The 207,284-nt window shown below is 42.9% G+C and overlaps 8 protein-coding genes across 25 annotated transcripts; 6 read left to right on the forward strand and 2 right to left on the reverse strand.

Moving 5' to 3' along the window:
• The first annotated feature begins 8,805 nt into the window (after positions 1-8,805).
• Positions 8,806-16,910, forward strand: tlr5m (membrane-Toll-like receptor 5). Of its 2 annotated transcripts, XM_021611227.3 has the most exons (2): positions 8,806-8,964; positions 13,725-16,910. In XM_021611227.3, exon 2 carries the CDS (start codon positions 13,729-13,731, stop codon positions 16,366-16,368), a length of 2,640 nt encoding a protein of 879 aa, XP_021466902.3. In that variant the 5' UTR covers positions 8,806-8,964; positions 13,725-13,728; the 3' UTR covers positions 16,369-16,910.
• Positions 16,911-25,249: 8,339 nt separating this feature from the next.
• LOC110529680 (protein dispatched homolog 1) lies at positions 25,250-99,145 on the reverse strand. 2 transcript variants are annotated; one of them, XM_021612113.3, is made up of 9 exons: positions 99,015-99,145; positions 70,126-70,200; positions 45,613-46,261; positions 31,217-31,246; positions 30,705-30,828; positions 30,390-30,517; positions 29,561-29,658; positions 29,361-29,458; positions 25,250-29,235 (listed from the first exon to the last, which is right to left on the reverse strand). In XM_021612113.3, the coding sequence occupies exons 3-9, from the start codon at positions 46,218-46,220 to the stop codon at positions 25,621-25,623; spliced, it is 4,701 nt and encodes a 1,566-aa protein (XP_021467788.3). In that variant the 5' UTR covers positions 46,221-46,261; positions 70,126-70,200; positions 99,015-99,145; the 3' UTR covers positions 25,250-25,620. The 2 variants fall into 2 exon arrangements, with proteins under 2 accessions (XP_021467788.3, XP_090099166.1); XM_090243040.1 differs by lacking the exons at positions 70,126-70,200; positions 99,015-99,145 and adding an exon at positions 49,387-49,633.
• A 7,323-nt stretch (positions 99,146-106,468) lies between these two features.
• On the reverse strand, positions 106,469-113,484 carry LOC110529682 (uncharacterized). 11 transcript variants are annotated; one of them, XR_016497705.1, is made up of 9 exons: positions 113,376-113,450; positions 109,101-109,351; positions 108,912-109,032; positions 108,625-108,739; positions 108,348-108,409; positions 107,997-108,053; positions 107,667-107,741; positions 107,352-107,488; positions 106,469-106,985 (listed from the first exon to the last, which is right to left on the reverse strand). XR_016497705.1 is itself a non-coding variant. In XM_090243045.1 (8 exons), the coding sequence occupies exons 2-7, from the start codon at positions 109,109-109,111 to the stop codon at positions 107,357-107,359; spliced, it is 498 nt and encodes a 165-aa protein (XP_090099171.1). In that variant the 5' UTR covers positions 109,112-109,351; positions 113,376-113,453; the 3' UTR covers positions 106,469-106,985; positions 107,352-107,356. The 11 variants fall into 11 exon arrangements, 6 of the variants coding, with proteins under 6 accessions (XP_090099171.1, XP_090099168.1, XP_021467790.1 ...); XR_016497706.1 differs by having other exon boundaries at positions 106,469-107,488; positions 108,912-109,014; XR_016497703.1 differs by having other exon boundaries at positions 106,469-107,488.
• A 1,588-nt stretch (positions 113,485-115,072) lies between these two features.
• Positions 115,073-125,247, forward strand: LOC110529683 (uncharacterized). The gene is made up of 25 exons (XM_021612117.3): positions 115,073-115,177; positions 115,508-115,539; positions 115,834-115,870; positions 115,973-116,032; positions 116,112-116,194; positions 116,293-116,345; positions 116,629-116,685; positions 116,804-116,856; positions 117,116-120,757; positions 120,857-120,962; positions 121,099-121,166; positions 121,256-121,354; positions 121,500-121,615; positions 121,767-121,857; positions 121,950-122,066; positions 122,655-122,742; positions 122,925-122,990; positions 123,092-123,131; positions 123,291-123,395; positions 123,490-123,590; positions 123,746-123,808; positions 123,903-124,012; positions 124,145-124,266; positions 124,432-124,557; positions 124,672-125,247. Exons 2-25 carry the CDS (start codon positions 115,508-115,510, stop codon positions 124,766-124,768), a joined length of 5,532 nt encoding a protein of 1,843 aa, XP_021467792.3. The 5' UTR covers positions 115,073-115,177; the 3' UTR covers positions 124,769-125,247.
• A 1,585-nt stretch (positions 125,248-126,832) lies between these two features.
• LOC110529684 (DNA repair protein RAD51 homolog A) lies at positions 126,833-131,749 on the forward strand. The gene is made up of 11 exons (XM_021612119.3): positions 126,833-126,940; positions 127,898-128,072; positions 128,620-128,779; positions 128,899-129,036; positions 129,159-129,276; positions 129,407-129,498; positions 129,651-129,745; positions 129,952-130,065; positions 130,286-130,415; positions 130,605-130,726; positions 130,874-131,749. Exons 3-11 carry the CDS (start codon positions 128,696-128,698, stop codon positions 130,995-130,997), a joined length of 1,017 nt encoding a protein of 338 aa, XP_021467794.2. The 5' UTR covers positions 126,833-126,940; positions 127,898-128,072; positions 128,620-128,695; the 3' UTR covers positions 130,998-131,749.
• A 5,303-nt stretch (positions 131,750-137,052) lies between these two features.
• On the forward strand, positions 137,053-141,132 carry LOC110529685 (cdc42 effector protein 2). 2 transcript variants are annotated; one of them, XM_021612121.3, is made up of 2 exons: positions 137,053-137,287; positions 138,815-141,132. In XM_021612121.3, exon 2 carries the CDS (start codon positions 138,911-138,913, stop codon positions 139,529-139,531), a length of 621 nt encoding a protein of 206 aa, XP_021467796.3. In that variant the 5' UTR covers positions 137,053-137,287; positions 138,815-138,910; the 3' UTR covers positions 139,532-141,132. The 2 variants fall into 2 exon arrangements, with proteins under 2 accessions (XP_021467796.3, XP_021467797.3); XM_021612122.3 differs by having other exon boundaries at positions 137,130-137,504.
• A 17,422-nt stretch (positions 141,133-158,554) lies between these two features.
• LOC110529217 (inverted formin-2) lies at positions 158,555-186,888 on the forward strand. Of its 4 annotated transcripts, none has more exons than XM_036985165.2 (22): positions 158,555-158,870; positions 169,412-169,827; positions 169,930-170,045; positions 170,331-170,490; positions 171,869-171,902; positions 172,070-172,211; positions 172,298-172,430; positions 172,575-173,306; positions 173,457-173,596; positions 173,752-173,813; positions 179,678-179,780; positions 179,951-180,036; positions 180,129-180,229; positions 180,340-180,410; positions 181,919-182,097; positions 182,194-182,317; positions 182,472-182,636; positions 182,860-182,962; positions 183,417-183,569; positions 183,804-184,346; positions 184,463-184,519; positions 185,980-186,888. In XM_036985165.2, exons 2-21 carry the CDS (start codon positions 169,431-169,433, stop codon positions 184,516-184,518), a joined length of 3,600 nt encoding a protein of 1,199 aa, XP_036841060.2. In that variant the 5' UTR covers positions 158,555-158,870; positions 169,412-169,430; the 3' UTR covers position 184,519; positions 185,980-186,888. The 4 variants fall into 4 exon arrangements, with proteins under 4 accessions (XP_036841060.2, XP_036841059.2, XP_036841061.2 ...); XM_036985164.2 differs by lacking the exon at positions 184,463-184,519 and adding an exon at positions 184,540-184,680; XM_036985166.2 differs by lacking the exon at positions 184,463-184,519.
• Positions 186,889-186,963: 75 nt separating this feature from the next.
• On the forward strand, positions 186,964-200,177 carry LOC110529686 (adenylosuccinate synthetase isozyme 1 A). Of its 2 annotated transcripts, XM_036985169.2 has the most exons (14): positions 186,981-187,469; positions 193,898-194,000; positions 195,562-195,624; positions 195,779-195,829; positions 196,162-196,228; positions 197,061-197,168; positions 197,277-197,358; positions 197,657-197,783; positions 198,084-198,238; positions 198,396-198,520; positions 198,746-198,843; positions 198,995-199,144; positions 199,230-199,320; positions 199,395-200,177. In XM_036985169.2, exons 1-13 carry the CDS (start codon positions 187,302-187,304, stop codon positions 199,280-199,282), a joined length of 1,350 nt encoding a protein of 449 aa, XP_036841064.2. In that variant the 5' UTR covers positions 186,981-187,301; the 3' UTR covers positions 199,283-199,320; positions 199,395-200,177. The 2 variants fall into 2 exon arrangements, with proteins under 2 accessions (XP_021467798.3, XP_036841064.2); XM_021612123.3 differs by having other exon boundaries at positions 186,964-187,469; positions 199,230-200,177.
• Positions 200,178-207,284: the final 7,107 nt, after the last annotated feature.

Below are 207,284 nucleotides of genomic sequence, written 5' to 3' on the forward strand. Positions count from 1 at the left end.
CGAGTGATCAAAAGGGTCCAGTGAGTAGAGAGGTTGGTTGGGGTCACGCCGATTTAGACAGCTAGCCAGGCCATCGGTAGCAAGGTAGCAAGCTAGCATAGGATGGAGGTCTGTTATTAGCCACCTCGTGCATTCCGTCGGTAGATTAGTGGGGTTCCGTGTGGTAGAGGGGATTAATCCAAATTACACAACAACAAAAAAAACAATAGATATAGTTATAGAGGCCCAATAAAAATAAAAAATTAAAAATAAGAAAAAACAGATTATTTTTTTTGTAACGGATCTCTCTCATGCTTTTTCTCTCAGGAGTGGGACAGGAGTCCACGTAGAGTAAGCATGGAGAGAGATCCGTTACAAAACTTCTCTCATGTTGCTGGTATGCTGGTTGGCAAATGGTCACGATAAATGGGTGGTAAAGGTGGGAGCGGCCCAGGTGAGACAAAGAAATTGAATGTTTCATGGGCCATCCACTTGAAGTATGAAGATTTCTGAAGAAGACTATGAAGATACGCCAGAAGATTGAGTGCCTGACAGGGGGGGGGGGGGGGGGGTTGGTCCACTGTGCCCAGAATTGATTTAGGCTTGTCTTTAATTTGGGGTATCAAGTTGATTGTAGAGGTTTACACACTGCTAAATTTATAGTCATTTAGATTAAGAATGCATTGGGATACTGATCTGTGATTATGACCATGATCAGAAAGGGAATACTATAATTATGGGTAATTATACTGTATGTTAATGTAGCAGGTTTCTTATGTACCACAGGAGAACCAAGAAATGAAGTGCGACACCACGGCTGTCTTTTAGGCTTTTATGTTATTCTGCAATAGTATTGTGAAAAGACAAGACAGGAACATCAGTCTCCAATGCACCATCTGACAAGTTGTTCTTTCTCTCTGTGTTTTCTCAGACTCACACAATCACACTCATACATAAAGCCATAATGTATACTATAAAATAATAACCAGTCCTTAATACAAATCATGTATAATCTTAATTCTTTGACAATAGAACCATACCTGCAATAGTATTGTGAAAAGACAGGACAGGAACACATCAGTCTCCAACGCACCATCTGACAAGTTGTTCTACACAGGAGCATGAAGAAAGGTAAAACACATATCCTGTCTCACATCTCACATCCCCAATACATTGCTAGGTGCTTTCAGTGTTGACAGTACCAAAACACAACAGCTCATGTACAAAAACACTGCAACATAAACAAGTTACAACGTGAAATCACCTCTATTCAATTCAGACCGTAGAGGACCAAACTACATCTCCCATAATGCAGCACCAGTCGGCAGCTCAGCTAACCGTCTGCACCACAGAAAGGCATGCTAGCTAGCAACAGCAGCACTTTTAGCACTCTAAACTATATTAATAGTTACATGTTTCAATAGTCTCACACACCCTTATAACAATATCTACAGCATTAACCATGGGATGTTTTATTTATTTAATGTTATGGGCTTCTAAAAAAGAAGTCGTCTGCAACATACCATTCTCTCTGTGTTTTCTCGGACTGAGGAGAAAGGGAGCTATGGGTAGTATCAGGGTGTTAGTAGGTGACACAAGCACCCAGATTAAATAAAATACATTTAATGAAATAAAACCCGAAGATGTTAACATCATTCATTTACTGTAGCTGCCTACCTAAAATCAACACGCAGCACCAGTAGCTCAACAATTAAAAATAGACACCAAAAGTAAAGTTCCTGGCGATCATAGTGATCTGACTCCTCCCTTCTGTCTGAACTTGGAATATTCCTGTTCGCGGGCTTTGGCCACTGACCCTCAACCTGGTTGTTCTATCCGGAGTTGTGTACTATTCTAATAATTTGAGGTTTGATCGAATAAACATTTTAACTCTACAACATTAATATAAATGACATTCTCGCAGTGTCAATGTGTGCTAAAATGAGGGGTTTTAACTTTGAGTACTGGGACAAATGTGAATCACTGAAGCATTTTAATTTTAATTTTGGGTTGGATAATTAATTGGGTTTTGATTATGATTTGGAAACTGAATTATTATTTTTTTTAAACTGGCCAATTGATTTGTATGTTAACTGTATGAGTGAAGTAATTCATGTATTATGAATTGATTGTTTCAATTGATGTAATGCTAATTGTGACATGGGTAAAGAAGTTGTGTACTAAAGATGTTGACACTATTCTCAGCATGCCCTGGTGAATGGAGAGGTTGAACTCTGATCCTGAGAGTGAAACTGACCTTCACCTGTATCACCTATAGCACTCCCGTGACTTCCTCCCATCCACCCAGCACATTCCAAAGTCATCTGTCTCCTACAGATAACCATGAACTCTGATGTAACAACCATTCTCTATCACCCCGCAGATACTATAATATTACTTCTGATCTATCATGTCTCTAGTATAGCCATGTTCAAAGTTTATCCAGAATCCAACAACCCATATCTATTACTAAAATACATTTTTGATGATATTGATCCAAACCTTGAGCACAGGGCACAAATTGACCTGATTTGTAAACATTGTCTTAAGAGGGGCAACTACAGATGGTGTTTTAAAGGGAGGACGTGGTCCCAGAGTCAATGGTCATTTCCTAAATACTATTTGATGTGGAGAAGACTGTGCTGATGGCAGAAAAAGGGATTAAACTCAGTAACCCAAATGATGTCATTTACCATGTATGGCAGTGCCTAACACCAGAAGGGTTTTTATCTCTTTTATTCTTTTCATTTTATTGTTTAAAACAAATTTTGAACTCTGTAAGGGTTTAACTGAAGGTTTTATAAGGGGGGAATGTGAAAGACAGAAATTAACTGGTTCCTCTTAGCTTAACTGGAGACAGGGCAAAGTGTTATATTCTTCACACCAGTGATAGAGCTGTTGTTCTGTTTGGAGCCTGTTGCTGGGGGAAAGATTCATGTTTTGTGTGTGTGAGAGACGAGTATGACCATACATCATCTGGTGGAAAGTAAAAGGAGCTTGCTTGCCCAACTTGGGGGATCCGTTGAGCAACTGTTAGAGGAAGTATGTCTGGAGTGACTTCCTGTCATTCTGGCCCCTGTTGTCCTCACTCAGTTGCGACAGACTGAGGCAACCTTTTCACCCAGTTATCTCCCCTCACACACACATACATGGGGTGACATGTTTTGCAGATGCTTGCATGGGGTAGCTTGACTATGTAAAAGCTCCTGTAATCTTTGTACAGGAGGCACTCACTCCTTCTCACCTGCGTGGCTGGGGTGACCAGCCACCTTATTATAATACGTTTTTAATAAAAGTGATACATTGATTGATTATTGATTTTGCCTCTCATTATTAGTTAAAGGAATGTTCTTCATGTGAAACGCATTAATAAATGCCCACGTTCATTTCTACTCGCGTCTCATATCCTTATATTAGTTGTATAAGTAATACAGTGTACTATACAACAAAACTGGCGACGAGGAAGAAACGTTCTCACGTTTATGCTCATCATCTTCGGCAGAAAGTCGGAGTTAAACAATAAATACATTCCGCTGTAGAAAGACGCAGACAAAACGTGGAGCTAGCCAGTCGAGTGATGCTAGCTAGCTTTTGATGTCACAGCAACGAGACCCTCGAGGGATAGGAAGAGTTTCGCTTGCAGGAGAAAGTGAAGTCAGCGTGAGTTAAAATAAATAAATGGGCCTGGGAGTAAGGGACCGTCTGTAGCCTAGTAATGCCTGAAAATCCTGGTGATACATCATATGATGAAATTGTGGCTACCTTAAAAGGACATTATTCTCCCAAACCACTGCTAATGGGCAGAGAGATTCGGGTGTCATAAGAGAAATCAAGAGGAGGGGCAATCAATCTCACAGCTTGTGGCTGTATTGAAACAGTTATCTGAACACTCAATTTGGGCGATCAATGAGTGACATTATACGTGATAGGTTAGTGTGTGGCATGCACAGTGAGGCAATTCAGAAATGCCTTTTGACTGAGAGTAACTTAACATTGCAGAGAGTAACTTAACATTGCAGAGAGCAATAGAAGTGAGTACGTCAATGGAAATGGCAAATAAAGACGCACAACAGCTAAGTGCATCGACCCGAAATGCATAAGGTGTCTACGTGGTTAAAAAAACAAGGCAGGAGGTGGCAAGCCATGCTATCGCTGTGGGAAACCAGGTCACCAAGCAGAGGAGCGTTGGTGCAAAGACAGACTGCAGAAGTTGTGGAAAAAATGGTCACATCAATCGTGCATGTAAAAACAAAAAGAGACAATCAAACAAAAGTACTGAACAAAGGAAAAGCGACTTCAGGAGAGTACAAAAAGAAAGGTCATAAAATGGAGCACACAGAGGATGAACAAAGTGATACCCTGTCTGAAGGGGAAGAATCTTTGCATGTGTTGTCCATTTCAGACAATGGATATGGATACTGGTTGACATCGCTACTGGATGGAAACGCAGTACGGATGCAAGTGGACACTGGAGCAACCATATCTTTGCTGTCTGAGGCTGTATACCAGGAGAAACTACATCACCTCACACTACAGCCCAGAAAGATGATGCTGAAAACATACACCGGAGAGATTGTTCCAGTGAGAGGAAGCGTGATTGTTACAGTGGAGCTCAACAAACAGAAGGCAAAGCTAGCACTCTACATTGTGAAAGGCAACCATCCAGCATTGCTAGGACGCACATGGCTGGAAAAGATGAAACTAAACTGGCAGGAAATTCACATGGCTGCAAAAGAGGACACAAACCTACAAGGGATATTGAGGAAAGACGGATGTGTTCAAAGGAGAACTTGGCAGTATGAAGGACATAACAGTTAAACTGACCATGAAACCAGACAGCAAGCCAAAATGCTTCAAAGCTAGACCTGTCCCATATGCCATAAAACCAAAAGTTGAAATTGAGCTAAACAGACTAGTCGAGAGTGGAGTATTGAATCCAGTGAATGTTTTTGAATGGGCTACACCTGTTGTTCCAGTCATAAACAAAAATGGCTCACTCTTTGGTGATTTCAGTCACAATTAACACAGTCTTGACTGCTGAAAAATATCCACTACCCCTCATTGACAACCTTTTCTCTGGTTTAGCTGGAGGACAAAAAATCAGTAAGATAGGCCTGACATAAGTCTGTCTACAGATGCATGTGGACCAAGAGTCACAAGAACTGTTGACCATAGTGACTCACAAAGGACTGTACAGGTACCGGAGGCTTCCTTTTGGAATCACCTCAGCTCCGGCCTTGTTTCAGAGAGCTATGGACCAGATACTGAGCGGGCTCACCGGGGTCCAATGTTACCTCGATGATCTACTCATCACCGGCAAAGACGAGCAGGATCACCTGAGAAACCTGAACGCTACACTACAGAGATTGGAGGAGTACGGTTTGAGGGTCCAGAAGGACAAATGCAAGTTTTTCCGATCCTCTGTTGAGTACCTGGGCCACGTCATCGACAGTTCGGGGCTCCACATGGCGCCATCGAAGGTGAAGGCCGTTGCTAAAGCTCCATCCCTACAGAATGTGAGTCAGCTGAGATCATTCTTAGGACTATTGACATACTACGCAAAGTTTGTGCCAAACCTAGCTAACATGTTAAAGCCACTGCATGAACTTTTGAACAAAACCAAGCAGTGGAAGTGGACAGACAGATGTGAGGAGGCCTTAAATAAAGTGAAAACAGCCTTAGCTCAGTCAGAGGCCCTAACCCACTTCAACCCCAACTTGCCATTACAGTTGTCATGTGATGCATCGCCTTATGGCGTTGGTGCTGTTGTCTCACACGTCATTCCATCAGGTGAAGAAAGGCCAATTGCTTTCGCATCACGGACCATAAGTAAAGCCGAGAGCAATTATGCACAGATAAAGCGTGAAGCACTCGCCATTGTGCTTGGAGTTAAGAAATTTCATCAGTTTCTGTTTGGCCGACGATTCACACTGCTGATGAACCATAGACCCCTCACCTCCATCGTTGGTCCCCACACCAGCATTCCGTCACTTGCAGCCAGCCTCATGCAGCGATGGGCATTATTGTTATCTGCTCACCAGTACGATATCAAGTACAGAAGGTCTGAGCAGCACTGCAATGCAGACGGCCTCTCAAGGCTTCCCTTACCTGTCGCACACACTGAGCACTCCCAGGCTGAAATCTTCTGCTTCAAGGAAGTGACGAACGCCCCAGTTACATCTGTTCTTCGAGTCATCATACCACCGCCACTGAGAAGGCAGGTGCTTGAAGAACTCCATTCAGGGCTCTGTGGCATGGTACAAATGAAGGAGATTGCACGCAGCTACTTTTGGTGGCCAGGTCTAGACGCAGCTATCGAAGACAAGGTCAAGTCATGTTCTGCATGTCAAAAGATGAGGAACATGCCTCAGCTAGCGCCACTACACCCATGGGACTTCCCAGAGGAGCCTTGGCAGCGAGTCCACATAGACTATGCAGGCCCACTGGAGGATCGTATGTTCTTAGTCGTAGTTGACGCACACAGCAAATGGCCTGAGGTCATAGTGATGAAGAGCACCTCAGTGGAGAGAACCATCGAAGAGCTACGGTCAATCTTCAGTCGCTTCGGCTTGCCAACGCAACTCGTTAGCGATAATGGCCCCCAACTGGTGTCTGAAGAGTTCCGGTCATTCATGGAAGCAAAGGGAATTCCGCACATAAAGTCAGTGCCGTATCACCCTGGAACGAACGGCCTCGCTGAACGGTTTGTCCAAACGATGAAGCAAGCTTTAAAATCATCACAAGGGAAGGGCTCCCTCAATAGGCGCCTATACACCTTCCTGTTAACCTACAGAAACATAGACAGCTTCGCACACGACTCGACCTCCTGAGAGCTCCAAAGACTAAACAGGTTGTACAGACACAACCGAGAGCACAGGTAGAGAGATGGAGCAAAGACAGAAGCTTCATAGATGGAGAGTTCTTGCTCGGAACTACTGCAAAGGTCCAAAGTGGATACCAGCCACAGTGGTTGCACAAACAGGGCCTGTGTCCTACACAGTTGACACACTGGGAAACATCATCTGGAGGAGATACGTGGATCAACTGTTGCCAGTGACCAAACTCAGAGATGACTCCTGTCAAGTGACAAACCAAGATCAGCTACTGGAGACCTACCATGACTACGAGCCATCACCTGAACATCCACTGCAGCAACATACAAATGTGGAAAGTGCTCCAGACTCACCTGAACCAGCCAGAGTGCCTACTCAGGGTACTGTTGCACCCCAGTCTGGGCATACACCATCACCACTCAGACTCAGAGACAAAGTGACTGTAGACTCACCTGTACGTCGTCATTACCCTGCAAGAGAAAGACGACCCCCTGACAGGTTGACTATTTAGTTCAGACTAACCTCCGACATTGGGGCAGAATACACCCCAGAGTTAAATATGGGAACTGAGGCAGTCTACCCTCTTTCCCTAGTTCATAAAATGTTATTCTGAAAAGTTCATTTATTTACATTAATATAATTTATGTTAAAAATAAAAGAATATGCAAAACAGTGAATATTTACCTTTTCCTTACGAGTGATCAAAAGTAAAGGGGGAGGAATATGTTGGGTATTGATATTCTAGTTCACAAATGATATTGATATTCTCTGCTGTTCACAAATGCTCTCAATCCAACCTCACTGAGCTCGAGCTGTTTTGCAAGGAGGAATGGGAAAAAATTTCAGTCTCTCGATGTGCAAAACTGATAGAAACATACCCCAAGCGACTTACAGCTGTAATCGCAGCAAAAGGTGGCGCTACAAAGTATTAACTTAAGGGGGCTGAATAATTTTGCACGCCCAATTTTTCAGTTTTTGATTTGTTAAAAAAGTTTGAAATATCCAATAAATGTCGTTCCACTTCATGATTGTGTCCCACTTGTTGTTGATTCTTCACAAAGAAATACAGTTTTATATCTTTATGTTTGAAGCCTGAAATGTGGCAAAAGATCGCAAAGTTCAAGGGGGCTGAATACTTTCGCAAGGCACTGTATCTATGTTTATAAAGGAAATATTGTCTACTCGACAAATGTGACATTATAGTATTTAAAAGTAGCCTTCAAAAGTCATTGGAAAAGATGAACCATCTGTTCTACCATTAACTGCACTTCGGACCGGGTCAAATAGAGCAAAACACTTGAAATAACTTATCAATTTACTACTGTGAAGTGGGTCCAATTAAATTAGAGATGGGACGAATGGCCTTCCTAACTTGTTGGCTATTTAGCTCATATGAAACCATCAGAGTCAGTAAAGGTGAGGAATTTATTCTGCAATGACGATGGAAATGAAGTACATCATAGGAAATCGATGTCTATTTCAAATTATTTTTAAAATACAACCATAAAATAAATAGATTTTTGCTCTTCTCGCTAACTGCAAATGATTGGGTCTTGTTATTATGTTTAGATAGCTGTTCTTTTGTTATGAATAAGTGTCATCATATATTCCCCATTCGCACAAGGCTGGCAATAGGCTGCTTTTGCCTTCTTGCAATGCAATAGTTCAACCACCTGAAACTGTTGTGCATATGCAGGGTCTAAAGTTTGCGGGAGGATTCGTACATTCTCACATCATGTTCAGCTTTTACAGACTCCAACTTTTTTGTGAAAACCAGCGCACGAATGTTTTGGGGGCAGGTTATGTGCATGAACAACGTTTATAAATGAGGCCCCTGGTGTTGGAGAGGGGCCTGAGAGATTATGGGCCTGAGAGATGATGTCTATAAACTATTCCCACCAGTAGGTGGCAGTATAGCCGGGGGGGGGGGGGGGGGGGGGGTTAGAGATGATGTCTGTAGTTCGATCCTCCCCGTTTCTGGCGAGGAATTTATGAAAAACAGTAGTGGGATTCGTTCATCACACGGGGCACCGGGCCATGCTAAACGAACGCGCTCAGTACTTGACTTCATCTGAAAGGGGTGTAACCTATCCCATAAACATACTCACCAACTCGACGCATATTTGGCTTATCAGCGCGCGCATAACTTCAGGTAAGTCACAACTTTTACCTTTAACTTACTGTTTAGGCCTACTTTAATAATTGCATTATTGTGTCGGCCAATAGTTGATAAATATCAGAAGAAGAAAAAAAATGGTAGCCTGTTTGCCCTCTCAGTTCAGCTATTACCAGTATTTTTAGTTAACGTTCCACTTCTTATTGTGCCAACACAAGTGTCATTGTGGAATGTTAGCTAAAAAGACTGGTACCCAGACTATTGTTTTGGGGGTCGTATGTCGACTATAACAAATTAGACCGTAAATTATAGACGTGAATGATTACATTGCAAAGACAACTTGACGCACCACCTTTGAACAATTGCTGTCATCTTGGAGTCTAATTAACACAGTTCTTTGGATGGCAACTTTATAAAATGTCTCACAATTGCAGCCTCTAGAGAAGGACATTTAAAGGGAGAATCTGGGATTGGTAGGCCTACATCCATTTTCTGATTCTTGAAACATATAATGAATACATGCCTCACGAGTTTATGTCTAACTAACCCCACCATAACCCAACATGTCAGCTTGTTTACCTCAATTGTTTGCAAACAATGTAATTGTAAACTAAAACTGTAGAGCTTCAAAACTCTCGAATGATCAATCCTTGTTCCATTGGATGGTCAGTCCTTGTTCCATCAGTGGTTACAGTTTTCGAGCCCCATCACTCAGCTGCAGTGGTGGAAGAAGTACTCAATTGTCATACTTGAGTAAAAGTAAAGATACGTTAATATAAAATGACTAAAGTAAAACTGAGTCACCCAGTAAAATATTACTAAAGTAGAAGTCTAAAAGTAAGTTATACTTATTAAGTATCAAAAGTAAAAGTATATATAAAACCAGACACTACAATTGTTTTGTTTATTTAAATTGACAGATAGCCAGGGGCACACTCCAACACTCAGACATCATTTACAAATGAAGTATCTGCTTAGTGAGTCCACCAGATCAGAGGCAGTAGGGAGGACCAGTGATGTTCTCTTGAAGTGTGTGAATTGGACAATTTTCCTGGCAAAATGTAACAAGTACTTTTGGGTGTCAGGGAATATGTATGGGGTAAAAAGTACATTTATTTAATTTGATATACTTTACTATAAAAATAGTAAAGTAAATCACAGATACCCCCAGAAACGTAAGTACTTTACACCACTGCTCAGCTGTTTACCGAAAAAGTGTCAGGATACACCTTTCTGCTTACATGATAAGAGTTCTGCCACATCAGAAAAATTGAGGCCCTAATTAAATTGCCCAATGCTCTCATCTCACTGGGCACAGACCTCAGTTCAAAGTCTATTTTTCCTTTACATTTGGTTGAGTTGTCACCTAATGTGAATTCAATGTGAAATCAACTAAAAATATCACCATGTCATTGGAATTAGGTTAAGTTGAGTGAAAAAATATAAAATGCTCTTATATTGATGGCTTTTTGCAAATCCAATCAGTTTTCCAAGTAGATTCAATGTCATCACATTGATTCTTTTGGTTGAAATTACATGGAAACAACGTTTATTGATTCAACCAGCACAGTGGGATGGGTGTACACACTTGAGGATATAAGTGATTCATTCATATAATACAAACAGCCCTATGTGAGCATTGTGACTACAGAGTAAGGCTGTGTACTCAGCACACAAATATGGGATTTTCATTATCAGGTTGGGACAGAACCAATGGACTATGGACCTTTCAGTGCAAACAGATAGATAAATGTGAATTCTCTATAGCCAAGGGATGTCTCACCTGAAGGGGATACTCCAAGTCTGAGAGAAATAGTACCAGACAAAAGTTTGGACACACCTACTCATTCCAGGATTTTCTTTATTTTGTACTATTTTCTACATTGTAGAATAATAGTGAAGACCTCAAAACTATGAAATAACACATATGGAGTCATGTAGTAACCAAAAAAGTGTTAAACAAATAAAAATATATTTGAGATTTTCCAAAGTACCCACGCTTTGCCTTTGACAGCTTTGCACACTCTTGGCATTCTCTCAACCAGCTTCATGAGGTAGTCACCTGGAATGCATTTCAATTAACAGGTGTGCCTTGTTAAGTTAATTTATGGAATTTCTTTCTTTAATGCGTTTTGAGCCAATCAGTTGTGTTGTGACAAGGTAGGGGTGGTATACAGAAGATGGCCCTATTTGGTAAAATGCCAAGTCCCTATTATGGAAAGAACAGCTCAAATAAGCAAAGAGAAACGACAGTCCATCATTACTTTAAGACATGATGTTCAGTCAATCCGGAAAATGTCAAGAACTTTTAAAGTTTATTTGTGAGTGCAGCCTCAGAAATTGCAGTCCAAATAAATGCTTCACAGACTTCAAGTAACAGACACATATCAACATCAACTGTTCAGAGGAGACTGTGTGAAGTAGGCCTTCATGTTTGAATTGCTGCAAAGAAACCACTACTAAAGGACACCAATAATAAGAAGAAAGCTGCTTGGGTCAAGCAATGGACATTAGACCGGTGAAATCTGTCCTTTGGTCTGATGAGTCCAAATTTGAGATTTTTGAGGCCAACCGCCGTATATTTGTGAGAGGCAGAGTAGGTGAATGGATGAGCTCTACGTGTGGTTCCCACCATGAAGCATGGAAGAGGAGGTGGGGGTGCTTTGCTTGGTGACACTGTCTGTGATTTATTTAGAATTCAAGGCACAATTAACCGATACGCCATCCCATCTGGTTTGCGCTTAGTGGAACTATCATTTGTATTTCAACAGGACAATGACACAAAACACACCTCCAGGCTGTGTAAGGGCTATTTGACCGAGAAGGAGCGTGATGGTGCTGCATCAGATGACCTGACCCCCACAATCACCCAACAACAACCCATTTGAGATGGTTTGGGATGAGTTGAATTGCAGAATGAAGGGAAAAGCAGCCAACAAGTGCTCAGCATATGTGGGAACTCCTTCCAGACTGTTGGAAAAGCACTCCAGCTGAAGCTGATTGAGAGAATGCCTAGGGTGTACAAAGCTGTCATCAAGGCAAAGGGTGGCTACTTTGAAGAATATAAAATATATTTTGATTTGTTGAACACTTTATTGATTACTGTAATACTGTAAACTCAGCAAAAAAAGAAACGTCCTCTCACTGTCAACTGCGTTTATTTTCAGCAAACTTAACATGTGTAAATATTTGTATGAACATAACAAGATTAAACAACTGAGATGTAAACAACAAGTTCCACAGACATGTGACCAGCAGAAATTGAATAATGTGTCCCTGAACAAAGGGGGGGTCAAAAAAGTAACAGTCAGTATCTGGTGTGGACACCAGCTGCGTTAAGTACTGCAGTGCTTCTCCTCCTCATGGAGTGCACAAGATTTACCAGTTCTTGCTGTGAGATGTTACACCACTGTTCCACCAAGGCACCTGCAAGTTCCCGGACATTTCTGGGGGGAATGGCCCTAGCCCTCACCCTTCGATCCAACAGGTCCCAGATGTGCTCAATGGGATTGAGATCCGAGCTCTTCGCTGGCCATGGCAGAACATTGACATTCCTGTCTTGCAGGAAATCACTCACAGAACGAGCAGTATGGCTGATGACATTGTCATGCTGGAGGGTCATATCAGGATGAGCCTGCAGGAAGGGTATAACATGAGGGAGGAGGATGTCTTCCCTGTAACGCACAGCGTTGAGATTGTCGGCAATGACAACAAGCTCAGTCCAATGATGCTGTGACACACCGCCCCAGACCATGACGGACCCTCCACATCCACATTGATCCCGCTCCAGAGTACAGGCTTCAGTGTAACGCTCATTTCTTCGACGATAAACGCGAATCCAACCATCACTCCCGGTGAGACAAAACCGCGACTCGTCAGTGAAGAGCACTTTTTGCCAGTCCTGTCTGGTCCAGCGATGGTGGATTTGTGCCCATAGGTGACATTGTTGCTGGTGATGTCTGGTGAGGACCTGCATTACAACAGGCCTACAAGCCCTCAGTCCAGCCTCTCTCAGCCTATTGCGGACAGTCTGAGCACTGATGGAGGGATTGTGCGTACCTGGTGTAACTAGGACAGTTGTTGCCATCCTGTACCTGTCCCGCAGGTGTGATGTTCGGATGTACCGATCCTGTGCAGGTGTTGTTATATGTTGTCTGCCACTGCGAGGACGATCAGCTGTCCGTCCTGTCTCCCTGTAGCGCTGTCTTAGGCGTCTCACAGTACGGACATTGCAATGTATTGCCCTGGCCACATCTGCAGTCCTCATGCCTCCTTACAGCATGCCTAAGGCGCGTTCACGCAGATGAGCAGGGACCCTGGGCATCTTTCATTTGGTGTTTTTCAGAGTCAGTAGAAAGGCCTCTTTAGTGTCCTAAATTTTCATAACTGTGACCTTAATTTCCTACCGTCTGTAAGCTGTTAGTGTCTTAACAACCCTTCCACAGGTGCATGTTCATTCATTGTTTATGGTTCATTAAACAAGCATGGGAACAGTGTTTAAACCCTTTGCAATGAAGATCTGTGAAGTTATTTGGATTTTTACGAATTGTCTTTGAAAGACGGTCCTGAAAAAGGGACGTTTCTTTTTTTTGCTGAGTTTACATGATTCCATGTGTGTTATTTCATAGTTTTGATGTCTTCACTATTATTCTAAAAATAAAGAAAAAACCCTTGAATGAGTAGGTGTGTCCAAACTTTTGACTCTTACTGTACATCCAATTAATTGATGTACTGTAGCCCTGTGATGGAATAGCAATCCTTTCAAATAATTTGCATTATTTTCTACTTTTTGCCAGGGGGATGATGAGGAACCTTATACTGCTGGCTATCTTTGGAGAATACCTGCAGGTGGTGAAATGCAACCCAAAATGCCCAATATATGGCTCTATAGCAGCTTGCACCAGCCAGTCTCTATATCAGGTCCCTGCGCTGCCTCCATACATTACCATTTTGTATATGAGGGATAACTACATCAGTGAGATCAATGAGACATCCTTCTCTGGGCTTGAAGGGTTAAAGGAACTGGACCTCAGTTGGCAACAAGTGAATGGGCTTATTATAAGAACTAACACCTTTCAAAGGCTGGAAAACTTGGCAGTGCTTTATTTAGGGTATAACACAGGTTTACAAATTGAGCCAGATGCGTTTGTGGGACTGTCCAACCTGAGAGCGCTCTCTCTGTATAGGTGTGACCTGACTGAATCTATTTTACAGGGTGACTATCTCAAGCCCCTGGTTTCCTTGGAAACACTAGATCTGTATGGTAACCAGGTGAAAATAATCCAACCTGCTCTATTCTTTGTGAACATGACCGATTTCCAAGAGCTAAACGTTTCCCTAAACCGGATGGAAAGCATATGTGAGGAAGATTTGCTTGGCTTTCAAGGCAAACACTTTCGGCTCCTCAAGTTGAACAGCCTCTATCTATATAGCATGACTCAGTATGGCTTTGACTGGAAACGATGTGGAAATCCTTTTCGGAACATGTCCATGGAGACACTTGACTTATCTTCCAATGGATTCGATGTGGACAAGGCAAAACTGTTTTTCAATGCAATCCAAGGGACCAAAATCCACCATCTTATTCTGGAACACAGCACCATGGGGAAATCATTTGGTTTCAGCAATGTGAAAGACCCAGACAGGCAAACATTTGAGGGCCTCGAGAATAGTAGTGTCAAGATTCTAGATTTGTCCAAATGCTTTATATTTACATTGCAATATGCAGTATTCAGTCCGCTGAGAGAGGTAGAGGACATAACAATAGCCCAAAACAAAATTAACCAGATTGACAGGGAGGCGTTTTTTGGACTTCAAAATGTACAAAAGCTCAACCTGTCACACAATCTTATAGGGGAAATCTATTCTTACACGTTTGACAATCTACCCAATATTTTAGAACTAGATATATCTTACAACCATATTGGTGCATTGGGATATCAGGCATTTAAAGGACTTCCAAACCTACAAGTTCTGGATCTTACAGGAAACTCTATTCGGGGACTAGGTACATATGGTTCTCTTGCACCACTACCAAACATCCAACTTCTTCGTTTGGCTGATAATAAGATTACATCCTTAGAGGGCCTCTCTGTCTTTGCTCCTAGTACGATCATACTTAATGTTCAAAACAACAGGTTAACTAATTTAGAGGATGTATACACAGTTTTAGCTAAATTAATGCACATTGAGTTTCTCTGGTATGGTAACAACTTCATAAAGTGGTGCACCCTTAACAATAATATTTCAGTGCCAGCTGTGAACTCTCTGAAGCTGCTTGAGCTAAGGAACATCGCCTTGCAGATGATATGGGCACGGGGAGAGTGTATGCATGTATTTCAACATCTTGGCAAGCTTTTAAGTCTGGATTTAAGCTTTAACTCCCTGCAGGCTCTCCCAGATGGTATATTTAAAGGCCTCATCTCTCTGGAAGAGATGGATCTTCACTTCAACTCACTCACATACCTCAAACAAGACATTTTTCCAGAGAGTCTCAAAACGGTTGATCTCTCTTACAATTTCCTGGCCTCTCCTGACCCAGAAGCTTTCCATTCTCTCAGCTGGATCAACCTGTATAGGAATCAATTCCACTGTGACTGCGGTCTGGAGGACTTTCTGACGTGGCTGAAAGGGACTAACGTGACTTTTCCTGACCCTGGCGTGAATGAATTCAGCTGTGAGTTTCCTTCAGATCTCCATGGCATAAGCCTGTTGAATTTCAGCTCAGTCATATCGTGTGAGGAGGATGACGAGAGGCTGGTTCAGGAGCTGAGGCTCTCGCTCTTCATCGGCTGCACAGCGCTCATCATCCTGATCATGGTCGGATCAATCGTTTTCGCTCGTCTCCGTGGATTCCTCTTCAAAGTTTATAAAAAGTTGACCGCCAGGATCCTTGAGGGCCCTAGGAGGGATCCTTCTGCTGATGGGCCTCGGTACGACGCTTACTTATGCTTCAGCAACAACGACTACAAGTGGGTAGAAACCGCCCTGTTGAACAGACTAGACTCTCAGTTCGCGGAGCGAAACGTCCTCCGCTGCTGCTTCGAGGTCAGAGACTTCATCCCAGGTGAAGATCACCTGTTCAATATCAGGGACGCCATATGGGGGAGCAGGAAGACCGTTTGTATCGTCTCTAAAGAGTTCCTCAAGGACGGCTGGTGCCTGGAGGCCTTTACCCTGGCTCAGAGCAGGATGCTGGAGGAGCTCAGAGATGTTCTCATCATGGTGGTCGTGGGGAATGTCCCCCATTACAGACTGATGAAACATGAAGGCATTAGGACCTTTGCCCAGAAGAGGGAGTACCTGCAGTGGCCGGAGGACACACAGGATATTCAATGGTTCTATGAGAAGCTCATGTCCAAGATTCTTAAGGACAAAAAGTACACCTCCAAAGATAACAATAGGGATATCACACTTGTAAATATGACAGTTGGAACTTAATGTTGTTGACTCATTTTTCCACAGCCTGTATGCTTAAGCGAAAATCTTATTTAACTGTACTGTGAATTCTTACATCAGTCATTTTTATTTTGTCTGTATAGCATTAAGAACTTTTCCCATATTGATTACAGGCAAAATGGAGAGGGTCCTCTGTCTTTTGGCATAGCTTGTTTTTGACCACTAGGTGGCAGTCAACCTTTATTCACTAATATTGGAACTGTGAAACGTTACCTTCTGTATAAATCAAATCAAATTTTATTGGTCACATACACATATTTAGCAGATGTTATTGCAGGTGTAGCGAAATGCTTCTATTTTTGGAAGTTTTTTTTTTAATGAAAGAAATAACAAATAACAAAAATCAAAATACTGCGAAATTGCTTTGGCGCTAGAAGCAGAGCTGCCATGTCTGTCGGCGCCATCTATGATTGTGTTTTGCAGTGTGTACAATGCAAAGTTCTCGTGGCTTACATTTACACGTTGTAATATAACTAATGTAAGGATTTTGGTACTTTTAATAAAACATTCCAACTTCTCTACTACTCTAATAATAATTGTGAACTTTTTCTGAGGATTTAAAAAATGACTGAATCGTATCTCCTCCCTACTTCCTCAATATAGAGTCTATGTCTGAAAACTGTATGCCACCAGGTAGAGTAACACTTCCTGCTGTAAGGAGGAGCGGAGAATAACCTCATCCTCTCTCAGAAGTCACAGCCCACTGGGCACAGATGTCAGTTCAATGTCTATTCCACGTTGGTTCAGCCTAATTTCATTGAAATGACGTGGAAACAACGTTGATTCAACCACTGTGTGCCCAGTGGGAGTGTTTAAGACCCCTTTATGGAAACCTTGCCTGACCTGTGTTAATTAACACAGCACACATTTAGACATCTACTGTTATTGGAAAGGTTTTTGAATGTACATGTAAACTAGGCCTACCATATAACAACCATTTCAGTTTTCTAACTATCTAATATTTTCATTTAAAACTCTTAAAGTACTATACCATGGATCTCTGATGGAGATAATGTAAAAGTGTAACCTTAATGATTATGTGATTTTTCTCATAACTATGAGAAGATAGAAAGCACAGTGCAGTTTTACAAAAACTGTAACTTTAACCACAAATCATGAGAGGAAAGTGCTTCTGTTCAGGTGTAGGATCTTAATTTGACCTATATTGTCACAGCAAAATAAAGCTGCATCTACAATATTTGAATGTTTAGTCCATAATGTTGCTTAATCGGTGGTTAGGACAAAACTAGGTTACATTAAAAGTGCAATACTGTTAATATTTTTTTGTGAATTTATGTAAATTGTGAAGCTCATCTGCAGGAAAATTCTCAGCAACAAGAGTGATCAAATTTAAGATCCTACAATTGTATTATGCTTAGTCAAATACTCAATTTGCAAGAACCTTAGAGCTCAAATTGAGAAGATTAACAAATATTTCCCAAGTAAATAAACTACAGGTCTCTGCTTTAGTTATTTCAGGGATCCGTAGTATTATTGGAACAGAGGCGCACACTGGTCAGACTCCCCTCACAGGAAAATGTAATAAACGCTGCCCCATAACCATAGCAAATATTTGACCTCAGTTAAAAACAAATATAATGATATGCTTTCCGTTCAAGCTGAGGTGAAATCCATTGATCGGAGTGGTCAATCTACTGTGAACTGGCTTGGTGTATAGAGACCAGGGAACACAGTCCATCCAATCTGGGTCATATGAAGCCCAGTTCAGTATAACAGGATCTCTCATGCAAATAGCTCTAACCAACCACACTTTTCCCCCTGGTGGGTAAAATTAAGCAATGCGTTTTTAAAGGTTTGTGTCTTTGTTTGTGTGTATGTGTGGTGGGTATGGTTTGTGTGTATGTGTGGTGGGTATAAGGATAAGGAGGTTACAAAGCAAAACAGAGATTAGTAGTAATGCACAGCTGTACCTTTGACTTTCATCTCTATTCCAGAAGGGGATAAGGGAAAATAATATAGACAATGTTCTATTGGAGACCACAGAGGCCTGTCCACACCCCAGTTTTCTGTACTTCAGAACAGTCAGGTACTGGTAGCCTACCCAACCCAGGCTAGAGGCCATGTGGTAGTAAAGGAGTTGTTGGAGCACCTGCAGACAACTTCTCTGATTGCGGTCTGTCCTCAGAAAGACAGGCCTGAGTGGGCATCAAGAGCATGGAGTTTTAATGGAGCATAACTGCTTTTCCCGTCTTCCCCTGGGGCTCCGGCTGTGAATGTTTGGTGCGGTATCAGCCTTCAGATTCCACACAGGGAAGAGAGGACCTATTTCACAACTGACCCTTTGGAAACAGGTGTTTTCTGCACTTGGAACGCTGGAGTGGCCTTGCCAGCGTGGGGAGAGAGCAGGGGGATAAGGGAGGATATTATGTCTGTCTCCGTCACCTGTTTTTCCAGCCATATCTCCCCTACAGCTTGAAGTTCCACATTATTCATGTTATTTTCCCTGGTAATTGCTTTTTATGAAAATGCTGAATGAATCTGTATCTTTATTTAACTAGGCAAATTCTTATTTACAATGACATCCTCCTGGAAAACAGTGAGTTAACCGCCTTATTCAGGGGCAGAAAATATTTTTACCTTGTTAACTCTGGGATTTGATCCAGCAACCTTTCAGTTATTGGCCCACTGCTCTAACCACTAGGCTACCTGCCACCCCAATCTATGGTAGTCATGTAAGGTGAACTTCAGGATACGGCTGTGCCTCAGACTCCATTTTTATTTATTTTATTTTACCTTTATTTAACCAGGTAGGCTAGTTGAGAACAAGTTCTCATTTGTAACTGCGACCTGGCCAAGATGAAGCGTAGCAATTCGACACATACAACAACAGAGTTACACATGGAATAAACAAAACATACAGTCAATAATACAGTAGAACAAAAGAAAACAAAGTCTATATACAGTGAGTGCAAATGAGGTAAGTTAAGGAAATAAATAGGCCATGGTGGCGAAGTAATTACAATATAGCAATTAAACACTGGAATGGTAGATCGGCAGAAGATGAATGTGCAGGTAGAGATGCTGGGGTGCAAAGGAACAAAATAAATAAATACCAGTATGGGGACGAGGTAGGTAGATGGGCTGTTTACAGATAGGCTATCTAAGTACAGGTGCAGTGATCTGTAAACTGCTCTGACAGCTGGTGCTTAAATCTAGTGAGGGAGATGTGAGTCTCCAGCTTCAGAGATTTTTGCAATTCGTTCCAGTCATGGGCAGCAGAGAACTGGAAGGAAAGACGACCAAAGGAGGAATTGGCTTTGGGGGTGACCAGTGAGATATACCTGCTGGAGCGCGTGCTACGAGTGGGTGCTGCTATGGTGACCTGTGAGCTGAGATAAGGCGGGGCTTTACCTAGCAGAGACTTGTAGATAACCTGTAGCCAGTGGGTTTGGCGACGAGTATGAAGCGAGGGCCAACCAACGAGAGCATACAGGTCGCAATGGTGGGTAGTGTATGGGGCTTTGGTGACCAAACGGATGGCACTGTGATAGACTGCATCCAGTTTGTTGAGTAGAGTGTTGGAGGCTATTTTATAGATGACATCACCGAAGTCGATGATCGGTAGGATGGTCAGTTTTACGAGGGTATGTTTGGCAGCATGAGTGAAGGATGCTTTGTTGCGATATAGGAAGCCGATTCTAGATTTAATTTTGGATTGGAGATGCTTAATGTGAGTCTGGAAGGAGAGTTTACAGTTTAACCAGACACCCAGGTATTTGTAGTTGTCCACGTATTCTAAGTCAGAGCCGTCCAGAGTAGTGATGCTGGACGGGCGAGCAGGTGCGGGCAGCGATCGATTGAAAAGCATGCATTTAGTTTTACTTGCGTTTAAGAGCAGTTGGAGGCCATGGAAGGAGAGTTGTATGGCATTGAAGCTCGTCTGGAGGTTAGTTAACACAGTGTCCAGGGAGGGGCCAGAAGTATGCAGAATGGTGTCGTCTGCGTAGAGGGGGATCAGAGAATCACCAGCAGCAAGAGCAACATCATTGATGTATACAGAAAAGAGAGTCGGCCCAAGAATTGAACCCTGTGGCACACCCATAGACTGTCAGAGGTCCAGACAACAGGCCCTCCGATTTGACACACTGAACTCTATCAGAGAAGTAGTTGGTAAACCAGGCGAGGCAATCATTTGAGAAACCAAGGCTGTCGAGTTTGCCAATAAGAATGTAGTGATTGACAGAGTCGAAAGCCTTGGCCAGGTCGATGAATACGGCTGCACAGTAATGTCTCTTCTCAATGGAGGTTATGATGTCGTTTAGAACCTTGAGCGTGGCTGAGGTGCACCCATGACCAGCTCGGAAGCCAGATTGCATAGCGGAGAAGGTATGGTGGAATTCGAAATGGTCAGTAATCTGTTTAACTTGGCTTTCGAAGACCTTAGAAAGACAGGGTAGGATAGATATTGGTCTGTAGCAGTTTGGGTCAAGAGTGTGTCCCCCTTTGAAGAAGAGGATGACCGTGGCAGCTTTCCAATCTTTGGGAATCTCAGACGATATGAAAGAGAGGTTGAACAGGCTAGTAATAGGGGTTGCAACAATTTCGGCAGATAATTTTAGAACGAGAGGGTCCAGATTGTCTAGCCCGGCTGATTTGTAGGGGTCCAGATTTTGCAGCTCTTTCAGAACATTGGCTATCTGGATTTGGGTAAAGGAGAAATGGTGGGGGCTTTGGTGGGTTGCTATGGAGGGTGCCTGGCAGTTGACCGGGGTAGGGGTAGCAATGTGGAAAGCATGGCCAGCCGTAGAGAAATGCTTATTGAAATTCTCAATTATAGTGAATTTATCGGTGGTGACAATGTTTCCTAGCCTCAGAGCAGTGGGCAGCTGGGAGGAGGTGCTCTTATTCTCCATGGACTTTAGTGTCCCAGAACTTTTTTGAGTTAGTACTACAGGATGCAAATTTCTGTTTGAAAAATCTTGCCTTAGCTTTTCTAACTGCCTGTGTATATTTGTTCCTAACTTCCCTGAGAAGTTGCATATCACGGGGGCTATTCGATGCTAATGCAGAACGCCACAGGATGTTTTTGTGCTGGTCAAGGGCAGACAGGTCTGGTGTGAACCAAGGACCATATCTATTCCTAGTTCTACATTTTTTTTGAGTGGGGCATGCTTATTTAAGATGGTGAGGAAGGCACTTTTAAAAGAATAGCCAGGCATCATCTACTGACGGGATGAGGTCAATGTCATTCCAGGATACCCTGGCCAGGTCGATTAGAAAGGCCTGCTCGCAGAAGTGTTTCAGGGAGCGTTTGACAGTGATGAGGGGTGGTCGTTTGGTCGCAGACCCATTACGGATGCAGGCAATGAGGCAGTGATCGCTGAGATCTTGATTGAAAACAGCAGAGGTGTATTTGGAGGGCAAATTAGTTAGGATGACATCTATGAGGGTGCCCGTGTTTACTGATTTGGGGTTGTACCTGGTAGGTTCATTGATCATTTGTGTGAGATTGAGGGCATCAACCTTAGTTTGCAGGATGGCCGGGGTGTTAAGCATGTCCCAGTTTAGGTCACCTAGTAGCACGAGCTCAGAAGATAGATGGGGGGCAATCAGTTCACATATAGTATCGAGGGCACAGCTGGGGGCAGAGGGAGGTCTATAGCAAGCGGCAACAGTGAGACTTGTTTCTAGAAAGGTGAATCTTTAGAAGTAGAAGCTCAAATTGTTTGGGTACAGACTTAGCCTGCAGAGTTCTGTATTACTTTCTATCTTTGCAGTAGATTGCAACACCGCCCCCTTTGGCAGTTCTATCTTGGCGGAAAACGTTATAGTTAGCAATGGAGATTTCAGGGTTTTTGGTGGTTTTCCTAAGCCAGGATTCAGACACGGCTAAGACATCTGGGTTGGCAGAGTGTGCTAAAGCAGTGAGTAAAACAAACTTAGGGAGTAGGCTTCTAATGTTAACATGCATGAAACCAAGGCTTTTACGTTTACAGAAGTCAACAAATGACAGCACCTGGGGGGTGGGAGTGGAGCTAGGCACTGCAGGACCTGGATTAACCTCCACATCACCAGAGGAGAAGTAGGATAAGGGTACAGCTAAAGACTATACGAACTGGCCGTCTAGCACGTTCAGAACAGAGAGTAAAAGGAGCAGGTTTCTGGGCACGATAGCATAGATTCAAGGCATAGTGTACAGACAAAGGTAAGGTAGGATGTGAGTAAATTGGAGGTAAACCTAGGCATTAGAGATGTTTAAACCAGGTGATGTCATCGCATATGTAGGAGGTGGAACAACATGGTTGGTTAAGGCATTTTGAGCAGGGCTAGAGGCTCTACAGTGAAATAAGACAGTAATCACTAACCAGGACAGTAATAGACAAGGCATATTGATATTAGAGAGAGGCATGCGTAGCCAAGTGAACATGGCTGGGGACATGGCGATTCAGACATTTAGCAAGCTAACAGTTAGTAGGCCGGAGCTAAACAAGCTAGCAGTTAGTAGACCAGTGCAAGCTAGCAGTTAGCAGACCGGGTGAGCAAGCAAGCAGTTAGCAAGGGCTAGCAGTTAGCAGACCGGGCAGGCAAGCTAGCAGTTAGCAGACCTGGTTAGCAAGCAAGCAGTTAGCAAGGGCTAGCAGTTAGCAGACCGGGCAGGCAAGCTAGCAGTTAGCAGACCAGAGCCCGGCAGTTTAGCAGTTAGCAGACCGGGTTAGCAAGCAAGCAGATAGCAGGGGCTAGAAAGTTAGCCTTTGGGGGGGGGGCCGGGCTAGCTTCAAGCTAAATTGGTGCTTGCTCTGGGATGGAAACGCTAGCCAGGAGTAGTTATCCGGGATTGCGGTTAGCTAGTTGTGAATAACAGATGAACATTTTCAGTTTGCGGTAAGAATCCGGGGATAAAAATAACAGGTCCGTTATGCTCTGGTTAGAGTCACGTTGTTCGAACTGGCGAGAGCTTTCCGAGCTGAAGGTTAGCTGATGACTGCTGGCAATGGTTGACTGATATCTGGTAGTTAGCTGGCTAGCTTCAGTTGAGGGATTCCAGATCCGAAGTAAATATAAATACTTTAGGAGAAAAAAGCAGATCCACGCCACATTGGGTGAGGCGGGTTGCAGGAGAGTATTTAGATGACGAGGTTTAGCAAAATATTTTAAAGGATATGCGACGAAAAATATGTAAAACGATATATACAAGGGACACGACAGGACAAGGACGTCTGACTGCTACGCCATCTTGGATCATTTTAATGTGCTGTGCACGATGAAATACCAAGTTAAAGGAACTCAACTCATGGCAATATGGGTTACCACTCATCATTCTCTGCCTAATTTACAGTACACTCACTAGAGGCTAGCCCTTTATGATAGAGTAGATTGAAGACCTTCCTTAGATATGAGGAGCAGTCTCCTCAAGTACAATTTTCTCAGGTAAAGATCAGATTGGCAGAATGCTTCCGTTAACCATCTGAGATAAGTCTGTCAATTTGTGCCATGTGTCTTTCTTGTAGTTCTCCCTGTAGTGAGAGTTCACACAAAAGAAAGATGTGGATAGCCATCTTCCCCAGTCAAAGGTGCATATTGTTTTTTTTCTGTGGAATTCCTCAGGTCAGGACTGCATAAACATTGGGGCTCGGTAAACAAGGGCAAGTTTACACAGGAGACATGTCATTTTGGAAAGTTTCCAGCCAGTGAGAAGTTCAAACAGTTGCGCCTATGAGTGACAGAGGTCCCATCTGCACCCCTCAGAGATTGTCAGGGCTGAACAGGGATGGGGATTTGTACTGACTGGAACTAGATATGTGATTGACAGCTAAGAAATGTCTGGGCAAGGGTCAGACAGGAACTATGCACAATAAAGTGTGAGATAGAAAAGGAGTGGAACAATTAGAAAGAGGACTTTGCAGCTGCTTGAGGAATTTCTACTCACTCACACCATATAGTTTCATTGTACCCCTGATCAATGTTAACTGATCTGTGGATTTGAGTGGGTGATGGTGTCGGAGACTAAGGGAGATGGGCTACAGTACCACCTTGGCCTCTCTCTCACAGATAATTACAGGCGTCTGGTAGCCTAGTTCAGAGCTGCATCTCTGACATTAATTCACGACTGAAAGTATAATTATAACTCTGTCTGTTGTGCTGAGTCATACTGCCTGCAGAGCCTGGCGGTCTAATGTATATGTTTGCTTTGCAGCAGCAGGTTTGGCCAAGATCTTGGACCACCAGGGAAACCTCTTAGGTGGGATGGATGGCAGGAGCCAGAACAGCAAATAAAACACAGGACTTTGAATGAATGGATTTGGTCAATTTATAGGATACGTTTAACAAAGGGAGTAAACAGAATGTAATCAATATGTTACAAAATGAAATGATAGGACACAGGAGTTATACTATTCCTGGGTTTTAGATTTTCTCTTTATAATTCATGCCTTTTACATCATTGCTGTCTGTTAGAAAATTGCTCAGTTACATGTGTAGATGGTCAAGAGCGTTGGGTTACTAACCAAAAGGTCACTGGTTCAAATCCCCGAGCCAACTAGGTAAATGTGCCCGTGAGCAAGGCACTTCACCCTAATTGCCCCCTGTAAGTCGCTCTAGATAAGAGCATCTGCAAAAATGTCTGAGACCTGCTGATGTCCTGCTGTGTATGATTCTGTCCTACTGTGTAGGATTCTGACCTGCAGGCTCTTGGGGAGTGAAGATTAGAAATCAAACGTCTGTGTGGTGTAGGAGAGCGAAGAGCCCAGCACCGTGGCCTCAGGCCAGACTGAGACAATCTTCTAAAGACTATAGCAGCAGTGAGACAATGAAACAGGTGTTATTTCAAACCGTGCCCTTTGAACAAACCCTCAATATACTTTTCATTTCATACTGTAGGAGCAGAGTGGAAAGAGACAGACAATCTTGTTAAAATGACTTTATAATCATACAGTACATCTTTCATATTGGACCAAAAGGCATGTGGCAACGTGAAACAGACTACTAAGGCCTGTGGTTCTTATGGAATAAAGTCAATGGTTCACCATTCCTTAAACAGGTTAGAGCTTCATAAAATTTCAGTGTACTCAAAAATAATACAGTACATCTGACCGATCAAACCAATATCTGCACAGTAGAAACAGTAATCACAGAATATATAGGGACATACTTTTACATGAACGACATAAGGCACTTGGTCAGTGAAATATCCCAAACACTTTAATTGCACAGGGACACTGCTCATGACAGCTTGATATGACAAAAGTTTACTCTTTAGATATAGTCTCTTTGCTGTCAACATAAACTTTCAGATGCGGGTTTTGAATTTATTGCAAGAGCAGGCACATTGGCATCAGCTTTTGGCGCGTTAAACTCGACAGAATTGCACTTTACTTTTAAAGTCCTGTTAAAACAGTAGAGTTTCTTGGGAGAGGCTGAGGATGCCCTCTCTTTTTTGGGGTTCTGTTTGCACGTTTTGACACTTTCTTCCCATGTGACAGGAGTAGTACTGGTTTCAAGCTTCTTGTTGCCAGGCATCTTATGACAAGCGTCCTTTTGCATCGTAGTGGACACAAAATTATCCACGCTCTGATCCCTTGGAGCGTTTACCGTTTTCTCTTCCGCCCTCTGTGTTTCATGATTGGCTATGCAGCACCCTGTGTGTATGTGAGCTAATGTGCAGCCCAGAGCGGAAGCAGGAGGCCTGTGAGTCTGGGCTGGGGTGGTGGGGCTGCCACTAGGGCCAGACGATGCCCCAGTCCGGTGTACTTCCTCCAGCCCAGCTGGGTCTGGGGCAGAGTGTTGGTCCCTGGGGAGGCCACCTGTGAGGGGGACAGTGTGAACACAGTAGTTTCTGAGGTGGCAGGTGTGAGGGCCTTGTCTGGGCACCCTGCCCGGGGTGCAGTGGTGGAAATGGGCTGGGGGACAGTGGACATAGTGCATACGGCAACCTATTGGTTTGTAGACTGCGTCCAGAGTGGAAAGGAGGGTCTGGCCTTTGTTGGCATGGCTGCCTGTGAGGGGGAATGGGGACTCCTGGGTGGCTTGAGTACATGGGTGGGGGGTCCACTGCATACCCATAGACTGGTGAGGGGGATCTCCACATGTGCAGGTTGTGTTATGGGAGTACTGGCATCTGGGTGTGGCGTCAGTCGCCAGTATGCCCAGTCCATTTTCAGAGCAGGGACCTCTGCCAGACTCTGCCTTGCTCTTAAAGGGGATGTGTGTGCAGGGGGCAGAGTGGGGGGCTATTCCATTATAGAGCTGGGTGCACGTCTCCTGTTCCTCTGCAGGTTTCTCCTCGTTCTTTTGGTTCGAGGCTAACGGTTCCAGCTCGTAATGCTCATGCTCCACCTCTCCTCCTCGACTGTCCAGTTGGTACTTGGTGCCATGCTTGCCCTGGGGCGAGGGGACGTTAGTGGTGCCCTCTTTGAAAGCCTGGCACTGAAACCTCTTGGGCAGGGGGATCTGTCCGCAGGTGCCCTGGGGGCCCAGGCAACGGCACATGCACTGGAAGAAGAATGTGGCAAAGGCCCAACTGATGCACATGATGAGCATCATGAAGGTGCCCAGCTGGGTATAGGCCAGCACCGTGGACGGCATCATCATCGCCCCGGCAACAAAGGTGGTGAGCGCCGCCATGGCGATAGCAGAACCCATCCGGCCAAGAGAGAAGACTACCTTCCCCTCGCGGTCAGGCTCGGGGGCAAGGCGATAGGCGACTCCGTAGTGCACGGCGAAGTCCACCGACAGACCCACTGCCACCGAGATGGTGACCGACTCCAGCACGTTGAGCTCCCAGCCCAGGAGCACCAGCGAGCCCACTGTGACGAAGATGGTCCCCGCGATGGAGAGGATGGCGTAGAGGCTGATGATGATGTTCCAGGTGGTGAGGAGCATGACCACGAAGGCCACCACCACGGACAACGCCATGGCGATGAGCGTGCCGTCTGATAGGCTGTCCTGCAGGTCATAGAACTCCAGGTTGCTGACGAACCAGCCGTATTTCAGCCCGTCTGGGGCATTCTTCAGCTCCTCCTGAATCCAGGTGTCCACCTCGTGGTAGAACTGGTGCATCTTCTCATAGGCCAGTGTGAACAAGTAGGTGCTCTTGAACTCCAGGACGATGGCCCGGATGGTGTCGTTTATGTCGAAGCGAGGACCGGGGGTCTTACTGTCCAGGTGGAAGCTGGTGCTGCGGTCCAGCTCCATGATGGCTCTCTTGATGCATAGCTCAAAGACATCCTGCTTGTAGGGGAAGGAAGACTGGCTGCAGCAGGGGTAGACAGAGGCCTCTTCACAGTCCCGGTTCTCCATCCACTGCTTGAAGGTCTCGATGAAGCAGCTGGTGAAGTCCTGCTCCTCCGACTGGAACACAAAGCTCTGGTTCCTCAGCTTCTGGCAGAAGTTGAGAATCCACAGCTGGGAGGCCGGGCTGGCGATGTTGAAAGTGTTGTCCAGCATCAGCTTGCCTTTGTTCTTGGGGTTGAGGGGGTCCCCGTTGTCCACGGGGGTGACCCCCCAGATGATGGTGATGGGCATGTGCAGGTCCTCCCCATGGTGGACCCTCTCGAACATGAACAGTTTCTTGTACTCAGCGTCGTAACGCTCAAACGGGTGGGAGGATCGGAACACTTTGAACTCAGACAGCTCCAGAGAGGGTAGCTTCATCTTGGGGTTGACACACACCACGTACGCCCCTCCCACTGTGAAGGCCAGGAAACAGAAAAGCCAGAGGTAACGCAGTTTGATCACGATGCACGGCAGCACCTTCTCAAAGAAGATCCTGGAAGCCTCAGAGATGGTGAACAGGCACTTGTTTGCTTTCTGGCACAGATTGGCCCAGAGGGTGCGGGTGCAAAGCCCTGTCTGCTGGTGGGGAGGTTTAGAGCAGGTGAAGATGTTGGGCAGGTAACGCTCATGGAGCACCACCACGGCTGGCAGCCAGGTCACCATCAGTATGTAGTTAACCAAGATGGCCGTGCCGGCGTAGACGCCGAAACAGCGGATGGCGGTGATGTTGCTAACGTAGTTGGCATAAAAGGCGGCGGCCGTGGTAAAGCTGGTGACGAACATGGAAAGGGCGGCGTGCTGCAGAGTGATGCTCACTGTCTCCGACAGCTCAGCGTTGGGCTTGTCGAACTTGGTGTAGTTCCACACGTCACAGAGGACAAAGGCGTCGTCTGCCCCGATGCCCACCAGGATGATGAGGGCCGTGAGGTTCATGAAGGGGAAGAACTCAAAGTCGAACACCATGCGGTACAGGAAGTAGGACACGATTAGGGAGCTGATGATGGCAATCATGGTCATCAGGGTGATGAACACAGAGCGGGTGTACACACACATCACAACCAGCACAATTACTATGGCTATGGCTGGATACACGGTATCCGTCAGTAGGTAGTCCTGGAACAGATTGTGTTTGATACCAAACTCTATCCCCGTGATGGTGGTGACGCCGTCCGAGGAGTTCCAGTTCTCAAAGTTGTCCAGGTAAATGTTCATCATGGTCTCCCCTTTCTCTGTCGGGGAAAACAACATGCTGTGTTTAAGGGTGGGGATAAGGTAGTCTGTGTTCTTTGGGCTCAGGAAGTCTTTGTCCACCAGGAAATGGAGGATCTGGTAGATGGCGTTGTACTTGGTGCACTTGCGGGGGACGTTGGTGCACTTAGACTGGTCCTTCCGGCGAGTGGTCATGTCCCAGCAGTCGGGACCCAGGGTTCCGTTGTGGTAGTACTTGGCACAGGAGCGCAGGATCTTGAGGGTGTGTGACACGTCGCGCTCTGTGATCTTCTGGCAGGAGGACTTGTTGGTGAGGATGGCAACGTAGTTTCCCAGGGTCCAGCTGGGGCAGCAGGAGGCGTCAGTGGTGCGCTGGCACAGGCTCCAGTACTGAGGGTGGGAGCGCACCTGGGGACAACACAACAGGAGATAAGAACAGAGTATGACTAGAATAGAACATATGATGGGGCTTATTGCACCATTTGAAATGAGAAAATGCTGAGGCACATCTTCAACAGTGATGTTCCACTTACCCGTGTATTGTCCAAATTGCACATAGATTTAATTGCTTGTATGTTCCACAGGTTCTTCCCCTCTGCAGATGTGAATACTAATCTAGAGTATCTGTCACCTACACATACAGTAAAGAGCATCTGGTTAGCATTTCATCACAGTTGAGCATTGTCAGTCAAACCCTTAATAGACAAACAGAAGAAGCGTGAAGAGTTTGTACCTGGGACATCACAGAAGAAACTGTCTTTACTGAAGTCCCAGTCAGCTTGTCTTTTATCTCTGTCAAAGTGATCTTCAGCCCACCTGTCCTCTTGGTGACTGGAATAAAAAGTTGAAGTGTGATTACACTGTTGACATTTCATACATTTGTATAAAAGGTTCCTTTAATTCTGAAGATCTACATGAAAGAATAAGATGTAATCCACTTAAAGCATACATACTAATTTTTCACTTGGTAACAAAATGAAAAAGACAGTTAAAAATAGCGTCATTCTTAAACAAATGAAGGAAATGGTTTTAGCCCAACCCATTAGTGATGACAAAGCCAGTGATAGTGATCACTCTACTGATGTATGACACAATCATATTGTTATCATTATTTTAAATATCATAATAATAGCCAGGTCATAGAGGGATTTTCAGGGAGTGACATCCTCTGACCGAGACAGACAGGATGGCCCTTTAATCAGGAGTTTGTCAGAGCAGACTGAGGGGCTGAGGCAGAGAGTCCTGCTGACAGGTCTGGCCCTGGAGGCCCCCCAAGTCCACACACACATACTTGCATGCGCAAACACACACCTGCCCTTGATTATTCACCGGGCCCCCAGTGATCGGGATAAGTAATGGAAGATGGGCCTGGGATAGAACAACCTCCCCACCGATCCTTTTGCAGGATGGGATTGAGATTTAGTGTGTCTGCTTGTCTGTCTCTCGGCAGCATTCATCACTCCATCTCCTGGCCTGAGGCCTAAACCTGATTTAGCCTGCTTCACTAAAGGGTTAGGAGGAAGACATCAAATGGACAGGATCTGCGTGGTTATACTTGTTACCTTTTCGCCTGCTCATCCGCATACTTGAATGGGTAGTTAGCCAGGGTTGCTTTGTACCCTGTGTTTTTCACCATGTTGTTCCACGTGACTAGTCGCTGGCCTATGGCTGTGCCTCGTGGCTCAAATCCCTGAAGAAATAGAGGACATCTTTTTAGTTTACCAGGAAATTCACCTTTGACATCTTGGACTTTTCACATCCACTCAATATAATGATTTTAGTGTGTGCGAAACAATATGTTGTCCATCTTGGTCAAATAAGGACCAAGATTTTCTATGGAGAAAGTGGTGTGCCTTCCGTCGGCTCGGCCTACTCACCAGTAAAGGGTCTGAGAAGTCTGGCAGGTCTGGCACCAGGATACCCACCAGGGCACACACCACGATGAGGACTGTACACACCCCCAGGACCACCACTGGCCAATCAGCAATCAGCTCTGCATAGCTGAAGATGAAGGACAGGTATTGATTAAACACAAGGCTGATGGCTTTATAACTATACAAATATTATATGTACTGATAAGCACGCAGAAAAGAGAAGGGCACACGGATACACCGGTAGAACATCAAAAAGAGTAGAAGGTGCTCATTAAAATGCCATTATTGAATATTTTGTAGTTATTCAAGTATATTGAGTGTTCTGACATGAGAAACTACTTAAAGGCATCTTTTGTAAAGGAGCATGGGTGACTGTTAGCAGGTTCCAGGTACAGAGAGCCCTTTTCACTACACAGGAATGACAGCTCGGCTGGGTTTTGATGGACTCAAAGAGAGAGAAAAGCTTTCTTAATAAAAAAAAACATATGTATATATTTATTTTTGGGAGGTCTTACCTTTTGGGGAACCGAAAAGGCCTTGCAGGGCTGCAAAACAAAGGGAGGTAAATCAGGTTTACATTTAGGAGTCAAAGCAACAGCCAATCAAAACCAGACTTGCCTCGGCATCCGTGCAGGGGGAACATGTTTTTGAGCAGCAATGCAGCACACACCTTGTGGGGAACAACTCGCAGTATTCAAACTAACATAACCAAAAAGAGGCCCCATTCGAGTGTAACTTTTCATTTTAAATATACCAATCAATTGTTCTTTAGGTAATATATATATAGATATAAATAAAAAAAACATGCACAGATGTGCACGTGAATGAAGAATCTATTACGCTAACTGTTTTAGGCAACACATCACTTTCTTTGGGTCAGCTTTGTGTTTCTAATCTACAAAAACCCCACACACTGCTGCAGTGCATGAAGAATCTGTAAAGCTTAGCTAAAAGATTTAGAGGACTAGAGTCCCATTAGTGGTGATGTCTCCTGTGCCATAAAACACAGACAGAGAGGATCTGCACTGGGCTTCCCCGTTGCCATATGAAGCTTTCAGCTGCTCTGGATTTGTCTGGACTAACCATCAGCACCTTCCCAGAGCAGTGGGAAGCCTCCGGGCTGCCGAGTGCAAGCATGAGTCAGAGGGAATCAGATACTGCCACCGGATCACACAGGCCCGGTACAGATAAGAGCAAGGCCAGAAGGGTGAGGGCAGGGGGAGAGTAGAGGTGGAAGGGGTGGGTTGGAGATGTCTTCACATGCAATATGCACAATGCTCATGACAGCAAATGACAGAGAGAGACTCACGTGATCACAGCTGTGACAGAGAAATCTGTGGAAATGGACAGACTGTCCTAACTTTATGTCCAAGGAAGGACATCATGATTTCTACTGCAGCCTTGATGTTTATCCACATTCTATTCACTGCAACCTGCATGAGTATTGCACTACCAGTCACAATTTGGCACAGACCTCACAGCCCACATCAGGGACTAGGTAAGATTACACACAAGAAACGAAAACAAGGAAATCAGTATCCCAAACAGGAAGTGGACTCAGACGATCCTCTGCCTCAGCCAATCACAGCGCACGCACACAGGATATTTCAGCTTGATTGGAGCAATATGGCCAAGAGATGGATGTATTTTTCCTCCTTCCCTTTAAAAGGGAATCCATGGAATGCTATAATTAGTGGTTGCCATGGCACGGCGAGGCAGAGATGGACAAAAGCTATTGGCGGGAATTTTTCACCACTAACAACTTCTGGGGAGGCAGTAAATCCCCTTTAAAGTTAGCTGGACATGTTAATACGACAACCAGATGTTGTATGGAACTGGCTTAGAACAATTAGCATATTCTAGACAAGGTAAGTCCCATTAACACTACCACATAGAAATGGAGTGAGACTCCTTGCTATACTTTTGCATTCAAGAAAAATAGCCAGTGATTCACCTTTTAAAATGTGACAGCCTGATACTAACCAACAATGCCTAATGAAAAACATATCCCCCTTAAGTTAGACTTTTCCATGGCAAACAATGCTAACTTAATTTATTGCTTTTCTGTGCTGTCCATTAGTTTCCATGTAGGGGCCTTGAACGGCGGAATTCGGGACAGAGATATTATGGTCCAGAATGAAGTAGAGTTATTGGAAATAGTTGGACTGGATTCATAAAACATCTTTAGTTGAGAAGCCATCAAAAAAGAGCACTGCTGCCTATTTATCTGCGAGATCTGTTTTGGATCATGATTGCATTTCAGACAAATAAGATGTATTAAACAGAGGACTATACTGTGGATTCACAACAGATATCCTCAGATACTATGGCTTCCACATGAAACAAACTTTCAAATGGTTTTTTTTTACCCCTCTTTCAAAAAAGTATAGGCCAAGATTAGGAATTGAAGTTGGCATTCAGAAGACAAGCTTTGTGTTTCAATGCTCTTGTTATCCAATCTGTCAATGAGAGCAGCAATGTGAAGAAACGCAGACTAAAAATGTTTTTAAGGAGGCGGCAGTGGGGTGGGGAGGAGAAATCCGTTGACTGATGATCGCAGTCTCTAAATCCAGCAGGATGACAAACCACAAGTCTGGTTTTTCCCACTCCTCTGATCCCAGTCCCCCTTCACACAAACTCCCCACATTTCTTCCACAAACTTACAACAGTTACCCTTCCTGAATGTTATTCTATTTATCAGAAAGGGGAATGTTTATGGATCACTGGGTTAATAAATAAAGCAACTTTGGAGCAGTGGCTGGGTTAGGCTGAGGCGGCCATGTTGACGTGTGGTGGAGTGAAGGGAGGCGAGAGGGGTCAGGGGTTACAGAGCTGAGGGGGGGAAAACTGCTAACAGACACGGCAGATATTTCTGGAAATCGGGGGCTGCATGAAGCTTTCAAGTTAGGGCAAGAGCAATTACTGTCAACTCTCAATTATTCGCTCCTGTGATTAAAACTCGCTGGAACACTGCACACAATTAGAGGCTCATTCAAGCGATGGAATTGTAAGATTGGCTTGAGGGTGGAATCCAAATATCAGCATGATGCATTAGGCATTACATATTGTAGCGAAATGTTGAGTAAAATAAATAAATAAATATATATATATATCTCATCAGGGAGTAGCCACAAGCATGCACTTAAAGGGATAAAGGGAGTCAGATGAACTCGTGGATACCATTTTTATATCTCTGTGTGCAGTTTGAAGGTAGTTGTTTATTAGCACAATTGCAACCTAGCATAAGCGCAGTGACTGGAAGTCTATAGTATCTCATTGCACTAACGCTAGTTAGCATTGGCTCGCGAAACTCCCACCAACTTCCTTCATACTGGGCGCAGACATAAAAATGGTATCTATGAGTTCACCTGACTCTGGGGAAGTAGATAAAGGGCCTCATTGCCAAAATCCAGAAGCATCCCTTTCAGTCAGGGCTCATCAGCTTCCCCTGTATACCTTAAATAGATTATAGGTACATACAAGCTTGTAAGAAATAATACTATAACATTGTACTTTCAAGTTAGTTACACAACTCAGGTCTCTGATAAGGTTTATTTGGAGATAAGGCCTCTGGATGCAAGCGTGTATGAGAAAATATATGATTCTGAATCAGAGATTATTGCTGTATAATAAGTCTAAGCGCAGTGTGTATGTGTGTGTGCAGAAGGGACACGGACAGCTACATCCGCCAGTGAACTGGGTCTGGAGGCCACACCTGCCATCTCCACATTCTTGGGATTGAAATATGGGCGTGTGCAAATTCCAGGCAAACAGGCCGGATTTCAACACTGTAGCCAATAGTTACAAGCTGTCCAAGAGATGTCTTTATTATCCTGTGACCTCGCTCCCTTTATAGCAACCAGCTTAACCCCCTGAGTCCAGGGGCTTCAGAACCACAATCCAAGGAATGTGAGGGTATTGCACATGCCATCACCAACCCTGCACTGCGCTAACCAGCAGACATCTTTGTCAACTAGTCCAAGAAGGGCAATACACGAGTCACTATGTCAATAATGACGTGTCGTGAATTATTTAACGTAAGCCTAGTCACTTATGGTGTTCAGATGTTTGCTAAATAGGCTAGGTCCATGATGAACATTTTAACCATACTAGGGTTGGGCGATGTCAACCTTTTTCCTATCGTGATTATGTATGTACCCATATGCCATTTCACCCCCTATTGGCCAACCAAAATTGTATTTAAAAAAAAATAACGACAGTTGGGCTATAATGCAAAATCGAACGCAACTAGTTGAATCATGACGAAAGTTAATGTTGTTGAAAGCCTGGGCAGAGCCTAAGTGCAGGCAACTCTTTTCTAATATCCCTTTCTGAAGGAGGAGCTGCAGCAGGTTTGTGTGTGTGTGTGTGTGTGTGTAGTTGAAGTCAGAAGTTTACATACACCTTAGCCAAATACATTTAAACTCAGTTCCTGACATTTAATCCTAGTAAAAATTCCCTGTCTTAGGTCAGTTAGGATCACCACTTTATTTTAAGAATGTGAAATGTTAGAATAATAGTAGAGGGAATGATTTATTTCAGCTTTTATTTCTTTCATCACATTCCCAGTTGGTCAGAGGTTTACATACACTCAATTAGTATTTGGTAGCATTGCTTTTAAATTGCTTAACTTGGGTCAAACGTTGCGGGTAGCCTTCCACAAGCTTCCCACAATAAGTTGGGTGAATTTTGGCACATTCGTCCTGATGGAGCTGGTGTAACTGAGTCATGTTTGTAGGCCTCCTTGCTCGCACACGCTTTTTCAGTTCTGCCCGCAAATTTTCTATGGGATTAAGGTTAGGGCTTTGTGGTGGTCACTCCAATACCTCGACTTTGTTATCCTTAAGCCATTTTGCCACAACTTTGGAAGTATGCTTGGGGTCATTGTCCATTTGGAAGACCCATTTGCAACTAAGCTTTAACTTCCTGACTGATGTCTTGAGATGTTGCTTCAATATATCCACATACTTTTCTTCCCTCATGATGCCATCTATTTTGTGAAGTGCACCAGTCCCTCCTGCAGCAAAGCACCCCCACAACATGATGCTGCCACCCCCGTGCTTCATGGTTGGGATGGTGTTCTTCGGCTTGCAAGCATCCCCCTTTTCCCTCCAAACATAACGATGGTCATTATGGCCAACCTGTTCTATTTTTGTTTCATCAGATCAGAGGACATTTCTCCAAAAAGTACGATCTTTGTCCCCATGTGAAGTTGCAAACCGTAGTCTGGCTTTTTTATGGCGGACCAGTGGCTTCTTCCTGGCCGAGCGGTCTTTCAGGTTATGTCGATATAGGACTCATTGTACTGTGGATATAGACACTTTTGTACACGTTTCAGCCAGCATCTTCACTAGGTCCTTTGCTGTTGTTCTGGGATTGATTTGCACTTTTCGCACCAAAGTACGTTCATCTCTAGGAGACAGAACGCGTCTCCTTCCTTAGCGGTATGACGGCTGCCTGGTCCCATGGTGTTTATACTTGCGTACTATTGTTTGTACAGATAAACGTGTTACCTTCAGGAGTTTGGAAAATGTTCCCAAGGATGAACCAGACTTGTGGAGGTCTACAATTTTCTTTGAGGTCATGGCTGATTTCTTTTGATTTTCTCATGATGTCAAGCAAAGAGGCACTGAGTTTGAAGGTAGGCCTTGAAATACATCAACAGGTACACCTCCAGTTGACTCTAAAGCCATGACATCATTTTCTGGAATTTTACAAGCTGTTTAAAAGGCACAGTCAACCTAGTGTATAAACTTCTGACCCACTGGAATTGTGATACAGTAATTATAAGTGACATAATCTGTCTGTAAACAACTGTTGGAAAAATGCCGTGTCATGCAACAAGTAGGTGTCCTAAACGACTTGCCAAAACTATAGTTTGTTAACATGAAGTTTGTGGAGTGGTTGAAAAACTAGTTGTTTTCATGACTCCAACCTAAGTGTATGTAAACTTCCGACTTCAACTGTATATGTGTGGTGAGCTGTCTGATGAGGAACGGGCGGTCTTCAGACCTGGATAATAATTGCTTTATTTTACCTAATAAAATAGGGGGGGAAAGCATTTGTTTCATCCATTATAAACCGGTGATTGAGAATAGCCTTGGCTTAGGCTACAGACTTTCATTCTGGTTATTTTTGAAAGCCACAACTTTAGGACCTTTTGTCGCCTAGAATATATAAGCCATTTTTCATAACTTTAACTCGTCTTAAGGCTTTTATGATAGGCCAGTAAGAGGAAGGAGGATGGGTTAATGGCCATTTGGTTTGCAACCTCGATTGGAGGTCTGCATAACTTATTTCGCTTAAAGTTGTCATTTTTATTATTTGTTTTCTCATTATTAGTCCCTTTTTTAAAACATCTAAAACACAAGATAGTTAAGGTGTACATTACATTAACAAAAAATATGAATAGGTGTAAGCTATAGACTAAAGCCCATGCATCCGACAGACAATATTCTCTGACATTTCGCGCTGCTTTGGTGGAATTCTCCGCTCTGTCTGGATTACATTCCTCTCTTGCGTTCTGTATCACATATTTATTGAAATAAGTTATAGCAAATAGGAACAGGCAAATTACTAGGAATATCACTTGTGTGCTGCCCTGCTGCAAGAGGCTAAACCATCGTCTGTCACATCACAATGTCGTCACCATTGACAATAGCTGTCAATCATCATCGATAGACGATGTCACCTTAATATCGCCCAACCCCAATTCCTACATAATACCGCCAATACTAATGAATAATCACACATCTCATATCATAAACATGACTATGGATGTCATGTCAGTCTTGACACAGATTCGACGGGAGGCAGTACTAGACGAGTGTGTTGTATGTTGGCCTATTCCTATGGCAGAACAACAGGTCTAAGTCACTGTTGCTGAACACGTTCAGAACAAGAGGCTCCACAAGACCTCCCAGCAGCGGAACCAATCGCTTTCAGCTGCCAGCCCCAACCCATTACGTCCAACATCCGCCGTCAGACCTGGAGGACTGGTCTTCTGAAAGATGGGAGACTGTGTTCCCATTTGCTGCTTGCATGACCGGGACTCCTCTACTGCACAAAGTCAAGGAGCGGAACCAACGGCAAGCAGCTGTGCTGACCAGTCATCTGCTCTCCCAGTGTCTTTATGAAGACGTCCAACAACTTAAGTCCTGGAAGCTGCCTGGTAAGGAGATCTGGACGTTTTAGCATGCTTGACATGAGCTGCCCGCCCTTAGTTGACACACTGTTACTGCTTTAGCCAACTCTATTGCAGTTGTCATGCTGGCTAAACAGTTCAATAGAATGGTAACCAGGCTAGAGTTGCCCTGCCTGTTGTGGTGGCCATTTTGAGACTAAACCTCCCACACATCATTTGGCCCAATATCAAGGTACATTAAGACATTAAGACTTATGTGATAAGGTGCATACATGTCTAGACAGAAAGGTAAACTCATTTTAAAAAAGCCCAAGCACCACATATTCCTCTGTTTACCTACAATATCCAGTTTCAAGCACAGCGGTGCCTCTAGCTCCTGCCTGGGTCTCTTTGATCCAGCATGCTACTGTTTGTTGCCCTGGGACTGATCTCAGAGATAATCAGATTATTTTTTTGCGTAAAGAGATCAATTTTTCACCCTTTTCATCTCCTTCTCCCCAGACATCCTCTTCACACTACTCTGTACATATTCTCTGCTCTCTCCGGGCCATCTAAGGCCACAGTGTCTGAAGGCTCTCCAGCTCTAACCGCAGCTCTTGACAAAGAGGGTTTGGCAAGACGGCGCTGTGACATCTTAGAGGTGTCTGGTGAGCTGCAGACCACAGCCAAGGGCTGTTGGGACTGTGAGGCTGAGCGTCAGTGATGGAGTCCGACCTGTCCTCTCTGGGCTGAGAGAGTGAGTGTGAGGAGGGGGCCGGCCGAACTGGAACATTCCAACCGTTAGCTAAGTTCACCAAGTGCACAGAAGCAGGAGAAGAAAAAAAAAGAGACAAAGCAAAGTGATTCATAGGAACCCTCACATCTACAGTACATCAGAGTGACGTCAGGACACCGAGCTGCATGCATTTTCATATAAATGTGTGAATATTCATTAAATCCAGGATGAAAAATACAACAGTGTATTCTCAAGACAGGTTTTGAACTACTATAAGAACAAATGAGAGGGGAGTAGCACTGATTGTAGACCTGGAGCGAAGTGTACCTACTGGACCCATTTTGACGAAGGTCCATTATAAACAAAATAAACCATGCAATTCTGTACATACGAGTGAGCGATTATTCCTTGACCTTATATACACCACTTGGACAGGTTGTTATAAGGGCATCCACAAGGGCTCATGTTACATGCTAGTAACTATTTATATAGCATTACACAAATGTTATCAAATCTTCCATTATGCTCATTTCCCCAGGGAGCTGAGTCAGCCGTGGGAGAACCTGTAGTGCAGGCCTAGAGCCTCAGAGTGTGGAGATAATACCAGCCAGCCAGCCACAGTCAGCCTTTTATCCACATGAAGCCTCAACAACTGTTCCCTCCACCAGAAGAAGAAAAAAGAGAGCAACCTAATTTGAAGTTATGACAGAGTGCTGTTCAGATCCAGCTTTGATCCTGGTTTATAGGATAGTATGGCTCTTTGATCTTGGGTGGGTACCTTTATGGGCTTTGCTTTGCCTCATGCTCAGGGGCCATACAGTATAAAGCGGGGTCTGGAGCAGAGCCACTGGGCGCTCACCCCTCTTATTATCCACCCGCGCAGGTACGGGGGTCAGCTGCCTCACCCCCTGATTCACTCTCACCCCCCAACTCCCTCACCCGTGGACGAGAGCAGCCGGAGTAGGGGAAGGTTCACACATGGGACACACTACTAGCGTTTGTCCTTGGTGAACTTCTTCCCATCACTCATCCTTCAGGGAGGAATGAGGAAAAACACCACACTAAAGGCCACAGCTACCCCGCTCTATCCCCCCTCTTACATTATAATACTGACATTTGAAAAAGGGCGTGAACTTACCCTCTGGTCTTTAGAACTTCCTGAAATGTTCATGACTTAACATGTAACTTGGATCATTAAGTTGGGTTTCTTCAGGTGAAAACGTCTAACATCAACAAACGCGGCTTACAAGCTTTTAAGAGACCCAGATTGCCACCTTCAACAGCAAATGAACTGCTGAAGTAACTGGCCCGGAGGGTCCAATTGCTCAAGTTTTACAACAGGCAGAAGTGTCTCGGAGTGTCAAAGTAGGTGATAAATTGTCCCTGAGGGGGAAGAAAAAAGCTTTTTGGCCCAATTCTGTTGGTCCTGTGTAAAGGTATGCATGGGGTAAAAACATTATCTACAACATCGCAACCCTGAGCCCTGGGGGCAGAAACAGAGTAGTGTTGACCTGTTTCTCAGTGGAACTTCTCCCTGTACTCATGTAGCAGGCTAAATCATTCTCTCACACACACACACACACACACACACACCTTGATCAGGAATGGGCTGGAGTGCGTGCTGTGGTGTACTAGGCTACTGCCTGTGCTTAACTCACTCCACATAGATGCAGACCTGTTCTAAGAAGCCAACAGAACGCTCTGGAAACTAACTGGGTAGTTCTGTGGAATTACAGGGTGGAGATAAAATAGAACCAGGCCGCTCCCTCCCTCCATCCCTGCTTTCCCTCGTGTTTTGTGTCTTTCTGGGGCAGGCGGTGCTCGTCTCTCCTTTCCCCTGATCTCCCCACAGACACCAGGGTGCATCTTTAGCAGTCAGTGTTGAGGCTGGGCGTGATGGATGTCTCTGTATAGTGGTTAATGGGCCAAATGGATAAAATGCTAGCGTGAAAAGCCCTGCTGCTACTTCACAAGGGTTCACATTGAGGACTCCAGGCTCCTCAGACCGCAGCAGGCATCGCAAACAGTTGTTATTCTTGATAATGCGCAAAGCCTTGTCAAACTGGCACCCTGAAATCCATCGCACAAAGATCATTTTCAGGCCGCCTGGCCGGTCGGGGCTTGCAGCTGTCAGACAGTTTGGGTATATGAGTTAATGTTTCCAAAAGAGATCTCTCACTGGGGAAAGATACGAGTCGTGATCTTAAAAAATAAAATAAAAAGTTTAAAGGGAAACCTTTGGGAGTTCTCAGAAATGACAGGCTATGAATTCATGTCATATTCAACTGACAGGAATTCTTAAATTCATCCAATATAACAGGAATTCAGGAATTCTTAAATTCATCCAATATAACAGGAATTCAGGAATTCTTAAATTCATCCAATATAACAGGAATTCAGGAATTCTTAAATTCATCCAATATAACAGGAATTCAGGAATTCTTAAATTCATCCAATATAACAGGAATTCAGGAATTCTTAAATTCATCCAATATAACAGGAATTCAGGAATTCTTAAATTCATCCAATATAATGAAACGTTCAGGCCGGATGAGGTGTCATGTTTAATACGTGTTCCTGTGCACCAGGGAAACCCCCTACCTCCAGTCAAAAAAATGTACTTGAGTACGAAATCAAACAGGCGTGAGTTAACAAAAATAGACCTTTCTATAGAAAAGGGAAGAAATGCCTGCTATCCGAGAAGGCATAAAACCAATCCAAACTTGTGGCCGCTAAAATAACAGGAATGTAGCAGGAAGCGATGCATGGGCAAAAGCCCTCCCCGGGTGAGTGGAGAGAGAGGTTATAATCATGACGTGACCCTGGATAGTTCAGTGTCAGCGGGCTCTTTGGGGGTTGTTCAGCCATGAAAGGTCAGGCCAGTCTCGGCAACACAGGTAGATGCCATTCTCTATCTGGGAGTGCAGCTGGAGCTGAAAAGGTGCCTTTAGAGCATTCTATCAAAACAAATTACAGGCTTGGAAGAACCCAGAGCCTGAAAACCTATTGCGATGAGGCTAACTGTAGTCAAACGGCAGCCAAACAGCTGACTTCCCAAGGTCACAGACTTATCTACTGCTCTGACTGATCGTTTCCCCCTGATCCTCAAATCATAGAAAAACAGTCACCATTTTACCAGACACTGACAATCTTAATGCATTTCCCAGACCACCATATAGATCCTTCCGCTGCTCAACCGTTCTGCTGAGCTGACATCTTCCTTCATAGTGGATTTCCATCCTTACATCCAAGGATAAATCCATTCACTTCTCAGAGTAAAACAGAGAGATCGAGAGAGACAGTCATTTTACAATGGGAGGATGAATACGCTGCATGTGTCTCAACAGGAGCTCTATAGTTCTTGATTGTATAGTTCTTGGACAAACACACAAAAGCCTGAAAAGCCCTGGGGAAGAAACTCCAGTGCAACCTTATCAGAAGGAGGAGGGGGGTCTCCATAGCTGGGCGTAACGACCAAGTGCTGTGATCATACACATAATCCTCTGCCTAATCTCGCGGATTACAGCCTTTGAGATCAAACTGATATTTGACACGATCTTGTCTGACTGCGTACCCTCAAATTACCAAGGCATTAAAAGGCCTCTCCCTCCATGCGAAGAGGGATTCTGTGGCGCACCGTGCTCCAACACGGGGGAAAAGGAGATGCCCAAAGCCCTGAACGTCTGGGGCCAGCCAGGGACTGGGAGACTGTACCAGACAGCCAGGCTTATCCTTCTCTCTTATCTTCCAATCTCCAATCTCTCTGGAGACATTGGAGGCACAATACCACTGTAAAGGGGATCGGATTTGAGAGCAACTCAACATTGGCCTTTAATTCAAACCTGCCATCACAGAACAAGAGGGACCTGTTTACTAAATACAGAGCCGTTCAACATTAGAGAGGCACATGGCAGAGGAACATCTGCTCTTCATTCAGACATGGATTATATATATATATATATATATATATATATCTATCTCAAAAAATTTTTTAACGAAAGCCACAGATGCCAGTGAATGCATCCAAATGGCTGAAATGCTATTCTTTGCCACATTTTCCCACCCAACTGCATAATGTGCGTGGATGGAGTTTGTACCCACCCAATACGAGTACATAAACCGAAGCTCTCACAGCCACCCACAGAGAGCATCTTTCTAATGGACTTACAGGGATCTAAATCCATTTGGCAGGACATTTCCATGCGAAAAGTAAGCAAAAATATAGTCTTACACAAATCAACCTACCCGAAAGTACTTACTACCATGAAGAGGAGCTGAGCTGAGTAAATAATTACATCTTCAATATTTATATTTTATTATGTTTGCTGTGGAGTTAAATATAGAACTGTGTAAACGATTAGGAAAAGCATTAAATGGTTCCACTTTCATAATGGTTCAGTCTGTGGTTTGGAGGAGGGGTGAAAAACAAGATGCTAAATATGTCCCGCTTAAAGAAATGTTTGCCAAAAAAATATGTTCAGATCCTCCATCCCAGTCTGAACGCAGGGAATGTGCAAGTCACATGTGTTTTTTTATTATTCAAAACTTTAAACTCACGTGTCCCAGGACAAAACTCTACCGAAGCCTCTAACAACTAGTCATACACCGCCAAGAACAAACATATACAACTCCCACAAGAGTCAAAACTATTGTTGATTCTTAGTGTATGTTCAAAACATGTACTTGAGGGTCTTTCTCCCTCTGGTCCACCATTACAATACGGAGATGGAGCAGAGACATACTTGCAGAGATGATCTAGTCTGGCTGAGCTGTGTGTTGGTACTGTCTGTTTGTCTGGGAAATAGGACAGACAGACCATCAAAACCATCAGCACCTCTCCTAGAAAAGTCTCAGAGCCGATGAGCGAGGGGAGGCTTGGGAGAGGCCAGGGGGACATTCCCTGTGGATTGACTGGACGGGCTGGGGCCTGGGGAAGGACAGCGGCCCTGTATCCCCTGGGGCTCTCAAAGCTCTCTTTCATTGGGGCTTGGGGGTGCAGGGAGGGCGGTGGCTCTGGGGCTGGTATTGTGCTCCCTGGGTGCCTGGCTGGCTGACCCCTCCTCCTCCCTGCATCTGCTGGCTTAGCTGACCCCTGGGCCTACATGTTATCTCCCGAGGACAACAACCTGGACCTCCACATAGCAGAATATTCAGGACTGGGACAACAGGCAGGCAGAGGGATTATATAGCTGAATTTAGAAGAGTGTGTGACAAGAGAAAGGAAGGCATTTAAAACTTCTACATTGTAGAATAATTAGTGAAGACATCAAAACTATGAAATAACACATCATGTAGTAACCAACAAAAAAAAAAGTGTTAAACAAATCAAAATATATTTTAGATTTAAGATTCTTCAAAGTAGCCACCCTTTGCCTTGACAGCTTTATACACTCTCAACCAGCTTCATGAAGAATGCTTTTCCAACCGTCTTGAAGGACTTCCCACATATCCTGAGCACTTGTTGGCTGCTTTTCCTTCACTCTGCGGTCCAACTCATCCCAAACCATTTTAAATGGGTTGAGGTCGGGTGATTGTGGAGGCCAGGTCATCTGATGCAGCACTCCACCACTCTCCTTGGTCAAATAGCCCTTACACAGCCTGAAGGTGTGTTTTGGGTCATTGTCCTCTTGAAAAACAAATGATAGTCCCACTAAGCGCAAACCAGAGGAGATGGCATATCGCTGCAGAATGCTGTGGTAGCCATGCTGGTAAAATGTGCTTTAAATTCTAAATACAACACAGACAATGTCACCAACAAAGCATCCCCACACCTCCTCCATGCTTCACGGTGGAAACCACACATGCAGAGATCATCTGTTCACCTACTCTGCGTTTCACAAAGACACAGCGGTTGTATCCAAAAATCTCAAATTTGAACTCAGACCAAAAGGACAGATTTCCACCGGTTAAATGTCCATTGCTCGTGTTTCTTGGCCCAGGCAAGTCTCTTCTTCTTATTGGTGTCCACTAGTAGTGGTTTCTTTGCAGCATGTTGACCATGAAGGCCTGAATCACAGTCTCATCTGAACAGTTGATGTTGAGATGTGTCTGTTACTTGAATTTTGATGCATTTACTTGGGCTGCAATTTCTGAGGCTGCTAACTCTAATGAACTTATCCTCTGCAACAGAGGTAACTCTGTGTCTTGCTTTCCTGTGGTGGTCCTCATGAGAGCCAGTTTCATCATCGCGCTCGCTTGAAATGTTGCAGATTGACTGACCTTCGTGTCTTAAAGTAATGATGGGCTGTCGTTTCTCTTTGCTTATTTGAGCTGTTCTTTTCATAATATGGACTTGGTCTTTTACCAAATAGGGCTATCTTCTGTATACCACCCGTATCTTGTCACAACACAACTGATTGGCTCAAACGCATTAGGAAGGAAAGAAACTCCTCAAATGAACTTTTAACAAGGCACACCTTTACATTGAAATGCATTCCATGTGACTACCTCATGAAGCTGGTTGAGAGAATGCCAAGAGTGTGAAAACTGTTATCAAGGCAAAGGGTGGCTAAATATATTTTGATTTGTTTAACACTTATGGTTACTACATGACTCCATATGTGTTATTTCATAGTTTTGATGTCTTCATTAATATTCTACAATGTAGAAAATAGTAAAAAGAAAGAAAAACCCTTGAATGAATAGGTGTGTTCAAACTTGACTGGTACTGTATACTGTATTCATTTTTTATATCCGTGTCCATATTATTCAGTGTCCATCTGGTTCAAGAAGGAAAAAAAGCCTAATTAATGAAAAAAGCATCAAATCAACAATGGCATTTTCAATTCACTCTGCAACTATTGTCTTTATTCACAGCTGCCATCAAATTCTGGTAGTTTACTGGTAAACTTCAAAAGTTTTCACTAACATACCCTCTCTGTGCAACCCTAACTGTGACATGTTAGTAAGCATTCAGTCACCACCCATTCGGAAGGGAAATGCAATGAAAGGGCTTCTGTTGGAGAGGCAGGTAATAGAGATATGCCTGAGGCCACCCCATGGCAGAGAGAAGCACGAACTGGCGCACAAACACACAGTCATCACACACGTACCTGAGGCCGGCCACATTGGGCTGGTTCTGGAGGTGCTCCTGCCAGCGGTGGTGTAAACAGAGGGATGGAGGGGAGGCCTGCAGGCAGCAGGAGCAGGAGCCCGGGTGCAGTTGCAGGGCGGGAGCATGGGTCTGGAAGATGTGGCACTCCTGCTGGTTGCCGTGGCAGCACAAGGGGGGATGGAATGGGCAGCGGTGGCAGCACGTGGGAGGTGGAGACAGCGGAGGAGGCTGAGGAGGCGAGGGGGAGGTGGTGGTGGAAAGTGTGGAGGGCAGGAGCTTGGCCAACCTTTGAGAGTCTGTGAGGTGTGAAGAGGAGGAGGACGAGGAAGGGGCCCTAAGGGAGCCGTTTTGCTTGACAGCGCCCCCGTCCAGACTCACTCTGGATCTCTGCTGGGGCTCCTTGTGTGGAGGCGTTGGCCTTGGTTGGTGCCTATGCCTCTGCTGTGTTCTAGGTGTGGAAACAACGCTGCCGTCCCCTCCTTCCGTGTTGCTGAGGCTGGCACTGGAAGCTGGGCTGCTGGTGCCACTGGCCATCGTGGTAACGCTGGGTGGCATGCTGGCATTGCTGAGGAGCAGGAGGTCACCGTTGGCGTCGCTCAGGGCCATGGTCCTCTTCCTGCCGGCCTGGTGCGGGGTTTGCCACTCCTCTGCAGAAAAAAAATGGGAGGAAAAGCAGACAGGCGCATAGTTAACTCTTTACTGTAGCCAGCCATGTTGACTCTATTCACACAGAACTGATGAGCTGAGCGGAGCAGCAAGAGGAGAGCGTGGACGCCTGAGCCCAGGGAACCGTGTGGGCAAAGGGGAGAGAATGAGAGCGTAAAACGCACAAGGGTTCACGCTCAAAACTCAGATCTGAACAGAATGCAACGAACGGTTAGCAAAACAGATTATTACCTTGCTCTTTCTAGACGAGGAAGAGGTTGGGAACAGGTACAAGCGAGGCGAAAGTCAAGGGATCAATCTTCATTGATTTACTCAAAGCTAAACAGCAAATAGTCACTTTAACCATATTTCTCTTCTTCATTGCCATTTTTGTCTGAAGTGTGATTTATAAAGTATGAATACGACAGGGTATGAATTGGCAGCCTGTGTGCAGGGAAGCCTGCGCTCTCTCTACATTATGAAACGTATAAAACGGTTTCAACAGAATGAGATTAAACAGAGGTCTCCAAGTCTTTATGATGCTAGAGTTTCAGCCCCTATGACAGAATATGTTCAGGCTATGTCTATGTGTAATGTAAAATACCTTCAGCTGGGACATTTTAGAGTAAGAGGGGAAAAAAAGAATGTCTGCGGTTTAACCATGATTCGCTTGACACACTTCAAAAGCAGTGAACTGCCTTTCACAGGTAATGCACGGTTGTGGTGGGTTGTGAAGTTGGAACGTTGCCCAACTCCAACAGACTTGACGTAAACCCAGATGAATAAATCGCACTCAGTCTATTGTGAAGGGGAGTCCTGTGCGAACCTCATCTCCCTTTAAGACTAATGGCTGAGTTTGTGAGGAAAACCGACTTCTCACTAGTTCCCACACAATACTGTCTATTTTTGATCATTTTAATTGAAAACAATGACAGTAAGGTACTTAATTGTTACCCAGAAATGGTTTGATATGGAGATAAAACAGCTGCAATGGGTCTTTAAGGCTTCCTTATTTTACCGGCCTTGTAGACATTTTGCTTTTAAAAACCTTCACATATCTGTCAAAACAAACTTGACTCATGACACAGCTTACTTGCAAATAACTTTCCCTCCAAAAAAACTCACTACAGACCCATTTCTCGAAGTTCGGGTTGCCTCTATGTGAGACAGCATGCAAACACAGTACACAGTCGTAGGCTATATCAAATATTTTGATGGCAAACTAAATGTGTTTGTGTTCAACCGACACCCATTAGGATATATCATATAGCCTACTTGGCTAAACTTCATGTCCATGCAGGGAAACAGCCATGTGATGCAGTGAATGATTGTGTTCTGCGACGCCTCAACATGAGTGAGGGGGTAACATGAGACTGACAGCCAGGTCGGGTCGAAGCTGTGGGATTGGGGGGGGGAGAAGAACTTCAACCTCTGTCTGAAGAGCTCCGAATAGCAGGCAGTGCAGCAGAAACTCGGTTTACGTTTTCAGTCTACCATACATGACAAGTTACGAACAATGATTTTTTTTTTAAAGCTGAAAAGCTGGCAATGAAACAATTAAAAAGTATGAAAAAGAGACTTATGTAAGTAGCCTGGACCTTTGTCAATGGAATTGTGATTATTCTTGGCTAAATAATCCGTTGCACAACCTAATAATGCATCCCTCTACCAGTACACATCTGCTTTCAACATTGCTCCACTGCCACAGGAATTCAGCGGGAGGCTGTGTGTGCTCCATTAATGAGGGTTGCCATCCAGGTGAGACATCTAGGCCAATCTGCAGTCTGACACAAACAGGGGACTGTGCCCTTAGGAAATAACGGATCGATCAGTGTGGGACGGATGCCCTAAAAACAAACGCTGACAAAATGTCCTTCATTTTTTATTTTTTAGTAATAAACAATGAACTATTTATAGCTCCTCTTTTCAGTGTGTATCTGCAAACACTGATCTGAAAACTAATTTTGGTTTTGAGTGCAGTGGTTTTAAGAAGTGACAGTCACTGTTTGACCGACATGAGGTCTGTGGAAACTGGAAAGGTTGAGAATAACGGGATGCGTTTTTCTGCTTTCAAGTTGAGTTCATGATTATGGGGTGAGACCTGTGCAACTACCAGGTATGCAGCAGGAGGCAAAGTACCTCATCCCTTCAATTAAAGCTAATTGACGGTAATTATGAGGACTCAGTCAAGACAGTTAATAACTTCAGCCTAATAACATCTTGGAAACTACAAGCACATGCCTGAGAGGACTACGTATGAGGACTGTGGCATTCGTATTCTAGTGACGGAGAAGCTTTTGACAAGGCTGACCCTTTGGCCCATTTCCACAGCTGGGTTTTACATACCTATATGAAGTTGGCTTGCTCAAGGCTAGTAGTGTCTCATGTTAAAATAGGTAAATAAACTAGTCTGCTGTAGTAATCATAAAATCATGCTGCAAACAATCAATGTGAAGCTCAAATGAAGATAGAAACAACACATTTCTTGTCTATTGTATACATTAATAACCATCGTTTATTATACATAATGCATTGCTCCACAGATAAGGAATTTAAAAAAAAAAATGTAAATGTTGCACCATTATGACATAGGAAACCATATAAATATTTGTCAAACGCAGTTTTTGTTAAATCTTCTAAAGTAAGCTATGACCACCATTTTTTTCCCATTTCATATATTTCTACTTTTTATACGAAGCTGCTGTCACACAAGACGCTTATCCGTTGTCGGTATGATCATATAGGCCTATTAGCCTGCCAAATATAATGTTGATCAACTAAAGTTATGTAGGCTACACAATGAGAGGAAAAAGCGTGTAAAACAAATATTCTGAGAGGAAGCTACGCCGGTGTTCAGAAAAAGACCGGGACATCACATTAGGCGTAACATCACTTGCCCTTTTCATTATGTCGTTCCGATACTTTGCAGCAGCGGAGACGGAATCCGCTATCTGTATATTATTATAAAACCCCTCTTTAGTACCATACACAGTAGGAACAACAGACACATTATTATTTAAACCGTTTAAGATTCAGGGGTATAAACACATCCGTATTTTCAGAGGATCAATCCATAGTCGACATTTAACGGATACATAAAAAGTACACCGTTTCACAGGTTTGATACCTTATCGAAGTGTTGGAGCTCTGGATGTTTGCGTTCCGTTCGTGCTCGTCGAAGTTTAAAATATTCACCGAAAATGGCTTCGGTTTACAGTATCCACCACTTGTTCAACAAAACACTCCAAAAAAAAGAGAGCAACAAGTCGCAGCGAAAGAAGTTAGTTTCTAACCGGGAAGCGGACAGGCAGAATGACAAACACATGCACCCTGTCTCGGGTAGGCGGTGGGCTGGGACTGCGCACTAGCCCACTGATAGGACGTTTATGATGCTCTGAGACTTTTAACCCAATCAGTGCCTCTGCAGCACACGACAGCTGGAGGAACGGAGGTGCATCACCACTAGGAAACAGCACAAACAACTAACATTTGAGTGTTATGAGTCTGACTTATTTCATTATCGCAACAGGAAAAGGAAAAAAATATTAGGAGCTTGTTTTAGGATGAAAATGTTATTCAGTCAATCACTGACTATTATTGAGAGGTTTCTAAGTCCCAGATTCAATCCAATCGTGCTTTGTCCGCTATGCACCTTTTAAGGGCAACGTTATCGTCACGGTAAATGCTGCATATGGGCTCAATCGGACATTGCGATAAGCACCCATTAATGCAGATCTACCGCGGAACATATTGAATCTAGGCATCCAGATGCATTTTACACAAATTCCCAGTCAGAGAACATGTGAGAGAAAAATGACCCAACATCAAGTTTACAAATTAAATTGACCAATAAAATCAGCTGTCAACAGACTACTTAAGTCGTGAAATAATCACTTCTTTGTTTAGTTTGACCTAAAAACCCTTCTTTATGACCCCATCCATGGCATCACACATCAAATTAAAGATTGTACACTAGATATGTTCAGTCCTTTGGCTGTGTTGTGTATAACTTAATAATCCCCTAAAAATATACTCCCCTTTACCTCATAGACCTCTCCACCCTGCCCATTCCCATTGAAATAACTGTGGTTTGATTGAAAACTCACAGTGGACTTTCTGATAATATCCAAACTCAAGCAACAGTTGGGCCACACAACAAAGTGATTACCATATCCTTTGGACTGTTTCACCCCTGTCATATCTCCATTATACTATGCAATATCACAATATTTCCCACAAGATGAAAATGGAAGAGCTCATCTTCCAGACTCTTGGAAAATATTTTTTTTGTGCTCGGAGCATTCTGCTCAGCAGGAGTGGTTCTTCATCACGTGGAATCCTGGGAAGAGAGAAGTCATACCTGGCTTTAATTTCAGCTGTCTGCTAGCATCAGGACACAGTTCATATAGCACACCATAATATGCAGTGCACTGCAGTAGGGTGCTGGCTACATGGAAAGTCTCCTAGGTTTTCTATGTTTAGAACAGTTGTGTTTAACACCGTTTACCACAAGTCAACTTTCATTGAATCGTAAACTGCTGTATACATTGTGGTGTGTTATACAGTATATATTTACAATTCTGTAGCTTCAATAAGCTATCGTAATGTTACCCTAGCAGCACTTCTCCACATCCAACACAAATCTTTAGACAAACACTTTCCCTGTTTAAATGAATACGAGCCAACAATAACAATATAGCCTAATGTAGGCCTACTTGCAAAGCAGACATCCAGTAGACCTACACTACATTACGTAGGCTACAAATAGAAAATAACAAGTGATTTATAAAAATAACTCAGAACCAAAAAGGTCCCATTCAACAAGAAAGCTTGTGCGTGTGTCCAAACATGATTATCACCTATCAATATACAGTTGAGTACAGGCTATATTACAGGCTAGTTAGCTCTGTGTGAATAAACAGCTTTACAGTTAAAGGGCAGTGCCTATAGCCCCATTAAACCTCATGAGTGGGTAGGATTATCACACTAAAGCCTGGCGTATCAGTATCCAGCCATGCCTGTGGTGGTCATGTGCCTGGTCAGCCCAGGCCATCCGAGTCGAGCGAGGATTCCCCCTTTGAAATAACAAGAGCCTGGCTAGCTGGCAGGCCGCTGCAGCCCTGGACGGCAGAGAAACCACATCAAAGGGCACAGTAACTGGAAGGAGCTGTAATCAAAGCATACTGGTCCCAGCAATGATCACCCACAGCTCATCAAACTGACAGGGTCAGCCAACAACAAAATAAATGGAGGGAAGTAGGAAGGGAGAGAGTTGTTTCTAAACTCTTACAGGAATTGACTTGGAGTAAGACAGTTGTTCCCTGTTAAGATTTGGAGTGCCAATGGAAATGTGATAACGTTTTAAAATAGCATGATCAATTGGAGCTTGTTCTTCCTAAATGCAAGGGTCAAAGTAATGTTGAAAGTACTAGGGTGACAAAAAAAAAATTACTGTAGACAACTGAATGATCCCATACAAAAGATACACATTCGGGTTTACACAGATGCAGAATACATTTAAGCCTATGCTTAAACAAAATGCAGCACAAATGCCCAAGGTAGAGCCAAAGCCGCTCCCTCTTGCACATTCCAAGGACATAAAACATCAAACAGCTAAGAGAGAAAAAACACGCACTGCACGAAGCCTTCCTGCTATAAATTAAACATGATCCAACTCGCTTTTGATTTGGAAGCACATTTACGGTGACCTAATAGGCAATCATGAAAGCTGAAATCAGGCAGGAACCGTCAGGTAATGTTACAACCCCATTGTGCAACCCCTGCCTGTGGTAATGGGGGGAGGGGTCAGTATCTTGCAGCATTGCTCACATTGCTCTGTGGCTTCTGTGTGTCTGGATTTGGGAATACCCAGGGAAACCCAATCCCCTCTGACACCTCAAGAGTAAGGACGGACATCTCCCGCCGATTAACTCTCCCCAAGTCCGCAGAGACAGCCAGGACTTACTGCCAGAGACAGGCAAGACCCAAAGAGAAATCTAAGATTATTACAGTAAACTAAACTGTATCTGCACTAACTGAGGCCTCACGTCTCCAGTCTCCCCATGACCAAAGACAGAAGCATAGTCAATGTGCTGAATAATCCTTGTTGCCTAGTTGGAGATTCACGGAAAGCGCAAGGAATTGCTGGAGTAGCTGGAGAAAGTTAAACTACATCCAGCCACATGCTGTAGCCATATGACCTGCCTCCTTCCCGGAAGAGAAGAAAAACATGAAAATAAGATGGAAAAATCTTGGCTTGAAATAAAAGAGATAGTGGAGTGATGTAGCTGGATGGCCGTGGTGCTAATCTGCATTCCTCTTATAGGTGTTGATGGACAGCTTGGAGGTGTAAATGAGATCACAAGCACCTGTTCTATACTCAAATCTAATTTGTATTTGTCACATGCACCGAATATAACAAGTGTAGACCTTACCGTTAAATGCTTACAAACCCTTAACTAACAATGCAGACAAAGAAATAGAGTTAAGACAATATTTACAAAATAAACTAAAGTAAAAAATGTAATAAAAAAGTAACAAGTAAATGACATAATATTAACGAGGCTATATACAGGGGGTACCGGTTGCAAGTCAATGTGCGGGGGTACAGGTTAGAGGTCATTTGTAAAGTGACTATGCATAGATAATAAACAGCGAGTAGCAGCAGTGTAAAAACAAAGGGGGGAGGGGGGTAAATGTAAATAGTCCAGGTGGCCATTTGATTCATTGTTCGACAGTCTTATGGCTTGAGGGTAGAAGCTGTTAAGGAGCCTTTTGTTCCTAGACTTAGCGCTCCGGTACCGCTTGCCGTGCGGTATCAGAGACAACAGTCTATGACTTGGGTGACTGGAGTCTTTGACAATTATTTGGGCCTTCCTCTGACACCGCCTGGTATATAGGTCCAGTGATGTACTGGGCTGTCCACGATCAGCTCCTTTGTCTTGCTCACATTGAGGGAGAGGTTGTTGTCCTGGCACCACACTGCCAAGTCTCTGACCTCCACCCTATAAGCGGTCTCATCGTTGTCAGCAATCAGTCCTACCACTGTTGTGTTGTCAGTAAACTTAATGATAGTGTTGGAGTCGTGCTTGGCCACACAGTCGTGGGTGAACAGGGAGTGCAAGATGGCACTAAGCACGCACCCCTAAGCCCAGTGTTGAGGATCAGCGTGGCACATGTGTTGGTGATGCTTTGCCTGTTTGATGGTTTGTCTGAGGGCATAGCTGGATTTTTTTAGAAGTGTCCGGATTAGTGTCCTGCTCCTTGATAGACTGATGGCAGAGCCAATGAAATTACATTTTTGTTATTTGCTGATAAATGGTTGGTCCTTTCCTTTCAAGTCCTCTCAGGATGGAATAGGCCTAGAACAAACTTATTTTAGGTCACAAGGAATTACTAGGCCAAACACTTGACAATCCCAAAACACAAACCGACAAAACAACTTAGATTTGTATGTTTGGGAAGACAAGGGGAAATGATTCTTAGAACAGTGGGTTGTTCTTCAGCCTTGCTCCAGCTTTGGACTGGGACGTAACCTCCCACCCCACAACCACCCTCATAAAGCCCTTTGGCACAAAAGCAGGCCCTCTAATACAGTTGTTTTTACAAAGGATTTCACATGGTGTCAGGGCTTTGGAGCAGTGCGACTGGGCCTTTGTCCTCCTTTCGCATACAGCGGCAGTGCAGCTTCTGCTTTCTCTCTCTCCACCTCAGTCCCTTTTCCACCTCTTCTCCTCAAGTGCTAGAGGAGCCACGGTATACTTCCTCTTCTGGTCATGACACAAAAAAAATATATAAAAAAATGACTATATTTATCTCAATATTGAATCATTTCTGGGTACAAATCAAGTACCTTACTGTGATTGTTTTCAGTTTTAAATGGTAAAAAAATAAATATATATAACTTCTTAGCAAAGAGCCCTTTCTTAAACAAGGATTTTGCTTAGGACTGTCTGGGAGTGGTCTGGAGAGGGGAAAACTGAAAACTAGCTGTTATTGGCAGAGGTTTGGAACTCTCTTTCTTATTGGTCTATTAACTAATTTACTGCCGGGTGATGTCACCACCAGGCAGGCCAAAACTCCATCCCACCAAAACGCGCTGAAATTTCAAGCAGTCTTTTCAAACAGCTCTTACATTAAAAGGGCTTTATCATAATTTTCAAAATGTCACAGTATGATTTCAACCTCATAATGTGGAAATATATATTACTGAGTTACAATTGTTATGAGCAAATCAGTCAATTGAAACAAATTCATTAGGCCCTGATCTATAGATTTCACATGACTGGGAATACAGATATGCTCTTGGTCACATGCAGTGCCTTCAGAAAGTATTCAGAACCCTTGACTTTTTCCACATTTTGTTAAAATACAGCCTTATTCTAAAATGTATTAAATAAATGTAAAAAACACAGCAATCCACACACAATACCCCATAATTTCAAAGTGAAGAGTGAACATTTTAGCAAATGTATTAAAAAATAAAAACAGAAATAGCTCATCTACATAAGTATTCAGACCCTTTGCTATGAGACTCGAAATTGAGCTCAGGTGCATCTTGTTTCCATTGATCATCCTTGAGATGTTTCTACAACTTGATTTGAGTGCACCTGTGGTAAATTCAACTGATTGGACATGATTTGGAAAGGCACACAGCTGTCTATATAAAGGTCCCACAGTTGACAGTGCATGTCAGAGCAAAAACCAAGCTGTGAGGTTGAAGGAATTGTCCGTAGAGCTCCGAGACAGGATTGTGTCGAGGCACAGATCTGGGGACGGGTACCAAAACATTTCTACAGCATCGAAGGTCCCTAAGAACACAGTGGCCTCATTCTTAAATGGAAGAAGTTTGGAACCACCCAGGCTCTTCCTAGAGCTACCTGCCCGGCCAAACTGAGCAATCGGTGGAGAAGGGGCTTGGTCTGGGAGATGACCAAGAACCTGATAGTCACTCTGAAATAGCTCTAGAGCTCCTCTGTGGAGATGGGAGAACCTTCCAGAAGGACAACCATCTCTGCAGGACTCTACCAATCAGGCCTTTTTATGGTAGAGTGGCCAGACGGAAGCCACTCCGCAGTAAAAGGCACATGCCAGCATGCTTGTTGTTGTCCAAAAGGCACCTAAAAACTCTCAGACCATGAGAAACAAGATTATCTCGTCTGATGAAACCAAGATTGAATTCTTTGGCCTGAATGCCAAGTGTCACGCCTGGAGGAAATCTGGCACCATCCCTATGGTGTAGCATGGTGGTGTCAGCATCATGTGGTGGGGATGTTTTTCCAGTTGCAGGGACTGAGAGACTAGTCAAGATCGAGGGAAATATGAACTGAATGATGAAAACCTGCTCTAGAGCGCTCACGGCCTCAGACTGGGGCGAAGGTTCCCCTTTCAACAGGACAATGACTCTAAGCACACAGCCAAGACAAAGTAAAAGTGGCTTCAGGACAAGTTCCTGAACGTCCTTGAGTGGCTCAGCCAGAGACGGAACAACCACTTTTTATAGCTACTGTTTACTGGCCTCCTGGGCCACATACAGCATTCCTCACTGAATTCCTTGAATTTCTAATCGGACCTTGTAGTCATGGCAGATAATATTCACATTTTTGGTGACTTCAATTTTCACATTGGAAAATCCACAGACACACTCCAAAAGGCTTTCGGGGCCATTATCGACTCAGTGGGTTTTGTCCAACATGTCTCCGGACCTACTCACTGCCACAGTCATACTCTGGACCTAGCTTAGTCCCGTGGAATAAATATTGTGGATCTTAATGTTTTTCCTCATAATCCTGGACTATCGGACCACCATTTTATTACGTTTGCAATCGCAACAAATAATCTACTCAGACCCATCAAAAGCCGTGCTATAAATTCTCGGACAACCCAAAGATTCCTAGATGCCCTTCCAGACTCCCTCCACCTACCAAAGAACGTCAGGGTACAAAAACTGAGGAACTTAATTTAACCTTGCATAATACCCTAGATGCAGTCACACCCCTAAAAACAAAACATTTGTCATAGGAAACTATCTTCTCCCTGGTCTACTGAAAATACCTGAGCCCTGAAACAAGCTTTCAGAAAATTGAAACCAAAATGGCGCTACACCAAACTGGAAGTCTTCCGACTAGCTTGGAAAGACAGTACCTTGCAGTATCAAAGAGCCCTCACTTCACTGCTGGCCGATCATCCTATTTTTCCAACTTAATTGAGGAGAATAAGAACAATCCAAAATGTATTTTTGATACTGTCGCAAAGCTAACTAAAAAGCAGCATTCCCTAAGAGGATGGCTTTCAGTTCAGCAGTGATAAATTCATGAACTTCTTTGATGAAAAGATCATGATCATTAGAAAGAAAATTACAGACTCCTCTTTAAATCTGGCTATTTCTCCAAAGCTCAGTTGTCCTGAGTCTGCACAACACTGCCAAGACATAGAATCAAGGGAGACACTCAAGTTTTTTAATACTATATCTCTTGACACATTGATGAAAACAGTTATGGCCTCTAAACCTTCAAGCTGCATACTGGACCATGTTGAACGTCTCCCTATCCACCGCATGTGTACCAAACTCCCAAAAAGTTGCAGTAATAAAGCCTCTCTTGAAAAAGCCCAACATTGACCCAGAAAATACAAAAACTAAAATCAGCCTATATATCGAATCTCCCATTCGTCTCAAAATGTTTTGAAAAATCCGTTGCACAGCAAACAGAAGACAAACAATGTATACGAAATGCTTCAGTCTGGTTTTAGACCCCATCATAGCACAGACTGCAATCAAAGGTGGTAAATTACCTTTTAATGGTGTCAGACCAAGGCTCTGCATTTGTCCTCGTGCTTCTAGACCTTAGTGCTGCTTTTGATACCATCGATCACCGCATTCTTTTGGAGAGATTGGAAACCCAAATTGGTCTACACGGACAAGTTCTGGCCTGGTTTAGATCTGTCGGAAAGACATCAGTTTGTCTCTGTGGATGGTTTGTCCTCTGACAAATCAACTGTAAATTTCGGTGTTCCTCAAGGTTCCGTTTTAGGACCACAATTTTTTTTTAAATTTTTTAATATCTGAAACATACAATATACTTGCAGTGAAGCTGCTCAACAACTACACCATAAAAGTTATCCAACAGACTCCCATTCAGAGCGACACCTAGAAGCATCCATGGTCAATGCCCTGCTCAAGGGCACATTGACAGTTCTCCCACCAGGCCAAAAAACATGAACCCAAACCCTCCCACAGTTCCCCAATAGCTGTCCCTCAATGACGTGATCTTCCTGTCTGGGTTGGCGCCACCCTCGGGTTCATGCAGTGGGGAAGATCTTCATGGGCTATGCTTGTCTCAGGGTAGTAAGTTGGTGGTTTGAAGATATCCCTCCAGTGGTGTGGGGGCTGTGCTTTGGCAAAGTGGGTGGGGTTATATAGGTCCGGGGGTATTGTCGGACGGGGTCACAGTGTCTCCCAACCCCTCCTGTCTCAGCCTCCAGTATTTATGCTGCAATAGTTTGTGTCATGGGACTAGTGTCAGTCTGTTATATCTGTAGTATTTCTTGTGTCTTATCCGGTGTCCTGTGTGAATTTAAGTATGCTCCCTAATTCTCTCTCTCTATCTCGGAGGACCTGAGCCCTAGGACCATGCCTCAACACTACCTGGCCTGATGACTCCTTGCTGTCCCCAGTCCACCTGGGTCGTGCTGCTGCTCCAGTTTCAACTAGGAGGTCGACCGATTAATCGGAATGGCCGATTAATTAGGGCCGATTTCAAGTTTTCAATACAATCGGAAATCTGTATTTTTGGACACCGATTTGGCAGATTTAATTTTTTTAAACACCTTTATTTAATCTTTATTTAACTAGGCAAATCACTCAAGAACACATTCTTATTTTCAACGACGGCCTAGGAATGGTGGGTTAGACAGATTTTCACATTGTCAGCTCGGGGGATCCAATCTTCCAACCTTACAGTTAACTAGTCCAACGCTATAGCCACCTGCCACTTGTTGCACTTCACAAGGAGACTGCCTATTACGTGAATGCAGTAAGCCAAGGTAAGTTGCTAGCTAGCATTAAACCTATCTTATAAAAAACAATCAATCAATCATAATCACTAGTTAACTACACATGGTTGATGATATTACTAGTTTATCTAGCGTGTCCTGCGTTGCATATAATCTGACTGAGCATACAAGCATACAAGTATCTGACTGAGAGGTGGTAGACATCAGCAGGCTCGTAAGCATTCATTCAAACAGCACTAGTCCAACGCTCTAACCACAAGGCTACTTTGCCCGCCCGATTGACTTGAACCCGATCGAACATCTCTGGAGAGACCTGAAAATAGCTGTGCAGCAACACTCCCCTTCTAATCTGACTGAGCTTGAGAGGATCTGCAGAGAAGAATGGGAGAAACTCCCCAAATACAGGTGCCAAGCTTGTAGCATCATACCCAAGAAGTTTCGATGCTGTAATTGCTGCCAAAGGTACTTCAACAAAGTACTGAGTAAAGGGTATGAATACTTGTGTAAATGTGATATCATTTATTTATTTTTTATAAAAAAATGCAAAAATGTATAAAAACCTGGTTTCACTTTGCCATTCTGGGGGTATTGTGTGCAAATTGACGAGGGAAAAAAACAATTTAATACATTTTAGAATAAGGCTGTAACGTCACAAAATGTAGAAAAAGTCAAGGGGTCTGAATACTTTCCAAAGACACTGTATCTTTAAAAAAAATAAAAAATGGGCCTCAGGTTCTCGTCACAGTATTTTTGTGCATTCAAATTGCTATCGATAAAAATGCAATTGTGTTGGTTGTCCATAGCTTATGCCTGCCTATACCATAACCCCACCGCCACCATGGGGCACTCTGTTCACAATGTTGACATCAGAATACCGTTCGTCCACATGACTACATACACGTGGTCTGCGGTTGTGAGGCTGGTGGACGTACTGCCAAATTCTCTAAAATGATGTTGGAGGAGGCTTATGGTAGAGAAATGAATATAAAATTCTCTGGCAACAGCTCTGGTGGACATTCCTGCACACTCCCTCAAAACTTCAGGTGACAAAACTGCACATTTTAGTGTGGCCTTTGATTGTCCCCAGCACAAGGTGCACCTGTGTAAGGATCATATTGTTTAATCAGATGTTTTATATGCCACACCTGTCAGGTGGATGGATTATCTTGACAAATGCTCACTAACAGGGATGTAAACAAATTTGTGCACAAAACTTGAGGGAAATAAACTTTTTGTGTGTATGGGAAATTTCTGTCATATTTTATTTCAGCTCATGAAACATGGGACCAACACTTTACATGTTACGTTTAGGTCACTCAGAGCACTAGAAAACTGAGACTGGCACTACAAATGATAGAGCAGAGTGACAGTGGAAGGAAGGAGTCCGCCCATGTTGTTTGATCTTGGGCTTGCTGAGATGCTAACGAAGGGCTGAGACAGACAGGGCAGTCCAGCTGACCGGGGGGGAGGAGGAGGAGGCTGGGGTTTGCCGGTGGGGGTAATGGAAAGAGACTCTTTGAGGAGCCCAAATGTAGCATTTGTTCATCAGGTCGGCTAAGCCTTTGAGGAATTGCCCAAACACAGGCAAAGCTTTCCAGAGTCAAACTTCCCCCTAGCCCCTGCTCTACAAACACAGGACAGGGCAGCTCCTCACCGGCCTCTGAGGGGAAGGATAGGGGGTGGGAGGATGTCTGTCAAACTCTGGCCTCCGCTAGCTACCTTTTTGGGACGAGGATGTAAAATGTCTCTGGGACCCTCTGATTCCACAGCAGGTAAATCACACAGCACCGGATACAGAGGGGAAAAATCTCGCTGTGAGATCACACACCACTGTCAAAATACTGTCAGAGCACAAAATGACTGGAATTATGGATAATAGGGTACACACATCCAAAAACAATAACATCCAAAAAGTGGCTTTGACTCACGTCAGCATGTCAACACTAGGAGTGAAGACATGAACAGGAACCTCTCCCAACTTTCAGTGTCATGCATTCTATAACATCACCACCTCAATTTACAATATTGTCTTATTTCAGTGGGGTTTTCAACACAGGTTGTGCAAAAGTAATGCTGGACGTGGGCCCACCGTACTGCGACACAAACTCTACCTTATGGTTCCTCTCCCTCTCACCAGAGCGAGACGTGTCCAAGAACTCTTGGCAGCCCGGCATCGGTCCGGTCTCTGTGCCAACACAAATGGAGTGACTTCATCCTGTGTCATCTCACTCAGCGGCCCAAGGACAAGTGGGCTTTCTGGGGCCGGGACGGAGTAGGGAAGGAGGGGGTGTATTAGCCCCACTAATGGGACTGGTTCTAGGAGGGTTGGGGCAGAGTGGAGTGGCTGGCATTTGGACTCTGTAATGCTCCCTACGGAGGGGAGTACACCAGTGAGACGGAGATTAGGCCTCTGCAGCTGCTCCTCCAGAAAAGAAAAATACAAAAATGTGTTGACATTTGAACACAAAGAGCATTTCACAGCTCTCTCTTTCCCCCCTCGTTCCCTTGTGTTATTTTATTTTTTTACACGTAAAGTGCAGACCCAGTTATTGGATCTGTTCACGGCTAAGTAATAATACTAATATACACCTTAAGGCCTGTACAGAACAGTGCATTAACCTTTCCCGGAGTGAGTGAGTAATGGCCTTCAGCCTTTTGATTTTTTTTTGCTCTTGGCAGCTAACCAGCTATACGTTGTTAAGAGGGTTTTGTAAAGAATGGCAACCAAAGTCAAAAGTTGGTCTGAGACTGGTCTAATTACGCTTTTACGGGCACTCTGCGCACTTTATGATTGGCTATAGGCCCAAGTGGATTTATTTACCATTCTTTCCAAGATAAACAATTTTACACAGGTGAATATCTTAAGTGGTTCCAAATAAAAACCAGTCCAGCCCTGAAGGCACACCGCTTCCCTCTTTATGGCTTCTGATGATCGCTGCCATATGCTAATGGGCTAGTGTCGCAAGTTTGATTGAACAAACCTTTAAAATTCTTCCCCTAACAAGCTGAAGAATCCAACAACAGAATGACTGTATACAAGTTGGGCCCATCAAGAAATTATTATAGAATATAGACCATTTTCTCAAACGTTCTCCCAGAGTTCTCTCTCAATCAGGATGATTTCTGTGGTGAGGGGTGAATTCATGAATGTAAACCAAAGTGTGTGTGTGGAGGGGGGGGGGCAATAGTAGCAGCAGAGAGACATGGGAACGCAGCAGTCACTGACACCAGCAGGCCACAAGATAAATGTGAGCTTTAACAAATGTAGACTATAAATACTCAAGTGTGTACTCATCACTGTCACACTTACATGTGGCCCTGATACTGTAGGTGGAGGGTGGTGGGTGTGTTTGGGAGGAGAGGGGGAGCTCATCTCTAAGTCCCTATCTGTAAAAAAAATTCAGTTAGAATTTTTTAAAAAAAAGGTCACTCACTCATGACTGTGGGAACTTTTTCTGACAGCCCATCCACTTAACAAAGTATCTGAAACGTTGGTGCCCCGGGCCTAAAAACAAATAGTACATCAAACGGAAACTGATACAGTACCAGGAGCCCAGAAGAAAGAGGCCTGAGAGCTACAGGTATCTCCTCACAACTCCCTGTGTTTGTGTAGAACGTCGCTACCAATCCATCCACTTCACAGCATCAGGGTACAAAGCAGACGTGGACATTCTTTTATATACTTCTAGTATATAGCGGACACCCATTCAAATTAGTAGATTTGGCTATTTCAGCCACACCCATTGCTGACGGGTGTATATAATCAAGCACACAGCCATGCTCCATAGAAAAACATTGGCAGTAGAATGGCCTTACTGAAGAGCTCAGTGACTTTCAACGTGGTACCGTCATAGTTTGGTGGAGGAGGAATAATGCTCTCGGCTGTTTTTCATGATTCGGGCTAGGCCAATTAGTTCCAGTGAAGGTAAATCTTAACGCGACAGCATTCAATGACATTTTAGATGATTCTGTGTTTCCAACTTTGTGGCAACAGTTTGGGGAAGGCCCTTTAGTGTTTCAGCATGACAATGCCCCAGTGCACAAAGCAAGGTCCAAACATAAATGGTTTGTCGAGTTTAGTGTGGAACAACTTGACTGGCCTGCACAGAGCCCTGACCTCAACTACATCGACCAGCTTTGGGATGAACTGGAACGCCAACTGCGAGCCAGGCCTAATCGCCCAACATCAGTACCCGACTTCACTAATGCTCGTGAATGGAAGCAAGTCCCCGCAGCAATGTTCCAACATCTAGTGGAAAGCCTTCCCAGAAGAGTGGAGGCTGTTATAGCAGCAAAGGGGGGACCAACTCCATATTAATGCCCGTGATTTTGGAATGAGATGCTCGACGAGCAGGTGTCCACACACCTATGGTCATGTCATGTATGAGGGTATGTTTGTGTATGTAAGAGAGCATGTACAGTGCCTTGCGAAAGTATTCGGCCCCCTTGAAATTTGCGACCTTTTGCCACATTTCAGGCTTCAAACATAAAGATATAAAACTGTATTTTTTTGTGAAGAATCAACAACAAGTGGGACACAATCATGAAGTTTGGATATTTCAAACTTTTTTAACAAATCAAAAACTGAAAAATTGGGCGTTCAAAATTATTCAGCCCCTTTACTTTCAGTGCAGAAAACTCTCTCCAGAAGTTCAGTGAGGATCTCTGAATGATCCAATGTTGACCTAAATGACTAATGATGATAAATACAATCCACCTGTGTGTAATCAAGTCTCCGTATAAATGCACCTGCACTGTGATAGTCTCAGAGGTCCGTCAAAAGCGCAGAGAGCATCATGAAGAACAAGGAACACACCAGGCAGGTACGAGATACTGTTGTGAAGAAGTTTAAAGCCGGATTTGGATACAAAAAGATTTCCCAAGCTTCAAACATCCCAAGGAGCACTGTGCAAGCGATAATATTGAAATGGAAGGAGTATCAGACCACTGCAAATCTACCAAGACCTGGCCGTCCCTCTAAACTTTCAGCTCATACAAGGAGAAGACTGATCAGAGATGCAGCCAAGAGGCCCATGATCACTCTGGATGAACTGCAGAGATCTACAGCTGAGGTGGGAGACTCTGTCCATAGGACAACAATCAGTCGTATATTGCACAAATATGGCCTTTATGGAAGAGTGGCAAGAAGAAAGCCATTTCTTAAAGATATCCATAAAAAGTGTCGTTTAACGTTTGCCACAAGCCACCTGGGAGACACACCAAACATGTGGAAGAAGGTGCTCTGGTCAGATGAAACCAAAATTGAACTTTTTGGCAACAATGCAAAACGTTATGTTTGGTGTAAAAGCAACACAGCTCATCACCCTGAACACACCATCCCCACTGTCAAACATGGTGGTGGCTGCATCATGCTTTGGGCCTGCTTTTCTTCAGCAGGGACAGGGAAGATGGTTAAAATTGATGGGAAGATGGATGGAGCCAAATACAGGACCATTCTGGAAGAAAACCTGATGGAGTCTGCAAAAGACCTGAGACTGGGACGGAGATTTGTCTTCCAACAAGACAATGATTCAAAAAATAAGCAAAATCTACAATGGAATGGTTCAAAAATAAACATATCCAGGTGTTAGAATGGCCAAGTCAAAGTCCAGACCTGAATCCAATCGAGAATCTGTGGAAAGAACTGAAAACTGCTGTTCACAAATGCTCTCCATCCAACCTCACTGAGCTCGAGCTGTTTTGCAAGGAGGAATGGGAAAAAATGTCAGTCTCTCGATGTGCAAAACTGATAGAGACATACCCCAAGCGACTTACAGCTGTAATCGCAGCAAAAGGTGGCGCTACAAAGTATTAACTTAAGGGGGCTGAATAATTTTGCACGCCCAATTTTTCAGTTTTTGATTTGTTAAAAAAGTTTGAAATATCCAATAAATGTCGTTCCACTTCATGATTGTGTCCCACTTGTTGTTGATTCTTCACAAAAAAATACAGTTTTATATATTTATGTTTGAAGCCTGAAATGTGGCAAAAGGTCGCAAAGTTCAAGGGGGCCGAATACTTTCGCAAGGCACTGTATATGCATACTTATAGGGGTGAAGGTCTGTTTGTCATTTTTCTTTTACGTGAGAAAACAAGCTGTTATTATTATTATTAAAAGGGTGGGTACAGCTTTTTGGCATTTCCACCAGCAAAATATAAGATCTTAAAAATGAAAACTGGAAAGCCGTCCAGTTCCTAGTCTTTATTAGACAGCTGTATATGTGCATAAATATTTATAAACAGTGAAATATGGCAGTAAAATGGATGGAGCAGGAAAAACACCCCGCCCAGAAAAAATGGGGCCATGCTACAGAACCTGGATCAATCTCCAGCCCATTAAAAGAAGTGGGAAATTATTAGTGACAGGCTTATTGAATTACATCATGCTTTGGGTCATCAGGCCTCCCTTAAAGGCCTTACAACGAGGGGGCACTTTTTTCCTTTCACAGGCCTGTGTCATATGTATATACACACACACACACACACACACTCGCAACTACACATCCATAATCGAACACACACGCAAACACAGGGAGAATGTTAAGGAACAAGTGAAGGAGAGTGGTTCATAAACCACTGGCTGGCTGCCTGGCACAGCCGTGGGCCTGCAACCCTTCAGTACTCACTCAGCTACATGCTCAGCCCATTAGTCTGCTAGAGTAGCACGACCAACACCGCTTTAACTTGACCAATTAAAACACACCCAATAGAAACCCAACAGAGACAGATTGCCAGCCTGTTGTTTTCCATATTGATCCTGTTTGTTTGTTTCATTCATTTCCCATTGAAGTGTTGATTCCTACTCACTCTTATTCATTCTAACCACGACTTATTGTTTGTTTGGAGTGTTGGAAGATTATCGCCAGTGATGACTGGTCTTTGCACTCTATTCCATGATGCAAATACATAAATGACAACTTAACATTAAAGTTATATCATTGGAAAAGACGGTTGCTGGAGTTTTTTTCTAATACCATCTACGCCATGTCAAAATGTCCCTCCTGCTTTCCCCCTCCCCCCCACTCTGTGTCAGTGGGAGACGTGAGCCTTCCCAGTGTTGAGAGGCTCAGTGACCCTGGACTGGGCTCTCTCTGCCGTGGCAGCCGTAATCGTGCCAGCCAGAATGATTCGGGAGTGGGGGGCCCGGCCCATTCATCCCAGCACACTATGTTTTGTTGAAGCACTTCACACCTTTGGAGGAGTAATTATGGCAGTAAATGACGAGGATTTACGAGTTACAGTAAATCACAGTGTTGATCCCATGCTTCTCTCCCTCTCACCCTGTCCAGGGAACAGCCTTCGCACCGTGCGCCCTACACCGGCCTGCAGTCCTCTAGGCTGTTAATGTCAGTCACAATGGTGGCGCACGGGAGACAAAACCTGCTTTAAGGCCTTTCCAATGGAACCCGGCAGAGGCCTTTACACTGCAAAACCCCTTTTTCATTGTGTGGGCATTAAGTGAGATGTAGTACTGTACAAAGGTTTACAAGCAACTAATCTAATGTAGGATAGAAGAGTGCGGGGGAGGGGGTAGTGAGAAAGGAAATTCAGAGCGTGTCTAAAGGAAGGCTGGTAACTTGGCTTGTAAAAAAGACAAACACACACACACACACACACGTCAGTGTTAGAATGTCAAAGAGGGGGGTAGAAGAACGGAAGAAAATGTGTGCCATAATGGAGTTGAAGTAGTTTTCCAAACAGAGGAGAGAGAGCGCTGACAGAAAGGATGTCTGATCACTTCAACAGTGTGAAGGATCTTAAATATACACTACTGTTCAAAAGTTCAGGGTCACTTGGAAATGTCCTTGTTTTTGAAAGAAAAGCACATTATTTGTCCATTAAAATAACATCAAATTGATCAGAAATACAGTGTAACGTTGTAAATGACTATTGTAGTGGGAAACGGCTGATTTTTAATGGAATATCTACATAGGCGTACAGAGGCCCATTATCAGCAACCATCACTCCTGTGTTCCAATGGCACGTTGTGTTAGCTAATCCAAGTTTATCATTTTAAAAGGCTAATTGATTATTAGAAAACCCTTTTGCAATAATGTTAGCACAGCTGAAAACTGTTGTTCTGATTAAAGAAGAAATAAAACTGTCCTTCTTTAGACTAGTTGAGTATCTGGGGCATCAGCATTTGTGGGTTTGATTACAGGCTCCAAATGGCCAGAAACAAAGAACTTTCTTCTGAAACTCGTCAGTCTATTCTTGTTCTGCGAAATGAAGGCTATTCCATGCGAGAAATTGCCAAGAAACTGAAGATCTCGTACATTGCTGTGTACAACTCCCTTCACAGAACAGCGCAAACTGGCCCTAACCAGAATAGAAAGAGTGGGAGGCCCCGGTGCACAACTGAGCAAGAGGACAAGTACATTAGAGTGTCTAGTTTGAGAAACAGATGCCTCACAAATGGCAGATTCATTAAATAGTACCCGCAAAACGTCAGTCTTAACGTCAACAGTGAAGAGGCGACTCCGGGATGCTGGCCTTCTAGGCAGAGTTCCTCTGTCCAGTGTCTGTGTTCTTTTGCCCATCTTAATCTTTTCTTCTTATTGGCCAGTCAGATATGGCTTTTCTTTGCAAATCTTTTTTTTTTTCAACTCTAGACACTAATTTCTAAGTGACCCCAAACCTTTGAACGGTAGTGTGTATTTAGGGAAAAACCCGCACTAGAAACCCGCTCTAGAAATGAGACTTCAGCATGAGAGATTCCTTTCCCCCTAAAAACCCCTACTCCAGATTTAGCCAACTAGTTCCCCCTCTGCCAAATGTCCCTTTAGCCATGAGTTCTGATGAAAGTCTCATTCTCTCCCTGGGCGAGCCATTGTTGTGCGGCCTGCTAAATATTTACTCTTCCCAGCTTTCTGAGAGAAGGGATGAGGAGAGGGTCCCTTTGTACAGGAGGGGTCAGAACTGGTCCTTCCTAGCACCAGACACCAGGATCAGGCATCCTCTACTATCAATTACCCCATTTAAACCAGAGGCACAGGCTCTCTGGGAGAGAGACTAGGAGAGGGGAACCCCTTTGAGAGCTGTTTACATGGGACCACCGGCGGAACTGCCATCACAATAGACCAAAGATGAGCCAAAACAACAGCCAAAATGAACTACAGGGCAGAGTATTGCCTCTAGTTATGAATAGCCTACATCGGGCCTTTGGTGAAACCTTTCTGGCAGCAAGGAACCCAACTCCTCCAATTTTCTATTGATAATCAGTAAGGGAAATTAAATCTCCAATCAGTGACCAACCAGGAGTTTCAGAGTTAGGGCCTCCATTACTGAACAATTATACACACACTATACCTGCCGATGGTCGAGTCAGTTATGAGGTGTCAAACCCATATAGTTTGCTGTTCATAATTGGGTCATTAATGACTAGTGACTGAGCATTAGGTCAAATAATCTCCTGCTAGGGTTGAATCATTCATGAGGCGGGTATAAATGTAGAATATTCATTTGATCGCCCTGTTGTCGTAGGAAATGTCCTGCTCGGCAGGAAATGCAAACTGGTAGTTTATTATCCTTTTTGTTGTTGTACTTCTACCCCTTTTTTCGCCCCAATTTCATGATAGCCACAAGGAGTCGCTAGAGCGCGATGGGACAAGGAAAACCCTACCGGCCAAATCCTCCCATAACCCGGGTGACGCTCAACCAACTGTGCGCCGCCTCATGGTTCTCCCGGTCACGGACGGCTGTGACACAGTCTGGGATCGAACCCATTGCGGTAGTGACTCCTCAAGCAGTGCGATGCAGTGCCTTAGACCGCTGTACCACTGGGGATGTGTATTTAAGGTTTTAAAGGGCTTCTAAAGTTTGTCATTTAAAATGTCAGACTTGATTTCCCCAAACTAAAAATGTATCAACTCCTACAAAAATGGCCATTAATTATAATCCACACAATAATTCACATTTCCTGTTGCTGCAGGGTTATTTTCCTGCTGTGAGAAACTGATCATTAAGGGCGCTGTACTGCAGCGCCACCTGTGCCATCAGAGACCCTGGGTTGGCGCCCAGGCTCTGTCATAACCGGCCGCGACCGTGGAGGTCCGTGGGGCGATGCACAATTGGCCTAGCGTCGTCCGGGTTAGGGAGGGCTTGGCCAGTAGGGATGTCCTTGTCTCATCGCGCACCAGCGACTCCTGTGGCGGGCCGGGCGCAGTGCGCGCTAACCAAGGTTGCCAGGTGCACGGTGTTTCCTCCGACACATTGTTGCGGCTGGCTTCCGGCTTGGATGCACGCTGTGTTAAGAAGCAGTGCGGCTTGGTTGGGTTGTGTATCGGAGGACGCGTGACTTCGTCTCTCAACCTTCGTCTCTCCCGAGCCCGTACGGGAGTTGTAGCGATGAGACAAGATAGTAGCTACTAAAACAATTGGATACCATGAAATTGGGGAGAATAAGGGGTAAAAGTCCCCCCCAAAATATATATATACACATTGTTTTTTTTTTATCATACACCTGTATTCTTTGTGGATTTCAATGTGTCAAAGCAGAGAGGAGATTTCTCAATACATTAATCTACAAGTGCATTGAGGAAAGTGTATCAAGATCAACAGATAATAAACTTTAAGTAGCCTAATACAACATTTTCCTCCAAAGCTGCCACAAATGAGCACTAACAAACTGCTCATCCCTCAGGTCGTTGCCAAAAGGATTCTTCATCGCTGGCCACAAAAGTGCTTGAGGGCTTAGTACTGTAGATAAACATTTCAACCCCTTCATTAAGGTAATAAACCAGTGTATTACCTGAGGCCTTAGATGATGGAGCAGTTTACAATGCTAAATGATCAAAGCCGTTCCTAACCCGAGACTGCTGGCTTTCCAGAATGTTGCACTTTATAATCAGTGCCTCTCTTCACAGTCAGACGAGACGGTCAACACAGCTGCTAGATTCCCTCGCAGGCGGCAGTCATATTTTGACTCGACGAGCTGCACCGCAACCCCCACCTACGTACACCCCCAACTCCTTACCCCCCCACCCAGTCCCCTCCAGTTTTGTCTTATGTGGACCTTATTAAGAGCAGAATCATTGCAGCTGTGCAGGAAAGGTGTAAAGCATGCAGCTTTGCTCTGAATCAACACCAGACTCTGACATTACAAAACAAGCCAACAAAGCAGACCCAGCTGCTCCATTCTGTTCCTCTCCACATTTCATACATGCACAGTCAGATATTGAACGTCAACACACACACTGGCACCCACGCACAAGCCCAAAAACATACACCTGTTTATTTATTTATCTGATCGATTTTTATGCAACAAAGCGACAGTCAAAGAGAAGGACAGTGGTCAGTCTGGTCTTCAACTTGACTTTAGGAACACCTGTAACAGTGTAACAGTTGTCATCTTTTTGACATGGCTCTGTGTGTGTGTGTGTGTGTGTGTGCGTCAAGTCAGGTTCAGTAGGGCAGCCTGTGTGAGCTGTAGGTAAACAGATTCACCTTGTGCTTCTCACTGGCCCAGTTGTAGCAAGAGCAAAAAAAAAAACTGTGTTTGACTTACACGGAGAGCCTGTCTGGGCCCGCCAAGCAGAGAGGAATGGGAAAGGGGGAGAGGGTATGATAGAAAACAGAGTGTATTCACTGTGAAAAATATACTCAGAGTTTGATTACATGAAAGTTGCAATCATTATAGTCCAACAGTTCTTTGAAGACAAAGTACTGGTAACTATTAGTAAAAAGAAATTATATATATATATAAATTAAATGTCAAGAAAAAAGTACTGGATATGTACTTGGTTGTGAGGAATTAGGCCTATATCTTGTTAATCAGTCAAATCTGTGTGTGTTGCAAAGTAAATTGTTATGCTTGTTATATAAGAAGAAAGAGAAAACTTGGTAAAATACTTACCAGGGGAGTGATATTGTCCAACGTAGTGATGCTGTTCATGCGTTCAGATTGGAAAGGGATTCACGATGGGGTAAGCTGTAAGAGAGACAAAAAAAAAACACAAAAAAAGTGAAAAAGTGAGGGTCTTGAAGCTAAACTTGATGGAAGTTTCACTCTGGCAATCTCATCATGCTGAGGAGTTGCTGGCTCTCTATGGCGATATAATGTACCTTTTGAACCTGATGACACGTCATGCTTTATGGCTCCCCAAGCAAAGCCAGCCCTGAGCCAGTGTATGCAGCAGACTTTATAAAGAAGAACAACCAGTAAACATGCTTGAACTTCAGCCTCAAATAGGCTACCTTTCCAACAAAAACCTACAACGACAATTAGGCTACTCCGAAAAATGGTGCTAGTAAACAGCTTCATCCGTTTTTAATAGGCCTCAAAAAGCTCTCCTCCTCAAAAGAAAAGGAGAACTCCACACAGAAAATACCTACAAATACTGATTCAAAACATCTCCCAACTCGCAGGCCTGGAAAACAAAAAGTTAGGAAAATCACTTTAATTGGGGGAGAAGGGGGAAGGAGAAAGTGACATGTTTCCTGGGAGTTTCAAAAGAGCCTCTCAAGCTAATGGCTGCTCCCTGCTCAACCACCTGACCCCCGAGAGGAAGGGTCACAGCAGCCCTGCCGCTCTTGCCCCATTAATAAGGTCACAGGAGGTCACTGTGAAAATTAGACACCGTCAGCAGCAGGGCTGTGGAGCCTTTTTCAAAACAGCCAGGCCCAATGACCAGCTTCCCAACAGCACAACGCTCCACCAAGAGGGGTTTGGTGGTAGGAAGGTGGGAGAAGAGGACAGGAAGATATTCCTCCCCTTCCCCAAGACAACAACTACTATGTTACCGGGAAGGAGAAGTCCTGGTGCCACCGACTGAACAGACTGCTATTGAAAGCCAACATATGGTCCACATCACCAATTACCAAGGTGTGCGAAGACAGCCACATGAAGAGAACAGCAGCCAGTGATGGAGAAAAATGTGGACGGATGAGAGTTTTTTGGTAAATTGTTTTAACAGCTTTAGGTCACAGGGATTTTACCATAAGGGACAGAAATGGGTTTGCAGTCTTCAAGATCCTCAGATTATTAATTCACCAAGCAAGCTTCAGTCCAAACGGTAGAACTGGTTAATCAATCAAAGCTACTGAACTCCTCTCTGACATAGGCCTAGGTCTCCATTCACCACACCATGACGCAAGCTTGAGTTCCATAATCCAATTGAGTTGTTCAGCATGACTTTTTTTTTTTTTACAGAGACCACTTGGGGGGGGGGGGGGGGGGGTCTATACAGTTACATATCGTATCGTTTTGACAAAACATCTCAATTACATTTTTGTGCTCGTTGGCTGTACCTGCACCAATATTCCTGTATCATCTTTAGAAATAATGAGCCAACATGTTCTCATTTTCAGCACTTTTATTTCCAAGACTGATCAAAACCTTTTTGTAATGGCTCTCTTGTCCCTCTGAGCAATATGTTTGGAACGTCAAATTGCAATGTAATCACAGTATTGAATCGCGAGTGTCGCAATACATATCGTATCGGCACCTAAGTATTGTGATAATATCATATCGTGAGGCTCCCGGCAATTCCCAGCCCTGCTATGTATCCTGCATGTTCTATGCATGTTACCATTTACAACACACATACCATATGGTCTGTATTAGGAGGAGGGGTAAGGAACATCATTAGCATTTGACAAGGAAATAAATCTAGCTTTACATCACAAAAAGACAAGCCAAGGTACTAACAAACACACTAGTCTGCCAAACAACTAAGATTGTCACTTTTTTAAGGATAGTAAGAAAACGTGCATTTTCTTTACAATTCCAGTAGAATAGCAACAGTTGGTTCTTGCGGCGACACTAATAAACAAATACATTTCCCTCTGGATTAGAGTTGGTCTCTGTTGTTGTACAAAAATGTGTCTAAGATCTTTGAGGGGAAAACCCTTCCATACTAATTTAGATGAAGTCCTAAACACAGGCCCAATTAATTCACATACATCCTGCTCAGAAATTATTTTAATCTCCCCCTGCCTGGCCACTGGACGGCAGATTCCCAGCATGGCATTAGCCAATTACTCCAATGAGGCTTGGCTTGAGTCACAGTCACCACTAATTTCCAAAGGAGTCACTCTAATTTATCGGGCAAGTTCAAAACCATGAAATCTCCTGTATACGAATCTTCTTCTGAGAGGATGCATTTGAGTTTGATGGGTATTATTCTCTGAAGATTATTTAAATAATGAAAAATGGACATTAAGACAACTAGTGTTCTTCACACTTGAGCTCAGTTCGAGGAAATCGTCCTTCAAACCACTCATTTCTATGATTAAACAGTGTTAAATAACACTAATATGCGAAACCAATATTTTTTGTGTACAAAGGTTTCATTTTGTTGTTAATAACGTGAAAATTGTTGTGGAAATCTGTTGCAGCTCAAGTCGACTACAAAACCCACAATGCAATGCTCCCAGTCTGGGCTGGCTAAGTAGCGAGCTAGCTATATAGCAAAAGTAGCTACACACAATAATACCAAAGGCAATATCAGCATATGAAGTAGCTAGCTGTAAAATCGCCTAAACAAACTACACTATCAATTTAGGAGTCTAACTCTCCGAGTTCAATTTGCAGTTCGCCTATGACCAGAGCGAGTACAGAGGACATTGCTATGGAAACAACAGCCCTTTCCCATGTTTCCCACAGACACACAGGGAGCATTGTGAGATGGTACTTGAAGGAGAAACTGAGTTGAATAATTTGTTACACTGTTTAGAAGAGCACATCTAAGAAAAATATAAAACTTTCATGACGATATATAACGAACCAAACATTCAAAAAGCCACAAAATGCTGATTTCTCTCCAATTTTGGGCACAAATTTGTTTACATCCCTATTAGTGAGCATTTTTCCTTTGCCAAGACAATCCATCCACCTGACAGGTGTGGCATATCAAGAAGCTGATTAAACAGTTGCACCTTGTGCTGGAGACAAAAGGCCACTCTAAAATGTGCATTTGTTTCATATAACACAATGCCACAGTAGTCTCAAGTTTGGGGGAGTTTGCAATTGGCATGCTGACTGCAGGAATGTTCACCACAGCTGTTGCCAGAGAATTTAATGTTCATTTTTCTACCAACGTCATTTTAGAGAATATGGCTGTACGTCCAACCGGCCTCACAACCGCAGACCATGTGTAACCACACAAGCCCAAGACCTCCACATCCAGATTTTGCACCTGCATAATCGTCTGAGACCAGCCGGAAAGCTGATGAAACTGAGGAGTATTGCTCTGTAGTAAAGCCCTTTTGTGGGGAAAAACTAATTCTGATTGGCTGGGTCTGGCTCCCCAGTGGGTGGACCTGGCTCCCAAGTAGGTGGGCCTATGCCCTCCCAGGCACACCCATGGCGGTGTCCCTGCCCAGTCATGTGAAATCCATAGATTAGGGCCTAAAGAATGTATTTCATTTTACTGTATTTCAATTTACTGATTTTCTTATACGAAGTGTAACTCAGTAAAATCATTGAAATTGTTGCATGTTGCGTTTAGATATTTCAGTATTGCGGAAGTATTCGGACCCATTGACTTTTTCAACATTTTGATACGTTACAGCCTTATTTTAAATGTATTTCTTTTAGTTTGTAGCCGCCTTTCTCCACAATTTCGTGGTATCCAATTGTTAGTAGTTACCATCTTGTCTCATCGCTACAACTCCCATACGGGCTCGGGAGAGACGAAGGTCGAAAGCCATGCGTCCTCCGAAACACAACCCAACCAACCCGCATTGCTTCTTAACACAGCGCGCATCCAACCCGGAAGCCAGCCTCACCAATGTGTCGGAGGAAACACCGTGCACCTGGCGACCTGGTTAGTGTGCACTGCGCTCGGCCCGCCACAGAGTCGCTAGTGAGCGATGAGACAAGGATATCCCTACCGGCCAAATCCTTCCTAATCCGGACGATGCTAGGCCAATTGTGCGTCGCCCCATGGACCTCCCGGGTCGCGGCCGGCTGCGACAGAGCCTGGGCTCGAATCCAGAGTCTCTGGTGGCACAGCTAGCACTGCGATGCAGTGCCCTAGACCACTGTGCCACCCGGGAGGCCTAAATAGTTTGTCCCTCATCAATCTACACACAGTACCCCATATATATATATATATATATATATATATATATATATATATATTTTTTAACCTTTATTTAACCAGGTAGGCAAGTTGAGAACAAGTTCTCATTTACAACTGCGACCTGGCCAAGATAAAGCAAATAAAATAAATAAATATGATAAATAATAACAAGATAAATAAGATAATAAGATAAAGATAAGGAAGATAAAGGCAATAAATAGGCCATAAATAATAACTATATATAGGCCATGGTAGGCAAGTTGAGAACAAGTTCTCATTTACAACTGTGACCTGGCCAAGATAAACCAAATAAAACAAATATGATAAATAATAATAATAATAATAATAATAAAATAAATAAGATAAAGGGAGGTAAAGGCAATAAATAGGCCATGGTGGTGAAGCAAATACAATATAGCTATTAAAACACTAGAATGGTGGGTTTGACAGTAGATGAGTGTGCAAAGTAGAAATACTGGGGTGCAAAGGAGCAAAATAAATAAGTAAATACAGTAGGGGGAGAGGTAGTTGTTTGGGATATTTATAGATGATAATAGATAATGACAAAGCAAAAATAGGTTTTTAGATATTTTTCTCTCAAATGTATTAACTTTTAAACAGAAAGATCACCTTTACATAGAGTTGAAGTCGGAAGTTTCCATACGCCTTAGCCAACTACATTTAAACTCAGTTTTTCACAATTCCTGACATTTAATCCTGGTGAAAATTCAATTTTAGATCAGTCAGGATCACCACTTTATTTTAAGAATGTGAAATGTCAGAATAATAGTAGAGATAATGGTTTATTTCAGCTTTTATTTCCTTCATCACATTCCCAGTGGTTCAGAAGTTTACATACGCTCAATTAGCCTTTGGTAGCATTGCCTTTAAATTGCTTAACTTGGGTCAAACGTTTCTGGTAGCCTTCCACAAGCTTCCCACAATAAGTTGGGTGAATTTTGGCCCATTACTCCTGACAGAGCTGGTGTAACTCAGTCAGGTTTGTAGGCCTCCTTGCTCGCACACGCTTTTTCAGTTCTGCCCACACAGGTCAGGGCTTTGTGGTGGCCACTCCAATACCTTGACTTTGTTGTCCTTAAGCCATTTTGCCACAACTTTGGAAGTATGCTTGGGGTCATTGTCCATTTGGAAGACCCATTTGCGACCAAGCTTTAACTTCTTGACTGATGTCTTGAGATGTTGCTTCAATATATCCACATAATGTCCCTTCTTCATTATGCCATCTATTTTGTGAAGTGCACCAGTCCCTCCTGAACCAGACTTGTGGAGGTCTACAATTTTTTTTCTGAGGTCTTGGCTGATTTATTTTGATTTTCCCATGATGTCAAGCAAAGAGGCACTGAGTTTGAAGGTAGGCCTTGAAATACATCAACAGATACACCTCCAATTGACTTAAATGATGTAAATTAGCCTATCAGAAGCTTCTAAAGCCATGACATTATTTTAGGGAATTTTCCAAGCTGTTTAAAAGGCAAGTTCAACATAGTGTATCTAAACTTCTGACCCACTGGAAATGTGATACTACAGTGAATTATAAGTGAAATAATCTGTTTGTAAACAATTGTTGGAAAAATTACTTGTGTCATGCACAAAGTAGATGTTCTAACGGACTTGCAAAAACTATCATTTGTTAACAAGACATTTGTGGAGTGGTTGAAAAATGAGTTTTAATGACTACAACCTAAGTGTTTGCAAACATCCGACTTCAACTGTAGGTATTCAGACACTTTACTCCGTACTTTGTTGAAGCACCGTTGGCAGCAATTACAGTCTCGAGTCTTCTTGGGTATGACGCTACAAGCTTGGCACACCTGTATCTGGGGAGTTTCTCCCATTCTTCTCTGCAAATCCTTTCAAGCTCTGTCAGGTTGGATGGGGAGCGCTACTGCACAGCTATTTTCAGGTCTCAGAGCTCTACGGATAATTCTTTTGACCACATGGCTTGGTTTTTGCTCTGACATGCACTGTCAACTGTGGGACTTTATATAAACAGGTGTGTGCCTTTACAAATCATGTCCAATCAATTGAAATTACCACAAGTGGACTCCAATCAAGTTGTGGAAACATCAAGAATGATCAATGGAAACAGGATGCACCTGATCTCAATTTCGAGTCTAATAGAGAAGGGTCTGAATAGTTATGTAAATAAGGTATTTTGTAAAAACCTGATTTCGCTTTGTTATTATGGCGTATTATGTATAGATTTATGAGGATTTTTTTTATTTAATCAATTTTAGAATAAGGCTGTAAGGTAACAAAATGTGGAAAAAGTCAAGGGGTCTGAATAAATCAAAGTGTATTTGTCACGTGCGCCGAATACAACAGGTGTAGTAGCTTACTTACAGGACCTAAACAATATTGTGTGTGTGTGTGTGTGTGTAGGTAAGTAAAGAAATAAAACAACAGTAAAAAGACATTTGAAAATAAGAGTAGCAAGGCTATATACAGACAGCGGTTAGTCAGGCTTATTGAGGTAGTATGTACATGTGGGTATGGTTAAAGTGACTATGCATATATGATGAACAGAGAGTAGCAGTAGCGTAAAAAGAGGGGTTGGAGGGTGGTGGGACACCATGCAGATAGCCCTGTTAGCCAATGTGCGGGAGCACTGGTTGGTCGGGCCAATTGAGGTAGTATGTACATGAATGTATAGTTAAAGTGACTATGCATATAAGATAAACAGAGAGTAGCAGCAGCGTAAAAGAGGGGTAGGGGGTGGGCACACAATGCAAATAGTCCTGATAACCATTTGGTTACCTGTTCAGGAGTCTTATGGCTTGGGGGTAAAAACTGTTGAGAAGCCTTTTTGTCCTAGACTTGGCACTCCGGTACCGGTTGCCATGCGGCAGTAGAGAGAACAGTCTATGACTGGGTTGGCTGGGGTATTTGATAATTTTCAGGGCCTTCCTCTGACACTGCCTGGTGTAGAGGTCCTGGATGGCATGCAGTGACGTACTGGGCCGTACGCACTACCCTCTGAAGTGCCTTGCGGAGGCCGAGCAATTGCCGTACCAGGCAGTGACGCAACCTGTCAGGATGCTCTCGATGTTGCAGCTGTAGAACCTTTTGAGGATCTGAGGACCCATGGGACTGAGCACGCACCCCCGGGGAGCTCCAGTGTTGCGGATCAGCATGGCAAATGTGTTGCTACCACCTGGGGTGGCCCGTCAGGAAGTCCAGGATCCAGTTGCAGAGGGAGGTGTTTAGTCCCAGGTTCCTTATCTTAGTGATGAGCTTTGAGGGTACTATGGTGTTGAACACTGAGCTGTAGTCAATGAATAGCATTCTCATGTAGGTGTTCCTTTTGTCCACGTGGGAAAGGGCAGTGTGGAGTGCAATAGAGATATCATCTGTGGATCTGTTTGGACGGTATGCAAATTGGAGTGGGTCTAGGGTTTCTGGGATAATGGTGTTGATGTGAGCCATTACCAGCCTTTCAAAGCACTTCATGGCTGCGGATGTGAGTGCCACGGGTCTATAGTCATTTAGGCAGGTTGCCTTCGAGTTCTTGGGAACAGGGACTATGGTGGTCTGCTTGAAGCATGTTGGTATTACAGACTCAATTAGGGACATGTTGAAAATGTCAATGAAGACACCTGCCAGTTGGTCAGCACGTGCCCGGAGCACACGTCCTGGTAATCCGTCTGGCCCCGCAACCTTGTGTATGTTGACCAGTTTAAAAGGTCTTACTCATGTTGGCTATGGAGAGCGTGATCACACAGTTGTCCGGAACAGCTGATGCTCTCATGCATGCCTCAGTGTTGCTTGCCTCAAAGCGAGCATAGAAGTGATTTAGCTCGTCTGGTAGGCTCGTGTCACTGGGCAGCTCGCGGCTGTGCTTCCCTTTGTAGTCTGTAATAGTTTGCAAGCCCTGCCACATCCGACGAGCGTCGGAGTGTGTAGTATGATAGCCCCGTATTGACGCTTTGCCTGTTTGATGGTTCGTCGCAGAGCATAGCGGGATTTCTTGTAAGCTTCCGGGTTAGAGTCCCACACCTTGAAAGCGGCAGCTCTACCCTTTAGCCCAGTGCGAATGTTGCCTGTAATCCATGGCTTCTGGTTGGGGTATGTACGTACAGTCACTGTGGGGACGACGTCCTCAATGCACTTATTGATAAAGACAGTGACTGATATGGTGTATTCCTCAATGTCATCGGAGGAATCACGGGAACATGTTCCATTCTGTGCTACAAAACAGTCTTGTAGTTTAGCATCTGCTTCATCTGACCATTTGTTTATAGACCGAGTCACTGGTGCTTCCTGCTTAAATGTTTTGCTTGATAGCAGGAATCAGGAGGATAGAGTTGTGGTCGGATTTACCAAATGGAGGGCGAGGGAGAGCTCTGTATGCGTCTCTGTGTGTGGAGTATAAGTGATCTAGAATTGTTTTCCCTCTGGTTGCACATTTAACATGTTGATAGAGATTTGGTAGAACTGATTTAAGTTTCCCTGCATTAAAGTCTCCGGCCACTAGGAGCACCGCCTCTGGGTGAGTGGTTTCCTGTTTGCTTATTTCCTTATACAGCTGGCTGAGTGCGGTCTTAGTGCCGACATCTGTCTGTGGTGGTAAATAAACAGCCACGAAAAGTATAGCTGAGAACTCTCTAGGCAAGTAGTGGCCTGCAATTTATCATCATGTACTCTACTTCAGGCGAGCAAAATCTAGAGACTTCCTTAGATTTCGTGCACCAGCTGTTGTTTACAAATATGCACAGACCGCCCCCCCCTCATCTTACCAGAGTGTGCTGTTCTATCCTGCCAGTGCAGCGTGTATCCCGCTAGCTGAATATCCATGTCGTCATTCAGCCATGATTCGGTGAAACATAGGATATTACCGTTTTTGATGTCCCGTTGGTAGGATATTATTGATCGTACCTCGTCTAGTTCATTGTCCAATGATTGCACGTTGGCGAGTAATATTGACGGTAACGACAGCTTTCCTACTCGCCTTCTGCAGGTCTGGACGAGGCATCCGGCTCCTCTGTGTCGCTTCCTTTTGCGAATAATTGGGATGTCTGCCCTGTGGGGTGTTTGGAGAATATCGTGTGAGTCCTGCTTGCTGCTGCTGTTGTTGTTGTTGAAAGAATCTTTGAATAATCCGAGGTGAGTGATCGCTGTCCTGATATCTAGAAGCTCTTTTCTGCCATAAGATACGGTTGCAGAAACATTATGTACAAAATCATTTACAAATATCGCGGGAAAAAAACACATTGGTTAGAAGACCGTAAAACGGCTGCCATCTCCTCCGGCGCCATTTAAGCTCCTTTCGGAATGCACAGTAAATGGATGAATGTGTTATATACAAGTATGCCGATACTATCTATTGGCTGATTTGGCGATCTGGGGTGCGGGCAATTGTTTTAAAAGCATTTTGAAATAAGAGTGTGTAATCCCCGATCTCCAGCGACGAGAACCATGCAGCTATGACGTATCCTACACAATTTCCTGATTTCACAGATGGACCACTTCGAAGTTAAATCCTGGGGAAAATGTGTACTTTACCCACTGATAGAACAAGCTTCCATCAAATTGACAGTTTCATGATATTTATTTCTGGGGGTGGATTATCCCTTTAAGCTGCGAAAGAAAGCCTGTTGATTTAGCGACAAAACCATGGCCCAAAGTATTTACTTTTGCGATGACAACACAAGGGCAGGAATTCGGGCTGTGCCTGTGTATCGCAGGGTCATTTCCTTTGAGTGAAGAGCATCCTCAGACACCAGTGTGTCTCTTTTATTCCCGTGCCTTGGGGTCTGACAGGATCCTATGGCCATGTTTAACACAGGCATTCCTCCGACGCATTCACACACACACACATCCCAGGGCCACATTTCTCAACCATTGCCTTGGCAACAAAATCCTAAGAGGAAAGGAAGATAGAAAAATAACAAATGGCCAGTTTGCTGAAGGAGAGAGAACGGGGGGGAGGCACTCTTCAGAAGGACTTCAAAACCAGCAATGACATGAGAAAACGGTTCCCTTCTGAATCATCAGCGTTGCTTTACATTGGAGTTTCCAATGGTCTGAATAGATTTCAAAGATAAAGAACCCTTTGTTTTTAGTTTGAAGAAGATTCAGTATTTGGTCTCTTCCACCAGAGTAAAGGTAGGCCTATATAAAACTCACGAAAGCCTTTGTGGAAGAGGTGGACTACTTTTGAGGAAATGGTTATTCCATTTTTGCTTTTAAAAAGCATTCTACCATTTTGTTTTACATCTGAGAAATGAGTCATAGCCATTTGGATTCCTGCTGGCTTACTGTCTTATTCTATTCAACATGGATGTCTCTCCTAATTGTACTGGATCAAAAGTTAAAACGATGTTCCTTTCAAGTTGAAAGAAAACTTCAAAAGCCAAAGCACCCCTCTATAGGTTCAACTAAACTGAGCAAAAACCAGGCAGGCAGTCTTGAGAGAATGTCTCCTATACATGTATTTATTACGTTTATTTGGAACAGTGACAATGTACAGCAAAACATAAGTCTCATCAGTGAGAAATGATGCACTGCATCAGATTTAGCTTACAGCTAATTTACAACTGCAGTCCCCGATCTACATCAAGAATTACTCTAGCACTTTGCTTCCTCCTCACCATTCACTGATCTCTTCGCTGAGTATGCTGGGCTGCGAATTTACATGCAAGTTCAACTCAATAAGTACAACAACAAAAAACATGAAAGAGCACTTAAGATGCATTTTCCTAAAGTGCTTAACAGCTAAGGACAGGGAGAAAACGCAAAGCCCAGGAAGCAGATTAACAACCGCTGCCCTTCCTGGAGCGGCGCCAAGAAGCATCTCTCCGCTGTGTCTTATTTCAACTGTTCGATTTCATGCTAGATATGTAAATTGCTTCTGAAAGTCACACTGTACACCATATGGGACTGGGTTTTAGGACAGGAAGAAATACGTAGGGATCGGATGACATGGGGATATCAACATGGGAAATCTGCAGTGATGAAAGCCTAGAACAAACCGAAAAAAAAAGCACACAAAAAAAAAGGCAACACCAAAGCCAAAATAGACGGAGGTAATCCTTCCTAAACAAATCAAAAAATGGCTGGCTGAAAAAGGAGCGTATGGGATGCCCTTTGGACCAAAATCAGCCCTAAACCATAACATCCAAGCCTCAATATTGAATCTGTGACCTACTGAAATACCTTAAGACCAAAACCCAAACCAACATTTTAGATTTTAGTAATTTAGCAGTCGCTCTTATCCAGGAGGGACTTACAGTTCGTGCATTCATTTTAAGATACCTAGGTAGGACTACCACCTTTTCACAGCGAGTCATATAGTAAGTACATTTTTCCAAAGAGCTAGTAAGAAGGAAAACCACACACACAGAATAGCTATTAGCAAAATATTGATTATCTGTAAAGATAGACATGAATGGTGAGAGACAAACAAATATTGGGAATGACTACTATATCATTATCAGGTGACATCATTTTTCACAGGAATTCTGAAGAAAGGTTAGCCTTGACGAGGAGCCATCCTGTTAGATTCAAGTTTAATATAAAATATTTGAGTGACTGATTCCCAGTTATCCACCTACAAAACATTCCCTTATCTGCATTTTCTCACACTGCAAGCCCCTCCATATATTTTCTGCAGCGAATTGACAAATAAGTGTCAGTACGCATCCGCTGACAAGGAGCAACCCTGCAGCTGTTCTTGTGCATACTGTTGGTGTTTGTGTTCCCAGGAGATGCAGACAAAGCGCTTCCAGGTCGTCCTCTAACCTGCCTTCTCATTAGAGGTCAGCATATTTGAACACAACAATGACCTGCCGTTCCGAGAGACTTAGGGGGCTAAGACGCTCAGCCAGAGGCAGTTTGACCAAATGTTCTCAATCTGTCCCATCCTTCACTGCTCACTTTCATTTACTGTGGTCGTCCATCGTAAGTTGGCCTAAGACGTCCTACCCACATCACCCACTCTATTATGAATCCTCCCTCCCAAGGCACTTAATGGCAAGTAATCACACATAAATTCCAAATAAGTGCCCAAGACAGATTTAGGGCGCTTGGAGGGTTTTTGTCCAAAGCTATTTCTAAGGTAAACAATTAGGCTGGCAGAGGTCTGGGTATAAAGATGGCAGTGCCATTGGTTGGCAGGGAGGGCAGGCTCATTAACCCAGCAAGCCTCTGCTGTGTTCACTCAAACCAGTCCAAAAGATGTGATCGGGTGGAAACCCGTGGGAGCGATACATTTCCTCGGATAAGATGGCCTAATAATGACTTCCTGCATTTAAAGCGAAAATAAAACACAAAAGCAACATGCACAATGCACAATGCTGCGAAACAGCGTTTTATTGAGGCCTCTAATACCAGGAATATACTGTAATCTGTTTTTAGGGTTATGGAGACAGAGGGGAAGTCAACATCTGGTTCTCGTAGTCCACGCCTCTGGCCTGACAGTCTCTCTGACTCAATCAAGGAGAGGAACCATTTGGCAACGCTCTGAGGCCCAAAAACGCACCCCTCGTCTGCCTGTCTGTCCGCTCCTCTTCCTCTCCTTCAGGGTCATGTGAAAAATCCCAATTAACAGGAAACCCGAGAAACACCCATGTTTGGACGTGAACTTGAAATATGCAAAACACCAGGGCCGTTAACAAGTGCCATGTTGAAATGTGATAGACTGCGTCAGCAGGTCGTAAAACCCTCTCAAGATCAATGTAATTATGAAAGCTTACACAGACTTTCCGGATAAGCGGAAGGAGAGGGTTGTGCTTTCTACCAAACAAGTGGAAGGTCTACCCCACCTGCTTTCCATTCCATCAGCTACAACAATGGTGAATAAAAAACGTCCAAAACACCCGGAGGAGGGTGTCAACAAACACCCCTCATTCCAGGCCAAAGTGATGCACCCCATAAATCCTTTTGATTAGCTACAGTAGCACGGCTAAGTGCCACTTAAATCAAAACAAAAAAGGGGAAGTCGCTCTGACCTTGAGCTTTGGAAGTGTAATTTAACTGATCGTTACAAAAACAAAGCTGGTTCTGTTTCTGGACGAAGAGAGGGATGGAAAGAGGCGGCCGGGAGGGACGAAATTGAAAGCATGCATGCATTTTTTTTTTTTACAAAAATGTTTGAAGCCACCATAATGAGAATGGGGAGAAATGTTTTAGAATATTCTTTGCTTTTTTTTAAAAGAATAACAGGAAGTTCATGTTTCCGAGTGAAAAATAACAGATTAAATGAACCAGAGGGGTTTTGAACAGCTTAACCAACGAGGGATTTGTGACCTGTGAGAAGTTAGTCAAACAAAGATAGGAAAATATTACTTTTAGAAGTGTGCTCTAAAATACATTTGAAATGAAATGATTTGCACATATTCACATAGCGTGAATTGAATGACTCCAGGCAGTCTGTATAATTTGGTTGAAGACAAGTCAGACTGCAAGTGAACATGCATCAAACTGTTGCGTGCTGATGAAATGAGTGTTCATGTCTTCAACAGTACGATCAATGAAAACATCACAACAGCCATAAATAAGAATGTGATTGACCCTGGAGATAAAGCACATATTTCCCATCTAAATGGCAACCAGTGGGTTCACCGTCTCCAGGGTTCCATCAAATCCCTGTGTTTACAGTACAGGAGGAATGACATGACTCAGGGGCAAGCTTGGGTGCAAGTAGACAACTGACAAAGACCAGTCTCCCATTCTAACGGATGAGGGGGCTGCCTGGTAGCATGCCATGTCCAGCAAAACACAGGAGACTCTTTTGCTCAGGTCTGCAAGCAGCTCCTTCAATACTAGCAGCTCCTTCAAAGCTAGCAGCTCCTTCAAAGCTAGCAGCTCCTTCAAAGCTAGCAGCTCCTTCAAAGCTAGCAGCTCCTTCAAAGCTAACAGCTCCTTCAAAGCTAGCAGCTCCTTCAATACTTTACACTCCACAATCAGTGGCCTGGCCTGCTGTAAGAACTGCTGCAGATGGCTACAAGGTTCCACAATAGTCTAATGAGAACACATGCAGTGCCAAAGTTGGGGTGATAACCTGGAGGAGCCTGCGTCAAAGGCACCAACAGGGAAGTCAGTCAGCATTAATCCCGCCACTCCCTCAAGCAGGAACCTTCAAGAGGTGCCCTTGACTCCTGGGGTGTTTCCGTGAGAGGGCTCACGTCCGCTCTGCTCTGACAGCCAGGGACGATCAAGAACAGCATCAGTGTAAGGGTGAAGTAAGACTACCACCTCCTCGCCAAGTGTGTGTGTCAGTAAAAAGCTGGCTGGCCATAAGAGCTCCTCTGAAAAGCTTTTGTTTTTGAAAGAGGGGGAAAAAAGACTGTACTCGTCTCTGACAAAAAGAGGTCATGAGCCAAAGAAGAAAAAAATACATATTGGACGAAATGTTGGGAAACTGAGGAAATGTGCCTTTCTTCACTGTTATCACTTACGTAGACCAGGGTGGACTGAGGAGAGTAAAGGGGGGAAATAAAGCCAAGCTAAAGTCGAGGCCAAAAGGCATCGTCCCATCAGGTTACCATTAAAACAACAATTTCACCTTATTGTACATTTCATATTCTGATATCTGGAGGAAGAGGAGGAGTAGAAGGAATATTGTCTTAATTTAACAGGGTGCCCCTTTGAGAACACATTCTCTTTTATGGTAATGACCTGGCCAGGAGGGTACAAAAAAACAAAAAAAAACAGGAGACTCCATCTCAGGTCTGGGAGAAAGCTAGCAGCTCCTTCAATACTTCACACTCCACAATCAGGGCCCAGACAGACCATATAAATGGGGATTGAAGAGCTGCCAGTGCTACAGAGAATCACATTAGTAAACACTCTGACACAAGGCCTTGACTGTGGCTTAAACAGAGCCCCTCTTTAACCAAGGAAACTACCCTAAAGACGGGCCCTGGGCAACGTCAAGTCAGCCACTTTACTGAGCGAGACTGAGCTGGCATTTCACTAGGAATCCAAAACAAAATGAGCATCAGTTTAAAACGGGAGTGTAAGCACTTACTATATTTCTCAATGCCAGAAACGCATGTTATAGTAACTCAGAGCAAAACTCTTAAATACATTGTTATAATATCAGCATATCTAAAAGCTGGGTTTGAGGTTCTCCAAAATCGCACAACGCTCCACTGACAGCGTCACACGATGAAATGACAAACTTCGTAAAAAGTAGCATACATTTGTGAGAATGGGGGGGGCAAATTGGGCGTCTACTTGTCAATCCGCAGGGCCCATTTCATCCCTGAGAACTTCCATGGCTATCAACAGTGGAAGGAGGGCTTTAGGTAGAAGTTGCTTCTCAAAGTGGACGCAACAATTTCAAAGATTTTACTGAGTTACAGTTCATATAAGCAAATCAGTCAATTTAAATAAATAAATTAGGCCCTAATCTATGGATTTAACATGACTAGGAATACAGATATGCATCTGTTGGTCACAGATACCTTAAAAAAAATGTAGGGGCGTGGATCAGAAAACCCATCAGTATCTGGTGTGACCACCATTTTGCATCATGCAGCGCGACACATCTCCTTCACATAGAGTTGATCGGGCTGTTGATTGTGGCCTGTAGAATGTTATCCCACTCCTCTTCAATGGCTGTGCAAAGTAACTGGATATTGGCGCTAACTGAAACACGCTGTCGTACCCGTAAATGCAGAGCATCCCAAACATGCTCAATGGGTGACTTTGCTGGCGAGTATGCAGGCCATGGAAGAACTGGGTCATTTGTAGCTTCTAGGAATTGTGTACAGATCCTTGTGACATGGGGCTGTGAATTATAATGCTGGAACATGAGCTGATGGCTGCGGATGAATGGCACGACAACAGGGCTCGTCACGGTATCTGTGCTTTCAAATTACAATTGTTGGTTGTCCGTAGATTATGCCTGCCCATACCATAACCACACCATGGTGCACTGTTCACAATGTTGAAATCAGCAAACGTTGACATCAGCTCACCCACACAACGCCATACACGTGGCCAGCGGTTGTGAGGCCGATTAGACGTACTGCCAAATTCTCTAAAACGATGTTGGATGTGGTATATGGTAGAGAAATTAACATTCAATTCTCTGGCAACAGCTCTGGTGGACATTCCTGCAGTCTGCATCTCAATTGCACGCTCCCTCAAAACTTGAGACATCTGTGGCATTGTGTTATGTGACAAAGCTGCACATTTTAGAGAGTGGCCTTTTATTGTCCCCAACACAAGGTGCACCTGTGTAATGATCATGCTGTTTAATCAGCTTCTTGATATGCCACAACTGTCATGTGAATGGACTATCTTGGCAAAGTATCAATGTTCACTAACAAGCATGTAAATAAATTTGTGCACAGCATTTGAGAGAAATAAGCTTTTTTTGCATATGGAACATTTCTGGGATCTTTTATTTCAGCTCATGAAACATGGGACCAACACTTTACATGTTGAGTTGATATTTTTGATCTGTGTATTACTTAATATACATTACAGCTACATAGATATCTATTAGGGTCCATTGTCTGCTACCTGGATTTTTACGCAGTACTAAAAAAAGAGAGAAGACCTTTCAAGTACTTACTGTTACCCTTACAGGCTACCCATTATCCCGTAAAACAACCAAGGAAATTACAAGCCAAATGTCGCCTTCGCTGTGGGTGTGTGTGAAGAGGTCTTATCAGAACCTGTCTGCTAAATGTGCTTTTTAAATCAAATCACTAAACAACCCAAAATATGTTTCTTCTATTGGTTGACATAGGAACATTTCTGGTCGTCCATCAAACTAGTGCAAGATGACAAAAAAAAGCAAACAGCCAGCTCACAGTAGTGAAATGAAACGCACCATTTTAAACCACAATTAAATCAAATACTTCATTTCAGCGAAAACATTGGCTACCGCTATCAAAAGCAGTATTCCTTTGAGGGGACGGAGCGCATGTTAAATCGTTTGTTGGCAGCCGCTGTGCCTTTCAGCCCAATTTATGGATGGGCTCAGAATTCACAAAGGCCTCTGTTGACTGAAACAAAAGAAATGGATTAAGCTGACCCCGAAGCCTTTCCATCCCAGTCCCACCTTATGCATAGTGACCCAATCAGCAGGCCCTCAGGGGCCAGACACTTGGGCCCGATCCAAGACTCCTGCGTACGTAGAGCCACTTCCCGCCCTCATGGTTCTCTCTGGTTTGTGTCAGTCTAATGAACAGTTTCTTAACTGTTCGGAGCCAAGCAGATGGAACTCTGGGAAGATTTACAGCACAGAGAACGAGGGGGTATGAAATCCACTCCTAGGTTCTGGCCAGCAAATACAGCTTACATTTGCACATTTTTTCAATTTATCTCTTATTGAATTAAGGGTTCAGACTCTTGGACGCCTTTCAGTAGGAAACGTAGAGGACTAAAGTACTGCAATTTTCTTAAAGGCTTCAGCTCGGACGTGATAAATGACGGGAGCCCAGCTATGGAAGCGGAGTTTCAGGCTATGAGTCAGCAATAGAGAGGGCAAGCAGGTTAGGGCCCCATCTGGCCACGATAGGAGAAGCCAACAGAAGAGGAATCTCTATAGTGGCTGGGTCTCTGACATGATCATTCAGACCATGTTTCCATCCACACAGCCTCTGAATTCCATTACTAGGCATATTCTAATGGGTCTCACTACAGAATGGATGCCAAAAAGAAGCAACCAATGACTGAAAAGGGTTCAGTCAATTAAGGCATGCCTAGTGCAGAGAGATTGAGAAAGCATAACGCTTTCATAGAAGAAGTCTGCTGGGAACTGACACCTTCAGAAAAGACTCATCGTAAAACCAAAAAATGGTTGAATATTGATTGAGAGTATCGCTATTTCGGGCATACCAGATGATCGTAACAAAAATCCTGCTTTAAAAGGGGATCGCTCTGTCTCTTCATTATTAGCTCTGCCATACTTAGCTTTAGTATAGATTATCATGAGATGGGCTAATTGCTATTTTGAAAGAGTGCATGCTATGCTGAAGTTTGAGCCCAGCACACAGGGAGTGAGAACAGACTCTGGCGTCTATCAGGGGGCGCCATATGCTTTAGCTGCATGGGCCAGCAAGCTCTCTAGGGACCTCCATATACCCCCATAGGCCTAACTGCTTTGGCAGACAAACCAGAGACACTATTCAGAAAACGCATCCTTGACCCTGTCACCAAACACCTGTTCCAAACATCCTGCCTGCAAGGGGAGGAGGATGGAGGGCTCTCAGCCTCAGGGCGGCTTTTTGAACTGGAGACGGACTGGTCAACCTCAAGGTTATTGATTTCTATTCTGTGTCTACAAAAGGAAAAACTCCATAGTGTGAAACCACAGGAAATAGCCTAATCTCCTCAGAAAATTACAATGGAAACAGGCAAAACAGAATAACTTAAACACATTTTAAATTCATAAAAAGAGGCAAAACCCCAGCCTCCTGAAGTCTCTTGGAAATCACATGCAAGGTGTTGAAAGTGCCTCTTTAGTGAGTTACATATTCCATGTGCACACCATTACTCAACATAGCTTCCTTCCACCGATTCCTATGGGGACCTGGCCTTTCACTGTTAAGCACTAATGGGCTCTCACAGAGCACCTTTCTCAGTCTGCTGCAGTGTGTGTGTGTGTGTGTGTGTGTGTGTGTGTGTGTGTGTGTGTGTGTGTGTGTGTGTGTGTGTGTGTGTGTGTGTGTGTGTGTGCGCATTTCTTCTCCTCCTTTTATGGTCAATGTCACCTCTCCATCAAGATATATCCTCAGCCCCGAAAAGCACAGACTTCAATTAATGGTTGAGATTGGAGTCAAGCGGAGGCGACTGCTATATCCTCAGTCCAGCGTTATTGATTGTCAGAGTCATCTCAGGCGGAAGGCGAGACATGAATTTAAAGTGAGTCTTTGATGCATGGTGTCAGCCCAGTGCCCTGACGTCATTGACTGAATTTACAGCCTTTAGACACCAAAAGAGACATAGCTGCCAGGAATGGGCAGTTGCGGATCGGATGCCTCATGGGCCCAGACAGGCTTACACTGATGATAACCCACTGACAAAGACAAGCCGTGACTGTTCTTTACTCACACTTCACTCGCATTATTTATCACAATAGAGGCCAAAACACCTACACAAAGAGGTGTTCATGCATCAAACACCCCCACCCCTATACAGTACCAAATGGATCTGTCTCTATTGACGAGGTCAAAGGTGAGAGAAATAAAAACACAGCCTTTTGAGATGGGTGCGGGGTAACTGAGCCCTGGCTCGGAGGCACATGAGCCAAATGGGATTGGACAAGCTCAAGAGCCCGGGTCAGACAGCAGTTAGAAACATGTGTCCCAGAGAAAAAGCCTGCGAGGGATCAGCATTCTGTGTTTTGTGCAACAAACCCTAATGAGATTTTTCTCTGCGGGAGAATAAGGCCCTGTCTTTGGGGATCGGGTCGGTAAGATAAACACTGATGCAGTCACCCCTCACAACCCCAGGCCTCGCAGCCAAATAGCATTCATGCGGGCCAAAGCAAGACAAGCTTTTGAAAATGTGTTAGGTTAGTGTTGGCGGGGCTGGATCCTCCTTAACGTCACTCATGTTCATGGAATATTTACAGGTAATGAAGAATGAATATTTGGCACATTTAGCTCAGACGAAGCGGAGATCAGAGTTTGATTATAGGTCTATGGTCCTATCAACAGGTTACAACAAGTACAGTATGACAAATACATGTAGAGCTCGTTCCATACTAGCCAACTAACTCCCCATCCAATTTCCCTGCAAGAACTTTGAAAGAATACAGTGTGTCCTGCAGGTAACCAATGAAACATATTGAAAGAGGGGGGAAGTTTCAAAGAGATTTCCATCTTTCTCATCTCTCTTTGAGGTCAGTCCACCTGAACTGCATTATCTCCCCCCCCCCCTTTTCTTCCTGGGGGAAAGGGGGAGGGTGATGGTTTGTAGCAATGGTCAATTTAAAAGTCAGATAGCCATATATTACAATAACGTGCTCTGACAACTCTATTGACTCCAGTCCACATTTTTGGGGAAATAAAACAGTGGAACTAATATACAACACCTGTTTCTTTTCAGCATCCCCAGTATATCAAATATACAAACAGTGACAGCTGCGCCGCAGACTGAGATGGCAGTACCGGGCAATCTGAAAGACAGAGCCATGCGTTGTTCTCTCTGCTTTATCCTATGGGCCTAGGTCAAATAGCTGAGAGCAGAGTGTAATGGTTAAGTCTAATATTTCACATATGACTTTTGAGGAGCACCATGCACTATCGATTTCTTCCATCTAAGCAGAGATTCAGAGAAGCAGCCCTATCGGGAGCCTGGTTTCAATTATGGGCTCCGTAAAACCCTGTGATAGAGAGCTGACGTGATATACTGCCTGGTAGAGGCCAGGATCCATCCCATCCGCCTGCCTGCTGACGACCCACATGCCATTGTACCAGGTGAATGCTGACAGAAGTTTTATACAGAGACCATCAAGCAAGGACAGGTTTATAATAGAGGACTGTGATATAGTGAGGTGACATTAGATGGTGCTCTGTCCCAGTACCTAGGATGGTGTCTAGAAATGAATATCGTAAACTTCAGCCTAGAATTGATGGAGGGATTCATTCAGCTGTAACCGAAGGTTAAAGACAAGTGGATGTGAAAGTAGTTGAAGAGACTTTGGAGTTCTTCCTCATTTGGAAAAGGAGAGGAAAACAGATATAAAAGAGTGGCAGTTGAATATAAAACTGTCGGTTATTAAAAATGATCTTGGAAATCGTTCCAGTTCCACTACCTTCAAAATCACAGGCCAAGAGCCTCTACAAAAACAATGGTGAAATAAATCAAACTGATTCCGTTTACCTTATCTTCCCAATGCTAAAAGACACATTTGTCATATAGTCAATGGCTACTTTGCTGAGGTCACTAAGTAGGCTTTGCCTCCAGAGCCACTGGCTTGAAGTTAAAGGGTCATGAACTTGCAGGGAACTTCAGGTCGAGTTGACTCATCGTCCCATAGATGATCTAAGGCCTGGATATAGTCTAATTACTCCAGTCTCAGTCCTTTCAATCTGACAGTTGAAGTCATGCAAATCTTGCTCAATCTCAGCATTTCCAATAACCAAGGGATATTTCCATAGTGATTCCCATCAGTTCTCCTACACAAAAAGACTCAATTCCACATAAGAGATACAACTTTACGTGGTTTATCCATGCCACGTTTTAGTATGAAATCGCTACAGGGAGATTAGAAATGGCAATGTGTTTGACTCAAGTGGGAGCAGGGGCTAGATCCACCCGTCTCTCTCCTTTTCATCTAGATGAGAGCCACTCAATGATATCAGCTGTAGATGGCAAGTGTGCAGTCAAGCCTTTAGTGGCACCAACCAGTCCGTTTCACCCATGTCACCGCAAGATGGAAGATGTCTTGAGCCAAACTAGATAAACTAGGAATAGCCTCAAAAACTGGAGACATTGAATATTGGCAAAATAACCCCAAAGATCTCTCCAATTCTACAAATGAACATGAAGGGGAATTGGGCTTCTGAAAATGACATTTCAAATGACCGTAGGAAAGCTCTATGGCGCTTCCTGAGAGTGCTGATAGCTCCAGATCACCACCACGGGACTGGGGCATATACAGCAGTACGTCTAAAATGAGGCCATGAACAGCTGTTAGAGCCAGATGTCCGGACCAGTTGTTCAACGGTGGCAGGGGTGGAAGAGGGTTTGGAAAGATACCCTTCCGAGATGCTCCTCCTATACGACAGACACTCCAGAGAGGGAAAAAGTAACAGTCTATGTGAGTTCTGTGCTGGAGTTGGCCAGGCATACTAAACTCGAGGAATTTACAATCAAGGCCATAGTCCACAAAGCAGTCCACAAAAGGGAGCAGTTGTCTGTTAAGAGGACGAGCTATACCAAAGCCCTGACCGCTCCGTTTAACTATTAGCGTTTCACCAGGATATTTTAGATATTAATGAAACCTCTTTATTGACCAATTAAATAGCTAAGCAGACACCAAAACAAAACTTTTGGCCTTACAAATCTTTTTTAAAAAGTGTCTAGTGATTTACTCTCCCTCTCTTAATTTAAACATTTATTAATTGATTAGGCTACAGGCATTTTAATATGGTTGACATTACAGTGGCATTCCACAATAAGACACAAGCCATCTTTAATCATCACTATCCTTACAGATACTTCATTATTTTGGGTCACATTTTTCTTCTGAGCACCTGGACACAATGCAGAATGTTAAGCCCAGGGGCAGGAAATAGGTCACGGTTCCCTGAAGACTAGGCCCACCTCCAGCATCTAGGAAACTTCAACCACCCCTCCCTATCCACCAGCCAGGATGTGCTCCCCTCCTCTCACGTTAAAAGTCCCTACGATCAGAGTATATCTCTGAGTTGATGCCTTTTTCAGATTATTGTTTGAGTCCTCACACCAGTCCACAAAAGACCTCAGGCCTGATCACATGATTTCATATCCACATTTTTATTTTGTTGGTTCAGTTAACTTGGTGTTCATGAGGAAAAGTAAACATTAATTGGTTTATGATGCCATTGCCAAAAAAACTTACAAGCTAAGGCAAATTATTGCCCCCCCCCCCCCCGGAAATATGAAATCGTACTGGGGTTTCTCCTACCACAGCTTAGACAAACTCTCTCCTTGAGTTAGCATATGACTACCCCCTTGTGGGCATAGTTGAAAACAGTTCAATTCTGTGTGGATTTCATCATCACCTGAGACTGATCTACTCTGAGTTTATCATTTTGAACAAACCATTTTTTTAAGGATTAAAATACAAACATACTCCATTAGACTAAACAATAGAAAGTGTTGTGAAGACTGAGCCTACCTTAGGGCATCTGACTGGCCTGTTTGTATTCATGTGAAACATGCAAGGGGACTGTTTAAAATGTATTAAAGGTTCTCAGAACAAGGCAGAAAGTAATCTCTGTGCTCTGGCCTTCAGTTCTGACAGCATATGATCTCATTCCACTGGTCTCTGGAATCACTGATAAAAAATAAAAAAAACATTTGCAAAGTAGAGTTCTAATCAGTGGAATATTCTGAGATTCTCTGCGTTCTTTAACCTCAGAAGGCTATATAACAGAAACACTGTACAATACATAGGTTAGTGACATGAGTGGATAAGGGAAAAGTCTCTAGAAGAAAAGGGATCGACATTCCTCTTAAGATGATATAAGTTCAACTGCAAAGGCAACATGTTATGTAAAGCATTGAACTGTATCACTACCATTTATTAAACAGAGGTTTAAGAATTCAATGTTGACCATTTGAGAAACACAAAACCACATCATCCATTTAATGACATGCAGAATCCACTCATGTTCCAGTTCTTTCAAAGACCGAAGTGGAGACAATAGCAGGCATAGCCAAAAACCCAGCATTCAGACTTACGTTCAGAGAGCAGGAGGTGAAGTTCTACCACAAGAGAAATGAAGCCTACCCCATTCTGTTTTCTCAACTGTTGGTCTGTGATGTAATGGGCTGGCCATTCTCATCCCAACAACTTTATCTAGAGGGGGTGAAAAATGGGGTCATCCAGCAGCCGTGTTGGGAACTGGATAGTGTGTAACCCCAGGAGGAAGACCCCCCCATCTGTAGAATTTACTCCCGTAGTAAATTGTGAGGCATCTGTGCTTGGGCAAACAGACCTACTGGGACTCCCTGGGCCTCAGATTCAGGGATTCTCCTTTAATGATGTGGAGAGCAAGGAGAAGCCACATGGCTGTGCTAGAACCATCCCACTGCCCTAGGCCCTAGGGGGACAGGGGCCACAGAGCAAGGCTCATGTCTCAATGTCTGCATCAAAAACAATACATGCATGTTCCTTCTCCCTGTGTCCGTGTAGGCTAACCACTCACACAATATAAAAGCCGGCTTTCTGGTTATTTCTGTTGTGGAAACATTATTTTACAAAAGTCAGGCCAGACTAATGTGTATGAATCAGAATCTGAATTGTATAGGTCTAACAAAGATTTAAATAAAAACCCAGTTTCAATGTTATTGAAGTATATATTGTACCTGGAGATTGTTACATTTGTGAAAGAGCTGGCAAAAATATGTGATGTGATTACTATGCCCTTACTAGTCTTCTCTGACTCAGTCCCTCAAACACTAGGCCTAGTTACCCAATTAGAACAGCAAACACTCAGCTAGGGAGCTGTTGGTTATTTTCATGTTCATAATGTTAAGTAGGCATTAGAAATGGATTATTGAGTTAATGCTTAAGAAACACTTCCACCAACAAACTACAGTGTGGGGTACCCAACTACAAGTGCCCTTCAATTAGCATAGCCAAGCTGTGTTTACACTAGCATAGCCCCCTAGAACTAATGGATATACCAGAACTGAGCTGACCCTCACAGCCAGACCCATTCTTTTGTGATTTATGTTCTGTTTGTAATAAAGCTGGACGAGGCAGCATTACATTAAATCAGGAGTTTCACCCTTCCTTCTTTACGTCTCATAGCACGAGCCCAAAAAAGGTACTTCTGGAGGCATTGGGTGTGTGCGTCAAAGGAGTCGATTTAAATTAGTGCTCCTACCAAGAGTTTTCCTTGCAAAGAGTCGGAAGCAAGGGGCACTTTCAGGTAGTGGTGGCAATAGAGAGCAATAGTAATGGAGTATTTGTGTAGGCACTAACTCCTTCATGGCTCATTGGCCAAAGCCTATGGGGAAATGAATGGGGGTTTTGGATAAACGCAGAAAATAAGGTATGTGGTAAACACAGGCTTAGGAGATCTTATACGTTTTGTTCTATAATCTTCACCAGCTAACATAAATTCACAAAAGTTATGTCATCAAAACAAGCACAGAAAGGCTTCAGAATTCATACATATTGACTAACTGATTATCTCAGAGAGCAAAATGTATTAGATCTCCTAAACCTGTTTTTCAGCATTTATCCCCAAACCCTATTCTTTCCCACCATACAAATGGCCAAACAAACCAGAGGTAACTCATTTCCGTTTTTTTAGGACTACAAGCCGGCGAGCTCTATGTATGAGGAAACCAACAAAGATCAAGAATAATGACTTCAAGCCGAGCTCGTGGGTGAATTAATTTTGAAATTGGAACTCCCTCACCATTTCACACCCTACATGCAGGTGTTCAAATAAATGGCTGGAGTGAAAATGATGTCACTGCTTTATGACAATGCAAGATCAAAGACCAATTACAAACCACATTTAAAACATTTCAGATAAAACAGCCGACACGAGACGTTGCAAATCCAGACCGTTCAGAATAAACCAACTTTGTTCTAAAACTGTCACGTCTCATCTTAGAAAAACCCAACTAAAAACTTTGACATAGGCTATAAAGCCTACATTGGTTAAAAGGTAGAATCCTTAGTTGCTACATCCATTTTTGGACTTATAAAATAATGATATATAGGCATACCAATTGATTTAAAAATAATAATTTTTACACTGAACAAAAATATAAATTCAACATGCAAAAGTAGTGTTGGTCCCACGTTTCACGAGCTGAATTTTTTAGATGCACAAAAAGCTTATTTCTCTCACATTTTGTGCACAAATTTGTTTACATCCCTGTTAGTGAACATTTCTCATTTTCCAAGATAATCCATCCACCTGACAGGTGTGGCATATCAAGACGCTGACTAAACAGCCTGATCATTACACAGCTGGACCTTGTGCTGGGGACAATAAAAGGCCACTAAAATGTGCACAGATGTCTCAAGTGTTGATGGGAGTGTGCAATTGGTATGCTGAATGCAGGAATGTCCACAAGAGCTGTTGCTGAGGAATTTTATGTTAATTTCTCTACCATAAGCCGCCACCCAAGTCCTTTTAGAGAATTTAGCAGTACGTCCAACCGGCCTCACAACGTGTATGGAGTCGTGTGGGTGAGCGGTTTGCTGATGTCAACATTGTGAGCTGAGTGCCCCATGGTGGAGGTTGGGTTATGGTATGGGCAGGCATAAGCTACAGACAACGAACACAATTGCATTTTATCGATGGCAATTTGAATGCACAATTTGAGACACCATGACGAGATCCTGAGGCCCATTGTCGTGCCATTCATCTGCCACCATCACCTCGTGTTTCAGCATGATAATGCACAGCCCCATGTCGCAAGGATCTGAAGACAATTCCTGGAAGCTGAAAATGTCCCAGTTCTTCCATAGCCTGCCAACTCACATTAATGTGTTGAAAATCCGAAATTGTTTACATAGTCAACTTACACACAGCTCTGACACATACACATTCCACCAGGGGCTTTTCATAGTCACCAAATCCAGAACAAATTCAAAAAAGCGTACAGTATTATATTGAGCCCTTATTGCATGGAACTTCCTTCCATCTCATATTGCTCAAATAAACAGCAAACCTGGTTCCAAAAAACAGACAAAGCAACACCTCACGGCACAAAGCCTCTCCCCTATTTGACCTAAATAGTTTGTGTGTATACATTGATATCTAGGCTACAGGTGCCTTTTTAAAAATGTATGTAGTTCTGTCCTTGAGCTGTTCTTGTCTAATGATGTTCTGTATTATGTTTCATGTTTTGTGTGGACACCAGGAAGAGTAGCTGCTGCTTTTGCAACAGCTAATGGGGATCCTAATAAAATACTAAATACCCATTGAGCATTTGTAGGATGCTCTGGATTGACGTGTACGACTGTGTGTTCCAGTTCCCGCCAATATCCAGCAACTTTGCACAGCCATTGAAGAAGAGTGGGACAACAATCAACAGCCTGATCAACTCTCTATGTGAAGGAGATGTGTCACGCTGCATGAGGCAAATGGTGGTCACACAGATACTGACTGGTTTTCTGATCCACAGTCCTACCTTATTTAAGGTATCTGTGACCAACAGATGCATATCTGTATTCCCAGTCATGTGAAATCCATAGATTAGGGCATAATGAATGTATTTAAAGATATGTACATACTACCTCAATAAGCCTGACTAACAGGCGCCTTGCTACAATTTTTTCAAATGTCTTTTTACTGTTGTTTTATTTCTTTCCTAACGACACACTTATTTTTTTCCCATACCATTGGTTAGAGCTAGTAAGTAAGCATTTCACTGTAAAGTCTACCTGTTGTATTCGGCGCACGTGACAAATAAACTTTGATTTGATTTAATTTGACTGATTTCCTTAACTGAACAACACCTCCACTTTGCTGATCCTCAACACTGAAGCTCCACAAGGGTGCATGCTCAGCCCCCTCCTGTACTCCCTGTTCACCCATGACTGCATGCCCAAACACGCCTTCAACTCAATCATCAAGTTTGCAGACGACAACAGTACTAGGCTTAATTACCAACAATGATGAGACAGCCTACAGGGAGGAGGTGAGTGCTCTGACAGTGTGGTGCCAGGAAAATAACCTCTCACTCAACGTCAACAAAACAAGATGATCGTGGACTTCAGGAAACAGCAAAGGGAGCACCCCCCTATCCACATCGAAGGGACCACAGTGCAGAAGGTGGAAAGCTTCCAAGTTCATCAGCGTACACATCACTGACAAACTGAAATGGTCCACCCATACAGACAGTGTGGTGAAGGTGCAACAGGAGGCTGAAGAAATTTGACTTGGCACCTAAAGCCCTCACAAACTTTTACAGATGCACAATTGAGAGCATCCTGTCGGGCTGTATCACCGCCTGGTACTGCAACTGCACCGCCCGCAACCGCAGGGCTCTCCAGAGGGTGGTGCGGTCTGCACAAAGCATCACCGGGGGCAAACTACCTTCCCTCCAGGACACCTACAGCCACAGGAAGGCCAAAAAGATCATCAAGGACAACAACCACCCAAGCCACTGCCTGTTCACCCCGCTATCATCCGGAAGGCGAGGACAGTACAGGTGCATCAATGCTGGGACCGCATCAAAGCTGGGACCGAGAGACTGAAAAACAGCTTCTATCTCAAGGCCATCAGACTGTTAAATAGCTACCCCTAGCGCATAAGAGGCTGCTGCCCTATATACATAGACTTGAAATCCCTAGTCACTAATGTTGACATATTTTGCATTCCTCATCTCATATGTATATACTGTATTCTATTGTATCAGTCTATGCCGCTCTGACATTGCTCATCCATATATGTACATATCCTTAATTCCATTCTAAGGAATGGAATTACTTACATTTGTGTTTATTGGGTATATGTTGTGAAATTGTTAGATATTACTTGTTAGATATTACTGCATTGTCGGAGCTAGAAACACAAGCATTTCGCTCCACCCACAATAACATCTGCTAAACACATTTATGTGACCAATACAATTTGATTGCCTTGAGTTGGGAGCAATCAGCCAACGAAGAAGAAAATGGGCAACTTTAAAATGGGGATGGCCTCTGTGGCGCTTCCCATGCTGTCACAGACGCTATGATGGCACAGATACAAAGATGAGTCCTATCTATCTCTATGGCGCTATCTGCCCTCTAATTGGCTAGAATGGTCCTACCTGATCTCGCCTCCCTTCTGATGCCATGTATTTCCATTGTTAGAGCGGTCAATTGACTGTCTTGTCAATTTAATCTAGCATCCTACGCAAACATATGATGCTTTTTTTTCCACAGTAGGTAACTAACGTTAGCTAGCAAAGGTTACATGTACACATAACTAGCAATGGCAAGCTAAGCTAGCAAGGCTAGGAGGGGCAATGAATGTAATTAGTTGTTGCAGTATATTTTGCCAGCAGTCATAACACAGGGATTATTTAGAACAAAAGAGTAAAAGCATGTACGATTTCTTACTTTAGTTCATCCCGACAAAGATGGGTGCTTGCCTGAGTGTAGTTAGTCAATCAAATAGCAGTGTGTGGAAAAACTAGCACCAGACACTATGTGTAAACGATGCGCCTCTAACTTCCGGTAGGCAGCGTTTTTTCCTAATGACTTTCAAAATAAGAGTTGTGCAGAAGTGTCGCCTAAGATATATAAAAAAAAAGTTTTTTATTTTTTAACTCTCATAGCAACTGACCTGAATTAAATAACGAGATAAATTGAATTATATATATATATAAATGAAGATGTATGAATGTATCAAATTTAATTGTTTCGAAAATCTAAAAAAATAAAATAAATAAAAAACACTAGTACCTGTACACTGAGTACCATGTCTCTTCAGCTAGCGTTACAGTCCTTGTCATTGCCAAAGAGACTGACCTTTCGGCAATTTCAACATTCAATAGAGTTAAATAGCAATGGCGTCTTTTTGAAGGCACAATTCCGCCATTGCTCATTGCTAGAAATAAAGTTAGTATTTTCCATGACATGTGGACCCTCAAATAGAACAGCAAAGTAAAAAACAAACATTCAGCTAGGCAAGTTGTTGTATGTTGAGATGTAAAATCAAAACTAAGATGTGTTTGGAATTGCAGTATGTATTCACTTTGATAATTTAGAAAGTAAGCTAGGCATAGCCACAAGAAATAAAGGTGCTGCAGCACCCCCTAAAAAATCTATATGAAAAAAAAAAAGTGAAGTACCAGTCAAAAGTTTGGACGCACCTACTCATTCAAGGGGTTTTCTTTATTTGTACTATTTTCTACATTGTAGAATAATAGTGAAGACATCAAAACTATGAAATAACACATCATGGAATCATGTAGTAACCAAAAAAGATATAGAAAATATATTTTGAATTGTTTTTGAGATTCTTCAAAGTAGCCACCCGTTGCCTTTGACAGCTTTGCACACTCTTAGCATTCGTTCAACCAGCCTCGCCTGGAATGCTTTTCCAACAGTCTTGAAGGAATTCCCACATATGCTGAGCACTTGTTGGCCGCTTTTCCTTGAATCTGAGGTCCAAATTATCCCAAACCATCTCAATTGGATTGAGGTCAGGTGATTGTGGAGGCCAGGTCATCTGATGCAGCACTCCATCACTCTCCTTACACGGACTGAAGGTGTGTTTTGGGGCCATTGTCCTGTTAAAAAACAAATGATAGTCCCACTAAACGCAAAGCAGATGAGATGGTGTATCACTGCAGAATGCTGTGGTAGCCATTCTGGTTAAGTGTGCCTTGAATTTGAAATAAATCAGTGTCACCAGCAAAGCATCCACACACCTCCTCCTCCATGCTTCATGGTGGGAACCAAACATGCGGAGATCATCCGTTCACCTACTCACAAAGACACGGAGGTTGAAACCAAAAATCTCAAATTTAGACTCATCAAAGGACAGATTTCCACCGGTCTAATGTCCATTGCACGTGTTTCTTGGCCCAAGCAAGACTCTTCTTATTGGTGTACTTTAGTAGTGGTTTCTTTGCAGCAATTCGACCATAAAGGCCTGATTCATGCAGTCTCTTCAGAACAGTTGATGTTGAGATGTGTCTGTGAAGCATTTATTTGGGCTGCAATCTGAGATGTGGTTTACTCTCATGAACTTATCCTCTGCAGCAGAGGTAACTTTGCGTCTTCCTTTCCTATTATTATTCCTATTCCTTTCCCTCATGAGAGCCAGTTACATCAGAGCGGTTTTTGTTACTGCACTTGAAACTTTCAAAGTTCTTGAAATTTTCCAGATCGACTGACCTTCATGTCTTAAAGTAATGATGGGACTGCTGTTTCTCTTTGCGTATTTGAGCTGTTCTTGCCTAATATGGACTTGGTCTTTTACCAAATAGGGCTATTTTCTGTATACCCACCCCTACCTTGTCACAACACAACTGATTGACTCAAACGCATTAAGAAGGGGGAAAAAATCCACAAATTAACTTTTAACAAGGCACACCTGTTAATTGAAATGCATTCCAGGTGACCTCATGAAGCTGGTTGAGAGAATGTAAAGTGTGCAAATCTGTCATGAAGAATCTCCATAAAAATATACTTTGATTTGTTTAACACTTTTTTTGGTTACTACAGTACATGATTCCATGTGTTATTTCATAGTTTTGATGTCTTCACTATTATTCTAAAATGTAGGAAGTGTAACAGTATAATTTTAAACCGTCCCCTCGCCCATACCCGGGCGCGAACCAGGGACCTTCTGCACACATCAACAACTCACCCTCGAAGCATCGTTACCCATCGCTCCACAAAAGCCGCGGCCCTTGCAGAGCAAGGGGAACTACTACTTCAAGGTCTCAGAGCAAGTGACGTCACTGATTGAAAGCTAGCCGTTTCACATCCGTTACACTCACCCCCCTTTTGACCTTCCTCCTTTTTCCGCAGCAACCAGTAATCCGGGTCAACAGCATCAATGTAACTGTACAAATTTAGACCGTCCCCTCGCCCATACCCGGGCGCGAACCACAAAAGCCGCGGCCCTTGCAGAGCAAGGGGAACTACTACTTCAAGGTCTCAGAGCAAGTGACGTCACTGATTGAAACGCTATTTAGCGCCCACGCTAACTAAGCTAGCCGTTTCACATCCGTTACAGAAGCAACACTGATTGACAATACATTTCACATGCTGTTGTGCAAATGGAATAGACAAAAGGTGGGAATTATAGGCATTTAGCAAGACACCCCCAGTAAAGGAGTGGTTCTGCAGGTGGGGACCACAGACCACCTATCAGTTCCTATGCTTCCTGACTGATGTTTTGATCACTTTGAATGCTGGCGGTGCTTTCACTCTAGTGGTAGCATGAGACGGAGTCTACAACCCACACAAGTGGCTCAGGTAGTGCAGCTCATCCAGGATGGCACATCAATGCGAGATGTGGGAAGAAGGTTTGCTGTGTCTGTCTGCGTAGTGTCCAGAGCATGGAGGCGCTACCAGGAGACAGGCCAGTACATCAGGAGACGTGGAGGAGGCCGTAGGAAGGCAACAACCCAGCAGCAGGACCGCTACCTCTGCCTTTGTGCAAGGAGCACTGCCAGAGCCCTGCAAAATGACCTCCAGCAGGCCACAAATGTGCATGTGTCTGCTCAAACGGTCAGAAACAGACTCCATGAGGGTGGTATGAGGGTCCGACGTCCACAGGTGGGGGTTGTGCTTACAGCCCAACACCGTGCAGGACGTTTGGCATTTGCCAGAGAACACCAAGATTGGCAAATTCGCCACGGGTGCCCTGTGCTCTTCACAGATGAAAGCATGTTCACACTGAGCACATGTGACAGACGTGACAGTCTGGAGACGCCGTGGAGAACGTTCTGCTGCCTGCAACATCCTCCAGCATGACCGGTTTGGCGGTGGGTCAGTCATGGTGTGGGGTGGCATTTCTTTGGGGGGCCTCCATGTGCTCACCAGAGGTAGCCTGACTGCCGTTAGGTACCGAGATGAGATCCTCAGACCCCTTGTGAGACCATATGCTGGTGCGGTTGGCCCTGGGTTCCTCCTAATGCAAGACAATGCTACACCTCATGTGGCTAGTGTGTCAGCAGTTCCTGCAAGAGGAAGGCATTGATGCTATGGACTGGCCCGCCCGTTCCCCAGACCTGAATCCAATTGAGCACATCTGGGACATCATGTCTCGCTCCATCCACCTGTTGCACCACAGACTGTCCAAGAGTTGGCGGATGCTTTAGTCCAGGTCTGGGAGGAGATCCCTCAGGAGACCATCCGCCACCTCATCAGGAGCATGCCCAGGCGTTGTAGGGAGGTCATACAGGCACGTGGAGGCCACACACACTACTGAGCCTCATTTTGACTTGTTGTAAGGACATTACATCAAAGTTGGATCAGCCTGTAGTGTGGTTTTGTGTGACTCCAAATCCAGCCCTCCATGGGTTGATACATTTGATTTCCATTGATAATTTTTGTGTGATTTTGTTGTCAGCACATTCAACTATGTAAAGAAAAAAGTATTTAATAAGAATATTTCATTCAGATCTAGGATGTGTTATTTTAGTGTTCCCTTTATTTTTTTTGACAAAAAAGTAGTGCAGTGGGCCTTTTACTAGTCCTGTATTGGCGGACCAATATAGCCTTCTGTAGCACAGCCCCAAAATGTTTTTCATTGCCGCAATACATCTGTTAATTGCATAAATCATGCATGCATTGGATTGCAATGCTGGTAAAATCATCCAGTCCAGTTTAATTTATTACAGTGTAGACTATACCAAGTGTAGGCTATGACATGTGGTCAGCGGCCGATCAAAATAGTGGCACAAAGTCTGCAGGGGGTACAGATTAGTTGTCTATGCATTTTAAAAGGAAAAGGTTCCTGATGTAAAATATAGGGGATTGAAACTGAGGTAACCCCTATAAGATCTTCAAAGAACCCCTTTAATGGATCCTCAAATAACCTTGTAGTGAAATACATAACAATAACATTATTTTAGTTCCCAGTGTATATGCTTTTAGTGTCAAAGCAGAATTAAAATATGATGTAAACTCCTCTGGCGTATTGATGTTCTCCTTACCCATAGCCAGAATGAATCCGCAAAATATGTAATTATACAGATTATTAACAAAACATGCACACAACAGTATTCATACCTTGGTTTTTGTGGTAAATGTGAATGGAAAAAACACTTTTCATACACATACCGTGTCCATAATGTGGAGGCCTATGGGATATTCACTGAAGAGGTAAGGGAGAAGAATGCTAAATGTGATCTGCATAACATACCAATAGATATACCTTTGTATGCCTCCTCCTCTGTATAGCTGCAGACAGACAAAAGTGAGTAGTTCAGTCATCTATACACCCAATATAGCTAGCCTTCAACATATTCTTATAGCTTACATTTTCTAACTTCTTTGTGGATTGAGATCCACTGAATTGTGTCCATTTTCTGTTTTAGAAAGATTTGCACACGTAAGATAGATGGTATCATAAAACAATAATATAGATCATACAAGGGACAAACCTTACACTCTAAAAAATAAAAAGTTTCCTGGAGTATCCTTTAGGGGTTCTTCAAATTTAAACTGTGGGGGAACCCCTATAAGATTAACAAAGAACCCTTTAAAGGGTTCTTCACAGAACCCTTTTTAATGGATCCTCAAAGAACCTTTCAGGGTACATTATTTAACTACCCCCTATAATTTTTAGTATTGTTAGTAGTAATAATAATACACATAATATTTTAGTTGTCAGTGTTTATGATTTTAGTGGCAAAGCAGAATAAAAATATCCAAATATGAGGTAAACTCCCAGCAGAGCCCCAAGTCCAATGGGTATATCCTCTAGCATGTTGATGTTTTCTGTATCCATGGCCAGAATTATTTTGCAGTGGATGGTGACCAAGCGGGTTCCCTGTCTTATTCAGAGGTGTCGGGAGGGTGACATCTGTGAATCCCAAAAACAGTATTTATATAGACGATTAACAAAAACATGCACACGACCGTATTCATACCTTGGTTTTTGTGGTAAATGTGAATGAAAAGTTTTGATAATGGTTCATACACATACCTTGTCCATAATGTAAAGGCCTATGGGATATTCATGGGAGAGTTAAGGGAGGATGGTAAATCTTATCTGCATAACATACCTTTGTATGCCTTGTCTTTATACTTGCAGAGACAAACGTGAGTAGTTCAGTCATCTGCACCCAATATAGCTAGCCTTCAACATGCTCTTATAGCATACATCTTACCTCTATTGATTGATATCCATGGAATTGTCTAATTTCAGTCAGAAAGATTTGCATATAAAAACAGATGGTATCATCATAAAACAATATCAATTTAGATCATACAAGGGACAAACCTTACCTTAAATTGAGATCTTAATATTGTTCAGTTAAGTGCCTTCACCTGCTGTCCTTTCAAATCCAAATGTTTCAGTTGGGCAGTTAGGTTCCTGCAAGAACCCCCACCAACTAAGGTGGTTCCTTGATGAACCCCACCTACTATTGGGTTCTCGGAAGAACCTTTTGGGGGCAGTTTTCAGTGCCAAGTATCTTAAGGTTCTTCGAAGAACTATGAGGATCTTAGAAGAACCGTTGTTGAACCACTAATTTTTAAGTGTGATGCGGTTGCATTTTGGCTTCTGCCCAGATGGATGAAGCCAGCCACCGGTTACAGACCTAACACAGATCTTACTTGCAGTGGTGTGGTGCAAATTATTTTTGTTATTTGACCATGCCGGTCATTTATGAACATCTTGGCCATGTTCTGTTATAATCTCCACCCGGCACAGCCAGAAGAGGACTGGCCACCCCTCATAGCTTGGTTCCTCTAGTTTTCTTCCTAGGTTTTGGCCTTTCTAGGGAGTTTTTCCTAGCCACTGTGCTTCTACACCTGCATTGCTTGCTGTTTGGGGTTTTAGGCTGGGTTTCTGTACAGCACTTTGAGATATCAGCTGATGTACGAAGGGCTATATAAATACATTTGATTTGATTTTTTAGATGAGGGAGCACAGAAAATGTAAATGCCATTATTTCCTCAATCAAAATTTGTACCGAAAGACCGTCCTATGGGTTTTCACTCCAACCCGTTGTAACTCACCCATTTCATTTTATAAACCAGCTAATTATTAGAATCAACTGCACTAGATTAGGGTTAGCATGAAAATGTACATCCTGTACCATCCTGATAGTTCTCCAGGAACAGGGTTGGAGATATAAAATATGCATAAAACACATCCTCCAATTGTATCGTTTGCCTATGTTCACACATATTGTCTCAAGAAAATGTTATATTTTCAATACCCTCAAACACCAAATTAGGCATACCTAATTTCAAAATAGGCCATGATCACTGGCAATCGTGAATGATAATTATTCACGTTTTACCGATGAAACTGCATCTGCATGCCTATCATTTGATTGATTTCAATACGTTTCATGGATTTCCATCTTCTTGAACTACTGTTTCGTGAGTTACAGCAGATGACGTTAAATATTTGCCTTTCTTGTATATTGTTTCAATCAAAGCATACAATATATACTGCATTGTGGCTCAGTTTTGGCGCATGATATATATATATATTATTTTATTATTCAGCTTCAGCTAACCATCCTAACATTTCATTCGAAATTAGATGTTTTGGGGTTTTAGGCCTGCTATGCTATTCAGTTGTTATATAAAATACTAACTAATCGTTGTGTGACCTTGCAAGACATTGATTCAGCTTTGATCTAACTTTACTAAACCAGCACCATAGTGAGAAGTGATATTCTATTCGTAATAATAAGTGATGAGTAGGACTATTAGTCATAGGACACAGATCTTGATGAGATATTTTAAATGAGGAGTGCCCTTAGTTGTTCAAAAAGGACAGCGCTAAATAAACTGATTTGATTAGCTGGAACACATGGTTGCAATATACCCGTCACAGAATAAATGAAAACAGAGGGCCGAACTATCAATTTATATAATTGATTTGCTTAGATTTAATCAAATCAATTGACCAAGTTGTGAACATAAGTCATTACTACGTAGAATTGCAGAAAATTCATTTTAAAACAGCCATAAAAATCAAGCTTTTGGTGTGGTGTATTCATGCATCTCAAACTATAACCTAAATGTATTATTTCTTCCAACTTGTCCCAATTAACATTTCCAATTAAATCATCCTGACATAGCCTACCCTAACTGGCCCTGCGTCTCAGCCAATAGTCAATATAGGCTAAAGATTCCAAGCAGGGCTACCGCAACTTCCAGAGAAGGTGAGGCTCTTAGGCTTTACGGTGGCCACTGGTTTGGGTGTCCTCGGCAGAATGGTGTCACTGTAACCAAGTGGTCACATATCGTTCAGGGTTCCACTGCGCAAGAGCAGGTTGGTGGAGTGTTATGAACATCAAGGCACAGGTAAAAAAAAAAAAAAATCTCAACATTCTATTGTTGTCAAATCTCCAATGGGCCTCTGCAGTGCACACATGTAACCTACAGATCATCATCATTCGCCAGAGAGAATACAGGGAAGAATGGAGGGGAAAAAAAAGATAGTGATAGACATAATGTTAGCAGTGTGATTAGGTTTAAAATCAGATTTTAAGAGAAATTGTATTAATCCTGTATGTGGGGGTTTATGACTGTGGCAACTGGTGACGACCCTGGTACCCAGGCTAAAATAACACTGGCAGTCCAACCGCTTTTAAATTTGGAGTCTTGCAGACAAATCAAATAAGACTGAGTGAAAAACAACTATTTTTGCAAGTATTAACAATTTAAATCGAGTTAGATTAAATATACTAAATGTTTTATAATTACATTTACATTAAAAGCAAGCACACACTTATACACACATACAGTATCTACTCCAATAAAAGCTGCTCTGCCTCCTCAAGAGCCTTCTCCGTTTCTTCAACTTCCAAGGAGAAATTATCCCTCTCCTGCACGAGATGCTCCCGAGCCTCCATGAGATCCTTCATGGACTTTTGAACTTCCTGGAAATTAACAAACAATGACCATTTCAACAAGCTCTAGCTTGAACAGACTTACCAGAGGTTCCCGATGGGCAAGTGCCTTTGAGAGCTTAATGTCTTAAGCTCTCAAAGGCACTTACTTGCCCATCGGGAATACACACAGGATTAATTATGCTTATGTCAAAGATAATGAACTTACTGTTAGTTGTGCACTTTGTTCTGTTGCCATGTCACCAAATGTCCACAGTTCACTTAACAGATCCCGGGATATATTCTGCATCATAGGAGATTTTAAAAATGAGGTCTACATCCATAAAAATAAATCACTACATACAATTACAAAGCCAGATTCGTGCAAACAAGTAACATTTGAGTCTAAAGGCATTTTCACACAGATTTGTGCTATAGTTCGAATCAGAGTTTGATTATTTGATACATTGTATTTTTTCCCCCATTTGGTCTGGTTGGTTTCACAATGCCAAGTGTCAATGCCATGCAAGTCATTTGTTTATTGGACAAAAATGCTCACCTTAAATCCATCTATGATTATCATGAAGCTCACTTGTGCGTCCCAATCTTCAAATTACTTTCATATGGGGGAGAAAAAAAATGCAATAGCCACTAACTGCAATGTGAATAGGATATATTCAGTAGCCTATATCGCCGGTACAGCCCCCCCCCGTCTCCTCTAACCTGCATCGAATGCACTCAAATGCGCTGCAGAGTGCGGATAGATTCACAACAGTCCAAACGAACTGAACTAAGGGAGTAAACGCACCAAAGTTGGAAAAAATGTACCAAACAAATCTGGTGTGAAAGCCTCCTAAGTAATAACAGACTGTTCAACGATATTGATGAAAAAACAAGTGAAAGTCCTTACCACCACCACTCGTTGTTGATCCTCATTTTGCGGTGCAGATTCTCCAATTCTCTCTCCCAAAACTGAGAAATAAAGTCATAAAACTAATTAGGTGTCCCCTTTAATCTTTGGATTAATTGTCAGAGTAGAGAACACACGATTTTGTATGGGTTCAAATTCTACAGCAAGCTAGCTAAACGACTTGCATATCGTAAACCGTCTCAAATAGAACCCAGTTCTATTTTAATGGCTGGCTACAAACGTAACGTGGCCAGTCTAGTCAGGATGTAATGATTACCTGGATCAATATTTCCAGCGACTAGTAGCGCATGGCAGTCCTTCAGATGTTTCTTGATGTCGGCATTGGTTCCTTGGAGGTCACTGTATTGTTGCTCCAGCTGGGCGACTTTTAGCTGCAAAATGAAATGAAAAGAGACAATGAGTGCACAAGATAGCCCTGAACAGAAGAGATAACATTGCACTCTTCTCGAGACGTTCCATTCAACAGCCCATAGAGAAAACCTAGTGCAGTTATGCTCACATATACGTTTGGAAAGTAGTGAATCATCCCTTTAACAAACTTACCTGTGTTTCTAAATTGTTTTTCTGCAGTTCCTCATTGGCTTCCACTAAAAGTTGATTCTGACCCTTCAGTTCTGACTGCTGCTGTCCATGTCTGGTGGAAGCTCTATCAAAAGACAGAATACTAGGAGCATTTTTTATTAGCAATTGTATTTCTCCCAAATTTAAAAAAGGTTAAAAGGGAAATCTTACCCTTTATGCATTTTGGCTACAAAATTATTTCTGGAAAAAAAGAGAAAGCTAGTGGGTCTTAAAATGCCCAAACAATTAGATAGCCAGTTATCTCCCCTTTGTTAAATGAAAGTTTCCTTGGTACGTTCTCTTTGTGAGGCTTAGAAATAGCTGTTTTTGGAACTAAACTGAAGTCTGGATGGATGTCGCTTTGAATTCGTATTTATTGGCAGCGCTCTTCATTTCTGCAGCACTGCCATCAGGTCACACACCTGAAATAGAAGAAATATCAAATGAAGACAATCCAGATTCTTGCTAGTTATGTTTTTGCCGAATGACAAACACCTTGAAAAAGGGGCTTGAAGGTGCGAATGCAGGAACTGAAGTGTAGGAAACTAATTACTTCAACTAACTCTGTCCGCATCTAGTAATTTAATGCCATCATAAAAAAAAACATTTAAAAAGCAACTTTGTGATAAATATACTAAACAAAAATATAAAACAACAATTTCAATTTTAGCAAATCAAAGTTTATTTGTCACGTGCGCTGAATTTAATTTTACCCCTTTTTCTCCCCAATTTCTTGTCTCATCGCTACAACTCCCGTACGGGCTCAGGAGAGACGAAGGTCATGCGTCCTCCAATATACAACCCAACCAAGCCGCACTGCTTCTTAACACAGCACGCATCCAACCCGGAAGCCAGCCGCACCAATGTGTCGGAGGAAACACCGTGCACCTGGCAACCTTGGTTAGCGTGCACTGCGCCCGGCCCGCCACAGGAGTCGCTGGTGCGCAATGAGACAAGGATATCCCTCCCGGCCAAGCCCTCCCTAACCCGGACGACGCTAGGCCAATTGTGCGTCGCCCCACACGGACCTCCCGGCCGGTTGCGACAGAGCCTGGGCGCGAACCCAGGGTCTCTGGTGGCACAGCTGGCGCTGCAGTACAGCGCCCTTAACCACTGCGCCACCCGGGAGGCTCAGGTGTAGATCTTACAGTGAAATGCTTACTTACAGGCTCTAACCAATAGTGGAGAAAAAAAGTGTGGCACAGGTAAGTAAAGAAATAAAACAACAGTAAAAAATACATTTGAAAATAAGAGTAGCAAGGCTATATACAGACAGCGGTTAGTCAGGCTTATTGAGGTAGTATGTACATGTGAGTATGGTTAAAGTGACTATACATATATGATGAACAGAGAGTAGCAGCAGCGTAAAAGAGGGGTTGGCGGGTGGTGGGACACAATGCAAATAGTCCGGGTAACCATTTGGTTACCTGTTCAGGAGTCTTATGGCTTGGGGGTAAAAACTGTTGAGAAGCCTTTTTGTCCTAGACTTGGCACTCCGGTACATATACCCTGACTCTGCGTGCAATGAACGCAAGAGAAACGACACAATTTCACCTGGTTAATATTGCCTGCTAAACTGGATTAGTAGTTATAACTAGTGATTATGATTGATTGATTTTTATAAGATAGGTTTAATGCTAGCTAGCAATTTACCTTGGCTTCTACTGCATTCGCGTAACAGGCAGGCTACTCGTGGAGTGCAATGGTTAGAGCGTTGGACTTGTTAACTGTGCAGTTGCAAGATTGAAACCCCTTGAGCTGACAAGGTGAAAATCTGTCGTTCTTTTCCTGAACAAGGCAGTTAACCCACAGTTCCTAGGCAGTCATTGAAAATAAGAATGTGTTCTTAACTGACTTGCCTAGTTAAATAAGAAGGTAGAAATAAAATTTTACAAATTTAAAAACGGAAATTGGTGCCCAAAAATACAGTTTTCCGATTGTTATGAAAACTTGAAATCGGCCCTAATTAAATCGGCCATACCGATTAATCGGTCAACCTCTAGTCAGGATGCTCTCGATGTTGCAGCTGTAGAACCTTTTGAGGATCTCAATACCCATGCCAAATATTTTTAGTTTCCTGAGGGGGAATAGGCTTTGTCGTGCCCTCTTCACGACTGTCTTGGTGTGTTTGGACCATTGTTGTTGATGTGGACACCCAAGGAATTTGAAGCTCTCAACCTGCTCCACTACAGCCCCGTCGATGAGAATGGTGACGTGCTCGGTGCTCCTTTTCCTGTAGTCCACAATCATCTCCTTTAGTCTTGGTTATGTTGAGGGATAGATTGTTAGTCTGGCACCACCCGGCCAGGTCTCTGACCTCCTCCCTATAGGCTGTCTCGTCGTTGATCACTGTTGTGTCGTCAGCAAACTTAATGATGGTGTTGGAGTTGTGCCTGGCCATGCAGTCGTGGGTGAACAGGGAGTACAGGAGGGGACTGAGCACGCACCCCTGGGGAGCTCCAGTGTTGAGGATCAGTGTGGCAAATGTGTTGCTACCTACCCTCACCACCTGGGGGCGGCCTGTCAAGATTCAGTTGCAGAGGGAGGTGTTTAGTCCCAGGTTCCTTAGCTTAGTGGTGAGCTTTGAGGGTACTATGGTGTTGAACGCTGAGCTGTGGTCAATGAATAGCATTCTCACATAGGTGTTCCTTTTGTCCAGGTGGGAAAGGGCAGTGTGTAGTGCAATAGAGATTGCATCATCTGTGGATCTGTTTGGGCAGTATAAGGTTATAAAGTTACAGTTCATATAAGGAAATAAATTCATTAGGCCCTAATCTATGCATTTCACATGACTGGGAATATACATATGCATCTGTTGGCCACAGATACCTTAAAAAAAAATCAGTCAGTATCTGGTGTGACCACCATTTGCCTCCTGCAGCGCGACATCTCCTTCGCATAGAGTTGATCAGGCTGTTGGTTGTGGCCTGTGAAATGTTGTCCCACTCCTCTTCAATGGCTGTGCGAAGTTGCTGGATATTGGCGGGAACTGGAACATGCTGTTATACACGTCAATCCAGAGCATCCCGAACATGCTCAGCGGGTAACATGTCTGGTGTATGCAGGCCATCGAAGAAATGGGACATTTTCAGCTTCCAGGAATTGGGTACAGATATTTGTGACATGTGGCCATGCATAATCATGCTGAACGAGGTGATGGCAGCAGATGAATGGCATGAGGTGATGGCAGCGGTCAATGGGCCTCAGGATCACGCCAAGGTATCTCTGTACATTCAAATTGCTATCGATAAAATGCAACTGTTTTTGTTCTCTGTAACTTATGCCTGCATATTCCATAACCCCACCGCCTCCATGGGAAACTGTTCGCTCACACGATGCCATACATGTGGTCTGCGGTTGTGAGGCCGGTTGGACGTACTGAAAACGACTGAAACAACGTTGGAGGCAGCTTATGGTAGAGAAATTAACATTCAATAATCTGGCAACAGCTCTGGTGGACATTCCTGCAGTCAGCATGCCAATTGCACACTCCCTTAAAAACCTGACAATGTGTTGTGTGACAGAACTGTACATTTTAAAGTTACCTTTTATTGTCCACAGCACAAGGTGCACCTGTGTAATGATCATGCTGTTTTGTTGGTTATTTTTACCCCATTTTTCTCCCTAATTTCATGATTACGATCTTGTCTCATTGCTGCAACTCCCCAAAGGCTTGGAAGAGGCGACGGTCGAGTCATACATCCTCCGAAACATGACCCTCGAAGCCACGCTTCTTAACATGTCGGCGTAAACGCTGTTCAACTGACGACCGAAGTCCGCCACTAGGAGTCGCTAGAGCGCAACGAGCCAAGTAAAGCCCACCAGGTCAAACCCTCCCCTATGTGCGCCACCCTATGGGACTCCAGGTCACGGCCGGTTGTGACACAGCCTGGGATCAAACCACAGGGCTGTAGTGACGGCGCAACACTTTAATACATGTCCATTAGACCGCTGCACCGCGATCAAGCTGTTTAATCAGCTTCTTGATATGCCACACCTGTCAGGTGGATGGATTATCTTCGCAAAGGAGAAACGCTCAGTAACATCTGTACACCAAATTTGAGAGAAATAAACGTTTGTGCATTTTGGGGATCTTTTGTCAGCTCATGAAACTAACACTTTACATGTTGCGTTTATTTTTGTTCAGTAACGTCATATATTGACAGTCCTAACATTAGGTCTATGTTATCTACATAACTAGTTAATACACTTGCTAACGTTAGTGGCTCAATTCTTAGGGTATCTTGGCTACAGCTAGCTAGCAAGCTCACGACACGCTTCCTTCACCGTGAAGTTTAGTCCGCTAACGTTAACTATCATCAGCATCAAGGAGAAGTAGTAAGGTAGCTAACTCTCATTTACACCTCCACACCCACAGAATAAAACAATACTTAGTGGATAATTATTCCGACGTATCCAATTAGCAATAAAACAACGCTTCCTTACCGTGTACTGTACTCAATGACAAAACCAAAGAACCTCACTTTTTGAAAATAGCCCAAAGATTTGAAAAAAAAATTGTGTGAACGTCACTTCCGTACCACTTGGTTTCAACACCAGTTATTTATTTTTTACCTTACCAAAATATTTTACAGTAAAATAATCTTGCTTCTCAGATAAAAAGTATCCCCCTTTAAAAATCTAATTGTATTTGACACATATAAGGTGCAGAAAAATGAGTATGTGCTAGCCGTGCAGTTCATTAATCAATATCAATATTAATGACACAAGAGTCAAGTCAAAAATAACAAGTAATAGAAGAGGTAGTAGGAGTAGTAATAGTGGACTGTATTTACACGGTATTTACAAATATAGAGTGGGTGGTGGCTTGATCATGGAGTAGAGTAAATTACATATAATATAACAGCACTGTTGACTGTGTGTGAGAGAGTTCTGAGTGCGTGCTTGTGCGTGTGAGTTTATGGGTTTGTGTGAGTTTATGGGTTTGTGTGCGTGTGTTTGTGTGTAAATGTGTGTGTAGGGGTTGGATGTGTGGATAGTTAGTGCAAATAATCTCTGAGGTGCAGGTCTGTGCAGGGAGACAGCCAGAGTTAGCAGTATAGCATTCTGATGGCCTGGTGGTAGAAGCTGTCTCGGAGCCTGGTGGTCCGAGACCCAATGCTCTGATACAGCTTGCCAAAAGGTAACAGAGTGAACAGTCTGTGGCTCGGGTGACTGGAGGGGCAGGGAGCTCGCCCCCAGGGATGTATTGGGCCGCCCGCACCACCACTCTGTAGAGCCTTCCAGTTGAGGCCGGTGCGGTTGCCATACCAAGCGGTGAGGCAGCCAGTCAAGATGCTTTCGATAGTGCAGCTGTAGAACGTTTTGAGGATCTGAGGGCCCATGCCAAATCTTTTCAGCTTCCTGAGGGGGAAGAGCCATTGTCGTGCCCTCTTCACCACTGTGTTGGTGTGTTTTGACCATGACAGATTCTTAGTGATGTGGACACAGAGAAACTTGAAGCTCTTGAACCGCTCCACTACAGCCCCATCAATGTGAATGTGAGGGTGCTTGTCCTTCCGTTCCCTGTAGTCCACGATCAGCTCCTTTGTCTTATTGACGTTGAGGAAGAGGTTGTTGTTCTGGCACCACACTGCCAGGTCTCTGTTCTCCTCCCTATAGACTGTCTCATCATTGTTGTACCAGGCAGTGATGCAGCCGGTCAAGATGCTCTCGACTGTGCAGCTGTAGAACTTCTTGAGGATTCGAGGTCCCATGCCGAATTTCTTCAGCGGTGTTGAGAATTAGCATGGCATAGGTGTAGTTGCCGAACCTCACCACCTGGATTCTGCCTGTCAGTTGTTCAGATTTGATCCCTTCCAACTAGATTTTTTGGATGAAACAAATGAACAGAATACCCTTTATTATCAACATTTTTATTGTTGCCTTTGTGTTTCTTTTACACATAAACTGGGAACAGTATCAATGGAATAACGGAATAAAAAACTGGTCCTGGCCCTGCCGATATGAGTTGTTTTGGAGTAAGTAGGGCTAAAATAACAAGTGGAGTCCAGGGTGTTTACACGTTTATACTTATTTCCAGCGTTCGATGTAAAAGTGGCGGAAGATTTATTGACGTCCAGGGGTGGCAGTATAACGTTTATTTCCACACAACCTAGATAGCGTAAATAAGAAGGTTTTCTGACTGCGCATGCTCAAGAGAGGGCGGTTAAATTCAAAACCAACAACAGCTTTGACGCTTAATAGCTGGCATCTAAAATTGTACTTGAACAACTAGTAGCTACACGGTACAGTAGTTTTTTGGCAAATTAACAACGTATTATCTTTGCAATGTTTTAACATTAATGTGTTCAAGTAGACTAGATGGCTAAGTTAACTAGCTAACATTAGCGCTTGATTTGTGACACATCTAACGTTGACGCTTCTTGCTAACGTTAGCTAGCTAACCAGCTAGTTCGCTAGCAAAGTATTTTAATAATTGTCATTCAGTGTATTAGCAAACGTGGCTAGTTAAGTAGATTTGTGTATTTTTCTCAGTTATCAATGTGAACGACGATTGCTAGCTAGCCAGTTAACGTGTTTATGTCAATGTATTTATTTCATAACTGTCGGCGAAGATGGAGCCGCCTGATGCTGCATCAAGGACGGAGTGAGTGATATGTTTGTTGATAGCCCAATTGTAGTTCACTAACTTTCCAATTTTATTAAGCCATGAAGTTATCCCTGGCCATGACCTCACTCTCCGAAGGGGTCTCAGGGGGGTGGGATATGCTAAATGTATTTATAAAAATTATATTTTAATTCACACGTTTAATAATACACACGTTTACATGTGTGAAATAGGACAAATGTAATTATTGTTACGTGTCTCGTGTATTTCAAGTATAGCGTTAATATTACTAGGTACGTTAACTGCTTGGGTTTGTTTTCTAAATTGCAACAGTGATCATGTTGGATCCTCCAAACGGCGTATTTCTTCGGTTAGTACAACAGTTGTTCATACAACTATTTAGTTTGAGAATGTTTTGTCAACCATTTTAACAGCACGTCTCTGAATTAATATTGTATCCACATCTAATTAGATCCTGAAAGTTCCACGGACATCTATCAAATTCACTGGCCCAGAGCTAGAGGAGAGTCGGGTAAAGACTAAATAGATAGCAGTTGGGGAAATTGTGAATGTCTCTGTCATTTTACTCAATGCATTATTGTCTTCACAAGGTGGAGGTGGTCAAGCCAGTAGAGAAGAGGATCTCCAGAAGAGTCAGTTTTGCCACTTCCAATGATGTTCTACTGTTTTCAAAGTAAAACGTTTTCGCTGTGCCACATTTGGAATTTAAACTACAATACCATGAAAATAAGAAACACTTATAAAACAATGTTATTACCTTTTCGTTATCAGAGATGTGAAGAATGGCTCCCCTGTCCGGAGTCCTCTAAAAAACCTCACAACTAGTAAGTAAGCCTACTGTATGCTTGAGACATTTCTTGTTTTCTTCTCAATGTAGAGCAGCATATGATGCTTCACAATACTGTGTATTTAAGTGAGGAGGCTCATGCAAATGTTTGTTTCACATTGGCTGAATTGTTTTACGTGACTGGTTTTGCAATTGCTAAACAGTGAAAATGTGACTTAACTCGGGCAGTTGGGTTTGTTTTACTTTCAATTTATCCAACCTTTCAAAAAATGTTTTTTCATGTAACGTATTTACAACTGAAATGCAATTTGATTTAACAGCGGCAGAAAACATAAGCATTCATACGGGTTCCATTGATGGTTCTCAACCAATCACAGGTATGCCTAAAATCTAGTTATTAAGTAGATTTTTTGCATTCTCACTAGGTACTGTATAAATCACTCAGTGACCACCAAGATGCCTTTAACTGTTATGCACCTTCATTTGTAAATGTAGGCATGGAAACCTTGTTGAATGCTCCCCTCCATGTTTCACAACAAAGAAATAAGGTAAACTATGACTGAGAAATGTGACTCTTTAAATTAGACTTTCAATTGGCGTAGCTACATTCTTCCCATGTTTATATAGGTACATAGAAATTCATAACAATAAAATATAATACGAATAGTATTTTAACTATTGCCAAAAACCAAGATACATTGACAATTCTTTCATTGACCATGCCAGTGCGCTTCTTACCTGTGTTAATTGCTGTTGCTGTGTACTTACCTATTCATGAGACGCTAAAGTCATTGTTTCTCCTAATAGGAAAATGTAATGTTCAACCAGGATGATTATGGGGAGAAAACAATGATGTTCACAGGAGAGGACACAGCATTTATGGATATGACTCACAGTCACACAATACTCATCGCCAATGATTCAGAATCATCAGTTGTTCTGCCAAATGAAATCAATGTGACTACACCTACCTGTGGAAACATGGATTTTACTTTTTCAATGGAGAAAGGTAAAACTGGGTGTTTTCAGGACTCAACAGAGAATTATGTCCCCTTTAAAAACCCTTCCACCTTAGCCAGAGGTATAGATCCAGAGTTTGAACATTTCCTTGCCAGTATAACGAAGTCAAGTGGCCCCATGTGTAATCCAATAGCTCCCAAATCCTCAACTACTGTGGCATTCCACAGAGCTGCATCCCCTCCAGAAAAAACGAACAACAGACGTTTCCTTGCTGCGCTCAATGCCCGCAGGTCAGGAGTTGATCAAGAGAATCAGCTCCCAGCTTTGTCAGCAACGGGGGGAGACGGTACAGTGGGCTCAATTATCCCTAAAAGGCAAGGGCCTCAGTTCATGAATACATCTACGATGCAAACTGAACAAGATCATATGGATCTGACAAAAAGCCATACCACTTTGATAGATGGCAAAGGAGTTTTTCAGTGTGTGCAAACTGTAAGCTCTGAAGAGCAACGGCTTAGGGGAAGCACTTTCAGCCAGGTAACTGTCTCTACTGATCCAGATGAAATGGAGTTGACCAGGAGCCAAACTGTTGCCATTGACTCCAAAGCCATTTGGATGTTTGGGCCAAATCCCTCTCAGAAAATTGAAAGGAAAAGTGTGGTCTTCACATCAGATCCCAATAAATCCCAGATCTTCTCAGGTGATGACCATGGCATGGAAATAACTTCAGCTCTCAATGTACCTCTCCAGGAGAATGTGTGTGCTCTGACCAAGAAAGGTGAATCATCACCCTGGATGTTTCCCCCAGAAAACAGAATCCCCTCCGTTCAGCAAAATCAACAGACCTTTCATAGCACCTCTTATACATACTCAGATGACATGGAGATGACAAGATGTCAAACAGTTGCCATTGATTCCAAAAGTGTAGCCCTAACGGAAATTCCCTTACTAGGGAATTCAAGGAAGAGTTTGTCTTTTATGCCAGCCTCTCATAGAGGTGTGTTTTTTTCAGAAGATGGCAACGGTATGGATCTGACTGAGGCCCTCACTGGAAATATTGTGTCAAACAGCCATATAGCAATTAATAAGCCACTACAGAGCTTGTTCCCCACAACAGAGATGTCCTTTCACTCTGATCTGAGTACTAACATGGAGATGACTTCAGGACAGAGAAGTAATAAAGTATGGGAGCCTGCATCCTCTGATCCTGATGACATGGAAATCACAAAAAGCCTAACTGCTGTAATTGATTCCAAATATTGTGTGATGGAGAAGCCTTCTCTTAGCAAACCGAAGACCAAGTTTGACCTGGGTCTATCCTATGTGCCACCATCTATGGAATATGGCAATTTCTCAGACGATGCTAATAGTGTGAAGAGGGCGCTGGATCAGGTTAAAGGTTTTTCTGTAGCCATATCGGATCCTGATGACATGGAAATAACTAGAAGTCAAACTGTTGCCATCGACACCAAAAGCCTCAATGTGGTCAATCGCACGCAAAACACAAGGAAAAGTATATCCTTCATGTCAGCTTCCAACAGACCCAGTCATATGTCAGAGGATGACTGTGGTATGGACATGACCAAATCTCTCACTGTGTCTATAGATCACAGAAATGGACTGAACGTGACAGATGAGACCACTGGCAGATTGTTCCCCATATCAAAACACCAAAAGGAAACATTTGAGAAGAGCCTGATTAGAGCAGAGCTTAGTACAGATGACATGGAAATCACAAGGAGCCAAACAGGGGTTATTGACACCAGAGGTTTTGGTGGTGTAACTCCTTCACTCCAAGGTGGTAGAGGAAGATTTGTCAGCTTTTTGGATTCAAATAAAACTCTTATTGGGGAGGACAACAATTGTATGGAGATGACTCAAGCTCTCACTGCACAGATATTAACAAATGTGTCACATTCTGCCCATGGGGGTGAGACCTTAGCTAGGATGTCCACAATCTCAAAGACAAATTTCACTGGAGCAAAGGGCAATCATTTCGTGGAAGTGGGTCACAAACCTGATCAACGTTGGGCATCAGATTCAGATGACATGGATATGACGAGAAGTCAGACCGCTGTAATTGAGTCTGAAAACATCAAGATGGGGAATCGTGACCCTTTCAGGGGAAGGCAACGTTTATCCAGTGTGAGTAAGACCCTGCAGATGGTTCCTCCGGCAGAGCAGAGTGCACATGGTGAGATTACGTTTCAGTTAGGTGTTGAAAGCCTCTGCAGTGAAAAGGCACCTACATCTTCTGACTCTGATGAAATGGAACTGACAAGGAGCCAGACTGTTGCAATTGAATCCAAAGTTATTAAAATGATGTTTTCCCCTGAAACAAATCCACCTTTAGGGAATGTGTCAATTAGTCAGGCAAATTATATGGAAGTGAAACGAGTAGCAGAAGCAACACGTTGCAGAAATAATCCTGTAGCTGTACCCTCTAACCTGGAGGAGAAGAAAATGGCCAGAGATGAAACTGAAATGTTTTCTGAGGATCATGAAATGGAGATGACCAAGGCTGTCACAACGCAAATTGAACATGCACCTACCAATGTGAAGGGCCCTTCATCCACCACAAATGCAATTTCCTTGTGTCTACCGGAGGGTCACCCTAGAGAAATCCCCACTAACCTTACAGAACACTTTGACCTAAAGGGATTGGCAGACCGAAATGATCCTGATCTGAAAGATGAAGACTGCTCCTTTATTCCTAACAATCCAGAAAGCTCTCCCATTGCCTCTTCAGTCTCAACAGAAGATAATGTACCTTTGAAGAAAGCAAAGACCAGGCGAATGAGTTTGGCAGATCTGCAGTTGAAACTTAATCATATGAGCCGCATGATAAATGAATCCACTGAAGTGATGGGTAGCTGCACTGCACCTTTATCTCACCTGATGAGGACCTCTGACCAACACAGTGTAGAGACAGAATCATTCTCAACTGTAGACTATGGGTCTAAAACCATGGGATTAATGACTGAGAGACCAACAAGTGTCAACTTGGAAGACCATATTATTCACAATGACAAACCTAATATGACTGCTCCTTTAAACTTGAAAAGTAAATGCCTGTCATTTGGTGGTTTCCTGCCCAAACTCCCACAAATAGCCAAACCCTCTGAATCAAACCAGTCCAATAACGTGACAGATTTTGGGAAACTTCTGAAGAAGAATAGCTTGGGTGGCACTCATGAACTGAGGAGCAACACCTCGATGGAGAACATTGACGATGAAGTGCTTCCAGACATTAGCAGTGAAGAGGACTTATCAGAAACTATGGGCACCAAGTCACCTCAGAGGGTCGACGACAAAGGAAATCTTTTCTTAGGCAAGGTGGTCAAGGATGTTGTGGAGCATGAGGTCTTTAAAGAGCCGGTCCTAACTGTTACCCAATGTCAGAAGAGGCCCCTACCAGAAGAGGGCCATGATGACTCCATGGATGAGGTAAAGAGGAATAAGCCATCAACAGAAAACATCAGAGAAATGGTAAATACTGTTTTTCATTTAATCAGTTCACATTTATTTTGTTAAATGTATTCAATACGAGTTAATACATTTGTATTTTTTCACATTTTATCTTGACAGATCCCCCACACACCAGTAGTTCAGTGGGACATTAACTTTACAGCTGCAGCTGATGGCTCCAGCAGCAACTCCAACCTCCGATGTGAGGGCACATTTGAGTCGTCAAGTGAGTTTTGAGGCGCTTTTACTGCTCATTTCGACTGTCTCATTCAAACATTCATCATCACCTTGGCTGTCTTGATCCCTTTTAAAGTGCATTGTCTAGGTTAGGTAGGCAATACTAACTTGATGCCATTTTGCAGCTTACAGACAAAGCCAATTCGAGTCCCTGCTTGACAACACCGGGGACTACACATCTGATGTACTGAAGGTATGTCAACAACTCCCTTTTATATTGACTTTTCCTGATACCATTTCCGATATACTGTGTTTTCACTGCTCTTTCACATTTAATTTCAGAAACTCCAAGATGGCAGCATTACAGTGGCTGAGTTCCTGAAACTCTTCAGCATCGACTTTGTCATCCATAAACCTCGACAGAGTATTCTGCCTGCGAGAGTAAATCCTAAACCTTTGTCTTTAGAATTTAATTTTGACACACACAAAAAAAATACTAACTTTTGAGGAATTATTACAAAGAATAATACTTACTGACGCTCACAATAAACATAGGTGCTAAATACAGATTTTCATCTCCTTATAGATTGTGTCGGATCTCGATCGCAAAACAGAGGACTTGTTAATCGAGAAACATATCAACCGTCCCAAACAGAGGGTGTATGAGACAGACTGCCAGATACTCACAGAAATGGTGGAGGGGTATGTTTAATTATGCATGTCATTGTGACGCTTTACATGGCATTTTATTTACCGTAAGATGAAGTAAAAAAAACGATGCTCAAATCTGTAACCTGCTTAGTAAATAACAAGCCATGTGTGTTCATCCATTTGGTGTACTTTCTGATTTCAGGTTGAAAGCACGTCTGAGAGACCAAGACAGTCTTCTGCAAAGTGTTAATGGAACACTTTGGGAGGCGGCGAAGGGCTTTTCAGATGAAGAGGTATTTAATTTATTGATTTCCCTCTTGCTATTACTAGTCAGTTTGATCCAATTTGGACCACCCCTCTTGATGTTGTGGCTTATTTTCCCCAGTTGCTGCTTGTTGGTTCAAAGTTGAAAGAGAGGAGAACATTCTTCAGAAAGAGAAGCAAAGTGCGATCTCATGAAATGAAAGCAGTTTTGTACTCTGACCTTGTGCACACAACTCGGGTAAGACCCCTGATGAGAACAAAAATCCCTTTGCTTTGTTGCTCGTAACCTTTGACTGAAAAATACTTATGCTTTCCACATTTGTGTGTGTGTGAAATTCAGCTAATAAACTGTTTCATTGGCCTCCCGGGTTGAGGGCGCTGCACTGCAGCGTCAGCTGTGCCACCAGAGACCCTGGGTTCGCGCCCAGGCTCTGTCGCAACCGGGGGGTCCTAGGGCGACGCACAATTGGCCTAGCGTCGTCCGGGTTAGGGAGGGCTTGGCCGGTAGGGATATCCTTGTCTCATCGCGCACCAGCGACTCCTGTGGCGGGCCGGGCGCAGTGCATGCAAACCAAGGTCGCAAGGTGCACAGTGTTTCCTACGACACATTGGTGCGGCTGGCTTCCGGGTTGGATGCGCGCTGTGTTAAGAAGCAGTGTGGTTGGGTTGTGTATCAGAGGACGCATGACTTTCGACCTTCGTCTCTCCCGAGCCCGTACGGGAGTTGTAGCAATGAGACGAGATAGAAGCTACTAACAATTGGATACCACGAAAAAGAGGGTAAAAAAAAAAACTGTTTCGTTGATGTCCCATTACATCTTCACAGGAGGCACAACATAACTTGAGAGGAAATATTGAGAAGACCGATCAGTGTCTGAGAGACCTTGATGAATGTCTACATGACCTGGAAGCTGGTATATTGGATTTGAGTTCATCTCCTTTTGAGCCTTTCATATTCTCTTCTGTAATTAAATTTGAACCAAGGGACTTAATATCATTTTTCACAATGCATGCTTGTCATCCTGTTAAGATAATTGAGGTATTAGTGGTGGTAATTGATTTTGAATTTGAGGTTTTGTCATGCTTTCTGCCACAGAACTTACAGCTGTGGAGGGCACAGGGGTAGAGGACTGTGAGCCAACCTTGAAAGCAAGGCAGCAAGGTAACGTATGACGCCACAATCTTTTTTAAATGAAATGTTTCATTTTTAATCAATGGTGTGCTTGGTATTTGACATTTTAATGTTGAATTACGTTCTATCAGGCTTGGAGAAGGTCAACAAAGCAATTGCTGAAAGTGAAAGGTAAGTCTACATGGCTTGAATCATAATTTAGTGCAAATAAATTGGATTCTTCTTTGTCGTCGCCAGAGCTACGGTCTCTATTGAGATTTTAATTTGTATTACTTTACTGCCTTCCACTGGATGTGCCGAGAAATGGAAACCATTTGTTTTTCTCCACAGGCAAATGTGTGAATTGAAACTACAGAAGATAAACTCTGTGGACAAAGTGGACAGACTCCGAAAGGAAACTCTGGAACTTGAGAAACATATTGCCATGCTGGATAGGTCCGTTTCTCATTTTCCAGACATTTTTCCTCCCTGCCTATACACCTACTATTCCATTCAACTTTGAATGACACTTTTGGCCTCTTGGTTTCAGAGTGAATGAATGGAAGTTTGTGCAGAAAGATGACATGAAGACAGTCTACAGCTTTCTCTACGAGTCCTTGCTGTTGGAGGTGCAGTTTGAGAAACCTAACGGTATGATGTAGTGCTATATATTCCTTGATAGTATAACTTTCCTTGCACCAAAAGTGCTAGTATGTTTATAGTAGTTTTGCTCTGCAGTTTTTTTTTCGAAGGGTTGCTTTAAGACAAATGTCCATTTTTTTGTAATGCTTTGCTCTTTTATTTAGGAGAGGTCTGTGAACAGACTGAGCGTAACATCATGGACATCACATTTCAACGCCAAATGGATGGTGGGAGAAATTAAGCTTGGACACTAATGTAGAATATTTTCTTGGTTCTCGCCACACACTCTTGCCTTTCCAACTCACCTTTTCTTTCTTACAGATGAAAAGTCACCGTGCTACTCTCGGCTTGTACACAATCTGCTATGCCAGTACATAGGCAGTGAAACCACTTGGTTCAAGAAGTACCCCACCAGTCGATACATTCCCGTGGTAAGTGTGAGGCTTGGTTTAAAGGGACGATCCACATGACGTGAAGTCCAGAAAAGGGGTTGGTGTTTTATTGCATTGCATGTCCACAGAGGTTCCGTTTTGGCTGTATAATATCTGATTCTCGCTCTCCAGCTGCTGCATGATGTGGGTCTGGTGGTAAGCCGCTGTCGCCTCCTGGGAGAAGAGATCCACCTGATGAAGAAGTGGGGCGCTCTGAGGCTGGACATCCTGGACATCAGCTGTGTGGACACACAGTAAGATCAAACACCATAGAAATACAACTCCAAGACTGGACAGATTCCCCATCAGACCACCAGAGAATATTGACTTAAATGTTTCTAGGGAATTTTATAGATGTAGTTCCATATAATAGCTTTCTGAATGCAAAACTCATTATTGTTTTGTCCTCTTTATTTCAGAGTTCGAATCCTGTTCTCCAGTCTCAAGTCGTTTAGCAAGTTTGAGATGACAGTAGCCGTCACCTCCGCCTACCCCTTCGGTCTCTTTCATGTGCAAAACTTCCAAAATCACATTGGAAACGCAACGTAAGACTTAATATTTGTCTTCTGACACACGTTTTGTTTCTAGTTTTACTTGTACATTGTTGCAACAGTGCACCTTTAACAACTAACACTATAATACGTTTTTTTTATATACAGAAAAGACCAGGTGGAAGACATTGTATCATCAGTCACACCAGCCAAGAACTACTTGACCAAGATTGTCAAGAGGATCCATGAAAGTCTGCTGTGCTGAGACCAGTTCCAGTCAATGGCTATTCTATGTAGTGCAGGGCTGCCCAACCCTCTTCCTGGGGATCTACTGTCCTGTAGGTTCAGTCCAACCCTAATTTAACACACCTGATTCTACTAAGTAGCTGCTCAACAAGACCTTGACTAGCTGAATCGGATGTGCTAAATTAGGGTTGGACTGAACCTACAGGACAGTAGATCTCCAGGATGAGGGTTGGGCAGCCCTGATGTAGTGAATGAAAATGTGTGTATGTTTCAATTCCATTTGTAAATGTTCAATGCCACATTGTCTTGTTTTAATTTTACATGTTTTCTACCATAAATTTTGATAATTTGTATAATTTTTGTTCATACGGGATCAATAGTAATAGTTGGCCATTTCAAACATCTTTGATGTATTTCCTCTAGCAAAACTATGGCAAGAATTACAATAACTGAAAAAAGCTTGTCTGAATCATTATTAAAATGTAACTGCAACTTTTACCCATGTTTTCTCTGTATGATAACAATCACTGGTTTAACATAAAATTGTTAACCTGGCTCTTCAGTTCTCTGAACAAATGGGGGTTTCAGATCATATCTGGCTGTCATACAAATATATACAGTACCAGTCAAAATTTTGGACATCTACTCTTTCATGGGTTTTTATTTTTACTATGTTCTACATTGTAGAATAATAGTGAAGACAAACTATGAAATAACACATGGAATCATGTAGTAACCTAAAAAAGTGTTAAACAAATCAAAATATATTTCAGATTATTCCAAGTAGCCACCCTTTGACAGCCTTGCACACTGGCATTCAATCAGCTTCACCTGGAATGCTTTTCCAATAGTCTTGAAGGATTTCCCACATGCTGAGCACTTGTTGGCTGCTTTTCCTTCACTCTGCGGTCCACCTCATCCCAAACCATCTCAATTGGGTTGAGGTCGGGTGATTGTGGAGGCCAGGTCATCTGATGCAGCACTCATCACTCCTGTCATCAAGGCAAAGGGTGGCTACTTTGAAGACTATAAAATGTTAACACTTTTTTGGTTACATGATTCCATATGTGTTATTTCATAGTTTTGATGTCTTTGTTGTTATTGTACAATGTAGAAAATAGTATAAAGAAGAACCCTTGAATGAATAGGTGTATCCAAACTTTTGACTGGTACTATTTATCATTTCATAGTATGGAAAGTCAACAGGATTTTTACATTGGGCCGATTTGATTATGCTGATCCGTGCGGCACCGGGCATAGACCCGTTAAGTAATTGGGCAAAAGCAGGGAGGGAGGCACGCCTTTCTCAAATCAAACCGCGCTGCTCAGTCATTTTGTCAATAAAACGGGATGGTGCATTATCTAGAAACATGCACATCCTTTCCATAAAATAAATGTTAGAATGTTCTAACTAGCTTTCATTGGGAAGGCAGATATAGCATTTTTATCAAAAGCAATCTCCTTTGCATGAGAAAACAGAATCCTAGTAATTACTACACATTGCTTTATTACCTCACTTGTTTTTGAGCCGATTTTGGCGTGGGCTTTGAATGGGGCACGTCTCGAATGCAATCAACTTTCAGCCAATCGAAAACATGCCTACACTGGCGTGCCTGGGTGGGATTAATCGAACCCCCTCAGTGAAATTACTGGTATGCTCATATGGCTGCATCTCAATAGTCTACAGTGGCCTCCTCTCATTGTCTCCTCTGATTTGTAATGTGTCGTAATATTGTTTTTTTTTTAAAAGGCTGTCCTGCTCCCCTCCTCTCTTCCTAAATTTCCCTCACAGTCCCGTTAGTTTGGCTGTTTAGCCTACCTAATAATAATTAGTTATCTTAGTTTTAAGGGATCCTGAGTGGCGCAGCGGTCTAAGGCACTGCATCGCAGTGGTAGAGGCGTCACTACAGACCCGGGTTCGATCCCAGGATGTATCACAACTGGCCGTGAACAGGAGTGCCATAGGGCGGTGTACAATTGGCTCAGCGTCGTCTGGGTTAGTGGAGGGTTCAGCTGGGGTAGGCCGTCATTGTAAATAAGATTCCCAACCAATCAGAGTGCTTGAAAAGGCACATCTGGACACTGCACCCACCCACGCACACATCAGAGTGTTAGACACATTTCTGAGCACTGTTGTGGACAGTAACAAGAATACATGAATTGGGTGTGTGCATCGTAATGTAAGTTGGAGGTGAGTTTATTGGATTTATTTTTTACATGTGTAATAATGGGTAATTACCACAAATTACTTAGTAACTTTGATCAGTTTGCAACCATATGTTCTATTGTACCATTGTTACTATTATTTCATGGTGGAGTTGCCAATACTGCTTGGCATATTGTTCATATAATGTAGCCTTGTGCCCATTGCCATACGTGTCATTGTTTTATTGGTAACATAGTTTTCATATGTGCATGATACTGTAGTGCTTACCATAGTAGCCTTAGTTAATTAAAGCGGTTGTTGCGCTTCTCCCAGACTGGTCTTGGAGATCGCACATGCGCAGAGTAATTTGCGACCCTGTGGCTCAAGGGCAGATCAGATAAGAACTCAGCACAGCAGGCTCTCGCACCAGGCCGGAGAGAGAGGGTGCCATAAGTCTTTATTTTGTCAGTCTCAGTAATAGGTTTCTCTTTCTCTGACAAGAGGCTCATCTTTAGGTTATTGTTTATGCTACTGAGATTATAGCCCTGTTTATAGCTGTTATAATAGCGTAATATTATGGTTATTCATTCAAGGCTGATACTGTTATGTATCAGTAATTGTAATTGTCGAACCACAATTCATTCGGATTAACACAAATCCTATTCCACCAAGATTCACTCCCAGTCACGATTCACTCCCAGTCAAGATTCACTCCCAGTCAAGATTCATGTGAACTGACCAAAAGTGTGTGTGTGCTAAGAGGAAAAGGAAAACAACCCTTAAAAGAGATGCATCAGCATTGTTCTTACCGCACATCCTGTGGAGGGTCAGAACCCAAATCACAGTCAACATAATTGCACAAGCCAGTGAGGGCATTCACAGCTGACTGCTCAGATGGGTGACGGCACACCAGCCAAACGTTTTTAGAAATAGCAAAAGCCTTGGTTATATAGTGCTTACTGACCACTACATTTAGCTTGCTTCCATATATTGATTTTTCAGATGCAGATCAAGGGAATGAAACGGGAGTGAGGAAGTACATGTTTTTCATTGGGATGCAACCCAACACTGTCCAATCCCAGCACTCGAGGGAAGGGTTAGCGTAATTACGTAGCCTGATAAACAAGTACGTTGACTAGCGAGCGGGAGATTTTAGTTCAAGCAATAAAAACAAGAGGTAAGTGGACGCTGTTATCTAACGTTTGGATAAATCCTATCCCATAACTTAAAGTTAACATGAGCTAGCTACTATTTTGAGTTAAACATTTGGATGTAAGCCAAGTCACTCACAGACATGCCAGATCATGTAATTCAGTAGCTCAGCTGAACGAATTAGCCTAATAATGCTAGGTAACGCTACCTTTCCTGAATATCAGTCACATTCAAAGACTGTACAAGTCTCTAAACAAGAAATACAACACTTACTAGTAGGTGAACTAGCTAGCTAAATCTTATTTCACTTAGTAAGTCAATAATTATTTGATTACTAGATGCATGAACAGGCTGGAACGGTCAACTTGACCAGCTAACGTTACTTACTGTACAGTAGTTGGTTGCAATTTCCGGTTGTGTAACTTCTGTTGATAGTTAGAATAATTTCTTATTCCCGATCGGGGAAAAAATCCTGTCGTGATCAAGTGTGTTTCAGTAACTAACACAATGGAAAGCAATATTTGCCTCGCAGTTGTTTTCTCCTCAGTGAAAAATACTTACTTTTTTACTAGCTATAGAGTTATAACTCTTGCACCGTCAAAACGTTCTCCCATTTGAAAGACATACCTCACCTGTCCATAAATCAAGATGGCTGTGAGGAGCGAGGCCAGAGTGGAGGCAGAGGTAGAGGAGGAGGAGAGCTTTGGACCACAGCTACTGAGCAGACTTGAGGTAGGTGTTGGTGCATTTATTTTTTTTATTTTTTTTAACCTTTATTTAACTAAGCAAGTCAGTTAAGAACAAATTCTTATTTACAATGACGGCCTACATTTGCAATGTTTCCTACACAGCAATGTGGCATCAGTGCCAGTGACATAAAGAAGCTGGAGGAGGCAGGCTTCCACACCATTGAGGCAGTGGCCTATGCCCCCAAGAAGGAGCTGCTTAACATCAAGGGGATCAGTGAGGCCAAAGCAGACAAAGTTCTGGTTAGGTCACCTTCATTTTCCAATCTGAGTTTTTATTTTCTGCTCATTTTGGGTTGCCCACAGTTCACATTAGGTCTGATATTATGACTGTGGCTGATCTTCCTCTATGGTATTTTCTCAAGGCTGAAGCTGCCAAACTAGTGCCCATGGGCTTCACCACAGCAACAGAGTTCCACCAACGCCGAGCTGAAATCATCCAGATCTCCACTGGGTCCAAAGAGCTGGACAAGCTGCTACAGGGTGAGGCTGGGATCTATGCCAGTTACCTAGATTTTTAGAACTGTTGTCATGACTCGGGACATGATTTTTGAGTTGCCCAGATGTATTTTTTGTCATCGTGTGCGTGAAAAAGGCTTTCTCTCTCTCTCAGGTGGGATAGAGACAGGCTCCATCACAGAAATGTTTGGAGAGTTCCGGACAGGAAAAACACAGCTGTGCCACACCCTTGCAGTCACCTGCCAGGTACTTGTCATGATGCCATTTTTTCCCCCATACTAATAAAGGCAGACTTGGCTGTATACTCCTATCTCATACCAATCACATCTGCTCACAGAATATGACGATAGCACTCAGGACATTCAGTTTTTGATCTATTGTGCTTTTCCCCAACTCAGTTGCCCATTGACCAGGGTGGTGGAGAGGGAAAAGCCATGTACATTGATACAGAGGGGACCTTCAGACCAGAGAGGTTACTGGCTGTAGCAGAGCGGTGAGTTCTCTCATGGACCAACACAATAACAATGGAGTAACTACTGGGTTAAATGACACTGACAGAGATTGAAATTTGGAGCCACACTATTCCTCTACAGGAATAACGGGCATCAATGTCTGTCTGTTCAGAGAGTTACCATTGCAAATGCAGTACTTCCTTCAAAAAGCTGTATCACACCAGAAGATACTGTTGTCTTTTATTAGGTATGGACTTGTTGGGAGTGACGTTCTGGACAACGTAGCCTACGCTAGGGCCTTTAACACAGACCACCAGACCCAGCTTCTTTACCAAGCCTCAGCCATGATGGCAGAGTCCAGGTCAGGCCCATCTCCCTCCCTCTTCCTGAGGTTTCTGACCATTCAGATGTTTTTCCATTTCTCACATTACTTGCTTTCCTTCCATGTAAATACTGTTGTTTATGACATGAATTAGTGATCTGGAATAAGGGCAGTACCCTCAAAGAAATCCTAGTAAAGTACCCCTACCTCTAGTCTGCAGTGCTATAGGTCTCTAACCATATGGCCCCTTCTCTCTCAGGTATGCCCTGCTGATAGTGGACAGTGCCACAGCCCTCTACAGAACCGACTACTCCGGGAGGGGAGAGCTCGCTGCACGGCAAGGCCACCTGGGACGCTTCCTGAGAATGCTGCTAAGGCTAGCAGACGAGGTAAGTCCAGGGCTAGAATTACAGGGGTTTTGTCTGTTCGCTGAACTCCTTACCTATTGTGTTGGTCTAATACAATATGTTTATATCAGCAACGTTCTGAACCCTTCTCTGTACATCCATTTGATGTTTTTAGCGTTCATGGTATGGTCGTAACGCTAAAAACATTTTTTGACTCTCGCCTTGTCACAGTTTGGCGTTGCTGTGGTGATAACCAATCAGGTGGTGGCCCAGGTAGACGGTGCCGCCATGTTCTCAGCAGACCCTAAAAAACCTATCGGGGGCAACATCATGGCACATGCCTCCACTACCCGGTGAGTGGCTCCATTGACTCTCTTGTATTACTACTTGTACTCTTGTTCACATTTTCATGGTTTCAAACATAGCATGCCAGTCGTTAAGCCACTGGGTTCTAAAATAATACAGCTAGCTATCAAGCTAAAACCGCTCCTTGTTTTCAGACTGTACTTGAGGAAAGGCCGCGGCGAAACGAGGATCTGCAAAATTTACGACTCGCCCTGCCTCCCTGAGTCTGAAGCCATGTTTGCCATCAACGCAGATGGGGTGGGTGACGCCAAGGACTGAGCTCAGATGGCACCATACCAGGGAGTGAGAGCATGGCTGTATGTCATGTGGCTATGCCCCTCACTCGCTACCATAGACTTGCACAATGGCAGCTCTTGTGTTTGTGTGTACACACTTCCCAGAGGTAAGAGCTAAGAAAATGACTAATAGGGAGATGCTGGCCATAACTGTTGTGTTGATATGATTTTGGACTGTCCCATTGCTGAGGGAAGAATGCATTCCTACAGTACAAGAGGGTACTGTGCATAGAGAATGTTGCCTATTGCCCTAAGGAGCACAGTGATTTGCCCATGCTTAGGCTTACACTGGATACTCATTTTGTATTATACAGTATATGGGCCTATAGCAGCTTTGAGAATCAGAGGGAGCTCAACTTCACAGAAATGTGACATTTTTCACCAACCCAATGGACTTGTGAAATAATATTTCAAATCTAACTCCACTGGTAGACGTGGACATATTTAGATGTATGTTTGTGGTATTGTTTTGTTTGATTTTGTTTTTCGCGGGTGTCTGATTTTTCTACCAGTGTTTTTCATTTAAACCATCTTTGGATTTGACATTCAACTACATCAATAGATCAAATCTATTTATTTGTCAAACATCTGCCCTTAATAGAATAAACATCAGTACATGCCCCCTTACTAACAAGGTTTGACACCCTTAGCGACTACATTTTCTCTATTTGTTTGTACGTTCAAGAACCATAGTTTCTGTATAAGACACGTTGTATTAAAATTGTTTTATCATTAGATCTCCTGACTATATAAGTTATTTTAACTCTGTTTACATGATTCCACCAATTGACATGACATCCATTTGAAAGGACTGTGTATTAGAATGTTAAAGTAATATTTCTGTATCACAAAAAGACATCTCAGCGGTATTGACACCAATCGAGCTGTCATGGGACTGCAATTATAATAGCTTAAACCATATTGAACCATGTCACAGTGACGTGAAATGAAGTGGCTTCTGAAATTGACACCTGTAATAAAGAGGAGCAAAAATAAATGATTCAAATACTGAGCTATATTGTTTACTAAGAAATTGGGGGAAATTATATTTTGTATTAATACAATTGCGCAGAGAAATTTTGGGGTCAAATTTAATACCTCACCTTGCGACGATTAAAAAAAATAAATATTTATTCTGCTTATGCATCCTTATTTTGATGCAAAACCCACCACTGGTGTGCATGGCCAAAGAGATCTATTTCCATGTCATCTATCCAAAGCACCTGTTCCAATTTAAGGGCCAATTCCATTTAGCAGATTCCAGGTGTTTACATTTGTTGGATGACATGAAAATAGATCTCTTTGGCCACACACACCAGTGGAGGGTTTTGCATCAAAATAAGGGTGCATAAACAGAAAAGAAACGCATACCTACTGTAAAATATAGTGGTGGAACTTTATGGGGCTATTTGGCTTCCACTGGTCCTGGGACCCTTGTTAAGGTCAATGATGTCATGAACTTTACCCAGGACCAGGACATTTTAGCCAAGAACCTGGTTGTCTCTGCCAAGAGGCTGAAAGTTGACCGCAAGTGGATTTTCCAGCAAAACAATAACCCCAAGCACACTTCAAAATCCACAAAGAAATGGTTAGTTGACCACCAAATCAACATTTTGCCATGGCCATCTGTCTTTAGACTTGAATCCCATTGAAAACCTGTGGTTTGAATTGAGAGGGCAGTCCATAAGTGCAGACGAAGGATATCAAGGATCTGGAAAGATTCTGTATGGAGGAATGGTCTAAGACCCGAGTGGTGCAGTGGCACTGCATCTCAGTGCTAGAGGCGTCACTACAGACACCCTGGTTCGATTCCAGGCTGTATCACAACCGGCTGCTTTCCTCTCCAGACAGCCAAAGCAGTCTTCCTCTCCAGACAGCCAATAGTGGAAACCGAGACACGTTTTAGTTAGCATAGGATTGGGTGCACACTAAAGTCTTAAATTAACCCCCGAGTCGCTATGCGTTGATACTTATAAAATGTAAATTCTTAGACTCTTACCATGTACATATGTTTGTCTTCTGTTTTATTTGTTTGCTAATCAATAATTGTTTAATAAAATATCTAATAAAACCACAGACAAAAACATTTTAAAGTAGGAAAGCATAGCAAGACAGAGGTTAATTTTAAAAACTTGTCTGCTGCAACTCTGTGGAGGAATTCCTGTACTTGGTAACAAGTCAGCCCCATGTCCCAACAGACTCCCATAGTTGAGGTGATTCCATTGATTCATTTGTTGCGTGAAATGAAAGGGTTCTAGAAAAACATGTTTTTCAATGTCCATTAATATTTCTCTGCAGTCTGTCTGTTTGTTTAATCTGTCTGTCATTTTCTCTGTAGCACAGCCTTGAGGATATTAAAGATAGTATCTGTGTTGGTGATGCCTTCTCAGTGCAGGAAATTGCTGATTTTAGTCAGTACACACACAACTCACCCAGCTCCATCAACTGAAGCATCCCCAAACCACAGAACATTATTTAGCCACACAGAGAGACAGCAAAACGTCCAACACCCGGGAAGCTAGGAGCCAGAGAGACCAACATATTGGGGAACAACTTGTGAGTAATTTGCGTCATTTACTGCTTTTTAAAAGAAGCTCAGAATCTACAGAAAATGTGTAGTGTAAAAACAAATTCCTTAGTGTTACTTCATGGACCCTAACTATGCTTTCTCCATTTACTGAATTTCTGTATGAATTTACAACAAATACCCAAACACCACAGTGTTGGTTTATAAATGTAAAACCTTTGGCTGCCATGGATTTACATTGTGCAAATGTATAGTACTAATGCCATGTGTTCTCAGGCAAATAATAACGAGATCATTGCATTTCCAGTTGGGAGTACCATGTGGACGAGCCTCCCCGGGTGGTTCTGGACAAGCTGGAGAAGGTGGGCTTCTCTGTGGTGACCATGACAGGCGTGGGGTAAACAATGGTTTGGTGTCTGAACAGGGACACCATCATGTGAAAGTTGTTACTAACCACTTGGTCTCGCTGCAACAATGCATGAGTGTTTTCACCAGTCAATTAGACCTGAACTACTGCATTCACTGTGTGTTTGTTGATTGGAGGGGTGTCTATGGTCAGTGATAACTTGGGTAAGGATACACTGATGTTTTTTCTCTAGAACATATGTCGGTGTAATTTAATTGTTGATTATATAATATGACGTGGCTACAGTATTTGATGTGCCTACAGTACTGATGTCATAGTGTATTTACAGTAAAATATCATTTGGAGACATTCAAACAAATTGCACTTTGATGAAGCTACATTCACTACTGTACTACTGTGTTACTAAATTGTTGCTTGTGACAAATCCTATAGTATGTTGCACATTTGGTATCATGTATTTTTTGAGGCCTCAATAAATCATAAAATAAAAATAGCCCAGTTGTGTTTTTGTGTTATGTTTTCTCATCAAATGCTATTTATTTATGACGGCAATGTTCCAATCTACTGTATTCCTCTTGCAAACGTGTGGCCTGATTGGTGGAGTGCTACAGAGATGGTTGTCCTTCTAGAAGATTCTCCCATCTCCACAGAGGAACTCTAGAGCTCTGTCAGAGTGACCATCGGGTTCTTGGTCACCTCCCTGACCAAGGCCCTTCTCCCCCGATTGCTCAGTTTGGCTGGTCGGCCAGCTCTAGGAAGATTCTTGGTGGTTCCAAACTTCTTCCATTTAAGAATAATGGAGGCAACTGTGTTCTTGCGGACCTTCAATACTGCAGATATTTTTTGGTACCCTTCCCCAGATCTGTGCCTCTACACAATTTGCAAACATTTAGAAAAAACTGTTTTTACTTCGTCATTATGGGCTATTGTGTGTAGATTGGAGGGGAAAAACAATTGAATCAATTTTAGAATAAGGCTGAAACGTAACAACATTTGGAAAAAGTCAAGGGGTCTGAATACTTTTCGAATGCACTGTAATTTGTAGTCAGCAATAGGGGAGTGATGGCTTCCTACAAGAGCACAAAATGTGTACAACTCTAGATATCTTTGAAAAGCGAGTCAGGTAAAGAGCTGTTTTTGGTCTTAAAGCACTGTTTTATTTTTAGGCTTGAATAAGCTAAGTAGCCAATATGCAGAGGGTAGCATAATTTGTCTGGTTCTGATAATGGTATGGGAATAATAATGCATTTTATTTTGTAAAGTGGTTTCTTGCATCACAAAAGCATTTTCAGTCACCTCCTTATCTGGAGAACAAGTGGATTAACAGATTAATGTCAAGCCCTGCATGTTTTTTCAAACTTCTCATGGAATGTAGGCCTACATTGAACACCACACATTGGCTGCTACTGTAGGCTGAATGATAGAACAGCTATTTCCATGATAAAATGTTATGGGATGCATTATCTCCATTGTTTTTGATGGTAGGCCACTCTGGTAGGCCTACATTATGATCAACTAGCCACAGTAACCTACTTGAACACTGTTAAAACGGAAACTTAAAGCAGGTACAGCCTCAGTACTCACAGTAAATGCGTGCTGGAAGTTGCACAGAATTTTCCACAACATTCAAGTTTGCGCTCAGCAGACCTGAAATTTGCTCAGTGCCGAAAAAAATGAGAGGGAACACTGGTCACTGGCAAAGTAAGTTTTATTATTTGCTTGTTTGCTTGCTCTCTTTCCACAGCCCACAATAGCAGTAACTGACACAAGTGAACGAAAGAGCTTATCTGGTGATTGGCATTCCATATTGGCTACAGCAGGTCTATGGAGTGCAATGTGTGAGAACCTGCCTCTGTGCATTTTTCACAAGCTTCAGATTCATTTGGCATTGCTCATCTCCTTCCTTCTGCTGCTAAGGAGAAATGTGTATAGAATCTAAACGGTCCTTAAATGGTAGGTCATATATTCACTTTGGTTGATATTTGATTGATACCCTTCAGAGAGACAGCATGTTCTTAAGGTGTGAGAAAGAGAGTTTGTTTTCATATTAGATCAAGCTGATTATGCAACCAGTCCTTATCTAATGAATGTGAGAAGCAAACAGGGTTTGGAATGCAGGTCCCCTGACCATGTGTATCTAACAGCCGCCTCTAAGAAATCAAGGTGTTCAGCTGGTGATTTTGTAATGCAATTCCTTTTTAATATTGGAGGGGTACATTTTTTTCACTGGTCATGATCTGTAAAAGCCTAGGACCAGACTGATCATTTACTTCGCAAAACAAAATGTTGTGCGCCTTGAAAAGGCACAATTCAGAAACGACCATAAAAGTCTATGATAATGCTCAAATCCACAAATTGGCAAGAAAATGAGAAAGACATTTATCAATGCATGATATAAGATGCTCTGAGTCAGTGTTTGTAGCATACCATTATCATTGTAGTGAGAGATGAATTACATAATTTAGGACTATTATGGCAAGCTGAACATTGTGTCTGAGCAGAGAATAACTTTTTCATTAATACCGAGTGGATTGAGGAAACGGAGGTGGTGTGTGTTTGGAGAGGAGGGAGGGCCGGCCCTAGCTTTTTGGGGTATAATATTTTAGTGGTCCCCCTCGATGGCAGAGAGAAACAAAATAGTTTTATTAAAGCTAATTCTCTGCATTTTGCCATGGGGCATAGAGAAACGTTTTGGTTTTAAAGCACATTTTATGCAGTTCTACACATTTTGCCATGGGGCAGAGATACAATGTTGCAATTTTAAAACTAATTTTATGCAATTCTACTCATTGTGCAATGGGGTGAAAATGAAAGAGCTTTAAAACTGCAAAAATGTTCCTGCAATTCTACACATTTTTCCATGACTTATGCCATGTTCATATGATATCTGAGAGATTGTGACTAACAAAATCAATGTCGGCCCCCTGGAGGTTAGGGCCCCTGGGCACATGCCCTGCCGGCCTGGTCAGTTATTCGGCCATGATTACTACCACGTGTAGGTAGCTGGCTAAACTAACTTTCTAGAGAGAAAAACTGCTGAAGCACTACCAAATTGTACCTTGTGTATTGTAATATTCTAACTATCAACAGGAAGTTGAGACCCACAGGGCAAGTGATATAATCTAGAACACTTCCCCCTTTCCCTACCTTCGTTGAAAGAAACCCTAGCAGTGAAGAGTTCACCTGAGCGTCATACACCCCTCCTCTTTTGTCACACCTCCACAATAAGAGCTGACCCTCTATTCCAGAGATTATTGGGACTAGAGGACTACCTGAGAGAAGACGGTCACAAGAGAGAAGACGCACAGACAGAGATATTGATAAATCAGGGTGGAGGGACCGGTTTATCACTTTAAACTAACACAACCCAGAGACACAGGTGAGCTGATAAGGCAGTCTAGCTCAGTTTGTGTGTGCTTTAGGGTAGTAGACCTTGTCAGTGTTTCAGAGTTAGGGGCGCTTTTCGCACATGGAACGTCTAGAGAGCTGTGTGTTCTAAAACTGTAGAGAAGAGCGAGAAGAGCAAATATACTGAGAATGCATAGAAAGACTGCTTCCTGTTCACCTCACTTGTGTGGAAACAAAGATAGACACCGGTAAGCTTTTAAGACTTTTAAGCAATAAGTGAATGAACAAACAATGTGTGGCCTATATACTGTAATGGCTTTAGTTAGTGGTTCACGTCTTGACTTAGTGTCAGTGGACCAACTAATTGTCCAAATAAATGATTATTTCAATCTGGACACAACAGTTGGCCGTTTTACTGTTCCTTTGAATCATGCCAGCTACCTCAGCTTACCTGGGGCACTATCTCTGACACATTGTCCTCGTGGCTGTCTCTTTAAAAGCCCCATACAAATATTAGATGTAAAAACGAAATAATTGTAGATCCATTGGAACTAAGTTGTTAAGGATCCATGATCGGAACTATCAGGAAGATTATAAAACCTTGTACTAACTGTACAGAAAAACAGCCCACCATGGGGATTTCAACATTGTCTGAAAAATAGGCCACATTCCTTAATAGCAGCATTTTCCTCAGATGCTTTTTTGCTATGACTATAAAATACAAATAAGACAGCATCAACTTCACATTTTAGGCAAATTAGGAAAGTCCCTAACCAGGTTGTCTTCCAGTAAACCATTTTCCTTAGAATTCTCAAGGCACTGTTCCTTTACAGGTAACATGAAACACTGCCCTGGGGAAAAACGCTCACCTTCTTAATGAGAAGAAATGTGATACTACCAGTTACAACAAGCCACGACTGCAACACTGTCTCAAACGTTCAAGTAGCTTTAGACACATAAACACAGTGTGAACACTGACAACGAGTGAAACCAAAGCTAAAGCAATCACAGAAACACCAACAGTCAAAGAAAAAAGCATTTTTATCAGGTCAGAGATAAAAGTAATGGCCCTGAAATAAAACAAGTCTCCAAGGTTACTTATTAACAGACTAATGTGCCTCAGTGTTCACTTTCCAGTACAAGAGGTTGTTTAGACTTTTCCTTCCACGAGACAAATAATTCAGCATTCAGCACTCTTTAGGCATCAATTCTTACTAGATTAAGGTCACACCCATGACAAAACCTTTGTGCCGCAAGCTGTGTGTGTGAAGTTACACATGTATACAAGAAAAACAGGTTATTTTATTATACAGTCGTGGCTGCAGTTACCAGTCCATATATGGCCATTGCTAGCTACCGATCTCAACCTGGAATCCAATTTCATGACAATCGTGGCAAATGATCATGATGATCATAACAATTGTGGCAAAGGTTGTTTAGCGTTGGCATTTTTAGGCTGTGTAGCTATGAAATGCCAAAATAAAATAACAAAAGAAGGAGTATCAAATCATTTGAAGTGAGTTTTCTTAACCTAGTTTGTTTGTCCTCACATTTTCAGAGCTGCCTAAAGGTCAACTGGACCCTTCAACTGAGTGACCTCCACTTCAGCCTAAAAGTGTTGAACTCACTGACAGTACACGCCATTAAGTCCAAGATGCCTCTGAAGACCACCTTGTACCTCAAATCAGCCAGCACGCGCTGGCCCCGCAAGCAGAAGCGCCGTGAGCTGCTATCAGTCAACATGATCAGCCTACCCTTGGGTGACTTCCGCCACCTCTCCCACATCGGATTGGATGCCCACGGAGATGTCTTCGGCGACCTCGCAACCTTCCAGCGGACCGGAAGTCTCATCCTCCACAGCTCTCAAAGCCACCAGGACCTCTACTCAAACATCACCCCCAATGAGACCCCCCCACCCCCACCCAAGCCCCCACGCCTCCTCAGCCCAGAAGAGATGGATGCACAGGCCTCCAAAGCCAGAACCCATCCCCAGAGGTGCCTCTTTCTGCCTTTACTGGATGTTGTGGAGGTGGTGGCGCATGACAGGTTGCACCACGAAGAGGAGGTAAAGCAGGAGCAGGAAAAGAAGGAGGAGGGAGGGTTAACGATGGGGCCGGATGGATCCGAATTGAACACGGCCCTCCAACAGGCTCCTTGTCCCCCAGTGGAGGCCCCTCCAGGGGTCGATGAAGACTCGTCTTTTGTCCTGAACCTTGACTTGGGGCCGTCCATACTAGAAGACGTGCTGCAAGTGATGAACCAGCTTCACCAGTGAGACTTTGAGAAGTGTGGCCCTCGTGTAATATATTTTATTCTAAGGGCCTTTCAAGAAACACAACATATATAGGGGAGAAAGGGGTTGTGTCATGGATGGAAAAATGAGCTGGACTATTTTCAATTGCCAGGATGCAAATTGGCACATTTATTTTTAATTACTGTCTTCATAGAAGACAGATTGTACAATATTTTCTTATTTTGGATGCAAGATGATTGGAGCCTCTATTGTTAGTTTGGCTAACTAGAGCAATGTGTCATATCTGGGTCAATGCTTTGAACAGTTGCCTTTCTCAGGTGAAAGCTCTGTGAGCCAATGACACTCCACCTGGATCATGTGACTTTTGTAACGCAGGTGTATAGAGGAGACATGTTGTGAAAGGTAAGAAAGACAGACGGTAAACTACTTATGAGACATAGCTCTGAGGCAGATGTTTATCTGACAACTTCTATTGTGAAACACTGAAATAAGACTGGTGGATTTTGCTTTTCAATGTTTAGGCCTACTATACAGGGACAATGAACACTAGCTCTCCCATAGTCAGACATAAGCAGTAGCAATAAGGACAGAAGCTGGGTCATTCTACGAAATGAGTCCCTTTTGCATCCCTTTGATATTTTAAGTATAAATTGTGCACCAATCTAACATTTTAAAAGCCTTTTTTTTCATATGAATCAATACTTGCTAAAGTGCCAAATCTATGCACCCTCTGTGACTTCTAGGAAGATTTTAACCCGCTTAACTCCAACATTTCTCCAAGTTGTCACCATCATTGTAAAGCCCTAGTTGTTTGGTTGCTTCGACAAAGTAATTTCTTCATGTGATTAGTGATTCATTTTTAGGTAAAAAAAAAAAACGTGTCCCTCATTTTAAGGTCAACCCTGTTAAGTGAACTGAACTCTGGTGTTAATATGGTGAAACTGTTACTTTAAAAAAAAACATTGAACATCTAATAGTCAAATCATAATGTAATTTCAGTTTTTTTTTTTGTGTTGAAATACTGAGTGGGTCAAGCATAACACGTCAAACTTGTTACCCATAGATTGACAATTACACATTTTTGTATAGCTTGCATTCAATTGCTCCTTCCTGTTGCACACAACAAGCTTCCATTCCTCATGTCACAAGGGGATTTATTGCTGATTTAAGATGAAATCGTCAACCCTGTTTATATCGCAGAATGTTAAAATTAGTTGAAATAAAATGTTATTTTTGGGGGGGACCAAGTTGCACTACCCAAAAGGGACTTATTTCTAAAATGACCCAGCAGACTCACAAGAGTGTATATAGATAGGCCTATTTTATATTTCTTGTTTTTCTTACCAAGGGGAAAGTTCAAATCTTTAGGAATATAAAACTGTATAAGTCTATTATAAGTTATTACAGGGTTTATGGTGTGACTGTGAACAGTATCAGTCTATAATAAATGTCTTTAGAAAATTAAAGCTCACTGACAATCCTCTCGTTCCTCATATCATAAACTTTTAGATATAATTTTGTTTTTTTGCTAAGGTGGAGCATGAACTCTGCCCGGCACAAGGAAATCACATTTGTGCACAACCTGTAAGCTTTCATTTGTAAAATAAAAACCATAAAGCCAAGTAAAGATGCCTCTTATCGTTCGCATCGCTGAGCCAATCTTATTCTTTAACAACACTGCCACCTACTGGTGCCCTATCTTCTAACAACTATCACATCAGTTTGTCATTCCTCACCACCCGATGGCAGTATTTCCCAGCCTTTTATTGGGTGGCATGTAGTTTACTTCATTATTTAATGGTCAAGTCGGTACATGGCGATTATTTGATAGATAGATAGACACATCTTTATTTATCTCACTCAAGCTCTTTGACAGAAACTGAAATCAATAATAATCCATACATCTAATTTGCCCAATAACAAATACAAATGTAATAAGAAACTGATGAATTTATTAACTATATACTCAATATGGCCTTACATCTTTATAGTATGCTTTTACCACACTCAGACAGTTAGAATTTGGCAAATTTTCCTCCCTGTATCCTATTTAATATCCTACATTTGTTCACTCTACTCTTGGGATTCAGAAAATCTCAACAATGGGACTGAGGCACAACCACACCATTGATTCTCTTCCACATCTGTGTGTGAGATAACATGAATCAGCTTTTGTCTGGCCCAGAATCACTATGTCAGGCTAGATCTACATCCCACTGCTGACCAGGGAAATTTCTAGGATTTGAAGACATTGGGGGCTTAGCCCAAAGCCAGTAGGGGGGTCCGGAGATGTCCTTCCCTAGTAAGAGAAAAGGAATTTCAACAGCTAAATGCATGAATTTGGTGCACTTTGAGATGAACATTGAGAGATTAGATCTTTTTCAGGAAACTTGCACTTGCCACAGCAGACACTGCCAGTACTCAATTACAGTAGCTACTTTGGGTCTCGCTACTCTGGAACACTCTCTATTCTGGAACACATACAGTACCAGTCAAAAGTTTGGACACACCTACTCGTTCCAGAGTTTTTCTTGATTTTTACTATTTTCTACATTGTAGAATAATAGTGAAGACATCCAAACTATGAAATAACACATGTGGAGTCATGTGGTAACCAAAAAAGTGTTATAAACAAAATATATTTTATATTGAGATTCTTAGCCACCCTTTGTCTTGACAGCTTTGCACACTATTGGCATTCTCTCAACCAGCTTCATGAGATAGTCGCCTGGAGTGCATTTCAATTAACAGGTGTGCCTTGTTAAAAGTTGATTTGTGGAAGGTCTTTTAATGTGTTTGAGCCAGTCAGTTGTGGTGTGACAAAATAAGGGTGGTATACAGAATATAGCCCTATTTGGTAAAAATCCAAGTCCATATTAAGGCAAGAACAGCTCAAATAAGCAAAGAGAAATGACAGTCCATCATTACTTTAAGACACGAAGGTTAGTCAATCCGGAACTTTGAAAGGTTCTTGAAATGCAGTTGCAAAAATCATCAAGCGCTATGATGAAAATGGCTCTCATGAGGACCGCCACAGGAAAGGAAGACCAAATAAATGCTTAACAGAGTTCAAGTAACAGACACATCTCAACATCAACTCTTCAGAGTAGATAACCTGGCCTCCACAATCCCCCCAACTTCAACCCAATTGAGATGGTTTGGGATGAGTTGGATCACAGAGTGAAGGAAAAGCAGCCAACAAGTGCTCAGGATATGTGGGAACTCCTTCAAGACGAGGTACGATCACGAATATCCTATCAATGGGACATCAAACACTGTAATATCCTGTTTCACAGAATCGTGGCTGAATGACGACATGGATATTCAGCTAGCGGGATACACGCTGCACCGGCAAGATAGTGGGCAAGATAGGGGGGGGGGGGTCTGTGCATATTTGTAAACAACAGCTGGTGCACGAAATCTAAGGAAGTCTCTAGATTTTGCTCGCCTGAAGTAGAGTATATTGGGATAAATTGCAGGCCACACTACTTGCCTAGAGAGTTTTCAGCTATACTTTTTGTGGCTGTTTATTTACCACCACAGACAGATGCTGGCACTAAGACCGCACTCAGTCAGCTGTATAAGGAAATAAGCAAACAGGAAACCACTCACCCAGAAGCGGTGCTCCTAGTGGCCGGAGTCTTTAATGCAGGGAAACTTAAATCAGTTCTACCAAATTTCTATCAACATGTTAAATGTGCAAACAGAGGGAAAACAATTCTAGGTCACCTGTACTCCACACACAGATACGCGTACAAAGCTCTCCCTCGCCCTCCATTTGGTAAATTCGACCACAACTCTATCCTCATGATTCCTACTTTCAAGCTAAAATTTAAGCAGTAAGCACCAGTGACTCGGTCTATAAAAAGTGGTCAGATGAAGCAGATGCTAAACTACAGGACTGTTTTGCTATCACAGACTGGAACATGTTCCGGGATTCCTCCGATGGCATTGAGGAGTACACCACATCAGTCACTGTCTTTATCAATAAGTGCATCGAGGACATCGTCCCCACAGTGACTGTACGTACATACCCCAAACAGAAGCCATGGATTACAGGCCACATTCACACTGAGCTAAAGGATAGAGCTGCCACTTTCAAGGTGCGGGACTCTAACCCGGAAGCTAATAAGAAATCCTGCTATACCCTGTGACGAATCATAAAACAGGCAAAGCGTCAATACAGGGCTAAGATTGAATCATACTACACCGGCTCCGACACTCGTCTAATGTGGCAGGGCTTGCAAACTATTACAGACTACAAAGGGAAGCACAGCCGCGAGCTGCCCAGTGACACGAGCCTACCAGACGAACTAAATCACTTCTATGCTTGCTTCGAGGCAGGCAACACTAAGGCATGCATGAGAGCATTAGCTGTTCCGGACGACTACGTGATCACGCTCTCCATAGCCAATACATGGACAAAAGGTACACATATGTGAGAACGTTATTCATTGACTAAAGCTCAGCGTTTAACACCATAGTACCCTCAAAGCTCATCACTAAGCTAAGGATCCTGGGACTAAACACCCCCCCTGCAACTGGATCCTGGACTTCCTGACAGGCCACCCCCAGGTGGTGAGGGTAGGTAGCAACACATCTGCCACGCTGATCCTCAATACTGGAGCCCCAGGGGTGCGTGCTCAGTCCCCTCCTGTACTCCCTGTTCACCCACGACTGCATGGCCAGGCACGACTCCAACCCCATCATTAAGTTTGCAGACGACACAACAGCTGTCTCACCGATAACGATGAGACAGCCTATAGGGAGGAGGTCATAGACCTGGCCGGGTGGTGACAGTATAACAACCTATCCCTCAATGTAACCAAGACTAAGGAGATGATTGTGGACTACAGGAAAAGGCGGACCGAGTATGCCCCCATTCTCATTGATGGGGCTGTAGTAGAGCAGGTTGAGAGCTTTAAATTCCTTGGTGTCCACATCAACAACAAACTAGAATGGTCCAAACACACCAAGACAGTCGTGAAGAGGGCACGACAAAGCCTATTCCCCCTCAGGAAACTAAAAAGATTTGGCATGGGTCCTGAGATCCTCAAAAGGTTCTATAGCTGCAACATCGAGAGCATCCTGACCGGTTGCATCACTGCAAGGCACTACAGAGGGTAGTGCGTACGGCCCAGTACAACACTGGGGCTAAGCTTCCTGCCATCCAGGACCTCTACACCAGGCGGTGTCAGAGGAAGGCCCTAAAAATTGTCAAAGATCCAAGCTACTCCAGTCTTAGACTATTCTCTCTACTACCGCATGGCAAGCTGTACAGGAGTACCAAGTCTAGGACAAAAAGGCTCCTCAACAGTTTTTACCCCAAGCCATAAGACCCCTGAACAGGTAATCAAATGGTTACCCGGACTATTTACATTGTGTACCCCAACCCCTCTTTTACGCTGCTGCTACTCTCTGTTTATCATATATGCATAGTCACTTTAACTATACATTCATGTACATACTACCTCAATTGGCCCGACCAACCAGTGTTCCCGCACATTGGCTAACCGGGCTATCTGCATTGTGTCCTGTCACCCGCCACCCGCTAACCCCTCTTTTACCCAACTGCTACTCTCCGTTCATCATATATGCATAGTCACTTTAACCATATCTACATGTACATACTACCTCAATTAACTCGACTAACCGGCGTCTGTATGTAGCCTCGCTACTTTTTTAGCCTCGCTACTGTATATAGCCTCGCTACTGTTATTTTTCACTGTCTTTTTACTGTTGTTTTTATTACTTTACTTAACTATTGTTCACCTAATAACTTTTTTGCACTATTGGTTAGAGCCTGTAAGTAAGCATTTCACTGTAAGATCAACACCTGTTGTATTCGGCGCACGTGACAAATAAAGTTTGATTTAAAGACTGTTGGAAAAGCTGGTTGAAAGAATGCCAAGAATGTGCAAAGCTGTAATCAAGGCAAAGGGTGGCTAGTTTGAAGAATCCCAAATATAAAATATAATATAGTTTGACTTAGTAGATATGTTATTTCATAGTTTTGATGTCTTCACTGTTATTCTACAATGTAGAAAATTGTAAAAAAAAATTAAGAAAAACCCTGGAATGAGTAGGTGTGTCCCAACTTTAGACTGGTAGTGTATATCAACATACTTAGCTTGCCTATCAACGAAATATACTGTTAAATAACTGACACCCAATAGCCTAAGGATGCTGAGTGTTAACGCTAGTTTATTAGCATTTTTCAACCTTGATGCTGATGGAAACTAGCTAGTTAGCTACAAACAACCCTACACAAACATGTGGCTAACTCTGCTGCTGCTGCACCTTGACTTTCTGGCTGTTCTGCCCTCTCCACCCCTGCCTGCTTGTGCTTAACCTGCTAGCTTTTTTTGCCTCTCTTTCGGGAAGAAGTTCTGAATATGATATGCTCTGTGCTATACTACAGACAGGCGTTTTGTTGAATGATGACATTGACATCTAACCAGGGACGTATCACAGCATCTACCGTGTCACTTCAAAGGCTTCTTGCGGTGCAAACTACTGGGTTTCCATTAGGTAACACAGCCACAAAGTCAGAACCCACAGCCACAAAGTTAAAATTGGCTACAAAAATGTGCTTTGTGGTCTTAATTCAAGGTTAGGGTTAGGCATAATGTTAGCAGTGTGGTTACGTTTAGGTTAAAAATATGATTTAAAAAATATAAATTGTGGAAATGGGCGGGGTTTAGCCATATTTATGACTTTGTTAAGTAGTGACAACCCTACTACATTTAAGCAGATGCATTTATCCAGAGCAACTAGGGTTAAATTCCTTGCTCAAGGGCACATTGACAGCTTTTTCACTTAATCAGCACAGAGATTTGAACCAGCAACCTTCAGGTTACTGGCCCAACACTCTTAACTGCTAGGCTACCTGCCTAACATGGTATTCTGTATTGTTTATTTTTGTCATAAGTTTGTCAGTAAACATTTTTTTTCTTATATACTGAATAGTGCAAGTGATCTGTGGTTATGGAAACTCTTATCAGACTGAAAAAATATATAAAATCTAGATATTTTTGACCATCAAAAGGTTCAGGGCTGGACCAAAAACATCTGGGGCTGAAGCCACTACTGCTGACTCATTCAAACACACAGCTGTCCTTGACAGGTCTCCCTTTTAGCAGTCTCTTTCACAGGCGTGGTAGAAGCCTGGGCATGGCATAGGTTATCCTTTAGCAAACCTCCACTGTTCCAAAGACATTTGCTGTGTTTGTTGACATGGTCATTGTATTGTAATAATTCATCCACGCTACAGTCTTATCATCATCTGGGTTCGCTTAATTTTCCGTTCTTTAAAAATCGAAATAAAGGTAACTGATTAAGGGTTATAGTCTGTTTTTATCGACTTAGTTAAATGCCGGATGTGTGAGAGATAACGATTGCAGTCAGCATGACTCAATGTTCACACACCCAGTGCTGAAAAATCTATTCAGCTTTAATCAAATTTGGAAGCTAAACTACTGTACCTTTTGGAGGAGCAGTGAAACAAAAGTTCCAAATACAGATCCCATCACAGGCTGAATAAGAGCAGCATTCTTCAATATATCATGGGTTAGGACAACCACATAAAAAGTTTATATTTGGAGAGTCATGTTTTCTCTAGTTACCCAGACAGCCTGTGTGATTGACTGACTTTGAACTTGAATCGTCTGTGTGCCCCTAGAATGTGTTAACCCGCTGAGCTAAAGCATAGTGGCCCACTCCTTATCATTGATCAGTTTACTGTTTTAAGGAGAACGGCAAGGTGCCTAAGTAGGCCTATGTTTTGAGGGACACCTTCCTGTAATGTGCATTGACTGACCCAGTCACAACAACATGATTATTCATTATCCAAACTGGCATGGTCATGTTCGTATATGAGCTAGGTTGACACTGACAGGTAGCCTGTAGCAACAGGATAGAGTGTATCTTACGGACTGTTGAGATGAGGATTGCTTCTTTATGACTATCTATCATTAAAGGTGGGTATCTATCTATGCATGGTTGGCATTCCAATGACAGGTGGTAATACCGGAAATGCATTGGGCATGGTACATAGAAGCATAGCCGTAACCAGGGTCTGAGTGTTAGTGAGGTCCAGACAGGTGGCTCATTAAAGCTAATTTACTGCATTTCTATATAATTTAAAAACTCTATAATGCTATTTGGAGAACAGCAAAAACTAGGAAAAATAACCCCCGCAATTATCACATTGTCACGACTTCCACCGAAGGTGGCTCCTCGCTCGGCGGTCGTCGTCACCGGTCTACTAGCTGCCACCGATTCCCTTTTCTTTTCTGTTAGTTTTGTCTTGATTGTTTTCACCTGTTACTTATTTGTTGTTAATTATGGCCTATCTAAACTTCCAGGGCCCGCCTGCTTTTGTGCGGGTTTATTCTCACTGTCAGTGGTGAAATTGTTTTGCTTATGCGTATTTTGCTGTCTGTTATTTTCCCTGGTTTTGGGGACATACCTGATTATTGGTCATTTGACCTGTTTTTTGGCTAGACCAAGCTTAATAAACGGATGCATTGGAAACATTGCTGTCTGCGCCTGACTCCACACCCACCACTCCTAGCTATCCATGATACACATTGGTTGCTGGAACTTCATTCACCTCAGTCGATCTACAAACACATAGTCAATTAGCTATACAATTAGCCACTACACATTAACTCACATTAACTCAGCACCGGGATTAAAAAATATAATTTAATAATACATAGATCTGTTAGCAAAAAAACCCAGATTTAATTAACAAAAAGTTAATAAATGAGTTAGCTCTACATAACTTTTTGTTGCAGTTTTACAGCTGATTTCCTTGCAATTCTACACATTTTGCCATGACTTATGTAATGTTAATATATCTAAGTGAGAGTTAACAAAATAAATTGGGCCCCCTGGAGTTCAGGGCCCGTGGGCACATGCCCTGCGTGCCCGATCGGTAATTGGGCCATGATTACTACTAGTTTAGATTGCTGGCTAGACTAATTTACTAATCTAAAAATTGTTTACTGACATGGGCTAATTAAGTGACAGTCAGTGAGTGACATACAGGTTAAACATGAGGAAAACTGCTGAAAATTCAAAGAAATTACAATGTCCTCATATGTAGTTATAGCCCTGCGTACAAGGCATGTCAGGTAAGGAGAGCACATCGCCTGCATGAGCATGTATAGACTTGTTTTGAAATGTCTGTTCTCACTTTACCCTCCTGTGACCTAGCCTGGGTAGATTTGACTATCAGACGGCTTTACGTTTCATGTAGACCTAGACCCTTCACCCTTTATCTTAACCTATACAACCCATACTTCTCCAGCTAGAATAATGTTGAAGACTTCCTTATAGACATTTAAAACTTTTCAAGTGTACTCCTACACTTAACATGTTACTGTGTGATAGTGAGGTCAAGCACCAGGGGTAAAATAATTTTTATCTTGGATATTCGATTTTCTCTTGTCAATAGCTATTGAACCAAGCATGCCATGACTATGAAGACGGTATATTCTGAATCAGGAGTTGATGGAAAACAATATACTTTTTTTTGTGTGAAAATAAATTAAATACAAGTTTTGGATTTCAATCTTCAATAGCTCTTACAGAAAAAGGTGGCATGACTATGAGAATGATAGGGGAGGGCAGAGAAATTCCCAGCTTTTTTGTTGTTGATGTTAAAATGTCATTATTGTGTTATTTGTTTGGCTTTCACATTTCAATAGCTCTTACACAAAGCATGGCATGACTATGAAAATTATATATTCTGAATCGGGAGGATAGAGGAAAATCCACTGCTTTTTTGGTTGTACGGATTTTTATTCTTTTTTTATCGCTTTGGTTTTCAATCTTCTATAGCTCTTACACAAATCGTGCCATGACTATGAAAATGATATGTTCAGAATCAGGGGAGGACGGAGAAAAATCCACTGCTTTATTTTGTTGTTGATATTCATATACAGTACCGGTCAAAAGTTTTAGAACACCTACTCATTCAAGGGTTTTTCTTTATGTTTTACTGTTTTCTACATTGTAGAATAATAGTGAAGACAACAAAACTATGAAGTAACACACATGGAATCATGTATTAACCAAAACGAGTGTTAAACAAATCAAGATATATTTTATATTTGAGATTCTTCAAATAGCCACCCTTTACCTTGACAGCTTTGCACACTCTTGGCATTCTCTCAACCAGCTTCATGAGGTAGGTAGCAGGTAGCCTCGTGGTTAGAGCGTTGGGCCAGTAACCGAAAGGTTGCTGGATCGAATTCCTGAGCTGACAGGTCATCTGTCGTTCTGCCACTGAGCAAGGCAGTTAACCCACTGTTTCCTGGGCGCTGAAGACGCGGATGTCAATTAAGGCAGGCTCCTGCACCTCTCTGATTCAGAGGGGTTATGTTAAATGCGGAAGACACATATCAGTTGTACAACTGACTATCCTTTCCCAATAATAAGAAGCGACTTGCTTGGGCCAAGAAACATGAGCAATGGACATTAGACTGGTGGAAAATTGGTATTGAGTCCAAATTTGAGATTTTTGGATCCAACCGTGTCTTTGTAACTATGCAGTAATCAGAAACTTTCTGTCCAAAAATTATGCAGAAAACTGTATCCATGCTTTTGTCACTGTCACGACTTCCGCCGAAGTCGGTACCTCTCCTTGTTTGGGCGGCGTTCGGCAGCCGACGTCACCGGTCTTCTAGCCATCGCCGATCCACCTTTCATTTTCCATTTGTTTTGTCTAGTTTTCCCGCACACCTGGTTTACATTCCCTCATTACTTGACGTGCATATAACCCTCTGTTCCCCCCATGTCTGTGTGTGGAATTGTTTGTTGTAAAGTGTATGTACATTTCAGACTGGTTTGCGATGGGTTAGTTCAACCCGTAATTTGTTGTTCTGGGTGCAGTTTGTTTTGCCTCATTAAACTGCTCCGGTTGTTACCCATTTCTGCTCTCCTGTGCCTGACTTCCCTGCAGCCAGTTACGCACCTCTTACAGAATTCCACACCTGAATATGGAGTCAGCAGGAGCAGGTGCCCCTGGTATAGGGGTCGAGGAGCGCGTCCGGGAGCACGTGGCGATGCTCCACCATCTCGGCGCCGCCATGGACAGTGTCGTCCAAACCATGGACCGCTGGGAGAGACAGGGAGTTCCTCCAGTGCCTCCAACAGCACAACAGGGATCTCCACTACTCAACCCCCCTGCACCTGGTCCCAGTGGGATTTGACGAAGAGCGCCCAATAGTTCGCAATGGACTTTCGGACCCTGGCCGCGAGATGGAACAACAGGGCCCTGATCGACCACTATCGCTGCAGTTTGCGCGAGGACGTCCATCGGGAGTTGGCCTGCAGGAACACCACCCTCACCTCTGACCAGCTGGTGGACCTGTCCATTCGGCTGGATAACCTTCTGGCTACCCGTGGACGTCCAGAGCGGGATCTGTTGGTTCCATCCCCCAGCACCACTGCTCCGATGCCCATGGAGCTGGGAGGTGCTGCTCTCAGGGAGACCGGAGGAGAAACCTTCACGTGCACCATCTGTGGCCGCAGAGGTCACACTGCCGGTCGGTGCCAGGTTGGTTCCTCTGGGGTTCGAGGCAGCAGGCAGGGCACTCTGGCGTCACCCCAGGTGGGCCGGCACCATTCTCACCCAGAGCCCTCTGTTGCACACCTGTTTTGTATGTTACTTTTCCTGAGTTTTCCCCGCATTCCCAGCATAAGGCGCTCGTCGATTCAGGCGTGGCTGGGAATTTCATAGACCGATCATTCGGCCATAGTTTAGGGATCCCCATTGTTCCAGTGGCTATGCCCTTCCCAATTCATGCCTTAGACAGTCGACCATTAGGGTCAGGGTTGATTAGGGAGGCCACCGCTCCCCTAGGCAAGGTGACGCAGGTGGGTCACAAGGAGAGAATCAGTCTCTTCCTCATTGACTCTCCTGCGTTTCCCGTGGTGCTAGGCCTACCCTGGTTAGCCTGTCATGACCCCACTGTTTCATGGCAATGGGGTGGTCACGAGAATGCTCGGGGAGGTGTTTAGGGGTTTCCGTTGGTGCTACTACGGTGGAAAGTCAAGACCAGGTCTTCACCGTGCGCATTCCCCCCGAGTATTCCGATTTGGCTCTCGCCTTCTCCAAAAAGAAGGCCACTCAATTACCACCTCATCGTCGGGGGGATTGTGCGATAAATCTCCTGGTAGACGCCGCACTTCCCAGGAGTCACGTGTATCCAATGTCACAGGCGGAGACGGCGGCTATGGAAACATATGTCTCCGAATCCCTGCGTCAGGGGTACATTTGGTCCTCTACTTCACACGCCTCCTCAAGTTTATTTTTTGTGAAGAAGAAGGAGGGGGGTCTGCGCCCATGTATTGACTATCGAGCTCTTAACCAGATCACTGTGAAGTACAGTTACCTGCTACCTCTCATAGCCACAGCTTCTTCACGAAACTAGATCTCAGGAGCGCTTACAACCTGGTGCGTATCCAGGAGGGAGACGAGTGGAAGACAGCGTTCAGTACCACCTCAGGGCATTATGAGTACCTCGTCATGCCATACGGGTTGATGAATGCTCCGTCAGTCTTCTAAGTCTTTGTGGACAAGATTTTCAGGGATCTGCACGGGCAGGGTGTAGTGGTGTATATCGATGACATTCTGATATACTCCCCTGCACGCACCGAGCATGTGTCCTTGGTGCGCAGGGTGCTTGGTCGACTGTTGGAGCATGACCTGTATGTCAAGGCTGAGAAATGCCTGTTCTTCCAGCAGTCCGTCTCCTTCCTAGGATACCGCATTTCCACCTCAGGAGTGGAGATGGAGAGTGACCGCATTTCAGCCGTGCGTATTTGACCGAGCGTTTTCTAGGGTTTTCCAATTACTACCAAAGGTTTATCCGGGGGTTTTGGTGAGGTAGCGGCTCCCATTGCCTCACTGCTGAAGGGAGTCAGGTTCAGTTGCAATGGTCGGCTGAGGCGGACAGGGCTATTGTTCACCTTAGGGCCCTGTTTACCTCAGCTCCCGTGCTGGCCCATCCGGATCCCTCTTTGGCGTTCACAGTGGAGGTGGACGTGTCCGAGGCTGGGATAGGAGCCGTGCACTCTCAGCGCTCGGGTACGCCACCGAAGCTCCGCCCCTGTGCCTTCTTCTCGAGGAAGTTCAGCCCGGCGGAACAAAACTATGATGTGGGGGACCGGGAGCTGTTGGCTGTCATCAAGGCTTTGAAGGCGTGGAGACATTGGCTTGAGGGGGCTAAACACCCTTTTCTCATGTGGACTGACAACCGCAATCTGAAGTACATCCGGGCAGCGAGGAGACTGAATCCTCACCAGGCAAGGTGGGCCATGTTTTTTATCCGTTTTGTTTTCACCCTTTCATACAGACCAGGTTCCCAGAATGTCAAGGCAGACGCATTGTCCTGGCTGTATGACACAGAGGAGCGGCCCATGGATTCCACATCCATACTCCCGGCCTCCTGCCTGGTGGCGCCGGTAGTGTGGGAGCAGGATGTGAACATTGAGCAGGCGTTATGTGTAGAGCCCGCTCCCCTCCAGTGTCCCGCTGGGCGTCTGTACGTCCCATCTGCTGTCCGTGAACGGCTGATCTATTGGGCTCACACGTCACCCTCCTCTGGTCATCCAGGTATCGGTCGGACAGTGCGCTGTTTGAGTGGGAAGTACTGGTGGTCCACCTTGGCCAAGGACGTGAGGGTTATGTTTGCTCCTGCTCGGTGTGCACCCAGTGTAAGGCTCCCAGGCACCTGCCCAGAGGTAAGTTACACCCCTTATCTGTTCCACAATGGCCATGGTCTCACCTGTTGATAGATTTTCTCACAGATCTCCCCCTATCACAGGGTAACACCACGATCCGGGTCGTTGTGGACCATTTCTCCAAGTCCTGCTGTCTCCTTCCCCTGCCCGGTCTCCATATGGCCCTACAGACTGCGGAGGCCTTGTTCACTCACGTCTTCCGGCACTACGGGGTGCCTGAGGATATAGTGTCTGCCCGAGGTCCCCAGTTCACGTCGAGGGTCTGGAGAGCGTTCATGGAGCGTCTGGGTGTCTCGATCAGCTTTACCACTGGTTTTCTCCCCGAGAGTAACGGGCAGGTACGAGAGAGAAAACCAGGATGTGGGTAGGTTTCTGAGGTCTTATTGCCAGGACCGGCCGGGGGAGTGGACGGCGTTTGAGCCCTGGGCAGAGATGGCCCAGAACTCACTTCACCACTCCTCCACTAACCTCTCCCCCTTCCAGTGCATACCTTCGCATCAGAGTCAGACCGAGCCTCCTGCGGGGGACGACTGGTTCCGGTGCGCGGAGGAGACATGGGACGCCGCCCATGTTCACCTTCAGCATGCCGTTCTGCGCCAAAAAGCCAGCGCAGTGAGCCGCAGTGAGGCGGACAGGGCTATTGTCACCGCAGTGAGGCCCCGGTGTTCTTGGTCTGGCTCTCGACCTGAAACCTGCCCCTCCGCCTGCCCTGCCGGAAGCTGGGTCCACGGTTTGTGGGACCGTTTAAGTCCTGAGGAGACTGAACGAAGTTTGTTACAGGTTACAGCTCCCCCCAATTACCGTATTAACCCCTCGTTCCATGTGTCTCTCCTCAGGCCGGTGGTGGCTGGTCCGCTCCAGGAGTCTGATGTGCGGGAGGTTCCCCCGCCCCCTCTGGACATCGAGGACACCTGGTTTACATTCCCTCATTACTTGTCGTGCATGTCTGTGTGTGGAATTGTTTGTTGTAAAGTGTATGTGCAATTCAGACTGGTTTGCGATGGGTTATTTCAACCCGTAATTTGTTGTTCTGGGTGCAGTTTGTTTTGCTTCATTAAACTTCTCCGGTTGTTACCCATTTCTGCTCTCCTGCGCCTGAATTCCGTGCAGCCAGTTACACACCTCTTACAGTCACTTCTAGGTTAGACTATGCTCTACTTTCCGTCTACCCGGATAAAGCACTAAATAAACAGTAAATAAATAGTTAGTGTTAAAGACGTCTGCTAGAATCTTGACTAGAACCAAAACATTTGATCATATTACTCCAGTGCTAGCCTCTCTACACTGGCTTCCTGTTAAGGCAAGGGCTGATTTCAAGATTTTACTGCTAACCTACAAAGCATTACATGGGCTTGCTCCTAGCTATATTTATGATTTGGTCCTACCTTACATACCTACAAGTACGCTAAGGTCTCAAGACGCAGGCCTCCTTATTGTCCCTAGGATTTCTAAGCAAACAGCTGGAGGCAGGGCTTTCTCCTATAGAGCTCCATTTTTATGGAATGTTCTGCCTATCCATGTGAGAGACGCAGACTCTGTCTCAACCTTTAAATCTTTATTGAAGACTCATCTCTTCAGTAGGTCCTATGATTGAGTGTAGTCTAGCCCTGGAGTGTGAAGGTGAACGGAAAGGCACTGGAGCAACAAACTGCCCTTGCTGTCTCTACCTGTCTTATTCCCCTCTCTCCACTGGGATTCTCTGCCTGAAACCCTATTACAGGGGCTGAGTCACTGGCTTACTGGTGCTCTTCCATGCCATCCCTAGGAGGGGTGCGTCACTTGAGTGGGTTGAGACAATGACGTGATCTTCCTGTCCGGGTTGTCACCCCTTTGCTGGTGACACTGTCTGGGATTTATTTAGAATTCAAGGCACACTTAACCAGGATGGCTACCACAGAATTCTGCAGCGATACGCCATCCCATCTGGTTTGCGCTAAGTGGAACTATAATTTGTTTTTCAACAGGACAATGACCCAATACACCTCCAGGCTGTGTAAGGGCTATACCAAGAAGGAGAGTGATGGAGTCTTGCATCAGATGACCTGGCCTCCACAATCCCCCGACCTAAACCAAATTGAGAGGTTTTGGAATGAGTTGGACGGCAGAGTGAAGGAAAAGCAGCCAACAAGTGCTCAGGATATGTGGAAACTCCTTCAAGACTGTTGGAAAAGCATTCCAGGTGAAGCTGGTTGAGAGAATGCCAAGAGTGTGCAAATCTATCATCAAGGCAAAGGGTAGCTATTTGAAGAATCTCAAATATAAAATATATTTTGATTTGTTTAACACGTGTTTGATTACTACATGATTCCATAAGTGTTATTTCATAGTTTTGATGTCTTCACTATTATTCTACAATGAAGAAAATAAATTCCCTTCTCCGGCCGTTGTATTGAACAGTTCATTGGCAAGAAATGTCTCAGTCCCTGGAGCAAAAATGTTGTGCTATCTGGGAGCACAAGTACAGGACATTAATAAGCTGCTCCCAAATATGTTAAACCAGCATCAGGAAATTGAGTCTTTCATAGTTAATTTGGTATTCAATTACATTACAAAGGGCAGCTCAGAACAGCTGAAGATGTATTTTAAAGAACTGATTGGCTCACTCTGCCATCCCTAAATCGTGGCATTGAACGGTTCAGCAGACTTTTAGTCCTACATAATTGGCTACGAGACTATTGAAGCTCTGCGGGTGTTACATTTATTGACACTTTTGATACCTTCTGGAAACAAAGCTCATGTTATAAGGAGGATGGGATCCACCCACATCATTTGGACTCCTGGATCCTTTCACAGCAATTTAAGGCTGCGTTGAAACAATGACTTATCAATGACTCAAGCCCAGCTCATTTAAGCCCTACCATTGTGTCGCTGAGTTGTCATAATGCTTCAGTAAATGTACATTATCCCAGAGGGGCTGAAGGACTTAATGTAAGTACCCTAATGTATGTCCCTCTTACTGTCCTAAATGCCTCTGCTGATCCTACAGCTATTGTATGCAGTAATCACGTGCCTATGAACCAGAGTTATACTGTTGACAATGAGGCGGTGTCCTCTAGCAGGAAGTCCACTGTGTGCAGCTCACCCTGCACTAACGTAAATAACCTGAGCATGTCTACCTCTGCTAAGCTTCCGAGTAAAGCAATAAAACCAGAAAAGTGCTAAAAATAGCCCATATTAACATATGTAACTTAAGAAACAAGGTTCATTAAATCAATAATTTGCTAGTAACAGATGGCATTCATATTCTGATTTTCTCTGAGACTCAATTACTAACTTTAAACATCAGCTATCTGAGCAGCTAACAGATTGCTGCAGCTGTACATAGTCCTTCTGTAAATAGCCCACCCAATCTACCTACCTCATCCCCATATTGTTTTTATTTACTTTTCTGCTCTTTTACACACCAGTATCTCTACTTGCACATCATCATCTGCTCACTTATCACTCCAGTGTTAAACTGCTAAATTGTAATTACTTCGCTACTATAGCCTATGTATTGCCTACCTCCTCACGCCATTTGCACACACTGTATATAGACTTTCTTTTTTTCTCTATTTTGTAATTGACTGTACTCTTGTTTATTCCATGTGTAACTCTGTGTTGTTGTATGTGTCGAACTGCTTTGTTTTATCTTGGCCAGGTTGCAGTTGCAAATTAGAACTTGTTCTCAACTGGCCTACCTGGTTAAATAAAGGTGAAATTAAATTAAATATAAAGAAATGAGGCAAAAGAAATGGCAACTAATTCTGGCTGCACAACCGATTGGCTAACATACTGCAAATTGAGAAATCATGTGACTAAACTGAATAAAAACAAGAAGAAACTACACCATGAAACAAAGATAAATTACATAAAGAATGATAGTTAAACGCTTTGGAGGACCTTAAATGAAATTTTGGGCGAAATGGTAAACTCCGCTCCGACAACTTGGATGGAAAATTACTGAGGATAATAGCGGACGATATTGCCACTACTATTTGCCATATCTTCAATTTAAGCCTACTATAAAGTGTTTACCCTCAGGCCTGGAGGGAAGCAAAAGTAATTCCCCTACCTAAGAATAGTAAAGCCCCTTTTACTGGCTCAAATAGCCAACCAATCAGCCTGTTACCAATGCTATTTTACAGTAAACAAATTGACAACAGACTTTCAGCACACTTATAGGGAAGGACATTCAACAAGCACAGCACTTACACAGCGATTGGAGAGAAAATGATGATAAAAAGATTGTGGGGGCTGTTTTGTTAGACTTCAGTGCAACTTCTTACATTATCCATCATAGTCTACTGCTGGAAAAACATATGTGTTATGGCTTTACACCCCCTGCTATATTGTGGATAAAGAGTAACCTGTCTAACAGAGCACAGAGGGTGTTCTTTACTGGAAGGCTCTCCAACACAATGCGGGTAGAATCAGGAACTGCAGCTGTCTAGGCCCTTACTTTTTTCAATCTTTACAAAACGACATGCCACTGTGTCTGTGTATGCGGATTACTCAACACTATATACGTCAGCTACTACAGCAAATGAAATGACTGCAACACTTAACAAATAGTTGCAGTTGGTTTCAGAATGGGTGGCAATGAATAAGTTAATTCTAAATAGTTTAACATTGTATTTGGGACAAATTCACTAAACCCTAAACCTCAAATCTTGTAATGAATAATGTGGATATTGAGCCAGATGAGGTGACATATTGATACAACAGTCTGTCCATAATAAAGCACTGCTCTGCCTTCTTAACAGCAAGGCAGGTCCTACAGGCCCTAGTTTTATCGCACCTGGACTACTGTTCAGTCATGTGGACAGGTGCCACAAATAGGGACGTAGGTAAATTGCAATTGGTTCAGAACAGGGCAGGAAGAGTAGCAGCTAATAGGGATCCAAAATAAATACATAATATAAAATGAGAAATTCTGAATCCAGGGAAGATGAAGGCGTTTTGGGGGGGGGGGGGGGGGGGGGGGGGGGGGGGGATTGTTGCTGCTAGGTAGTAAGTACACTGTTGTAGTCAGGCTTGAGTTAGCTTGTTCCACAATAGGTGCATCCACTATTTATTTGGCCCTAGACATGCATTGCACCTCTCAGGCTAATGTGACTGTATCATCTAACTTGGCATGGAAATATGATGACATTGCTAAAGTAGGCAAATAATTAGTTGGAAACAACTTATCCATATTATGATGAGATCAAATATTAGGTACAGATATCCAATATGAAACCAATTTTCCCTCAGTATGACAGCCCTTTTCATATTACCTAGTCTAGAACATTTGAGAAGATGAATGATATAACAAGAGCATTGAGCCATTGAACAACTAACAGGACGACTGGTCCAAACTGGTCCATTTCGCTGAATTCATCAAAATCCAGATGTGTGGGTGAGGAGGCGGAGCTATGTTACTCTCTACCCTCACAATTTTTGTCACGCGCAGTCCGTGAGATGCAGAGAACAGCGCAGCAGGGTTTGGACACAACAGTCTATATTCCATAGTTTCTACTAGAACGCAGGAATTGTGGGAAAGCGGTTACTTTTCGATATAAGTGTTGCCTTCGATTTGCTGTGGAATTCGTCCTTCGTGCAGGCTAAGGGACTCAGTAACGTAAGAGTAACACATTTCATAATGAAGACTTTATGGGAAAAAATTGTAACATCTGTAATTTGTTCAACTTAAGCAATTGTACGGAGAGAACCACATCACTCATTAACAATAACTTTTTGTCCAACATATGATAGTTCTATACTGTACCATGATGCGAATTCTATTGTCTTGCTCGTTCATAGCCTGGGCAAACAGCCTAGACTCAGGGGTAGACGTAACATAGTAAATGTAAATCCGGGATACATACTCTAATTAGTATGATGCTGTATGTTAAGTTCCATTGGTACTAATTTGATGATGTCCATCATCAATTTCGTATGTTATGAATTGGAATTCGTACAATATGTCACGAATCTGCAAAAACGTATGATTTGTTACAAATCCAATTTGTGGTAGCTGTTGTTAGTTAGGGTGGCTAGGTTGCTAATGCTAACATTAGCTAAGTGATTAACTTTAACTAGGCTAGGGGTTAAGGATATGGGTTAAGGGTTAGGATTAGCTAACATGCTAAGTAGTCACAAAGTAGCTAAAAAGTAGTAAATAGTTGCAAAGTTGCAAATGAGCTAAAATGTTAAATTAGCTAAAAGTTGTCTGTGAAGTTATTCAAACACGAACCATTGGGTTGCTAGACGTTCACGTTATATATGCCTATCCTGACCAACCACCTTACTTTCATTTTTTGCCTTAGGTTTCCTTCTGTCTTATGTAACCATACCAAACCTAACATTATACAAATTTATACTAATTTTACTAATTTGAGTGTGTTAGATTTACATGTATTATGTAACATCTAGTGTGAGAGACCAGGCTGGGGCAAATGTGAAGTTCCATTGCACACCTTCAATGTTCTGCCACTTTTGTGTCAGGCTTGTGAAGATAGCAATGGGCACAATATGTCACAAGGTAGCCTATTTCTTTACTACTAATTTACCAATTAGTAGTAAAAATCAAGATATATGTACAAATGTTAGTATGGGATTGTGTCTGTTCCTAGAGAACTGACATTGCACTTCACATTTGGTGATTGTTAGCCATATCTTTGACTAAGACGAGATACAAAGAACTCAGATTAGAAAACATATTTTCTTTTTAGTCATAGATATGGCTAGGTGATAGTGTGACGTGTATGTCTGTTTAATGACTGGATTATGTAAGTGGGCTATGTCCACTGAACTCTAGAGGGACTAATTTGTTCCTATGTCCATGTATTGTTTACATGTGTGAGTGACACAAAGGGACGGACACAAGGGGGCAGTCAGTGCTGCCATGGCATGCCCATCTCACATACACAGCTGACCATGACAGTCTGGTGTTTCTACAGGCACATAGGCTTTACAGATCAGATGAGATGGGGTGTGTGCGTTATGTGTTGTATGCAGTTGTGCATGCGGCACAACCATGCACTCTGTAAACAAAATAAAACACAGCCACACAAATGCGGCCAATTAGATGTATGTGTTTGATTCAAAATCAGGGTCATTAAATATTGTGTGGATGAAGGGCAGATCGAATAAAGAGAAAAAAATACCTTAAAAAATCCATAAATGTATAATTATTGTGCAATTTATATCTATAGGCTATAGGTTTTTCTTTAATTACTTTAAGCTAAATGGCATTAGTGCGTAAGCCTATAAGCTTTAGGGCCTAACTGTAGGCGTGCCAAATAGTCTACACGCCAATCGCCACATGTTTTTGGGAATGGGAACTCGTCAATCCACAGAGGCAAAAAGGACAATGTCGCAGTTTAATTAGAGAAAAGCTGTGAAATGGAGAGTTGAAAATAAAGAGGGACAGAAAAGTAAATGTTTGGGAAAGATTTGGTGAAATGGAAGGCTAAAAGAGGATGATAGCAGCTATGTTAGGACTATATTTGATGATTGTGAAGAGCCATACAAATTCAACAGTCACAAGATGGGGACTTCAAATAGGGAAATTCAAGGGAACTGTAGCCTACTGTTCAGATGGGTTAAATCTTCAGCTGTCTTTGACTGTAGCCTACAGCGCATTTTCTATATTAGTGGGCTAGGGCCGGGTGCTGGCCTCAGATTTTCACCTTATCACATATAATCTGGTGGTTGAAGATGGGTTATTAGCAATTGCGGAAGGGTCCGGGTGACCCGGGCACCACTAGTGTTGGCATGGTGATGCTGACTAACAATCTGCTGACTGGGTCCCAAAGGGTGATGCCCTGGATTTATAGGGAAGAGGAACTGCTAGTGGAGATCCTCTGCTGACAAAGGTGCACATGCAGCTAGCTAGAAGGTCAACAGCTGTTGATTATGTTACTGCTCCCAGGGGCGGACTTAGTGATTTGGAGGCCCTATGCCGAGGCCAGTCTGAGGCCACTGCCCTTGTCTATAAAACACATTCATGGCTACTGAACGAAGAGCTTTTCGGGGGCTGGCTCTTTTAGATGAATGAAACAAAATGAAAAGGCTAGCTGAAAAGATTTGAAATGCCCTTCACTAGTAAGGTCTTTGTATCACTACATTGAACAGCAGTGGGCAATACTTTTGGTCCGAGGGTCACATTGTGGTGTCAGTTTTGTTCCGGACCCATTTGTTAATCAAAAGCAATTTGCGGGCCAGAAAAGGGCAGTTATTTTTAAATAGATAAGTCCATTAACATTTCTACATGTTTTCTATTTAGTTTTAGATGTTGAAGTTAGGGACCATAGACAACTCATCTTTTGTCCCATTATGGTGTCTGTGAGAGCACCGGGCAGCACCATTGAGGCCATCTCCATTTTGAAGTACTCAATTTTCTTCTTCTACTACTTCTATGACTTGGTAAACAAACTTAAATGGTACATACTGCCACCTGGAGTTTGTTGTTTGAACAGGTATAATGTCAATGTTAGTGATTTACTGCCACCTGCAATTATGGAATGCTCACAAGTAGAATTCATTGGCTGAGCCCACCTGATGACCTAGATGAGATCATGTGATCCTTCCTTAACCCAAGTCCCACCCAGTTGAATACTTCAAAATGGTGGAAGCGCTCAATGGCAATGTCCATGCAAAAACGGGTTATTTCCAAGTAGTGATCTCTATCCCATCTCTATGGTGGATAGAAATTCTGGCCAATACCTACAGTACCAGTCAAACGTTTGGGCACACCTACTAATTTCAGGACTTTTCATTATTTTTTATATTTTGCACATTGTAGAATACTACTACTAGTGAGGACATAAAAACTATGAAATAACATGTAGTAAATAATCATGTAGTAACCAAAAAAGTGTTAAACACATTTTTGATTTGAGATTGTTCAAAGTATCCACTCTTTGCCTTGATGACAGCTTTGCACACTCTTGGCATTCTCTCAACCAGCTTCACCTGGAATGCTTTTTCAACAGTCTTGAAGGAGTTCCCACATGTGTTCAGTACTTGTTGCTTTTCCTTCACTCTGCGGTCCAACTCATCCCAAACCATCTCACTTTTTTTGCATCAAACCGTGAGTGAGTCTCATCAATCGGTAATAGCTTCCGTTCAAAAGCTGGAGCCAAATTCAAAGAAAACAAAAGGATTTTGAGATGCGCCAGATGATACATTTTTATGAACAAAACAGAAACCGCTCCGTTTACTGCTAATAGCGTACCTCGGAGGTAACTCACGAGTGGAGGAAGGCCTCAAGTGGAGGAGGCAAGATAACAGAGAAATTATGTATTATTAAACTAAATAATGGCAAGTTCACGAGGCCCCTGATGGATGCGAGGCCCCAGGCAATTGCCTTAGTTGTGTAATAGTAAGTCCGCCACTGACTGCACCAGATATGATATTGTTATAAAACCATTCCTTTGCATGAGATGAGCCAAGGTTTATTAGGTTTCAAACTTCCATGGCTACAGAACATCTTTATTCAGGTCTTTTATAGTGATTCCATCATCATAAACTGCATAGATTGCTCAGTTGCTCTGTAAGCATTTAAGGAGGTCACATTACATAGCCCATGGCCTGGTTCCTTATTTCACATGACTCCAGGAAGATTCTCTCTGCCAGGGTCATGCTGGTCTGGATAATGTTGATGTTGACAAGAAGTCCAATTGTACAGTATATCCAGCACTCCAGGAATGTCATGCTACACATTCTAAGGGACAGAATGTGCGTAAATGACAGTGGGGTGTGAATGAATGAATAACCAGAGTTTCTGCATAATTTGCATGCGTATCACATCCGACACAGTACTGTACGTCTTAGACTGCAAACACATCTGTGCTCGTGCTGTTTAGTTCCTGAATTGATTTAATTCAGTTGAACCCAACCTTGTTGATAACTTCATGGTATTGCCATCGAGGCCTCTATATGAACCAATAATGATCTCTGGGCTCTTTCATAAATCTCTGTCACTATAAACAAGCAAATCCATATAGATGACCCCAGGTCAACTTTGGGAGGAATGTGACTGAGAGAATAACACAACAAAAGTTAATAACTCTTTCCTAAAGAGTATTTTTCTCTGTCTCTCTGTCTGTCCCCATCCCATCTTAAGCTGCAGGAAATATGTCTGTTTCCTTCAGCCTTTCCCTTCCAGGCAGCATAGAAGCAGAAGCCTGTTCAAATAATGTACCCTTTCAGACCAGGGATTCCTGTATCCACGGTAATGTGTTCTTAAGACTATGTCATTGTAGCTCCCGAAATTCCACAACTTGTTGAATGTCAGCATGTGCTTAGTTTAGGAAACGAAGCATGAACATTCCAGTCACATGGCAAGACTGTTTTCCTATAATGCCACTGAGTGTGGATTGGTTGTTACTTGTTAGCCCTGTATGCATGTTCTAAGTTAGAGGTATGGTGTCATTCCGGTTGGACAGGAAGTCTGAGGATTAGTGAGCAGGAATAGGGAAAAAAAGGCATCAGCACAGATCAGGATTTTGTGTTTATGGAAAATCTTAGCCTTTCTACTCCACCACCACTGGAAAGCGCAACATTAAAAACCTTCAAACTGACCTCGAAGTTGATGTCACAACTTCAAATAGACACACACGTGATGTCATAATGTAGCTTCTGTTGGAAACAGTTGCCTCAGAGTTTATTCATTAATTACTTTTTCTGTCAGTAGTATATTTCAAGCCTGGCTTGGATAATCAATGCACACGGATGCAGAGTTTAAAGGCACTGTAATAGAGAGAGAGTGGACAGAACACAGACTACAGCAGGAGGATATGATTCACTAGCCTGAACTGTGTGAGTCACATTTCCTCAGTAGGATGTCTCCATAGTGTAGTGCAGAGGGCATTCTGCACATTGAGGTTTCTGCTCATGTGGACCCCACCCATTCTCAGAACCGTGGTCTCTTAAAGGAGCACTTCATTGATTTTCTTCTCCCTATGCTAGAAGGAGGATACTCCAACCTCACCAATACGTCTGGCATGGATTCTTTGCATTCTTGTGCAATCACTGGAATGTGGATTTATCTACCTTAGGGCAATGGTAAAGGAATTTCATTGAGACTCTGATTTTTTACTTTAAAATGTATTCCAAACAAAAACAATTGATTTCAAAGTTTAACAAACCATACAACTCTATGCACAATGACTACTTTGAACAATTTACACAGTAAAATAAAAACATTTACTGGAAAAACTTGTAACCTGTTACCAAACTTTGCATCTGCACAGTTTTTCCTGTAAATATGTTTTTGGTAAATCTTCAGTGGAAATTGTTAAAATTAGCACAATTGGTGCAGCTCCACTTGAGAAATGCCTCATTGAGGTAAGAGTCTGACACTTGCTTTAATCTATGAAACACACCCATTGACAGTTTAAGATGTCATACCACCGGAAGTTCCTATTTGTTACTACTGGTTTGGAAAGACTCCGGCATCTAACAAAGTTGAGAAACAAAGAAAGGGTGAGTGAGAGAGGGAGAAAAGGGGAGGGGCAGGGAAAAAGAGTCATAGAAAGAGAAATAGAAGGAAGGAAGTGTCCGAGAGAGAGACAGACAGGACAAAAATGTTTGTGTGTGAGGGGGAGAGAGAGACGGAGCACTCATATCAGATTCACTGCGAAGGATGTGATCATGTTGGCTAACAGGCCTGAATAGCTGGCTGGGTCACTCTAGGGTTGGGCGGTATCCATATTTTCATACCTTTATACTGTTCCTGTAGCATACCGGGGTATATGGTATTACCGGCAGTGCACATATGGGGCGTTATTTCTTTCCAAAAGAAAACATTTAATAAAAAATAGGCATCAGGGATCTTCATCCAGGAGGGGGTTGATTGTCTCTACTGTAACCAATCTTGCAAGCTGGCCACTTAGCCAGCAAGTTAGCAAACCAAATAAATAGCTGGAGCCCTGAGCTGGAGATAACACATTTGGCACGTTTTAGATAGTTAACTTATAGTTAGTTCTAAGCAGTGGCTTATAACTCAAGCTTGACGGTATTGAAAATCATACCATCGGTATTTTATAATACCCTGGTATACGGCAAACACGGTATACCGCCCAAGCCTAGGTCACTCCCTGTCTGTCTGTCCTCACAAAGTTGAGTGGCTGTAAATGTGCCAATCTGTCAGTCACTAATCTATGTCCCAATGGCACTGAATACTCTTTAAACCGCAGCTCCAAGCAACAATGGGACTGAATCAGTATACTCACAGAGCTGTTGCAAATTCAGCAAGTATGACACCAAATGTACTATGCATTATCCCATATTATGCTGATGGCTGTTGGTTGCAGCAAATTTTACAGAATGGCTTTTCAATTGAACCTGACTATACAAAAGCCTTTAACTTTTTCAATCAAAGTCAAAGGAGGCTCGGTGATCGTCAATTAACTGTCTTGTCTATCAGTAAATGCCCATCTTCTCACATTCGTCCATTACAACTTTTCACCTCCTTTTTGTGGTGGCCCATGGGGCTTAATTTCTGCCACATGCCGTCCATCTCCAGTTGCATGACCTGCAGTCAGATCTTACGACCTCAGTGAAAGACACAGCGATAGTGACTGATATTTGAGCTTGCTGTCTGGGACAGGGCATAGGCCTACTAGTAGTGTGCCCTCTATAGAACTCTGTCCAAACAGTCACACTCAGAACTGAAGTGGAAGTGATAGTTCACCCAACTTTAATTTACGTTTAATCTTCATCTTATACTGAAAGTGGTACAGTTGAAGTCGGAAGTTTACATACACTTAGGTTGGAGTCATTAAACTTGTTTTTCAACCAGTCCACACATTTCTTGTTAACAAACTATAATGTTGGGAAGTCAGTTAGGATATCTACTTTGTGCATGACACAAGTCATTTTTCCAGCAGTTGTTTACAGACAGATTATTTCACTTATAGTTCACTGTATCACAATTCCAGTGGGTCAGAAGTTTACATACACTAAGTTGACTGTGCCTTTAAACAGCTTTGAAAATTCCAGAAAATGATGTCATGGCTTTAGAAGCTTCTGATAGGCTAATTGACATCATTTGAGTCAATTTGAGGTGTACCTATGGATGTATTTCATGGCCTACCTTCAAACTCAGTGCCACTTTACTTGACATAATGGGAAAATCAAAAGAAATCAGCCAAGATCTCAGAAAAAAATTGTAGATCCACAAGTCTGGTTCATCCTTGGGAGCAATTCCAAATGCCTAAAGGTACCATGTTCATCTGTACAAACAATAGTACGCAAGTATAAACACCATGGTACCATGCAGCCGTCATACTGCTCAGGAAGGAGACGTTTTCTGTCTCCTAGAGATGAATGTACTTTGGTGCGAAAAGTGCAAATCAATGCCAGAACAACAGCAAAGGACCTTGTGAAGATGCAGGAGGAAACAGGTACAAAAGTATCTATATCCACAGTAAAACAAGTCCTATATCAACATAACCTGAAAGACCGCTCAGCAAGGAAGAAGCCACTGCTCCAAAACCGCCATAAAAAATATTGTACTTTTTGGAGAAATGTCCTCTGGTCTGATGAAACAAAAATAGAACTGTTTGGCTATAATGATTATCATTGTGTTTGAAGGAAAAAGGGGGAAGCTTGCAAGCCGAAGAACACCATCCCAACTGTGAAGCACGGGGTGGCAGCATCATGTTGTGGGGGTGCTTTGCTGCAGGAGGGACTGGTGCACTTCACAAAATAGACACCCCAGCAACTAGCAACTAATCGGGATGGCCGATTAATTAGGGCCGATTCCAAGTTTTTATAACAATCTGTAACCGGCATTTTTGGATGCCGGTTATGGCCGATTACATTGCACTCCACGAGGAGACTGCGTGGCAAGCTGCCCATCTGTTACACGAGTGCAGCAAGGAGCCAAGATAAGTTGCTAGCTAGCATTAAACTTATCTTATAAAAAACAATCAATCTTAACAATCACTCGTTAACTACACATGGTTGATATTACTAGTTATCTAGCTTGTCCTGCATTGCATATAGTCAATGCGGTGCCTGTTAATTTATCATCGAATCACAGCCTACTTTGCCAAACGGGTGATGATTTAACAAGCGCATTCGCGACAAAGGCACTGTGGTTGCACCAATATGTACCTAACCATAAACATCAATGCCTTTCTTAAAATCAATGCACAAGTATATTTTTTTACAGATGCATATTTAGTTAATATTGCCTGCTAACATGAATGTATTTTAACTTGGAAAAATTGTGTCACTTCTCTTGTGTTCTGTGCAAGCAGAGTCAGGGTATATGCAGCAGTTTGGGCCGCCTGGCTCGTAGCGAACTGTGTGAAGACCATTTCTTCCTAACAAAGACCGTAATTAATTTGGCAGAATTTTACATAATTATGACAACATTGAAGGTTGTGCAATGTAACAGCAATATTTAGACTTAGGGATGCCACCCGTTAGATAAAATACGTAACTGTTCCGTATTTCACTAAAAGAATGAACGTTTTGTTTTCAAAAAGGATAGTTTCTGGATTTTACCATATTATTGACCTAAGGCTCGTATTTCTGTGTTTTTATTATATTATAATTAAGTCTATGATTTGATATTTGATAGAGCAGTCTGACTGAGCGGTGGTAGGCAGCAGAAGGCTCGTAAGCATTCATTCAAACAACACTTTTGTGCGTTTGCCAGCAGCTCTTCACTGTGCTTCAAGCATTAAAATGTTTATGACTTCAAGTCTATCAACTCCTGAGATTAGGATGGCAATACTATAGTGCCTATAAGAACATCCAACAGTCAAAGGTATATGAAATTCAAATGGTATAGAGTGAAATAATTCCTATAATAACTACAACCTAAAACTTCTTAACTGAGAATATTGAAGAGTCATGTTAAAAGGAACCATCAGCTTTCATATGTTCTCATGTTCTGAGCAGGGAACTTAAACGTTTGCTTTTTTACATGTTACATATAGCAATTTTACTTTCTTCTCCAACACTGTGTTTTGGCATTATTTAAACCAAATTGAACATCTTTCATTATTTATTTGAGACTAAATTGATTTTATTTATGTATTATATTAAGTTAAAATAAAAGTGTTAATTCAGTATTGTTGTAATTGTCATTATTACAAATATATATATAAAAATCGGCCAATTAATCGGTATCATCTTTTTTTGGTCCTCCAATAATCGGTATCGGAGTTTAAAAATCATAATCAGTCGACCTCTACAAGCGACAGCAACCAACTTCAGCATTTTAGACAATGCTAACGCTGCATTCATAGCATCTCATATATTCGTAAATGTGAACATACAACTGGGAATAATCCACTTCAATGCCCCTCCAAATCTTAATTGATAGGTGGAACTCTTGTGTCATTTCATCCTGAGCTCCGACTTCTCCCACATGATGAACTCTGACGTCACCTAGGCTCTTAGAAAAAAAAGGGTTCCGACAGGGTTCTTCGGTTGTCCCCATAGGAGAAGCCTTTTTGGTATCCACTCTGTGAAAAGGGTTCTACATGGAATCCAAAAGGGTTCTACCTAGTACCACAAAAGGGTTCTACAAAGGGTTATCCTATGGGTTATCCTATAGATAGCACCTAGTATACTAAGGAAATTACCTCAATAACAGCATTATTTGCTGTTAAATGCAACAACAAAACATTATTTATAAAAATACATCTATTAATATTGTTTCTGAACACTATAAATTGGTTATGAGCATGATAGCTGTACTTTTAGTTTATGGTTGACACAGCTTGTTTGCCATTAGCCAATTAGGGGTTCTCACCAAGTTCAAAGCATGTGAATGGACACAACTTGTTGCTCCCAGTTCACAAGTAGGATTTTCAGAGTTTCAGCATAAAAGGATGTTTGTTTTTCTTTTACGCTTCCTGAGTTCAGAGGAAGTTCCTCTTCGGGCAGTTCCTGATGAGTTCCTCTTCTTTTACCCCCCCTGAGGTCAGAGGAGGTTCTTCTTCAGGCAGGTCTTTGACAATGGAGACCCTGCTTTCACGATCTCCAATTTTAGTGTTGTGTATCTTTCCAATAATGCTTTGTAGTTCCTCCAAATCAAACCAATGCATAGTTTACAGACTTATTTTTACATTTATTTTCAATTGTTGTGGGTCTCTGTTTCACTCTTATGTGTCACAACACGAACATTGCCCGATTTTTTTCTACCTCTAGCTCACCTTTATTGGTTGCCATGGCAGCCAAGGCATCCAAAGGGAAGTGGGAGGCCCTAAAGGAGCACCTGACCAGCAGCCCCCCAGACCCAGATGCTCACCTAGAGGCCAACTTGGAGAACGCAGATCCAGAGCTATGCATACGACTGCTACAGGTACCCACGGTGGTCAACTACTCAGGGCTGCGGAGGCGTCTGGAGGGGAGTGACCAGGACTGGATGGTGCAGTTCCTGGAGCTCAATGGGCTGGATCTGCTGATGGAGGCCCTGGAGAGGCTGTCTGGCCGGGGTTGTGCCCGCATCGCTGACGCCATCCTCCAGCTCACCTGTGTGGCCTGTGTGAAGGCAGTGATGAACTCCTCCGCTGGGCTGCACTTTATACTGGACAATGAGGGATACGTCAGGACCCTGTCACAAGGTGAGAAAGAAGGGTGGCAAGAGTTTTGGCAAAGGCCTGTCTGTCTGCCTGTCTGTCTGTCTGTCTGCCTGTTGGAACATGATCTCTTTTTTTGATTGGCAGCACTGGACACGTCCAACACCATGGTGAAGATGCAGGTGTTTGAGCTGCTGGCAGCCCTCACCATGTTCAACCCACAGGGACACCACCTGGTCATGGACGCCCTGGATCACTATAAAGTAAGGTGTAACCCTGCCATCACCTTTTTTTATTCATAACAGCATAAATATACACAAAGACTAATTCTGATAATTATTTTCATATGGTTTACTTTCAAAGCAAATGTCAGCTGAAGCAGCATTGACACCCCCTTGAATTCATACAAAGTATTAAAGGAGGCCTGTGAAAATGTATTGTACCTCGTCTAAGATAAGGAAAACCTACTTTAGATAAGGCATCTCCCTGCTCTTCATGAATTAGGGATGCTGACTTATGTTATCTTCATAACTATATATCTTTGTCAGAGTGTGAAGATCCACCAGTACCGCTTCAGCGTCATCATGAACGAGCTGCATGCGACGGACAACGTGCCCTATATGGTCATCCTCATGAGTGTGGTCAACGTGATCATCTACAGGGTACAGGACCTGAGGAAGAGGGACAAACTACGCAAAGAGTTCATCGGTATCACTACCTCTTCATCATGATTTTTCAACACTCACATACATAGAGAAGCACGGGTGTGAATGGAAGAAAAGAAACAAGGAGACCCTTTCACTACCTCCAATTTTAGTTTTGTGTATCTTCCCAATAATGCCTTTTCTTATTTAGATTCACGTATTGTTTCTTGAGAAAGGTTTCCATTGCCATGTATATGTCTACTTGACCTTCCAATACTGTTGCCCAGGAAACGGAGAGGCTTAAGGAGTGTCTGTAGCCCTTTAAAGATCAACCATGCACAAATGTATTACTAGTATCAAGAAGTACCACCATAATGCTTATATACAGTAGCCTACATAGTGTAGAGTGCTTCATATGTTGAAAAATCTATCATAATGATGAAGATATTGCAGTCGTTATAAACAATGGCTTGAATACAGGAAATAGAGATGGACATTCATACAATTAAGAATTAGAGTACTAGAATGGTCATGAACCTTCTTATGATGGCGTTAAGGTCAGCCATTTTGGTCAGGGAGTTGGTCAACCATGGTTTGCCCGTGCTGCGATAAGATATTGTGTAAAATAATGAATTTGAAGAATTTATCTGCACTGTATGTTTGTTAGTTTGATATCCAGCCAGTTTTAGAGGAATGATTCCATTAATTTGTTTAATTGCCAGTATGCCAATATCCAAACAATGCAGTCCACAGCCATACGCTGGCGGAAATCAATAGATGATATGACTTAGAAAAGTTGTAAATGCAACAAGCACTGATATTGTATCAAACAATAGGGCGGCAGGTAGCCTAGCCGTTAGCGCAGTGTGATAGTAACCGAAAAGTCGCTGGTTTGAATACCCGACCCAACAAGGTGAAAAATGTGCCGATGTGCCCTTGAGCAAGGTATTTAACCCTAATTTGCTCCAGTGGCGCTGTACTACTATGGCTGATCCTGTAAACCAACACATTTCACTGCACCTATCAGCAAAATAGTAAAACATATTTTTTAGATTCATTATATATACACTGTATACACAATAGCATGTTGACATGTTCTGTTTAAATATATTTTAGATGATTTTTATACAAAAAAAATGGTATAAAACATGTTTAAACAGTATTTATGACAATATTGTAGTTTGACAATAATTATATTACACAATTTATGATATATATCACATGCCTTACTTTATAAGTAAAATCAGGATTATGCCTCTACTGCCATTAATTCAATTAGACTGGTTTGGATTTCTCCCTGTCCAATATGGCTGCCATTTTCATCCCATTGTAGAACTTTTAGGATTTGTAACATAGCCACTCTAGTAATTGAATGGGATCTCTATGTGGACATGTCAAACTGAATGAAAATGTCTAACTGTGATTTATTCTTTGTCTCGCAGGGCTACAATTACTGGATTTACTTCCAAAACTGAGGTAAGTTGAGTCTTTTGCAAAATACATTTTTATTTATTTCAAATATATATAAACTTTTTCGGAATTAGCAAATGCTCTGTTATGCACAGCACACCAATTTTCTTTCACACTGTTACTTGTTTTTTCCTGTGGAAATACTTATTTGTGTATGTTTTTGTGTGTTACAGGGAGACGGATGATGTGGACCTGAACATCCAGTGTGAGACCTTTGAGGACACCATGGCATATGATGATGCTGAGATGGAGAGCATGTACGGAGGTATTGACATGAGCAGTCACCAGGAAGTCTTCGCCATACTCTTTACCAAAGTAAGCACCAATTAAGGGTGTATTTATTTGTAATTAAAACCCACAGCAGATAATACAAGTAATTTAACCCCCTCCCCTCGCTCCAGGTGAGTAGCTCCCCTGCCTCGGTGCAGTTGCTGTCCATCCTGCACGCGCTGTTGTTGTTGGGGCCGGAACACAGCGAGGTGTGGCTGGCCCTGGAGGCCCTGGCTGACCGTGCTAGTCTGCTGGCACAGGAACGTGAGTCTGAGATCAATCACCTTCATAGTCCATAAAAACATCATTTTCACCATTTATTTAGTGTGGCCATGTACGCTGACATGTTTTGGCTGGTTTATATTATGTCACTCTGACATTGTCTCTGTGTGTGTGTGTGTTCTTTAGCTGAAGTTGACTCCACCGAGCGCTTGATGGAACGTCTGGTGTCCTCCAAGGCTCAGCAAGGGTTACCTAAGGTCAAGGTCAAGACCACAGACAGGGGCGTTCAGATAGACCTGAGAGAAAGATTGACCGATCATTTAGTCGTCCTCGTTAAAGGATCTACCTCCCCTGTTGCCACTGCACCCCCCCCTCCTTCTCCTCCTCCTCCACCACCACCACTACAAAGCATGGCAGCTTTCGGCACACCCCCACCCCAACCTCCGCCCCCACCACTTCTTGGCTTCTCTGGGATGCTGCCCCCTCCCCCTCCCCCGCCTCTCCCCGGTCTCCCTCCTACCCAACCTCATCTACCAGGGATGGGGTATGGGAGTCCACCGCCTCCCCCACCCCTGCCTGGCATGGGTCCCCCCCCACCACCACCCCTACCTGGCACAATGGGTCCCTACCCACCACCACCACCACCCCTGCCTGGGATGGGTCCCCCACCACCACCACCCCTGCCTGGGATGGGTCCCCCACCACCACCACCCCTGCCTGGGATGGGTCCCCCACCCCCACCACCACTGCCTGGTATGGGCCCCCCACCTCCCCCTTGTGGCGGTGACATGATTATGGCCCAGAGTGTGCAGACGCTGGGCCGATCCTACTATGCCCCTCCACCCAAGGCGGGCCGCTGCCCCACACTACGCATGAAGAAGCTCAACTGGCAGAAGCTGCCATCCAGAGTGGTGACTGGTAAGGGACCTGTCAGATTGTGTCACCATTGAATTAAACCAACAAATACAGTTGACCCTGACAAGTGCAAATTTGATACATTTCAACTCAAGGGTGTAGTGTATAAGGCATAATTCAAATACTGTACACCATTTTGTTCTTTTGCTCCAGACAGTCACTCCATGTGGACATCGGTACAGTCAGATTCTCTGGAGCCTGACTACTCCAGTATTGAGGAGCTCTTCTGTCTGCCAGTGACAGAGTCAAAGGCCAAAGGCAGCGCCCCTGCGGTCAAAAAGGAGCCCAAAGAGGTAGAGAGAGTAATCAATGTGGTCTTACCCCATCTCATTAGACTTTGAAATGGCCTTATAATCTCACTCTCTCTTCTCCCTTCATCATTATGGTCATTTTCCTTAACACATCCCCTGTTTTAATTTCAAGCATCACACTTTTTCTCCATCTACAGATTTCTTTCATCGATGCCAAGAAAAATCTCAACCTGAACATATTCTTAAAACAATTCAGATGGTGAGTATTTTCAGGCAAGAAATATGAAGAAGAGAGTCTTAGTAAAGGAGGCAACACAAGAATTGATAGGTACTGTAGAAGAGTGTTGAAATACAGTGCCTTCAGAAAGTATTCGCATCCCTTGACTTTTTGTTGTGTTACAGACAGAATTTAAAATGGATGACATTTTATGTCACTGGCCTACACGTACAACTCTATAATATCAAAGTGGAATGATGGTTTTTGAAATTTGTACAAATGAATTCAAAATGAAAAGCTGAAAATGTTTTGAGTCAATAAGTATTCAACTCATTGTAATGTCCGGGATGTAGTGGAGGAAGAAGTCAGACGCAGGAAACAGAGAGATCAGAGTAGCGATACTTCTTTATTCACCACACAGGTGAAAACGACGCCACTCAAAAAAATGCCCCAAAACACAGGGGAACTAAACAGTATACACGTATACGCTAAACCGTGACTTACAGGCATGCACTAGAGTACACATAAAACAATCCCGCACACCCAGCAGGCGGGCCGGCTGGATAATAAAGCCCAACTAATTAACCTAACTAAACACAGGTGTAACTAATAAACAGACAAGGGGGAGGAAAAGGATCAGTGGCAGCTAGTAGGCCGGTGACGGCGACCGCCGAGCGCCACCCGAACAGGAAGGGGAGCCACCTTCGGTAGGAGTCGTGACAGTTAGGTCAAGCCTAAATAAGATCAGGAGTAAAAATGTGCTTAACAAGTCACATAATAAGTAGCATTGGACTCACTTTGTGTGCAATAATAGTGTTTAACATGATTATTGTATGGCTACCTCACCTCTGTACACCACACATACAATTATCTGTAAGGTCCCTCAGTCAAGCAGTAAATATCAAACACAGATTCAACCACAAAGACCAGGGAGGGTTTCCAATGCTTCGCTTTGAAGGGCACCTATTGAAAAAGAAGGAAGCCTGTACAGAATTTAAATATTTCAAAATATGCATCCTCTTTGCAATAAAGTAAGTAAAGTAAGTTTTACTAAAGTAAAACTGCAAAAAATATGGCGAATAAATTAACTTTATGCCCTGAATACAGGTTAAAGTCTGCTTGAAAGAGCCGCTAAGCTGCTAACGTTAGCCATAAAGCTAACAAAGTTAGTCCCAGATGAGTTTTCCAATGGGGCCCTCTTTGTCTGGAGAGGTAAATGAACGGTTCCAGCGCTGTAGGAGTTGTATCTATTATTCTGTGTTTTAGGACAAACTGGATCACTCAGAGTTACAATGCGGCAATTGTTTGCTTGTCGAGGATTATAGGCTTGAGGTGGCTTCCTTGAGGTGGCTTCCAACCTACGTAAGAAATTGGGGAAAAACGCAGAGTGAAATGTTTACCTTTTCTACGCCGGTTGCTAGATGGCTTCCGCACATGTTGGATGCATCTCCGTCTTGTCGTTTGTCGTTATCGGACTGGCCGGTGTTGCCCGGAGTTTGTTCGCCAGGGGAGCCATCTCCTGCCTCTTCTCCCCAATCTGATAGCGGAGTCGAAGGAGCACAGCAAGAGGAGCATGGCAATCAACAATGGTCACATGTCACGAGCCGTGTAAGCCGAAGATAGCGGCCTGCCGCAAAGCAATACTACACTCCCAATGAGAGGCCTGGAGTAGATACAAACAACGAATAGTTTCACCGCCCTGGGGCCTGATCTTCCTGCACCTTCGTCACTGGGGTTACCTGTGTCTGCAGCCGCTGTGCCTACTCCGTATGGGCTTCAGGCAGAAGTCATCACACTTTTTGATGTATTGTGACTGCAGTTTCCTCTGCTTGGAGCAACAGTGAAGTGGGCAGGGCAGTATGGATTTCTTCTCTTACATCTGCAAGCAGAGTCTGAACATCAGACAGGATGGCATTGTCTCCCTAAATCTGTGCAATGGCTATTGCTGTAGGTTTCAGGAGTTTCAGGCTGCTTACCACTCTCCCACAAAATAAATCATCCAGGAGGATGCTCTTGATGGGGTTGTCCATATCGGCAGACTGTGATATGGACATTTCTTGGAGAGACTCCTTCCCCTCCAGGAGACTGTCAAACATGATGACAGCACCACCCCAACAGGTGTTGCTGGGCAGCTTCAATGTGGTGCTCTTATTATTCTCACTTTGCTTGGTGAGGTAGATTGCTGCTGTAACTTGATGACCCTTCACATACCTAACCATTTCCTTGGCTCTCTTGTAGAGTGTATCCATTGTTTTCAGTGCCATGATGTCCTTGGGTGGGTGTGATGTGAGGGTAGGACTCCTCCACTTTAGACCAAGCAGCATTGTCTGTGAAAATACCTTCTGTGGTCAAAGGTCATTGATGACTGCCTTTAGCTCACCTGCAATGTAGAGACCAGTGTGTCTGTTGTCCCTTGTGTCTGTGCACCTTGTGTCTGTGCACTAGAATACTGGTTGAAGGGTGGAAATATAGTTCATTATTCCTTGCCCACGAACATTTGACCACCCATCAGAGATGATTGCAATATAGTATCCATTTGCATGCATCCAGCAAATGAGTAGATAAAGCATGTCTGGTTGGAGGGGTGTATGCTGGGCGAAGAACATTCAGAAATCTCTTCCAATACATATTGCCTGTGAGCATCAGAGGTGAACTAGTTGCATACACAACTTGAGCAAGACATTCATCAGCATTTCTCTGACTATGTTCCTCCATTGAGTAAAAAAAAACTTTTGATTCCAGAAGGACAATGAGCTGTTGCTACTGATAAGGTGTCTGATTCATAATTTTCACCTCAAATAGAAGTAGAGGGACTTTTGTCAGAGGTTGTTTGTTGTGAGCGCTGAGGGAACATTATGCACTTGGCCAGATGATTCTGCATCTTTGTTGTATTCTACACATATGATTTGGCACAGTATTTGCAAATGTACACAGCTTTTCCTTCTACATTAGCTGCAGTGAAATGTCTCCACACATCAGATAGTGCCAGATCAGATTTATGTTGGTAAAAAACACAAAATAAACCCTATGTACAGATAAATAGTTAAGCAGTTAGATTAAACAACTCCTTTGTAAGATAAATGTTTTCAAATGAAACATGTATGGAAACAGGTGAATTAACACTCCTCATTTAGCAGGCTCAAGCAAGCTAGATCCCACATGGTAGCAAAAACTAACTAGCAGAAGTGGTTAGTTAGAAATAATTTAAACACACTTTGCTGTAGGCTACTATTTACTAATTAAGAAAAAATAATGCATGTCAAATAAAATATATTCACATCACCGAGTATAGTAATCAAAATTTACCAGAAAGAATGTAATCCTTGGCTTAGACAGTGTAGTAGTGTGGGCTCAATAGCATCTCATTAGGGTGGAAGATCTTAAGAATCAGCTGTACATGTGATGGAAGAGTGCACTGCACATGTGATGGAAGAATGCAGAGGGTTGCAATTCCATTGAATTGGGGATAGTTTAACCAAAATATGCCACAAGACCTAGAATTGCCTTAAAAAAGGTTCACTGTTATAAGCTTTTTTGAGGAATTTAATCAAAATTCACCAAATTCCAGGGCTTAAATTCCCATGGGAAATTTCGTACAAATTCCAGAAATTTACTGGAAAGTTTCCAACCCTTTGCAACCCTAGTTAAGAGGGATGAGGCAAAAGGAATGGAAAATAATTCTGGCTGCACAACCGATTGGCAAACGTACTACAAACTGAGAAATCATGTGACAACTGAATGAATAGAAGAATAAACTACACTATGAAACAAAGATAAATGACAAATAATGATAGTAAAAAGCACCGTCAATGAAATGCTGGGAAAAAAGGCCAACTAAGCTCCATCATTCATTGAATCAGATGGCTCATTCATTACAAAACTGACTGATATTCCCAACTACTTTAATAATTTTTTCATTGGCAAACTTGCCAGCAACATGCCAGCCACAAACGCTGACACTACACATCCAAATATATCTGACCAAATTAGGAAAGACAAGAATTGTAATTTTGAATTGTGAGTGAGGAAGAGGTGAAAAAATTATTGTTGTCTATTTTGAATTGTGAGTGAGTGTGGAAGAGGTGAAAAAATGATTGTTGTCTATCAACAATGACAAGCCACCGGCCGGGGTCTGACAACTTGGATGGAAAATGACTGAGGATAATAGCGGACGATATTACCAGTCCTATTTGCCATATCTTAAATTTATGCCTACTTGAAAGTAGGAGGGCAGCAAAAGTCATTCCGCTACCTAAGAATAGTAAAGCCCCCTTCACTGGCTCAAATAGCCCACCAATCATCCTGTTACCAACCCTTAGTAAAGTTTTGGAAAACATTGTGTTTGACCAGATACAATTCTATTTTACGGTAAACAAATTTACAACAGGCTTTCTGCACGCTTATAGGGAAGGTCATTCAACAAGCACTGCACTTACACAAATGACTGATGATTGGTTGAGAGAAATTGATGATAAAAAGATTGTGGGAGCCATTTTGTTAGACTTCAGTGAGTTTTTTGACATTATCCATCATAGTCTGCTGCTGGAAAAACGTATGTGTTATGGCTTTACACCCCCTGCTATATTGTGGATACAGAGTTACCTGTCTAACAGGACACAGAAGGTTTTCTTTAATGGAAGCCTCTCCAACATAATCCAGGTAGAATCAGGAATTCCCCATGGCAGCTGTCTAAGCCCCATACTTTCTTTCAATCTTTACTAACGACATATCACTTGGCTTTGAGTAAAGCCATTGTGTCTGTGTATGCAGATGACTCAACACTATTATACACGTCAGCTACTACAGCAACTAAAATGACTGCAACACTAAACAAAGAGCTGCAGGTAGTTTCAGAATGGGTGGCAAGGAATAAGTTAGTCCTAAATATTTCAAAAACTAAAAGCATTGTATTTGGGACAAATCATTGTGTAAATTTAGCAAGTTGAGGTGACTAAACTGCTTGGAGTAACCCTGTATCGTAAACTGTCATAGTCAAAACATATTGATACAACAGTAGCTAAGATGGGGAGAAGTCTGTCAATACTAAAGTGCTGCTCTGCTTTCTTGACAGCACTATTAACAAGGCAGGTCCTACAGGCTATAGTTTTGTCGCACCTAGATTACTGTTCAGTCTTGTAGTCAGGTGCCACAAAAGGGGACCTTTGAAAGGTATTAACATGTTGAAAATCACAGAGCTGTCTGTTTAAAACAACTAGCACACAGTTCAGAAACCCATGCATACCCCACAAAACATGCCACCAATGGTCTCTTCACAGTCCCCAAGTCCAGAACAGACCATGGGAGGTGCACAGTTATACACAGAGCCATGACAATATGGAACTATTCCACATCAGGTAACTGATGCAAGCAGTAGAATCTTTTTTTTTATTTTTTAAATACAGATAAAAATACACCTTCTGGAACAGCGGGGACTGTGAAGAAACACAAACATAGGCACAGTCACATGCATATATACACATTATATTTGTGTTGATTTTGTGTTGTAGATATGTGGTACTGGAGTATGGGCCTGAGGGCGCACACTTAATGTGTTGTGAATTCTGTAATGAATGCACTCTAATGTTTAAAAAAAAATTTTTTATAACTGCCTTAATTTTGCCAGACCCCAGGAAGAGTAGCTGCTGCCGTGGCATTAACTCATGGGGATCTTTAATAAATACAAATACAAAGTGTTATGTTTGCAGTAAATCCAACACATCACTGAGTACAACGGGTCATATTTTCAGGGATGGTGGTAGCTGCATCATGTTATGTCATTATGGGGTATTGTGTGTAAAATCAATTTAATCCATTTTGAATTCGGGCTGTAACACTACTAAATGTGGAATAAGTCAAGGGGTATGAATACTTTCTGAAGACACTGCAATTTGTATGTCCCCTAACAGCTCACATGAGGACATTGTGGCCATGATCCAAAAAGGGGACCGCTCCAAGTTCGATGTGGAGGTGCTGAAACAGCTACAGAAGCTACAACCAGAGAAGCATGAGGTGCGTGCCGGCACAGGAATCCCTGCCAAGTTCATTGGTTCATTTCAAGCGGCCACACTGTATTTCTAGATCTAAATACATTTCCCGTTTTGATAGGGACATAGTGTTGGGAACCAAATGTTTGTTGTCAGTTTATGTTCATAGAAAGTTTTTTTCTTCCCACCACTCAGATGGATAACCTCACGTCCTACCAGGGAGAGAGACAGAAGTTAGCTGGTGTGGACCAGTTTTATCTCCAGCTCCTAGCTGTTCCTTGGTAAAGTTCTCCACCTTTTTGCTGTTCAATGAGCTAGGACCCGATTCACCCTGGATGTTGACCTTGGTTGTGTGTATGTGTTTGACCCCCAGCTATGCCCTGAGGATCGAGTGCATGTTGCTGTGTGAGGAGATCAGCTCAGTGTTACAGATGATGCAGCCTAAAGCCGAGCTGCTGGATGAGGCCTGTGAGAGTAAGTCCAGGCACCAGGCTGGCTGCCCTACAACTCTCATCACCCCTACGACTAATTAAAATTCCTTTTATTTTATTCTCTTTAATCGGTTATTATTTCTATCCTATAAGGTCTGAGGGTGAGCACTCGACTGCCAAGCTTCTGCAAGCTCATTCTGGATGTTGGAAACTTTCTTAACTACGTAAGAATCCATAACATGTGATGCCATACAGTACTAAACTCGGCAAAAAAAGAAACATCATCTCACTGTCAACTGTGTTTATTTTCAGCAAACTTAACATGTGTAAATATTTAAATGAACGTAAGATTCAACAACTGAGACATAAACTGAACAAGTTCCACAGACATGTGACTAACAGAAATGGAATAATGTGTCCCTGAACAAAGGGGGGGGGGGGGGGGTCAAAATCAAAAGTAACAGTCAGTTTCTGGTGTGGCCACCATCTGCATTAAGTACTGCAGTGCATCTCCTCCTCATGGACTGCACCAGATTTGCCAGTTCTTGCTGTGAGATGTTACCCCACTCTTCCACCAAGGCACCTGCAAGTTCCTGGACATTTCTGGGGGGAATGGCCCTAGTCCACACCCTCCGATCCAACAGGTCCCAGACGTACTGAATGGGATTGAGATCCGGGCTCTTCGCTGGCCATGGCAGATCACTGACACTCCTGTCTTGCAAGAAATCACGCACAGAATGAGAAGTATGGCTGGTGGCATTGTCATGCTGGAGGGTCATGTCAGGATGAGCCTGCAGGAGGGGTACCACATGAGGCAGGAGGATGTCTTCCCTGTAACGCACAGCGTTGAGATTGCCTGCAATGACATCAAGCTCAGTCCGATGATGCTGTGACACACCGCCCCAGACCATGACGGACCCTCCACCTCCAAATCGATCCCGCTCCAGAGTACAGGCCTCGGTGTAACGCTGACTCATTTGACGATACACGCGAATCCGACCATCACCCCTGGTGAGACAAAACCGCGACTCGTCAGTGAAGAGCACTTTTTGCCAGTCCTGTCTGGTCCACCTATGGGTTTGTGCCCATAAGCAACGTTGTTGCCGGTGATGTCTGGTGAGGACCTGCCTTACATCAGGCCTACAAGCCCTCAGTCCAGCCTCTCTCAGCCTAATGCGGACAGTCTGAGCACTAATGGAGGGATTGTGCATTCCTGGTGTAACTCGGGCAGTTGTTGTTGCCATCCTGTACCTGTCCCGCAGGTGTGATGTTCAGATGTACCGATCTTATGCAGGTGTTGTTAGACGTGGTCTGCCACTGCGAGGACGATCAGCTGTTCATCCTGTCTCCCTGTAACACTGTCTTAGGCGTCTCACAGTAAGGACATTGGCCATGTCTGCAGAGTCAGTAGAAAGGCCTCTTTAGTGTCCTAAGTTTTCATAACTGTGACCTTAATTGTCTACCGTCTGAAAGCTGTTAGTGTCTTAATGACCGTTCCACAGGTGCATGTTCATTAATTGTTTATGGTTCATTGAACAAGCATGGGGAACAGTGTTTAAACCCTTTACTGTGAAGTTATTTGGATTTTTACCAATTATCTTTCAAAGACAGGGTCCTGAAAAAGGGACGTTTCTTTTTTTGCTGAGTTTATAACCAAACACAAAAAAGATGGTCTCACAACAACGTTGTTAGTTGTTAGTGAGAGAACTGTCTGTCTATCTCTGTTCTACAGGGGAGCCACACGGGGAACGCGGAGGGCTTCAAGATCGGAACCCTGCTAAAGCTCACTGAGACCAAGGCCAATAAAAGTCGCATAACTCTGCTCCACCACATCCTACAGGAGGCGGAGCAGAACCATGATGACCTCTTGAACCTTCCAGATGATTTGGAGATCTGTGAAAAGGCTGCTGGGTATTGGAAAAAGCTGTATACAACATTGTGGAGTCTAATCAAAGCTTCATACGGAGGCTATGCTAACCTTACCACGTTTATTGTTTACTTCCACAGTGTGAATCTGGAGTCTATCCAGACTGAGGTGAGCTCGCTCATCAAGCGATTGAAAGATTCAGAGAAGAAGGTGGCTTCCTCTTCTGTGGAGGACATCAAGGAGCAGTATCTAACGGCAATGCAGGTGGGTTGCAATACCTCTCCTCACCACCAGAGAGCAGGTGACTTTGTAGTTTCGCAAAAGCTCCCCTTTAATGGTTTTAGAGATTTGTGACTTCATCGTGATTGTTGCCAGATCATAACTAAATAAATCCCCCTGAATTGGCTGTCTACTCTAGGGAAGCCTGGAGGCCTGCAGGGAGCTGGAGGAGAGGTTTTTCTCCATTGACAGGAAGAAGGAGGATCTGGCACTGTATCTGTGTGAGGACTCATCCCGTCTCTCTCTGGAGGAGCTGTTCAGCACTATAAAGACCTTCAGGGGACTCTTCATCAAAGCTCTCAAGGTGAGAGAAACAAATAACTAATGGACCTACTTCACCTATTGACGTTCCTATATAAAACTTATCAATTTAAGTATATCTTTCTGTGTTTATTCCACAAACCGGGTCATACATTTTGACTGCATAGGTCCTCCAATTTTGTTCAGAGATTAAATACCACATTGCTATTGTTTCACATTCTGGATACCTGTATTACTGTGTTTTCTCTTGCTTTTTAAAATCCCAGGACAATCAGACCCGCCGAGAGCAAGCCATCAAGGCAGAGAAGAGGAAGAAACAGCAGGAGGAGGAGGATTCCAAGCGACCAAGAGGGGATAACGGGAAGATAAGTGAGTCTAACCGCCAGCCAACACTCCAAATAACACTGTTACCTCAAGGCACTCCCTGGTGACTATAGTCATAACTCAACAGTGTCCCATTACCAACATCATAATCCTACATGGATCATTTGTAGCTTCTGAAAGGGATTCTCCCTGGCTGTGTCTCAATAGTCTTCAGAAGATCCCTTTCCTCGTCTCCTCCTCCTTCATCTGCAGAAGAACTGGGGAGGTGAAAGCATTGCTCACAAAATAGAAGGTTTCCATTGCCTTTAACTGTCCAGTCTTTCAGTGCAGATTAAGGAAAGGAGACTAGGAAATGATGCCACTTTCTAAGGACAGTTGACACCTATAAGTGCATGTTTGATAATTGCAATTCACCAGTCCAAATTCAAACGCACTACCAGAGCATTGCATGTATCAGGGTGGACTGTTTTGAGATGAACCCTCTGTCCCTCAACCCCAGTTCGTAAAGCCCCCCCAGTCCAAGAAGAGGGCTGCATAATCGACCACCTGCTGTCTGACATCAGGAAGGGCTATGCACTGAGGAAGACCAGGCCCCGGGCTGACAGGACAAGCCTGCCCTCTGCAGACAAGAAAAGGGACAGCAGTCTGCCGGGTGAGCATGAGGATGGGACTGGCCATTGATTCTGCTGCTGCCTTGAGCTGTTTGAAAGATATTACTAAGGCCCTGTCCAGAAACACCCTCTTACCTCTAAGCACTAGGCACTTGGGTAGATCTGAAAGGCTTGCATGTAGAATGTAGAAGAGGTTTGTAGAGGAGGTAAATGTAGTTAGTTATGCTTTATGTTACTATCTTTAATGAATAATTGTCCTTTCTCTCCTCCCCTAGAGCAGGGCACACAGCCTGAGGGATTGTCTGCTATAGATGCTAAAGATGGAGATGAAGTTGAAAAGGTGACATCACCCAATGACCAAAGACAACAAGACAGAGATTCAGTCGTAGGGGAGTCCTCATCCGGCCTCCCCACACACCCATCACTCATATCACGTTCACCCGAAACCTTAGGCCCCTCAGACCTCCATACCACCACCACCAAGGACCAGGGAACCTGTGATCACACACAGAGTGAGGACCTCAAACCTGGGATGGATTCCTTGGCTGACCGCCTGGTCGAGGAGGAGTCCCCAGAGGTGGAGAGGGTTAAGGCTGCTGATTCAGAGGTTGAGGATGTGAACAGGAATGCATTCTCAGCTGGTGGGGATGTTCCAAAGAGCGGAGACACAGAGATAGATGGGAACCAGGAAAGTGGAGCTGATGGAAAGGGGTTAGAGGAGAGTCAATCATCAGAGTCCCCCTCAAACACAGCTGCTGGTGACGCAGAGCCCAAACCACAGGCACAGAAACGAGAGGATACTAAGAGACATAGAGAAGGTAATGTCTTCAGAACTAGCCTCATCTCGATAGAAAATGAACCATTCTTGCTTATCTTGATTTGTTTTGTCCTGTGAGGAAAACTTTGTTTCTTGTCTTTAATTCCCTAAAAACAGACATGGGCTATGGAAAAGGCCACACTAAACCTAAAAAGAGTTGTGTATTACATTGAGGTAGGTTCTCCTCCTTTCAGGCTTTTCAGAATCCCAGAAACACCATCCACTAACCCTGCATGGATCTAACCAGGTCATTGGTGGGGCGTCAGGTAGCCTAGTGGTTAGAGCTTTGGACTAGTAACCGAAAGGTTGCAAGATCAAATCCCTGAGCTGACAAGGTAAACATCTGTCATTCTGCTCCTGAGCAAGGCAGTTGAAAATAAGAATTTGTTCTTAAAACTGACTTGCCTAGTTTAAAAAAACGTAATAATAAATTGGTGATTTAAGGGTCCTGTTTCACTGGTTTCCTTTCAATTCCGTGTCTTGTCCATCCTGCATATCCCTCCCCTTTCCTCAGTACCTTTCATACACCAGTTACTGTTCCTGCTCCAACATGCTCTTCCATGTCTGGGCGGTATGTGGTGTGGTTAGCCTGGCTGGCTATGTGTTGGTGCTTTATGGATGACTCCCAGGGGCTTTTTGTTGGTTGTATATTGTCTGTCAGCTAGCACTGGGTGGTTGGAGATTTGTAGGCTTGGATCCCCCCAGTACCCAAGGTGACCTTATGATGGGAGATGTGATACACCTCGCGCCTGGCGGAACGCCTGGCGGAACGCATACCGACCTACTGAACACTGCAGGACCTCAGCCGAACTGCCTGTTCTCCCTACCAACAACCACCACCACACACAAACACATGCACGTGCACACACACACACACACACAGAGTAAATCATTGAATTAGATCAGATCTGGGCCAGTGGTTTTGTGGGTCATTTCTAGGTTGTTATTGATTCACCCGGTTTGAGCAACATTTTGTGTATGTTACATGTAGTGCCTAACAAGGAACAAGTCTCTATAAAAAATGATGTTGCATTTGATGTTAAGAACAACCCACTGGGCACAGACGCCATCTATTCCACTTTGGTTCAATGTAATTTCATTGAAATGGCATGGAAACAACTGATTCAACCAGTGTGAGCCCAGTGGGAACTTACTACTGCAAACGAATCCTTTTTACCAGATTTTCCCCCATTTTTTGTTTCTTTTATGAATTTTTGCCCCCATTTTTATTTTATTTTATAAATGAACATGTCAGGGAAGCAATTTGTTGTCAGTGTGCTGTAAATCTTTGTCACTCTGCTAAGGGATGTTAAAATCACAGATTCAAATATCTGACCCTAGATCAGTTGTTAGGGGACAATTCTACCGACTTCACCTGAATGTACACAGCTTCAATAAAATCCCACAACATCAAGCTTAACCTATATTTGTGTCCTTGTCTCCATTGTTTGGGGGTGCTTCCTTTCCATGCGCTCTCATCTTGTTGATTTACTTTACTTATTCCTTTCAGCTCCTAGTGTAGCAACGGGTCTCAACTGTCTATCGTCTTGTATTCTGGGTGAAATTAAATTAGCTATAGTTGTGTGGTTGGTATATGCAACAACACTGATTCTATCTTGTATCTCTATTTCTAGGTGGACGCAAGAAGAAGGACAAGGCCAAAGGCAAAAAGAAACAATGACTGTTGACGGCATCTTCCAGTGCTCCACCCCTGTCTGCCAAACAAATACTATGGTATACATTAACATTATACTGTACTTACAAATATCTATATCAGCCATGCATGTTTTTCATACTTTTTTCAACGAACCTAGGTGATGCTTGTTTTTCAAAATGGAGACTTCCTTATTAACCCCCTATAGTGGGGTCTTTGTATGATTTACTACATCAATAACAGGATTTGACAATGATATGACAGGAACTGCTTTGCAACCAACCCCAGGAAGTATGGATGATGATGATGGGATAATTTGCATGTTACAATTTCATCATGGACATTCAATGTATTGGACACAATTTCATTGAAATATTATACATTAATTGACAATAATCAACATGTCTATGTATAGAATGTTTCAATTTGATACTGAGACAAATGTTTACAGTAGGTCTACATGTTATGTTTACTTGTTGATACAGACTCTCATTTAATTTGGCAAATAGAGGGCCCCTCATTTAATTTAGCAAATAGAGGGCCCCTCATTTAATTTAGCAAATAGAGGGCCCCTCATTTCATTTGGCAAATAGAGGGCCTCTTTTGCCTACAGCCAAGCATTGTTGTAATGACTGTAATGAATATTGGTTCATGATCAGTTAGCCATTAAATATAAAGGTAACAGCATAGATAGACCATAATAATAAACTCACCTGTTTTTCCAGACACAACAATGTTATAGTGATAATTTGCTCTAGTCTCTTTTGTAACAGTTATTGTTTCTTATCGCACTCTGCATTAACACTGTCATTTAAAAAAGGCTATGCTAATCAGGGATTTAGTAGGCTATAAAAATACTCTAAATACAATAAAATTATCTGATACACTCCCATGCATTTTTTTATTCGATTTCTCTATCTCGTTTATATGTGTGCTAATAGCTAGGGACAGTATGTTCACAGTTAAGATTGTTGCATATGGTGGTTCAACATAGTGTGCGCAACGTGTGCGAGTAGTTTCATCCAAACGAGACTAGCGCTCGGAGAATGATTAGGCCTACACTATATGAATTGTCATTGGCTCTCGCTTTCGTGGTAGTCTTGACCAACGGATAAGGGTCTGACGGTAAATATAGACACGAGGTCATGTGCAGTCTAGACTACGGTTGGTGTACCCCCTCTTAATCAGGCGGCAAACCCGTTTTTGGTTAGACCGAATTCTTCTTGAGCACTGAGGGGACATTTTTCTCATCACATACGAGTTGTCATTTTACTGCGAGCTGTGCGCTGGCGTAGGATAAATATGTCTCACAAAAGTTGTTATACAAACCCTGGCACAGGGGGGAAGCGACCTCGAAACGACAAGGGGAACAAGGTGACAGTTGTACTTGGTGCACAATGGGGCGATGAAGGGAAGGGGAAAGTGGTCGATTTGTTGGCGACAGAGTCGGACATCATTTGCAGATGCCAGGTGAGGAAACACATACATAAAGAAATGTACTCATTGTTATATGTGTCTGCGTTTTTCTTTATTTGAGAAGTTTACACTTGCAAGACCTTTATGTTTATTTGGACACATTGTTTTACGCACCTGTTAACAATTCCAGCTGCTCCGCTGTGCATCTCTATGCAATGTCAGTCAGTGTAAAGTAGGTGCCATTGTGAAAACTATCTATTGATTCATAGTGCCTTAACGTTAATTTTGTTTCCAGGCGCATGAGAGAAAGCAGATTGGGCATTAACTATTTCAACGCAGCACCGTGAAATGTTGGGTTGAAAGACCCTGTGTTTATTCAAGGAAATACCTGTCTGTTGTAACATGAACCCGGCTCAACAGGAGTTAGGAGCTCTTTTTATGTGCTTAAGGGCTCTTTATATTTGCTTAAGGGCTTGGGCCCTTTTTTCAGAATTTCTGCCTGACTGACGTGCCCAGGACCAGCAATTGGTACCATTGGATAGAGAACACTTTGACGTTTGTAGAATGTTAAAATAATGTATGAGACTATAACATAATTGATATGGTAGCCGAAAATCCCATGCTCTTTCAATGGAAAGCTATGGGTCCGATGCAATTCCCTCTTCCAGAATGCAATTCCTAAGGCTTCCACTAGATGTCAACTCTTTGTTCAAGGTTTCGGGCTTGTTTCTTCCAAAACGAGGAAGAATTTTGAGTTTTGGTACAAGGAGTCACAGTTGGAAATCCGTCTGTGGGTGCACACTTGCCAATTTTACTTTTCTATTGAACATACTTCTTTCCGTATGAAATATTATAGTTTAATTAGATTTTAGGGTACCTGAGGATTGATTAGAAACGTAGTTTGGCTTGCTTTAACAAAGCGCTTTAGCGGTAGCTTTTTGGACTCCTTTGTCTGCATGTTGAACGAGTGGATTACTGAAATCGATGGTGCCAACTAAACAAACTTTTTGGGATATAACAAAACGACCATTACTATTTCCTACATTGTAGAATAATAGTGAAGACATCAATAGTATGAAATAACACATATGGAATCACATAGTAACCAAAAAAGTGTTAAACAAATCTAAATATATTTTACTTTTGACATTCTTCAAAGTAGCCACCCTTTGTCTTGATGACAGCTTTGCACACTCTTGGCATTCTCTCAAACAGCTTCACCTGGAAAAATGCTTTTCCAACAGTCTTAATGGACTTCCCACATATGCTGAGCACTTGTTGGATGCTCTTCCTTCACTCTGCACTCCAACTCATCCCAAACCATTTCAATTGGGTTGATTGTGAAGGCCAGGTCATCTGATGCAGCACTCCATCACTCTCCTTCTTGGTAAAATAGCCCTTACACAGCCTGGAGGTGTGTTGGGTCATTGTCCTGTTGAAAAACAAGTGATAGTCCCATGAAGCGCAAACCAGATGTGATGGCGTATCACTGCAGAAGGCTGTGGTAGCCATGATGGTTAAGTATAGAGGTAGACCGATTATTATTTTTCAATACCGATACCGATTATTGGAGGACCCCAAAAAGCTGATACCGATTAATCGGACGATTTTTTATTTATTTATTTGTAATAATGACAATTACAACAATACTGAATGAACACTTATTTTAACTTAATATAATACATCAATGAAAATCAATTTAGCCTGAAATAAATAATGAAACATGTTCAATTTGATTTAGATAATGCAAAAACAAAGTATTGGAGAAGTAAAAGTGCAACATGTGCCATGTAAAAAAGCTAACGTTTGAGTTCCTTGCTCAGAACATGAGAATATTTGAAAGTTGGTGGTTCCTTTTAACATGAGACTTCAATATTCCAAGGTAAGAGGTTTTTAGGTTGTAGTTAATATAGTATTTATAGGACTATTTCTCTCTATACCAATTGTATTTCATATACCTTTGACTATTGGATGTTCTTATAGGCACTATAGTATTGCCAGTGTAACATTGTAGCTTCCGTCCCTCTCCTCGCCCCTACCTGGGCTTGAACCAGGAACACATCGACAACAGCCACACTCGAAGCAGCGTTACCCATCGCTCCACAAAAGCTGCGGCCCTTGCAGAGCAAGGGGAATAACTACTTCAAGTCTTAGAGCGAGTGACGTTTGAAACGCTATTAGCGCACACCCAGCTAACTAGCTAGCCATGTCACATGGGTTACACCAGCCATTAGGCTGATAGGCTTGAAGTCATAAACAGCGCTGTGCTTGGGAAGAGCTGCTGGCAAAACGCACAAAAGTGTTGTTTGAATGAATGCTTACCAGCCTGCTGCTGCCTACCATCGCTCAGTCAGACTGCTCTATCAAGTCATAGACTTAATTATAACATAATAACACACAGATATACAAGCTTTTGGTCATTAATATGGGCGAAATCCGGAAACTATCATTTCGAAAACAAAACGTTTATTATTTTAGTGAAATACGGAACCGTTCTGTATTTTATCTAACGGGTGGCATCCCTAAGTCTAAATATTTTTGTTACATTGCACAACCTTCAATGTTATGTCATAATTACGTAATATTCTGGCAAATTAGTTCGCAATGAGCCAGGCGGCCCAAACTGTTGCATATACCCTGACTCTGCGTGCAATGAACGCAAGAGAAATGACACAGTTTCACCTGGTTAATATTGCCTGCTAACCTGGATTTCTTTTAGCTAAATATGCAGTTTAAAAATATATACTTCTGTGTATTGATTTTAAGAAAGGCATTGGTGTTTATGGTTAGGTACAGTTGTCCTACGATTGTGCTTTTTTCGCAAATGCGCTGTTGTTAAATCATCCCCCAGCGTTGCATCGATTATATGCAACGCAGGACACGCTAGATAAACTAGTAATATCATCAACCATGTGTAGTTATAACTAGTGATTATGATTGATTGTTTTTTATAAGATACGTTTAATGCTAGCTAGCAACTTACCTTGGCTTCTACTGCATTCGTGTAACAGGCAGGCTCCTCGTTGAGTGCACTGAGAGGCAGGTGGTTAGAGCGTTGGACTAGTTAACTGTAAGTTTGCAAGATTGGTTCTCCGAACTGACAAGGTGAAAATCTGTCATTCTGCCCCTGAACAAGGCAGTTAACCCACCGTTCCTAGGCCGTCATTGAAATTAAGAATGTGTTCTTAACTGACTTGCCTAGTTAATTAAAGGTATAACAAAATTTAAAAATGTAAAAATCGGCGCCCAAAAATACAGATTTCCGATTGTTATGAAAACTTGAAATCAGCCCTAATTAATCGGCCATTCTGATTAATCGGTCGACCTCTAGTTAAGTATGCCTTGAATTCTAAATAAATCACAAACAGTGTCACCAGCAAAACACCCACACACCATCACACCTCCTCCTCCATGATTCACGTTGGGAACTATACATGCGGAGATCATCCTTTCACTTACTCTGTGTCTCACAAAAGCACGGCGGTTGAAACCAAAAATCTCAAATTTGGACTCATCAGACCAAAGGACAGATTTCCACTGCTCTAATGTCCATTGCTCGTGTTTCTTGGCCCAAGCAAGTCTCTTCTTATTATTGGTGTCCTTTGGTAGTGGTTTCTTTGCAACAATTCGACCATGAAGGCCTGATTAATGCAGTCTCCTCTGAACAGTTGATGTTGAGATGTGTCTGTTACTTGAACTCTGTGAAGCATTTATTTGGTCTGCAATCTGAGGTGCAGTTAACTCTAATGAGCTTATCCTCTGCAGCAGAGGTAACTCTGGGTATTTATTTTGTGTTGTCGGTACTCATGAGAGCCAGTTTCATCATATCACTTGATGGTTTTTCCGACTGCACTTGAAGAAATGTTCAAAGTTCTTGAAATTTTCCTCATTGATTGACCTTCATGTCTTAAAGTAATGTTTCTCTTTGCTTATTTGAGCTGTTCTTTCCATAATATGGCCTTGGCCTTTTACCAAATATACCACCCCTACCTTGTCACAACACAACTGATTGGCTCAAACGCATTAAGAAGGAAAGGCATTCCACAAATTAACTTTTAACAAGGCACACCTTTTAATTTAAATGCATTCCAGGTGACTACCTCATGAAGCTTGTTGAGAGAATGCCAAGAGTGTGCAAAGCTGTCAGCAAGGCAAAGGGTGGCTACATAGAAGAATCTCAAAAATAAAATATATTTCGATTTGTTTAACACTTTTTTGGTTACTACGGGATTCTATATGTGTTATTTCATAGTTTTGATGTCTTCACTATTATTCTACAATGTAGAAAATAGTCAAAATAAAGAAAAACCTTGCAATGAGTAGGTGTGTCCAAACCTTTGACTGGTACTGTAAATATTTTTGCAATAGTGAGGCACCGCCCCTAATGCTGTAATGGACGGGCTGCCACTGAGTCCGTCAGCTCACACTTTATAGATTGCTAGGTAAGTTAGTCTAGCCAGCTATCTGAACCTTGTAGTAATTATAGCAAAATGCTAATTGTTTTCTCCAAATCTTGCTTAGGCCTCCCAAAAAGCTAGAAACGGTCCTGACTGAAGGGGATACATTGCTTATTTATTGGAAAGGCTCCTGTCAACATATTGCAACCAATTAGGGTGACAGTGTGGTTTCTGGGATTTGGACCCTTGTTAGTCCCCCTGTCAGCGCATCCCTTTGCAAATGGATCACAAGCCTTTGACAGTTTGCATCCATCGTGTCAGTGGCTCCAGACCCCTTTCTATGGGATACAGCTTATAATGCATTCCATTATGCAACTCTAGCCCCACTACGTGGACAGTATACACACTGTATCTCTCCTACTTCTGACACCGATGTCACCCAAGGAAATTTAATCCGTGTTATAGTTATGCAAAGTGACAGAGACATGTTGGCTTTCGTCTGTGTTCTCTGATTAACACTGGGGTCTTCGGAATGTTTTGAGATAAAAGATGTTAAAATCAGGAATCAATTTTAGCAGCTTCAGCATGTTTACCATTTGGTCACAAAAAAGTTACTGCAGTGGAAAAATAGTTTTCCCCTGGCGTTTCATCCAAATTTATCTTGACTCTCTTGAGATGCTTGGGACGCCAAGTGACCACTTTGTCCAGCGACAACACAAAACTACAAGTCAGATACAAAATCTCCCATCAATTGGACGCCGAAATATTCTCTATCCGTTATTCAAAACCATGGCATTTTTGAAGAGTGGTGTTCAGTCATCCTAATTGAGAGTGTTTGGCAGTGAAAATGGGCAGCAGTGTCCTAAGGTCACTCAATGCTATCATTCTGAGTTGTCTGTGTAGATAAGGCTGTTTTCATGGATTTTGTAATGAATGATGTTATTGAATATCGCCAAATGGTGTTTAATCTCTGAACTTTTGTTGGCATGTTTGACTAACGTAAGTATTTTTCTAGATTCATTCTTTCATACTAGCCTCACGTTGTTCACTCCGTATTCATTTTCAGTGCTCCGGTGGAAATCATTTGAATCAAGAACATTCTGGTCCTTCGACTGGCTTTGACTGGCAACACTAGTCTTTGTCGGAAAGTAGCCTTACAAATATGGCAGAGCGTGTTTATAGTAAGCTTCTGCTGATGACAGAGATGTCTTCATGCTTATTTACTATAATTGGCAGTGGTGTTACACGTGTTGGTTAACATTAGCACATTGGGATTGAGACGGGCATTGGTAAACCTGACACCGTAAGTCTGTGATCCCACTGGTGGAGAGGTAAGAGAGGTTCCTGCAGAAAGACAGGATTGAAATACAGCTGCAGAGGGGACACTGGAAGTAACAACATACTGTACACATCACATTTAGGACAATGATGCAAGGTCCTTAAATGCAACGTTTAACATCCTCAAACAAAGATACTTCAAATTGTGTGTATTGTGAATTTTTTAGATATTACTTGCTAAATATTACTGCACTGTTGCAGCTAGAAACACAAGCATTTCGCCTACACCCGCAATAATATCTGCTATACATGTGTATCTGACCAATAAAATTTGATTTGATTTGAGTGTCAGTTTGGGATGCCCCCATTCCTCCAGTGTGCCTGCCAGCCTAGGGGATAAAGAGGAGTCACATGCCTGGGGAAGCATGGATACATGAGAAGGGCAGACTGCACTCCACTCCCCATATCCCAGACTACATGGAGTACGTGTGTGTGGGGGTGTCGTGTCACCTTGTCCCGATCGTTGCTGCTGCTGCTAAAATAGCCTATAGTCTAGTTCTGCAGACTGCCGGTTAGTTTGATCTGGGAAAAACAATTTCTCCAGGCACCCTTCCCCCCGGGGCGTGTTATAGAGTGACTAGTCAGTCTTGTGTATCTGCTGGCAGGGGGGGCTGGAACAGAGAAGAGGGGATTAGGGGAGGAGGGGATGGCCTAGATAGGGGAGACTTGTTGGATTAGATAAAATAACCCATACGTTTGTTAAATTCCTGAGTGCCCTCTCTGTTCTTCTTGTTTTTCGGACCACAGGGCGGTAACAACGCAGGTCACACGGTGGTGGTGGATGGGAAGGAATATGACTTCCACCTCCTCCCCAGTGGGATCATCAACTCCAAAGCTGTTTCTGTGATCGGTGTGTACATTTCTATTCCCTATCACCAGCAGTTTGCCACTGTTCACCCTGACCAGTCACTCTGCTCTTTGGTTTGCCAGGAAGATGTAGGCCTACTGTCAAATCATTCAGTTCCAGTCAAAAGTTTGGACACACCTACTCAAGGGTTTTTCTTTATTTTTACTATTTTCTACATTGTAGAATAATAGTGGAGACATCAAAACCAAGAAATAACACATGGAATCATGTGGTAACCAAAAAAGTGTTAAGCAAATCAAAATATATTTTAGATTTTAGATTCTCGAATATAGACACCCTTTGTCATGATGACAGCTTTGCACACTCTTGGCATTCTCTCAACCAGCTTCACCTGGAATGTTTTTCTAACAGTCTTGAAGGAGTTCCCACATATGCTGAGAACTTGTTGGATGCTCTTCCTTCACTCTGCGGTCCAACTCATCCCAAACCATCTGAATTGGGTTGGGGTCGGGTGATTGTGGAGGCCAGGTTATCTGATACAGCACTCTATCACTCTCCTTCTTGGTAAAATAGCCCTTACACAGCCTGGAGTTGTATTGGGTCATGGTCCTGTTGAAAAACAAATGATATTCTCAATAAGCGCAAACCAGATGGGATGGCGTATCGCTGCAGACTGCTGTGGTAGCCATGCTGGTGAAGTGTGCCTTGAATTCTAAATAAATCCCAGATAGTGTCACCGGCAAAGCACCATCACACCTCCTCCTCCGTGCTTCACGGTGGGAACCACACATGTGGAGATCATCCCTTCACCTACTCTGCGTCTCACAAAGCAGTAGTTGCAACCAAAAATCTCAAATTTTAACTCAGACCAAAGGACAGATTTCCACCAGTCAAATGTCCATTGCTCGTGTTTCTTGGCCCAAGCAAGTCTCTTCTTATTATTGGTGTCCTTTAGTAGTTGTTTCTTTGCAGCAATTCGACCATGAAGGCCTGATTCACTCAGTCTCCTCTGAACAGTTGATGTTGAGACTCTGTTAAGCATTTATTTGGTCTTCCTTTCCTGTGGTGGTCCTCATGAGAGCCAATTTCATCATAGCGCTTGATGATTTTTGCAACTGCACTTGAAGAAACTTTACAAGTTCTTGACATTTTCCGTATTGGCTGACCTTCATGTCTTAAAGTAATGATGGACTGTCATTTCTCTTTGCTTATTTGAGCTGTTCTTGCCATAATATGGACTTGGTCTTTTACCAAATAGGGCTATCTGTATACCACCCTTACCTTGTCACAACACAACTGATTGGCTCAAACACATTAAGAAGGGAAAAAAATCCACAAATGAACTTTTAACAAGGCACACCTGTTAATTGAAATGCATTCCAGGTGACTACCTCATGAAGCTGGTTGAGAGAATGCTACTTTGGCTACTTTGAAGAATCTCCAAAATAAAATACACTTTTTTGGTTACTACATGATTCCGTGTGTGTTATTTCATAGTTTTGATGTCTTCACTATTGTGTCCAAACTTTTGACTGGTACTGTATGTAAAAATCATATCAAATCACATCTATTTTTACACACAACATCCCTTCTCTCTCTGCAGGCAATGGTGTGGTCATTCATCTGCCAGGCTTGTTAGAAGAAGCGGAAAAAAATGAAAAGAAAGGTTGGAAGATTCAGATATCAATGTTAAGTGGAGTAATTAGCCTATAGTTTGTCTTAGAATGTTCACATTGATAATCTATTTAGAAAGGAACAGCAGTCAGCAGATGAGAGGACAGAGGGATTTTGCCTCACTATTTTATGTTTCCTTCCCACAGGCCTTAAAGACTGGGAGAAGAGACTGATCATATCAGACAGGGCCCACATTGGTAACTAACTGTCTCATGGGAAAACAGCTGCATTTAAAAGAGAGGGCAAAAGACATGTCGTTCAGATAGCACTTAAAACAGACAAACAAGCACAGTAACGGATGTGATTATTGCTGATTGTTCGCAAATCAATTGCTAATTGATGTATATGTTTGTACTTCATGTCGTTGGTGTTGTGACAACAGTTTGTCAACAGTTGTTGCAGATAATTATAGAACCTGGAGATACATTTATCCCATAGACTCTCATGTTGCTCACATGTTCCAGTGACACGTTATGCTGTTGTGTTTATGTGTCCATGGCGTGAAATAACCTGTTTACCCTTTGGACAGTGTTTGACTTCCACCAGGCAGTCGACGGGCTCCAGGAGGTACAGAGACAAGCACAGGACGGGATAAAGTAAGAACAGTAAATTACACCTTTTTCTGCAGGGCTCAAACAACACTACTAAAAAAGTACACAATTGCATTATTTGAGTAAAGTTAAGATACCTTAACAGAAAATGACTCAAGTAAAAGTGAAAGTCAGACAATAAAATACTACTTGAGTAAAAGTCTAAAAGTATTTGGTTTTGAATTTACAGTACGTAAGTATCAAAAGTAAATGTAATTACTCAACTATACTTACTGTAGGTATCAAAAGTAAAAGTAAACATAATTTCAAATTCCTTATATTAAGCAAACCAGACTGATTTTTTTTTCTTGTTTTTATAATTTACCTATATCCAGGGGAATACTCCAACACTCAGGCATAATTTACAAACTAAGCATTTGTGTTTAGTGAATCCGCCAGTTCAGAGACAGTAGGGATGAGCAGGGATGTTCTCTTGATAAGTGCCTGAATTGGACCATTTTTCTGTACTGCTAAGCATGAACAATGTAACGAGTACTTCTGGGTGTCAGGGAAAATATATGAAGTAAAAAAAGTACATTATTTTCTTTAGGAATGTAGTGCAGTAAAAGTTGTCAAAAATATAAATAGTAAAGTGCAGATACCCCAGAAGACAAACATAATTAGTACTTACATGACACCACTGAATAATGCATTGTAAGACTTGTCATGAATCATGATTCATTACAAAGGCACACAACGCTTGTAATGTCCTATTAAGCATTACCTGCAGGCTTTAAGTAAAGTGTTACCAGATTAAGTGTTTTATTAGCATTCCTGTAGTGTTGAAATATTACTTTCCTCAATTCTAGTGTTATAATTCAACATTTACTTCATACAGTATTGGAACCACAAAGAAAGGCATCGGACCAACCTACTCTAGCAAAGCGTCACGTACGGGGCTGCGTATCTGTGACCTCCTAGATGATTTCAAAGACTTTTCTACGAGGTAAGGTTATGGGGAGGACCAGTTGGCATTTGGCTCTCTGGACAATAGGAACATTTGTTATGAAAATAACAGTATATTCATGTTCTTCTGATGGTGACTTGGTTCTAGGTTCAAGAACCTTGCTCAGCAGTACCAGGCCATGTTCCCCACACTGGTGGTAGATGTTGACGGTCAGCTGAACAAATTAAAGGTGAGTTTCATGAAGTGCACTTTTTTACGGGTTTGTTTGTGTACACTATGTGTTGACATGGCGATGGGGTAAACAACCCCCCTCAGCTAGTAGAAAAAGTCTGTCTGAATTGGGCATACTCCTAACTCATCATAATCATCATCACCCCATAATGACCCTGAAATGCACCACATAATGGGGTGATGTCTAAATTTAGCATCGGAGAAGCAGATGACAATTACAGTAGCTCTGCTCTCATGATCCATCTATCCATACAGTAGGAACAAATCTCACCTATGCACCCTGTCTAACCTTTTAGGAGTATGCTGAGCGGATAAGACCCATGGTGCGAGACGGTGTCTATTTCATGTACGACGCTATTAATGGACCCCCTAAGAAGATACTGGTGGAGGGCGCGAACGCTGCCCTGCTTGACATTGACTTTGGTAAGGAAATACTATACTCCCCTATGGCTGACCGTACGAGGTGGGTATAGATGCATGAATATGAGTAAGCACGGTTGGCCCGAGAATCATGGTATGTTCATAGGCATGGTATGTATCCTTAGAGTAGGTTTGTGTTTGGGTCTACACAGTCCTTGTTTACACCTGTTGACACCACATATAGTCATTATAATGGAATAAGGACATTTAAAAAGTAGACATTGCCCGATAGTTCTGGGTCTGGTGCACATCCAGGAGGCTATCACAAATGCATTCCTTTAAAATCTTGCGCTCGTCTCCCAGGTACATACCCATTTGTGACATCATCAAACTGCACCGTGGGTGGTGTGTGTACAGGACTGGGCATCCCCCCTCTGAACATTGGTGATGTGTACGGGGTGGTGAAGGCCTACACCACTAGGGTGGGCATCGGGGCGTTCCCCACTGAACAACTCAATGTGAGTCGAACCCCAAACATGATACATTAAATACAAATTAGAGGAGATCTATATTGTAGAACATGATGTTAGAATTCAACTCGAAGTAGTCAAGTCTACACAGAATAGAGTAGTTGATTGCTCAGACCAGCTTCTCTGCTGTCATCCGTTCTTACAGGAGGTTGGGGAGCTGCTGCAGACGCGGGGCCATGAGGTGGGCGTGACCACAGGGAGGAAACGACGCTGTGGTTGGCTGGATCTGGTCATCCTGCGTTACGCCAATATGATAAACGGCTTCACGGCGTGAGTTTCACTGCAGGGTTTGCCCTGCCCTACGGTTGTGCAGTCCTGTATTTTTAATAGAAAAGTTGGGCTACTTTGCCACCTAGTGGATCTTATTGGGAACTTTAAGCTTAGATGCCATTTTTTAATTACATTTTTATTTTTTATTGAACCTTTATTTAATTAGGGGTTGACAAGAGATTAGAGATATATGTTACGTTTTTACCCTGTTTTCTTCAATAACAGGTTTGCATTAACCAAACTTGATATCCTTGATGTGATGGATGAAATCAAAGTGGGAGTGTCTTATAAACTCAAGGGCAAAAAGATTCCCTATTTTCCAGGTAAGACTGACAAGACAAGTGTACATATTCTCTTCATACATGTATACGTGGTGAATCAAACAAAGAAGATGATGTTGGCGTTATAAGATTCATTTGGAAATTGTTAACACGAAACCTTTCTCTATATTCTGTATGACCCATGTCCCCTCAGCTAACATGGACGTCCTGCAGAAAGTGGAGGTAGAGTACGAGAAACTGCCTGGCTGGAAGAGTGACACCTCAGCCTGTAGGAAGTGGGAAGATCTGCCAGGCAAAGCCCAGAACTACATTCGCTTTGTGGAGAACCACGTTGGTGTACCCAGTAAGTATTATCTTCCAAATGCAGGACTTACATGTTATTTTAAAATTCAATAAATCAATATGGAATCAACTTTTTCTCTTTCCAGTCAAATGGGTTGGAGTGGGCAAGGCCAGGGAGTCTATGATCCAGACGTTCTAGGACAGAACAAGACCTTTGTCCTTATTCTCTCCATGAAGGTGAATTGAGGTGGTATGGCTTTATCTTCTCTGGTCAGATTTCTTCTGTTTTGAAAATGTTTTTGTTTTTTAAGGGGCTGCAGCAGCTGCACAGACCCCAACTCCTGGACTAACAAACAGGTTCAAATGAGAGTTTGTGCAACCACCATGCTCTACTATACATGGTTCAAAAAGCACAATAACGTGAGCAAATAATAGTTATATTGATTGTGTCACAGTAGTTCTTCTCTGTTGCAATTTACAAACCATGAAATTGTCTTAGGTGAGTTCAAATAGACTTGTTTCTGTTCCAATTACGTTCTTTGCACTGATCCAGCATTTTCGTCTTTGTTGAATATTGTTTTGATTTGATATTGCGGTCATTTCAGCTAACCTACGTTGTTTAGACTTGAATTAACATTGGCCAGTATCTGATGTCTAATATAGTACTTGCATGCTAGAACTACAGCTGATATGTCAAACTATTTTGAACAATGCAATGTGCAATGGCCAGAATGAGGTAGTTGTATGACATGTTGTTGTCAAGGCGGAAGTCATGTGTCCTGATACTTGTCCATGAACTGAAGTGCAATACTGTATTTTGCTGTCCACACTATGTTGAAAAATCACAGGGAACTTGTTATTTGCTTCTGTGACACATTTGGTTATATAAAACAAATGTATTGTTGTAGCAATTAGAGCTCGGTTTCTATGGATTTTTCTGCCAGTCAAATTGATTTTTTCCCAGTAATAGTATGTCCCCCATTGACACTGTACTGTAACAGCTAAGAAAATGACACTGTGATACCTAAGAAGTTTTCTAGTGCAAGACTTTTACAAGTGGAAATCTGATATGCAAATAAATCTGCTACATCACATACATTGATCTGTTGTGTATTATCTATGTTTTGTTTGTCTAGTTTGAGAAACAGATGGCTCACATGTCCTCAACTGGCAGCGTCATTAAACAGCACCCGCAAAACACTAGTATCAACGTCAACAGTGAAGAGGCGACTCCGGGATGTCTGTTTCTCAAACTAGACACTCTAATGTACTTGTCCTCTTACTCAGTTGTGTACCGGGGCCTCCCACTTCTCTTCTATTCTGGGTAGATCCATTTTGCGCTGTTCTGTGAGGGGAGTAGTACACAGTGTTGTACGAGATCTTCAGTTTCTTGGCAATTTCTCGCATGGAATAGCCATCATTTCTCAGAACAAGAATAGACTGATGAGTTTCAGAAGGAAGGTCTTTGTTTCTGGCCATTTTCAGCCTGTAATCGAACCCACAAATGCTGATGCTCCAGATACTCAACCAGTCTAAAGAAGGCCAGTTTTATTGCTTCTTTAATCAGAACAACAGTTTTCAGCTGTGCTAAAGTAATTGCAAAAGGGTTTTCTAATAATCAATTAGCCTTTAAAATGATAAACTTGGATTAGCTAACACAACGTGCCATTGGAACACAGGAGTGATGGTTGCTGATAATGGGCCTCTCTGTAAGCCTATGTAGATATTCCATAAAATCTGCCGTTTCCAGCTACAATAGTCATTTACAACATTAACAATACAGTATCTACACAGTCTTTCTGATCAATTTGATGTTATTTTAATGGACAAAAAATTAGCTTTTCTATCAAAAACAAGGACATTTCTAAGTGACCCCAAACTTTTGAACGGTAGTGTACATCTCTGGCTCACCTCTCTGTCAAGAAAAGATAACAGTAGGCACAACTCTGGCGAATACTGGGGAATTGACATCATGTACCGCACTGGATTATTTAAATTGGCTGCATATCTCTACAGTCTGAAGGGGTTTCCTCTTTCTATCTCCTTACCTTTATCTGCACCATTCTGAGAACACAATAGGTGGACATAATACATAGCAAAATGTCATTCAAGGGACTTTCTTTCCACCTGTCAGAACCTGAAATCCCTCTATTTATTTGGCATCGGTGTGGATAGTAACCTGCTGGTGAGTCAGTGGTGATGGGAACATTGTCTCTATTTAGTCTCATCAGACAGGCCGGTACGACTGCACCGCCATTCACTGCTGAAATAGTGGCAATGAGGCTCCTGTTTGGCCATTTCAGGTTATCAGATTAAGCCCCTTTGAAATCAAATCACAGCCACTTGTCCCTTTTACCACACCTGGTCCCCATGACCCTCCCACCTGCTCTTGAGTGTCACCCCAGAAGGCCACCGCCACCCGCTGTCACTTCCCTGAAAATAGCCAGAGACCGTGACCCAGGGATGGGCTGTGTCATGAGAAGGTTAGAGCATATTAGATACAAGCCTGCTGGAGTTTCTCATCCGGTTAGCAGGGGGCCATTGTGTCTCTTTTACTGACATTAAATCCATAGTTGCTATGAGAAAATGTTCCTGGAACTGTGTCCCTGCAGGGGAGGAACAGGAGGTATTTTCACCTGTTTCGCTACTTAACATCTCTTCCTCTCCTTGTACATTTATATTTATGTGTTTGTGCCTTCTTTTCTGGATGCTTGTTGTTATACCTGTTGTGTTCCTCTGGTCCAGCAGGAGCCAATACTAACGTAATGTTGTAGCGAGGTCATATCTTTGCTTCTGGCTTTATACTGGCTGTTGGATAACTTTTAATTACCGATATTGAGGAGGATGTCCACGTTCTTTATTTCTTGTAATGTAATTTACAACATGCTAGAGTCTGGGTTTCAGAAGCACCTCACAGAGATATGTACGAGCTAAAATGGCTCTGATTTCAAACAAAGCCATTAAATCCCACATAGAACTTGAACAGTTGAAGCACAATACTTAAATTGAGGTGAGTTACATTGCAATTACTTTAGATTGTAGTTGCATTACTATTACATCGTTGTTGTAGATTGATACTGTAGGTGTGTCTCAATTACAATAGCCTTCCCAGTAGGACCCTCACTATAAGTGGGCAACACAGCAAAGACAGATTGGGCTTGACGAGAAAAGGTGCTCTGTGTGGCTTTCTTTCACAGACTGGCACTCAGTATTTTGCACAGTAGGGGTGTCGCTGTCTTCTGTCACACCATCTGCCTCCAATTCTGCTGTTGCTCTATCTTTCTATTCACCTCACATTCTTCCTCTCTCTCTTGCTTTCTCTCTTTCTCACTCTCCCTCTTGCTTTCTCTTTCTTGCTTTCTGCCTCCCCCTCTCTATCTCTTGCTTTCTCTCGTTCTTTCTCTCTTTGCTTCATCTGGGAAAACATCCAGTCATAATAACACTCAAACACCTGACAGATATTAGTGAAAAATAATTTGTTGCAGCTTGAGTTAAAACATACAGTAACCATACTGTGGTTTTGCCATGGAAATTCATTTTTGAAGAGGTAGCGATGTGTAAAAGTGAAAGCTGTGGTCAATTAAAGTGTTAAATGACACCTAAAACAGTTCTCGGCAGGTGTCTGTTGCCTTGGGCAATACCGTATTTCTCTTTTAGAAGAAAACAAAACCTTGCATCACTAAATGTGTCATCACAAAGACCCAAGGGAGAAGCGGTTATCTTCTCATTAATTGGATTTAAGAGCTCTATTTTTTTCTGGCTGTGTGTAATTGTAAGAAAAACACTTCAGGGGAGAAGAAGGTGCCAGATGCTTTGGCAATCTGACCTTTGCTTTGGGGGGCTGAGTTCTTACCGGAAAATATATATACAGTGCCTTGCGAAAGTATTCGGCCCCCTTGAACTTTGCGACCTTTTGACACATTTCAGGCTTCAAACATAAAGATATAAAACTGTATTTTTTTGTGAAGAATCAACAACAAGTGGGACACAATCATGAAGTGGAACGACATTTATTGGATATTTCAAACTTTTTTAACAAATCAAAAACTGAAAAATTGGGCGTGCAAAATTATTCAGCCCCTTTACTTTCAGTGCAGCAAACTCTCTCCAGAAGTTCAGTGAGGATCTCTGAATGATCCAATGTTGACCTAAATGACTAATGATGATAAATAAATACAATCCACCTGTGTGTAATCAAGTCTCCGTATAAATGCACCTGCACTGTGATAGTCTCAGAGGTCCGTTAAAAGCGCAGAGAGCATCATGAAGAACAAGGAACACACCAGGCAGGTCCGAGATACTGTTGTGAAGAAGTTTAAAGCCGGATTTGGATACAAAAAGATTTCCCAAGCTTTAAACATCCCAAGGAGCACTGTGCAAGCGATAATATTGAAATGGAAGGAGTATCAGACCATTGCAAATCTACCAAGACCTGGCCGTCCCTCTAAACTTTCAGCTCATACAAGGAGAAGACTGATCAGAGATGCAGCCAAGAGGCCCATGATCACTCTGGATGAACTGCAGAGATCTAGAGCTGAGGTGGGAGACTCTGTCCATAGGACAACAATCAGTCGTATTTTGCACAAATCTGGCCTTTATGGAAGAGTGGCAAGAAGAAAGCCATTTCTTAAAGATATCCATAAAAAGTGTCGTTTAAAGTTTGCCACAAGCCACCTGGGAGACACACACGAAGGTTCTCTGGTCAGATGAAACCAAAATGGAACTTTTTGGCAACAATGCAAAACGTTATGTTTGGCATAAAAGCAACACAGCTGAACACACCATCCCCACTGTCAAACATGGTGGTGGCAGCATCATGGTTTGGGCCTGCTTTTCTTCAGCAGGGACAGGGAAGATGGTTAAAATTGATGGGAAGATGGATGGAGCCAAATACAGGACCATTCTGGAAGAAAACCTGATGGAGTCTGCAAAAGACCTGAGACTGGGACGGAGATTTGTCTTCCAACAAGACAATGATCCAAAACATAAAGCAAAATCTACAATGAAATGGTTCAAATAAAATAAACATATCCAGGTGTTAGAATGGCCAAGTCAAAGTCCAGACCTGAATCCAATCGAGAATCTGTGGAAAGAATGGAAAACTGCTGTTCACAAATGCTCTCCATCCAACCTCACTGAGCTCGAGCTGTTTTGCAAGGAGGAATGGGAAAAAATGTCCGTCTCTCGATGTGCAAAACTGATAGAGACATACCCCAAGCGACTTACAGCTGTAATCGCAGCAAAAGGTGGCGCTACAAAGTATTAACTTAAGGGGGCTGAATAATTTTGCACGCCCAATTTTTCAGTTTTTGATTTGTTAAAAAAGTTTGAAATATCCAATAAATGTCGTTCCACTTCATGATTGTGTCCCACTTGTTGTTGATTCTTCACAAAAAAATACAGTTTTATATCTTTATGTTTGAAGCCTGAAATGTGTCAAAAGGTCGCAAAGTTCAAGGGGGCCTAATACTTTTGCAAGGCACTGTATATATATATATACACAGTGCATTCAAAAAGTATTGAAACCCCTTCACTTTTTCCATATTTTGTTACGTTACAGCCTTAAATTGTTTCCCCCCACATCAATCTACACACAATACCCCATAATGACAAACAAAACCAGGTTTAGACATTTTTACAAATGTATTAAAAAATAAACTGCTCAAAAAAATAAAGGGAACACTTAAACAACACAATGTAACTCCAAGTCAATCACACTTCTGTGAAATCAAACTGTCCACTTAGGAAGCAACACTGATTGACAATAAATTTCACATGCTGTTGTGCAAATGGAATAGACAACAGGTGGAAATTATAGGCAATTAGCAAGACACCTCCAAAAAAGGAGTGGTTCTGCAGGTGGTGACCACAGACCACTTATCAGTTCCTATGCTTCCTGGCTGATCTGCCTCATTTTGACTTGTTTTAAGGACATTACATCAAAGTTGGATCAGCCTGTAGTGTGGTTTTCCCCTTTAATATTGAGTGTGACTCCAAATCCAGACATCCATGGGTTGATATATTTGATTTCCATTGATCATTTTTGCGTGATTTTGTTGTCAGCACATTCAACTATGTAAAGAAAAAAGTATTTAATTAATAAGAATATTTCATTCATTCAGATCTAGGATGTGTTATTTTAGTGTTCCCTTTATTTCTTTGAGCAGTGTATATAAAAATATATAATTTACATAATTATTCAGACCCTTTACTCAGTACTTTGTTTATGCACCTTTGACAGCGATTACAGTCATGAGTCTTTTTGAATATGATGCAACAACTTGGCACACCTGTATTTGGGGACTTTCTCCCATTCTCCTCTGCAGATCCTCTCAACCTCTGTCAGTGTGGATGGCAGCACAGCTATTTTCCGGTCTCTCTAGAGATATTCAATTGGGTTCAAGTTCAGGCTCTGGCTGGGCCACTCAAAGACCTGTTGGAAGGTGAACCTTCGCCCCAGTCTGAGGTCCTGAGCGCTCTGGAGCAGGTTATCATCAAGGATCTCTCTGTACTTTGCGCTGTTCATCTTTCCCTCGATCCTGACTAGTTTCCCAGTTCCTGCCGCTGAAAAACATCCCCACAAGATGATGCTGCCACCACTATGCTTCACCGTAGGAATGGTATTGTCCAGGTGATGAGCGGTGCCTGGTTTCTTCCAGACGTGACGCTTGGCATTCAGACCAAAGAGTTAAATCAGAGAATCTTGTTTCTCATGATCTGAGAGTCCTTTATGTGCCTCTTGGCAAACTTCTAGCGGGCTGTAATATGCCTTTTGCTGAGGAGTGGCTTCCGTCTGTCCACTCTACCATAAAGGCCTGATTGGTGGAGTGCTGCAGAGATGGTTGTCCTTTTGGAAGGTTCCACAGAGGAACTCTGGAGCTCTGTCAGAGTGACCATCAGGTTCTTCTCTCCTGATTGCCAGATCTAGGAAGAGTCTTGGTGGTTCCAAACTTCTTCCATTTTAGAATGATGTAGGCCACTGTGTTCTTGGGGATGTTCAATGCTGCAGAAATGTTTTGGTACCCTTCCCCAGATCTGCGCTTCGACATAATCCTGACTCAGAGGTCTACGGACAATTCCTTCGACTTCATGGCTTTTGCTCTGACATGCACTGTCAACTGTGGGACCTTATATAGATAAATGTTTTCCCTTTGTCATTATGGGGTATTGAGGACATTTGTTTTATTTAATCCATTTTAGAATAAGGCTGTAATGTAACAAAATGTGGAGAAAGTGAAGGGGTCTGAATACTTTATGAATGCACTGTAAAGAGAGAGAGTGAGAGAGTGAGAGAGAGAGAGAGAGAGAGAGAGAGAGAGAGAGAGAGAGAGAGAGAGAGAGAGAGAGAGAGAGAGAGAGAGAGAGAGAGAAAGAGAGGGTGAAAGAGAGAGAACGAGTGAGGGGGGTCAATATACAGTATAATATACAGTAAAGGCTTGCTCGTTAATCCATTTCTGTTGATTACTTTAAACAACAGTAATACTATAAAAGCCAAACTCTCTGTGTCACAAAGTAAAGAGGTATGGAAATAAACAACCTACATATAAGCTTCCTGATCTCATAACTAAACAAATTATGACTGATAATGAAAGTGTAGACATTTAAGGAAATATAGTTTCTTTTTGAGACAAAGTCTGTGAGACAGAACAGTTAGACAGCAGTAGCCTTGTCAAGCATATAACTACTCCAAATGAGGTCAATGAACCAAAGTGGTGTCACAGAACACTGAAAAGTGTCCGAGTAGTTTTCCAATAACAAATAGCTCATGAAGCACGGCTGTGTGTGTGTTTCTCGTAGTTGAGCCAGCTGAATGGAGGCCTTTTGTCCTGCTGGCAGACCCACTCTGCTCTGACTTCTTGTTTACCGGCTGAGGCTCTGACAGGGGATTTCCTCTGTGGCAAAAAAATAATCCCTAAATCTCATCATGGAGGCTTTTTACCGAAACTGTGTTGAAGTATTGTCATTGTGGCATTACCTTTATTACACACTTACACCTTTATTACACACTTTCATGTGTACTATGAGTAGGCACACACACACTACTCCCCACCCCCCACACACAAACGCTGCACCATAATTCTAATGCACTCCCTCCCAATTATTATGGTAAATATGTGCCATTCATGTAACCTATCAAGAAAGAAGAGCCCAACTAATGGTTTGCTATACTGTATACTGTAAGTAATTACCTTACATAACTA

This window comes from Oncorhynchus mykiss, chromosome 8, assembly GCF_057628025.1.
Source record: "Oncorhynchus mykiss isolate SJ-2025 chromosome 8, ASM5762802v1, whole genome shotgun sequence".
Lineage (NCBI taxonomy): Eukaryota > Metazoa > Chordata > Actinopteri > Salmoniformes > Salmonidae > Oncorhynchus > Oncorhynchus mykiss.

Bases quoted from the DNA above. Each gene is read 5' to 3' on its own strand.
- LOC110529684 (XM_021612119.3), top strand. From the start codon at position 128,696: ATGGCTGTGAGGAGCGAGGCCAGAGTGGAGGCAGAGGTAGAGGAGGAG. The intron at 128,780-128,898 runs GTAGGTGTTGGT...TTTCCTACACAG, and splicing joins AGCTACTGAGCAGACTTGAG to CAATGTGGCATCAGTGCCAG. The intron at 130,727-130,873 runs GTGAGTGGCTCC...CCTTGTTTTCAG, and splicing joins GCACATGCCTCCACTACCCG to ACTGTACTTGAGGAAAGGCC.
- tlr5m (XM_021611227.3), top strand. From the start codon at position 13,729: ATGATGAGGAACCTTATACTGCTGGCTATCTTTGGAGAATACCTGCAG.
- LOC110529683 (XM_021612117.3), top strand. From the start codon at position 115,508: ATGGAGCCGCCTGATGCTGCATCAAGGACGGA. The intron at 116,686-116,803 runs GTATGCCTAAAA...TTGTAAATGTAG, and splicing joins TGGTTCTCAACCAATCACAG to GCATGGAAACCTTGTTGAAT. The intron at 121,167-121,255 runs GTATGTCAACAA...ATTTAATTTCAG, and splicing joins ACACATCTGATGTACTGAAG to AAACTCCAAGATGGCAGCAT.
- LOC110529685 (XM_021612121.3), top strand. From the start codon at position 138,911: ATGCCTCTGAAGACCACCTTGTACCTCAAATCAGCCAGCACGCGCTGG.
- LOC110529686 (XM_021612123.3), top strand. From the start codon at position 187,302: ATGTCTCACAAAAGTTGTTATACAAACCCTGGCACAGGGGGGAAGCGA. The intron at 197,359-197,656 runs GTGAGTTTCATG...CTAACCTTTTAG, and splicing joins GTCAGCTGAACAAATTAAAG to GAGTATGCTGAGCGGATAAG. The intron at 198,239-198,395 runs GTGAGTCGAACC...CCGTTCTTACAG, and splicing joins TCCCCACTGAACAACTCAAT to GAGGTTGGGGAGCTGCTGCA.
- LOC110529682 (XM_021612114.3), bottom strand. The intron at 108,410-108,624 runs GTAATCATTACA...TTTATTTCTCAG, and splicing joins CGCTGGAAATATTGATCCAG to TTTTGGGAGAGAGAATTGGA. The intron at 107,489-107,666 runs GTAAGTTCATTA...GTTAATTTCCAG, and splicing joins AACAAAGTGCACAACTAACA to GAAGTTCAAAAGTCCATGAA.
- LOC110529217 (XM_036985164.2), top strand. From the start codon at position 169,431: ATGGCAGCCAAGGCATCCAAAGGGAAGTGGGAGGCCCTAAAGGAGCAC. The intron at 169,828-169,929 runs GTGAGAAAGAAG...TTTGATTGGCAG, and splicing joins CGTCAGGACCCTGTCACAAG to CACTGGACACGTCCAACACC. The intron at 182,098-182,193 runs GTATTGGAAAAA...TTACTTCCACAG, and splicing joins ATCTGTGAAAAGGCTGCTGG to TGTGAATCTGGAGTCTATCC.
- LOC110529680 (XM_021612113.3), bottom strand. From the start codon at position 46,220: ATGGCCCTGAGCGACGCCAACGGTGACCTCCTGCTCCTCAGCAATGCC. The intron at 29,459-29,560 runs GTACAAACTCTT...CTGTATGTGTAG, and splicing joins TTTCTTCTGTGATGTCCCAG to GTGACAGATACTCTAGATTA. The intron at 29,236-29,360 runs GTAAGTGGAACA...TGTTGTCCCCAG, and splicing joins GCAATTTGGACAATACACGG to GTGCGCTCCCACCCTCAGTA.